Source organism: Vulpes vulpes, chromosome 10 (genome assembly GCF_048418805.1).
Source record: "Vulpes vulpes isolate BD-2025 chromosome 10, VulVul3, whole genome shotgun sequence".
Classification (NCBI taxonomy): Eukaryota; Metazoa; Chordata; class Mammalia; order Carnivora; family Canidae; genus Vulpes; species Vulpes vulpes.
Genome location: NC_132789.1, coordinates 71,303,988 through 71,566,349, shown reverse-complemented (window position 1 = coordinate 71,566,349; position 262,362 = coordinate 71,303,988). Strand labels below are relative to the sequence as shown.

The 262,362-nt window shown below is 41.0% G+C and overlaps 5 protein-coding genes and 1 long non-coding RNA gene across 14 annotated transcripts in view; 1 reads left to right on the top strand and 5 right to left on the bottom strand.

Moving 5' to 3' along the window:
• Nucleotides 1-14,690, bottom strand: part of CRADD (CASP2 and RIPK1 domain containing adaptor with death domain) — a 177,716-nt gene extending 163,026 nt beyond the window's left edge. The window contains exons 1-2 of the mRNA XM_072724579.1: nucleotides 14,502-14,690; nucleotides 13,079-13,382 (exon numbers count right to left, since the gene is read on the bottom strand). Coding sequence (XP_072580680.1) covers nucleotides 13,079-13,376 — 298 coding nt within the window. The 5' untranslated portion in view covers nucleotides 13,377-13,382; nucleotides 14,502-14,690. The remainder of the gene's footprint in view (nucleotides 1-13,078; nucleotides 13,383-14,501) is intronic.
• Nucleotides 14,691-26,404: 11,714 nt separating this feature from the next.
• On the bottom strand, nucleotides 26,405-103,224 carry SOCS2 (suppressor of cytokine signaling 2). Of its 4 annotated transcripts, XR_011994906.1 has the most exons (6): nucleotides 102,753-103,219; nucleotides 101,750-102,103; nucleotides 99,715-100,166; nucleotides 39,999-42,667; nucleotides 36,150-38,311; nucleotides 26,405-30,176 (listed from the first exon to the last, which is right to left on the bottom strand). XR_011994906.1 is itself a non-coding variant. In XM_072724576.1 (4 exons), the coding sequence occupies exons 1-4, from the start codon at nucleotides 102,799-102,801 to the stop codon at nucleotides 63,924-63,926; spliced, it is 1,026 nt and encodes a 341-aa protein (XP_072580677.1). In that variant the 5' UTR covers nucleotides 102,802-103,224; the 3' UTR covers nucleotides 63,909-63,923. The 4 variants fall into 4 exon arrangements, 3 of the variants coding, with proteins under 3 accessions (XP_072580677.1, XP_072580678.1, XP_072580679.1); XM_072724576.1 differs by lacking the exons at nucleotides 26,405-30,176; nucleotides 36,150-38,311; nucleotides 39,999-42,667 and adding an exon at nucleotides 63,909-64,094 and having other exon boundaries at nucleotides 102,753-103,224; XM_072724577.1 differs by lacking the exons at nucleotides 26,405-30,176; nucleotides 36,150-38,311; nucleotides 39,999-42,667 and adding an exon at nucleotides 87,848-89,041.
• An 8,165-nt stretch (nucleotides 103,225-111,389) lies between these two features.
• Nucleotides 111,390-190,167, bottom strand: MRPL42 (mitochondrial ribosomal protein L42). 5 transcript variants are annotated; one of them, XM_072724574.1, is made up of 7 exons: nucleotides 190,095-190,167; nucleotides 188,153-188,310; nucleotides 182,336-182,399; nucleotides 180,376-180,460; nucleotides 176,117-176,280; nucleotides 127,185-127,268; nucleotides 111,390-115,920 (listed from the first exon to the last, which is right to left on the bottom strand). In XM_072724574.1, the coding sequence occupies exons 2-6, from the start codon at nucleotides 188,220-188,222 to the stop codon at nucleotides 127,262-127,264; spliced, it is 390 nt and encodes a 129-aa protein (XP_072580675.1). In that variant the 5' UTR covers nucleotides 188,223-188,310; nucleotides 190,095-190,167; the 3' UTR covers nucleotides 111,390-115,920; nucleotides 127,185-127,261. The 5 variants fall into 5 exon arrangements, with proteins under 5 accessions (XP_072580675.1, XP_072580676.1, XP_072580674.1 ...); XM_072724575.1 differs by having other exon boundaries at nucleotides 115,614-122,508; XM_072724573.1 differs by lacking the exons at nucleotides 111,390-115,920; nucleotides 127,185-127,268 and adding exons at nucleotides 159,766-160,362; nucleotides 162,288-162,425.
• Nucleotides 190,168-195,644: 5,477 nt separating this feature from the next.
• Nucleotides 195,645-204,169, bottom strand: LOC112914911 (uncharacterized). Its single transcript, XR_003233961.2, has 2 exons — nucleotides 203,430-204,169; nucleotides 195,645-199,606 (listed from the first exon to the last, which is right to left on the bottom strand). It is a non-coding gene; the product is annotated as an uncharacterized lncRNA (long non-coding RNA).
• A 48-nt stretch (nucleotides 204,170-204,217) lies between these two features.
• On the top strand, nucleotides 204,218-242,847 carry UBE2N (ubiquitin conjugating enzyme E2 N). The gene is made up of 4 exons (XM_072724570.1): nucleotides 204,218-204,465; nucleotides 237,928-238,174; nucleotides 238,360-238,500; nucleotides 239,148-242,847. The coding sequence occupies exons 1-4, from the start codon at nucleotides 204,436-204,438 to the stop codon at nucleotides 239,186-239,188; spliced, it is 459 nt and encodes a 152-aa protein (XP_072580671.1). The 5' UTR covers nucleotides 204,218-204,435; the 3' UTR covers nucleotides 239,189-242,847.
• Nucleotides 242,848-246,304: 3,457 nt separating this feature from the next.
• Nucleotides 246,305-262,362, bottom strand: part of NUDT4 (nudix hydrolase 4) — a 17,422-nt gene continuing 1,364 nt past the window's right edge. Inside the window, exons 2-5 of one of the 2 annotated variants that reach the window (XM_072724568.1) lie at nucleotides 253,411-253,521; nucleotides 252,150-252,194; nucleotides 249,465-249,552; nucleotides 246,305-249,206 (exon numbers count right to left, since the gene is read on the bottom strand). In XM_072724568.1, coding sequence (XP_072580669.1) covers nucleotides 249,004-249,206; nucleotides 249,465-249,552; nucleotides 252,150-252,194; nucleotides 253,411-253,521 — 447 coding nt within the window. In that variant the 3' untranslated portion in view covers nucleotides 246,305-249,003. The remainder of the gene's footprint in view (nucleotides 249,207-249,464; nucleotides 249,553-252,149; nucleotides 252,195-253,410; nucleotides 253,522-262,362) is intronic. The other variant, XM_072724569.1, reaches the window with a different exon arrangement.

The following is a 262,362-nucleotide window of genomic DNA, read 5'->3' as shown; positions in this document are numbered from 1 at the left end:
TTCCATCTTACCACAGGCTAGGTGGAGCCGCCCTGTCCCTGTACATACCTCTCTGTCACAACTCTTCAGTTACCTCTAACGATAATAATGACAACAACTCACATTCACTGAACGTTTAATAGATGCCAGGCTCTGTCCTAAGCACTTTGCATGTATCATCTCATTTATTTGGAACAACTTGAGGGCCAAGATTATACTTTATTAATTTCCATACCTAACTCACAGCAAACAGTAGAAAGTTGAGAAACGCCTGCTAAAATAATGCAGGAAAAAAACTTTCAGAACTTCTCATATCCACTCTTTCCTCTGATTTATACAGTCCCTCCTACACTGTGCTTACTCTGGTAATAAGGAGAGGGACGAGATGCCCACAGAGGGAAGACAATGCAACAAATGGGGCCTCAGAAGAAACCAAACCTGAGTGCTTACTCTGGTTCATAAGGAGAGGGATGAGATATGATTATTCCACCAAAGGTTTTAACAGTTTCTTTGAAATATACTCCACAATTTAGTGAAAAAAGTTATGAAGAATGCCTTTCCAAATGCAAGAGGGAAAACATCTAATCTACTATCCAGAACACTCACATATTTACAAATCTCGTCAACTTGAGGGTATATAAAAAGATTTTAAAATGCCACAGGCAAAGGCTTCATCACCTATAGTAGAATGGCTCCAGAAAAACGAAAGATTTAGAAACCTAATATTTAAAAGCATACAAGCAGGAGACTTAGGAAAGAAATCAGGTTATATAATATCCTAGTGAAACACTTTGAAATAGAATACTAATAGAAAGATAAACAGAAAAATACTTTAAACAGAATGAAAAATATTCCTCATAGTTCTTAAAGAGTAATTGGAGAAGGTCATTTAAGTCCAGTGTACCCAGCCCCCACCTCCTGCTAACTGAAATGAGACGACCAGTGGCTAGCCTTAGTAATTTGAAAAGACTACTTCAAGTTGATTCAGAAAGTTTTACTCTCTAAAGAAAAGTGTGTGTGTGTATTCATGTATTTTTTTTTTCACACACACATGCAGCCTTCTGAATTTTATTCTTTATTTGGCATCATGTGAGAAATTCCAGATTTAAGTGTTGGTATCAAGTAAATAATAACTTTCTGGAAATGACTGGAGTTCAGGAAAGAGAGAGATTCTAAATGTCCTAGAGTAAAAACCCAAATACTGCATTTCACTACTCATTTGTTATAAACTATGGTTATCTCTGGGCAATAAGATTATATATGGGTGACTTCCATTTTCTTGGTATCTTTCTAGAGTCTTTCCTTTTTAAACAATACATATGTCTTGCATTTATACTTGGGAGAAAAAAAGAGCTATCTTCACTTTTTAAAACATATGTTTTGTTAAAATGGTAAGAACATTTGTTATTAATTTATAAGTCATTTTCATGTATGGCAGCTAAGTTTCCATTTATGATAACAAATATATATACTTTAAGTCACTACATCTGATAAGTGCTATAAGGCCCCTATGTGATTGACATACTTCACAAGAAAACGTGAGGTTTCTGTGATGTCTTGAATCTGGGCTCTGGGACAGCTTAACCAAAGAATATAGTGCAAAGTTAATGCTATGTCAGTGTCTGGGCCCAGGCCTTAAGAAACCTGCACCTTCTACTTCCTGCGTCTTGAAACTCAACCACCATACTGTAAGGAACCCCCAGGCACCTGCAGAAAGGCCTACGTGGAGAGGAACCAAAAATTTACCAGAAATATGAGTGACACATCTGGGAAATGGCTCCTCCACCCCCAGTTAAGCCACCCCACCTGACACCAGGTGGAGCAGAAATGAAGTGCCCTCTTCTGAGCCCTGCCCAAACAAATGACTGTTACTGTAAGCCACAAAAGATAGCTAGAATACCACATTATATTTTGTTTGCCTCTACCTTTCCCCAACTATAATTTAAACTCCTTGACGGGTATGATTCCATCTTTACGTTCACCTTCATAGTCCTGATTTCCATTCATTCAATAAGCATGTGAGGACTAATGAGTATCTAGCACTATGCTAGCTAGGTTCTGCAGGCACAGAAGTAGAAACAGTCTTTGCCTTAGAGATGATCACAGGCTATTTTCAGAGACAAACAAACAAACAAACATAGACAATGACAACCATAATCTCACAGCGTTAGCAGGACAGCCAGCAATCGTAGACGGTCAATAAATGTTGGCTAAATAAATGAATGGATAAATCAGGTTCTCAGAACTACTCTGGGAATTATGTACTATCATCATTTTACAGATGAGGTGCACCAAGTAGCAATGCATAAATTCTGAGCTCTAAATTCACCCTCTTTGCCCTGCTTTGTGACCCCAGGTTCGGACCCTGGGATCCGAACATTCTCCTTTGCCAGATGGTGCAGTGTTGGTTTTCATCAAAAGAGGGCACTGGAGGGTCACTGAAAGGCTACAGCAGAGGAAGGGGCTTTTCACTAGGCTTGGGATGCTTTATCCTTTGTAAAGTATACTTCCAGTGGCATTTGGGAAACCCAAAGGTGCTTCCTCTCCATGGAAGTTCCCTGCCACTCAGTAGACTTCTAAGGATCAACTCAGGTTCACCCATGTACTCTACCAAGATTCTCAACCCAGTGGGCTGCTCTTATACACCAGTTCGAGCAGGTACTGCTCGGGCAAGTTCACTGGCCGCCAGCAAGCCACATATTCATGTGGCAGTCACATCATCTTCAAAGAGGGCTGAAACTCAGTCTTGAGGATGGGGAAGAGCCTCTTGCAAGTCAATCTGGACACTCCTTCAGCCCTAGAGAAAGTAGCTTCTTCCATCTGCTATTCCTGTATTCCTTAGAGACCTCTTTACCCCTTCAGTAGTTAACCATAATTAACCTTTTACTAGTTAATAATTCTTTATATGAAATTTTCTTTGTTCACATTACTGGGTGGGTTTTGTCTCCTAAATGGATTCTGACTGGCACACAAAAGAATAAAAGAGCTCAAATACGAGAGGCCCAACCCGATAAAGGACAATTGTCCACAACACCATCAAAGGGCTGATTCAGAATAAAAAGAAACTGAAAGGGAAGAGAAAAAAGACTCCACAAACAAAAACTGCCATGTCAACCTCATTCAGAATCTTTATTTTGTCTAATCACATTTCTGAGAAAATATTTTTTATCTTCTTTGGTATTTTGTTAACCTCCCATTTGGTAAACTATTTTTAAAAACACAATGAAAATACTGGCTACATGTGAGGGACCCAAGGGAAGAAAGGTAAAAGGTAAAGAAGCTGTTCTTTCAGAACCAAGAACCGGTTTTAGGGACGGAAGAGCCTAGCAATTAAGCATAGGCTAGAGGACCAGACTGTCAATGTTCAAATCTCAGCTCTTCTACTCTCAAGTTATGTGACCTTGGGCAATTCATCTAATATCTTCATGTGTAAAATGCAAATGATAGTAATAATACTGACCTCAAAGGTCTATGAGGATAAAGTGAGTTTATGTATGTATGTAAAGCTTTGAGGCTTGACCCCAATCCAAACTCTCTAACTACCTCTTGACTTCAACATTCTCAATCTGTTTTTTCCTCCAATATCTTCTCATTTTGGAAAGGTTTCAGAAGACCTATTCTGCTATAAAAACTGCTCTCCTTTATTTTTCCTACCGCCTCTGGCCTTCAACCTGGGCCTTGCTATACTAAAATGTGAAATATTCTCCTTCTAAAAGGGCTATCGCTTTTTTGTTGTTGTTGTTGTTGTTGTTTTCCAGGCTCACAAGTGTGGAACTTACTTGTTCAATATAAAAACAAGGGGAGTGCTATGGTATAGTGGACATCTCTTAATTGGCTTTCACCTCTTCCTTTTAGATCTGTCCCTTCCCCACTCCAGTTAACTCTGGTGTCCTAAAGGAAGGGCTCATGACTCAACCTAGGCCATCAGACCCTGAATCTTGAGAGAAGGTTCAGTGAAGTAACTCAGCTGGAGATGGTCACCAATGGCCGGAGATCCCCAGAGTTGCCTCATTCCTGGCTTACTGAGCCCTGACATTTTAGCAATTCCTTTAAGGTTGTGAACAGCCCAGTATATGTTAAGAGAAATTCCCATTTTTGCTTATGTTAGCAAGAAGTCTATTGCTTGAACTAAAGAGCCCACATACATGCTATTAGACTTACTTACATCCTTGAGTTTCCTCACCTGTACAGTGGGGGTCTCTGAGGTCCCTTCCAGCTCTACCCTTCTACAGTTCTTCCAACAGGGCAGGTCCCAGCAGATGCCATAACAATGCGGTCATTACCACTCAGCACCCATACACCTTATACACAAATGGTGGAACTGAGAGATGCTTTAAAAGTCTTATATTTAGGTTATGAAATCACAAAGCTCTCCTTTACCACTTACTACATCTCAGCAGTATTATTTTGGTAGCAGCGTCACCACCCTCTCTGCTATGGTGCTGAGCATAAATAGAACATGAACATTTCCAGGAATTGTCAACTTGGCACTTCTTACAAGGAGTTAAGATTTCTTTTATAACATTAAAAAAAATAAAGCCTAGGACTAAACTTCTTTTAGAGGTCACATTTCCTTCTCAATTAAAATTTACTGTTTGGAAAAGCACAGTGTACCCTTTTTTTCCTCTGGGGAAAAAGTCCTCCAAAGAATCATATACATCTACTCCTCACTGTTCAAACTGAGGAACAAGTATAAACACAGCTGCCTATTAAAATTAAGCAAAGGCAAACATTCCTGCAGCTAGCTCCAACAACAGCCTACAAGTTTGAACTACACCCGTAAAGAGAAAGCCACCTTGCTAAGTGTATGGTTAAACTCTGAAGTTGTGCCACCAGAAGAGCTGGTTATTAGTACTGATGGCTTTTGACTTTCGACAGCAAGATTTAAGAGCTGCCAAAGCGGAACCTGATTCTGGTACCAGGAGAGCCAACACACTATCTCCGAATCACAGCCAAGAAGATTTAGTTTTCTTCTACTCTCAAGGTAGCAAGTTGGGATAGCAGCAACCCAGGAGCTCTGTTCCTTGACCCCATAGGGTCTCCTATTATACCTTGCCCTCCAAAAAAAAAAAAAAAAGAGAGATGGGGGAGAGACAGAGATGCCAACCAGAATTTAGTCTTCTGACCACAGGCAAGAAAGAGAAAGACAGAAAAGCCTCTTGGGCTGTATGTCTGGGAGTGACTGGAATAGGAGAGGGAAGACTACCAGGGGCTGGTAAATGATGGGTTCTGGAGCAGCCACGGGTTGTGAGGAGTAGCGCAGAAAGAAAAGCACATCTTGAAAATGTGTTTTCATAGGCTATGATTAGCAGGCTTTGAAGTACCTGGATTCCAAATTTGTCTCTACTAGGTTGTATGACCTTGAACAAGTGATCGGAACATCTGATTTCTCATCTGTGCAGCAGCAGTAATGATACCACCTGCCTCTCCAAGTTATTGCCAGGATTAAGTGAATTAAGGATCTAGAGCAGCACCTGGCACAAAGTAAAGCCACCAATAAATATTATGATAGTTATTTTATTGGCTAAGCCATTCCCAACTTTGTCTCTCTTCTCCTCTCATCCATCCTCAAGCCATCTTAGCTCACTCTGTATCTGAGGGCAGCATCCAACTCATTCTCCACTGGCAGGTTCTGTCTCCATTTGGACAGCTTGATCTATAGAGCACAAAGTATTCCAGATGGTTTGTAATTACCTAACAATGTGAATATGCAATGAAAATAATTCCCCCAAATCCAAATTTATCTGCTAATTCAAAACACCACAGTCAATGTTGTTCTGTGTACATCAAGCCCATGTATCCCCACAGAGCTCTAGTGGATTTTAGCGTTGGTAGTAGAATCACATCTCTGTGGGGTCTGAGATTCTGAAACATTCTTGAGCAATACATTCAAGAAATTCAAAGACTTGGGGGACGGCAATGAAGAGGGCACTTGATGGGATGAGCAATGGGTGTTACACTACATGTTGGCAAATTGAATTTAAATTTTTAAAAATGTAAAAAAAAAAAATTCAAAGAATTAAAAACACTTGTGATCACAGAATCAAAACAAGACTACATATCCTTCTGTAGCTCCATTCCCACACCTTTCCAATTCACCTCACCAAAAAAACAAGAACAACTCTTCAATCAAGTACACAACTTTGGGAAGCTCATACTTGGGGAGCAACAAGTGACAAAAAAGCCATGTGCCTAACCAGCTGGTCAGATTTAACAGTTCTCAACCCTGGCTGCACCTTAAAATAACTTCATGAGCTGTTGCTGCATGGGCCTGTGTTTGCACCCACACATGGGTACACATACATATGTGTACGTGTGTTTGTTCATGTCTGCATGTGCATGTCTGCATGTGTCTTAATATCACTGGATCACACACCTCCACAGATTTTGGCATGAATTGGCCTGGGATCAAAGTCTAGGGATCAGTAGTTTTTTTAAAGCCAGGGTTGAGAAACACTAAGCAAAATCAACCACAAGAGTCAATAGGGTGATTGATGGAGCTAAGTGGCCCATACAACCACAGGAGGGAGAAAAAAGTCACAGTGAGAATTCTAAGAGAAAAGAATATTAAATCCATTTTTTTCTTTTTTTAAATATATTTTTTAAAGTGAAATGGAGGCATCCCTGCTGGGGAGAGGCCTGTCACATGATTTGCTATTCCTAGAAAGAGCTACAATTAGCTGCCAACAGATGCATTATTTCATCAGTCCCATAAATACTCGATAAAAGTATTCTGCTCTTCCTTTATGTCAGCCTTGTAGAAGGGGGGAGGAGTGGAATCTTCTGATAAAATGCAGTACTGAACTATCAAAATTTCCTCTTAAAAGATTAAAATTAGCATTAATAAAAATAAAATATTTTAGCAAAATCTTATCTCAGTATACCCCTAAAAGCCCTTGAAAATTTTCCTCTTAAAACAAAAAAAGCATTAGTACAATTTTTTAAAAGCTCATTTCAATTATTAACACTACAGCATAATACAATTCCATTTCAAACCCAGTGGGAAGCCAAGATTGCATAGCAGAAAAAATCCTAAATCAAGAGCTAGGAGGCCTGGATTCTAGTTCAGCAATAAATTACATTAACTAGCTATGTAATCATGGGCAACTTGACTAAATCTCCATAGGCCTTAGCTTTCTCGGAGAAAAATTAGATGATCTGTGAGTCCCTCATGGCTAAAATTCTGGAATACTGGAATTTGTCTCCATCTTGCTAACTCTGGCATATTAGCAAATGAACATATTTATAATTTAGAAAACATAAAGTTAAGTCATTCTGGCATTCTACTAATAAATTTAACCAATTCCCAGCCACTATGCATAATCTGAATGAGCAAAACAATGAAGTACCTTTAATTTGGCACCATTTTCTATCTGAACTAGAGCTGGAGACTTCCTTCCCCAACTATGCAACCAGAGGATTGTTCCTACCCCAACTCCTGTCTTTTCAAATGAGAAAATGCATGAAAAGCATCTTGACAATTTTTGCCACATCTTCTTACCATTATTTTCATAGTATTTTTCTTTATGTGACTCATTTTTACTTAAATAAAAGTAAGGTATTTTCAAAAAGTAACTTCATAAATAGAAAACAGTTTCACTTGCCATAAATGGAAGGAAACCATTAGATTAATACAAGGGAAAGAAGGCAACACAACTCAATTCCAGCTAAATACTGTTGTCTGCAGAAAGCTTTAGGCATAAGGAACTTTTTCTCTCTGTTAAAAAGAAAAACCAGCAAGTGTCAAGAGAGATGCTATGGCAAACGGAGACTTTCACCTGGATGTCATCAGGATTGAAACAGAAAGAAAACGGAAATGACTCCTACCATGTGATTCACTTCCACAGTCACATTTCATCTAAAATCATTTTAAGAACCACCCAAGATCACGGCTGTGCACACATCTCACATTTTGTGAAGCACAGCAACAAACGGGCCTTTGCTGTGTGCAGTGTGAGTCATCTCTCCGTGAGGATGGTTATTAGCCACAGCACCTGGGCTCCAGCCAAACTATCACAGAGGGCTCCCGCTGGAGCCCCTGTGCATCTGCAGTCCCCTCTATCGGAAACATTCTTCCTCCAAGTACCCACTCTGTTGCAGAATTCGGGTCTCTGCTCCACATCCTCACAGCAGAGAGGCTTTCTCTGACTGCCCTGCACAACATGCGGAGCCCTTCCTCACCACTACTGTTTTTCTTCGTAGCACTGTAAGTCACTCGCTTGCTTCCTGTCTATCTCCATCAGACTATAGCACATCAGTGAGCTCTAGAAGGGCAGGGCTTTGTTTCCCAAAATACCCTAGCACCTAATGTCAATATTCAACATTTCTTCAATGAATGAATGAATCCCCTCGGTTGATCTTTATTACCAAGTCATATAGATAGCCTGCTATCTATCAGTTGGCCCTCAGGCACTACACGATAGTTCTGCTGGGGCTCTCTGTGGCCTTGGCCCTCACCGCAGGAAAGGGTCTGGTCTTACCATAGATGCTGACCCACCATAGCCTCTTGAGGACACAGGATGCCACAAAGTGAAATCCACTCAGCCACAGTGCAAGTGCCCGAGCAGACCATAAGCTAGATAAGCTGAGATCAACACCGAATTTACTGTATGCAGAATAGGGCCAATTCATGGTATGACTGGAGAATACTCAGCTAGAAATCTCTCCAGTAAACCTATTACAATCCCTGAGATTTTTGCCATTATTGCTTCAGTAACTTCAGACGCATCCAAATATACATCTGAGCACCAGAGTAGATCTTGAGTCAGTAGGTGATGCACCTCCGCACGGTCATACAAGGCCAGCTCCAAAAGGGATAGGCTGAGCCTGGAGCCCTTGGATAGAGGGAATACAGACCAGCCCTGCATCCTGCACCAGTGAGGGCAGCCAGAGCCAGGGCATGGGGTCCACAGTGAGGACCCACTCAACAAGCAAAGCCAAAGCAAATAGCCTCAGGAGGCTAAAGAGTTGAGGCATCTGATGCTAACGTATGAGGCACTGAGCTGTGTTCCAAGACATCTGTCCTTCATCCTTCCCAGTGGCTAGAGGGACGTAAAGCCAGAATCTAGCCTGGGCCGGGGGGGGGGGGGGGGGGGGGGGGGGGAGGGGGGGGGGGGGACGGGAGGGGGTACAAAAACCTCCTAAACCTAATGTAAGACTGGAGTTAAAGAAAACATTGCCAGGCTGGCTGATAAGTGAGAAACATAACAGAGCCCCAGTCCCCCAAACAGGGCTGGGAGTCCTGGGGCCCAGGAGTCACTCCCACCATGCCTTAGGCTAAGTCCCACCAGCTGGTAAGACTGGGGCTGCCACCAACCTCCTTTCCAGACCCAGATTAGCTCAGGCCCTAGAGAGAGCAAGTCAGCAGACAGGGCCATGAGCAGTAGAAAGCCAGGCAGGCAGGCACAGGCTGCCTACACCCACACTCAGCACTGTTCTCATCTCCTAAAAGACCAGACAGGAGCCCAGAGAGGACAGCCAGCTGATCTGCTGTCTGCTATGCAGTCTTAGCCAGCAAGGGACACACTATGAAGTATCCTTTCCACGGTGCCAAGCTGGATTAAATAATTTTATTGCCAGAATTTCTCCTCTAAAATATGGGTCCTCATAGTGTGAGAAAAACACAAAATCAAATATTCATTAACATCTTAGACATTTTTTTTTTAACAGAAATAGGAAGACCCATCAGCTAGGTAGACTAAGAAAGAATCAAAGGTTTAAAGTGTTTTTTTTATGTTTTGGGATATGCTGAGGATAGGCTTTAAGAGATCAGAGAGGATTAAGATACAACTAAATTCTTCCCTAAAATTTACATCTAGAATATAAATTTGAAGCAACTAACTAGTATCAATCACCAAGTATGGCCTTTTGAGGCAACTCAAAATTTACAAGCATAACACAGAAATTAAGCAAAAGGGAAACCAGGATTCTCTGAGAAGCCCAAGACAAGAACGGCTCTTAAGAAAATGAAATCAGTTAATTCTTGGAGAAGTTTCAGCCTCTTGGCCAAAGAGAAAGCCATTCCTGCCCATTTGTTCTCAAGCCTCCCAGGAGGAGATCACCAAATCTATACAAATTAATTAATAATGACAATCAAAGAGAGTAAAAGATCAGGCAATGTTAATATATACACATAATATATAAGCATCACATTTTCCTACAGTTTAGTTCCTCAAAATTCAAAATTGCCTTTACAAAAATTTAAATGGACTTTTTAAAAGCTTATTAAAACTACTTTCTCACAACTGGAGAAGCACAGGGTCCTGAGAAATAGACCTCTGGTTCTATCTGCATTTTTTACAGGAACATTAAGTTGAAAGCATCTCAACTCTGATACACTTTCCAGGATTAAGGATTAAAAAAAAAAAAAAAATAGGTTTCAATTAAGTCCCAATGAATTTTAGAATTAAAATATCACCATCCACTTAATTAAACACTGAAAGTTTAAGGTCCCAAATAAGAGAAGGCTGTTAACTAACTCCTTTAAAATAATATCATTTCCAAAAAGATTAATAAATGAATCGTTTCCTCCATCCCTTATTCTCCCCCACACATTATATATATTTTTTAATTATATCTTTATATACCTTGCTAAAATTTAAGGTATTGCAGATTTTCCATAACATATGTGGATTTTAAAAGTGATTTTTATGAGAGAGGAAACTACAACATGAAGAAGGGAATGATAAACTTCAAATTAAGGATTTACCAGTAAGTGGGTGTTGAAGCTGAGCTCGGACTGAGGAGGAACACCCAAGGTTCTCAAAGGCAATGGTAATATTTCTTTTTTAAATTGAGTGATGGGGAGACAGGTGTTTGCTACACCATTATTCACCATACCTTACTTGTATTTTATGATCTTACTTAAAATACTCAATAATTAAGTTATTTTAAAAGTAAGATTTTGTGATTATCATTGCTGATACATGTCAATCAAACTCTCTCTTCAAACATTTTTCAATAGCTGTGTTACTCGACAAAAAGTAAAGTAAAACAATTAAGAGTACATAATTTGTACAGTAGCCAACCTATCGTTCCATTTGAACACTTCCACAGAACAAATTAATATTTTTCACACAGACACACTCAATTTTTTTCTCACGTTATACTGTTTCATTCTGCTTACTTAAAAAAAAAATTATTTTTCCCTCAACTTCTGTATAATTTTCACCATTTGGTAAAAAAAAAAAAAAATCATAATTTCTTCTTGTTCTCTAAATAAATCTTGAAGAAATGAAAATGGAGTCACACCTTTATGAACAACATAGAAGAGAACTGGTTACATCACCCAAAATGATTGTAAAATTAAATGAAATATTTTGGTAGTAACGGGGTTTCGGTTCGCTTGTTTTGTTGTTTCCAACTATCTGGTGCCAAGAGGCATCTCTAAGTTAAACACCAGGAAAAGACACTGGATACTCTAATACTTCTCTTAACATGTCCCCAGTTCCACAATATTTATTCTGTTTTCAGTAAACTGGTAGAAACGTCTTAGATACTTTCGTTTGGATTTGTTCACATACCTGGAGTATTTAATTTTGTAAGGACACTTGAATTCCTGTGGCCCTGAAAGGACAGCTATTTTCAGTATTTCAAAAAGCCTAACACATACATTTACCTGAAATTCAGCCATGCTAGGAAATGAAAATATGTTTGCTTTTTCCACTGGGGTTTAACCAAGCCTTCCTAAGTTAAGTGGCTATCTCATGCAGAGCAGATATTCAGACATATGTCATTAATAAAAATAGAAGAATTCATCATGATTAGTTAGTACCTGCAGTCTGAAAAATCATTCAAAATAAAACAAAATATGAGGTCCATGGGGCAAAAATAATAAAATTGGTCTTTTATTACTGGTAGTTGTTTTTTAACCAGTTATGCTGGTATTTTTAAAACTGCAACAACTAAGTCTGAGAACCACTGTCCCGGAGGAGTTCTGACTATCACTACTTTCAAAAACTCCGGAAAATGTTTATTTCCTAACTATTAAAAATTTGCAAGTTAACTTTCAATTTTTTATTTTTTTATTTTACTTATTTCTTTCTAAACTAATTTATGTTATTTATACTTTGGAGGTTTTGGGGGGTTTTTTTGTTTGTTTTGTTTTTTTTGTTTTTGTTTTTTTTTTTTGGTTTGGGGGTGGGTTTTTGTTTTGGTTTGGTTTGGGTTTTTTTGGCAATTCAGTTCTCTGCTCCTCAAGCTTTGGAAAACAGTAAGTCATGGAAGTGTTAAGAGGGAAAGTGTCTCATATCATATCTTCTTCCTGCTACAAGTCAGGCCAGTAGCATCAGGATTGTTTCTCTTTTCCATTGCTTTCAACTTTCTTTAAAATCAAAACAGACCCTCTCCAAACTACTATTCTTATAATATTAAATACTCTGGGTGTCTGAACAAAGCCAAACTAAAAAGAATGACTTTCAATCAATAACCTTTAAAAACTTAACCAGCTCTCTAAATAATCCCCTTTGGCCTAGGGAACAGGTGCAAGGCATGCCTTCCTAGAGACTGTCTCCTCCTTCATGAAGCTGACCTTTTCCAGCCGGCAGCTCTGGCACCCCACAAATCAGTTATCGGTAGCCCGATGCCTGCTTTCCCATCTGTACTTTCCAAATGGCTCCCGATGCCAAGAACTGAGATATGACCTGGCTCTCAGATGAGAACATGCCTCCCAAGTGACTTGCCAAGTTTCCCTGGAAGCATTTCTAAATGTATTCTGTGACCTCCCTCCTCACCCTCTGCATCATGGCTCTACACTTCCTCTTTTTTTTTTTTTTAATATTTTATTTATTTATTCATGATAGACGTAGAGAAAGAGAGAACGGCAGAGACACCGGCAGAGGGAGAAGCAGGCTGACGCGGGACTTGACCCCGGGACTCCAGGATTGCGCCCTGGGCCCAAGGCAGGTGCTAAATCACTGAGCCACCCAGGGATCCCCAGCTCTACCATTCCTAATTCCACTTCCTCCTCCTCAGCCTCCAACACCATGTGCCTTCACGCCAAACTCCTTACCCACTGCTCACCTAAAACCCCAACTTCACATCCAAAGGACATAGTTTCCACAATTCTGCAGCTGGTCAGAAGTGATCTTTTCAGGCCTACCTGCAGGGAGCTCAGTTATGGCTTCTTCCCTTGCCTTCTCCAGCTTCTCCCTAACCCAGGGAAATTCCTGCAGGGAATCTAGGAATGCATCAAATGCTTTAGGACCTCTAGAAGGTAGGATATCCAGCAGCAGCATTGTTTTCCGAAGGCCTGTGGCTTGAGCTTTGATTTCTTGAAGGTGGTTTTCTGTCAAGACCCCTTCCTGGTAAAGATATTGAAGAACCAGTCCCTCTACCAGTACCTCTGCACCCAGCTCCAGGCGAAGGGAGCGAAGCACTTGCTTGTCTCTAGCCTCCATTTCTCCCTGGGAAGACATGAAATAGTAGCTCAGATTCCAGGAAGCTGACCAACCCTCCTAAAGGCAAACTCCTTAAGGTCAGGTACATCTAGGAATCTTGGCAGAGTGCCAGGCCGTGGTGTTTAGTATATGGCCGTTAAGCCAAATCAAAGTAATCTTGAATATTTCTGAGCATAATGACCAACCCTGAATATGAATCATCTAATTTTGCTTTCCACACAATGGGGTCCTCGCTGGATTCCTTGCTTGATAAGGACGTTTGGAAAAAACTGGGCCACAGACCCTGCTTAAAAGCAACTTTGATCTGAGAATTACAGAGCAGCGTTTCATTTTAACATACTAACAAGAACCAGCGGCTTTACTTTAACGTCGACTTCATCAGATATACCCCAACACCAGAGAAACTGCCACCGCGCGCAGGCGGCCTTCGGACCGGCTTCTGCTCAACCCTGCAGCGCAGTGGGCGTGGGCGCCAGAGACCCGCAGGTACCGAGCCCTGTAAGGTCCTCCGCGCCTGGGAGCAAAGCCCCCGCCCCGTCACCTCTAGGTGTGCTCTACGGGCGCCTCCCGTGTGGTCGCGGCACCCCTCCCCCTAGGAGTTCCGAATCTCTATAGCACCACCGCCAGGACCGCACGTGGGAGGGACGCTTATTGGGGATTTACCCCCACTGCAGCCCTGGTCAGTAGCCATGCCCGCCGCCGAGTCTGGGGCGCCGGTGCCGAGGCTTCGAAGGCGAAGCAACTGGGGGGTCGGGGGGCGGCACAGGGGGCTCCGTGGGGGTGGGGGGAGGGGGAGAGTGACGGGGGGGGGGTGGCGGCCGCCCACGCCCGTCTGGAGCTCTCAGTTCCCTCCTTGCCACCTGAAATCCTGCTGTATTACCAACAGGAAGAATTAGGAGGGATTTTCGGGGCAACCTGAGAAGCAGGGAATGATCTTCAGAACGGATGGAAGGGGGCGCTGCCCCCCCCCCCCCAGCACCGCCACCGCCTCCCCAACCCGGGCCGGCTCGCAAACGCCACAAGTTAGGTGGGCGGGGAAGCCACGCGGGGCCGAGGCCGCAGAGGCCACGGTGCGGGGCCTTCGAGAAAAAATGGATACGGGGTTTCTGGTTTCCTGTTACTTACGTCTGCAAACACATGTATTTAAAGAAAAAAAAAAAAAAAAAAAACCGCAACCGGAATCCAGACTGTTAAGGAACCTGTACCATAAGTACCATCTTTGTTGAAGGTGAAGCCCCTGAACAGGAAGTGCTGTCGCCATCTTTGTTGAGGGCAAACACAGGAAGTGTTGTCGCCAACTTTGTTGAGGGCAAACACAGGAAGTTCTGTCGCCATCTTTGTTGAGGGCAAACAAGGAAGTGCTGTCGCCATCTTTGTTGAGGGCAAACACAGGAAGTGCTGTCGCCATGTTTGTTGAGCGGGCCCAAGTGTGGGGGACTGAAGCTTTTTTCCGCCATATTTACTGCGGGTAAACAATATCGCCTCCTGGAAATGGAAAACAGTAAGTACGTCACGTAGGGGTTTATCTAAGGGAGTATTTTAAGACAGGATCTCCAGCAGGGCCTTGCACACAACTGACCTGATAGATAAGTCTCAAAAGTCGCCTTCTCTACGAAACCTTTTCTGACCAATCTATTTAAAATTGCAACATTAATCTCCTGCATTCCTCATCCCTTTTCAAACTTTGTTTTTATCTGTGGTACATTATCAACCTCTTATTAAAACTTTTACTCAAGTATTGATCTGTCACTTGTCATCTGTTTCCCTCCACTAAAATGCAGGGTCGTTTATATTATTTTATATCACAGAGTTCCCGTTGCAGCAACCAGCTAGCTACTCTAGAAAGAAAGGGATTTGTCATGGTAAATTGGGGACATTCACAGTCATTAGAAAGGCTGGAAGAGGCCTAAACAGCACTGCCTGACTCATGGCCACAATCAAGAAGGAGGAGTCGGAAGCCACCACTCCACAGTCCCAACCTCTTGTCAACACTAACAGAGTAAGTGACTGGTCATTGAAACACTGCTGCAGAAAAGCCAAGGTCTGCAGACCTGTATTTTCCAGCAGCATCAAAAAAGCACCTGCAAAGCTTACTTGGATGCATGCAATTGGTGACAGCTATTTCACGTGGAGAACATTTGCAGCAACGCTGTCTGGAGCGTGTGGTTTGGAGAGTTCCGGCTTCTAAAGCACAGAAAGACATTCTAAAAAGAGAGCAGCTGATGCTGGCTGGTGACCTGCTGAGTTCACCACATTTTTCATTCAGAAGACAAGAAAAATGCATGGTCCAAATATAGAGAGATACCAGAATATCAAAAGGAGGGTCATCCCTGAATTCCTTTATGAAATAAGGCATATAAACACATTCATTGATTCGCTTTAAATCAGTTTGGTGCTATATGCAGAAAGTCATAGACCTGCTAAGAATTGGTTTATGGTAACAGGAAAAAAAAACCCTCAAATATCACTATTTCTAGATGTTAGGTTTCCCGATGATTGGCGGAGAAATTAAAGATGGCAGAGCCCGGCAGCAGGTTCGAGCCTGCTTTAATAGGAAGTGCTCCCGGGCGAGGTTGGGTGATTCAGAGTCAGGGAAGTTGCGCCCAAAGGGGGAAGTGTGCAGGCTTATAAGATGGGGTAGGGCGGGGTTGTTGGGAGGTTGCTAGCCTCAAGTTGTCTATTTTGAGGTCCCCAGTCTTGCCAGCCCAACATTCCGATCCTTTTTTGTTGTTGTTGTTATATGGGGCGACTCAGATCTGGCTGCTTCCTGCTGACATAAGGGTGTCGTAGGGCTTGTCGGAGGTGGGCAGGCGAGTGTAGGGGTGTAAAAGGAGTTGGGTGACTGACATCCGGGCGATTTCTTGGAGCTTTCCCTGCAAAAATCAGATGACACAAGGAGCAAAGGAAATTAGGATGATTATGGCACATAGGGGGCCAGCCAAGGGAAAAAGCCAAGTCATCCATGTATTGGGGAAGAGGTCCCAAGCAGTGGCACCCTGCCGTCATGACTGGATGCGGTCCTGGAGTTCCTGGATTTTGGTGGTGACAATACCCGATTGATTGATACAGTAGCAGCACTCTTCATTGAGGAATAGACATGTTCCTCCTTTTTCAGCTGTGAGGAGGTCTAAAGTCCACCTGTTTTGGAGGGCCACTGCTGCCAGGCTAGAGAGTTGGGTCTGTAGGGCTGTTAAGAGAGTCGGTGATCCATTCCATGTCATCGTTAAGTTCCTGGGAAAGCTTATAATCGAAGTTGACTGAGGCCCCGATACCTCCAGCCCCAGGCGCCACCCAGGTCAACATTCCTGGTCCTGAAGGAGACGATAAGCCCCAGTGGGCTTCCTTAAGGGGAGGATAGGGGTATTACAGGGCGAGCTGATGAGGAGGCATGAGGAGCCCCTGTTGTTTGAGGTGGTCTACAATGAGCTTAAATCCTTATCGGTGTGTCAGGAAGATGGGGAACTGAGTACGGGCTAGATAGGTAGATTGGTCTTTGAGTCTGATTTTTATAGGTTGATGGTGTGACACCACAACTGGCTTGGAGGTATCCCAGACCAGGGGATCGACAAACGGAAGGCGGGAGGATTTGGACACCAGAAGGGGAAGAGTAAGGTGGCTAGAGGTGGTGGGAGAGGGGGAGAGTCGTATAGTGGCCCGGAGTTTATGGAGAATGTCCCTTCCAAGAAGGGGCACCGGGCAAGAGGGAATGATAAGGGAAGAGTGAGCAAAAGGGAACCTGTCCAAGCTACAAGTGAGGGGCGGGGTTGACCTAGGACTGGAGGAGGTGCCATCAGTTCCCATCACCATCACTGGGGAGGGCTGACTAGGTCCCGAATAGGAGGGCAGGACAGAATAGGTCACCCCCGTGTCCAGCAAGAAGGATATGGACTTACCCGCTACCTGGAGCATAACCCTGGGCTTGGCGTGGGTGAGTAGGGTGTCCGAGTCTGGGCGCCGTCAGTCGTCCTCCACACCCAGTAGTTGTAAAGCCGGATTCACAGATTCAGGGTCTCCTCCACGTGGAGGCACCGAGGATGGGTGCCGCTGGGATCCACTGCCAGGATCTGCCTCCAGTGTCCCTCGGTGGCACATTTGAAACAGGCTCCCGGAGGGGGTGCGAGTATTTCCTCCCTTTTTCTGATCCCCGGAGTTTGCGAGCCTCAGGGCAGCAGCCAAGGCTTGGGTCTGTAGTTGGACTTTCTGTTGGAGTCCGGCTTGCCATTTCTGTTCGGCAGCCTCCTCCCAGGTGTTAAAAACTTTAAAGGCCACTTTCACCAGGCCTGAGATGGGGGTTTGAGGACCCTCCTTCCGCCTTTTTAAATTTTTTCCGAATGTCTGGCGCCGACTGGGATATAAAATGGGTCGCCAGCACAGTCGCCCCCGCCGGAGAGGTTGGATCTAATTGGGTTATTGAGTTAAGGCTTCCGTAAGTCTATTTAGATGAACACGGGAGGGTTCTCATCGGGGTTCTCGACGATTTCTCGCAGTTTGTCATAACTACCACCTTGTTTGAGGCCGCCCTCGTGCCCGCCAAGAGGCATTGCACCATGCGGTCCCGGCGTCCGCGGCCCTCCTGGCCGCCCTGGTAATCCCATCCGTGATCCGCCGCTGGGATCCACTGCCAGGATCTGCCTCCAGGATCCGCCGGGGCGCCCACGGGCATCGTGAGGCCGGGAGATGGGCCTGGTCGGCGTGTTCCCGCGCGGCTGCCTGAATGTGCTCTCTCTTCAGGAGTGAGAGTCGTGGTCTGCACCACAGGTAGGTGGTGCCATGTAAGGTCACAGGCCTGAGCTAAACACTGAAATTCTTTGATGTAGTTACCTGGGCTGGCAGAGAAAGAGCCCAGCCGTTTTTCAGCTCCTCCCGCAAGGGGCAGACAAGGCCTGACGGTGTCTGGTGAGACCTGGGCCGGGCGGAGACCGGAGGGGAAGTCGAGGAGGTGGGGGAGCCGGAGGGGAAGGAGCAGGAGGGACAGCGTTGGGTTCAGGGTAAGGGGGAGGTGGAGGAGCCGCTGGCCCCAAGCGGTGGGAGGATTGAGGTTCTCCCGGCTTTCGGAAAGGGGAGAAGGGGAGTAAGAGCCGAGGTCCTTGGAGTTGGTAGGAGGTATGTCGGGAGGTGGGGTACGGGCAAGTAGGACTTGGGTAGGCGAACATCGAGGGCAGAGGGAGGGCCAGGAGCGCAGATCCCAGAAAGCTTGTATATAAGGAACCTCGGACCATTTGCCTTGGTGTCTGCAAAAGTTATCAAGATCCATAAGAATTTGGTAATCGAAAGTTCCCTCTGGAGGCCATCGGGACCGATTGTCTAATTGGTATTGAGGCCAGGCCCCGTACAATAATGGGTTAGGCGACGCCTCCTCAGGTCATGGGAGAACCCCAGACTTCAAGGTAGCCTGTAGGCAGCCCAATGGAGTTTTCAGATCAATCCTGGACTGGGTGTTTCCCATAGTCGTGGTTGGGCAATTCCAAGGTCAAAACCCTGGGTGCCGGTTCGTCCTTGGAATTACGGAACAGAATCAGTGGCCGCCGCGGGGAAGAGGACCGCTCCAGATCTCCTGGGAGCCGGCCCGGGTGGGGGCCATGGGGGCGGAGGCCGTGTCCCGACGGCCTGGGGGGGGGGCCATGGGGGCAGAGGCCGTGTCCCGACGGCCGGGAGGGGGGGGCGTCCACGGGGGCGGAGGCCGTGTCCCGACGGCGGGGGTGGGGGCGTCCACGGGGGCGGAGGCCGTGTCCCGACGGCGGGGGGGGGGGGGCGTCCACGGGGGCGGAGGCCTTGTCCCGACGGGGGGGGGGGGGGCGTCCACGGGGGCGGAGGCCGTGTCCCGACGGCGGGGGGGGGGGCGTCCACGGGGGCGGAGGCCGTGTCCCGACGGCCGGGAGGGGGGGGCGTCCACGGGGGCGGAGGCCGTGTCCCGACGGCCGGGAGGGGGGGGCGTCCACGGGGGCGGAGGCCGTGTCCCGACGGCGGGGGGGGGGCGTCCACGGGGGCGGAGGCCGTGTCCCGACGGCCGGGAGGGGGGGGCGTCCACGGGGGCGGAGGCCGTGTCTCGACGGCGGGGGGGGGGGGCGTCCACGGGGGCGGAGGCCGTGTCCTGACGGCGGGGGGGGGGGGGCGTCCACGGGGGCGGAGGCCGTGTCCTGACGGCGGGGGGGGGGGCGTCCACGGGGGCGGAGGCCGTGTCCCGACGGCCGGGAGGGGGGGGCGTCCACGGGGGCGGAGGCCGTGTCCCGACGGCGGGGGGGGGGGGGGTGGCGTCCACGGGGGCGGAGGCCGTGTCTCGACGGCGGGGGGGGGGGGCGTCCACGGGGGCGGAGGCCGTGTCCCGACGGCCGGGAGGGGGGGGCGTCCACGGGGGCGGAGGCCGTGTCCCGACGGCGGGGGGGGGGGGGGTGGCGTCCACGGGGGCGGAGGCCGTGTCTCGACGGCGGGGGGGGGGGGCGTCCACGGGGGCGGAGGCCGTGTCCCGACGGCCGGGAGGGGGGGGCGTCCACGGGGGCGGAGGCCGTGTCCCGACGGCGGGGGGGGGGGGGCGTCCACGGGGGCGGAGGCCGTGTCCCGACGGCGGGGGGAGAGGGGGCCACGGGGGCAGAGGCCGTGTCCCTCACCCAGGTGAGGTCTCCATCTCCCCCCGGGTTTCGGCACCAGTTTGTGAGGTTTCCCGACGATCGAGGATCGATCGACGATCCGCGGAGAAATCAAAGACGGCAGAGCGGGCGGAAGGGGGGAGGTTGGGAGGGCGCGGCCGAGGGCGAGGCGTGCAGGCTTCCGCGGCGCTGCGGGCTGCGGGCCTCGGCGGCCATCTTGAGGCCCGTCCCACAGCCTGACACTACCCGGGTTTCCTCAAAGAACCCCTCTAGTGGAAGATGAGAAGATCTTTGTAAGCAGGTCAGTGGAAACCCGTTCTAAACCTCCCTCCTCAAAGCCTTCTCATTTTTGTGACCAGTCTGAAGTGTTGCTATTACAATATACTATTTTATTACACCAGTAGTGACCATTTCTTTACATGGGTGGCAAGTATTATTATTATCAGCATTTTACAGATGTGAAGACTTGTGGAATCAAAGTGGTCAAATATCCTAACCAAACTTCCACAGCTAATATATAGCAAAACCTGAATTCTAACCAGGTCCTTCCAATTTCATGCCCTTTCCCGTACACAGTATCTACCACACAGTCGCATATGGTGAAGCATTGGTTGCTCTAACGACAGCCGGAATATTGGCAGATCATTCAGGTGCCACTTCTCACTTGATACTCTGAGCTCCTAGTACTCTCTTCACTCTCTCTCTCTCTCTCTCTCTTTTTTTTTTTTTTTTTTTTCTTTTTTCTCCTCTGGAACTGCTGTTCCTTTCCTGGGCAAGATTTAGCTTTTGTACGTGGACAGGCAGGCATTAGCAACATTCTCTGCCTTCATCCAGATGAAGTGGAGACCTCTTGCAACACTGGCAATAGCTGAGGTTACAGCAGACTTTTGGGTGTAATTTTTCCAACTATAGACTTCGGTAATTTTCAAACAAAAACCAAAGTTGAAACAAATGGCACAAAGCACACCCATATAAAACTACCTGGTTTAAAACACTTCCTAATGTCTTGTTCTATTTGGAAAGGCTTGAGATCTTCTGGGAACTGGAAGGACATATTAATGATGACGTGCAGCAGAGGTGGTGAGCAAAGTGAGTTCCACGAGAGTTCACAGAGGACAAGAGAGTCAAAGGCAGCAAGAGACCGTTCCTGCAGGAGCTGAGGGGCATGGAATCCAGATATTGAGCAACCTAAGAGGCTAGCTGTTAAGGATCTGACTTAAATTCATAAAGAGAAGCCCTTGATTATTAAATTCCTCTTCATGTGGCAAAGTTAGATGAGCATTCATGCTACCCTCTAAGCAACTAGGCTGGCTTTGTGATTGAACTAGTCAACTGCCCTCAGTCAGCTGACTGCAGGATTGCCACCCTACATTAGCATACAATGATACTTCTCTGAGCAGCAGACCAAAGGTTCAGCTTCACTCAAATAAATATCTAAGGCAAGCGGACTGAAAAGTCAAACACAGATCAGAAACAATATCACAGATGATTACTCCTCCACTCTGTTTATTCCTTCTCTGTAGGCTGGAAATGTGCCCCCGCAGAGGATTAAGCACCTGTTACCCAGTGGTAACAAATCTATTTTCAGGAAGGACAGATATTTCCCTTTTTCTCTTTCCCCTACCATGTTTACTTGTGTCAAGACATACCCATTGTTAACATGCAGAACAAAGAGTTGAAAAGAACAAATGTATTTTTCTGTCTTCTTATTTGGTCTTTAGTCCTGCAAACTTCAAAACAAAAATCAAAGAAGTCAGACATTTTTGGTTCTTCCTGTTTCATGAATGTGGAAATTAAGCTATGGGGAAAAACAGATTCTTTTCAAGCACACTTGAAACAGTTACAGAAATAGATCACGAATTAAGTTATGGAGAAACCTTGATAAATTAAAAAAAAATATCATACAAACTATGTACTCCACCATCTCACAATAAAATTAGAAAATTTAAGGGTCGCCTGGGTGACTCAGCAGTTAAGCACATCTGGCCTTCGGCTCAAGGCATGATCCTGCAGTCCCGGGATTGAGTCCCGCATTGGGCTGCCTGCATGGAGCCTGCTTCTCCCTCTGCCTGTGTGTGTGTGTGTGTGTGTGTGTGTGTGTATCATGAATAAATTTTTAAAAACCTTTTTTAAAAAATTAGAAAATTTAACAAAAAGATAGTTTCAATAAATCCCATTAACTAAGTAAAATAACTCTCACACTCGATTTTAAAAAAAAGTCACACTTCTATTGGTAGTCATATGGAAAACAGCATGGAGATTCCTAAAAAAATTGAAAGTAGAACTGTCATGATCCAGCAATCCCATTTCTGAGTATAGATCCAAAGGAAATGAAATCAGTATGACACAGATACCTTCATTCCCTAGTTCATTGCAGCATTATACACAATAGCCAAGATAAGGAATCTACCTAAATGTCTATTGGTAAATGAATAAAGAAAATGTGAGATTATATGTATATGTGCATGCATAACTACATATATTACAAATATACATATATTTGGCCCTTAAAGAAGAAAATTGTTGTGCCCAAGATTGCGAATCCGAGAAACCACGGAGGAGGTGACGCCGATGCAAGCACACGAGGGTTTATTAACAAGCTCGAGCTTGGGTCCAAGTGTACCAAACAGCGGAGCAGGGACTTGGACTCCAAGGTTAAGAGGCGAAGCAGTTTTATAGGGGCCAGTGGCCAATGAGATTATAACACACACAGTCATGTCGGTCCACACGCAGGTGGCCAATTGAGTTACAATTTATAGTGACCGTTTGAACTAACCTATCACTGGTCAGAATTGGCACGCAGGTTTGGCGGGCAAAAGGCGGGGTTTACATTCTTTGGCGGTTAAGGGTTCTGCATTCCTATTTGAGCGGGTTTCCGTTAAGGGTGTGCCCAGCGGTTGACTAGGGTGGGGCAGCGCCTTAAGCAATAAGCAGGTCATGTGGGGGTTATACAGGAGATGGCGGGTGTAGCACAAAATGGAGTTAGTCCTGCTCTGCTTGTCCAGGGGTAGGGGATTTTTGTTAAATTCCTTGGGCCCCACAAAAATCACACCTATTAGAATGACCAAAACCCAGAACTCTGACAACACTGAATGCTGGTAAAGATGTTGAGCAACAGGAACTCTCCTTCATTGCTAGTGAAAATGCACAACAGAAGAGCTACTTTGGGAGACAGTTTGGCAGTTTTTTACAAAACTAAATATACTCTTATCATATGATCCAGCAATGTCCTCCTTGGAATTTACTCAAAGGAGTGGAAAACATATTCACACAAAAACCTGACACAAATATTCATAGCAGCTTTATTCATAATTGGCAAATTTGGAAGCAACCAAGATGTCCTTCAGTAGGTGAATGGATATTTTTACTGTCACACATCCAGAGAGTAGAATATGATTCATCCCCCCACCAAAAATAAATGAGGGCAGCCCGGGGTGGCTCAGCGGTTTAGTGCTGCCTTCAGCCTGTTGGACCCTGGCTCACAGGTGCCAACGTGTCCTGGTGGACGCCCCAGAGACTCAGACCCCAGACAGGCAGATGCAATTAGCAAGAGGGTTTATTGAACGTTTGCTCAAACGGGCTCTCCGCCTCCGAGGAGGAAGAGAGCCCCGATTAGCAATTACAGGTATCTTTTAAAGGTAAAAGAAAAAAACACTTAAAGACAAAAGAACCGCGGGAGTCGCATAGCATCCAGGTTGATTTCTCAGAAGGTCAACATGAACCTATTCAGGGACATTCCAATCAGGGTATGGGGGGAAATGGTTTTCTTATCACAAACAGAATGCTTTTTGTTGCTAAAACTTCAGGAAGGCACCTGTATGGGCTGCCTCTGGATTAGGGCTGATCCTACTTACAGGGGGGGTTTCTTCAAGCCCAGGGCGTGGTCCTAGAAACCGGGGATCAAGTCCCACGTCAAGCTCCCTGCATGGAGCCTGCTTCTCCGTCTGCCTGTGTCTCTGCCTCTCTCTCTGTCTCTCATGAATAAATAAATAAAATATTTTTTAAAAAAAAATGAGTTATCAAGAATGAAAAGACATGAGGGAACCTTAAATGCATATTACTAAGCGAAAGAAGCCAATCAAAAAAGGCTGCATACTGTATGTCCTGACTATATGACATTCTAGGAAAGACAAAAACTATATAGACAGTAAAAAGATCAGTGCTTGCCATCAGATTGGGGGGGGGCAAGTATCACTAGGGGAGTCACAGAGGATTTTTAGGGCAGAAAAAATACTCTGTATGACACTATAATGATGGATACATGTCATTATACATTTGTCCAAACCCAAGGAATGTAGAACACCAAGAGTGAACCCAAAGATAAGTTATAAACGGGCGATTATGATGTGCCAATGTAGGGTCATCAGTTATATCACTCTGCTAGAGGATGAAATAAATGGGGAATTCTATACATGTGTGGGGCAAAGAGTACACGGTAAATCTCTATACCTTTCCTTCAATTTTGCTGTAAACCTTAAACTGCTCTAAAAAATAGTCTTAACAAAAAAAGGTGGGGGGGAGAGATAGAAAGAAATCTTGTCATGGATGAATATGGAGGATATTATGCTAAGTGAAATAAGCCAGATACAGAAAGACAAATACTACATGATCTCACTTATATGTGAAATTTGAAAAAGTCAAACTCATAAAAGCAGAAAGTATAAGGGTGGTTGCCAGGAGCTGCGGGTGGGGAAAGTAAGGAGATGTTGGTCAAAGGCTACTAAGTTTGAGTTGTACAGAATGAATAAGTTTTGGAGATCTAATGTAGAGTGTGTGGCTATCATTAATAGTATATTGCATACTTGAAATTTGCTAAGAGAGTAGATCTTAAATGTTCTGACCACACATAAAATGATAGCTATGTGACATGATAGATATGTTAATAAGGTTGATTGTGGTAATCAATTTACAATGTATAGATATATCAAAATATCACATAAATGTAAGCAAATTTTATTTGTCAATTATATCTCAGTAAAGCTGAGTACAGAAAGTCACACAGTTCTGACCAATAGAGTATAGAAAGGGAGAAAAAAACCTTTATAGCAGAGAAACATAGCAGACACTACCTGGACCAAATGATCAAGCTTAACATCACCAGAAGTAAATCGTATTGACATCTTGTGCCCCAATATGAGTGACAAGAAAGGAATATCACCTCTGGGCTATCCTTCCCCAAAATTCATAATCTCAGTGTTTTCATGAGGAAACATCATATTATCACTTCTCGGCCTTTTGGCTAAGATCCACTGAAACATCCATATGAACCCCAATTGGGACACCTTCCACAAAATATCTGACAATTACTATTAAAAAGTCATGAAACTCTCACAGATTGGAGAAGACTAAGGATTTGACAACTAAAGGAAGAAAAGAATAAAGGGATAGGAGAGAAAAGGAGGAAAGAAGTAGAAAAGGAAGATGGTGAAGGATGTGCCCATCGTCAGGTAGGTATGAAGACTTCTGGACCTGAATTCTTTTTTTTTTTTTTTAATTATTTTTTTTTTTTTTTTTTTTTTTTTTTTTAGTTTTATTTATTTATGATAGTCACAGAGAGAGAGAGAGAGAGGCAGAGACACAGGCAGAGGGAGAAGCAGGCTCCATGCACCGGGAGCCTGACGTGGGATTCGATCCCGGGTCTCCAGGATCGCGCCCTGGGCCAAAGGCAGGCGCCAAACCGCTGCGCCACTCAGGGATCCCCTGGACCTGAATTCTTATTCCCTGTTTCACATTTGCTATTTTCTGAACATGCAGTAGGAATCTCATATAGCTTCTCTTCCCCATTACTCTCCCGGCCACCCAAAAGGATTTAAAAACAGTATTTGTCAAAGGAAATACAGGCATCTATCTCTGTAACTGTAAATCCTAAAACTATACTTGGAATATGCAGCCACGCTAGCCCCTCTTTCTGTATAACTCTTGATAAAGGTATTATGCTGTAAATAATAATAATATTACCTGAATCATGTGTACTAATTAATTATTCTTTTACTAAGTTATGAACTCTGATGATTCCTCAAGTTCTCTAATATTTTGTTTTGATTTTAGGTTAATTATAGCTTATTGCAAAAATTCTGAGACAGTTTATAAAAACCTAAATTATAAAATCTTTTAAAAGAGTCAAATAAGGGCACTTGGGTGGCTCAGTCAGTTAAGCATCTGACTCTTGGTTTCAGTTCAGGTCATAATCTCAGGTTCATGAGATTGAGTTCTGCATCAGGCTCCCCACTCAGCAAGGAGTCAGCTTCTCTCCCCTCTTCTCCTATTGCCCCTCCCCCTGCTCCTATGCTCTCTCTCTCTCTCTCTCTTTCAAATAAATAATCTTTAAAGGAGCCAAATACATTATTATGCAAATTATTGTGTACTGATATAATATCCCAACAACATTTCCAGATGTTTGAAGTATTATAAGACTTGTGATTGATAGTACTAGGATTGCTACAATTTATTCAGAATTTGACAAGTTTTTATTGAACACTTACTGTGTGCTAGGACTGGCTAGGGCTAACATACTGAAAGAGAGATATGATCTCTGTCTTAATGAACCTTAGAGTCTAGAGGAAACAAAACAAATAATCACTGTATTTATTGTATTATCCAATAATACAACATAATTATAATTATTATACAATAATGCAATATGATAATACAATTGTATTGTACAACAGTATATTGTACATTACAATTACAATGGTGGAAGAGTGCTTTGATAAGAAAAACTGGTCAGGGATCTAGGGGAGGAGAGTTGATTTAACTGAGTCTCCAGAGAAAGCCTCTTAAAGGAGGTGAACTCTCTTAGTTTTCTTCAAAAACATAAAGTAGTTATAAAACTGTACTGTACACATTTAAAAGATGGATAAGAAGCCAGGTAAGACTTTAAGGTAATAGGATACCTAAAGATATTAGGGCATGCTAAAATAAGTTCTGAGTTTCCCAATATTCATCATAAAAAGAGAAAACGATTTGTAGTGTGCAGTTCCCATCTCAGAAAATACACTGTAATCTAAAAAGACTAACATTTCTCCAATGCTGGTTGCAAGCAGGAGTTTATCATCTGATTCTTTATATAAGGAATATTAGATCAATTAATACCATGATTTCCCTGTGTTATTTTGTACAAGATACCAAAATGTTGTTCAAATGTACCTTCCTGGTATTACCCAACATAACGCAGAAGATAATACATCTAGGTCTGCCTTTCTGGTGATATAACTAAATGCAGTGACTTAAAGAAACTAGTACGTGAATAATGAATGCCATTTAGACTGTCAAGCACTAGCTAACAACCAAATCTAAGTCTTCTGAATGGCAAAATTTAATAGCTACGTTCTCTGCTGAGTATTTACTGGGCTCACATCATGTACCATTGATGGAAGAGAAATCCATACCCTTTGGATAGCAGACATAAGTAATTAACATTCCATGATGAACAATTTAGAAACCAACCTTCTATTCTTGTTCAAGGAAAATGACATAGAAGCAAACTATGCTGGCCTCAAGGAAAAGGGTCAAGGTGTTTCTCAAGGAACAATACCACCACACATTTTAAACTGTTTAAGCATATAGCCAAGTATTTGGCTGAGACAACAGAATTTGACATCATAAAGCACCAAGAAATTATTTGACTCCACCTCCCCCTCAAAACCCTAAGTATTTCCATTACCAATTGGCCACACTGACCAGCAAAAAAAAAAAAAAAAAAAAGAAAAGAAAACCTTCACATGGATCTTACTGAGTGTTTCTTTCCAAGCAGTACTTCATCATCATGATGGGTCTGCCAGGATGATTTATCAGTAAAGGTACCAAGTATTTGAATGAACTAAGCTTTTAACTGGGTTTACCTCATAAAGTCCATTTAAAAATTAGACAATGACTACTAGATATAATGATTTTCATTTCCACATAATTGATGCCAGGCTGTTCTTTCTGACAACAATCTGCCAAAACATTCAGTTGCATCTTAAGGCAAATTTAACCATTAGCCCAGAAGAGGTGCTTCTCTTCCTTCCCATTTGCACTGATAATTGGGCATACTTCCAACTCATCCACTAACTATACAGGAAGTATAGAATTTTGAACAAATAGTGGATTTTAATATTGAAGCATTAGAGCTGTTCTTCAAGGAGACTGTGTTTAATTTAACAGGGGAAAGAAATCCGCCATTAAAAGTGCTGATGGATTCTTTATGTCTCTTCTCCCTGGATAATGAGGATTTGAATGCTGGGATGCTTGGAGTACCAGTCAACTACAAGTATGAAATGGACTGAAATGAGCTTCTGTCTGCCCATGGAAGTTCTCCCAATGACAAAGTGGGTTTTAGACTATAGGCTACTTCACCAAATTCATTTGGCCCACATAGATCTCCCAATAGACAATGGCCTAAGAACATCAGATAGGCAGAAGGAAAAGGAAACACACTTTCCTCGTGACTTTTGAGAGGTTCTCCTCTTGAGTGGCACCTTTAGACTGTCTTCTCTTGGGAACAGAGAACTGATGTCCCATTTTTGTGGTCTCTATCAAATCATCTAGTACTATGAACACAGCATGTGTTCAGTAAATATGTTTGGCCAACAACATAACTAGTTCTTTTGATTTCATTTTATACATAGTACATAAAATGGTGCCTGCAATAGGCACTCAAAAATATGGGTCAAATGAATACTTATAAGACCAGTGTATTACAATCAGACTTCTTTTTGGTCCCCATTTATATATATTAAAGAATGTAAGAAAGTCAAAAAGTCCTTTCAGTTCATTTTTATGTGGATAAGTCTACAAGAGTTATATATTATTATTCTAAAGTTTTGTTATGAGTCATAAGTACCTGACATTTTAAGAATACTCCTACAACCTCTTCTCTTTTCTAACTCTATTCATTTCCCTAAGTACACTCATCCAGCTCACTCCGTTAAATATTATCTAAGGAAAAAAAAATCCTAAATGTTTAACTCTGGTTTCCTGTACCTGGTTGTTTGCTTGAAAACTCCATTCAGAGTTCAACAGGCAACTCAATTTGTTCAAATCCAGACTTCTGATTCTTCTTATCCATCATCCTCAGCCACATCATCTCCAACCTGCTCCATTTCTATAGATGGCACCACTACCCCATCTAGCCAAGGCCATAGGAGTCATGTTTGATTCCTCTCTTTTCCTCATACCTCCCATCCAACCCATCAATGAATCCTGTTGATTCTCTCGCCACATCTCCAAATCCAATCACATCCCTCTCCATCTTCCTCATCATCTAGAACTTTGCTCCATCTTGTTATTCAGATGACACCTTAAATGCCACTTCTCTAGGGAGGCCTCTCCTGAACACCTGATCTAGAACTGCTCCCTCAGACTCTATCACATCACCTTGTTTCATCTTTTCCTTAGCATTTATCACTATCAGTAAATTTTCTTGTTTGTTATTAATTGCTTCCTACTTGTTTCTTTCACTTTCGGTCTCTCCTTGTTAACATGCATATCCATAAGAGCAAAGACATTTGCATCTTGTTTGCTGCTGTGTTTCCAACATCTACAAAGAAATCTGACACATTATTATGAATAGATGCTCAATAAATAGTTCTTTTACTTTATTATTTTTTAGTTGTCTCCATGCCCAATGTGGGGGTCAAACTCATGACCCTGAAATCAAGAGTCGTACGCTCTACCCACTGAGCTCACCAGGTGCCCCTAAATAGTTCCTGAATTAAGAAGTCAGTGAATCAAATAGCCAATAAGACACAACTTTACAGTAAGAATAAACAGAATGCAAAACAACACAGGTTCTTATGTAAAATAACATATTCACCAAGACCCAGTTTGATTGATCCAATTTCCCTCAACAGCGCTAATTTTAATTTTTTAAGCTAATAATTATTGAACATTTACTTCCTCCCAGGAATTGCGGCCATTCTTTATACATATCATCTTATTTAGCTTTTTTCAATTCTTGCACAACCTTACGAAGTAGGTATAACTAGCTAAGTGGCAAAGCTAGGATTCAAATATAAGTCAGTCTTATCCCAAAGTCCTAAGACCTAATTACTGCTCTATTGATACTTTCCTCCCTTCAGCTTGGCCAGGTCCCCTGGAAATATTCACCCAACAGTGGCAGCTTAGCTTCAATTTAGAGCCCATGGATCTCTCCTGGAAGGTTGCAGTTCATCTTAACAGCACATGGAGAGTAAGGGTTGCCTTCCCCCAAAACATTCTTCCTAGGAGGCACATCCTGAAAGCACAGGAAGACATTATCCAAAACAGCATTTACCAGAGTCAGCTCATTATTAAACGTATGAACCTTCTGCAAACCTACAACAATTATTATGTGCTAAGACTCAGTAGTCTGAAGATAGATGTTCTTTTGCTATACAAAAGGATTGTGTTCTCATAGAAGTCAAGTGAGCGAGGGCATATTCTGAGGAAAAATATGAGCTATTTCACAGAATGTGCAGTCTCATTCAATTGCAGATTTTTGGACGTGGAAAGGAACTAAGAAATGGCCCTTATTTCACAAAACTAGAAAGGGAGGCACAGGAGAAGTAAAGTGACTCCTGATTGCAGGGCTGGTAACTGATAGAATGAAATTACATCATTTACCAAATTTAATTTGCAATATGTAGCTGAGCAATGGGCTTGTCAGTCATTTTGCCTAAATTAATGCCCATTATTTCAAACTTTCTTTTTAAAAAAAATTAGTTATTTATTTGGGGGGAGGAGGCAGAAGGAGAGGGAGAAGCAGATTCCCCACTGAGCAGGTTGCTCAACACAGGGCTTGATCCCAGGATCCTGAGATCAAGACCTAAGCTGAAGGCAGACACTTCATTAACTGAGCCACCCAGAAGCCCCTATTTCAAACTTTCAAAATGTTGCCAAGTTTATGATATGGATATGCACATATTTTTTTTCTAGACTTCATATTTTAATTTACTTAAAACTTTTCAGGGTACCAGTCTCCGTTGTCATAAGCAATGGACATCATTTCACGTTAATGTCTCTAGTGGGAGAAAACCAAAGAAATTACTATATATTCTCAATAAATGATCTCTTTGAAAACTGATTGTCCATAGATGCAACGGGTGAAGTTGTTTATAAATGGCTCCAATTTCATCAGGAAGTTAAGTGCTGGCTTCCTAGAAAAATCTCTTCCATGACACACTTTTCCCCTCTATGATAACTTTCTGAATTAATTTCTTCCACAGTTCAAAGTGGCTCGATAGTTCAACAGTTGTTGGAGATGGTCTACTTGTACCAAACTGAACTTAGCCCTTTACTATCTACTTCGATGTGTCTCACACAGTAATCCTAACCCTCTAGGTCTGTGGTTATCAAATTTTAATGGGCATCAGAATCACCAGGTGTGCTACTAACTGCAGAGTGCTGGGCCCTGCTGCCTGGGTTTCTTATTCAGAGGGTGGGGATGGGGCTCAGGAATTTGCATTTCTAACAAGTTCCCAGGTGATGCTGTCTAGAGACCCTTGTTAGATTACACCAAGTATTTCTGCATCAAGATTCACTGGAATTGAATTTACTTGAGTTGGATTTTTTTTAAGATTTTAATTTATATATTCATGAGAGACACACAGAGAGAGGCAGAGACATAGGCAGGGGGAGAAGCAGGCTCCCCAGAGGGAGCCTGACACGGGCGGGACATGATCCCAGGACCCCTGGATCACAACTTGATGCAGATGCTCTGAGGCAGACGCTCAACCACTGAGCCATCCAGGTGTTGAGATGGATTTTTACAGTGCTGGATTAAACCTAAAACACACAAACACAGACATACACACAAACAAACAAAAAACAACAAACAACAAAAACCCCCTAAAACACAGATCTATACCTTCCACAAAAATGAATATCCAAAACCTTGCTGAACTCCTTCATTTAGGGAACAGAACATGCAAGCTTTTGTCAGAGCCTCCTGTGAAAATTAGTTATCAACTGCTGATTAGTGCTCTGAAAAATAATGAGTGTTATTGTTGTAACAAACAGTAAGATTTTATTAAGCACTTTCCATTTAATAATTCTTCATCAGGCAGAACAAAGGATTTTCACTCCAGAGCAGGCCAGACCTGGTTCCGTTGCTTAGCAATGGGCTTCATGTACCATTACAGCATTGTGTTTTCCTCTTCAAACAGGGACAGTGTGCCACAGGTACTTTTTAACTTTATACCAGAGTGCTCCCATGAAAAAGGATTAATAATCACTTTGTATTTAATCTAACAGACCAAAAATTCTCAAGTTGAGAAGCTCTCTTTTAAGATGTTTAAGTGCTCTTTACTCTTTCTTCAAAGTGAAGCTTTATGATTCACAATCCCTGAAGTAACCTCTGGAGGGATTCATCTTTCTGACAAAGAGCCATCAATCAGTTAATACATGTTGTAGACCGCCTTGTCCATGTTCAGCTGGAGCTGAACAAGTAGGAAATTCAAAAGATGCATCAAAGAATATCTGTGGACACATTCTGTAAAAGGAGCAGGTCTAGATATTATGAAGACAGCGTCTCCGTGAAATTTATGTTGCATAAGAAAGATGATTAACTTGGAAGAAACAGTAGCAAACTATATAAGACAGTATGCAATTAGCTACTAAATTATGAGGCACTCCACTGAAAGCCTTTTAGGCATTCAGAAAGGGTAGAAGCTAATAGGAGCTGGCATTTATCAAGTGCTTCCTACATGCTGGGCACTTCAAATGCATTATCTCTTTTAATGGTCACAACAGTCCAGTGAAGTCGGGATTATTATTATCCTCATTTTCAGATGAGGACACTAAGGTTAATTAGTTTGCGAGTAAACAAACCCAGGTCTAGGTTAAGTAAAGGAAAGCTTGGTGGAGTGTGGCTAGATAGAGACTCACCCATCATGCTGCCCTTTCTCCTGGCATCCCTCTGCATTACTCATAAATGCAGGGCCTAATTCCTACTTCCTCAGGGAAAAGACCTGAGCTCTAATTCATGCTTATAAACCACTGGGAATACCTATCTTTTCAGCCCTTTCAGCCAAATGAAAGTCTCCCGAGACAAAGGTAATGGAAGAAGGATCTCTTTGTATATTATCTTTGAACCATGAGTTCTGTAGAGTGATGCCTGATTTGCACACAGTATGTTGACCTACAAATGCACACCCCATGTTTTTGTAACAGCAGAATCACATCGGCCTTCCGGATTTGAATTGTTCAGTATTTCTGTCCAAACAACCTTTCTCTTTGATTGCATCAACCACACTGTGGATCTATCCCGATGAACTTTTTCATCTTAATTATTCCTTGAATTTTATCTCCAGCTATGTCTGAAAGTGCTCCAACTCTCTAAATAATGGTGTATCATTCTACCCCCAACACTTTGCCCCTATTTCCCATATAAATGTAGACAAACATAAGAAGATAAGTAGTTATGTTTTGCAGAAAGCTTTTGAAATAGAAGGTAAGAATGGCTACATCACCTCCCTGCCAGACAGATTAAGGGGGCTTACCAGGGCAAACCCAAACGCTAGGCCTACAATTTTGTCAATTATCTTAAAATATCTGAAAAATTTGTAGGAAGTAGAGATAAAAAAAAGCATAAATGGTTAATATTTAAACGACTACTGAGCCTTGGGTTGGGAATAAGGAATCCTGAATTCCAGAACTGTTTCTGTCCAAGTTCTGAGGCTTTCAGGGTCTATAAAGTACAAGTGGCAAGAATGAAAAAATCTGACATTATCCAGCACTGTCTGGGATACACTGAAATAAGAAGTCTCATAGGCACCCAATGGGTTTCTTCTACAAGCAAGGAAATCATCAAGAGACTGAAAAGGCAGCCTATGGAATGGGAGGAAATGTTTGTAAACCATATAATTTACAGTTAATACCCAGGATATATAAGGAACTCCTAAAACTCAACAACAAAATAAACAAATAACTCCATTTAAAATGAGCAAAAGACTTGAACAGATGTTTCTCCAAAGACGATATACAAATAGCCAACAAGCATATAAAAAAAAGTGCCCAGGGATCCCTGGGTGGCTCAGCGGTTTAGCACCTGCCTTTGGCCCAGGGCGCGATCCTGGAGTCCCGGGATTGAGTCCCACGTCAGGCTCCCAGTATGGAGCCTGCTTCTCCCTCCTCCTGTGTCTCTGCCTCTCTCTCTCTCTCTCTCTCTCTCTCTCTCTGTCTATCATAAATAAATAAATAAATCTTAAAAAAAAAAGTGCCCAAAGTCAGTAATGATGGACAAAATGTAAACCAAAACCAAATGAGATATCATACCTCATACCCATTAGGATGGCAAAACATCAAAAAAACAGAAACAACAAGTGTTGGCGAGGATGTAGAGAAATTGGCACCCTTGTGCACTGTTGGTGAGAATGTAAAATGGTTCAGCTGCTACAGAAAACAGTATGGAGGTTCTTCAAAAATTAAAAATAAAATTACCAAATGATCCAGCAGTCCTACTTCTGGGTATATATCCGAAGGAACTGAAAACAGGATCTTGAAGAGATATGTTTACATCCATGTTCATGACAGCTTTATTCACAATAGAAAAGAGGAGGAAGCAACCCAAATGTCCAACACTGAATGAACGGATAAACAAAAGGTGGTATTTACATACAATGTCATATTATTCAGCCTTTAAAAAGAAGGAAACCCTGTCATATACTACAACATGATGAACTATGAGGACATTATGCTAAGTAAAATGTGTCAGTCACAGAAAGACAAATCTGTATGACCCCACTTAACATGAGGTATCATGTAGTCAAATGCATAGAAACAGAAAGTAGAATGTGGTCACCAGGAGAGGAAAATGGGGAGTTGTTCAATGTATGTAGAATTTTAGTTTTGCAAGATGAAAAGATTCTAGTGGTGCCTGGGTGGCTCAGTCGATTAAGCATCTGCCTTCATCTCAGGTCGTGATCCTGGGGTCCTGGGATCCAGCGCTGCATGGGGCTCCCTGCTCAGCCGGGAGTCTGCTTCTCCCTCTCCCTCTGCCCCTCCTCCCACTTGTGCTCCCTCTCTCTCTCTCTCTCTCAAATAAATAAATAAAATATTTTTAAAAAAATATTCTAGCGATTTGTTGTACCACATTGTGCATATAGTTAACATTACTGAGCTGTACATTTAAAGATGGTTATAATAGTCAGTTCTATGTTATACATTTTTTACAAGTCATTTTTAAAAACATGATCCAGGTAAGCAAAATAGATGTTAGACTTCATTAAAAATCCTCGGGGATCCTTGGGTGGCTCAGCGGTTTGGCGCCTGCCTTTGGTCCAGGGCATGATCCTGGAGTCCCAGGATCGAGTCCCGCATCGGGCTCCCTGCATGGAGCTTGCTTCTCTCTCTGCCTGTCTCTGCCTCTCTCTCTCTCTCTGTCTCTCTCTCTGTCTATCATGAATAAATAAATAAAACCTTTAAAAAAATTAAAAATCCTCTAGCGACAAATTTTTGTTACATAAATAACATTGAAATTAAAAAAAAAAAAAAGAAAGAATGGTGAAACTATGGTAAAAGAAGTAATTCATATAAACCACACACAACAGTGCCTGGAACACAGCAAGTCGCAGTAAATAATGACTGTATTATATTATGTTGTTACTGGCAAGGTTTATACAGCAGTTTGTGTTCAAGTAATGAAACAACTTCCTAGGTTAGAACAACTTTCTTGAAACGACTAAACTTTCTTTAAACTCTGAGGGGCATCTGGGTGGTTCAGTCAGGTAAGCATCTACCTTTGGCTCAGGTCATGCTCCCAGGGTCCTGGGATCCAGCCCCACATTGGTTTCCCTGCTCAGCAGGGAGTCTGCTTCTTCCTCTCCCCCTGTCCCTCCCTGCCCCGCTCATGCTCTGTCATGCTTTCTCTCTCTCTCTCTTAAATAAATAAATAAATAAATAAATAAATAAATAAATAAATAAAATTTATAAAATGCTGTTTGAAAGCCCCAATTCTAAGCATCTAAACTACAGAATGCTTTTCAAGTGCACATGAGATATGTTTCTGAAAGTTTTTTACATGGATACTGCCCCTCCCAAAAAAGTGGGAAATCAACCTATCTAAATGTGCATAAATCTCAAATACTTATGCTTACCAGAAGATGGCAAATTTGATGTGCATTTTGAAAATACATGGAACAATTCTCTCTCTCTCTCTCTCTCTCTCTCTCTCTCTCACTATATATATATATATATATATATATATATATATATATATATATTTACTTACCTATGCAGGAAGCATTCCAAAATATGTATGGTGATACCTAGCGATCCTCAGGATAGATATTACTTCTAAGAGATAAGGATAGATAAGGAAAAAATAAAGGGATGAAGGAGAATTTAAGCTGTAACTATTGCATTTTATTCCCTAAAATTAAAACAAAATGAGGGGAGATATCTAAAGCAAAGCTTACTGTATTTCACATGGGTTGTGGATACACAGAGTCTGTTGTAGTATTTTCTGTGTTTTGTGTATGTTTAAAATGTTTCATAGTTTATAGTCTATAATATTAGAGTGTTAATATTAATTTCCACATGCATTTTTATTACTCAGTGAGACTCATAAGTCACCCCTCTTGAAAGCCTTCTCAGAGGCTTCCGGAAGTTTGTCTTCCTGGGTTCCCTAGGCACTTGTTTTAGTCCCCCATTGTCAGCTATTATTTTTTTTACGACTCAGGTGTGAGCTGTTAGATTCCCAATTGTAGTGACTGGCACTTATTCACCTTTGTATCCTATCCAAAGCTTAAGGCCCGAGTGGCTATATTAGTATATGCTTAATAAACATGCAATAAAATAATGAGGCTAAATTTCATATTCCATAATTGCTGATGAACTGTGATGCAGCTCCTCATAAAGATGAGCAAAGAAATGGATACCAAATAAGGTATAGTCATGAGACAATACACCTGATAAATCCAATTTATTTATCAAATCCGCTAAAGCCTAGATCTCGATCTGTCTTAACTTGGGCTACCATAACAAAGGACCATATACTGGGTGCCTTGAACAACAGACATTAATTTCTCACCTATCTGGAGGTTGAGAAGTCCAAGGTCAAGGTTCTGGCCAACGTGATACCTAGTAAGATCCCTCTTCCTGGCCACCTCTTTACTGTGTCCTCACATGACAAAGACTGAGTTCTGATGTCTCTTCTTCTTGTAAGGACCCTAATCCCATCATGAAGGCCAACATTCAAGACCTAAGTAAATTCCAATTACTTCCTAAAGGTCCCACCTCCAAATACCACCACCATGGATGTGAGGGCTTCCACATACAAATTTGGGATTGGAAGGGGGGTAGACACAAATATACAGTCCATAATAGCAGTCCACACTTCATACTCCACCTGTGAACATTATCGCAAAATGAGCAGACTGAGTATAGGCTCTGGGACTACTACCCAGCCCAGGGTCTCACCTCTGGGCGAGGCAGGGAGAGGACAATGGTTGCAGAACTGTATAGCTTTTTTCCTGGCGATATGTTTCTAAAATCTCTTCCACATCTGAGTGCCAATGGATTTTAACCTTTAACACTTGATAATTCACTTCATAATTCTCATCAGCTTGTCATCGATTGCTCTCATGTCTAGATAATGGAGAATTATAGAATTTTGCATTCAATTACAGAATTTCATAATCAATTACACAGCCCTTGAGTGGTCCACATCTCCTTCATGCAAAAGTCATTTCAATGTTTTAATTATTGAAAAATCTCAGTAAGGCAAAGAAAAAGTGATCTGATATGTTCATTTTCTATGGTTTAAAAAAAAATCCTACTGTAAATGTAAATTGTTAGCGTTAGATCTAGATAAATTGTTGTAAAAATCAATTTAATAGAATTAGCAATAATTACAAATCTAAATAACTGTTTCCACATAAAGGTTGGTTATGTTAACATAACCAGGTAGTTGTTTATTGCACCAAAGGGTGCATAATTATTCATTATCTGGGAGATGATGCTGTTCATCATTGTGTTGATGGGCATCATAAACCACATTATAAAAGGAGACATGGTTCATTTATTTAAGGCTCCATGAAAGGCAATTCTGAATTTTTGTCCTGAAACAAAGAGGATTCTTTTTTAATTTTAAATCATGAAATAAAAAACTGTACACTTTCCTCATTCAGAATTTGAAGCTCCTGTTTGAAAGATAAACTTCCAAGCCTCGCATTGCCAAAACAAGCTTTCAGAAGGCCCCCACCACCACACACACACACATACATACATGTTTACTCGGTTCCCATAAACCTAGGATTCAAACCAATGACTCACCATATTAGTTCTTCAGCAATAGACTGATACTTCTTCCTATTGCTGTCCAGAGTTCTATAAGTCCAGTCTTAAGAGACCATAAGAATTTCTCCCAACTGCAAATTCAATCTCATAAAACTGGATAAGAATTATACAAGGACTCATTAACATAAGGCTCACTGTCAAGATGAACAAATCTGTAATTAGTCGGTTGCTTTTTTTCCTCCAGGTGAGGAGTTTTTTTCCTCCATAGCCCCTCAAAGCATCTTCTGCTTAAATAATGATGACATTGTAATGGTCATTGTAAAACTGACTCAAAAGCTAGCCAATGGAAAGTATATTGAACTAATAGGAAGTAAGCTGAGCTTTGGACTTGACTGCCTGACTTATTCTGGAGAAATCTCTTATTCCATTCCCAAGCTGCCTGAATTCTCTAACCCATAACTTTCTAGTCTTTAGAGGTTGTGTGCACTGTGACCCACTCTTCCCCCTAATCTTACTTATTACTGCAATACACACAGCCACACTATATGCAGACACACAGCCTTGGGCTCTTCAGGGTTCAGAAAATAAAAGTCAATTTTAAAAGGACATATATCTAGGTGTAGTTTATGAAATAATGTGATTCAGCAAATCACAGTAGAAATACCATGACCAATAAATACTTGAAAAATGTTCATTCCCATTAGTAATCAAAGACATATAAAATGACAATAGGGAACTATCTGTCACCATCAAATTAGAAAAGCCTTTTAAGGGGGCTCTTAGGTGGCTCGGTTGATTAGGCATCTGACTCTTGATTTTGGCTCAGGTCATGATCTCAGGGTCTTGAGATCAAGCCCCACGACAGGCTCCAGCAGGCTCTGTGCTGGGAGTGGAGCCTGCTTAAGATTCTCTCTCTCCCTCTGCCCCCCCCCCCCAACCCTGCTCATACACTCTCTCTTCCATTCTCTCTCTCTCTCTAAAACAAAACAAAATGAAAAGACTTTTAAACATGTGAATATCCTATTCCAAGTAAGGAGGTAACTTGGCTCCTATAAGACAACTACTCTCAAATCTTCCTTAATAACAAAAAGCAAGGGGCACCTGGGTGGCTCAGTTGGTTAAGTGACTGACTCTTGATTTCAGCTCGGGTCATGATCTCAGGGTTGTGAGATCAGGTTTGGCTCTGCGCTAAGCATGGAGCCTGCTTAAGATTCTCTCTCTCTCTCTCTCAAAATAAAAAATTTTTAAAAAGCCATTTTTCTGAGGTATTGGATGTGATAGGATACATTTGGATGATCTAAGCCAATCACATAATCTTGCTACCCTTGCCAGCACCTGGTTTCTACATATGCATGTGATACAATTTTGTCTGTCAGACATAAGGAGAAATCTTCTGAGAAGGGGAAGGGGGGGTTCCTAGGAATATTTTCCACTTTCTGAGAAGGCTACCCAAGACAGTAACTGTCATTGATTTCTTGCCTTTGGATCCTGTTTGCATACCCCTGGACCTAGCAACTATATTTCTAGGTCTTTATCCTAAAGAAATCATCAAAGGTATGCAATGGTTTACATCCAGGGCTGCTCATAGTAGAATTATTTACTATAATGAAAATTAGAAATAGTCATAAACATCTAACAATAAGTTTTGTTAAATCAAGTATAGGACATCCACCCATACAGTATGACATATTCATTCAAAATTATATTGCAGATGAATAAGAAATTCCTTATGCTGTGTTGTCAAGAAAGACAAGTACAAAATCAAAAAGTTTTGGAAATTATGTATATGTATGTGACGTGTGTGTGTGTGTGTGTGTGTGTGTGTATTATACATACATACCTCCTGGAGGGTGAGATGATGGGAGATTTTTCTTTTCTTTTTCTTTTTTGGTGTTTATTTTCCAAAGTTCGCAATGTTAGGATTTTTTTGATTATTGCAATTAGAGCGAAAAAGATATTAAAAAAAAAAAAGCATCAGTAGGTGTTGTAACAGAGCACAAAGAAGACATAGCCTAACTGTAATTCTGAGTGTGCTAGTCCTGAAAGGTGTGCTGGAGCTGAGTTCTGAAATCAGCCAGGATTCTTTGCTCGTAAGGGAGAAAGGATATTTCAAGCAGAGGGAGAAGCGGAGCCTGAAAACTGAGCCTTTGGGGAACATGGTCTTTTCAGGGAAATACTCATAGTTTAACCCGCTTAGAGTCTGTGGATGGAGCATGTGATAGGACCCAGCGGGAGATCACACTGGGGAGAGCCTCTCCCAAAGGGCCTTGCAAAGCAAGCTTTGAATCTTGACTTTTATCTTTTAGGCAGTGGGATCTGACAATGATATAGAAAATTATTTCCATGGAAAAGCAGACATTTCTGGGCTACTTTTTTGTTTTGTGATATTTGTTGTATGCTTTTGGGAGAATCAAACTTCTATTTTTTCTACTATACATTGCAGCACCATCCTGAGATCACTTTGTGGACTTCCTGCGTCACGCTTGAAGTCCAATGCACAAGAAAATGATTCCCACCCTTCACCTACTGCAGATGTTCTCATGGCCTGCATGTCTGGTGTAGCCCACAGGCCAGAACAGGCAGCCTCACAACTCTGGAAGGGCGATATTGTCACATTGTATAGTTTGAGAGCAGCTAGGAAAGGCTACCCAGCCCCAATAAGTAAATTAGTTACCTGATGACTAAGCCAAACAAATCCTTAGAGATTCATTCTTTGGAAGTATATAAGAAAAAGAGTTTGTCTCTGCTCTGCCCATGTTGCTTTTCAAAAAGGTTAACAGTGGGGCACCTGGGTGGCTCAGTTTCAGCTCAGGTCATGATCTCAAGGTTCTGGGATCGAGCCCTGTCAGGCTCTGTGCTCAGCGCAGAGTCTGTTGGATATTATCTCCTGCTTACTAAAATAATTAATTAATTAATTAATTAATTAAATCTTTTTTTTAAAAAAACCACCAAACACATTAACAGCAAGTATGGGGCACTGGGTAAACATGATTTGAGTTGGCTGCCAAGCACCACTTTTCTGGAAATTACCCCTCCTTATCCCACAGATATCCTAGATTGATGGTTCAGAGATTGACACCTATTTTGAGCTGGACTTAACCCAGTTCTCTCAAAGGAATTTGAAATATGAAATAAATGTTTTTAGTTGCCAACAAGCTGTTCTCTTGAATGGAAGAGAGGTCACCTTGGTTGCTATTGCTGGTGGCCAATTTCCCTCATGAATAAGAAAGCAGAGAAAGCTGGTACACAACAAGAGAGACAGATGATGGGGGGTGGGGGCGGGTGATAGGGGGAAGCAAGCTCAAGGTATGGTGTAGTAGGGAAGACTACTATAAGAAACTGTCCCAAATCTCTGTGGCTAAATAAACACAATGAAAGTTTATTTCTTGCTCACACAAAGTCCACTGTTAGTGCTGTTGGTTGGGCAGCTCTCTGGCACAGCTCTCTCCAGGTGGTGATTCCAGGACCCAGGCTCTTTCATTCCATGTAGTGTCTCCACAATCTGGTAGTTTCAAGATCCCCCTGGCATCATCCCATCCCATCCCAGTCATGAAGAGAGAGAATAGAAGAATCACACGGGACATTTTGTAACCAGGTCTACAAGAGGGGTATATCGCTTCTCTCCATGATCCGTTGGGCAGAACTCAGTCAGGTAGTTCAATCGAGATGCCAGGAGGGCTAGGAAACAGAACTTCACTTCCTGTCTCTGAAGGAGAGCAGAACCAGATATTGGTCAGCACTGGAAGGATCTGTTAAAGGGGAGAGAGAGACTCTCTCCATTTCCCACAACCCCTCAATCTTGCCTTATCTGAGGCCTCATTAGTCAAACCGAATATCCCTTCCTCAGGCTTGCTCAGTTGGTCTTTATTTACAACCCAAGGAAAAGACTAATAAATAATCACAACACTTTTCAGATCACAAAGCATTATGACCACTCTCAGTCTCATTCAATTTTTACATCAAGCCTGGAGGATAACAATTATTACTGTTCTCATTTTGTTGATGAAGAAACAGTCTCAAGAAAATTATATCAATTGCCTGTGGCAACCTGGACAGTCAGGACCTTCCAACTCCAAAGCTGAGCTCTCTCTCCTCTCCACTGTGTGTAAGAACCTCCAGGAGGAAGGAAATCACACTCCTAACTTCTTAGGGTAAGTGGTTTTTATGAGCTTCCTCAGGATCCTTGCATTGTGGAGTAAGGGCCTCCAGATCTCAGCGGGAGGAAGGGTGGCTGTGAACAAAATGAAGGGTGCAGAGAGGAGAGTTCAAAAACAGCGGACTTCCTTAGCTCCTTCCCAGTTTTACAGAGGCTGTGCTGGGAATTCAGAAAGAAAATTTGATCCAAGGACCCCTGGGTGGCTCAGTGGTTGAGCGTGTACCTTCCGCTCAGGGTGTGACCACGGGGTCCCGGGATCGAGTCCTGCGTGGGGCTCCCTGCATGGAGCCTGCTTCTCCCTCTGCCTGTGTCTCTGCTTCTCTCTGTATCTCTCATGAATAAATAAAAGAAATCTAAAAAAAGAAAAAGAATTGTAAATGGAATATCCAGACATTCACATTCCCTGAAAGTTAGAGCCTCCATTCTCTTGCCCCATGTTTTTAATTTCCAGTGGAAACAGAAATGACCAAGAAGTATTTTGGGGAAGGAACTAACATTTATTAAACACCAATTATAGACTGAGCATGGTGCTTGAAACTCTGTTTATATACATCATCTCATAAACTTTTTTTTTAAGATTTTATTTATTTATTCATGACAGACACAGAGAGAGAGAGAGAGGCAGAGACACAGGCAGAGGGAGAAGCAGGCTCCATGCAGGGAGCCAGACATGGGACTCGATCCTGGGTCTCCAGGATCACACCCTGGGCTGAAGGCGGCGCTAAACCACCAGGCCAGCAGGGCTGCCCATCTCATAAACTTCTAACTACAACATTCTGAGGTATTATGGCCCCATTTTCCAGATGAGGACACTGAGGCTCAGTGACAATAAGATGCTTGCCCAGAGGTCAATAGCTAAGTGTCAGAGTCCAGCAGAGCATGTATTTTCACCATTACTCACCGGGTTCCTCTCTCTGCCTGGAGGCAGAACGAATGGCTGTAGAAACTGAAATGCAGACAACCCCTCCTCTCAGAACCCCTCCTCCCACTGTTGCCACATTCATCACCTGTAGTGTTACCTTCGTGCTCCAGGGTCTGTCCCATCTAATCCTGAACTCTCTTAGCAGCTCACATCAAAATTATTTTACTTGTCCTTTCCAGGAAGCCCAGAAAGTCACTTCGATGTGCCAAGTTAGAAGAGAATTTATCTGATCAAATAATACATAGTTATCAGCGAACAGATGAGGACAAAAGAACAAACCCCCTGCAGGATACCGATGATGGCCCTGTGTTTATTAACAACCCGTTACTGATTCTCCTGGTAGGAATTTCAAGTCTGCTAACAGGATTGCTCAGCAGAAATCTGGTGGGGTCTCCCACTTCCACTCTCCGTAAAGCATTTCTTTGGTAGTAATTACCAGTTCAAGACTATGATGGTTAAAAAATATATGTATGTATCTGGTTCCCAACAGCCACAAAGACATGAAAAAGACAAAGACTCTCTGTACCGGGTTGAACAGTGCCCCTCGTGTTCCCACTCTCAAATTCATGTTCACCAGAAATCCATAAATGTTACCAGATTTGAAGATAAATCTTTCCTAAACGTGAAATCCTACTGACTTGGTAGGCCGTCATCCAATGCCTGGTATCATTATAAGCAAGAAATCAGGACACAGACACACACACAGTGGGGAAGGTGGCCTCATGAGAAGGGAGGCAGGGTTTGGAATGGAGCAGCTATGAGCCAAGGAGCACCAAGGATTACAGGCTACCACCAGAAGCTAGAAAGAGGCGATCTTCCCTTCAGAGAGAGCATGGCCCTGCTGGCACTTTGATTTCAGACGTCTGGCCTCCAGAACTGTGAGAGAACAAATTTCTGTTGTTTTAAGCCACCCTATCTGTGGTTCTTGGGAGCGGCAGCTCTGGGAAATGAACAAACCTATCACATTCCTTCAGTGAGAGAGTCCTTCTCATGTAAAATGGCTAATTCTGTCCAAAGTCATGCTCAACGCAACCTCTCATCAAATACCTAAGACTCTCCATCCTAAGAGAAATCTCAATGGGATTGGTGGTGGAAGGGGCAGTTGAACAGGTTGACACTGTATTATCTGGAGCATGTTGGGCCCCAGCAAGATGGCAAGCTACCAGGCCTGTGGGGGGCGGGGGGCATGCCCCGGGAAGCCTGCATTGAGCAGAAATTGAAGGAGGCAATGAAGTCATCCGGCAGGCAGAAGACTCCTCCAGACAGAGGAGTAAAATGCAGACGTGCAAGGACTTTGGGAGGGAGTGTATCTGGTGCCTTGAAGAACAAGAAGGCCTGGGGCCTGGATCAGGCGAGCAGTGGGGCATGAGTGTGGAGCCACCAGAACCCGAGGGGCCTGTGTGGTCTGTGGAACCCATGTGAACACTGTGAGAAACTCTTGGCAGAATGAGGCCAGTCAGAAGAAGAGAGGATTTTTTGAGGAGTTGGCTTCTTCTCACAATACCCTGGGTGGATTTTTGCCTGCCTGATGCCACTAGGAACACAGAAAAGCAGCAGCACCAGCTCCGCAGTGCCAGCTGGTGGGCAGGGTAACACATTGGCAGGTGGCCTTGGAGCTGGCTGGGTGAGGAGAAGCAAACAACAGGTGCAGGTGGACCGGCCAGCACTAGGTAGGCCCTCCTGCTCTCCTGCCTGCTTCCCCTCCCCTGGGAGAGAAAAGCTCTTGGAAAAAGGCTTGAATGTAGGGCAGAAGCGATGAGGTTCCCCAAGAGACAGGTGACCTGCCCCCTGTGCCATAAGCAGGAGACAGCCAACATTGCTCAAGCGTGTACTAGGGGACTGAGAATGGGAGGCAAGGAAGTCTCCGACCTGGGGAAGGAGATCTGCCCCCTCCCAGGACCTGACCCCACCGCACCCCAAGACCTAACAGCTCCCCAGTATAAGTACATATTGCCAAATATGATGAAAGTGAAAAATGTAAATTAAGAGATGAGTCTCACGTGTATGAATGGAGACAGAGTTCTCTAATATCAGATATAATGAGCAAAGAAAGAGCCATTCAAGAACTTGTGTGAGGATAGTTTGGAGGGAAAATAATAAAGTCCAATCCTTCTTCACTCCCTACAATAATTTTTTCAGGTGGATTAAAAAGATTAATGTTAAAAATGAAACCAAATAGCTAAATAAAGTATGATCATTTCTTGTATCTTAATTTGGGGAAGGACTTTGTAAGCATAAATCCAGTAAAAGAAATATCATAAGGGGAAAAAATGGATGCATTTTTTGACTTCATGAAAATAAAATCTTTGAAAACTCATTTTATCCAACAAGGAGATACTAGAAAAATCAGACACCAAAAATAAATAGGAAAGAATATTTGCAACAAAAACTACAAAAGAAGAATATCTACAGTATATTAAATAGTTATGAAATAGGAAAATAAGCCTTTCTAAGAGTTGGGCAAAAAAATTCTTTCACTAAGAATATACAATTGGCTAATAAACATGAAAAAACATTCTTAGTAGCAATATAAAAATGCAAATTAAAACTGAAATTTTCCATCTACTAAATAAGTAAGCTAGCACACTCATACACTCCTCTTGGGAATATAAATTGGTCCTATTTACTGGAAAACAATTTCAAACTCCATGTCAAGAGACTTTTAAATTTTCATAAGTTGTGACTAAGTGATTCCTTTCCTAAGCACCTGTCTTTAGGAAAAAAACCTACACATTCATCAAAACAGGAATACTAAATTTGGTACATCCATACTGGGAACAGTAAAGCTCCATGAGAACATAGTCTCAGCATCCCCAGGGCCTGCCACACAGCAGGGACTCAACAAATGTTGGTTAAATGACTCTGAAATTCTATGTGGCAGTTAAAAAAAATAAATTCAAATTATTAAACAGAAAGATCCCCCAGACATATGTTAAGTGGCAAAGAAAACAAGACAACAGGACATACAGAATGATCCCATGATGTAAAACTAAAACCATCACCCAAACAAAAAACATATTCTCTCTGTCTCTGTGTCTCTATCCCTGTGTGTGTGTCTGAGCATGTATTTATAAATACATAGACAAATACATGAAAAGGTATATACACCAAACCAATAAAAAGGATTATGTCTAGAAGGAGATGCAGATGCCCTATAAAGGGGACTTTGTGTTGTCTGAATCGTTTTGGATATAAATATATTCTCAGATGAATTGTCTACTTTAAAAAACAATGTTTCCTAAAGGATGTGTATATAAAGAAGTTAATGATAGCATCATTCATTACAATGATAAGTTGAAAATAATCCCTTAGGAGAATGGTGAGATGTGTGTTAGTCATGGAATATCATGTAGGCATGATAAGTTATGCTTTCCGAGGAAGAGCTGACAGGAAATAACATGGGACATTATCAAGTGAAAACAGCAGCAGCAACAACAAAGATTCAATACAAAAAATATAGGCTCCCTTTACCAGGAACACCAAAGGAAATTATTTAAGCTGAAAGCAAGTAACCTTACAGAATAATTTGATTCCATGCACAAAACACTAAGAGAAGGAGAGAAGGCAATTTCGCAGGTAATTGTAAGGAGGATAAATGTATATTTCTTCTCTTATTTTATTATTTATTTATTTATTTATTTATTTTAAAGTAGGCTCCAGGCCGAACATGGGGCTTGAACTCAAGACCCTGAGATCAAGAGTCATATGCTTTTCTGATTGAGCCAGCCAGGTGACCTTCTCTTAACTTATTTTAAAAGAAATTGTATAAAACTATATGTACATATACATCCTATATATATAGAAAGAGAGAAACCATTGGACAGCAACAGAGGAGATAAATGGGAAAAACTTTGTTCTGGAGTAAAGAAATGACATCAGATGGTACCTCACATCCACAAAGAGATGAAGAGAACCGGAAGGATAAATAAGATGGTTAATATAATAAACTCTATAAATATATTCTTATAGTATAAACATATTCTTTATAATGCATATATGTATATATTACATATGTACATATAAATAATATTTGTATATGCTACAAACTCAACAATACATTATGATTAGTATTTTATAAACATATCTTTTATAGAAGTTGAGAGACAAAAGGATATACATATACACATATATAAAATGTATAAAATATATACATACACATATATTAGATGCATGTAAATATGTAACACAATAATAGCACAAGAAAGGGGAAAAGGGTAATAGAGATACGTAGGAATAAATTTTCTATTTGTCATTATAATTAAGTTTGTATAAATCTTAAGTCTATTCTGATAAGCTAAAGTATATATGCTAAGACCTAGGGTAACAACTAAGAAAATAAATCGAAAAATGTGGTGAGGAAAATCATTAGAGGAATTAAAATGTTAAACTAGAAAATAAACATTTAATACAAAAGAAAGCAATAAAGGAGACTAAAGGAACAAAGAAGACATGAGTCAGGAAAGAAAGGAAAATGTCAGACATGAATCCAACAATTTCAATAATAACAGTAAATGTGAATAGATCAAACAATCCAATCAAAAGGAAGAGATTGTCAGAAAGAATTAAAAAAACAAGATCCAAATACCTGCTGTCTGCAAGAGACACACATAAGATTCAAAGATACAAATAGAATGAAAGTAAAAGGATAGAAAAATAAATACCAGGTGAATGACAACCATAAGAAAGCTGGAATGGCTAATATCAGACAAAATAGACTTTAAAACCAAAAACAATGTTAAGAGAGATAAAGATGGGTGTAGTATAATGATTACAGAGTCAATTCACCAGGAAGATATAATAATAAAAGTATAAATATAAATATAAAAAATATAAATATAAACATATTTTTGCACTTAACACAGCCTCCAAAAAACACAAAGCAAAAATTGACAGAATTGAACAAGGAAATAGATAATTCAACACTAATGGTTGGAGACTTCAATACCCTTCTTTCAATAATTGATAGAACTAGACAGAAGATCAACAAGGAAATGGGACTCTTGAACAGCACTATAAATCATCTATGCCTAACATCTATAGAAAACTTCAACAATAGTAGACTACATTCTTCTCACGTGCATCATGGAACATTCTCCAGGATATATATTAGTCTAAATAAATGTAAAAAAGATTGAAATCATACAAAATATGTTCTCTGACCATAAATGGAATAAAAATAGAAACCCATACTAGAAAGAGTAACAGAATTCTAGTAAAATTGACAAATATATGGAAATGGAACAACATGTTTTAAATAAGTCAAAGAAGAAATCACAAGGGAAAACCAATATTTTCAGAAGAATGAAAATGAAAGCCTAACATACGAATATTTATGGGTTGCAGCTAAAGCAGTGCTTTACAGAGGGATTTATAGCTATAATCACCCATATTTGAAAGGGGGGAAACCATATCTCAAAGCTGTACCCCAAACTTATATTTTAAGACACTGGAAAAAGAAAAACAAACTAAATCCAAACCAAGTAGAAGGAGAGAAATAACTAAGATTACAGTGGAAATTAATAGAGATAGAGAATACAAAAACAATAGAGAAAATCAACAAAACCAGGAGTTGGTTCTTTAAGAAGATCAACCACATTGGCCAATAATTAGCTAGACTAACCAATAAAAAAAGAGAGAAGGCTTAAATTACTAAAATTAGGAGTGAAAAGGGGGACATTGTTACCAGCATTAGAAAAATAAAAAAGTACTATAAGAAAATACTACCAACTACTGAATGTAGATGAAATGGATACATTTCTACAAACACAAATTACAAAATTGATTCAAAAGGAAATAGAAAATCCAAATAGTCCTATAATAAAGAGATTGAATTTGTGTATTAATCATGTATTTTTTAAAGAAAGGTTTTATTGTTTGAGAAAGAGAGAGCACTCACAAGCAGGGGGAGCAGCAGAGAGAGGGAGAAGCAGGCTCCCCACTGAGCAGGGAGCCCAACGTGGGGCTGGATCCCAGGACCCCAGGATCAGGACCTGACCCAAAGGTAAACGCTTAACTGACTGAGCCACCCAGGCACCCCTTAACCATGCATTTTTATTTTCTGTATTTCTGATGCTTTGATAATCTGGAGCCCTGTGGTACCTAGAGAGAATGCCCCTTCCAAATTAGCCAGTCCTTACAGATAATAACTTACTCACCTGTGAGTGCACCTTTCATATGCAAACTAACAAATCCAAAGTCCGTGCCTCTACCATCTCTGCTATTGGGCTCTTATACTTTGGGCCACTATTTCCCTGCCCTAATCACCCCAGGTCCAGTTACCAGGCAACTAGGAACAACCCCTATGCCCCAGAGCCTTCTAAAATTATTCAAATTAGCCAATCCTAAACCTCCTTACACTGCCTTCCATGGAAACCATTAAAAAAGTTCCTGCCAATGTGTTTACCTTGATCTCTTTGTCTCCTGACTGACCCTGTTGTTTTCCCTTGTGTGTAAGACCTTGGGAACTGTAAGTAACAAACTATCTTTTCAATGGCAATTACCTCTTGATCTAAGAGCCTTACCATGCTTGAATGATAATAAAACACATGTTTTAAAACATTTAGTAATTTTAAAACTACCCACAGAAAACCCCACATACAGATGGCTTCACTGGTGAATTCTACTATTTGTTTCTTTGAGAGAGAGTGTGTGCACAAGCAGGGAGAGCAGCAGAGGGAGGGAGAAACAGACTCCCTGCTGATCAGAGAGCCAAGTGACAAGGGGCTGGATCCCAGGTCCCTGTGATCATGACCTGAGCCAAAGGCAGACACTTAATCAACTGAACCACCCAGGTGTCCCTCCCTGAATTCTACAAATATTTAAAGAATCAATACCAATTCTTCACAAACTCTTCCACAAAATAGAAAAGGAGGAAATAGTTCCCAACTCATTCTATGAGGCCAGTATGACCTGGAAACCAGACAAAGATATAACACAAAAGAAAACTATAGACTAATATATCCTTTATGAATATAGATGCAAAAATACAGACATTTGACAAAATCCAACACCCTTTCATTAGTTGAAAAAATACTCCATAAACTAAGAATAGAAACTCTCTAGCTAACAAAAGGCATCTATGGGGATCCCTGGGTGGCGCAGTGGTTTGGCGCCTGCCTTTGGCCCAGGGCGCGATCCTGGAGACCCGGGATCGAATCCCACAGCGGGCTCCCGGTGCATGGAGCCTGCTTCTCCCTCTGCCTGTGTCTCTGCCTCTCTCTCTCTCTCTCTCTGTGACTATCATAAATAAATAAAAATAAAAAAAATTAAAAAAAAAAAAGAAAAAGAAAAAGGCATCTATGAAAAACCTACAGCTAACATATTTAATGGTGAAAGACTGAATGTTTTCTCCCTAAGACCAGGAACAAGACAAGGATGTCCATTCTCACTTGTATTGAACATTGTACTGCAATGAATCAGGCAATTAGGCAAGGAGAAAAAAATAAAAGCATTCATATGGGAAAGGAAGAAGTAAAACTATATTTGCAAATGACATAATCATATGTAGAAAATCCTAAGGAATCCACTAAAAATTATTAGAACTAAAAATTGAGTTCAGCAAAGTTGTAAGATAGAGTATCAGATATAAAAGTCAATTGTATTTCTGTATTCTTGAAATGAGCAATTTGAAAATGAAATCAAGAAAATGGGGATCCCTTGTGGCTCAGAGGTTTAGTGCCTGCCTTCGCCCCAGGGCACGATCCTGTCCTGAAATGGAGTCCCATGTCGGGCTCCCTGCATGGAGCCTGCTTCTCCCTCTGCCTGTGTCTCTGCTTTTCTCTCTCTCTCTCTCTCTCTCTCTCTCTGTCTCATTAATAAATAAATTCTTAAAAAAAAAAAAAAGAAATCAAGAAAACGATTCCATTTATAATAGCATCAAAAGGAACAAAATACTCAGGAATAAATTTAACAAAGGAAGTACAAAGTAGATAGCCTGAAATTTATAAAATACTGCTGAAAGAAATTAAAGAAGATCTAAATAAATGGAAAGACTTCCCATGCTCATTGATCAAAGGACAATACTGTTGGATATGGCAATTTTAATCCAATTGATCCACAGATTAAGTGCAATCCCTTTTGAGATTCTAGCTCACCTCTGCAAAACTTGATAAGCTGGTTCTAAAATTCATACAGAAGTTCAAGGGGACCAGAAAAACCAAAACAGCCCTGAAATAGAATGAAGTTGGAAAATTCACACTTCTCAATTATAAGACCATGCAAACTACAGTAAGCAAGGTGGTGTGATTATTGGTACAAGAACAGATATACAGACCAATAGAATAGAATTGAGAATCTGAAATCCTTACAATTATAGTCAATTTAATTTCAACGAGGTGCCCAAACAATTGGATGGAGGAAGAATAATTCTTTCAACAGACGGTACTGGAACAACTAGATATTCACATGAAGGAAAGAGGACCTTTATCTTACACCACTTACAAAAACTAACTGAAAATGGATCAAAAACCTTTAAAATATAAGAACCCAGGATGCCTGAGTGGCTCAGTCAGATAAGCATCTGACTCTTGATTTCAGCTCAGGTCGTGATCTCAGGGTTGTAAGATCCAGCCCCACATCAGGCCCCATGCCCAATAGGGAGTCTGCTTGAGATTCTCTCTGTCCTTTTCCCTCTACCCCCCTCCCCCTCCTCACTCCCACTCTCTCTTTCTTCCTAAAATAAATAGATAAATCTTTAAAAAAAGAGAGAGAGATAAAACCCTTGGAAGACACTATAGGTGGAAATCATCATTATCTTGGATTAGGCAGTGATTTCTTAGATATAACACCAAAAGCATAGCCACAAAAGAAAAAATAGATAAATTGGACTTCACCAAAATTTGAAACTTTCATGCTTCAAAGGCCACTATCAGGAAAGTGGAAAGACAACTCATAGAATGGGAGGAAACATTTGGAATTCATATATCTAATAAAGAAATTGTATTTGAAATATATAAAGAACTTTGACAATGCAATAACAAAAAGACAGATAAACCAGTTATAAATAGGCCAAGGATCTGAATGGGTATTTCTCCAAAGCAGATATGTAAATGGTCAATAAATAGATGAAAAGATGTTCAACTTTATTAACCATCAAGGAAATACAAATCAAAACTACAATGAGATACCACTTCAAACCTGCAAAGACAGCTATAATCAAAAAGGCAGATAATAATAATTGTGTGTGAGGATGTGGAGAATTTGGAGATCTAATACATTGCTGGTGGGGATGTAAACTGATGTAGGCCCCTTGGAAAAAAGTCTGAAAGTTCCTAAAGAGTTTAAACACAGAGTTACCACACGACCCAGGAATTTTACACCTAGATATACTAGCAAGAGAAATGAAATGCATTCTCATGCATGAGAATGTCCGCATGAAGAAGTATACAAATGTTTGCATCAGTATTATTCATAACAGCCAAAAAGTGGAAACAACCCTAATGTCCATCAACCGGTGATAAATTAAATGCAGTATATTCATGCAATGGAATATTTCAGCCATAAAAAGGGATGAAGTACTGATATAGTATAATGTGGATAAATCTTGACAATATTCTAAGTGAAAGAAGCCAGACACAAAGGGCTGCAGAATGATATATCATATGATTCCATTTATATGAAATGCCCAGAATAGCCAAATCTCTAGAGGCGAAGTATAGATAAGTGATTGCCTCTGGATACAAGGGAGACTGACACTGAGGTCGAGAGAGCAATTGCTGTACCAGAGGTGCATACAAGGTACAGCGCTGGATCCAAAGCTCTGGTGCAATTTGGAGAGGTAGAGAGGCCAGAGAAATTTTTTTTTAAATGCTTGATGTTGGATGTTGAAAGACAAATAGGTGTTCTCCAAGCAGAAGAAGTAGAGAAGGGCATTCTAGGAAGGGGGTAGCATGTTCAAAACTCTGATGTGTAAGGCATTGGGCCCACTTGGCAATTGTGTGATGAGTTAGGTACACCTGGATCGCAGAGTGTGTCGGGAGGTTTCAGTGGCGTTGGAGGCAAGTCAGCAAGATTAGGCTGGAGAGGGGTACCACACTAAGGAGTTAGGATGGAGCGTAGTCTGCAAAGATGTATCTGCATTACAGCCCGACATTGCCTTAAGAAGGCTTCAAGGAATATACTGTTAAGGCAAAATGGCAGCTGTGGGATAAGCAAAAAGAGACTCACTTTACTTTAAATGCTCCCTACAAAGACTTAAGCAATGATCTCAAGCTGTAAAGAGCCAAGTCCCACAGAACAGTTTAACAGCAGGGCTAAGAATTTGCGGCAGTGTCCACCCTGGGTGCCTCTCATGTCTCTTATCGCTTTCATCAGGCCTTTTCCTTTTAGTTACTGAGCATCCTATATTTTCAGGGATTTTTTAAATAATAAAAAAGGATTGCACCGCTGACTCTGTTAGTCTCATTACCAAATGATTTCACACACAGGGTTTTGATGCCAGAAGAGTTGAAGGTAGCAAAGCAACTGATCCGATGGGCAAAAGAATAATGATATGCCCTTCTTTTTCATCAAGGAATTCTTAACCTTTGTGAAGCTGAATCCTGAATTTAATACTCTTGGTTAAACCTGGGACTTGGTTAAAGATTAATAATCCAAGGTTTACACCAATTATACAAACTAGGAAGCTACAAGTGAAGACACGCACGGAGAAAGCAGAGATTTGCTACTCTATGACTGAGTAAACAGAACTCTATTTTTTAGAGTCTTATTTTGTATGTGTGTGTGACACATCCACAAAAAAATTAAATAAATAAAAGAACTAGTAAGGCTACATGAGTCACTGAGGATGTTTTAAACTATTTGGCTCCCCCAGGAGATGGCCAGAGAGCCGGTGAATGATTCAGCATGGGAAATAACCAGTAAGAGCAAATGCCAACAGTGAAGGGATCTGAAAACAACATCAGAGGTGGGGAAGAGTGGGGCCTTCACTCGTTACTGAGAATTTTAAAAGGTTGATCTCAGGGGATTAGTGAAGGACTGGGCTCTGGCCTGCTTGTTGTAAAGGTAGTTGGAAAGAATGATACAATTGGAAAAGAACGATAAGAAGCATCTGTCACTGTCATTGCAAACCCAAGAAGGTTCTAATCACCAAGAAACCTTCTGTTGGGTCTTGTTTTGGGGTTCCGTCTTTAGCATGGAATCAGGAACAATTTTACCTATACAGCTTCTACTTACTACAGCTTTTTCCCCCTTGGTTTATGAAATGGCATGCAAGCCCTGCTAAGAAATTCTAACAATCTCTGATGTCTGCAGCTGTTCATGCCCTGCTCTGTTATTCTTGTACAAAACAACGCCCTCCAGACTTGTTTGGGTGATGACTACCTGGAAGGTTATGCCCATGCCCCTGGATAGTATCTTAAATGGCATCTTAGGTGTGTACCTAGAGACACAATAAAGATGGCTTGGTGCTGTTGATTATTCAGGTAGGAGTAACTATCTTAATTGAGTTTCAAACTCTAAACAGCAAAGTCATCATGCCACTTTCAACCTCTGTAGGGCTCCTTTCTAAAGAACTCAAAGTGATTTAAAACAATAACAACGTCAACAATAAAACCTTTCCTAAATTAATCAGGCCTCCACCCTCCCACAAGACAGAAAATTTAGTAGCTGTCATTTGTTGGATGCTCATTATGTGGCAAGCAGTATTCCAAGCCTGTATTAGTTGTATCACTTTGGGTTAATTATATATTCTTTATGAGCTTCAGTTTACCAGTAAAATGGGGGGAAAAAATCTTCCTTAAGAATCACAAATTCGGGGCAGCCTGGGTGGCTCAGTGGTTTGGTACCACCTTCCGCCCAGGGCACGATCCTGGAGACTGGGGATTGAATCCCATATCCGGCTCCCCACATCCGGCTCCCTGCATGGAGCCTGCTTCTCCCTCTGCCTGTGTCTCTGCCTCTCTCTCTCTCTCTCTGTGTGTCTCTCGTGAATAAATAAATAAAATCTTAAAAAAAAAAAAAAAGGAATCACAAATTCGGTTGCCCACAGGTAGCTTAGTAAGTGGTGGGAGCTGGGTGTAGACACTTGAGTAATTACTAGGTGAGCTGTACCTGGCATTCTTGGTAGCCTTCTCACCAATGTTGTCTCTTCTTTCCTGCAGGCAGATCTTGCCTTCCTACTTAGAACAGCAGGAAGTGCAAGCCATGCTCCCTGGCCACAAGGGTATTGGTAATATGATCCATCCTGGACACTTGTGAGCTGGGGGTGGGGATGTTGGGGGTGGAGGGGAGTTAGCTGGGTGTTTTTCTTTTTTCTTTAAGGATTTTCCTTTATAAGATAAACCAATGGAAGGGTATCCTCTCCTCTTCTGGACGTTTGTGTGCTTCCATGTGACATATAAGCCTTTGGGATATTGGTAGAAATGAGGAGGAACACCATGGCTGACGTGCTTGAAGATCCCAGAGAGGAGAGGCAGGGAGCATCAGCGTTGGGTGCATGGGGGGGGGGTGTGCCCAAATGTTGGACTTCCTCTACATTTTTATGCCACAGTATCAACGCTGGAACTACCTTACCTGGGACTTGACTGAGGTTACAAGCTCTGCTTGAAGTGACTGTTAGCTGGGTATCCATTTCATCCCACTGTATCGCGCTGCAGAGTGCATTCCTCCCCTGAAGAAGTGGGCAGCATGCAGCTCCTGCCGGTTGCTGCCAGACCAGGAGTCCTCAGGAGCAGCCAGGACTTCAGATTTTTATATAAAACTCCAGATTTAAAAAAAAAAAATCTCCAGATTTTTTAATGTTGGCTCAAATTAAAGAAATATGTGCAAGCCAAACAAAACACATTTGGAAGTTAAGGTCGGCCCATAGGTGGACAATTTTCAACCCCTGATCTACCTCAGAGAGTTGTAGGAACTAAATTAAGTGAGTTTAAAATCAGATCAGTAATAATATCAGACACTCACATGGCACTTCGTATGTCCCGGTCAGCATTCCGCTTGCTTTACCAATCTAGTCCTCATGTGTAACCAAGTCTTACAAGCACGTCACAGAGAGACAGAGCTATGATTTCCACTTCACAGATAAAGTAGGGAACAGAGAGCCCTCTCGTCTTACCCCTTCAGGCCTAGGGGCCGGGATGGCTTTCCCTGGGAGCCTCCCTGTGCCTCACTGGTCCCCTTAGCCCTGCCCACATTTCTGTACGTGGTCCTTTTGTTAAATTCTTTTTGGTTATATGCTTTTTTGAGTTTGCCATCCACTGCTTACTGGGACACTCACTGGTGGAAAGGGTGAAGAAGGCAGACGAATCCTTGCCCTCTTGAGGTGTTCATTCTGGGAAGCAACTATACAAACAAGATAGTCACGGGTACCGTGAAGAAAACTAAGTAAGGTAACATGATTGCAGAATGGTTGAGGGAGGCTACTTGAGGGGGTGACATCTGCGCTGAGAGAGACATAAAGGCTGAGGGGGAGCCAGCAATCCCAAAGTCTGGGAGACCCCTCTTCAGGCAGATGTACATATGTAAAAGCTTTAGGGTAAGGACAAGCACGGAGTGCTGGGAGAATGAACAGAGACCAGGAAGCCTGGAAATTGGTGAGATGGGAGAGAGTGCGGGGAGGATGGTCATGGATGTAGAAGGGACCAGTCAATGGTGGGCATGCTGGGATTTGGGCTTTAAGACTATTAGGAATTCTTGGAGGGCCTTCACATAGGGGAGTTATTTGAGTTGGGTTTTTTTTTTTAAGATTTTATTTATTTACTCATAGAAACACACACACACACAGAGAGAGAGAGAGAGAGAGAGAGAGAGAGAGAGAGGCAGAGACACAGGCTGAGGGAGAAGCAGGCTCCATGCAGGGAGCCCGACGTGGGACTCGATCCCTAGTCCCCAGGATCACACCCTGGACCGAAGACGGTGCTAAACCACTGAGACACCGGGGCTGCCCTTGAGTTGTTTCTTTTATGGCTATAGTCTTTTCCTGTGTGGACTGTGGATTATTTATCAGCGAGAGTGGGAGGTTATTGCCACAGTCCAGCCTACAGTTCCCAGTGGCTGGAACGAGAGTGGTGGCAGTCCAAGTGGAGAGACATGAAGGGTTTTGAGACCCATTTACGATTCTGAGGTATCATAACACTCTGGTTTTTCCCTCCTGGGTCCCTGGAGGATGGTGAGCACTCTACTATACGTTTTTTGATTTGTATATTCATTTTTGTCATATACTTTAAAATTAATATGAACATACTCTGGATCATGTGTATGCCCACCTTACAAGAGGATGGAATCACCACATAACTTCAGTGGCCTCATGCCATTTCATTTCTGAGACCCCCGCAGCAAATGCCTGCCTACAATGACCAGCATTTAACACAGTGTAATGTCTTTATTGAAATACAACACCACACACACAGAAAAGTACACCACCCATGAGTACACAGCTCAATAGATTTTCACCAACTGAACATCTTCATGTAACCATTTTAACCGGTTTAACCGGTTTAAGACCACAACACTCCGGGAACCTCTCTCATGTCCTCTCCAAGCCCCTCCCGGCCCAACCCCAAAGGTAGCCATACCAAGAAATCGTCCCGCTTTCTAACACCATAGTTTACTTTTGCTTTTTATATGAATGCAGAGAAGAGAATTCCATTAGCAGGATGAAGCTGACCTCTAAAAATCCCATCCTGGTGTGTGGCCACTATGCGGTCCCCACCAGGGACAGACTCTCAATTTTAATTCATGCTTCTTGGGCCTTGTGATGAAGATCTGACCTCAGAGACTAGAAACCAAATTACCCCAAAGTGTGAAGCAATTTCATTAGCATGTCACAGTGGCGTAGCTGCTTGCCTGGATCCCCCTCAACAGACACAGCCCGGCACAGTCACATCAGTAGTGCTGGGTGTAGAGAATGTTCATTTGTTGTGACCGTGGCTGTTCTGCAGCTCAGTATTCCCACACCTTAGGGCAGTCACGACATGTTAAGAGTAAAATGGTAATATCTTGACTTCTGTCCTTGCCTTTCCAGTCTGCACCCCCAGCAGCGCCCCCCAGGCCCAGACCAAAAGGCGTTTTCATTAATCTAGAAGAAAAGCCCAGGTGAATCTGCTTCTAGTCCCATTGACAACCCCAACCCCACTCTCCCAACCCCAGCATCTAAATAGGGAAGCAGGCAAAATTTGTTTTGAGAATGAACGTGAACAAGGTACAGCCCCTGTCCCCTAGGACAACAGTCTTGAAGTAGGCAGAGACACAGAACCCACTGTTAGCAATTTAGAATGTCAAGGGCCGTGGCAGGATCATAGGGCTCAGATAAGGGGCACCCAACCTGCAGAGACAAGGTTAAGGGCATGAAGAGATGAGGGGCTAGTCAGAGACTTGGACCCGAAGGTGAGGATCCTGAACAGGGTCTGGAAAGAGAGAAGTTAGCATGACGAGAAGAGCAGAGAGAGAGCATCCACAAGTGTACCCAAGTACATTTGTAGACTGCAGCGCAGTCGCTCTGAGCAGCTGCTGTGTGGAGCTTCTCCAGGCAATGGCAAGAGGGGAGGCCAGGCCTGACCATGAGGGAACTGAAGGACCAAACCAAGAAGACTGGATGTTCTGGTGGAGGCCCTGGGAGCTATTGCAAGATGTCAGCAGGAGAATAACACCTCATATTTACAGAGAACCTACTAGTATCATGTGGATCCGAGAGACCCAAGACCAGGTTGCTGTCTACAAGAAGTCTACAATCAGGCCATCTTAATGGCCAAGGGACGTCGTGTGCAGTATCTGTCCACTTGCTTTTGTCATTTTTGTGTTGTGCATATTTGTTTAGTCACACTTCACCCTTTTCCACGTGTAATATAAAGCTCACTCCTCAGAAAAATGCCAGCACCTGAAACAAAGACTTAAAAAGCCCATTCCTGTCCCCAACATGGTTATGAATGATCCATAAATCTCTGCTGAACATTTGACTGCACTCCACTCCTGAGATCCCACATCTGACTGGAAGACAACTTGAGATCTCTGCAGACCCCAGATAGTATAAGGATTTTATAATCTACCAGCATTAAAGGGGCAGACCTGGGACCCTCTGCCGACTGCTCAAAGAACCTCATCGGTCTGCCTTCTGTAGGATGGAGAAAGTCCAATTTTCTGCAGAAAATTGCCCTACACAAAGGGAATCATGGATTCCCTGCATGCCTAGGCTCGCGGGGAGATGATTCCTTATGGCATAAGTCCTCGGAGGATCGTGTATCTGGAGGAAAAGCAGACGTGCACCTGACCACCAGGGTTACCTTGGACAGGAGAGAACCAGGGAAAAGTATTAATTGATCTGTGAAAATAATCAGGTGAATCTGATCAACCCAAAACCCTGGTCTCAAGACCAGGTGGCTTCCTGACTCTGTCATGAAATAGTGAATACAGGAAAAGTGGCTGTTTACACAGGAGCCTGACACCTTTGGTGCACTCTAAGGACAGTCAATTTGTCATTGTGTGGGCTAATAACCACGAGGACTTTTGCTAAACATCACGCAAAGTGAGAAAAATGTATCCTAAAAACTCTTATATTTGGCTTTGAAGTCCATTTGGGGGAAGGGGGTACCAGCTTCAACTTTCAAGCTCTGGTTCACTGAAGATTAAATGACAGTGACAATGACAATTGCTCCTTAGAGTTGTGCTATTTTCAAATCCTGTTCATATCCATCGTCTCACCTAACTTCTCAATCTCCAGTCCTGTGAGCTGCCCACCAAACGTGCACCTGCAGACCAGGGACGAAGGCGGGAGCCACTGCCCTGTGGCTAAAGCAGCAGAGCCAGGTCTTGAACCCAGTCTTCTAACTTGAATCCAGGGCTCTCTCTAGGAGGAATGGAAAAAAGCCCTAAACAAAACAAAACTAAAAAGCTGGTGGGGAGCAGAACATAAAATATTGCTGCGTAGGCTTTCCACAAGGATGAGAAATGAGTAACAAAGAGGCCATTTTTCACGTGGACTCAAATGCAAGTTCTCAGTTTTTTTCTACTTGTACAAGAGCTTTGCTGTCTTAAAAGGCCTTTCTTCTCATTCAAAATGAGAAAATACCTTCTGACAGCCATGCAATTAGCAGAGCCTTCGGATATTGATTTGCTCTGTTTCTTGGCATGAGCCTCTTTCACAGGGCTCCACACTGGCTCCTGATAGAAAAGCTGGAGTTACTAAACTGGCCTCTAAACTAATTTAGCTGCTTCCCATCACCCTCTCTCAGCTGCTTTCCCAAGGCTTCCTCTTCCCTCCTCAGTGACAACAGGGTATCACTAGGCAGGGATTTTAGAAAGGGGGTGGGTCAGAGGAAAAGGAACCCAAAGTGGAAGGAGAGGGAAGAAGAAGAGAAGGGGGAGCAAGTCAATAGAGCCCCTAGGTAGAAAGTCAAGAAATTCCCAAATAAAAGTCATATTCCCTTTGAAGAAAGGAGAGGGAGTGAAACATAAAACAAATTACTAGCGATGCTATTATCATTCATTTATTCATTCATTCACCCCACAAACGTTTACTGAAATCCTACTGTAGGGACTACCAGGGACTACCATAGGCTCTGAGAACACACAGAATTGGCAACAACAATGTACTTCTTCCATTTGCAAGAGGGGACAGCAAGCAGCAAGCAGTTCCCCAGGAAGCTGACTCTGAGATAGGGATTGGGATGCATAAATTGCATCAGGGAGTACCCTCAGGATTAACATCCATGGAAGGAAGGGAAGTACACAGGAGTGCACAGAGGATGCCGTAAAAATATGAAACTGTCTCAAGAGAAGCTTGGGCCAGCCCCGCAAGGGGTTCTAAAGATGGGATGGCCTTCCAGAGCCAGCCCCAGATGCATGAGAAGGCCAAGCCTACGTACCCCCATGTAGACCAGTCATTGGAAGGGGCAGCTCTCTTCAGCTGGGGCCAGACCACTGGGGCTGGCAGCTGAGGGCCACACTTCTAGCAGCAGATATAGAGAACAGCCTTTCACGCTAGAGGCAGATCTGCGAGGCCCACCAGAGCTAAGGCCATGAAGACTGGTGGGGAGGGAGCCCACCATAACATCATCACAGGGAGAAAAGCATAATGGTGCGGTGATTGGTGCTACAAAGAGAGGTACATGGTACCCTGAAAAACTGCAACCTAGATTTGGGGAAGCAGACCTACAGAGCCTGGGGTTGGGAGGGAGAGAGAAGGGAACCAAGACAGGGAGCTTCTCTGAATGTAAAATGGGACCATTTGTGGTTGAGCACTCACCCATGCCAGGTACCATGTTCCACATTTTAGATGCTTCTTCTCTTTTAACTTCATGACAACCCCATGAGTTAGATTTTGCTCCCAGCATCCTTCTAGCGTCTCTTAAGATTAAAAAAACAAAACATCATTTCCTGGAGCCATATGAAGCCAGGAATGACAGGCCTGACTGGGTACTGAGTCAAAGCCACAGCCAAGTAGTGGGGCAGAGAACAAACTAGCAAATTCTCCAAGCCCAGAGAGGAATTGTAAGGACACGGAGAAGAAAGCTCAACTAGGCTCCTTTGTGGGAACCAAGAAGGAACACAATCAATATAAACTGAACACCAAAGCATGTTTTACCGAATTTACACATAATAGCACTGACCATTGCAACAGAATTCAACAAAACATTAATTTGGTTCATTCCTGTGTTCATTTAGCCACACTGCATCTTGAGGACTGCAGAAACCAAGTAAACTTTGCTGAAACATAGACTCGATCAAATAGGACTCTTGAGGCAGCCCATAATACAGCATAATGAAAGGATTCTTAGAAATACTTGTTGGCGGGTAAGTAATAATGTAGCTCTGGTTTCTACATCTGATGGTCCAACATTTGTTGAAATAATAGACTCTGCAAAGCAAAAATCACTTCCTGATTATTTTTTCTTAATTGGAAAGGATCCATGTGATTATATGTGTGTGTGTGTGCATAAAACATTTGAGAATGGAGGCCATGGAGGCAGCGAGCTGAAATGCACCAGCTCCCCAGGTTCGGCCACCTGCTCCCGCCTTTGTTTGGTGAACCAACATCCATCCAACATCTGTTTGAGTCCTGACATTTGGAGAGAGCCTATTTCACCTGTTGGATCCTACAGCATCTTCTAAAGGCAGGCGTTTCTACCCTCACCTGGAAGCCCGAGGTGGACACAAGCCGGGAGCCTGCAGACAGGATGGCCAAGTCAGCCCAAGGGCTGGTGGCTCGGGGGTGTCACTGTGCAGAGTCTGTGCTGGCTCGTGGATGGAGGGGTCTTGGAGCGTGGGAAGCATCTCAGCAGCGAATGAGAGAGAATTTCACGGGCTAGGGGAGGTGATTTTAGCAGGTAGAGGAGGCCAAATTAAAAAAGACATCACACGGTAAGAAATTATACCAAAAATTGCTCGTGCTTAGGATGTAGCCCTTACCACATGCCAGACCCTGTTACAGGCGTTTCCTAGAGCCGGAGTAGGCAATATTATCGTCCTCAGGTCCGCAGATGAGGAAACCGAGGCACAAAGGCCACACAGCTGGTAGGTGATGTGGTCCTGGAACTGGAACCCAGGCATCGGGACAGAAAGGCCACCCCTGAACTGTTGACCTCAGCCTGCATCATCGTCTTTGCACCCGTCTGATTCCACGCAAGCCGCTCAGGTGGAGAGCTGGCCAGGCCTTTCCACCAATCTAGCCTCTGATGTTGTCTTTGTTCCTACAGGTACCTTCTATCCGTGGTAAATGATTTTCACGAAATGGATTCTCACGAAGACAGAGATATAAAGTGCCTTTTATTTACAGAAAGTAAGTTATTGAAAGAAAAAATACCTTAATACTGATCATCCCGAGAGAGTTATGAAGGTGGCACATGGCAGGTTGGTCCCAGGATGAGGGAAGAAGATACAAGGGTGGGGGCAGGTGGCCAAACCTGGGGAGCTGGTGCATTTCAGCTCGCTGCCTCCACGGCCTCCATTGTCAAGCGGTTTTGGTTCTCGAAATTCCCTTGTTACGTTAAGGAGCCTTGTGCCCCAAACAGGGAGGTACTCAGCATTCTTAACAAAATACTTTCCCGGGGCCCCAGGTGGCTCAGCAGCTGAGCGTCTGCCTTCGGTTCAGAGTGTGATCCTGGGGTCCTGGGATCGAGTCCTGCATCGGGTTCCCCGCAGGGAGCCTGCTCCTCCCTCTGCCTGTGTCTCTGCCTCTCTCTCTCTCTTTCTCTGCATCTCTCATGAATAAATAAATGAAATCTTAAAAAAGAAAAGAAAAGAAAAGAAAATACTTTCCCCTTTCCCTAGTGGCTCTCCATATTTCCTTCTGCTCTGATTTTCAAGCCTCCTTCAGATTTTTCTCACAAGGAGCCCCGATCCAACAGCCAGGGTCCCTGTATCTGAAAAGGAAAATACTGCAGCAGAGATTCCTGTCCTTTCATAGCTTATTCTGTCTTTTCTGGGTCCTTGGGAGAGCTACGCTTCCCAGTCTCTTTAAAATTAGGTGGGTCGGTGAGACCTGGTTCTGAGCGGACTCATGAATGCGAGTGATGTGTAGCATTTCCCAGGGAGTGTGCATTTCCCACGCCTTCCCCGTCACAGTGACCTGGGAGCCCCGAGGGGGGGTCACCTGCTGCAAGCCGCTTCTGTCCCTCTCAGAAGCTACCCCAGAGACCCATCGGACCCACAGTGGACCCGGGGTGGGAGGGCAAAAAAAGAACCTTTCTGTGCTACCCCAGGTTTCGGGGCTCACTCTAGCCTATCCTGACCAGCATAGCTCATCAAGATATTACCCGCTACGTTAGAAAGCACTGCCCCCTCCAGAGAGTCATTTTCTCTGCAGTAGAGAGGAACTTTCTGAAGCATTCAAGAGGATTTTGCAAGCGGGGATTACCTGGAAGTAGGGGACCTGAGCCTTCGGCAGGTTGCTCCTTGTGCTGCAGGACCCTGGCAGAGTTGAGGGGACCCTGCAGGTGAGGGATATGAAAGGTGCGAAGGCAAGTTGAGAGAACGTCTCAAATTCTGTTTTTGAGAAGCTACCCCTTGCCCAGAGCCAGCCCATCTCCAACGTCGTGGTTCATAGAAGCACACAGCCTGATTCTGGTGGATAAATGTGGAACCTTCTCCTCCTCTGGAACCAGGGGGAGAAGCATTCGCTGCTCTGGGAGGGTTTCTCTTTGCTTCTCTTGTCAGAATTAGCCCAGCAGCCTTTCACGTAACTACAGAAGATACTTCTCGACCCTTTGTAAGAGTATATTTTCTTGTATGGTTTTAAAAATCAAGTGGAAATCTCTTACCCAAAGATCCATCCAATTAAGCCTTCTGCAAAATTAAGAGGTAGCGTAATCATGAGAAAACGTGCATGCAGGTTGCCTTTATTTTATAAAAAGAAGACTTGCCACTTGCTCAGTGATTTTGTGTGTCCTCCAACGCGTACACATCACGTGACGCTCTTTCGATGACAACCTCAACTACCAAGCACACTGTGTGTTAAGCACTCTGCCTGCCTTCCAGGGACGCCTCTCCCAGCCCCACAAGGTGGATATGGACACTGTTCTCAATCTAGACACGAGAGAGGGCCCAGTACCTTGCATAAGTCACGTAGCTAACCCACGGCAGCAGCGGGATTCGAATCCTGGCCTGTCTGATTCCCAAGCCTGGGCTGTTCATGGCATCCCAGGCACTGCCACAGCCCTCCTTCAAAGGAGAAGAGGACACAGGGAGTTTAGGTTTTTTGCTGCGTGTCCCCTGTGAGGTCAGTGAAAGCCTTGCAGCATTAGTGGTTCATGATTCACTATTCTGCTGGGAAATGTTTATTTTAAAAACTGTTTAATACTATGCTACCTCTGGGGTGGAGACAGAGAGGTGACGCCTTCATTCTTCACTCGGAGCCCAAGGTGATTTGTTGTTTTGTTTTGTTTTGTTTTCTTAAGAATCTATTTACTTATTCATGAGAAACAGAGAGAGCTCGGCAGAGACACATGCAGAGGGAGAAACAGGCTCCATACAGGGAGCCCGACGTGGGACTCGATCCCGGGTCTCCAGGATCAGGCCCTGGGCTGAAGGTGACACTAAACCTCTGGGGATCCCTGGGTGGCGCAGTGGTTTAGCGCCTGCCTTTGGCCCAGGGCACGATCCTGGAGACCCGGGATCGAATCCCACGTCGGGCTCCCGGTGCATGGAGCCTGCTTCTCCCTCTGCCTATGTCTCTGCCTCTCTCTCTCTCTCTCTGTGTGACTATCATAAGTAAAAAAAAAAAAAAAAAATTAAACCTCTGAGCCACTGGGGGCTGCCCCGCCCGAGGTGATTTGAACAGCTGCTCCCACTCCAATCCCAGTGCCCAGGACAACCAGCCTGCAGCCCCACCGCAATGCCTGGCATGTCCCCAGACACGCTTGGAGGTGACCCGCTCCAAGGCAGGAGGCACAGGTGACAGTTTCTGGAAATGGAATCATCATCATCACCAATATACCCATATTGAATTCATTTAATCCTGGTAATGACTCTGCAGAGGGAATCTCTGAAGCTCAGAGAGGTTTAGGAACTTACCCAATGCCACACAGTAAGAGAAGCTGAGCTTTAAAGCTAGGCAAGCTGGCTTTTGTGCCAGCACGCTTAATCACCACATGGTGTACAAAAAGGAGACTATGGATTGGGAGCCTTGAGGGTTGGGTCTAGGCCTTATGTACCACTAATTGTATGTCCTTGAGAAAACATAACCTTTTTAGGTCTTGTAAGAGTCTATTACAATGATTGTCCTGAGGTTGGAAAGAAGAACAAAGAAGAAAGTGTATTTCTTTCTATGAGATATAATAGCCCCAAATGTGAAGCCCGAGTATCCAGGGAAGCTGAGATACCACTCCTTCCCATCAGCAGCATTTCCCAACTCATGCTTTATATCCATTATCTCTAATCCTCACCAACAACCCTGAACTAATATATGTGGTAGACACCTATGATTCAGTCTGCCTGGTATGTCTGCATTTTACAGGGAAAGCAACCCCCCTTCTTCTGAGGACTACCCTTCCACCAACTCCAACATGTGCTTTTTTTTTTTTTTTAAAGTAGGTTCCATGACCCAGGGCTTGAACTCATGACCCTGGGATCAAGACCTGAGCTGAAATCAAGAGTGCAATGCCTAATCAACTGAGCCAGGCCCCTCCAACCTGTGCCTCTACTGAAGGCTGTCAATCACAGTAAACCACCCACCCTTGCCAAAGCTGTCTGGTCCAACAGTCAGCATGTGATCCAACTTAGGCCAATTAGATCCTTCCCAGGATTTGTCAAATGAGATCGCAGGGAAGAGAAGCAACCTTCCTCTGGTGGAGAAGCTGTGAAATAGGAGGCCACATTGCCCATCACTGGAAGAACCACCGCTCCTTAGGAACTATAGTCTTTCCACATAGGGACAAGAAGAGAAGTGCCCTAACCATGTTGCAGACCCTGGTTCCATCTGTCACTGAGATCCAGCTATAACCCACCCTTTTGGGGCTTATAGGAAATCATCCAGATAAGCCCTGCTGGTTGATTCCCATTTATGCCATTTACACCCATTTAAGTTCATTTGAGTTAGGTGTTTGTTGTGTGTAACCCAGAGTTCTGACTGCTAGAGTATTACTGTTATTCTCTTTCCACACTCTCAGTGTCAAACTGAAACTACTTGGCTAGTGAATGAATGTCATTCTGGGACTAGAGCCCAGTCTGTATGACTCCAGAGTCAGGGCTCTTTTTCTCACTATCCTGCCTCTTCCAACCTGAGAAGACAGTCCTAGAAGACTCCTTGCCCCGTTTGGTGCCTACAGCAAAAGCATGACGTGAGTTAGCCAAACATTTTGATCCACTGTCCTCAAGGAGGTAGCTTCTAGATTCCTCTGAAACTATCCAGAAGTCCCAAAGAGTAGACCCTCGGAGAAGACACTGAACTGGGGCATGGAGGCTTTGCTGGCTGCACAATGATAGAGTGGATGGGGGTAGGCTCTGATGTGAAGATCCCTCTGCTATCTTCATGGTCAGATTTAACCAGTAGGCAGGGCAGACCTACAGAAAACAGGGAATTCAGCTTCAGGAACATACCTATGGCCTAAGACTTACCACGGAACGAGAATGAGGCCCGCTTGACTGTTTGCAGGGAAACCCAGTCCATCCTACCACAAGCATCCCATTCTCTTTTAGAGTTCACACTTCACACTCAGGCTTCCTGATTTCCCAACCGGGTGTTCTTTCTGCTAAGTCAAACTGCCTTTGCGATACTGGCCTTCCAGATACTGCAAAAAAAATGGCTTGACAGGTAAGAGGAGTTGTCAGGAGGAACACTTACTTATTCAAGACCTAACTCAAAAAAGAGAAAAGGAGACTCATTTCATTGAAATTTGAAGGTATTCTTGATTTAAAAAAAAAAAATCCTGTAGCATCATTATCAATAACATTTATTAAGCACCTGAAGCTTTACTTCGAATTAGATAATGCAGGTCAACCACTCATAAATTCATTTACCTATTAAAAAGTCTGTATAAGTCCTCACAGCATGTAGACACTACAGTAGGTCCTGGGGGAAGAGTAACAAACCAGGCAGATACGCTCCCTGCCCTCATGGAGCCTGCATTGTAGCAGGGGAGATGGATGTGACATAAATTCCCACATGCAAAACAATAAATGAGAATCAGGGTGAGAAAGGGAGAGAAGGAGAGGAACAGAATTTATGAAGGGAAGGATTGCGGGGGATGGGGATCAGGGGGTTTCCAGTGGAAGTTAGATGGTATTAATGCGTGGCTAGACAGACAGACAAACTAAGCACAGGCTCCTACCTGTGTGTAAAAGGTAGTGTTTTACCTTTTACCTAAGTTTACCTAAGTGTAAAAGGCTAAGGGCATTTGTGACATGGTGATCTAATGGACAGCAGTCATACATTTAGCCAAATGGTCTCAGAGAAGGAACCATTAGGTCTCACAGGAGTTTAGAGCTCCTCTAGCAACGGTTCACTTAGCATGAAGAGCAGGGTTCCCAGAAGTCCTGAACCAACCATGCCCTGTGGAGCCATCCTGGAGCCTAGGACAAAGGGAAAATGTGCACTCCTATATGCGCTCATCAAAATATCCTCCCAAATATTTTGAACCAGGTAAGAAAAGTTAATAAAAGCTCTATAAGAAAAAAAAATCCATGACCCTATATAAAAACCCCACATTCATTGCCCCATCTGTTCTACACATTGTCAACCCTCGTAAACCTGCCTGGTGGGATCTGAGGAGCTCGGGGCCAGGAATGTGGGGCTGATTGGAAATAGCTGTTCCCATGACACAATGCAGTGTGGCAACACAAACAACAACCTGTCTTTATTTAAAAATTTGATGTTTGTTGATTATGAATTTATTTTGCATTTATTTTATTTTCAAAGTTTGCATTAAAATATTATTTATCAAAAAAAATATTATTTATCTTGTGCTATTCTTTTTTTTTTTGTTTAATTCATTTGAGGGAGAGAGGAAGAGACAGAGGGAGCACAAGCAAGGTGAGGGGCAAAGGGAGAAGCAGGCTCTTCCCTAATCAGGGAGCCCGATGTGGGGCTCAATCCAGATACCCCAGGATCGTGACATGAGCTGAAGGCAGACGCTTACACAGCTAAGCCATCCAGGCACCCCTTGTGCTAAGTTTTTTGACACCTCTGTAAATTTTGGTGCCAGAAGTGAATGCCACACTTGCCTAACGCTAATCCTGACCTGACCCTGGTTCTGAACCATATAAAGACTTCAACTTTTAACACCTCTAAAAGCAGAGCTCTACAATCAGGTGTGATTGCACACCTTGTCTAGGCTCTATCCTTCTGATCCAGCTTGAGCTTGAATAATGTCAGATGTGAACTTTCAGGAACCAGGTTTCCCTTTTGAAGTTTTGTTTTTGGCACATGCCAACTCTTAGAAATTGTGATCTGGGTGAAAGAAAGGGGTCACCTGCCAAATTTTGTCACATGGAAGATGCTGGTAGTTGGATGATGTTGTTAAAAAAGCAACATCTGGGATCCCTGGGTGGCGCAGCGGTTCGGCGCCTGCCTTTGGCCCAGGGCGCGATCCTGGAGACCCGGGATCGAATCCCACATCGGGCTCCCGGTGCATGGAGTCTGCTTCTCCCTCTGCCTGTGTCTCTGCCTCTCTCTCTCTCTCTGTGACTATCATAAATAAATAAAAAAATTAAAAAAAAAATTAAAAAAAAAAAAAAGCAACATCTGGTTTCAATGCTACTTCTTTCTCCTTAAAATAAAATCGCTTCTAGAAAATTTGCTTTTTTTTTCAGATTTTATTTATTTATTCACCACACACACACACACACACACACACACACACACATAGGCAGAGGGAGAAGCAGGCTCCCTGCAGGAAACCTAATGTGGGACTCAATCCCGGACCCCAGGATCACGACCTGAGCTGAAGGCAGACACTCAATCCAGGCATCTTGAAAAGTTGCTACTTTTTAAAAAAAGATTTATTAATAGAGAGAAAGCATGTCCCGTATAAGTAGGGGGAGGAGCAGAGGGAGAGAACCTTCAAGCCTACTCCCCACTGAGTCATGGAGCCCAACGTGGGCTTGATCTCATGAGTCCTGAGACCAGGACCTGAGTGGAAACCAAGAGTCGGTACTTAATGAACTGTGCCACCCGGGTGCCCTGAATATTGTTACTTTTTATTTAATGTTTAGGTGACAGTCCATAGTCTTAACATTGGGCTCAGAAAAAAAGATGTTAGAATACATATTTTATTAAAGCATTTCCTTTTATTAGAAAGATATTAGAGGCACATTTTCTAACCTAGCCAGAAGCCAGGAATAACCTGAATCAAAGTAAAGAATAACATTTCCCTGGTATGTGTTCCCAGTTCTGATTGGAAAACACCCAAACACTCATTAAAGGTCACAGAATATCACAGAATACCTCGGACAAAACTAAAGGTGTGCTTGCTTTCAACTCTAAAGCACGGGCCACACAGCTCCTTCCTGGATGATTGTTTTAAATGGTGTGATGAAATCAAGCAAACACGGATGAGGTGTGGCAGTCCCAAGGAAGCTGAGAATTCCCAGCTCAGTTCCTAGTATTAGAACTTCTCAGCAAACTCGATGCAAATTTATAAACAAGGATACAGCCATACCCAGCTCCGTAATGTACTAGCAGTGTGACCATCAGCAAATAATCTAATCTCCTTCTCAAGTGTTAAGTGGGCCGATTTGGGCTTGACTCCTAATGTTGTTGTAAAGTTAAATAGAAAATATCCACTGTGGCCCAGACTGCTTAAGGCCTCCCACCATGCGAATCTCCTCACCTTCTATAGGAATAGAAACCCCAATATTTACAGCTGCCCTACATGGCTGTACAGAACAAAGACTACATTTCCCAGCATCCCTTGCAGCTAGGTGTGCTCATGTGGTTCAACTCTGGCCAGGGAAAATGAGCAACTAGTGAGAGAGCCAAGAACCATCATAGACTATGAGTGTAAGAGCAATAATGTAGGAATAGTAGAGCAACAAGAGGAACTTGGATCTTTTTTTTTTTTTTTTAAGATTTTATTTACTTATTCATGAGAGACACAGAGACAGAGGCAGAGACACAGGCAGAGGGAGAAGCAGGCTCCTCGCTGAAAACCTGACGTGGGACTCCATCCCAGGATCCCGGGATCATGCCCTGAGCTGAAGGCAGACCTCAACCACTAAGCCACACAGGCGTCCCAGGAACTTGGATCCTTGAGCTTCATGGAGCCATCATATCAGCCATGGACTGCTTATGTCCAGATTGTTATGTGAGTGACAAATAAAACTATATCTCATTTGAGATGCCTGGGTGGCTCAGTTGGTTAAACATCCGCCTTCAGCTCAGGTCATGATCTTGGGGTCCTGGGATCCAGTCGCGTGAGGCCCCCTGCTCAGTGGGGAGTCTGCTTTTCCCTCTCCCTCTGTGCTCTCTCCACTCTTTCTGAAGTAAATAAATAAAATCTTTTAAAAAATTAGATCTTGTTTAAGTCACTGTTACTTTGGGTCTCTGTTATGGTCAACTAAATTGTATCCTAACTAATATCTCATGTAAAATGTTTGGCGAGTGACAGACATTATAAAACTTGCAACAAATGCCAGCTATGATGATATGAATTCGACATCTATCACCCCTCAGAAGAGCCTCAGACAATTAGAATAAAATCCAGAGGTACCCAGGGTGCAGCACATCTCTCTTTCTATCCTTTATTCCATTCTCTGACTCAAGTAACAGTCATACAGTTGATATGCTTACAAAGGACATCTACTCACGGGCATTTCATGTAATTCCTCTTTAGCAATTATAAATGGGCCTGAGGGGAAGGAAAACCATTTCTAAGGGACCAGCTTCTACTTAAAAAGGCAAATTGTCTCACCATATGCCTTATCCTGAAAACCTCCGAGAATCAATCATTGTTAGCATTTTCCATATTTGGCTTTAGATGATTTCTTAAAATAAAGTATCACAGATATGGTTGAAGCCCCAGATTTTACCCATCAAATCTCCAATACATATTGACCCTTCACAAGTAGTGGAGTATCCTCCCCATTGTATATTTATGTCTTAATAAGTATATGTATCCATAAGAAATATATAGTATAACTTCAGATAATTTTTAATCTTGTATGTTATTTATATACATTAACACTTGGCAGTTATCTCATTTGGCAGAGTATAAAAAAACAATGCTACAACAATCATCCTTTTTAAATGTGGAAGAGGCATTGGTATCATATTATTCTCTGGGTTTTGGTTTTTTTTTAAGATTTTATCTAATTATTCATGAGAGACACAGAGAAAGAGGCAGAGACACAAGCAGAGGGAGAAGCAGGCTCCCTGCAGGGAGCCCGAGGTGGGACTGATCCCAGGACCCCAGGATCACACCCTGAGCCGAAGTCCGATGCTCAACCACAGAGCCACCCAGGTGTCCCTATTCTGTTTTTTATTTGTTTGAATTATAAACATAATTTTAAATATAAAGTAGGAGAATTTAAATGAACTACTCAGAAGTTGTATTGACATATAAAATCACCAAGACCACTCAGGTTGGGAGTAGCAGTAGTGGCACAGGGGGATGTTTGGTCATTTCTGAAACATTTTATCCTACATAAGTGCAAGCAATCAATTTTTTTTAAATTGCAAATATTCTGAACTTACTCAGCTGATATGTTTTTTTTTTAAGATTTTTTTATTTATTTATGATAGACATAGAGAGAAAGAGAGGTAGAGATACAGGAGGAGGGAGAAGCAGGCTCCATGCCGGGAGCCGGATGCGGGACTCGATCCCGGGACTTCAGGATTGCGCCCTGGGCCAAAGGCAGGCGCCAAACCGCTGAGCCACCCAAGGATCCCCTCAGCTGATATGTTAATAGCTAACTAATCACTTTACAAATGTAAGTTTAACCTTTTCTTTAAAAGATTTTATTTGTTTGAGAGTGAGAGAGAACAGGAGGCACAAGGGGGAGAGGGAGAAACAGCCTCCTACTGAGCAGGGAACTCACTCAGGGCTTGATCCTAAGATTCCAGGATCATGACCTGAGCTGAAGGCAGACACTTAACCAACTGAGCCACCAGGGGTCCCTAAGTTTAACCTTCTAAAATACCCAAGAATAAGCTTTCCTTAAAACATTCAATTCAAGTGTATGATAGGCATAACTGCCTATAAAATACTATATCTGATGAAATGACTTCTTTATTATAGTTATTACAGTTAATTTTGATAGATGATCAATAAAACTCTTTTAAACATAAAAATACTGGATCAGGATAAAATGAATCATTTCTTCTTGGTCTGAGGAATCAAAATGCAGATTATTGGAGTCATCAATTCTTTAAAATAGGCATTCCCCATATTTCACTGATATATGGCCTATTTGTGCAAGGATAGCATCTACTCCTCACACTTTCCCCCATTATTAGAGGAGTCACGGGGACAAAAATTCAACTTCTTGTTGAGAATCTCTGTGGTCAGAAGAATGGAAAGAACAGAATGTATTTGGAAGCTGGCCCCTCTCACACCCGCATAGCCCCCTAGGGCCGTGTTTGAGCCTAAGTGTTCCATCTTCCAGGCCAGAGCTGACCACGGGGCTTGCTGACCTGACCTGGGTTGGGTCGGTTACATTCTCTGCCCCAAAATTTGGACTTGAAGTACAGAGTCAGGGCCTTTTGATTACTTAAGCTGAGGACAGATGACATTGTGAGATGTGAGGCAGTGGTGCACAAAGAAGCAGATGGACCTAACTCACAGGGAAGAAGAGGAAAGAGAAGGTGGAGAAGCAGGGACAAGGAGCCCTGGGTCCCAGAGAGGAGGTGCCTGAGAGGACAGCTGCCCAGGACCCAAGGCATTCTGGTCTCTCCCAAAGCCCCCAACACCAGATCCTTGGATTTCATGAGACAACCTTGTAACCTCAGAGCAAAAACTCTTGTCCCGTTTACGTTATTGCATATATCTATGGATATACGTATACATGTATGTAATACACACGTGCACGATGTATACCCATCACGTATATGCAAATGTTATTATTACTAATTTATTTTTGTTTAAGCTAGTTTCAAGTAGGTTTCTGCAAGCAAAAGAGGTTTGACTCTTTGTACTCCCAGAGCAGGCATTCTGTGAGGACACCACCCGCCACTCGACCTCGCCACATAATTAGTGGAGATTTTATAATGCGTACACCCAATGAGGACTCACCAGGAAACAGCCAGTGCCACAGTGTTTTCCCTCTGAGAGCTGGCAAATTAGAAATAAGTATACTGTCTCCATGGGATGTTCCCTGAACTTTTATTTCATAACCAAACCAACACTTTGTTTTCCATATGCTACTTGCATAAGATAATTGATTTAAGTCAGAAATTTTCCATGTGCAGCTACTCTGATAATGCATGCCAATCATCTCAGTCAACACAAGATCCGGGATGTGATTTTTCTGTGAAAACAGTCAACAAGGAACAGGCAGCCACATTTCTGGTTCCACCCTTGGAGCTTGCTCATACTCTGATGGTTTCATTGGCCCTTTTAAGACCACGTTCTCCACAGCTTCTGGGTACCCTTCAAACTATCAAGCAATTACCCCAAATAACAGTGTGTTGGAAAAATACTTAGGCTTCTCTGTAAAAAGAGAACATGATGAGAATAAGGTAACTTTGTGAGCCCAATAGTTTTTAAAAAATAATAAAACAAGAAGAATGGCATTTAATATCTCCCATAGAGATGGACATAATTTCTTGATTATTTCACTTGAATCCAATTATCAACTAAAGTTCTCTGAAGAACCTGGACCAGATCCCACAGAATAAACATCCCACCACAGAGGCTGTTGTGGAATGTGGGAAGGCAGGACTAAGAAGTGGTCAGAAACATAGATCGTGGTGTCTGGCTGGACTGATTTCGGTTCAGGACTGTGTGACTTAGGGCAGCTGGCCTAACATTTCTGAATCTTGGTTTTCTCACTTAGAAAACAGAGATGATAACAATGACTGTCTGTGTGCAGGTAAAACGAGATAATGCACGAGCGCACTTCAGGCAATACCTGCGCATAGTGACTCCAGGTAAATGTTAGTGGCAGCTGGTATTGTCGTTGTTGAGGTGGTGGTTACCATGGGCTGGCCTGTTAAGCTGGAGGCTGCTGAGACTCAAAGGTCTGGATTTCGAGCTATTTTTGCAAGCAGGGAACTACTAAAAATAGGAGGCAGTGTTTACTCTCATAGCTTCGGGGAACAGCTATGACTTGGTCTCTGACCATGTAGATTTGGTGGTAGCTTAAGTGGACTGGTAACAGCCTCTCAGTTCAGACCACATCCTGACCGGACTTTATTCCAGGGAGGTTTGGACAACCCAGAAAAGCAGGCCCAGCAAATTTCTATAGGCTAAGTCTCTGCCGAAGACTTTCCAAGAGAAGCAGACCTGTTGCCCTTCCTGTTTCATACAGGAAACTGCAGACATCACAGAAGACCCAGGTGACGACCTGGCTGCCAGTTGTGTGAGTTCCCTGGCTTTCTGTGTTCCTTGTCTTACTACCACCACCCCACGTAATGCCAGGGCAATGACTTAGTGAATTATAGAATCCAGGGCTCTGAGGGAGAAAAGAGCCTCTTCTTTTCCTAGGAGCTGAGCAGCTAAGGGGAGTTTTGCGGTGACTCACCCAGTGGATTATCCTGACTATAATCCTCCTAAGAGGGGCACCAGGTGGCACAGTTGGTTAAGTGTCTGCCTTTGGCTCAGGTCATGATCCCAGGGTTCTGGGATCGAGCCCCATGTCGGGTTCCCAGCTCTCCAGGGAGCCTGCTTCTCCCTCTCCTCCGATTGTGCTGGTGTGCTCTCCGTGCTCTCTCCCAATCTCTCTCTCAAATAAATAAATAAAATCTTAAAAAAAAAAATCCTCCTAAGTGTTGAAGACCATCCAAACTTGAACTACTCCTGGTTCAAGGGACCCATCAAAGAGTAGGGGCTCGTCTCCAGAAATAATACCTCCCAAAGTCTCTTAAAGACTTGTCATATGACCTTAGAATCTTAATTAGAAACTGGATCCATTTCCTGGATTTGATGTTTCAGATTGTAGAAAATATGTTCTCATGTCAGTATGTTGTATAACTCATATGACTTCATATACACGCACACACACACACACGGTATGCATGTATATGTGTATATGTTCTACTAATATTGAAAATTGACATAATTTTCTCTTTTTCGTTTCTTCTTGGCCCATGTCTTGCAATCTGTAATATATGTAGCATTTGTCTGAGTCTATAGCAGTTATCGCAAGGGATGTATGATGTCCAATCGCTTTTAAAGATCTTCTAAATTATATTTTATTTTTGTTCTCAAATTTTGCTAAAAATTACCTAATAAATTCAGTAGAGAAGAGAATAGGAGGCAAGAATAAAGAAACATTGTTGTATAGTATATCAAGATATTATATAACATACGGAGAATGAGTACCCATGCTTTATTTTCACCTACACATAGACACAAAAGCACTGAATGGAATCATAGATCCTACAGTATGGAAGGGACTTAAGGAAATATCTAAAATGCTGGCTAATTGAAAAACTAATAAAATAATTATTTATGGACAATATGACTGTCCACACACACACAAAAAAATCTAAAAGTGTCTTCAAACTATTAGAATCACAAAGGTTGATGGATACAAATGAATGAATATTAAAAAATCAATAGTAACACCATATCCCAACAGAAAACTAACAAAAGATATAATTAAGAAACAAATACAAGATTCCATTAACAAAAACTTGGGGAACTTATAAACATGTCTAACAAAGGAAATAGAAAGTTGTTATGGAGTAATGCTTGATTGAATCACATAAAAGACCTAAGTAAATGAAAGGATATGCCACATTCACATATGGGATAGGAAGACTCCAAGATGGTTATTATGTCCAAATTAATCTGTAAATTCTCTGCAATTACTTAAAACCCATATGTTTTTCCCTTATGGCATTTGACAAGTTGATCCACAAGTTCATATCAGAGTAAAGAACCAAAAATGCCCAAGATAACTCAGAATAATAAAGAAAAACAGCTCACCACACTAGACAGCAAGGCAATTAGAAAGCTACAGGTATTTCAAAAGGATGGCATTGGTGTAGAGACAGACAAATAGAACAACCAAACAGAATAGAGAGCCCACAAAGAGACCCACACTTATGGGAAAACTTGATATATGAAAGAGATAACATTACAAATCAGCGAGGAAAGGATAAGACTATTCAATAAATGGTGCTGAGTCAGTTCATTTTCTGTTTGGAATTTTTTTTTTTTAAGAAATCCATACTTCCCTTTGTTCACAAACTTAATTTCCACATCAATTCAGTAGTTAAAATAGAGGTGAGCCGAAGGCAGACACTCAACCAACTGAGGCACCCAGGTGCCCCAGAAGAAAATATTTTAATCTATAAAACCCTAGAGGGGTGCCTGGGTGGCTCAGCTGATTGGGCAGCTGACTCTTGATTTTAGCTCAGGTCATGATCTCAGGGTTGTGGCATCAAGCCTCAAGTCAGGCTCCCTGCGCAGTGTGGAGTCTGCTTCTCTCCCTCTGCCCCTCTGCTTTTGAGCTCTCTCTCAAATAAATAAATCTTTAAAAAAACAAAAACAAAACAAAAACCCCAAGAAAGATGTTTTCATTGCATAAAATCCAATGAGGTATTATTATCCAGAATATATAAAGAACTCCTACACATCAATAAGAAAACAGCTCAATGGGAAAGAAAGTAGGCATAGGCTAGGAAGAAGGAATTCCCAGAAAAGAGATCTGAAGGGCCAAGAAACATAGTAGCTAGTGATCAGGAAATGTAAATTATGACAATGGCCCTCCATTTCATATCCATCAGATTGGCAATGATTAAAAGCACAATACCAAATGTTGAGGATGTGGGGAAATGGAAATTCTCATACACAGCTAGTGAGTATAAATTGGTACAATCTCTTTGGAGAACAGTTTTGTACAAAGTTGATAATGAGCATACTCACAGAGCCCAGCAATTCTATTGCCTGCCAGATGTGTATCCCAGAGAAAGTCTGGTATCCTATCCATAAGAACCCATATAGTAGGATGCTTTGGGCAGAATTGTGTATAGGAGAAACAGATATACCTTTAAAGTCTATTAACAAGAGAATAAACAGAGAAAACTTGGTATACTCATAGAATAGGATATACACAGTGGTTAAAATGAATTAACTTTATCTAAAAGTATCAACATAAGTAAATCTTGAAATATGATGTCAAATCCTAAAGGCAGATTGCAGGAGGAGAAAGTGATACCAAGCCTTTTCATCTTATTAGAAGGCATCACGATCCTTCTGACTTACCTCTTCCCTGAAAAACTACAACAGCCTTATTGCTTCCCATTGTTGTCCCTTACGCCATCTTCTACATGGCAACTATGGCACATCCCTGCTTATGCCTTTCAATGGCTTTCCACAGCAGCCTTAATAAAATCCAAATCCCTTACCAAGGTCTTGGCCTTTCCAGCTCCCCTCTACCCTCTTCCCACCTCCTATCCTCCACTCTTCCCACCTCCTCTCCCTTGGTGCTCCCTGTGTTCGCATTACCCCAGCCTCTGTGTGAGTCTTGCTCTTCCGTGTATGCACCAAACTCATTCCTATGTGAGGGCATCAGCACTTGTTTGTTGTTTCTTCTCTTTGACATACTGTTTCTTATATTTAGGTTTTGATTTTAAATTTAGTATCTTCAGCAAGGCCTTTCCTCAGTGCCCTACCAACCCACTCATTCCCCTATCCCCTACCAGTCTGAACCACAATATCCTATTTCATCATCTTCATACATTTACAAATACCCACAATAATCTCATTTATTCATACAGTTACACATTTGGGAGAAGGGTTTTGCCTTATCCACCATTGTATCCTCAGGGTCTAGAACAGTGCCTAGCACATAGTAGGCACTCAAAAATATTTGTTGATTTCTTCATGTAAATTTTTAAAACACACAAAACTACACTGTATGATGTTACTGGCACCTAGTTATGTAGAGTAAGAGAAATCCATGGATAATAACTGAGGTAGAGTTTATTTCTATGAAGGGTAGGAAGTCAATAGGATTGGAGAGTGGAACAAAAATGCTTTAAAATCAATCTGACTTTTTTTAAGTTGTGAAAGAAATACAACACAACGTTTATTAAATCTGTGTTGTTAAATCTGAGTATATATAAGTATTGTGCTTTCCTAAGATAGTTCATAATGAAAACACAATTATGTGCTTCAAAGAGGTTTGAAATGACAAAATGACAGAGATAGAGAACAAATTAGTAGTTGTCAGGGTTTTGAAAGGGAGCATGGGGGAAGTGCTTATAAATAGGAGCTCTTGGTGGTAACTGAAAAGTTCTTTATCCTGCTCCTGGTACTGGTTATGACCTACAGGTAATAAAATCACATAGAATCATACACTTTATACCAACATCAGTTTTGTGGTCTGCGTGTGCTACAGTTACATAAGATGTAATCACCAGGGGAAACTGGGTGAAGGGTATACAGGTCCTCTCTGGCCCTCTCTGTGCTACCTTCACAACTTCTGTGAATTCATAGTTATTTTTTATAAAAAGGGAAATATGCAGCCCACCCAACAATATAATTTCTATTTGACAGATGAGACAAGTAAGGCCCTGAAAAAGAAAAGCCATTTTTGGTAGGTGATGTATGGGACAGGACAGGGAGGCCTACAGAAGCTGCAGTTTTCTTTGAATAATCAAATCAACAAATGTAGCCCTTCCTTAGGATGCTGATCTAACACTGACTCCCTAGTGAGCAACTCAGGCTGCATAGCATAGTTGCAGATCCCAGATATTAAAACAGGATAAACTTGCCTCAAGTCCCAACTCCATCACTTAGTAAAGGGATGGCCTTCTACTTCAAACTCTTTAAGCCTCAGTTTCCTCTTCTGCAAAATGGGGACAGTGTCAATATATGCCACATATGGTGTTTAAATCAAATAATGCATGCAAAGTGCTTGGCATAAAACTTGGCACACAGCACAGTAAAAGTGCGGTTAAAAGTCAAGAAACACAGCCTATTAACTGTGAAATAAATCCAAATATGTTCACTATTTGTCCCTAGGACCCTCCTTTGCTTGATGCCGTCCAACCATATAACCACTTTTTTGTGTTGGGTGAAGTATAAAGGTTGTTATGGAGAAACAGTAAGTTGTGGATAAGTAGAGATAGGGGATGAAGACAGGAGTGAGGCAAAGTACCTTAACTGCCTACACCCTCTATTTGTTATTAGAAAGTAGTTGGGAGACTCAACCAGAAGAAAAAAGGAAAAGAATAGAAAATAAAATGACTTATTTTGTTTGTGTAAACCCACAGACTACAATAGGACATAATTACACATTCAATGCCAAAAGAATATAGACCCTATCAGGTTGACCAGACACAAAGCCAAAAATAGCCATATGCTTCAAGTTCCCAAAGGCTATTGCAAGACTATAGATTGTGGCTGTTCAAAATTAGAAAGAAAAATGAAGGCACTCTTTTTCCTTTGGTCACGAACTAAATTTAAAACTACTGAAAAGCGATTGAGTCTCTGAGAAGAGAAGGATCAGGCTCTGCTTTCAGTTGGCGGAAGAAGAGCATTCCAGCTCCAGAAGCACACACACACACACACACACACACACACACACACACACGTAAGAAATTGGAGACTCAATTTATTCTCAAAAGGTACATTAAAGTTGACAACAAACCCACTTGAAATTCTGAAATCAGAACAACAAAGAATTTAGAAAGAATTAGTCTTTCAAATGAATTTATAGTGACAGGGTCTGCTCCGTGTCTGCAGAAATACATAAATCAGGTAGCTAAAAAAGGGAGCAATCTAAAATACAACTCATTTTTAGAACTAAATCACAAAAATTAGTAAAAATATGTGAAGTTTTCCTAAAGTTACTTGGAATCAGTAAAATATGCGTCTATTATAAAAAGAAAAAAAAAAGGTTGAGCATATTTTATTTTCAGCAATGAGTGAGATTCCAAAAGCATAGCCATCCGCCTCACAAATGCTTTTAAATCAATAATACTTATGACAAAAAGTGCTTGTTTCATTTTGACAAGGTTTTAAGTACACTAGTAAATCTAAGTTTAATACCCATCAAATATTTTGCAAAAGTAATGAAGTCAAGGTAATAAAAGAACCCTCAATAAATCTCTACTTTTAAAGTATTGCTGACAAGAAGAATCGGTAGTCTGTGTTTCTGGTTGGCTTATTCAATTTGACATAGTAGCAGAATGTAGTAAAATTTGCTTAAAGTACTGGTTACATAATGGTGAGATTCTTTTTTAATTTTTATTTAAAACAAAAATATTAATGACCTACAAGTACTAATTTTTCCCTTAACTCCCAGTGTTCGAGAACTCATTCCTCCACCAACTCCCTTATGTAACATTCTTTCTAGCAATGTGAGCAAATATGTATTCATATTATCAGCTCTCAGAGCAACAGAATTCTCTACAATGAATTAATTTCACATTAACTACAAAATAAAAATAGAATTACATATAAAGAAGCAAGATAAAAATAATAAAAGGAACCAGATTATTTCTTCTTATGGAAAATAAAAATGGAAAAAAATCACATCAACTCTATCAGTAAGTTGTTAAATAAAGGATAGATTTGGTAAAGAATATCTTCTAAAGTCTTCATGGACTTAAAAAGTTGTAAGAGTTGGACAGTAGGAATTATAATAGTTAAGAAACATCTTTGTTTCACTTTTAAGCTTTTTTACAGAATATGTAAAGAGTTGTAAAAATGAAAGTACTATAATATTGAAGGTCAATTTTAGTCAAAATGAGAGAAGGAGATGCAGTTTAGCTAAAATTTCCTATCTCAATTTCCTATCCTAGCAGTCTCTGCATCTCTCCTTAAATTTAAATATATTATTAATTTGAATCCATTGCCCTTAGAATTCATATTATAAAAATGTATGTATGTGAAAATGTTAAAAGCATCCAACCTTAGAACCCAATTTATTTCTCCCTTCTTATTTCAAAACAATTTATTTCCAAATTTCCAAAGCAAATAATCTCCCAGGTGCTTCCTGCCAGTTGTAAAGAACATTCTATTTAGGGACAACATTGGAACAACACATTTCACCTCCTCTCTCTTCCTGCTGGCTTCCAATGTGTTGCTGGGAAATTAAGAGTTTGAAATTAGGAGTTTTAATTAGGGAGGCTTTCTATGCCTGTTGGTTTATTTCCTTTATTTTAAGGCATAAGTCTCTGTATGGTGGTGGAGTTGCTTACAGAGCCACAGAGGCTCGACCTGAAATGGGAAAGCTATTTTAATGTAGTTCAGTTTGTTTGTTTTTCCTTCTTGCTGACACCTAGATCCTATTCTGATGTGACTGTGTCTTTGTTTAAGATGACTTTTGAGGGCAAGTGAGTTGTGTTTCAAAGGGGTCATTTTCCAAATAAGCATGTCGTTTGTGAAAAAAAAAAAAAAACAGAAACAAAACACGTGTGAAAATTCTGTGATTCCCAAAGAGTCGGCTATGATCTAAAAGGTATTTTGGGGTGCTACAGTGAAGACTTACATACCAACTTAATAGCAACTTGAACCACAAGTTTTTTTAATCATGGCTTGTATCTGGGTATCTGGTTATATCTTGGTTTCATCTGTAATAGGTTTTAACTATCAAAACCTTAAATTAAAAATAAGAAATGAAGTATTTCTGTGTCGGTGGACCACTTCAGGCATTTGAAGTCATAAGAAGAGCAAATACCCCATGGCGGGGAAAAGGGGGCTTATAGAATCAAGATACAGAGTCACATCACTGTGGTCAGAACCACACTTAAAATTATTTCCCTCTCCAGAACCACTTATTAGTTGCAGGAAAGCAATCAGTTGTCCGGTTCTCTGGTATTACCAGTGGGTGCAAAGACGGTAAGTGGCTGGTATGCAGAGAAGCAAATACAAGGGAAAGCAAGAAGAGAGAAAACTGGTAAGAGGATAGAGAGGAGGGACGACAGGCTTGTCTCAGAAGGAACTTTGTACCATGGCTGTGCTTAGTCAATGTCTTTTGAACAGAACTAATCGAAGGTGATATTGTGACACATTAAAAAAGGAAAAAAAAAAGAGTTTCTCTGATTCTGCCCTAAGATTTCTCAAGACAGTCCATTGTTTTAACTGGAGCTACAGGCACAGCATGAAACCACCTGCGTGCTCCCTAGCTCTGGATGTCTCTGGTCAGGCTGGGTCTGAGGTTCTCAAACTGGGTGCTGGGCCAGGCCTCTGGCTGGTTCTAAAGGCCCCAGGGCAGAGCACTAAACATACCAGAGACATAATTTCTGGAATGGAAATTTAATTTCCAGGTCATTTAATTAGCAAATGAACAAGCTCATTTGGTCTCAATACTAAATAATGCTGTTTAAAAATTAACAATATTTAAAGGAAAATCCTCAAATGTGCTTATAAGTGAGAAGACTGTAAGTTACTTAAGCCTGAAATATTATTCAGTGCAACCCTTTTGGAATATGATTTGGAAGTATCTACTAAAATGTTAATGCACATAATCCTTTGGCCCTAAAATTCCACTGCTAGAAATACACTCAACATATATATTCCCATAAGCACAGGGCAATGTTGACAGAGAGATTTTTTCCCTGCATCATTGTAATAGCAGAAAATTGGAGACAATCTTAATTGTACCCACTGGAAAGGGATCCATTCAATCAGGGATGGTGCAGTCCTAGGATGGAATATTGTGCGGATGTCAAAAGCAATGTGGTTGGGCTTTTTGTTACAAGAGCTATGAAGCCATGCCATACAGATATGGAGAGATCCCAGATATTACAATAAAAAAAAGAAAAGAAAAGAAAAATCCAACAGCAGAGCAGCAGGCATAATATATATTATCTGTGCCTTTTGTTTTTGTTTTGTTTTGTTTTTTTTCTATTATCTGTGCCTTTTAAAGAACCGACTTAAATATATGCTTGGCTTGCGTTTTACAATTCTGCAAGGACAAAAAAAGCAGCTTTTAACCATGGTGACCTCTGGAGAGGAGGCTGGCAATTTTACGTTTCACTTCCTATGCCTCCGAAGCGATTCGATTTCTAATCCTGGTCACACCAACCACGCTGCTGCTTTCGGCATAATCAAGAACTGGCTAAGGCGGCCACGTAGGGGAACCCACGCTCCCGTAGCCCCCGGGAGCCCCCTGCCCGCCCGGCAGGACGGAGGCTGAGCCCAGGTTAACCCGTTAGGTGCAGGGGCCGGGAGGCACGGCCTCGCCTCTCAGGGCCCCGCGCCGCAGCCGCAGCCCTTGGGCTCGGACGCGCGCTGCGCTGGGTGCTGGGCGCTCGGTGCTGGGCGCTCGGTGCTGGGCGCTCGGTGCTGGGCGCTGGGCGGGCGGCTGCGGGGCTCGGGTCTCCCGGACGCTGCAGGAGCAGCGGGAGCCCCGGGAGCCCCGGGAGGCGGGGGCGAGCTCCGCGCTGCAAGCAGCAGGCTCCGCACCAGGGGCGCGTTCTGGATCCTTCGGCGGCGCCCGGCGGGATCGCGTCGGAGCCCGGTGCACGAGGGGCCCGGAGCGGGCCGGCCCTGCCCTGCAGCCCCCGGGCTCGGAAGCTCCCGGGAACAGAGCAGGCAAAGCGTCGCCGCCGAGCTTCCTCCTCCCGCAGACAGACGGACGGACACACACACACACACACTTCCTTCTCCTCCCCGTCTTTTTCCGCGCTCCTCTGGCTGGTTCCTAGAAATACCTACGGGGCGAGTCGTGCACAGAAATCGCAGTCAGCCTGTCGCGGCGAGGGTCGGTGTTTACCCCTATTCTCCCCCGAGTTGTCTCTTCTGATGTTTTCTTGAACCTGCTCATTAAATGTCTTGGGGGGGGTTGGGGGTGGGTGGGTTCTGAAGGTCTCTGGCCTAAATAGGTCTTCCAAATATGAAAATTTCCTCCACCGTGATTATATTTGAATAATACATTAAAAAAAAATAGTCACTTTGCTCCCAGAGTGTTGTGAGGCTTCACGGCAGTGCCAACAAGTAAAGACTTGTTACCCAGCCAGTCAGTGTTGAGGGAGAAGCCAGTATGTTTAAAGAAAAATTAACTCCTTGCATTCTCAGGTAGTATCTCTTCTGCGCTAATCGGCTCTAACTTGCTCTTCACAGATGAAGAAAAGGACTGTGATTTTCATGTACAAATTGGAGGGCTAACTTTTCCATAGTCCTTTTCTCCCAAACCCTGCTCTCCCTCCCTCAAAAAAACAGGAACAGTAAGCAAACACATCTCAAGGTTAACCCCAAAGTAGTCTCTCTAGTTATTGGGTTGAGAAACGTTATCTAGAAAATAAGGGGGGGGGGGAATGTACCTTTTTCTAAAAATTTAGGGGCTCATCTAGGATCAGTAGCTAAAACTGTATTTTACTGCATCAGTAACTCTTAAAAGTCCAGATAGTTGCTTATTTTTGCCATAAATCCATATTAACAATCCAGTACCTTGTCAACTTTCTCAGCTTTGGCAACTAATGGAACGTGCTGTTAACAGCCCTCAAAACTAAAGTTCCTTTATTTCTTCTGCCACTTGAGAAAAAGTTCTGCCACAAAATTCTAATAACACTAAGTTCCTACAAATCAACTTGGAAACGTCTAAATGTGTTTTTCTTAGAAAAAGTGCCAGACATCAATTTTATCTGGCAACCATCAAAATACATCAGACCACAAAACTATACATTGCTGGACCTCACAAGAAGCATAGCGAGGAATTTCAGCCCGCCAATCAAATGCTCAGCTGCAACTCTATCTGCAGTCTACAAGGACACCGACACTGGAATCAACCTCCACTACCAAGCCAAGTAACAACACCCCCACCCCTTCCCACGTGGAGGAATGGGTGCAAATTTCAAATCTGCCTTCTCAATTTCTGGTTTGAGATTAGGTAGGATTATTCAACTCACTGTCACACTAAACTCACTTTCACAGAAACAACCAGAACGCCCGAGTAATGAAATTTTTATTTGCACATTCTGTGTTATTTTATATGAAGTCAAATGGCAGAAAACATGGGAATTTAGGTAAAAAGGCCAATTTCCTAGAATGACACGGTCTGTAAAATGTGCGCAACTAGAGTATGGCATAGATGATGTACACGGTGACCTCAAAAGAAGAAATGCCTTGGGAACCTATCCTTCATTCAACATCTAACATGAAAAACACAGTGGGGATTACAAGGCACTTTCCTGCAGAGAATTTGCCATCTAGTTAGAGAGGATAACACTGCAAGGGTTCAAAGGACTGTAGGATTGGCAGGTGGAGAGGAGGGGGACCGAGTGGTAGTTACTTTTCATTATGTCTTTCTGCACTGCTTTATTTTCTTCAAACCTTGCCACATGTATGGCATTAATAAAGGTTTGAGAGTTGAGCAACCTTAGGGGTGGAAAGGAAGGGACAGATGTGACAAGCAATAGGAAGAATTCTGCTCTAGCCAGAAACCTGATGGGGGAAGTAGGGTGTGTGTAGATCTGTCCCTCTGCCTTTAGGTCCCCCATCTATCAACAAGTACCCTGCTGTCTCTAGAATCTCCCACAAATTCTTCCTCCTTCCCCTCCTCCCCACCACTGCTTCAGGCTGAACGAACCCCTTCACAATCCCCTTCCGGGTATTTGAGTTCTGACCTTTTTTGACCAGGTGGGCAGTCCAGCAAGGGGACTCTGGACCCCTTCTCGGAACGTTGCCTTTAAATCATATGCATTTTTAATGCACCATTAAATTATAATGATTATAATAATTTTAATTATATATTTATAAAATTATGCAGCTCACAAAAGATGACTTCTATTAAAATGGACATAACAAATTTTTTAAAGTTGTGACATAATAACATATGTTTTTTATTAGTGCGTTGAATGACAAGATGTCACTGTGGGTCTCAAATGGCTACAGTAATTTCACTTTAGTGAAAAATGTAAAGGGTATCTTGAGACACCTGCAGCAACTGAGATGTGATATCTATATAACATATAATACATGTAATATGAAAACACCTGATTTCTCTTGGTGGTAAACTCATGTCTTCGGCTGGTTCTACTGTGATCTGTTGCCTAGATTGATATGTGAAGGAAATGCTTGATTTCAGTTAGACATTACTGACAAAAACAATGTCATTTTTTAAATCTTCCTATCCAAGTTCACAGATCCCAAGCATTCTATCTAGGGATCTCTTGCAAGCCCAGGGGCTAGATTAAGAAGCCTTGACGTCTAGGGGCATGCCCCTCCAGACCAGCGTCCACATTGCCACCACATCTGATGCTATCATTCTCCAGGTCCGAAGTCTTCCATAGCTTCCCTCACTGCCTGAGGGAAAATGCAAATGTTTCTGAAAGGCAAACAACATCCTTGGTGCTCTGTTCTTTGCTCACCAACTTGGGCATCTCTCCCAACTCTTGGAAGTCCCTCCCTCTGCTTGCGGCTCGGCCAACCCTTTCTGTCAGGGCCAGGTCAAAAGCTGCCTCCTTCCTGCTACCTTCCCTGGTGTCTTCAAGCAAACCCAGGTGTTTCTTCTCTGCTTCCACTGCCCATTGTACATACCTCACTGTGGGGATTCTCTTACTGCCCTGTAGTTGCTGGCTTGGGTGTCTTGCCACCACCCAGAATCCCTTGGAGGCAGAGACTGTGTTTTTGAACCTTCTGCTGGACCCTCCCTATTGTCTGGCTCCATCCGATGCTCAGTAAATACCTGATGAATGACTGAGTGAATGAAGGACTAAATAAATGAGAAAGATAAATATAAAGAGGGAGGGGCAGCCCTGGTGGCTCGTGGTTTAGGTCCGCCTTCAGCCCAGGGCCTGATCCTGGAGACCCAGGATCGAGTCCCATGTCGGGCTCCCTGCATGGGTCCTGCATCTCCCTCTGCCTGTGTCTCTGCCTGTGTGTGTGTGTGTGTGTGTGTGTGTGTGTGTGTGTGTCTCATGAATAAATAAAATCGAAAGAAAAAGAAAAGAAAAGAAAGAAAAGAAAAGAAAAGAAAAAAGAAGAAAAGAAAAGAAAAGAAAAGAAAAGAAAAGAAAAGAAAAGAAAAGAAAAGAAAAAAGAAAGAGATAACGCTACAGTTCCTGAGCTGGGTGAATGCAGGAAAAAAAAATGGAGAATGAAGGAAAAATTGTGTTCATGAAATTTTAAATCAAGTACGTGTACATATGCTAATATTTCAAAGCTATTAACTGACGAATGCAGCAGAGTTTAATTGTCCATTAACACACAGCATTTATTCTAGTATGGACTATGATAAGGATGCTACAGAAAAAGACTCACGCTGGAAAGAGGGTGCATTCTAAAACAAGGTTTGCAAACCCACTGTCTGGAATTTAGAATACAGTTTCCCTCAGAAGTGAGTTAAAATTAGTAAGAAAGTGTCCAATTTTCTCACAAAGTCCACTTGATTTGTCATGGGCCTGAATGTCTCCATGTTCGATGGAAATACGGTTCAGAGCTATTGTCATATAGCCAATTAAACAAAACAGTAAGCAGGAGGAGTGAACGTGAACACCATTTATCCTGAATATTGACATTGGAGAAAAGACAGGTTTAATTTTAGCAGGGTGAGGAAGTCCAGAGAGAGATTTATGAAGATCAGCAGGAACTCCTGGTGACTTGGGGAGCTTCTGAGGTTGGTAGCCCCGGCTCTTTAGTATGTATAATTTCACTTCAAGACTGAAGACTGTTTCCTTTTGGCTCACACAAAGGAAAGAGAGAAGCTATTTTGCAGTACTTGAAAAAACTTTTGGAAGACAAAGTGGAAGGAGGAATGGAATTCAAGAGGCTATACGTGTCCTATAAAGGTTACCTGAGGTCGAATTAGCCAAAATAGAATAAAAAAATAAAAATAAAAATAAAAACAAAAAAACAAGGGAGCAAACTTTATATGGCTTGGTATATGTTGGGTTATTATTGTTGCTCACCAAATATTTTTGGTTTTCTCCCCCTCCTGGGCACAGGGGAGGGCCGGACTCCCTGGCCCCCTAGTGTCTGGGTGGCACCATTCTGCAGAGTGCTGGCCGATGAGTGGAGAGAAGTTGACAGGGCATTTAAACACCAACGAGAGATCCTTGACTTTCTCCTTTTCCACTGGTCCGGCATCCCAGCCACATTTTAGGAGGTGACTGCTTTGGCAGCCTGGGTTCTAAAATGACTTAGGAGTCCCCCTTGTGACACCTGAGGGGTGTTACAGAAAATATGCACAGACCTGTCTGTGCAGAGAGATCTGTTAGATAGAAACCGTCGCTGTTTTGTGCCACTGAGAGCGTGGGGTCGTTTGTTTTGCAGCATAACCTAGCTTCTTATGACTGACATGTTATTCATCTCGTTCACCTCCAGAGAAAAGGGAAGGATGAGAGGGATGAGACCATGTGTTATGGCTGCCCCGAGATAGAGACCTAAAAGAGAACAGAAAAAGGGAGAAGAAGGTGTAGAGCCTCTGGATCTTCCCCAGCTGGTGCTCAGGGCTTGGGCATATCTTGTTGATGAAAGACCCAAAAATGCCCTAATTACAAATTGGGCAGACAGGGTCCTAGCTTTCTTGCTATTAACTACCTGTGACTAGAAGCTACATGGCCTCACGTACATCACTGAGGTACATGCTGGCTGGAGCCCTTAGAGCTTAACAGCATTTGGAAGCTTGCAGAAAAAGGATGGAAGAGTGAATTAAAGCATGGATTTGGGAATCATACTGGCTTGAGTTCAAATCTTAGCTCTGCCTCTTAAGGCACTAAATCCCTCCATGTGTCCATCTCCTTATCTCTAAAATAGAGATAAAAACAGAATCTACTTCAAAGGTTTGTTGGGAGCCCTAAATGAGGTCCTATCTGTAAAGCATCAAGTGCAGGGCTAAATGTTCTAGCTTTTTCCAATCCCCTGGAAACCCAAGAGTTGGCTTATGAGGGAAGGGCCACCTCATCGGCATACTCCGACCATAACAAATCCCCTGGCCTACTAAGTGCAGTTTCAAGCTGCATCTCATGGTGCTCAGCACTCAATCATTACTGAGCCCCCTGATGTACTCCCACCTGTGGCAGCTGCACACCCCCTTCTTCCTAGGCTATCAAGATCAAAGGTGTGCCCCACTTTAAAACAGATGCAGGAAAATCCAAATGTGCAAGATGGACAGATTGGGGCAGGGTCAATCATACTCCAAGATTCTTTTCATGTTACCAAAGAATCCAAGATTCCAATAGTATTTTGCAGGTTTTTTCTTTTGCTTTTTCCTTCTTTTTTTCTTCCTTTTTTGACTGAACTTCTTGACAAAAGGAAAAATAAAGGCCAGTGGTTTCCTTGTCCACTGGGGATCAATCAAAAAAGAGAATAATCTACGTAGGTGGGAAAATGACTTGTGAAAACACATCCTTTGCCCACGATTTTCTAGGAGCACATCTCTGACATTGGTCAGGGAGCAAAGACAGCTGTCCAGGTCCCTTGATCTAGAAAATGTATCCAAAGAGTTAGTGCGGTCATAGATGACACACATCATTCCTGTTTCTCCATCGCAACCAAGATCCAAAGCCCCAAATTCAAAGTCGTTGATGACAGGGTCCCCTCAAAGACTGACAGCCAGGTGAAAACATACAATGCTTCTAACTGACCAGGATAAAAATGGAATCAGTCGACTCCAGCTGTGAAAAAGTCCACAGTTAAAAGGAAGTTATTATATATTTTTTTCAAAATAAATGAAATATATGATGATGTGCAGAGGTAAAATCTACACTATAATTTATGTTGAAACTGAGACTCCACAGAGATGAGGAGCTCGCCTCTCCTGGGGCCGCTCCCACCCCACTGGGAGAGAGACTGCGCTCACATCTACGCACTTGGGGTGCGTCCCTGGAAGGCATCAAAAAGCAGGAGGGTGCCAAGCTTCTCATTTTCCAGATGACACAGAGGCCCTAAGAGATTCAGTGTTTGCTTTCAGGTCAAGCGACCAGAAATGGGTCCCAAGTTTTGCCAGTCCTGAAAGCTACTGCATCTTGACCTCCGCCCACACTTTCTAATTGATTACGTTCTTTCCAGCTTATGTCTGAACTCAGCCAAAGACCCTGCAGGCAACGGGTCCTGTGACGGGAACAGAAACAACCCCCGAACAGTTAAGGACCAGGCGGACACCGCGTGATGGGCCGCAAGACAACGCTCGGCCTGACTTCTGCTGCCCATGCACGTGTACCTACTGACCTTTCTCCCACATTTTCCTTCTAGAAACCTGCAAGCCTTCTTGTTCTTGGCACTCTGAAGGCAGTCTTTGAGACGTTAGGCCACTGTCCTGGCGGTGGTGTTGGCCTCAAGGAAGCAAATCCCCTTCTTGCTTCGTCACCTTTGTCTGCACCTTTGGGTTTTGTCAGCAGTGAGGGGTCGAACTTGGCATGTTGGGGACCCCCTGAGCCAGGGGCTCTTGCAGTCCTGCACCCCAATTACAGTGGCAGTTCCCACTACTGCACCCCCTTCCTTCTTCCTGAGACTGGAATGGCAAGTCCCCCAACTTGCTGGGTATGGAAGCCAGCCACCCCGAGCGAGAGAGGGAGAGACAGAGAGGGGGAGGGGAGGGAGAGGGAGAGAGAGAGGGAGAGGGAGGCATCTGCAGGCCCTCAGGCCCCAGCGCCAGGGCACTCCAGGGCACTCGTGAGCCTGCAGGCAAGGAAGAGAGTCGACATCTGCACCCCTCCCCATCTTCTCCCCATCTTGTCTCCTCTCCTCCCCACACCTACCCAGTCCCCATAACTCCACCCCTGCCCGGTCCAGGATGTTTTCCAAAGGGGCTCCAGAGGGATGATATCCTTACTCCCCATTTAAAAGCTTTTATCTAGGCAGCTGGGTGGCTCAGCGGCTTAGCACCTTCAGCCCAGGACCTGATCCTGGAGTCCTGGGATCGAGTCCCACATCAGGCTCCCTGCATGGAACCTGCTTCTCCCTCTGCCTGTGTCTCTGTCTCTCCTCTCTCTCTCATGAATAAATAAAATCTTAAAAAAAAAAAAAAAAGGCTTTTATCCATTGCCCTCCAGATAAATTCCAACCTATCAAGATCTACAAGATCTACCCCAACTCGCTCCCTACTCTCCTCTCCCACTTTCAGAGAAACACCTTTCTCGATGAGGGAATCTAAAGACTCCTTGCTACCCTTTAATGAGCAGACTCAAGGCACCTTCCTCCGAGGTCTCCTCGAACCCCTCAAGGCAGGGTGATGGCACCGTGTCCACATGTAACTATTATTGCCTTTAGCGTGGCTTTTTTTTTTTTTTTTTTTTTTTTTAGCGTGGCATTTGACAATAAACCCTTAGGAGAATTTAAGCTCCGAGGCAATATGGGATATCGAGACACAGATCTGGGCTTCAGAGCCCAAAAAAACCTGGGTTCAAGTCATGATCTCACCAGTTCCTGGTTAAGCTATGTTCTTTCTCCAAGCCTCAGTTTCATGTTAAACACGTGGGGAAATACGTACCTTCCTAGTCTGTTGCAAGGATTAAATGGACAGTGCAAGCCATAGAACATACGAGATTGTTTACTAAGTGTTCCTTCCTCTCCTCTCCATCTCTTCCCCTGGGCTATAAGAGCTCAGCCATGCAAGAACAGTTTTTTATTCTTTTGTATTCCTCATGAATAATACAGCAGGCATGCAATAAAGGGGAGAAAGAGGAAAGCAGGTTGAGAAGGGATGGAGGAAAGAAAGAAGGAAGGAAACTAAACAATGAAATGAATCAGTGAATGAATGAAGCTAGAAGCGAAAAAGAGACCCTGATCTGTTAGAGCTGAAAATGGTATTTAAATGTTAGTAACAGGGCTTTGAGAATGTCCTGTTCCTCCCATCCTAACTCTACAAGAATACCTGCAGACACTACTGTGTCACTAGGAAAAGATACTGAATCAAGAGACTGCCCAGGAAGCAATGTAGTTCAATGTAGGACTGGTACACAGATCTTTTTTTTTTTTTTTTAAGATTCCATTTATTTATTTGAGAGAGAAAGAGAGAGCACATGAGCAGGGAGGGGGAGGCAGAGGGAGAAGCAGACTCAGTGCTGAGCAGGGAGCCTGACCACGATGCGGGGCTCCATCCCAGCACCCTAAGATTTTGACCTGAGCCAAAGGCAGACTGAGCCACTGAGGAACCCCGCACGTTTATTTTGTTAATGCATTTCTCAATTTGTTCATTCCTATTCTCTCAACACTGAACTTGTACAAGGGAGGACACAAATAAACTGATCTCACCCTAGAGAGGTCTCAGTTATAGAGGATGTAATACCCTCATCAGCGGTTGTTAAACCAGACATCCAGGGAGGGGGAAAAAAGCCTAATTTTTTGTGTCTGCCAATTTCTGTGGTGCAACTATTCCCACCGTGGCTAATTCCAATCTGCCCATGATTTACCCATAATGATTTATCTCCCGAAATCCCTAAGTATAATGGGCCCCCTTCTCCATGGGGGATGCATTCCAAGAGCCCGAGTGGACACCTGAAATACAGGTAATACCAAACCCCACGTATACTGTTTCTTTCTTTTTTTTTTTTTTAAATTTTATTATTATTATTATTATTTATTTATGATACTCACAAAGAGAAAGAGAGAGAGAGGCAGAGACACAGGCAGAGGGAGAAGCAGGCTCCATGCACCGGGAGCCCGCTGTGGGATTCGATCCCGGGTCTCCAGGATCGCGCCCTGGGCCAAAGGCAGGCGCCGAACCACTGCGCCACCCAGGGATCCCCTACTGTTTCTTTCTATACCTACGTACCTATGATAACATTTATTTATTTTTATTCTTATATTTTATAGATTTTATTAGAAAGCGAGCATGAACACGGGGCAGGGGCAGAGGAAGAGGGAGAAGCAGATTCCCCGCTGAGCAGGGAGCCCAACGCAGGGCTCGATCCCAGGACCCCGGGATCACAACCTGAGCTGAAGGCTGACACTTCCATGACCAAGCCACCCAGGTGCCCCTAATTTATAAGCCAGGCACCGTAAGAGATGAGCAGCAGCACAGAACAAGCACGATATACTGTAATAAAAGTTGATGGGAGGGTGGCCTTTTTTCTCTCTCAAAATATCTTCTACTGTGCTCACCCTTCTGGTGGTGATGGGAGAGAAGATGCCTATGTGAGCAGGTGAAGCAAAGTGAGCCACACAGGCGTTGTGACGTCGTGGTCGGCTCCTGTGGACCATCTGACCTTACATCAGAACGAGGGTCACCTGCCTCCGGGACCCAAGTCGGGCATGGGGAACTGGCACAGCCGACAAGCAGGCACAACAGTGCTTTAACATGGGGCACTCAGGAGCCCTGGGCGGGCCCTGGGGTTCTCCAGCCCCCTTCCCTTCCTCACACCTGCCAGCTTTTCGCCACTAGGTCCTTTATTAACATCCCCCGTTGCCTGATGGACTTGGTGGGGGGGGGGGGGAATAAAATGAGAGATCAGAGAAGCAGCTGATTTTTCTGTCAGTAGTTCTAGCAAAGGAGATTGAATAGAAGTCAAATCCATTAGCTAGAATGTGTTTATGGGTTTCTATTATCCCCATTCTCTCTGCCCCGTATTACTGCAGATAAGTGAAAGCAGATGCCCTCACCGAATGTGCAAGATACATTTTCTGACCAAATCCCAACTTGATGGCCACAGTCTGGAAAACAGAAATGGGGAGAAAGCAGCTCTGTTGGAAACCTAAGAAAGGTCACATTCATCAAGACGGCAGAGGGGATGTTAACGTGGGACTTGCTCTGGGTACAAACAACATCGAAAATATTTTTCTGAGTGTTAAGAGATCACAGCCACTTTCTGGACCCCAAAGCTAAACAGGAAAAAGCATAGCACACTAACGAGGGGAAGCCGTTTAGCAAACCATAAAATTTGTATCTTTACATGGTTGGAAACTGGGGAGACTTAGAAAAGTTTTATGAAGTTCTGTGATGAAGTCTCACTCTCTCTCCCACAGGAAAGGGGCTCCTTGGGTGGTACTTATGCTTCCAGGGAAGAGGAAGGCAGCTGGCAGCAGTTCCTTCCCTCTCACTAGCGCTCTGGCTTGCCTTCCCTTCCCTGTGTTTCTACCGAGGCGGCACCACAAGAGGAATGGGGCTACACAGACTGTGCTCCTGCTCCCTGAGGAGGCAGCTCAGAGAGGCAGTGGTCTCCAAGGGCCCTTTCTGCTCGGCTCGGGGAAATGTCTGCGGATGGGAACCCCATTCTCTGGGACATGTCGGATCTGAGGCTCCTGAAGCAGTGAGGAAGAAACATCTAGCTTCACTCTGTGATTTCAGCTTCCTTACTGTCCCGAGCACTTGGGATTCCAGGGCTTTCAGAGGCTTTTGGTTAGTAGTTACAGTTAGTAAAGTTAAGGAACCTGAACTCCAGCCACAGAGATGAAGAATTAGAAAAATCAAAAACACATGAAGCGTGAGGGGCATCTGGGTGGCTCAGATGGTTGGTTAAGCATCTGCCTTCGGCTCAGGTCATGATCCTGATGATCCTGGGGTCCCAGGATCAAGCCCCCTGTTAGGCTCCCTACTCAGTGGGGAGCCTGCCTCTGCCTCGGCTGTTTCCCTGCTTGTTCTCTCTCTCTCTCCCAAATAAATAAATTAAATCTTTAAAAAAAAATTACGTGAAGGTGAGAATTCGTGAGAAAATCTACCTAGGCAGGAGGAGAGAAAACCAGACAACCATCACAGGCTCACTCATTCTCATTCTTAGGGAAGTGAGCAGAAGGGGGGATGGAGAGGGTATTTCTATTCCATTCAAATGAAGTGCAATCTAACAGTGAAGAAGGAGCCTCTGATGCTTTACCTTAAAAATAAAAACAAAACAAAACAGAACATGCACACAGCAAAAGTGTGGCTTTGGGGGGGGGGGGTGGCGCGGGGAGCACTGGCTCCTTGCTTCACAGCCTGAAAGGAATCGAGAGAGACTGGAGACAGATTTAACCTTCAGGTATTCTCAATCACTGGATTACCCAGCTCAAGGAGAATATAATTGCCCTCTTTCATTGGAGTAAATAAGGCTGGGCAGAGCTGCGTCAGATGAGCTAAAAGGGCAAACTGATGGCACAACAGGGAGAAAGGAAGGCAGGAATTAACTGTGTCATTAATGCCCGTGTGCAGGCAACAGAGAGAATGGGCTCCACTGGTGAGGACAGGAGGGTGGGGAGTCACCCGAGCACCCACGGCTGTGAGTCACATCTGGCAGAGGCACAAATGAGATCATAACCCTGCGTGGATGGCAGGTTTTCGGTTTTAAAACAGCAAATAGATTAGAGACGTAGCAGGAGTTAAAGTTAATGCTGAATTCTCATGTGGACCAAGACCTCAAGAGCACCAGCAGGAGCTTCCTCCTCCAGGGTGGGGTGGAAGGAGCCAAGAACTGGGATTATCCCACCCAGCATTCCAAAGGCCCGCTCTCTCAACTTTCAGGGGAAGAAAAATGTGATGTTAAAAGCACCGTGGGGCTTGCGAGGTAGCAAAGAGGAATCCTGACAATTCACACATAGGGCGCTAAGGGTCCAGCTTTTACGAAGACTAAAGCCGACCGTAGACCATCTGGGCTCAAATACCAACTCTGCAATCGATTTGCCAAGTTGCATGTTTGTGTGCGTGTTCACGCATACACACAAATCTCCTGACTTCCCTGGGTCTGAGACTCTTCTTCAGTAAAATGTTGGAACTAAAATAGAGGATCTGTAAAGTGCTTCCAAGCTTTAAAATTCTAGGAAATAAAAAATTGGGAGTGGTTACAGGCCTCTTGGTCAAATGAAAGGCCTAGAATGAATGACAGCCTTTTTGATCCAAAGCATTAGAATGGAGACCTGCTCACGGAGACCCTGCTCCCAGAGACGAGAGACAAGACAGGCCAGGCCTCAGCCCAGCTGTTAGATGGAACCACACAGTCTCTCAACCCCCACTATCCTGTGCCTAAACCAAGAAGGGTACGGCCTGGTCTCAGGACATTCTATCCCTGGGATTATTTGATGACGTCTCTGTCTCCTACCCTCCTACCAGGGTACAATTTTCTAAAAGCAGAAAAAATCCTTCCCAAGAAAATAAACACTCCAAACAACTGTCCCATTCTGTTACCTATTTGGATTACATAATTACTATGAAGTCAAGACTTTCTTACTGACACGCCAAGAAAAAACTCTCAGCTTCTAAGCTAAACTGCCTTTTTCTCCACTGCCCAAAGCTCTAAAAAAAACCCCAGTCCCTAAAAAGCAGTCCCTAGAGCCCACTATGATGGGATAGAAAAAATGCCACCGCCTCAAATCTGCTCAGAGTGGAAACTCACATCAAAATATTTTAAGTCCATGGAGATAGAGAAGTTCTGAGTAGTCTTCAATACAGTAACAAAGATAATACATTCCACCCCCACTAATGCCCCAAAGCGCCCACCATAGGGAGAGGATACTGGCTACTTTTCCTGGCTCTGCTGAGGATAATTTAGTCAAGTGTACATCCTAACTTTTTTGGTTCGAATGGGGCTACCAACAACTGGGAACTGGCAGCATTTACCAGCAACCAAAAAGGACAGGTTAACCCTCTCCTGACTTATCTCCACACCAGGAAAAAAAACCCCACCGGGGCCAAAGTGAGTGGAATCCCACAGAATACGTTAATTAAGGTACCCATACTTTTCGGTTGAGGCAGCAGTAAAAAGGGCTGAGGGTTCCTTTTATAGCCTGTTCTAACTTGTTCGTCTGGATCAATGTAGAAATAGCAGCAATTTGCTCTTCGTAATTCCTCTCCAGGAATAAAAAGGGCTAGTATGTTCCTGGAATGCCTCCGCACTACAAATCAGAAGATGCACCTCCTGTAATCACGGAACTTTGCTCATTTGGCCGGTGGGAAGATTGAGATAATGTATGCTTAGTGAAAACTTGGCACACAATAAACTCAACAGACAGTATTAGTAATTATTTAAAAACAAACAAACAAACCCAACAATAGAAAACACAGTGAAACAATCCCCACACTCCTGCCTGAAAAAAAGACGGTCCCCTGATGCTTACAACGCTCTTGGAACTAGAAGACTGAAATGTAAGGCAATAGGTCCACAGCCCGCTCCAGAAAGGTCTCTGCGAGCCTCTGGTTTTTGCATAGTAGTAACACAGGACCCCACCAACTTCTCAGCAGTGAGAAGTTATCAGAGTTTGAATCAGAACAGAAATGCAAAAGACCTTAAATTCCAAAGCCCCTGCCACTGATCCTGTGGAAGTTTTGCCAGAAAACTCAAACATCCCCCCATCCCCCAAACAGCTGTTGTTAGTGGGGGAAAAGGGATAAATAATAAAGCACAGGATCTAAATGTCCTAATGAAAAGGTCCCCATTACAGACCAGACCCCAAGAGTATAGCTCATCTTTAAATTTTAGGCTACAGATTCCTCCTAAGGCACACCTAGCGATCTTTTTGTGTTGGACTCTGCTGTTTAGACATGCAGTTACGTTTTCCTTCCAGGCACAAAGCTGTTCTTCAAGAGCTTCATGAAAATACGAATAATATCATGACATGCGACCAGCAGATTTCACTCTAATTTATAACCCAATTTTCTAATTCACTTGGGGCATACTCATGATCTATGGTGTTTGCTTTCCCAGTAACACACCATAGTATGTAACTATGCAGGACATTTTTTTTTTTAAGGTGGCAAAATGAATACTGTACGGACTCTAAAATTTAGAGGTACATCCACAACAGTCATGAGATACTGTGTGACAGGAAATAAATAGCCATAAAACTGTTAATTTTTATTTTATATTATGTCTACTCAATCCATAAAAGACTAGGACGTGTCACAATTTTTGTAGTTTCTAAACCATATTTTCGGAAGCACACAGGGCATTCGTGTCATGCCTACTCAATTTGTACTAGACCGTACTTGTACTTTCTACACATCAGGCTTCCCAAAATGCAAAGGGCCAATGCGGCCCAGAACTTCAGAGGCCGGTAGGTAATGTCCTAGCTCCTGCTGAATATCTGGTTTATGTCACGAGATGCAAGTTTTTACAGCAACTGTCTATTACCATGAACGTGTACGTTCTCTACAATTCAAAGTAATAAGTGCAACTTGTAAAAGTCAAGTTTTTTTTTTTATTTAATACATTCTAATCAAATAGTAACAGCAGTAAATAAACACTTTGAAAAAAACAGGCAGGTATCCCCCTATATCTGGAAGAAAATTAAGTCAAAGTATTCTACATGGTAGAAGGGAGACAACTGCTGATGTCCATGGTTAGACAATTCAAGGACAACTTGGAAATTTCTACAGCCATTTCCAAAAAAGTCAATGGCAACAGGTTGGGACACAGCTACTTAAAAGGATCAAATGTCTGTATCTACATGGTTTTATTAACAGGGATTGAGTTGCACCTGTAGAGCATGACATTCTTGTCTTTTAGCCTTAAAGGAAAAGACAGAGTCTTTTCTGTGTGCACCAGTTTGAAATGTTTCTAAAATAAGGCTACCTTAAAACGGATTACTACAGTACTCATTCACATCAGAAGAGTTCATACATGTAGTAAAAAGTCAAATATGGGATTTCATGGTCACTTTTTTGGTTGATTTGATTAATTGCATAAAACGGATAAATACTCACAAGCAGATCTGTTTAACAAAACTCCTAGGTACATCAAGAATGCAAAAAGAGAAAATGTCCTACAGGAGGCTCTGATCACCAGGCATCTAAAATTGACGCTAAACCTGGGCCAGTTGGGTTCCTTCCACTTCTTCAGTACTCCTATGTCCAGTTCTTCCCCTACTACGGGGCCTTGCACCTTCAACCTAATAGAGAGGAACCTCAGAAAGGCAAGGCATTCTGATCAAATGTTCCTTCAGCCTTTACTCACGACATTTTGTTTTTAACTCAAAAGCATCAACTGGTCTTGGTTAGCCTTAGGAAGATAAGCATCACTCGGGTGAAAAATATTCGGGGGAACTTTAAATACCTAGCTACCTCGTCACACGTTTAAATTATATTGGCTTCAGCTGTTTTTAGAATTCCGAGTAGTTATCCAGAGCAGTCACTCAAGTTTTGATTCTCTTTTACATAGCTGCATTCGGAGATACTCTATATGAGGCATGGTTAGAAAAAGAGAAACACTTATACCTGGAATTTATATTCTTCCAAGTAATCTTTTAGTCTTGTTGGTAAAGGCAGTCCCCAGACGGTACCGGTGCATTTGTTAATGGTGAGTCTACAGAGATGTTGGAGAGGTGGTGCTGACGTGTAGAGCGGTTTGGTCAGATAAAGGTGAACAGTGCCGTTCCGGGGGGCTTCTGGGCTCGTCTGCTTATCCTTGCACATCTGTACATAGTAATCGATCAGATGAACCACACTGTCAAATTGTTTAAGCTTGGACTTGACACATATGATAGAGTCCAATCTGAATTTCCCATCTTGGTACTCGATTCGCAGATTAGTTGGTCCAGCTGATGTTTTAACAGATATTGTTAGTAGGTAGTCTGAATGCGAGCTATCTCTAATCAAGAAAGTTCCTTCTGGTGCCTCTTTTAATTTCTCTTTGGCTTCATTAACAGTCATATTTCCCCAGTACCAACCTGGGGTTTTTGATCAAAAGGAAAAAGAAAAGAGGGTAAAATAGTTATTATCAAGAATTTTTAAAATAGGGCAAATACTTGGCAACAATTTTTCCAGCTCTAAGTACAAGCGTGTGAGTGAAAAGTCTACCCGAGACTACCATAAATACTTTCGGGAGAAATTTAATGAGAATGTGGGCCCATTTTCTTTTATGAATGCAAACTGAGAGCCAGTTTTCTGTTTTAAGAAGTAACTTTCGGCGGCTGTTCTTTAAATCATCTGAAGATTTTTTTCTCCTAATGAAACAAAAGAACATTTGCAATATGACACACTGGCTGACAAAGGGCGATGCTTCTGAGCACCCTTCAAGTAAAATCAAACTAAGTCAGAAGTAAATCAGAAGTTAGAAACAAAAGCCATGCCGTCACAAAAGTGCAAAACCCAACTCCAGCAATTCCAACGGGGTGAAAACAGACGCAATTGTTTGGAAGGTCGGTGTCCACCCTCCTGCCCAGATCTGCTCAGGGCTGCGCCCCGGTGCAAAGCCCTCGGAAATCACTGCTGTTTGCGCCTTTTCCAAGCGCAGTTCCGGTACAACAGCTCCTGTTTGTTGCTTTGATCACAACTACCTTAACAACAGTCACTGAGAAATGAGGGAAGCCCCAACTGATAATTAGTGCTTCAAGTTTACAATCGGCCACTCCTGGACTTTGCCCTTAGTCCAAACCCGACCACCCCCGGCGGTCCCCGGCGGTCCCGGCTGCATCGGCCCGCGCCAGCCGCGGCCTCGGCCGGGCTTCAGCAGGGACTCCGGGCCCTTCTGCACAGGAGGTCAGAGCCGAGTGCTCACCCCCGCCCCCCGCCCCTCACCCCCACCCCCACCCTCACCCCCACCCCCACCCCATTGCTCCGATACCTGCCGTCCGCGGCCCAAGGCGCTGACCGAAAGCCTGTGGGGCGGCAAAGACCCGAACTGCGAGGGACTCTTCCCTCTCCCTAGAGCTACCAAAACTTCAACTTTACCCCAAACGTAAGCTTTTAGGATCCAGATTCTGAAAGCTTCCGTGGTCCGCCGGATTATCCCCCCACCCCACCCCGATCCTTTCTTCTTTCCGACGCCGGGAGGCGACGGCGGGCCCCGCGCAGCGCAGGGCTGTCCTGGGCACCGGCAGCCGCCCCGAGGCCCGCGGGGCAGGGGTCGGGGGTCGCCGGCTGCTCCGCACCCCCCCCCCCCGCTCCGCGGCGCCGCAGTCGGTCGGGCCCGGCCACTTGGCCGCCAGGACCCCGGGCTGCCGCGGCTGCTCCGCTCGGGAGCCGGATGCGGCTGAAGCCGCGGGCAGCGCCGCCGCCACTCGCGCCCTGGCCCCGCGGGAAGGGAGGCGCCGGGCACTTCCCGACCCCCGGGCGGCCGCTCCCGAGAAGCGCCTCTCGCGCCCTGCCCTCCCCTGGGCCTCCGAGTCCCTCGAGGGCCGCTGTCCTCTCGCGTCGCCGGGGGCCGGGCCGAGCGGGCATCCTCCGCCGCTGCAGCCCGTCCTCGGTGCCCCCCGCGCGCTCCCCGCGCGCTCCCCGCCCGCAGCGCCCGCGCCGAGGCGGCCGCTCCTACCTGTGTGGCCGAGCTCCCGCAGGGCCTTCGCCAAACGCGCCGCCTCGGGGGTCGGCTCCTCCGCGGGCCCCGCGGGCCCCCACTGGCCCGGCGTCCCTTCCGCGCCATTCCCGGAGGGCTCGAGGCACCGCAGGGTCATGGGAGCGGGGTCCCGGCGGCAGACAGGTGCCCACCCGCGCTGGGGCCAGGGGCGGCACACGTCCTTCCTGGGCGTCAGAGGGGACCCCGAAACGAGTCCCTGCGGGGTATCCGAACTGCTGGAGGGGGGAGGCTGGGGTGCTTCTGGTTCTTGCTCCCCACGCCCCGGTGCGCGGATGGCAAAGTCCCCCGCGAGCGCGGTCACCCACAGTTTGCCTGCAGAAAGAAAGTACGGGGTTCGGTCGGTGCAGACTGGACCCCGCGGCTGGGGGGGGGGGGGGCAGACGTGGAAAATCCCGGGGACTCCTCCGCGTCTTTGCTCCTGCGCCATTTAACCCCCGGCATCCAGGGGCCGGCCCGGCCCAGCTGTGGAGAAAGGATAAAGAGCCCCGCAGGGACCCAAGACCCAGGAGCTGCCGAGGGGGGAGGGGTGGGGAGGGACGGGGGGGGGAACAGGGTGTCTTCCCGCCCAGGGCTGCTAGCGGAGCGCGCGGGCCGCAGAGCCTGGGCACCTGCGGGCAGGGCGGCTAAGCGGGCCCCCGTGCAGGGCCGGAGCGATGCCCCGCGGCACTCCCTAGCTCCCGACCCGCGCCGCCCGGGGGCCCCGGGACCCAGCACCCTGAACCGCCAGCCCGGGCGCCAGGAGCCGGAGCCGACGCCCCCCGGCGCGGAGGCCGCCTCGCCCCTCGCCCCCGCCCCCGCCCCCCAGCGCCCGGGTCCGGCAGAGGCGGGGGCGCCGCTCCCGGGGCCCACTGCGCGGCCGCCGCCGCCGCGGGCGCTGTCGAGGAATCGGCCCCGGCGCGCAGCCCTCGCGGGGGCTCGGAGCCGCACCCCCGGCCGCGGCCGCCCCACGCCGGGCCCTTACCTCGGCCTCGGCCGCCGCCTCCACACCAGGCGGCCTCCCCGGCGGACATGGGGCGGGGGCGCCGGGGGCCCGGGAGAGGAAGGGTGTCCGCCGAGGTTCCCCGTTGACTTTCAACTTGGGACCCAGAGGCCCGGGGATGCGCCGGGCGGCGGCCGGAGCTCTCGGCGCGCGCGCAAACCAAGGCGCGGGGATCCTCGCCTGGAAGCCCCGGGCTCCGAGGTCCCCACCCGGGGCGGCCGAGGAGGTGGGGAGAAGAAAGGGAGGAGGCCGGAGCCAGGGCGGGAGGGAGGGGCGGCGGATCAGGCTATTAGGAGGACTATTAATTGGGATGGCGGTTTGCGGCGGGGGAGGAAACTCCGGAGACTTCCCGTCGCCCAGGAGCCCCGCGAGCCGGCGGCAGCGGCGGCCGCGCGCAGAGCCGCGCCCCGGCGCCCGCCCCCGCGACCCCCCTCGGGGAGGAGCCCTCGCGCTCCCCCGACCCCTACCTGCCGCCAGCCCCCGGCCGAGCTCCTCCGGCGCCCCGGCTGCCGGCGCGCGGGGTCCTGAGGCTGTGCGCGCGGGGCTCCGGGGCGCCCTGTCCGCGGCCCGCGCAGCGCCGGGAGCGGCGGGCGGGGAGGCTCATGCTTCAAGGGAAGCCCAAGGCCCGCGAGCCGCGGGCGGGCGGGCGGCGAGACATGGCAAGAGTTAAACGTCGGTCCCCGGAGCGGGGTGTGCGCGCGACTGCCCGGCCCCGCGCGCCTCCCTCGCTCCCCGCCTCCCTCCGCGTCCGCGCCCGCCCGGCTGCTGCGGAGGCCGCTTTCCAGGAACTTTCCAGGAATCCGCCTCACGTGACCGCGGCCCCCGCTTCTGCTTTAAAGAGGCTCCGGCGCGAATGCGCAGGCTTCAGGGGAGGCGGGCTCAGGGCGCCGGGTGCGGGGCCGCCGGGTCCCCGCCGGGTCCCCGCCGGGTCCCCGCCCGCCTCCGGCCGCTCAGCGCGAGGGCTCCGCGGGGCGCCGTCTCTCCCAGCGCCCTCCTCTCCCCTGCACGTGCCGCGAGCCGCGTGGGGGAGACCAGACCGGGCGCCCCCGGCGGCGGCCCCCCTGCTCGCCAGCACGTTAGTGGAGCGACAGCGGCCCCCTTGCAGGCCCCGCGCGCCGGAGGGAGCGGGCGGGCGGCGGTGCGGGCGCCCAGGTCCTCGAAGGCGGCGGCCGGCGGCCGGGCGGAGCGCGGCGCCTCCTTAAGCGGCGCTGGCGGAGAGCGGCTCCTCCCCCAGGCGCTCCGGCCCCCTGTCTCCTCCTCTCCGCCGCCGCCGCTCCTCCGCCGGCTCCTCCGCTCCTTCCCGCCCGCAGCCCCGCTCACCTGCGCCCGCGGCGGGGCCCGGCGCCCTCACCTGCGCGCCCCCGCGGTGCCGGGAGCTCTAGTCCCGGCGGCTCCCCGCAGGCCTGGCGCCCGGGCACCGGGAATTCGTTAAGATCCCGTCACTGCCCGCGCGGAGACCCTCACCTCCTCCCACCGGGTCGGAGGCCCCTGGCCTCAGTTGGAACTCGGCGCCCGGCCTGCACGTCCGCCTCCAAAATGTGACCTACTTTAAATGTGACCTATTTTTTTTTAAAGCCATTAACACTCACGGGAAAACCGGATCCCAAATTTCGATGACCATTTTTCTTTGAAATACTATTCTATTGCATCACTGCTCAAAAGCTTGAAAGGTCAATGGCCACTTTCTGTTGAAGCAGGGGCTAAGGGGAAGTTGGGCGAGGAAGGGGGAGGCGGCGTGGGGGAGGCGCGGCTCGCGAGCCTTGCCTGGTGCGCCCCCTGCTGGCCCCGAGAGGAAACGTAGGCCAGCTTCCTGCCTTCTGGGCCAGGAGTCAGGGAGCAATGGTTTTCTCAACAATTTTCCTGCTTTTGAGTAAATAACTATGCAGACGATAGGCAAGCGAGCAAGGAAGTGAGGGGGGCATCTTCCAGCTAACAAAGGGCTTTGGCGACGTCAGAGTCATGTGCATGGAATCCAGTTTTTTTTTAGAGTCTTCCAGGTGGAGGGCGGATCTGATTCAACCCTAGTTGAAACTCCATAAAACAGCTAAATGATTTTGCCCAAGTTATTTACTGTCTTTGGACCCTCGGCCTTTTTTTTTATAAAAGAAAGGGACTGGACCCCAGTCCTGGCTCAGGGACTGAGATGAATGAATAAATCAGATTCCATGGAGAGTTTGTGTGTATAGTCTGAGGCCCAGAACCTTTAAGAACCACTAGTCATCTACTAGGGTTCACTATGTTCTAAATTATTCCATATGGCTTCTTATTCCTTGGTAGAGAATCCCAAACAAAGGGTTCTGTAGTTTAAAAGATTTTAAGCATTTTACGAAGAGAAAATAAATTTCTGTTTGTCAGCTGAATCTTCCAGCAACCTTCCTTAATGTGATTTCCTGTTGCCTCCTAACATGTGCTATTCCCTGTTTTGCACACACTTTTCCCTCCTCCTGGAATGCCCTTCCCGTATTGGGTGTGTGGCCAGCTCTCCTCATTGAGGTCGGAGCTCAGAGTCATTCCACAGACAGTATCCATTAAAAATTATGGGGATCCCTAGGTGGCGCAGCGGTTTGGCCGCCTGCCTTTGGCCGGGGGCGCGATCCTGGAGACTCGGGATCAAATCCCACATCGGGCTCCTGGTGCATGGAGCCTGCTTCTCCCTCTGCCTGTGTCTCTGCCCCTCTCTCTGTGACTATCATAAATAAATAAATAAAAATTTTTTAAAAAATTACGATAAGAGGGGATCCCTGGGTGGCTTGATGGTTCAGCGCCTGCCTTTGGCTGGGGGCGTTATCCTGGGGTTCCGGGATCGAGTCCTGCGTCGGGCTCCCGGCATGGGGCCTGCTTCTCCCTCTGCTTGTGTCTCTGCCTCTCTCTCTCTCTATGTCTATCATGAATAAATATATAAAATCTTTTTTAAAAATTACAATAAGCATAATGCCAGCTATTGGGGCACCAAACTTCGTAACAAAGTAAGATTTTGACTTTTGTTTCTGAAATGTTTCCCAGGGATGCCCAGCATTTTGTTGGTCTTTTTAATCCCCAAGAAACACATATGGGAGCATCTTAGGAAAATATTTATAGGGCCATGTTAAGTGAAAAAAAAAGAGAGAATATGAAATTGTAACTATGTTATGACTACAACATTATAACATTATGTATGCCTCCGGGCAAAACAGAAGAAAATGTGGAGAAATGAAAGCCGCTGTTTCTAGGGTGGCGGGATATGGGTGAATTTTAAAATTTGATTTTCCTTGATACATTTCCAGTATTTTTTATATAGTTATCATTTTCCAAAATTGCATGTGGATCAGGGTCTTCTTTTACTCTCAGGGAATAGAGTGCAGTTGTAGAATTTATGACCCCAGTACTGTTGGGTCTCTCTCCTGGACTCCCAGAACTGCCATTGCCTTTCACATGTCTAATAGACATCCCTGGTTTAACGTGTCCCAAACTGAGACCCGATAATTTCTTAAAACAACCCCTTTTAAGAAAAAACCAAAAGCAATTCCTCCTTCATTCTCCCCCCCATCTCTGAAAAATGCCATATCTGGTCTCCAGTTGCTCTGGCTAACAGCCCGAAAGTCATCTTGACTGCTCCTTTTCACACATCCCACGTCCTATGTGTTGGCCAATTCTTTGACTCTGATTTCACAATAAGCCCAGAATTGAAGCCCTTGCCACATTTCCACCACACACCAGTCCAAGCCTGGCTTACTAGTCTCAGCCTGGCTTACTGCTGCAGCCTCTTCCTGGCACCCCTGTCCCTCGAATGGACTCTTCCTGACAGAGAGTGAGCCTGTTTAAACCAAGTCATGGCATGTCCCTCCTCTGCTCCAGTCCAAATGGCTGCATCACACCAGACGGAATGACAATATCTGAGTAGCCACTCACAACGGCCTACAAGGTCTGGTTGCATTTACCTCCCCGATCTCATCCCCTGCTGCTCTGTTCCTTGATCACTACTTAAGACACATCGGACTCCTTGCTGTTTCCAAGACCTACTACCCTTGCTCCTTCCTCAGAGCCTTCTATGCTATCTCCTTGATCCACCATGCTCTTCCTTCAGATATCTGCATGGTTTGCACCCTCACCTCCTCAGACCTTTATTCAGTGCCACCTTCTTAGTGAGACCTTGCCTAACCACCCTCTTCAAAATCAACCTGCCCACACACACATTCCTCTTTCTTCCCTGCTCTAGTTTTCTCCTTAATGCTGATCACTATCTAACCTAGTTTATTTTTTTATTTATTGGTCTGGTTTTCTCTCTTTTTCACTCGAATGTAAGCTTCATGAGGACATGTATTTGTCTTTGCATTGTTCGCAGCTATATCTCGGCTCCTCCAAATAGTCCCCAGCATTTAGCAGGCATTCCACAGGACTGGTGAGTGGGGGAATGGATGGGTGAATGGTGCTTTAGTAGGGTGGCTTTAACGTTAAACGGCCAGCCATGGATCCTCACTGTGCTACCACTTGCTACATGACTGAATTTGGTAAAAATCTGTATCTCATATCTGTTACGTTCAGTGGGGCAGGTGCATGGCTGCAGTGGGGAACTGTCATTCCACAGAAGAGGGAAGGGAGAGTGATTTTCACAAAGCTGGGAGTTTCTTCTGTTGCCTGCATTGAGGGATTGCCAAGCCTTGGAATCTCTGTGTGCCAAAGTCAAACTGGATGTTCTTGATTTGCCATGCAGATGTTCTAATATTGGAATTGACAGGTGCTCCACACTGAGCTTTTGCCTAGCTGCAGAGAGTGTTTTAGTTTTTGTTTTAGGGGTGGAGGAAGCTATAAGATGATTGTTGGCTTTTGTGTCTGAAATACCTGTGAGCACTTTTAGGGGGCACCTGGGTGGCTCAGATGGTTGTGTCTGCCTTCAGCTCAGGTCAAGATCTTGGGATCCAGGTCATGATCTTAGGGTCCCGGGATGGAGCCCTATTGGGTTTCTAGCTTGGTGGGGAGTCTGCTTCTCCCTCTTCCTCTGCCCCTCCCTCTGCTCGTGCTTTCTCTCTCTCTCTCTTAAATGAATAAATAAAATATTTTTTTAAAAGTGTGCTTTTAATTGGACACTATCTCTTTTAAACTTTGCCATGTCACCATCACCACCACAACCACCATCACACACACACACACACACACACACACACACACACATGCACCATCCTCATGAATCCCTGTGATTCTGAAATCCACTCCACTGGAGAGCATGGACCCAGTCATACCTAGTCAATAGAAGTGTCTTATTCTCTTGGCCACAGGGTTTGTCCAGTATCACAGCCCAAGCAGATTATTTTGTTAGGATCTGATGTAAGGTGCTGTAAGAGGAATGATCCCTCCCCTTCTGAGATGATGAGCAGTCATAATGACCATGTAAGCTGACTTTTCTACTGTGGAGGAGGCCATCAAAGGATGAAAGCAACAGAGAAGAAAGGAGAGCTCAGGTTTGAGTGAGAGGGAGAGATTCTTAAGTACTTGACTCCAATATGCCTGAAGCTGCACTACCCTTGGACTAATCAGATACCGGACAGAGCCAATGCGTTAATCCTTCCCTATGTAGTTTGATTTGGATTTCTGCAATTTGTAATCAAAGACACTGTCATGGGGTGTAGTGAGTTGGATAGGAAGGGATCTGTGGGAGGGAGTGGAATAGAGACTTGAGAAGATAAAGAACAGAGCTATCTTCCATATGATGAGCATCTCTCACTTCTCTGCTGCTTCTCAATACCAGTTCCCTTTTACAATGTCCTGCTTGCTCCAGCCCCATAATGGAGGACACTCCCTGGTGTCCTGGCTGGCTTCGGGGATTGCAGAGGGAAAAGCCAGGCAGATGGCTTTCCCCTAGACTTCTAGGACCCAGGAACGTGGGAGATGGCCATGCCCTTGGTCTTTCTATGCACAGAAGTTGAGGGAAGTCATGTTCTAGGACAATAGTTGTTAATATAAAGTAACAGATATCTCAGAAATTCTGATAAAAATCTACAGGCCAGAGTTAACAAACCACCCGCCTACGGGCTACATTTGATCCCTCAGGCTATTAGGGTTGGTGTGCCAAGATTCTTTTTTAAAAAATGCGAATCAAATTAAAATTCTGGAGATTTCACTCCTAAAGTGATCCAGGTTTCTGCTTTCTCTTAACCAGCCCTAAACTCTGTCAACACTGGATTCCATTCCTTCAAGGCCCCTGTGGAAGGCACATTCACTGTAATCCCCCTGTTCACCACGGTCTTCACCATCACCTGTGGTCTCCCCAACACCGAACATTACTTGCCATTTGTCATCACCCTTGCATTTGTTGTTTCTCTTGTGTTGGAGAAGTATTTCTCTGGACCCAAGTCTCTAACAGAAGTAGGGAAATAAAAGATCCAAAGACTAGATATTTCGAGACAAATGGGAGAGACCTTATTTCTCTGTAGAAGTGAAACATACTCCTCTGTGTGTAAAAAGCAAAGTGTGGCCAGGTTCTCATACCTGACCTATTTCACTCTATGTTCCTCTGTGGCCCAGGCATTTGTGTACAGGCTCTATCTAAGACTTTCTCTGAAGAAAAATGTTCTGGAAGCATAGATTTAGGGGATCAGTTAACAATCTGAGGGCCAACTATGAATCCTGAGAGTCCTCTTGACCTCTGGTGAGAACCCTGTCCTAAGGTGGCCTCCATTGAAGTACTGCTCTAAAGAAAAAAGTCTGCCTCCAGCATTGTATGGGTGAGACTCTGTTGCAATTGGCCTATATAGTCGGAGGATCATCAGTCATATGACTTTGGTACCAGAGAAGACATTATTTCACTAGTGCAGAATAATTTTCTTTGTCTTCTTTCTTCTCCCTCATGATATCCTAATCCTCTGGCCTCCTTGTTTCTCAAACATATCAAGCCCTGCCTCAAGGCCTTTGTACTTTCCCCAATATTCTCATGGAATCACTTTGCTCAGGTCTTGGCTCAGAGAGGCTTCCCCTTTCTTACCAGTGACCATTTCTTTCTCCTGCTTTATTTTCCATCTCAGCACTTAACTATTGCCTGACATTATAATGGTTTTTGTCAATTGTTTTGTATCTCTGTCCCATTGGAACATAAGCAGGGACTGTGTGTAATCACTACTATGCCCCCAGTGCCTAAAGAAGCCCCTGGATAGTAGCTACCCAGGATAAAGTTATTGAAGGAATGAATGGATCGAATTCAAGTAAAGGAACTAAAACACTTTTAATACCTTCTTTCTGGCCTGGGTGCCTTGAGTTCTCATCTTCCCCAGTTAGATATGTTTCTTACCCTAATCTGTGGCTGAGCCTTCAGACTCTGGTCAGCTACCAAGAGGAACTTGGCTGTTTTAGAATTTCTCCTTAGTCTCTTGGAGCCTGACCTCACATCTATGGTACTTAGTAGACAGCCTGTGAGAGACTCCTCCTCTTAAGAAACATTCACGAGTACTTGTTCCAGGTCTTGTAGACAAATATAACTCAGCTCACTCTTAAGGGGGTCTCAGTTTCGGGACTCCTGGGTGGCTAAGCAGTTGAGCATTTGTCTTCAGCTCAGGGCATGATCCTGGAGTCTAGGGATTGAGTCCCACATCAAGCTCCCTGTGGGGAGCCTGCTTCTCCCTCTGCCTATGTCTCTGCTTTTCTCGCTCTCTGTTTCTCATGAATAAATAAATAAAATATATTTTTTAAAAAGTGGGAGGGTCTCAGCTTAGTGAGAGAGACACCACTGACAATTCATTCTAACAAAGGGTTAAAAGTCACGGAGAAATGCACAGACTGGTTTTGCAAACCACTAGGAAGCACCACTGCAAACCACCCTGGAAAGTCCAGAAAGGCTTCTCTAGAGAGGGGATCATGATCAAGCCCCTTCACTTCTCTGGATTCTTGTTTCCTCATGAAAAATTTGGAGCAATTATGTTTCCTTCTCATTCAGATCATCCTCTGAGCCCTTGTTCCATGACCTCCCAAAGAGCAATTGATGGTGTTATTAGACCTAAGCCTGGGCGGCTTAGGTATGTTTGACTTTCCTGAGAAATTTGCAAAGGTCAAGGCCCTGAATGATGATGTGGTAAGCAGAGCAGTCAGAAGAAATACCTGCTAGTAAATAACAAACACCACTCCTGGCTTAGTCATGGAATTCTGAGAAGCACCAGCACCCAGTGAACCAATCTGGAGATTGGCAATCACAGATGAGACTAACTTTAACCTAAGGCATGTGGCTGAGCTACAAAAGGCAAGCTCTGAATAGCACAAATAATCACCACCTCTATGAACCACAAGACAATGTCCATATACACCACACATTGAAAGGCTAGCCGATCACATATATAGTCCTTTTCTGCTAACCTAGCACATTCAAATTACGATGGTCATGCCCTGACATAACAGAAAGCAATATAATATCTTCCATTTGTCTGTATATGATGGCTTAAATCTCTCCTCATCAATATATTACAGCACACACATAATTTTATTCTTATAACACTTTGACAGTGGTAGAAAAAAATGCCAGCTTGAATGTGAATAAATTAAGTCAAAGTAGGTTATACAGTACTTGTAAACAAATTGTCCTTAGGAAAACAGTATAGGGTTTAATATGAACAAAGAAAACATTTTAAGTGCAAAAGTAGCTTGGAGGGTAAGTTGCTTTTTTTTTTTTTTTTTTTTTTTGGTAAGTTGCTTTTTAAGTAGGTCATTCAAATCATTGAAAGTGCTATTTCAACAAATATGGCTGTCATATTTTCAAAGGTTATTTATAATATTTGAACAAAAGCAAGCAATAAAGAGTTAAGGGGGAAAGTTGGTTTCCTTTGTTTTGTTTTAAAACATTCCCAATCAAGAAATTGTTATATTTCAGTATATGCCAACAATTCTAAAATAAACACAAAAGGGAAATCTTACTTCTTATAAATTTTTTTAAAAATTCGATTTAGAAATGACTCTATGAACATCACGCTGGTAGGTCCTGTCATTTTTCCTTTTGGCTTTTCCAATGCTGCCGAGAAGACTTTTTTTTTCAAGTTCTCCCTTTCTTTCCCTTCCCATTTTTAAAACAATACTTAAAAGCGGCAAATTTGTCTAACAAAATCATCAGGCCAATCCTTGTCTTTCATGAGATGGTATTTTTAGCCCAGGGTCTACCATGCCTTCTGTATTGCCACTATAGTTCCCCCTGCCACATGCTCATTATCAACCAGATAAATTATATTGTAATCTCTTGATTCCAGCTATTACATGGACAAAAATAATGATGGCATAATAAGATGGCATAGTAGATAAAGATGGGATGAATAAATAAATATCAATGATAGCAGCTGGGAAATCACAAGACAGTTGTATCATGACAACGTCTCACACAAAATGACTGCTGCAAAAGAATAAAACACCAGCTACCAAATCCAACTCAGAAGAAGTGGATAATCTGTATAGCCCTATCTCCATTTAAGAAATAGATTCAAAAAAAAAAAAAAAGATACCAGGGCAGCCCAGATGGCTCAGTGGTTTAGTGCCGCCTTCAGCCCAGGGCGTGATCCTGGAGACCCAGGATCGAGTCCCACATCGGGCTCCCTGCATGGGGCCTGCTTCTCCCTCTGCCTATGTCTCTGCCTCTCTCTCTCTCTGTGTCTCTCATGAGTAAATAAAAATCTTAAAAAAAAAAAAGAAAGAAATAGATTCCAGATTCAGAAAGCTTAACTTGTGAATTTTACCAAACACTTAAGAGATAACACCTATTCTTCATAAACTTGTCCTCAAAAATAGAAGTGGGAACATTTCACGACTCATTCCAGGAGGCCAACATCTTTCTAGATACCAAGACTGATAAGACAGAAGAGAAAACTATAGACCCACATCTCTCAAAAGCATAATAACAAAATATTAACAAATTGAATCCAGAAAACATAAAGGAGGTAATCTATGGATGATCCATTTGGATATATTCCAGGAAGGTGAAGTTGGTTCAGTATTCAAAATCAGTCAGGAATTCACAATCTCAACAGACCAAAATAGTAAAATCCTATCATTATCTCAAAATATGTAAAAAAAAAATCATTTACAAAATTCAACATCCATCCATCATAAAACAAATTTCAGCAAACTAGGAATAGAAGGAAACTTCCTCAATCTGATAAACCTATCTACAAAAAAAACCCCCAACTGACATCATTTATAATGGTGAAAGATTAAATGTTTTCCCCCTAAGATTGGGAACAAAGCAAGAACGTTTATTTTTACAATTCATTTTCACCATTGTGATGGAGATCCCAGCCTGTGCATTAAGACAAGAAAACAAATAAAAGTATATAGATTGTAAAGGAAAAAGTAAAAATGTCTTCAATTGCAAACAGCATAACCATCTACATAGAAAATGCTAAGGAATCAAAAATACAAATAGTTACTATAATAAATATGTGGGTTTAGCTAGGTTTCAAGATATAAGATCAGTACAAAAAATAAGTTGTTTTTCTATTTACTAGCAACAAACTACTGGAAATTGAAAATGTTAGAAATATCATCTATGATAGGTTCAAAAGCATGGAATGGTTAGAGATAAATGTAATCAAATATGTGCAACACCTACCTGTACATGCACATTAAATTTTTAATGCTGAGAAAAATTAAGGAAAATTAAATAAATTAAGAGAGAGATCATGCTCATGGATGGGAAGGGTCAATATTGTGAAGATATCATTCTCCCTAAATCAATATATAGATACAACATAATCCTAAAGCAAACCTCAACAGCCTTTTTTATTATGTTGTAGAAATCAACAAACTGATTCTAAAATGTATTTGGAATTGCAAAGGACCTAGAAATCATTTTTGAAAAAAAATAACAAAGGTGGAAGATTCACTCTATCTGATTTGAAGATTTATTCTAAAGCTATAGTAATCAAGACAGAGTAGTACTGGTCTTAAGATGGACAATACAGGGGCACCTGGGTGGCTCAGAGGTTGAGCATCTGCCTCCAGCTCAGAGCATGATCCTGGGGTCCTGGGATGGAGTCCCACATCAGGCTCCCCCAGGGAGCCTGCTTTTCCCTCTGCCTGTGTCTCTGCCTCTCTCTCTGTGTCTCTCATGAATAAATAAATACAATCTTTAAAAAATATAAAGGTGGACATACAGATCAGGGGAATAGACTAGAGAGTCCAGAAAGAGATCTACTGAAGTATAGTCAAATGATTTTGAATGAAACTGCCCAGGTAATTCAATGAAGAAAGGATAGTTTTTTGACAAATGGTGCTGGAACAATTAGACATCCACACACCAAAAAAGTGAACCTTAACCCTTACTTCACACCATACACAAACATTAATTTTAAATGAGTCGTAGACTTAAATGTAAGAGACAAAACTATAAAACTTCTGACAAAATATAGGAAAAAAATCTTGTTACCTTGGGTCAGGCAAAGGTTTCTTAGATAGGACACAAATATCATAAACAGTGAGAAAAAATTGATGCATTGGATTTCATCAAAATGAAAAATTTCTCCTCTTCAAAAGATAATGTGAATATATCTCAATAAAACTGTTTTAAAAAAGATAATGTTAAAAAAATTTTTTTAAACCACAGACTTGGAAAATTATCAGAAAATTTTATATCTGATAATAGGTATTCTAGATCCAAGAATACTCCTAAAGAACCTTTACAACTCAATGAGAAAAATATAAAAATCCTACTAAAAAGTGATCAAAATATCTAAACAGACACTTTCATCCCAGAATATGTATAAGTGACAAATTCATTAAGCATTCAAGTTATTCAATTTAGAATAATTTCAATTCAATTCGAGTTAATTCAATTCAATAAGAATTCAATTCAATTCATTAAAAATTCAAGTTATGAATTTAGAGAACTCTAAACTAAAACATGATAAAATACCATTGCACACCCACTAGAATGTCTAAAATTTAAAAGATTGACATTACCAAACATTGGCAGGCATATGAAGCAACTGAAACTCTCAGATTGCTGGTGAGAACAGAAAATGGTAAACCCACTTTAAAACAACTTAGTGGTTTCTTATAAAATCAAACATACACTTGTTATGTTTAATAGCAATACCACCCCCAGGTATTTATGCAAGAGAAATGATTTTGTATGACCACACAAAGGTCTATACATGAATATTTATAACAATCTTAGTCATAATAGCTAAAGACTGGAAACAGCCCAAATGTTCAGCAATAGATAAATAGATTTAAAAAATCACAGTACAACCAGACCATAGGATAATGCTCAGTAATTAAAAAAATAAAGAAAAAAGCAAACTGCTGACACGTGCAACAATATGAATTAGTCTCAAGAGCAATATGTTAAGTATGAGAAGCCAGGCACAAAAGGCCACATATTCTAGGATTCCATTTACATGACTTTCTGGAAAACAGATCAAATCTTGTCAGGAAATGGGAGTGGGTGAGCAGACCACACGAGAGCATGAGGAGACTTTTGGAGTTGGTAGAAAGATTTTATATCTTGATTAAGGCAGTAATTATGTGACTGTATACAATTGACAAAATTTGTTGAACAATACAATCTAAAGGAGTAAATTTTATTTTATGTAAACTATTCCCCCAAAAAAACATGAGTCTTAAAAAGGTAAAACTGAGGGGTACCTGGTGGCTCAGTCAGTTAAGAGTCCACCTTCGGCTCAGGTCATGATCCCAGGGCTCTGGGCTCAAGCCCCTCACCGGGCTCCCTGCTCAGTGGGGAACCTGCTTCTCCCTTTCCCCTGCTTGTGCGTGCATGTACTCTCTCTCTCATCAATAAATAAAATCTTAAAAAAGAAAGATATGAAAAATGACAACTTGGAGAGGAACAAAAAAAGGAGGAAACACTAAAAATCTTACATTATGGGATCCCTGGGTGGCGCAGCGGTTTAGCGCCTGCCTTTGACCCAGGGCGCGATCCTGGAGACCCGGGATCGAATCCCACGTCGGGCTCCCAGTGCATGGAGCCTGCTTCTCCCTCTGCCTATGTCTCTGCTCTCTCTCTCTCTCTCTCTCTCTCTCTCTCTCTGTGACTATCATAAATAAAAAATCAAAATAAATAAAAAATCAAAATAAATAAAAAATAAAAATCTTACATTATTCAGTCTAAGAAGTCACTGTACCTGGAAAATTCCATCACTGAATAACCTTCCTTCCCTCTAACCCACATTTTGGCACTGGTACAGGGCTCACCCTAGAAAGACAAATAAGAAAGTTAAGGATTTTTTTTTTTTTTAAATCTCTACAACTTAAAGGTCTAGACACACACACACACACACACACACCCATCCCAACCACCACCTTAATTCAGGTGATTCAAGAAAGAGAATAGTTCAGGGTTAGTGAAATTACAGGTGAGAAAAGATAATGACTTACCTTTAGTACAAAAACAGGTTGAAAAATATCACTCTTACTAGATCTTAAATGCTATCACGGCAAAAAAGAACATGGGACAGGGGTGATAATCATGTTGCAATATATAAATGTATCAAATCAACACGTTTCTACCCTAAACTTAGACATTATATGTCAATTATATCTCAATTTTTAAAAATAAAAATAAACAAATAAAAAACAAAACTAGCACTCTCGCGTTCTCCCAGAGAGGCTGAAGTCGTTTACGAATGTTAATGTTAGCCCCTGATAGTTCTGCAAGTGGGCAGAGTGCAGGTAGAGCAAGATTCTGTAGAGACTGAATCGTTTTGACCCAGGGGGAGAAGTGCCTGGATTTACGTGTTGCAGAGATCACTCTGGTGGTCGTGGTAGGGAAGCTGAATTTGATCAGGGTAAACCGATTTCAACTGGTTGTTGAAATCATCCCTCAACATGTGATCAAGTCCCTCACTTGGGGCAATTAGAGGTCTCAGTATTAGGGGCAGCAACCCAGTAAGCCTTGGACATTGGCTGAATGTGAAGGGCAGAGAAAGTGGCTTTGGGGATCACAGTAAAGTTTCTGACTTGGTGGGGGATGTTACACCACCAGAACCTGGGAAGCCAGGCCAAAGGGCACGCTTGGAAAGAGGAAGTGCTCCCATGTGATGCTTGTCCCTGGTGATCTGGGTGTTTCACCTTGACTTTTCCCATTGGTTTTTCCTCCCCTGCCACAGGCAGCATTGGGGGCCCTTCCTTTCTACTCTCACATGATATTAAATAATCCAAAAAAAGAGAGTATCTGTTTCATGTTCATCTTTCCTGCCTCAGTAGAAGCCACTCAAGGGCAAGACCTGTGTCTTCTCCATTTTTGATCAAGTCCAAACTCCTTCTGTCAGCTTACCAGGTGTATATGACCTTGTTCCTATGTCCCGCCTTCTCCACTAAGCCTTCCCTTTCTCACCTGCCAATTCTATGACTGTACATTGCTAGGGCCTTTTCTCACCTTTAATTTCACTGACCTCTTAATCATACTTCAGGTCTCAGCTAAGCCATATTTCCCTTGGGGAAGGTTCCAGAACCACCCAAGTCTGGGGACGCCTCCTGAATGTTCCCACAGCATCTCTACTTCTGGGTACATTAACACCCACCACTTCATTATAATTACTTGTATTCCCCACTAGCCTTAAATTCCATAAACCAAAGACCACATTTTGTCTGAGTAGCAATATCACTAACAGCAGTAATAAAAATACAGGCTAATGTTTATTAGAAGTATGCCTGTTAGATAGAGAGTACCTAAGTGTTTTGATATATTAACTCTTTAAAAAAAATTAAGAGATTTTATTTTTAACCAATCTCTATACCGAGCATGGGGCTCAAACCCACAAGCCTGAGATCAAGAGTTGCACGCTCCCTGATATCGTAGCTCATTTAGACTTCACAATTGTAGGTAGAGCTTATTACTCAAGGAAGGCCCTATTATTATCATATTTCACAGATTAGAAAGCTAAAATCCAGAGAGCCAAGTGACTTGCTTGAAGTCAACGTTCTAAGAGTGCTAATAAACAACAGCTATTCAGCATGCTGCCCAGCAAAGAAAAGATGTTCCATAAATGTTTGCAGAATTGATTTGAGGTGAGGAGGTTGTACTTGAGCTGGCAGCTCCTATCTGGCAGGGAAGAGAGGGCAGGGCAGGCAAACTCAGAAACATCGTGTACCCACACCAGGCTAACGTGCAGGGACACGATGGTCAAAACACTCTCCAGCAAAGCTGCTCTAAGGCCTGAAGAAGGGGCTCCTGCCTCTCAGGACAGCTCCAGAAAGATTTTGATTTATTATTCATTTTATTTCTAGGAGCCATACTCTAGACACAACCCTGGAATCCTCCTTACTGATTTATCTCACCCTGAGATGACCTATGGCCTGGGAACCCTCCCACCCCCTCACCTCCCAAAATTATTCCACACCCTACCTCACCCCTTCTTCTAGTGGCTCTTTCTTGTGTGCATGGTATATGATTTTCCTGGATAGCTACTGAGGTGAGGACACACCACGGTGAACAACAGGGGTGCCCCCGATGAGGTGGTTCACTCTGGGAGTATCTTTTGTGACACCCCCATGCTGCGGTCTTGTGCTTCTGGAAGTTGTAATCTGGTCTAGATTAAAGAAAGTGGCACGTTTCCATTCCCTCCTGAAGGAATAGGACAGAGTGGCAGTGAGAATTGGATCTCCATCCCCAGGGCTTATTTGTCCTACTCTGAATAAATAACTCCTGGATTCCAAACCCCACTCACTTGCTGAGTGACCATTAGCAAGTTACTTAACTCTCGGATCTCAGTGTCCTGAAGTAGAGATAATCCTCCCTCATAAGAATGTGGTGAGAGGTAAGTAAGACGGTGCCTATGAAGATTATTTCTTCATAAATTGTAAAGCTTGGGCCAAAAAGTCACAGCACCTGACACATAGTAAGTGCTCAAGGTTTTGTTTTTCTATGAAGGATGATAGTCTCACCTCCTATACCAGGACTTCATTTTATTTTATTTTTTAAATTTTATTTATTTTTTATTTTTGTTGGAGTTCGATCAGGACTTCATTTTAAACCTCATTTTTTGGGGGACGCCTGGGTTGGCTCAGCAGTTTGGTGCCTGCCTTCAGCCTAGGGTGTGATCCTGGAGACTCGGGATCCAGTCGGGTTCTCTGCATGAAGCCTGCTTCTGTCTCTCTGCCCGTGTCTCTGGCTCTCTCTCTGTATCTCTCATTAATAAATAAAATCTTTTTTTAAAAAAAACCCTCATTTTTGGCTTAATTTTTAATTCTAGGAGCCCTCCAGATGTTCTCCCTTGGATCTTCCTCGGTGTTGAGATACCCATCACGTCAACTCTGCCCTAAACATTTTGCATTGCATCACTGTGATGGTTGGATCGTATAGGTCGACTTGACCGGGCAGAGAAACACCCAGATACCTGATAAAACATTCTTTCTTGGTGGGCCTGTGAGAGTGTTTCCCAAAGAGATCAGTGTGGGTAGACCTAGTGAAGAAGATCACCCTCTGCCTCTCATGTGGGTGGGCATTGTGGAATCTGTTGAGCGCCCAAACAGAACAAAAAGGCGGAGGAAAGGAGAATTTGCTCTCTGCCTCAGCTGGAAAGTCCACCTTCTCCTGGGACTCAGAACCATCTCGTATCCCAACCCCCTTCCTCGGGCCTTTGGACTTGGACTGAATTACCCCAGTGGCTTTCCTGGTCTCCAGGTTACAGACAGCAGAGTGTGAGGCTTCTCAGCCTCCATACCCATCTGAGCAGACTTACACATCTATCTTCTAGTGCTACTGTTTCTCTGGAGAACCCTAATACACTCATCTTATGTCTTACTGGAATCTTGAGGCAGGAGCATCCTGGATGATTGTTCCATGGAACCTCTTTTATTTTGGAGGGAAGAACTACCATTTGAATGACAGCCACCTATTGATTTCAGGGGATAAGCTCACATCCCATGGGAACTTCCACCAACACTTTCCTCTCTTCCTTGGAATGCAACTTTATAATTGGTACTATTGCGTTCTGTCCAGATTCCCTTTGCCCCACTGGCAGGCCTAGCTGCAAGGATTGGACACTCTGGGCTTACAACTGTACCCTTCCCTGCACACTTGCCCTTGACCTACAGGAGCCTCCTTGCCCAGGAATATCTGGGAGGTTATTCTACGCTCCCCTGGTCCCTTACTGCAAGCTGGAACAACTTTGTCATACTGTGTGGTGTTTTGTGACTCCACTCCTGACACCAAATACGTGGCTTTTGCCTAACACCAGCCAATCCTCCAACACCAACTGGGTGTCCCATGATTCAATTCAATCCTAATACTATATCTATACCTGGGGTTAGTTAACATGAGATCCTATAAGTGAAAGAGCTCAGTCCTACAAGATTGCCCCCACTCCAGATGCCAGCTGCAAGTGGGGCCCCCAAGTGGCAGGCACTTCTGCCTAACTGACTACAAATTTGGGGGCTCCCATGATGTCCCCCACCAGGGTCCGATAATTTATTAGGACAACTCCCAGAGCTTCAGAAAGTGCTCCACTTACTATTACAGTTTATTGTAGAGGATGCAAATGAACAGCCAGATGGTGAGGTACACAGGGTGAGATCTGAAAGGCTCCCTAGAGCAGGAGCTTCTCAGGTTAAGGGTAGGTAGATGTGTTCACCAGCCCAGAAGCTCCTCAAACCCCATGGTTCAGGGGTTCTGCGGAGGTTTTGTTCCATAGGCATCATTGAGTCAATCGTTGGCCATTGGTGCCTGACCTCCATCCCTTGCCCCTGTGCCCTCCCCAGAGGTGGGGGAGCAGGGTGGAAAGTTCTAACCCTCTACCCGTGTGACTGCCTTTTCTGCAGACCAGCTCCCATCCTGAAGCCTGCTAGCCCCACCCCCTGGCCCCCCAGGACTCATCTCATCTGCAAATAAAAACAAAAGATAATCATTTCTAAGGGTTTGAGGAGCTCTGTGCCAGACACATATTCTTTATCATATCAGAGGCAGCAGCAAGCATCCTTCTGAGATCCTGGTGGGATCGGGCTGAGGCTGTACCCACCTCTTTGCCCAGCTTCTCCCCTGCCCGGCCCCATTTCACTCACATCTTCAACAGTTTTGCTCCCAAAACTCTTTGTCAATAAAGCAGTCACACAAAAGCCCTGCACTTAGTGCTGCTTCCGCAGACTCCAATCTAAAGCACACCTGCAGCTTTCAGCTCCTCACAGGTATTCCCGTGTCTTTTATGTGAATTTTGGCCGGGCCTTCCTTGGGATTAAATCCCGATCTAATTTATCTTTGCCTTCCTGTGCCACTTGTGCCACTCCCGACACGATTGTCGGGAAATTTTGTGTATTTCCTAGTTTGGGCTCATTCACATGGCTGGACAGAACTGTTAAGTTACCGACTGTTTTCTCTAATTGCCGTTCTGCACGCCCACCCCCAAAACCTGGCACACGAGTGGTTTGATTCTCCCCGGGAAGACGGAGGATTCGAGAAAGAGGGCAGAGGATTTCGAGAAACGGCTGGAGAACAGGCCCCTGTGGAAATACCTCCAGGCCAGTTCCGCCCAGTGCCAGACACAGAAAAGGCGGCTCCCTGCCTCGAGTATTTTTGTTCTTTCCAACTTCCCTGCCCGATCAAGTTAAATAGTCCCTAAAAGCAAATAAATGTGGCAAAGATAAAACAAATATTTTTTTCCAATTGGATTGGTTCATTCCAATGGGTTCAGAGGAGAGAGAACCAGAATGTTTTGATTAAATCAGATGTTGCCATGAAATGATTTGCTTGTTTACCACCAAGCTGTCTTATGTCTTGTCATTATCTACCAAAATGGGAATTCTTGGTATTATTGAGTGGCTAGCCTTGAAGGGGACAATGACAAGGTTCTTCAACCTAATGTTGTTATAAACATTGTTGTTAGGATGTTACAAAGTGTAAAAAGCACGGAATCAGAGGCGACAGGCAAGTACAACCTGGGCTCTCTGTATCCCGTTGACAAGCCGGTGTGTTTCTGACAGCTAAGTTGTCCATGTTCTTTCCTTTTTATATATCGTACGTGCATCTCGCCCAGGCACTACCATGAGGTAACCTCCTGGCAGAGGAGGGGGGTAATGCTTGGGTGATTCTCAGGGTGTGGAGACCACAGTTCCTCCTGACCTAAAAGGTCTTCAAGGTCCTGACTTGGGGCCATTGACTTGATGGTGGTGGTTGTTTAGTTATTAATCACCCAGAGTGATGGTGACCCTGTGCGACGGCTAACGGTGGTGATGACAGATAACATTTATTGGATCTGTCAGGCCTTGTTCTAGGACTTTACTGATTAATGCCCCCATCACAACTCTATGAGGGAGGGAACTCTAATATCATTATATGGCACTCGCTTTGGCGGCACCTACATAATATCATCATTTTACACATGAAAAAACTGGGCCTGATAGATGTTAAGTGACTTGCCTAAGCATAGAGGTTCTAAGTGACAGAGCCAACCTTGACCTCACACGTTGTGGCTCTAAACCCAAGGGTGAGAGATCACCACATACCATCAAGTAGTGTTAGTCGTACCAGCAACCAATAACATTTGAGTGTTAATCATATGCCAGCCATGATGCTACTAGTTATATGTATCAGCATCAATCTTCATAAAGCCTCGATCAGATAGATATTTATCATCCTCTTTTTACTGAGACACAGAGAGGTTAAGTAACTTGCCTGAGGTCACCAGCCAGTCAGTGAAGGAACAGGCTTCAAGTCCATGTAAGACGCCTTTGGAGGTAACACTCTTAGGCTTTTCTGCTCTTGTTTATGGTTACCATGAGCTTTGGTTTTGTGGAACAGGTGCAGGCTGCTATCGGCAACACTTTGTAAAGTCCTGTCTGTTCTGCTCCCCTGGGAAGACACCGAGAGAGCCACAGAACAAGACCAGAGACTCAGGCTGAGGTACACATCTGTTCTGGTTGTTTGCCAGCCCAGCATTTCCACCTCATCTTGGTAAGAGCAGTCTAGTTTCCTGTTGGGGAATGTATTCATTTTCTGTTGTTGCTGTAACAAATGACCATTAACTTGGTGGCTTAAAACAACACAAATTTATTATCTTGCCATTCGGGAGGTCAGCTGTCCAAAATAGATCTCACCAAACTAAAGTCAAGGTGTCAGTAGGGCTGAATTTCTCTGGGAAGCCCTCAGGGACAATCTATCCCTTTGCCTTTTCCAGTTTCTAGAGATGCCTGCATTCCTAGGCCTCTGGTTGTGCTCCTCCATCTTCAAAGCCAGCAACATCAGGTCGCATCCTTTCTGTGCTACCACCTGTCTGGTTGCCCCTCTTCTGCCACCTTCTTCCACTTACGACCCTGTTGATTGTATTGGGTTTACCTGCGTAATCTCCTTAGTTTAAGGAGCTGACTGGTTACCTTAATTCCTCCGTGCCACGTAACCTAGTCTTAGTTTCTCAGGGTTAGGGGATCGACCCCCTCTGGGGTGGTACCTCCCACAGGAAACCTCTTCTTTTCACTCTTGGATCATATATCTTGAGTTAGTCCAACCCAACAACCCTGACTCAAAGGATGGGTTTGGGACTTTACCGGGATTCTTGGAAAAGAGGGGGCCTCCTTACCACCCCCTCAAATTGTGGATCATAGCTCCTCTGCTCCAAAGGTGGCTCAGCAGTGGGGCCTCTGCCCTTTCTGTACTGGCTGTTAGGTATTGACAATCCTCCCTGCTGCTGGGGCTCACGAGCCAGTAGCTGCTGTGCCCACCTTCACCAAAACCTGGGACGAGTGTTACTAAAATAATGAGGCCTCTTCCTCTTGCAGCATCTTCAGGAAGCTACTATATGGTACTTAATGTCTAAAAAACAAAGACAACTAGCATAAGGTCCCTTTAATGCTATCCAGCTTAGCACCGTTTAGTACTTTGTTTAGTACTTGCTGGCTTGATTTGAGCATCAGGATTGAACACCAGTGTTCAGCATTTGGACTCCTCTTTAGCCTGTTCTTTGTCATTCTCAGCATCCTGAAAGTTTTTTAAAATGCAGTAAAATATCTGTTTGCTAGGATCCACTTGGAGGACATGTTACTAGTTGGGCTTCTGCTATGTGGACACCATGTAACAAATGACTCCAAATTCTCTGTGGCATATCAGACGAATTTCTTTTTCTTCCTACCAGGGCCATAGGGCTGCTGGGATAGCTCTGCTTTGGGCCACAGATTGGGATCAGGTCCACTCCACATTTCTTTCATTTTCCTTGGACCAGAAGGTACCCAGGACAGTTCTTCCCATGGTGGAGGACAGGACAACAGGGGCCAAGCCAAACTACAGGAACACATTTAAAGTCTCTGCTTATCTCATGTCCACTAATATATTCCACTGGCCAAAACAAGTTATATGCCAAGTCCACCATCAGTGCATGGGTAAATATACTCTGCTCTCTCCAGTGAGGGGTGGGGGGGCACTATTGAGCAACATGGCAAAGACTGGATCCTATCACTGACACCCTCCATTTTGATATTTCCCTCTTCTTTTGTGAAAAAAAGAGAAAACTGCATGAAGTGGTTATTTCAAGGATTTCTGCAAAAATTTTCTGAAAGCTATTTCCAGAAGTTCTCAGGATTACTAAGATTTCATTTCATCTCCTGCCTGTAGGTGTGACTTCATGGACCTCATGCAGGAGCACAGGGCCCCACATTCAGAAGGACCCCATACTTGGTTTAATGCCCTGCTGTCACGGTCTCCAAGTTTTTAATACTTTTTGAACAAGGAGCTCTAAATTTTCATTTTGCACTTGTTCCCACAAATTATGTATCCAGTCCTGTCTATTCATGCTAAATGTACGGGCCCAGAAAGTGAGGATTAATACTCAGAATGCCGATCCTTAGACCTAGAGATGCCAAAATGATCCCAAATCCAATTCTAATAACCATGTTCCTTCATTCATTCAACGATGTTTACTGGGTGCTGTCATAGTTCTAGATTTGGAAGATAAAACCCTAAACTAAACCAGCTCTGCCCTCATTTATTTACACTGTGCCATACTTCCTGTTATCTGCCCACTGGACAGATGACTTTCATGTGCGGCTATTAAGGCAAAATCTGACGCAGACACATGTAACAGAGTGTGCCATAGATAACGTGGGGTGGGGGTCACACACAAATCCCCACAGTCAGCAGAAGCTCCATGCGACCCAATCTCTCCCTTCCAAGGAAACAAATCAAAATGCAAGAGTAAGAGTGATAATATCAGAGAGCTCATCTTAAACCCACTCTGGATTGTAAAGATAACAAATCTTTCACAACGTGGCTGCTTTAGATATTGTTCTAGTCCCTAAGTGGCAAAAAGACAGATTCATTTTAGAAAGGTTTTCAACCATAAAGACTGAAGTCAAAGAGCAAACCAAGTTTCTCGTTAACATTTCCCAGGGGCTCTGCAAATATCGTGAGAAATGCCACTTCGTGACAGCTTCAGCCAAACACCAGCCCCATCCTTCAAGCAAGCTGCTTACTCTGGTGTTGCTCAGAGGAGTGGAAAGATGTCAGATTGCTGATCTGCTTGAAAGATCAGAACAGGTGTATTTCATGCTCAAGCATCAGGGATCCTGCCCCAGAAAAGAATCATTCTCTCACTGGCTTGCTTTACAAAAATTCATGCCCTTGGGCCCAAAACTCCTACTCCCCCTCACCCTAAACTAGACTCTGCTTCCAAGCAAGCCCAGCTGGAGCGAGCATGTTAACCACATGCACATAGGCCTTCCTGAGACAGATGGCCAGTAGCTCTGTCAGACTGTGTTCTCCCGGGCTCCTGAGACCAACATTCTCAAACGTTAAACTGCACCAGGATCACCCAGGGGGCTTGTTAAACACAGACTTTGGGGTTCCACCCTAGAGTTTTTGATTCAGTAGGTCTTGCATGGGTCCTCAGATTTTGCTTTTCTTTTTTTCTTTTTTTTTTAAGATTTTATTTATTTATTAATGGCAGACAGAGAGAGAGGCAGAGACACAGGCAGAGGGAGAAGCAGGCTCCATGTAGGGAGCCCGACACGGGACTCGATCCCAGGTCTCTAGGATCACACTGAAAGCTGAAGGCGACACTAAACCGCTGAGCCACCAGGGCTGCCCAGATTTTGCTTTTCTAGAAAGTTCCCAGATGCCTGATGCTGCTGGTCTAGGTACCCGCCTTTAAGAAGTACTGCTTTTAGGGCCTTGCCTCTGGTCCTCTGTCTGTGCAACACTGTCCTTGGAGCTGAGTATGTTCCCAAACAGACCTTAATTAATTCTCTGGCTTCTGACCAGTCCTGCTTTGACTTTCCTCAATTCCAATCCATTCCTCAACTCCATGTGCTAGTCCCTGTGCCCCACATTCTACTGAAAGTGTTTTTTTTTTTTTAAGATTTTATTTATTTATTCATGAGAGACACACACAGAGAGAGAGAGAGAGAGAGAGAGAGAGAGAGAGAGAGGCAGAGACACAGGCAGAGGGAGAAGCAGGCTCTATGCAGGGAGCCCGATGTGGGACTCGATCCCGGGTCTCACACCCCTAACGCAATGCAAAACCACTGCACCACCGGGGCTGCCCCACTGAAAGTGTTCTTGCTGACATTATAAATGATACACCTGCTACCAAATTTCAGAGACAGGGGACATCACACTTGGGTGTCGCACCAGCTGCATCACAACTCAGCATGTCCAAATTGAACTCAGCGTCTTCTTCCCCACAATGTTCGACTGGTGTCTAAGCCTGCTCAGCTGCACATGATAACACACCATTGAGCTTCTTTGCAGCAGCTGCCCCTCCCAATTAGCACAGTGCAGGTGTGATTTCCAAGCCCAAACCTCCTGACACCCTGATTTGGGACTTCTGGCCTCCAGAACCAGGAGAAAATAAATTTCTGTTGTTTTATTTTTTTAATTTTATTTATTTATTCATGAGAGAGAGAAAGAGAGAGAGAGGCAGAGACACAGGCAGAGGGAGAGGCAAGCTCCATGCAGGGAGCCCGATGTAGGATTTGATCCCAGGACTCGATCCCGGGACTCCAGGGACATGCCCTGGGCAGAAGGCAGGCACTAAACCACTGAGCCACCCAGGGATCCCCAATTTCTGTTGTTTTAAGCACTCCCCACCCCCACACCACCACAGCTGGTGGTAATTTGTTATAGCAGCCATTGGAAACTAATACATCCTGCTTCCATTCTAACAGGGGCGATGGTGATGGAGGGGCTACCCCACTTTGGAGATTTGACCTAAGACATAGAAAGGAGGAAATTTCTAAGCTTTCTCAGGGTGGGTGTGGTGCTTGAAAAATAATCTAGGCACCAGCCTCTCCAAAATGAAGACAGTCACCATTTTGGCACAGATACTTATCCATTAACATAGGACTATCTATCTCTTACACCAGTCCTATTTAGTACCCTGAAGTATTAGGGCATTCTGTAACTGGTAGGAGACAGGCTTTCTTTGTAGAATAAATCATGAAAAAAGTTCTACTTTCATTGACCATCTCCTCTCCCAGAATGTTTAAAATTAATTTTCTTTGTAATTTCTGATAGTAAGTACTGATAGCAAATTTCCTTACCAGCTTTTGTAATCCCAGAGCCGTCACAGAACTTCCATTGCTGTAGGCAATTGTTCTTTTACACGGCTGTGATGACGTCAGCGACTACGAGGGGGAAAAAGAAACAACAGGAAATTCAGTTGTTAACTGATAGATGAAGGAGGAACTGGTTTTTAAATAACTTCCCTTAACTAAGCAGCATTCTCAGTTACTTGGCTTTATTTATTCAGACTATTTATTTATATTAAATCACTTGAAGTATAAGTCCTGAGTCAGAAAATCAGGGCATATACACAGAACCCACCACTTTGGGGCCCTAGGTCATACTGCCTCATGACAGGCATGGCAGAGGGAATAAGAAAGATCCAGGCACAGGGCATTGAGATCATTTTTAGAAAGAAGGACAGAAAGAGAGAGAAAGAAAGAAAAGAAGGAAGAAAAAAGAAGAGAAAAGAAACCCAGATGGCTAATGAACAGTTGAATGAGGCAACCTCACTAGTTATATAAGTCAGGGTTCTCCAGAGGGGGGAAAAAAAAATAGGGCATGTGTATATTTAGAAAATAGAATTTTATTTTAAGGAATTGGCTCATGCCATTGTGGGGACAGGCAAGTCCAAAACATGCAGGGCAGGACAGCAGGCTGGAGTCCCAGGAAGTTGACTGAAGTCTTTTCTCTGAAGGCTGTCAACTGATTGGATAAGGCCCCCCCACATCATGGAGGGTAGTCAACTTTACTCAATATCCACTGGTTTAAATGTTGATCTCCTCTAAAATATGCATTCACAGCAGCACCTAGACTGGTGTTTGACAAAAAAGCGGCACCATAGCCTAGCCAGATTTTTTTTTTTAAGATTTTATCTATTTATTTGACAGAGAGAGAAAGAGGGAACACAAGCAGGGGGAGTGGCAGGCAGAGGGAGAGGAAGAAGTAGACTCCACGCCGAGCAGAGAGCCTGACTCAAGGTCCTGGGATTAGGACCTGAGCTGAAGGCAGACACCTAACTGACTGAGCCACCCAGGTCCCCCAACCTAGCCAAACTGACACATAAAATTAACCATTGCATTAATAACAAAGAAGCAAATATAATTGACAATAAGCTATTTTTCACCCAGTAGGTATCCAGAGATTGGAAAGAACTGCATCTTTTGTTGAGAGAGAACAGAATACCTGTACACCAGTGCTGGAGGCAGAGACACCAAAACTTCTCCGGTGGGTAGTTTGGTAGTATTGAAATGTTAACCATGCATACCCTTTGACCCCACAATTCCACTTCTAGGAGCTTACACTGAGAGAATATTCAAATAAGTACAAAGAAGTAGGTACATGTAGATGGGCCAGAAATGTTACATATAATGATAAAGACAACAACAATAACTGGAAGCAGCTTCAATGTCCACAGATGGTGAGCAGATTAAGTAAATTATAGAATAAACCTTAGACTTTGGAAACAGTGAGGATAGTCTATATTCCAAACATGAAGTGATCTTATAGTATGATGTTGTGTAAAAAAGCAGGTTTCAGAACATCACATAGTCTGATTTTATTTATGTGCAATTGAGTAAGTAAATTGATGTATTTCCTAGAAAAAGACATTTACCAAAATCTTAAATGTGCTTATCTCTGGATGGTGGGATTTCAGGTTATTTTTGTAACTCTTGGGGGCTTATTATGTGCCAGGCATCTTTTTTAAGTATTTTACATGGATTAATTCATTTAATAATCTGTATTATTTGCATTTTTTTAAAAAACACAAAATCATGTATCATTTTTTTCCCCAAAAACTACAAAGCAGATTTTTAAAATATCCCTTCCATCCTCCTACATGAGAGGGAGCCCTTGTTTCTTAAGACCCCACAACCTTGGAACCACTGAGTCTGAAACTGCTCTATGTAGATCTCACCAAATGTTACTATTGGGAATCTCCCCATTTTGAAAAAAAAAAATTGACATTCTCTCATTGTTATCGGACTGGGGTTTTTTTCTAAGATATTTGTTTGAGAGAGAGAGAGAGAGCACAGAGGGAGAAGCAGACTCTCCGATGAGCAGGGAAAACAATGTGGGACTCATCCCAGGACCCCAGGATCATGACCCGAGCCAACAGCAGACACTTAACCGACTGAGCCCCCCAGGCGTCCCACTGTTGGACTATTTTGTTGGTTTGTTTTCATGGTCCCTCTCTTGTTTATTATGGACTGAGTGAGTGAGTAGTGTGTTCCTTTTTAACCCTCCTTTTTACTTCTAACCCTCTCCCATAGGCAGCCCTTCTAAGGTACCTAATTTGCATCCTTTTGTTTCTGTGTGTGCTTAAAAAATATGCATTGTTTAATAAGCTTATATTTTTAATTTACCCAAATGCCTAAATGGCCTGATTTTATTTCTTATGCATGGGCTCTCTCTACATCCCCTCACATACTCCCACCCACCCAACACCAATCCTCAGTGCTCTCACTGCTTCTGCTATTGGTGCCTGTGAGATTCCTGGAACTGCAAGCATGTCCTTCATCAACCCTCCATCAACCACTCACCCCCAACCCTGTGGCTGGCCCGAGCACTTAAGGTTCAGCCAAAAATCAACCTTGTGTTCTTTTGTTTTGTGTTGTGTTGTGTTTTCATATGCACAGCCTTCTCTACTGAGAAACTCAGTACAGGTTTCCTGTTTGCCAGCCTGGAGGGAACTCCAGTGCCCAGGCAAGAGCATTCGAGGCATCTGGACAAGGCACACTGTCTCCCAGCAATATTACCTCTAAGTTACCCACCCCACCCTCCTAAGTCACTTTCTCTTCTCCACTGGGGGGTTGAAACAGCCTTGCTTTCCAGTTCGTGTGAATGTTTAGATCTGGAGGCCTGATCATCAGCCCCAAGACTCCTTTATGTACCTTCCAGAAGACCTAACCTGTCCTGCGTCATCTCCCAACCTGAGAGCTCATTATTGCAAAAGGAATAAGAATGTATGTGATGAGTCCCCAACTTTCTATCATTTTGGCCTTCTACTCATACCTTTGTCTGCCTTTAATTTTGGTCTGATTTCATCTGCAGAAAAATGCTAGGGGTGGGGCATGGTCAGGGGAGGATTTATCTCAAAGTTAGTGAAGCTTGAGTTTCAAGGCCTGCTAACTTGTCAAGGTCCTAGAAGGAGTCCTAAGAATGTGTTCACCAGGGGATGTGTTTTTCTGAAATTTGCAGAATTAAGTATTTTATCAACAGTTAATACCTCTGTCTTTGCTCTCTGATTTTCCTTTCTGCACAATCTCCCTTTGGTCAGAGAGCTCTGAAGAGAGGCCTTGGATGTTATGGGACCTAGCTAACGGAAGAGTTGGCTTGGGGATACACATTGTAGGGTTTGGTGGACGTATTTAAATGTTTCTTAAGTACTGTTGTGTCTCCTTGTTACAGTATTTGTATCCAAATTTGTATTATTTTCTTAAAGAGGGTTTCTAAAATGATCATGCTTTCTCCTACTTCCCAGAGCTGAGTCTTCCCACACAGTGAAGCACATGTAAGCTACTTCAGAACTCACATACCCCTCGGGGTGACTTTGGATGTCGATGATGGTTCTGTCCTGATCTTAGTTTTGAAACATTCCTGTTGTAGGTGAACCCCTAATTTCCACTTAACAAGTGCAGCCCTTGGCTTAGAGTATGGCTTCCAACTCACATGTCTTTGTTGGTTTTCTTTCTGGAGTCTCTCTCCATCATCGCCCACTACCCACCACAACACATTTTTTTATATCTGCTTCAGTTGAATCTCCTATTTAAGTACCACAAGCTGGAGTGCAGAATGGCAATGAGCCAGTTTTTAAAAATGAGCTTAAATGTATAAGGCAAACACTTTCAAGAATGCTCACAGCTGCCAGCTTTAACCTTAGAGGGCAAGTGTAAGAAACAGGCTTGTGCGGCAGGTGCTCGGTCTGGGTCTTGGGAATCGAGACTGTTTAATGAGGTAAAAATATCTCTAACTCTTCACCTAATAAAACAGTAAAAGGATGAGATTCTTTTAAATTAGAAAAGTTCCTCAAACTAACCTCTCAGCAAAATTTTTAGCACATGGAAAGAGTGCTCAAGAGCTATTAAGTTAATAGAATCTCACTTTAGAGGAAAGCACCTCCAGTATTGCAAATGGACTCCATTTCCACCTAAAATGTCTTGGAATAAAGCCTTTTCCATTGGCCTATATTCAAGATCAAGTTTTTGGTTGGTCTTTTCTTTTCTTTCTTTCCTTTTTTTTTTAGGGGGGAGAACTGTTTTTATCTTCTCCCCCCCCCCACTGAAATCCCTTTCCAGACATGTTAGCCCTACCTATAGTTCTTAAAAATGTTAACCTTCATTTTCCTGGCAGTTATCCATTCATGTATTGATTGAACAAATATTTACTGAGTGCCTACAATATTTCAGGCCCTATTCTAGGTACTTCTTTCACTAAGAGAATTTTCCCATGTTATTAAATCTCTTTGCAAACATGATTTAATATCATAATATTTTATAACAAGCAGGCTCCAGAGTTTATTTGGCCATTCTCTTTTTGTTAAACATTTAGATCATCTCCAATTTCTCCCTATTACGAGTAATGCAGCAATGATCTTCCTTGTAATAGATACTTGTCCATATCTATGATTAATTCCACAGGAAAATATCTACAAGTGGAGTTACTCGATCGAAGGGTGTGAACACTTAAGTTTCTTGATAAATACTTCCGGTAGACTTTCCAAAGCATATTATCACCTTTGACTTCCCCAAATCCTTTTCAACTGAAGAATCACCCATTGCTATCTAAAAACAGGAGAGCATATTCTATTCCTTCTATACAGGTTTGCTGATTCCTAAAATAATTTTATTCCTGGATGACAATAAAAATAATCAGGTTATTAAACACCTCCCGTCCTTTCTGGACCACACTCATCTTTTAAGGGTCACATTTCTGCATTCTTTTTGCAAAGGAAAAACACTTAAAAAGGGAAAGTATCCATATACTCATATGTTCATTATTATCCCTCCAGGCAGATAAGAGGTCAGCCTGGGGAGAAAATCATCTATGAGAAATACAGAATCGTGCAAAGGTATGCAAGATTATAGTAATCATCTTCATTACTGTTCCTTTTGGGGCTTTTGGGGAGCAACAATGTGTAGCCAAATACATTCTCCAATAGCTTTGCTCACAATAACAGCCTCCCTAGCTCATCAGCATCTCTGCTCTGGCAAGTTAAATGATAAGAATACCTCGCAGGGGTTCTTTCCAACATAGAAGCAAATTTCATTGCTTAGCAGTTTGTCCTCTAATAGTTTCTGGAGTAACTTTATTCTGTCTCAAGAACAATTTCTGCTTTCTAAGAAAACCAGTACCATCTTGAGAATTTTCCCAGTACATGGTGCTTAAGAAGAAAAACTTGGGGAGACAAACAAAACCAGGAGCAAGTCTCCTTTGGTCTAGTTCAAGGTGGAATATTTGCTAACTGTGTGGCCTTGTGTTTTATTTGTATCAGAAGCTCCTGTGAGCAGGAATTTTGTTTTCATAACAGTCTGCTTAGGACAAGAGCTATTAAGATGGAAATTCAAGCTTTTCTCTTTCCTGAAAGCCAGGCAGCCTAAAAGTCATTGACTGCCTGGGTTTTTCCCACCTCTGATTGAGTCCAGGCTGTAGAAAAACCTCTGACAATGGCAGACTTTTCTTCTCTGACTGACCAAAAGGGGTTTTACCAAAGTGGAGAACAGAACCTGTGGTGGGTGAAGAATGACCATCATTCTTTCACCCATCAATGAGGTACTGAAGTTTAGTACATGCTAGAAACTAGGCTGGGGGGGCACTGTGTGAGTAAAATGGGCAGATAACCTGCCCTCACAGAGCTTGCTCCTGAACAAAGAGAAATATTAAACAAACGATCGTGCCCATGCATATAGAGTGCCAGCACATCAAGAACACAAACCATGAATGCTATGATAAGAAGTGACCTTAATGGGGAAGGTAGGCAGTTGTGGGAAGAAAGTGTGTTTCTGGCAGAGGGTAGAACATGGACAGAGGGACTGAAGCTCGGAGAGTGAGAAGAAGGGGGAGCGTGCGGACTCCAGAGGTGTGATAGGGCCGTGCAGGGAGTTCGGTCTACATCCTAACTGGGGTCTTTAGATTGTTGAAGCCCAGGGATGTCTGGGTGGCTCAGTGGTTGAGCTCAGGTTGTGATCCTGGGGTCCGGAGATTGAGTCTTGCATCAGGTTCCCCATCAGCAGCCTGTGTCTCCCTCTGCCCATGTCTCTGACTCTCTGTGTATCTCTCATGAATAAATAAATAAAATCTTAAAAAAAAAAAAAGAAGATTGTTGAATCCCATATTACTTGACAATTCCACTCTTAGTTATTTACCCAGGAGAAATGACAACTTATGTCCTCAAAAGCACTGGATAGTCATAGCAGCCTTAAAATAGCCTAAAACTGGAAACAATCCAAATGTCTATCAACAAAAGAATGGATAAAGAAATTGGGGCAATAGTCATACTTACTGTAAAGGCATGAACACAACAACATGGAACACTCTCAAAAAACTTACACTGATTAACAATAGTCAGACACAAAACAGTCCACACTTCGTGATTATATTTGTATCAAATTCAAAACCAGGCAAAACAAATCCATGGTGATAAAAATCAGAAAGCGGTTGCCTCTGGGCATGGAGGTCAGGCAGGGGCCAATGACAGGGAAAAGAGAGTAAGGGAAGTTTCTGAGGTAAAAAGAAATGAAAAAGAAATGCTTTATATGTTGTTTGGTGTGGTGACTTCACAGGCATATCCAATTACCAAAACTCCTCAAACTGAACATCTGTGCATTGTGTTATTTGTATAATATATATATATATATATATATATTAGGTTTTTTTTTTTTTTTTTTTTTTTAAGTACAATACAAGGGCACCCGGGTGGCTCAGTGGTTGAGCATCTCCCTTTGGCTGGGGTCGTGATCCCGGGGTCCTGGGATCAAGTCCTGCATCAGGCTCCCCGCAGGGAGTCGGCTTCTCCCTCTGTCTGTCTCTGCCTCTCTCTCTGGGTCTCTCATGAATAAATAAATAAGATACTTTTTTTAAAAAAGTACAATACATATAATAAAATGTTTTAAGCTCAAGAATGACATGAGATTTGTAATGTGATAAGAGCCCCCTGGCTGTGGTCTGGAGATGGATAAGAAAGGGCCAGAATACTCTCGAATATCAATGCATCAGCCTTTAAATAGGAGAATTCAGAACTCCTCTTGCTGATATCCCCCAGGAATTGTGCAAAGCAGTTGTCAATAAATGGCAAAGGGAATTCAGCTGGAGAAAAAAAGCTGGAAAACTGAGCTAAGAGAACTAAGGAAACCACAGACAAAGGAAATAGGTTGAACCAGATCTCTATTACATAGGATCTTTCAGGACAGGATTAAAGTAATTATGTTTGTGGGATCCCTGGGTGGCTCAGCAGTTTGGCGCCTGCCTTTGGCCCAGGGCGCGATCCTGGAGACCCGGGATCGAGTCCCACATCGGGCTCCCGGTGCATGGAGCCTGCTTCTCCCTCTGCCTGTGTCTCTGCCTCTCTCTCTCTCTCTGTGACTATCATAAATAAATAAAAATTAAAAAAAAAAAGTAATTGTGTTTGTTTAAATATTTCAAATCTGTCAAATGCTTTCTTAGGTTCTCTTCCCTACATATACAATTTTTCCTCTGAGATTAAGAAATCTAGCAGGCTGGAACTGGTTGATGCAATAGGAAGGCAAAAATAATCTTTTTTCCATAGTTAGAAGGAATTGAAATGAGATGAGAATCAGGTTATGTCTCCAGAAGAACATGGGCAAATATTACAGCAATGGGAGAGGGCCTGGGGGCAGGAGGACTGGGTTGTAGAATCATGTGTAGAATCCTAAGCCTCCGATACAAAGTCAGAGAGGCATCTGCTTGATGAAGGTTTAAGAGAACCACAGAGTCTAAGTGTTTCAGAGTTGGAAAGGATTCTCAGAAAGCATAACAGCCTACACACACACACACACACACACACACACACACACACACACAAAAAACAGCCTACACATTTCACAGATGAAGTGCAGAGCCAAAGGGACAAAATTACCCAGGAATGTTCATAACTAACATTTGATTAGCAGTTCACCAAGCATCTCCACATTTACTGCCTCATTAAATCCTCATAAAGTGCTGGCAAATAGCAGTTACTAATTTTTTTTTCAGAAGGAAAGTTGGGGCTCAGAGCGTGGTGCAGAGAAAGCTAGTTCTCATCAATGCTTTAGTGTCTCCTCTTCTAGGACATGCCACCTCAGTTCTCAGCTTTCTTGCAGTTGATACGGTGAGCCAGCAGAGAACTGAGTTCTGGCCAATGGAGTGTGGCAAAAGCCCCCTACCCCTACCCCGTCCCCCTACTCCCATCTCCCACCCGCACACTTTTTAGATTGACTAAAACCTGGCAAACAATTCTCTCTTCCTTACATTCACTCTTCTCCTTTGCCTACCATCTGATGCATAGGATCCCGTAGAGGATCTGAGGCCCCCAGGGATGATGAAGCCACCACTTGGCAGGAACCTGGGCTCCCTGAATGACTGTGGAGCAGAGATGTTTTTTTCCCATTCATTGACACAAATTAGACTGTAATGGGAGCAAGAAATAAACTTTTATTGTGTCCAGGCACTGATGTTTTGGTGGTGGTTGTACTGGTTAGACCAACTAATATAGAAAGGTTAAGGGAAGGGGCACCTGAGTGGCTCAGTGGTTGAGCATCTGCCTTTGGCTCTGGTTGTGATCCTGAGGTCCTGGGATCGAGTTGCATCGGGATCCCTGCAGGGAGCCTGCTTCTCCCTCTGCCTGTGTCTCTGCCTCTCTCCCTGTGTTTCTCATGAGTAAATAAATAAAATCTTGGGCAGCCTGGGTGGCTCTGGTTTAGCACTGCCTTCAGCCCAGAGCATGATCCTGGAGTCACAGGATGGAGTCCCACATCGGGCTCCCTGCATGGAGCCTGCTTCTCCCTCTTCCTGCATCTCTGCCTCTCTGTATCTCATGAATAAATAAATAAAATCTTTAAAAAGAAAAAAAAAAGAACATAGCACTATTTAAAAAAATAATAATAAATAAATAAAATCTTTTAAAAAATTTTAAAAAAAGAAAGGTTAAGGGAATCATGCTAAATCTAGATATTAATTTAACAAAAACCTACTGAGCACTTATTATACACACTGGCACAATTATATATACATTATGGCACAGGATGGCATTAGGTGTATATCAATGAATTAAGACAGATCTGGGTCATGCCCTCATGGGGCTTGATCTAATAGCTCACACGGTATGGACAGGACTAGGATGCAAATGAAAATCTGCTAACTCTAAATGTCTTTTATTTTCTCCTCCACATCCTTCCTCCCAGATAATATGAATCAAAATGTATGACATTCCTCAAGATTAATTTGAAAAGTAGAAGATTCATCCCACTATATGAATTATAGGATGGAGAAAAAAAGGCAGAGGTTCTTTGTTAAACTTCTATGTCCTTCAAGACTTGAAGAGGTTCAACCATGATAAAATTCCCCTGTACTCTAAGAGAACCTGGGTGGCTCAGTCAGTTAAGCATCTGACTTCAGCCCAGGTCATGATCTCAGTGGTAGTGGTGGTGGCATCATTGTCGTCGTTATCATCATCATCATCATCATCATCATCATCATGTATGCAACTGATGAATCACTAAATGCTACCTCTGAAACTAATAACACGCTATGTGTTAATTAAATTGAATTTAAATAAAAATAAAAAAAATAAGGAGTCATAGACTCATAGGATTTTAGATCTGGGGGAGTTAAAATCACCTACTACTTAGTAATACAGGGGACTCATCATCGGGCTCAGTGCTCAGCCGGGAGTCTGCGCCTCCCTCGCCCCCTCCTCCTGCCCTTGTTCATGCTCATTCTCTCTCAAATAAATAAATGAAATCTTAAAAAAAAAAAATCCTCTGTACTGTAGAGCTTTAGTCAGTAAAAGAAACTGGAAAGCTATTGCCTTCATATATTTACATTTTCAGTTATTTATTTATTCATGAGAGACACAGAGAGAGAGGCAGAGACACAGGCAGAGGGAGAAGCAGGCTCTCCCCAGGAGAAGCAGGGAGCCCAGTGTGAGACCCATCTCAGGACCTAGGATCAGGCCCTAAGCTGAAGGCAGACCTCAATTGCTGAGCCACCCAGGCATCCTCAATTTTCAGTTATTTAAGGATTAACTTAAACCATGTATTTCAATTCACATTGTTGAAAATGGCTTGAGTCCATTCCCCTGTATTACTAAGTAGTAGGTGATTTTAACTCCCCCAGATCTAAAATCCTATGAGTCTATGACTCTTTATTTTTTTTATTTTTATTTAAATTCAATTTAATTAACACATAGCATGTTATTAGTTTCAGAGGTAGCATTTAGTGATTCATCAGTTGCATACAACACCCAGTACTTATTACTTCAAGTGCCCTCCTTAATGCCCATCACCCAGTTACCCCATTCCTCCACTCCCTCCCCTCCAGCAACCCTCAGTTTGTTTCCTAGAGTTGAGTCTTTTATGGTTTGCCTCTGTCTCTGTTTTCATCTTATTTTACTTTTCCTTCCCTTATGTTCATCTGTTTTGTTTCTTAAATTCCACATACGAAAAAAAAAAATTCCACATACGAGTGAAGTCATATGGTATTTGTCTTTCTCTGACTGACTTATTTCGCTGAGCATAATACCTCCAGTTTCATCCATGGAGCCTATGACTCTTTCTGATAACTGTGGCTTTCTGGTGCCTCATGATCACTACTCAGGACCGTTCTCATTATAATGCATTGTTATGGGACTGGGCTATATCTCTTAAACTCAGGATATCCCAAGCAATTGGTTGGATTTTTTAGAATACTCAGAGCCTAGTTTCTTATGCTTTACTCTCTTTTCTAGATGATTAATTTTGGCAAGTATATAAGACAAGCTGAAATGACCAATAGACACTTAGTTTTCATTTGCCTCTCAGATATTGCTCTAAAAAAACTCAGACATATATGTACTTATCTAATTTTTCCTCTTGCATTCAAGTGAATTTTACATGATCATTATTACATCGGTTAAGATTCTTCTGCTTATAAGTAACAGAAAGATTCATTCATATGGGCTTGAGCAAAAAGTTAATTTTTGATTCAAGTAATGAGGCCTGGATTTCTCTTTCTCCATTTTTTTGGCTCCATGTCTTTTAGGTTGACTCCATTCTCACACAGACAATCCTTTCATGTTCATGAGATGGCTGCAGAAGTGCCAGTCTCATAGACACTTAAGTCATATCCAGGAGAGAGGAAAAATATATTTGCTGGTGGCATTCATAGAAATCTTGAAATATCCTCATACTGTACTGCTTTAGGTCATGTACCTACCTCAGGAACACATGTGCAGGTTGTCTTGGGCCTGGGTCATGGCTCCACTCTTGCTACAAGGATCAGAATGCATTGAGACCTCTCAGACCCAGAGTAGGGAAAAGGTAAATCCCCAAAAGAAAACTAGAGACTAATTCTGTTAAGGAGGGGCAGGCAAAGAAAAACTATGGAATGAAATGACTAACACAGCATTGGATACATTGAATGATTATAAGCATCGAACCAAAATCAGATTCTTTTTAAAGAACAAAGCCATTAACTAACTTGGGTAGCTGTCCTTGAACTCAGCAAATGTCTGGGTAAACACAAGGATTAAGGTTTCTACCTAGCCTTAAGGACTAGAAAAACTGAAGGAGTAAACAGTAAAACCCTGTAGAAGTGACTCTTTGTTACAGAAAGTGTAAGCTTGAGGAAGTGCTTGGTAGATTGTAACTAAAGGGGAGAACCATAAGAAAGTATACATACTTTCTTTTTCAAATCACTTATTTCTTGTTGCTTTAGAAATGCAAGATTGAATAAAGTAATAAGATAACATACATTCAGTACAATAATGTGATGGGGAAAATAATGAATAGAAATACAATTTAAACTAAGGTTGTTAATAAGAAAAAGATACTTGGGAGACTACCTGGGATAGATGTTCTAATATTAGGCATAAATAGGGGGAAAAATCATTTTGAACAACTGCTATTTTTAATAGGAAAAATGCAATAGCCCCTCATGGTCACTTTATTTCCTACCATTTGGGTTTGATGTTTGAGACGCTCATCAAAATGAAGTTAACTTTATTTTAGAGGATTTAAAGGATAAAGGATTTATAGGCCTAAATGTGAGACCCAAAACCATAAAACTCCCAGAAAATATAGGCAATAATTTCTTCGACATCGGCCATAGAAACATTTTTCTAGATTTGTCTCCTCAGCAAGGGAAACAAAAGCAAAAATACATTATTGGGACTACACCAAAACAAAAGGCTTTTGCAGAGCAAAGGAAACTATCAACAAAACAAAAAGGTAACCTACTGAGTGAAAGAAGATATTTACAAATGGTATATCCAATAACGGGTTAATATTGGAAATATATAAAGAACAATGCAACACCAGAAAAACAAATGATCCAAATAAAAAATGGGCAGAGGACCCGAACAAACATTTTCCCAAAGAAGACATCCAGATGGCCAACCAATGCATGAAAAGATGCTTAACATCACTCATCACCAGGGAAATGCAAATCAAAACCACAATGAGATATCACCTTGTACCTGTCAGAATAACTAAAATAAAAAACACAAGAAATAAAAATGTCGACAAGGATATGGAGAAAAAGGAACCTTCCATCCACTTTGATGGGAATGCAAACTAGTGCAGCCACTATAGAAAACAGTATGGAGTCTACTCAAAAGGTTAAAATTAGAGCTCCCTATGATATAGTAATTCTACTGCTGGGTATTTACTCAAAGATAACAAAAACACTAAGTTGAAAAGATACATGTACCCCTATGTTTATTGTAGCATTATTTATAATAGCCAAGATATGGAAGCAACCTACATGTCCAGTGATAGATGAATGGATAAAGATGTGAGTTATTTATATAATGGAATGTTACTCAGGCATAAAAAAAATTACAAGGCATAAAAAAGAATAAGCTCTTGCCATTTGTAATAACATGGATGGACCTAGAGGGTATAATACTAAGTGAAATAAGTCAGAGAAAAACAAATACTATATGATTTCACTCATATGTAGAATTTAAAGAAAAAGCAAACAAATTTAAAAAGAGATAAACCAATAAACAGGCTATTAAATACAGAGAACAAACTGGTAGTTGCCAGAGGGGAGGTGGATGGGGAGCAGGGTGAAATAGGTAAAGGAGATCAAGAGTACACTCACCTTGATGAGCACTAAGAAATGGGTAGAATTGTTGAATCCTTATATTGTACACCTGAAACTAACACTGTGTTTTTTAAAGTTTTATTTATTTACAAGAGAGAGTACAAACAAGAGGAGGGGCCAAAGGAGAGAAAGAAGCAGACTCCACGCTGAGCAGGGAGTCAATGCGAGGCTCCATTCCAGGACCCTGAGATCATGACCTGAGCCAAAGGCAGATGCTTAACCGACTGAGCCACCCAGGTGCCCCCAACACAGATTCCTGTTAATATACTTCAATTCTAAAATGGAGAAAGTGAAATTAGCCTTTGACAATATAAGTGAAGTAATAAGCTCTTGACAATATAAATTCAAACCAGATTTATTTGAAGTCATTGTATTGAGTGAGGCCTCTCTCTTTTGGTGAAAAGTGACTGAAATTCAAGCCAAAAGTAGCTTAAGGCAAAAAGGAATCTGTGTTGGAAGGCTCACCACTTCTGAGATAGCAAAAGCACACCTGGGCCTCATAGACAAGGGATCAGAGATTCAAATGCCACCTGGAGTCTTCTTTCTTCTCTCTGTGGCTCTTGTGCTGGCTTTTTCCTGGGAATTATGCCACAAACATACTGATGCTCCACTTCTCTATCTGAGAGAGGGAGTAAGCTTCTTTCCCAGTATCAGCTTTTCAGATCCTGAGGAAGGATTCTCATTGGTCTGGTTTAGGTCATCAGCTCACTTAGGACCTAAACACATTATTTTGATCAGCCCTATTTGATGTGGTTACTCATCTTTAGTCCAATAAGCTTCAGTCAGTTGGGACCCCCTACAGATGTTTGTGGTAGGAAAAATGGACATTTTCTAGAGGAAAGAGGGTTGGAATATGTGGTCAACAAAACTGGATATGTTTATACCAAATATCCAATTCTTTTCTTAATGATAAAGAATATTAAAGTTAATAAACATAATTATCACTTTACTAAGTAGAGACGATTACAACACATTCCAGGATCAAATGCTTGACACAGGAGATAACCCAAATATTTTACAGGTGGCTTCAGTCTTTGCTTTGGTGCCCAAGCTTTGCAGATGTCCTCACTTAATGCATATTGAGAAGCAGAGCTTCACCCAGATTTCTAAAATGAATCCTAACCATAGGAGTTCTATGTGCTACTCTGGGACTCAAGGTCAAATCATCCTTATCTTGTTTCCAACCTTAAGCTTCAGGTCTGATAATCAAACCTCTGCTTTGCTTATATTTACTTAAGCCAAGTTTCCCCTTCTCTCTGACCTTCCATTGCCTCATGTGATCACCATATAGCTATAGGCCTTCATAGACGAGTGTTTTATTTTATTTATTTTTTTAAAGAGTTTATTTTTTTAAATTTTTATTTATTTATGATAGTCACAGAGAGAGAGAGAGAGACACAGGCAGAAGAGGCAGAGGGAGAAGCAGGCTCCATGCACCGGGAGCCTGACGTGGGACTCGACCCCGGGTCTCCAGGATTGCGCCCTGGGCCAAAGGCAGGCGCTAAACCGCTGCGCCACCCAGGGATCCCCTAGACAAGTGTTTTAAAAGGAAAAGTCGGGATCCCTGGGTGGCGCAGCGGTTTAGCGCCTGCCTTTGGCCCAGGGCGCAATCCTGGAGACCCGGGGTCGAGTCCCACGTCAGGCTCCCGGTGCATGGAGCCTGCTTCTCCCTCTGCCTGTGTCTCTCTCTCTGTGTGTGTCACTATCATAAATAAATTTAAAAAAATAAAAGGAAAAGTCCCCCTGACCATGGTTTCTAAATACCATTTTCCATTCAAAGTTAATAGGAGTCCTTAGACAAATGGCTGATGCAAGGGCTAGGGCAAGAAAGAATAAGAGGAGCCTGAACATCTTATTGTGCCAGAAAGTAAAGAAGTACTCGAAAAATGTTGGGACATGTCAGATGGCTTGAAGGGCTCCTTATGTCACTTGACTTCTTAGCGGTATATAAAACTACTAATTTCATTCTCCTTCTTGAAACTTCTTCCTTCGTTAACATCTGGTCTTTTTCTACTTCTAATTCTCTTTTCTCAATGGCAGCTTCTCCTAAGAGTCTTTTCTGGGTATCTCATTTTCTGCTTACCTCATAAATATAGGGGTTCCTTGGGGTTCTGTCCTCAGCCCTAGTCTCATTCTATTCCCTTTCTGATTATCTTAGCTAACCCCATTGCTTCATTATATAAATAATAACCCTCAAATATATATCTATATTTCTGGGTATACTTATGTATGGGTAGACATGAAATATAGATACATGCAGCACAGCCATCTCTTTTAAGCCCCAGAGCCACATATCCAACTAAAAGCCTCCTGGATATCTCCGCAAAGTTTGAACCACTATTATCTCAAAGATAACCTGTTAAAAATTGAAGACTTTACCTTCCTCTCATCTAGTATTCTTTATTTCTATTACTACTACTCCCAACACCTGATTGTCTAAGCAAGAAACTCTGAGATTATTCTTAATCTCTTTCAGCTAGAGACAACCAGGAACACATCTCTAGTTGAAGCAGGTGAGCTTATGACTTATGACTCATTGCAGGGAAGAACGGACAACACAGATAACCATGGAACACAGTACGAGAGCATTAGAAAGAACCCATTACAGGATTTGCTATTTGCTTGAGTGATTGGAGAGAGGGTCTAAGGGAGCAGAGGCCTATTCTAGGTTGGATGCTGTCAGAAAGAAGGGGAATTCTATGATTGAGATCTCAACACATCTCAACAGGACAAATGAGGTAGGATCAGAAGTTTCTTTTTTTTTTTTTTTTTAAGATTTTATTTATTTATTCATGAGAGACACAGAGAGACAGAGACATAGGCAGAGGGAGAAGCAGGCTCCATTCCAAGCAGGGAGCCTGACGTGGGCTGGATCCCGGGTCTCCAGGACCGCACCCAAGACCGCACCCCAGGCTGAAGGCGGCGCTAAGCCACTGAGCCACCCAAGGTAACCAAGTAGTGTATCTCTTATTAAAATATCTAATCCAGGTTGGATTGACAATACTACTTTCAGGGAATTATGTATATGTAAACTGTTTCTATGTGTTGCCTTAATATCATTCATAAGAAAGAACTGTATTTACAAAAGGATGATGATGAAAATGGAAAAAAGAGGTTTTAAAATAATTTCTGCATGCTCAGACTATTCATTTTTAACTTCGTCCAAAATGAAGTGAATGGGGCAGCCTGGGTGGCTCAGCAGTTTAGCGCCGCCTTCAGCCCAGGGTGTGATCCTGGAGACCCAGGATCGAGTCCCACATCAGGCTCCCTGCATGGATCCTGCTTCTCCCTCTCCCTGTGTCTCTGCCTCTCTCTTTCTCTCTGTTTCTCTCATGAATAAATAAATAAAATCCTTAAAAAAAATTCATCAAAATGAAGTGAATGAGTGATGCACTATTTTCAAAATTCATTTTCAATTCTTTACTACTTGCCAGTTAGAACAAAGTACCCTGTAAGTTTATAATTAAGTTTAAATCATTTTTTTTTGATGAAATAAAATGATTCTATATTCATGAATTGGCTGTATCTGGACATCTTTTTAATGGAAAATAAAATTCAAAGCATTCTATCAGATTCATAATGGTCTGATAAGATAATCACCTACTTCATTGGGAATTGTTAAATTATGGAACATGTAATAACAGTCTATAGAAATCCTATTATTCCAAGCTTCTACCTTTTGCTGTCCTCTTCAATTTAATCTGCCATTGAAAAACATGTTGCATTCTGCCTTGCATGGAAGAATTCTGAAGATATCAAAAAAATTAATAACTCTAGTTGGCCAATTTATATTTTGAGACCAAACTGGTTTCTTGCAGTGATGCTAATATGCTCAAAAGAACTCTCCCGCTGGATTATCATCATATCTCAGTATGCAATCACAGTTATGATTGTCTTCCATATTATCATATGGTAAAAAAAATAATCTTGAATTTAATGCATTAGTCTTTACATAATTTATGATCTTCACCAAGTTACTAAGCACACTGTTTAGTTCAGTTGACCAAGACTTTCTCAAAGAAGAAGTGAACATACCACTTGTTCTGGGTCAAGGTCCTTAATTTCGGTAACTATTCCAGAATGTTTTCTTGTCATTGCCACTACATAGCCAATTGTATTCTTACACAAAACCTCAAACCATGTTCATTGACAATATAATTTTTCAGAGCTTTCTGATGTTTGGAGTTAGTTTTGTTTATCAGCAATGAAGCTGAAAAAAGAATTCATCCTTCATATTACTATCATATTCCAAAAGCACACAAACTAAAAGAATTGCCATATTAGCAACAGCTGTACACTCATATCCATCAATAAGGTTGCAGAGAAAAATAATTAGCTTTATTCATTCTATGAGTTAATCTACTCAAATATTTCAAGTTGTTAGGTTGTTGATAAGTGACAAACTACCTTCTTTGCCACAGATTCTCCCAACATTAAGAATTTCTGATGCAGTTTTTCACTAATGCCTTGACAATGACATACATACATATATTAGTTTTAACAAGCTAAAGTTGCTTACTTTATAAAGAGCCTATAAAGCATTACTGTTTATTTATAAAATTGAATGCTTTTTTTCAGATTTTTAAATTCACTAAACTTTCTTTGAAAGCCATCTTTTGGTTTTGGACTTATCACTATGTCTAGGCCCAGGAATTGGGAAAAATTGACAGCAAAAGGGACATGAGATAATTTTGGGGAAAGATAAAAATGTTTTCTATCTTGATTATGATGATAGTTACATGAATGTATATTTGTTAAAGGTCATCAAGCCACACATTTAAAATGTGTGTGTTTAATGTACATAAATTATACCTCAACAGAGTAGATTTAAAAAAAATGGTTCTCTATGAAGAACTCTTTCCCAACTAATGTAATCTCCAGTGACTGCTTCTTTTCCTGAACTTGTATGATGGTATAAAATTTATCAATTAATTACTTAATGTCTTATCTTGGTCTCCAATTGTTAGGCAGGCATATTGCCTTATTGTTTAGCTCTTCCTCCACCTCAATTCTTACTAACTAGTAGTATGTGCAGAAGAGACACTATTAAAATATATGAATTAAACTGATAAGGAAATTGTCAATTACTGAGTATATTATCAAGTAGAGATGGTTTATAAGTAAAGGTTATGAATTTCTTTTAACACTGGAATAGAAACTCTAATCAACTTTTGACTGAGGGCCAATCATATCTGTGCATTCAGCTCTGTCTCATAGATATAACAATCTAAACACTCCCCCAAATCAGTAAAGGAATGGAATAGCCACAGTATCTGTTGTTTCTTCCTTCAAAAGTTAGGGTCTACTTTCCCACTCCCTGAATCTGGGACAGACTTGTGGAAGTAATGTTGTTCAGTTTGAAGTCTAGGCCTTAAGGGACCTCACAGTTTCCCATCTTGTACCCTTGAAAATCCTGAAGCCATGTGTGAACAAGCCAGGCCTGACTTGCTGGATAATGAGAAACACCAAGTTACCCTATGGCTCCAGCTGACAGTCACTTAATCACTAGACATATATGAATGACACCAGCTAAGGCCAGCCAGCCTCGTCAACCCAATTAAGACCTCAGATGCATTGGCAAACCTGGTCAGAATCAGGTGGAGGTCAGCCTAGACAAGATTTACCCAAAACTGTAAACTAAATATAGGGTTATGGTTTTAAGCTAATAAGTATTTGGGATGACTTGTAACTTAGCAAATAGGTAACTGATACTCAAGGGTTCATCCAAAGTTCTCTTGAGACAGACCTTGCAAATAGTTTTAAGTACTTATCAAGTCATTAAATACTTAAAAAAAAATCCCACAAAAAAAAAATCCTGAAAGTGAAGGTTAAAGCTGACGTGTAAAGAATAATTTATTTCCCCTGAAAATATTAATCAGAAAATAAGGTAGAGTGTCTCTGAATGGATAAACAGAATAAGAAAATGATATAATGTTTTAATAGTAAATGTATGATTTCAGGGGCACATCCAGTACATGCCAGAGCTGGTTCATAGCAATCTGAGATCTAATTATTAAATTTCCAGAAATTTTGTGAGCCAGTTGCTAAAGTGTTCCTAGATTAAATCAGCCATGATGGGATTATTTACACCATGGAAATTGGCAAATATTATCAGACAGGGCCAGTTGTTGAAGCTCTACTAGTAAACCAATAAGCTATCTGTTGTAGCAGGCAAATTTCATCATTATATGTATGCATAAATATACATATAAGAATATCCTCAATGTTTAAAAAAGACATTGGTTGGTTTTGCCATGATGGGATCTTGGGCAAGTCAATTAGTCTTATTGAATCTCAGTTCTCCTATCCATTAAATCAAAGCATGTACCCCCAAATCATCTTAAAGGTGTCTTTTAGGTCCACTGTTTCATCTACTATGATCTTACTGATGGTAGTTATAGCTGGGCCGCAATGATGAAAAAGACCAACGGGATTAATTAAAATTGTCATACTGACCATGTTACTAACCACAAATTTTGCTCAAATTCAAGACAAATTAAAGAATGTGATTAGTAATTCAATGTGTTTTGGATAATGGAGAAGGAAGAGGTGAATTTTTTTTTTTAAGATTTTATTTATTTATTTATAGATACACACAGAGAGAATGAGAATGAGAGGCAGAGACACAGGCAGAGGGAGAAGCAGGCTCCATGCAGAGAGCCCGATGTGGGACTCAATCCAGGGTCTCCAGAATCACACCCCGGGCTGCAGGCGGCGCCAAACCTCTGCGCCACCGGGGCTGCCCGGAAGAAGTGAATTCTGACCAGAAGGGAAAGGAGGGAAGATCTGGGCAAGATATTTTGTTAATCAGGAATGAGGTCTCATCTTTGAATACACTGTGGCTTAAACTCTATAGGTGCTTAATAAAATTTGGTGAAATAATTAGATGCCTGAAGAGATTATCCGAAAGAAAATATAATCTTGCTGAATTAAAGACTGACTCAGAAAGATTCTACTTGCAATTTAATTTCCAGACATAATTGTGCAACTCTGCCTCTGTTCCTCCATCTAAAAATGCACTAATTTACAAGCAACATTGTAAGAATTTAGGCAATCACAACTATGAAGCATTTTAGGCTTCCTACAGGAAGATGCAATATAAATATGAGGTGATGTTATTAAATCAAAGCAGATGTCTTCGTTCAAAACTAGAAAGCACATTACGTATTCTTCCTGAGTTATTTCTTCCTAATGTGTTAAAATATGTTTTCTTTCAGAAGGTTAAACAGCACATTAGAAAACAGTAGGGGGCTAATGGTCGAACTGTAATTGGGACAATATTTACAAATTATTTTGCTAAGAATATTAGCAAGTCATTTTGAACTTCTGAGAAAAAAATATTTAAAAAATCATTCCCTTTGACTATATAGGCCATGGACACATTTATTTACGCCTTCTGCTAGCTAACCTCCTGTGTTTATGCACTGATATTCAAGTTGACTCATTTCTGGAAATTGAAAAATACACATCTGAAACTGGAAAAATATTCCTTAAGTCAGGGTTTGTGCACATTGCTAAAGCCTTCCAAAACGAAGGCCTATGATGTCTTGTTTTCTTCCATTCTTAAAAAATGCTTGGGCCCTAACTACTGTTGCTTTCTTGGAATGTGTGGAAATCACACTTTCTATCTTGCATAACAATACCATTCCAGTACTAATGTTATGTACTTGGTGCAGGCAAGTAAGTAAGAACTAAGGCATGATGTGATATAGCCTTTAATGAACTGAAAACTATAGATTCTATTCCCAGGAAAACACAAGATATATGTTCTCAAAATTCTACACAACTTCAGGGGTTTTATAGATAACCCCTAACCCCAAATCCCATTTGTGAAATTCTTAAGTTACAATCCTCTGCACTAGGGTAATTCTTTTATAAAATCATATGCTTGTGGTACAATGCAGCAGGCCACATTAAGCAGTAGGAACACAGTGTGTACATAGCCAGTTAGGGACCTTGCAAGTTATAGAATTTATAGTCCAGTAGATACGATGGGTATTTATCAAATAATCACACACACAAAAATGCTTAATTAAAAACTTTGATCAAGGGATGCCTAAGTGGCTCAGTCAGTTAACCATCTGCCTTTGGCTCAGTCATGATCCCAGGGTCCTGGGATAGAGTCACACATTGGGCTCTCTGCTCCACCTGGAGCCTGCTTCTCCCTCTGCCTTTCTCTCTGTCTCTCATGAATAAATAAATAAAATCTTAAAAAAAAAAAAAACAAAAACAAAACAGAACAAAAACAAAACTTTGATCAAGTGCTCTGGAGTAAGAATAGTTTCTAACTTCATTCAGATGCCATGGAGGCAAGAAGAGAATGGAAGGAAATATTGAAAGCACTGAGAGCAAAAGACCCCTACCAACCTAGAATTCTGTACTGCTACATTATCCTTCAAAACTGAAGGAGAAATAAAAACTTTCTGAAACAAAAATTTAAAGAATTTGTTGCCAATAGACTTGTCTAGCAAAAATAATATTAAAAGTTCTTTAGAGAAAGAGGAAAATGATATAGGTCAAAAACTCAGATCTACAAACAGAAAGAGCAATGGAGAAGGATAAGTGAAGGTACAATACAAAATTTAATTTTTGTTATTATTTCCTGATCTAACATAACAGTTTGTTTAAAAAACAGCAACAGGGGCACCTGGCTGGCTCAGTCAGTGGAGCATGCAACTCTTGATCTTCATGCTGTGAGTCTGACCCCCATGTTGCAGGTAGAGATTACTTAAAAATAGAAAAAATCTTTTAAAAAATTGCAACAGTGTTATCTGATTATATGTATATGCTTATGTATGAGAAATAAATGACAGCAATGATATGAGACAAAAGGGAGGAATTAGGATTACTTTGTTATTATAAGGTCCTTGCACTACCCAGGAGCAATATAGTGTTACTTGAAAGTGGACTTGGCTTAGTTGCAAATGTACATATGCAACCACTCTAGGGCAACCGCCAAAAAAGATTTTTAAAAAAGAAGTATATTACAACAGGGCATGTAGGAAAGCCTTAAGAAAAAAAAAAGTGTAACAGGTGTGCTAAGAAAGGAAAGGAGAGAAACAGAATCATACAAAAACCAAAACCACAAAAAAACAGAAAAAGTAAAAAATGAAAATAGAAACAACAAGGGCAACAACAGAAACAGTAGCAAATATAGTAGATAACAATCCAACTATATCAATAATCACTTTGAATGTCAATGGTCCAAGTGCATCAATTAAAAGACACAGATTGGGAAGCCTGGGCAGCTCAGTGGTTGAGCGTCTGCCTTCGGCTCAGGGCATGATCCCAGGGATCCCTGCAGGGAGCCTGCTTCTCCCTCTGCCTGTGTCTCTGACTCTCTGTGTCTCTCATGAATAAATAAATAAAATCTTAAAAAAAAAGATAAATAAATAAAAATAAAAGAGATTATCAGAGTAGATAAAAAAACAAGACTTAATTTTATGTTATCTATAAGAAACCCATTTAAAATGCAAAAATACACTTGGATTAAAAATAAAAGGAGAGAGAGAAAGATATTATACTAATAGTATTCAAAAGAAACCAGGAGTAGCTATATCCATTTCAGACAGAGCAGACTTCAGAGCAAGGAACCCTATCAGGGAAAAGAAGAGTATTACATAATGATAAAAGGGTAATTTTTCTAGAGAGCATAACAACCATTAATGTCTATGCACCTAACAACAGAATGCCAAAATATGTGAAGCAAAAACTGATAAAACTGCAAGGAGAACTAGATGAATGCAGTATTATAATTGCAAACTTTTATCCCCTCCTTCAGAAATGGACAGATCCAGCAGGCAGGAAATCATAGCTAAACTCAACATCATCATCAATCAACTAGATATAATGGACATCTATAGATTACTTCAACCAACAACAGAATTACATATTCTTCTCAAGTTCACATGGAACATTCACTAATATAGACCACAATCTGGGCCATACAACATAACTTACCAAATTTAAAATAGAAATCATACAATGTCTGCTCTCAGACCACAATGGAATTAAACTAGAAATCATTTACAGAAAAACAGCTGGAAAATCTCAAAATACTTGAAGATTAAATAACACACTGCTAAATAACATGAGTCAAAGAAGAAATATCCAGTCCACAATAGCCAAACTGTGGAAGGAGCCTCGGTGTCCATCGAAAGATGAATGGATAAAGAAGATGTGGTTTATGTATACAATGGAATATTACTCAGCAATTAGAAACGACAAATACCCACCATTTGCTTCAACGTGGATGGAACTGGAGGGTATTATGCTGAGTGAAATAAGTCAATCGGAGAAGGACAAACAGTGTATGTTCTCATTCATTTGGGGAATATGAATAATAGTGAAAGGGTATATAAAGGAAGGGAAAAGAAATGTTAGGAAATATCAGGAAGGGAGACAGAACATAAAGACTCCTAACTCGGGGAAATGAACTAGGGGTGGTGGAAGGGGAGGAGGGCGGGTGTTGGAGGGGAATGGGTGACGGGCACTGAGGTGGACACTTGATGGGATGAGCACTGGGTGTTTTTCTGTATGTTGGTAAATTGAACACCAATAAAAGTTAATTAAAAAAAAAAAAAAAGAAGAAATATCCAGAGAAATTAAGCAATATTTTACACTACATGAAAACAAAACACAACTTATCAAAATTTGTGGGGTGCAAGGTAAGCTATGCTTAAAGGGAAATTTTAGCATTGAACATATGTGTTAGAAAAAGAGAAAGATCTAAAATCATCCATCTAAATTTCCACCTTAGGGAACAAGAAAAAGAAGAGCAAATTAAATCCAAAGTAAGCAGAAGAAAAGAAATAGTAAGAATTAGAGTAGAAATCAATGAAATTGAAAATAGGAAATTGATAGAAAAAAACTGATAAGACCAAAAGCTGGTTCTTTGTAAAAGATCAATAAAAATTAATAAGTTGCTAGGTCAGGCTTACTTAGATAAAAGAGAAGACATGAACTGCTGATATTAGAAATGGAAGAGGAGACATTACTACAATTCCCATAAATAACTGTAAACCCACAGATAACTTAGATGAAGTGGACCGATTCTTTAAAAGACACAATCTGCAAAATTCACACAAGAAATTGACTAATTAAATAAGCCTGATTCTATTAAAGAAATTGCATCAATAATAACCTTCCAGAACATCAAGTACCAGATCCAGATGTGAATTCTGCCAAACATTTAAGGGAGAAATAATACCAATTCTCTACAATCTTTCTCAGAAGACAGAGGGAATACTTCCTAATTCATCCCATGAGACCAGCATTACCCTAATACCAAAACCAGACAAAGAAATTACTAGAAAACTACAAGCCGATATGTAAAATGAATGTAGATGGAAAAGTCATCAACAAAATATTAGTAAATCAAATCCTAAAAAAAGGTATAAAAGAGAATTTATACACCGTGATCAAATGGGATTCATGCCAGGTGTATAAGAGTAGTTCAACTTCAAAAAATCAATTAATGTAATCCACCAGTTTTGAAGAACGAAGTTAGAGGACTGACACTATCATATTTCAAACCTTACTATAAAGCTACAGTTATCAAAAGACTGTGCTACATAGTTAACAAATACACAAAATATTTTAACAGAAGAGCCTAAAAATAGAGCTACATTTATAAATACAGTCAACGGGACACAAGGCTGGTTCAACACTCGTAAAACCATCAATGTGATTCATCATATCAGCAAGAGAAAAACCAAGAACCATATGATCCTCTCATTAGATGCAGAGAAAGCATTTGACAAAATACTTTCAAATACTATCAAATACTATCAAAATACTATCAAAACACTTCAGAGTGTTGGGATAGAGGGAACTTTCCTCGACATCTTAAAAGCCATTTACGAAAAGCCCACAGCAAATATCATTCTCAATGGGGAAGCACTGGGAGCCTTTCCCCTAAGATCAGGAACAAGATAGGGATGTCCACTCTCACCACTGCTATTCAACATAGTATTGGAAGTCCTAGCCTCAGCAATCAGACAACAAAAAGACATTAAAGGCATTCAAATTGGCAAAGAAGAAGTCAAACTCTCCCTCTTCGCCGATGACATGATACTCTACATAGAAAACCCAAAAGCCTCCACCCCACAATTGCTAGAACTCATACAGCAATTTGGTAGCGTGGCAGGATACAAAATCAATGCCCAGAAATCAATGGCATTTTTATACACTAACAATGAGACTGAAGAAAGAGAAATTAAGGAGTCAATCCCATTTACAATTGCACCCAAAAGCATAACATACCTAGGAATAAACCTAACCAAAGAGGTAAAGGATCTATACCATAAAAACTATAGAACACTTCTGAAAGAAATTGAGGAAGACACAAAGAGATGGAAAAATATTCCATGCTCATGGATTGGCAGAATTAATATTGTGAAAATGTCAATGTTACCCAGGGCAATTTACACGTTTAATGCAATCCCTATCAAAATACCATGGACTTTCTTCAGAGAGTTAGAACAAATTATTTTAAGATTTGTGTGGAATCAGAAAAGACCCCGAATAGCTAGAGGAATTTTAAAAAAGAAAACCATAGCTGGGGGCATCACAATGCCAGATTTCAGGTTGTACTACAAAGCTGTGGTCATCAAGACAGTGTGGTACTGGCACAAAAACAGACACATAGATCAATGGAACAGAATAGAGAACCCAGAAGTGGACCCTGAACTTTATGGTCAACTAATATTTGATAAAGGAGGAAAGACTATCCATTGGAAGAAAGACAGTCTCTTCAATAAATGGTGTTGGGAAAATTGGACATTCACATGCAGAAGAATGAAACTAGACCACTCTCTTGCACCATACACAAAGATAAACTCAAAATGGATGAGAGATCTAAATGTGAGACAAGATTCCATCAAAATCCTAGAGGAGAACACAGGCAACACCCTTTTCGAACTTGGCCACAGTAACTTCTTGCAAGATACATCCACAAAGGCAAAAGAAACAAAAGTAAAAATGAACTATTGGGACTTCATCAAGATAAAAAGCTTTTGCACAGCAAAGGATACAGTCAACAAAACTAAAAGACAACCTACAGAATGGGAGAAGATATTTGCAAAAGACATATCAGATAAAGGGCTAGTTTCCAAAATCTATAAAGAACTTCTTAAACTCAACACCAAAGAAACAAACAATCCAATCATGAAATGGGCAAAAGACATGAAGAGAAATCTCACAGAGGAAGACATGGACATGGCCAACATGCACATGAGAAAATGCTCTGCATCACTTGCCATCAGGGAAATACAAATCAAAACCACAATGAGATACCACCTCACACCAGTGAGAATGGGGAAAATTAACAAGGCAGGAAACAACAAATGTTGGAGAGGATGCGGAGAAAAGGGAACCCTCTTACACTGTTGGTGGGAATGTGAACTGGTGCAGCCACTCTGGAAAACTGTGTGGAGGTTCCTCAAAGAGTTAAAAATAGACCTGCCCTACGACCCAGCAATTGCACTGTTGGGGATTTACCCCAAAGATTCAGATGCAATGAAATGCCGGGACACCTGCACCCCGATGTTTCTATCAGCAATGTCCACAATAGCCAAACTGTGGAAGGAGCCTCGGTGTCCATCAAAAGATGAATGGATAAAGAAGATGTGGTTTATGTATACAATGGAATATTACTCAGCCATTAGAAACAACAAATTTGCTTCAATGTGGATGGAACTGGAGGGTATTATGCTGAGTGAAGTAAGTCAATCGGAGAAGGACAAACAGTGTATGTTCTCATTCGTTTGGGGAATACAAACAATAGTGAAAGGGAATATAAGGGAAGGGAGAAGAAATGTGTGGGAAATATCAGGAAGGGAGACAGAACATAAAGACTCCTAACTCTGGGAAATGAACTAGGGGTGGTGGAAGGGGAGGAGGGCGGGGGGTGGGGGTGAATGGGTGATGGGCACTGAGGGGGACACTTGACGGGATGAGCACTGGGTGTTAATCTGTATGTTGGTAAATTGAACACCAATAAAAATTAATTTATTAAAAAAATAAAAAAATTATAAATACAGTCAACTGATCTTTGACAAGGGAGTAAATTCAATACAATGAAGCAAAGACAGTCTTTTCAATAAATGGAGCTAGAACAACCAACATCCACATGCAAAAAAATGAATCTAGACACAGAGCTTTCATCCTTCATAAAATTTAACTCAAAATCACATACACACACAAATCAGACCTAAATGTAAAATTCAAAACTATAAAATATAAAACTAGGAGAAGATTTACATGACCTTTGGGGATAACTTTTTAGATACATCAAAGGCTGATCCATGAAAGAAAACATTGATAAGCTAGACCTAATGAAAATTAAAATTTTCTTCTCTGTAAAAAGACACTGTAAAGAAAAGGCAAGCCGTACACTGGGAGAAAATATATGCAAGACACCTATCTGATAGAAGACTGATATACAAAATATACAGAGAACTCTTAAAACTCAACAATAAGAAAACCACCTGATTGAAAAATGGGCCAAAGACCTTAACAATAGACACTTCACCAAAGAAGATACACAGATGGCAAACAGACATATGAGAAGATGCTCCACAAGCAATATATCAAGGAAATGCAAATCAAAACAATTAGATACCACTACACAGCTATTAGAATGGCCAAAATCCAAAAACACTGACATCACCCGATGCTGGTTGAGGATGTGGAGCAGTGGGAACTCTTAGTCACCGTTGGTGGGAATGCAGAATGGTCCAGCCTTTTTGGAAGCAAGCTTGGCAGTTTTTTACAAACCAAACATATTCTTACCTTACAATCCATAATATTGCTCCTTGGCATTTATTCAAAGGAGTTGAAAATGTATGTCCATACCTCTATACAGATGTTTATAGCGGCTTATTTATAATTCTCAAATTTGGGAGCTACCAATATACCCTTCAGTATATCTATACTCTTCAAAAGGTGAATGGATAAAGTGTGGACAATGGAGAATTTTTTAGCACTAAAAAGAAATTAGCTATCAAGATATGAAAAGACATACTAGTAAGTGAAAGAAGCCAATCTGCTGCATTCTGCATGACTCTAACAACATTATGGGAAAGGCAAAACCATGAAGACAAGAAAGATCAGTGGTTTCCAGGTTAGGAAGGGAAAGAGGATGAACAGGCAGACACCATTTTTAGGGATTTTTAAGGCAATGACACTATGCTAATAGATATATAATGGCAGACATATGCCATTCTGTATTTGTCAAAACCCATAGAATGCATAATACCAAGAGTGAACCCTAATGTAAACTATGAACTCTGAGTGATGATGCGTCAATGTAGGTACATCAGCTATAACAAATATATCATCCTGGTGGGTGATACTGGTAAGGGGGGAGCTATGCATATGTGGGGATATGGGAAATATCTGTACTTTTCATTCAATTTTGCTGTGAACTTAAACTGTTCTAAAAACTAAAATCTTTTTTTTTTTTTTAAGATTTATTTATTTGGAGGGAGGGGCAGAAGGAGAGGCAGTGAGTTGTTTTTTTTGTTTTTATTTTTTTAAAAGATTTATTTATTTATTTATTTTTGATAGACACAGAGAGAGAGAGGCAGAGACACAGGAGGAGGGAGAAGCAGGCTCCATGCTGGGAGCCTGACATGGGACTTGATCCCTGGACTCCAGGATCATGCCCTGGGCCAAAGGCAGGCGCCAAACCTCTGAGCCACGCAGGAATCCCTATTTTTTTTTAAAGATTTTATTTAGTTATTCATGAGAGACACAGAGAAAGTTAGAGACATAGGCAGAGGGAGAAGCAGGCTCCCCTTGGGGAGCGTGATGGGGGACTTGATCCCAAGACCCCAGGATCACGACCTGAGCTGAAGGCAGACTCTCAACTACTGAGCCACCCAGGTCCCCTGAGGCAGTGATTAAGCAGATTCTGCCCTGAGTACAGACTCTGAGGTCATGACCTGAGCTGAAACCAAGAGCTGGACACAACCAACTGTGCCACCCAGGTGCCCCTCAAAATAGTCTTATACAAAAAAGTAGAAGTATCCACTAAGATGTTAACAGCATTATTTATAATAGGGGACAAACAGAAACAATGATTATGTCTAAAAGTAGGCAGTTAATTCTGACAATCAGCTTATACAATAATATACATTTGTTAAGAGAGTATTTAATGATATGGCAAAAAATTTAATTATATTAGATGAAAAAATCAAGTTATAAAATAGCATGAATAATTAATACTACTTTTATTTTCTGAAATATGCAGTGAAATAAAAGGGAAGAAAGAAAGCAAAAATTTTAGTGTTATCTTTACAGGAGATAATAAGGGGTAATTTTTATTTTCTATTTACTTTTTAATTAAAAATATTATGTTCATGTTTAAAAACATCATTACGAAAATTAAGTAGCTCAGTAGATACTAGTGAAGTAGATACTGTCATCCTTAAGAAGGGTCCTTTTTTTGTTATTGGCCTAGCAAAAAGTATAGAACCTATTCCTATGTATTAGGGGGTTGGTAAATGCTTGAATAAATCAACAGAATGAATAATGGCCTCAAAATATTTCAACACATAAGTTCACTACTGCTATTTATTCTACTAGTCATTCTTCCCTAAAGAACATCCAAATATTCTCTGGTAATTAAGCACAGTAAGTTACTACCCTTGGGTGAGCAACACTTGAATTGAACACTATGTGAGAGTGCCCTCTGGTGGTTTCACTGACAGTGCTTTTCATCAATGAGGTGTGCAGTTAATCCACCTCACCAATTTCTCACAAGAACTGTGTAGTAAAAACAAAAAACAAACAAAAAACTTAGGGTAGTGAATTTTTCATGAAGCTAAATTAATTCTATTTAAAGGGGCCATTCCACCTTATGTAGTTTTTAAATTTCATGGAAAAGGAAACACCTCACCAATTTCTCACAAGAACTGGGTAGTAAAAACAAAAAACAAACAAAAAACTTAGGGTAGTGAATTTTTCATGAAGCTAAATTAATTCTATTTAAAGGGGCCATTCCACCTTTTATGTAGTTTTTAAATTTCATGGAAAAGGAAACAAATAAGTGGACATTTAATAAAATGTAATGTGATGGTACATAGTTATTTACCCCTGGGGTTGCAGGGAATGGAAGAAGCAGAAAAGAGGTCATGGTGGTGATGGAATATGTACTTATTTAGCAAAACTAAATAATAGTAATCCATGAAAACCAAATTCCAGCAACTACAGTATTCATCTGTATTTCCAGTAGAATAAGATTGAAGTCAAATCCGTCAAAGCATTGACATGTAGATGTGTGGTTCGGGAATCTTAGAGTTGAAAATTTCTATTTAGTACATCCTTGAACTTAGAAAAAATTTCTTATTTAATTAATTAAATTATTTTTTCTTCCTTTTAAAATGTGGCATATCTCAATCTTTGTAAAAATTTGGGTATAATTCAACCTAAAAAAAAAATTTAACCATTTTTCAATGTCATTAAACATAGTTGGTAAATATTTGATTAAGTTCTACCAACTTGTTTTGCTTTAATCTTTCCCTCCAAATTAATGTATTAATGAAAAAAGTAAGCTACTTAAAAACATTTCCTTTTGGTATCAGAAGGTGGCCATTATTATTTCCTTTACACTTTCCTATTTATATTCCTTACATTTACTAAATACTTAAAACTTCAGCTAGAGTGCCTTTATTAAAAGAACTAGATTAGGGACACCTGGGTGGCTCAGGGATTGAGCGTCTGCCTTTGGCTCAGGTTATGATCCTGGAGTCCCGGGATCGAGTCTCACGTCGGGCTTCCTGCATGGAGCCTGCTTCTCCCTCTGCCTGTCTCTGCCTCTCTCTCTCTCTCTCTGTGTGTCTCTCATTCATTCATTCATAAATAAATAACTAGATTCTCATTCATTCATTCATAAATAAATAACTAGATTAAACAGACTTTAAATGAAATGAAAACTTCATTTCAGTGAATTTCATTCAATTTCACTTCACTGAAGTAATTTTTCCCATCAGATTTCTAAATAACACAAATATTTTACAAGTTTGAATAAAGCACTTTTCTTCTTAAAAGATTCTTTACTTCCGGGCAGCCCTGGTGGCGCAGTGGTTTGGCGCCGCCTGCAGCCTGGGGTGTGATCCTGGAGACCCGGGATCGAGTCCCACATTGGGCTTCCTGTATGGAGCCTGCTTCTCCCTCTGTGTCTTTGCCTCTCTCTCGCTCTCTCTGAATGAATAAATAAATCTTTAAAAAAAAAAAAAAAGATTCTTTACTTCCTAAATTGAAATCACAGGGGTATTAAGGATCACATAGAAGGTGGTAGTGACAATCAACAACAGAATAATCTATTAACATTAATTTATAATACTAATTTAGTGATATTAACATTTTAACCCAGAGTAGCATGTGTTCTGAAGCTAGTAATTTTTTAAATGACCAGAAAAAAATATCAAAACAAATTATATTAATATTCTTTCTAGGAAAGTACATTCTTGGGTGAGGAAAATACCCTTTTGCCACAATAAATGCACTGTAAAAAAGCTCTGGGGCCAGACCATTTGGATTTTGGCTCTCCCACTTGCTAAGTAGGTAGGATTCAAGTCACTTGGCTTTACCTGTAAAATGGGGATGATGCTCTTCCTTTAAAGGATTATTGTGAGGGACACCTGGGTGGCTCAGCGGTTCAGCGCCTGCCTTCCGCCCATGGCGTGATCCTGGGGTCCCAGGATCGAGTCCCACATCGGGCTCCCTGCATGGAGCCACTTCTCCCTCTGCCTATGTTTCTCATGAATAAACAAAATCTTAAAAAAATAAAGGATTATTGTGAGAATTTAATAATGATGTATATAAAGGACTTCACAGACAGTAGATCTAATTAAAATGTAATAACAGTTGACCCTTGAACAAGGGGGTTAGGGATACTAACCCTCCATGCAGTCAAAAATCCATGTATAACTTTGACTTCCCAAAAAATTAACTTATGTCCTACTCTTGACTGGTAGCCTTACTGATTAACATAGTCAATTAACATATTATCTTACATGTTATCTTACATTGTATTCTTACAATAAAGCTAGAGAAAAGAAAATGTTACTAAGAAAATCATAAGAAAGAGGAGTGCCTGGGTGGCTCAGTAGATGAAGCGTCTGCCTTTGGCTCAGGTCATGACCCTAAGGTCCTGAGATGGACTTTCTGCTTAGCAAGGAATCTGCTTCTCCTCCCTCTGCCATTCCCCCTGCCTGTGTTCTCTGACTGTTATGTCAAATAAATAAATAAAATCTTAAAGAAAGAAAGAAAAATCTTAAGAAAGAGAAAATACAACTTACAGTACTGGACTTTATTTATTTATTTATTTATTTATTTATTTATTTATTTATTTATTTATTTATATGAAAAAAAATCTGTGTATAGGTGGACCCACATAGTTCAAACTCATGTTGTTCAAGAGTCAACAGTAATTTAATAATTTCCTAGAAGCCACAACAAAGAATTGTAACATTTATTTTCTGGGTGGACTTCATGCGTTTCTTTTCAAAAGCAATTTGAAAATCTCCTTGAGAAGGAGAACCATGCACATTTCTATTAATCATATTTATACTACTAACAATATTTGACTGATTATGTAAAAATATCTAATCACACTAGACACATAAAAATAAATGGTAGACCTTAATATCTCAAAAGCAAAGATGAAATAGGTTTCTGTAAATAAGAATGTCAAATCCACGATTCCCTAATATATATAAAGAAATACACATTCTAACATATGAAAAGACATTTTATTATCATTTTGCTATATAACATATTAATGAATATACTCAATTGCGTTTCTCAAATGGCAAATGAGACACAAGATAACATCTTTTTGATTCCTGAAAACCTCAGTATCATCTGTCTTTTGGAGGATCCAGTTTCCTACGACGTCTATGATACCTTGAAAAGAAGAAAATATTTAAGATATTATTTTAGTAAATGTGTTTCTAAAAAAAAGTATCAAATTTCTGTGATTAGTTTGTTGTTCATTAGTACTCAGTGAAATCAAAGAAACCTAATATATATATGTGTGTGTGTGTATATATATATATATACACACACACACATATATATATATGCTGTTAGATATATCCAAGATAAATATTTAAATATTTCTTAGTAAGAAGCCACATTTCCCGACTGAAAATTGTTTTCCACTAAATAAGCATTTTGAAAAGTTTTTTTTTTTTGTTTTGTTTTTTTTTTGCCACTCTTGAGGTCAATTTCAATATACTAACCTGGATAATTGATCTTTAATTAAAACTGATAATTGTCTTGGGGCGCCCAGATGGCTAAGTCAGTTAAGCATCTACCTTTGGCTTAAGTCATGATCCCAAGGTCCTGGAATCAAGACCAGCAACAGGCTCCCAGCTCAGTGAGGAGATGGCTTTTCCCTCTCCCTCTGCCCCTGCTCCTGGCTTGTGCTCACTCTCTCTCTCTCTCTCTCTCTCTCTCTCAAATAAATAGAAAATAAAACCTAAAAAAAACCAAAAACTAATAATTGTCTTTATAGTAAATAAAGAGCACATCATAAATATGCTAAATATGCTTTATTAAAGTTTTATTTATAAGGGGATATTTTCCCCTAAATGGAGGTTTTGTAAGCTGCCAAATCATGTTTTAATATACAATAGGATACAACTAATATGTTTACAGAAAAATGTACGTCACAAAAAATGGAACAAATGCAAATTAAAACAGTGAGAGAATTTTGTTTTTGCAATCACAATTTTTTTAAAAATCATAAATGCCCAACCCAAGCACAGGTGTGATGAAATGAACATCAGACCCAACTAGTTAAAGTATTAACTAGTACAATACTTATGAAAAGTAGTATAGCAATATATATCAAAAAATATTTTTATTTTTATTTTTAATTTTTTAAATTTTTATTTATTTATGATAGTCAGAGAGAGAGAGAGAGAGAGAGAGAGAGAGAGAGAGGCAGAGACACAGGCAGAGGGAGAAGCAGGCTCCATGCACCGGGAGCCCGATGTGGGATTCGATCCCGGGTCTCCAGGATCACGCCCTGGGCCAAAGGCAGGCACCAAACCGCTGCGCCACCCAGGGATCCCCTCAAAAAATATTTTTAAAGCCAAAGCTTTTGATCTAGTAATTCTTCTGGAAATCTATTCTAAACTATATAGAAAAATAGTTAAAATATTAACTATCTTACTACTAAAATATTAAATATTAATTGGGGAGGGGGAGATACAGGATGTAAATGTATATATACAGTATGATTAAAGCCATATAAAAATATACAAATAAAACTTATGACAAATATAAAAAGAGAAATGAAATGCATTGTTAGTAATCACTGACTTTAAGTGATTTACCAGGGAGAATTTTTCTTTTTTGGTTCTTTGCATTTCCTTATTTTCTTTATTGATTTAAGAGAATTTCTACACAGAGTATACATGTTTATGGTGATGACTTCTCTTCAAAAATTCCCATAAGGCCAGATTTTGGCAAGTTGGTCTGAGTTTTTACTTTTTTTGCTAATGTGGAAATTCAACGTAAGGATTTCTATACCATAAATGGTAAGACACACGTACCTCATGCTATTTACTTGTGATTAAGATACTGAAAGCATTCTTTTTTGCTTATCTTATGGTTTTATAAGGCAACTCTCCTACACATTGTTTTTTGATACTGATTTTTTGAAAATTGGCAAAACAGTAAATAACTTTAAAAAAATGAAGTACATCTATATACAATAACACAAAACATTAACTTGTAGAATAATACATATAGCATAATATAATTTACATAAACTTTTCTACATCTACTTATACTGGCATAAAAAAATTATAGAAAATTACCATTTTCTTAAGGGTTCCAGTTATGTGCCAGATCATCAAAGTCTTATTAGTGCAACCTTGAAACGTGCTCTCTCAAAGCAGCTAGTCATCAGAATAGGGGTTCGCGAAGTGACACTATCTTCGCATGAATTTCAATATCTGCATGAATTATCATGCATGAATTTCAATATCTGCTATAATCAATCACTAGCCAGAAGCAAGCACCTTAATTATATGGTACCCTTATAACTTATCATCAGACTCAGACCCTTGAGATAATTAAAACCCCACCCTATTAATAATTAAGAGAAGAGTTAAACTAAGACTATTCCTGGAATCCAAAACACATAGTTACTTACCCTTCTGAAATTACACAATGACTCAATGATATCTGAAATATTTGTCCACAGTTCTTAATCCAGAGCAGAACTTTATCTCCTGGCTCACACTGCAGCTATCCAGCTGGATAGCTGGATAGTCAAATCTGTTTCCTACTGATGGGAGTAACTCATTTTTGTGGCCCCCAGGAAAAACAGGTAGTTATTTAAATAAAATAGTACTGCTGTTCATACATTTATAGCATTGTTACATTTCAAGAAGTTTAAAATTATTTTCCAAATCTTTCCATCCAGCCTTCTTTCAGTCCTTCCATCCTTATTTTCTTCAACATAACTTTATACCTAGTAGAGCTATGTTAGCTTACCATCTTCTTTTTTAAGAGGTATAATGAGGATCATATCATTTACCCATTCACTTATTAATTTGTAGATGTGTGAGCATCTACTATATGCCAGGGACTACTTCTAAGTGCTAAGAATTCTTACATTTCAGTGTAGGAGAGAGGAAAACCAGTAAGTTGGCCAGGGATGATTTCAGGGAATAAAAACCCAAAGGAAGTGAGAAAACTAGCTTTGCTGATACTAGTAGGAAGAGAATTCCATGTAGAGTGAACAGCAATATAAGGGCTTTAAAAGAAAGGAATGTTCATGGAACAGCCAAAAGGCCATGGGGCTGGAACAGAGTGAACTAAGAGGATAATGATAGAAAATGAGAGTGGAGAGGTAACAGAGGATCAGACCACACAGGTTCTTGTAGGTAACAGTTAAGGCCTTTAGCTTTTTTGAGTAAGATGGGAAACCACTGGAAGGTTTTCAACAGAAAAATTGTAAGAACTGAGGGAAGTTTTTAACAGTATTACTTTGGTAATATGCTAAGAACAAACTGTAGAGAAGTAAAGCAGAAGCAGGGAGACCAGTTAGGAAGTGGCTTCAATAAACCAAGACAAAAGATGGTGGCATGGACCAGGATGGTGGCAAAAGGAATAGTGATAAATGGTCAAATGTGGATACATTCTGGGAGACAGAGCTAACAGGATTTGGTGATAGACCAGATGTTGGGTGTGAGACAAAGAGATGAATTAAGAATGGCACTAAGGTTTCTGGCTCAAGCCACTAGAAGACTGGAGCTAGCATTAACTGAGATAGGGAAGGCGTCAGGAGAATCTTGTTTGTGTGAGACCTTCAGGAGACAATATTAAGTCAGGGATGCCCATAAGACGTGTCATGTAAGTAGCTGGATGGATATACAGGTCTGGAGGTCAGGGGACAGGTCTTGACCAGAGATAGAATTGGGAGCCATCAAGGTATATAAAACCATGAGACTGGATGAGGGCACTGTCTTAGAAAATGAGAAAGGAAAGAGGAGAACTGCTCCTTGGGCACTCCAAAATTTAGAGGTAAAAGAGATGGAAAGGAATCAGGAGAAACCAAGATAGTATATGAACTTTGGATACATAAAAAGAGTTTCAATTAAGTTATTATGGTTGAATTAATGAGAAAAGTACCAGAAAACTCAGACACAACCATTAGGGACTGTTATATTGCTAAAATGACGTGTTCTGGAAAGAATTATAATGGAAGGAAAGCATCATTATTACTTCAATTTTTTTCATGCCAAACTGAGGAAGACTGAAGAAAGGAAAAACAGCTTGTACACAAAGGCTTGCAACTAAGGGCATGACATACTTGCTTCCTGAGTGCTGGCGACTCTAAAGGCCAATGGGAGAAACCTCAGGGGCTGCTGGGGAGGGCAAAACAACTCAGAATCATGTCCTTAAAACTATTTACAAAAGGGCTATCTAACACAAATTGTTGTTGGCAATATGAAAAAAAAATGGATTCGCATAGGGGTACATTTCGAAAAATATATTCAAAGCCCCATGACTTCAGTTAATATAACATAATGGCTAAGCTAGTTTGTTTTCATACCTGCAGTATCATCAAACAGGAAGAAGCAGGAGCTGCATGGTTACGTAGGTTATCTTTTGAAATCAACCTCTGCACAAGTGAATGTAAAAATAGTCATTCAGGCAAAGACAGAGGATAAGGAACTAAAAGTTAAATTTAACCCCAAAGCCAATGTCCTGAGTTTCCTCATCACCCACCTTTCACACTAAAACTTCAACACAGCCCTAGCACCCACTCTCACAAAGCCCAAATCTAAGACTCTTTGAATTGCTAACTAGATTCCCAGACTTGACCTAATCGAATCATCAGTGTTTATTGGCCACTGGGCTATTTCAGCATCAGTTCTGTACAGTCATACTACTTATACTTCCAGCCCATCCACTCTGGGTGAGGCTGATAATTAAATGCATGGTTCAGGACTGAATGAAGTGAGGAAACACCTTTGTATCATAAAAACTTTACTGACCTTGATTAAGAATTTGATAATAAAGAACATCTTACTCTACCTGAGACCTTTCTAAATAAAAATGAAATTGAATAAAGTCACATAATTTGATAGCTAAACTCTAGGATAAAACTTCTAAGAATTACTGAGAAATTCATCAGTGACCATCCCAATAAAGTACATTTCAAAGAAAAACTGAACACCTTCAAGAACCTGTAAAGACAATTAGGTAAGAGAGTATTTCATGGGATGCCTGGGTGGCTCAGTGGTTAAGCATCTGCCTTTGGCTCAGGGTGTGATCCCAGAGTTCCAGGATTGAGTCTCCCATCGGGCTCTCTGCATGGAGTCTGCTTCTTCCTCTGCCTATGTCTCTGCCTCTCTCTCTCTGTGTCTCTCATGAACTAAATAAATAAAATCTTTAAAAATAATAATAATTAGGTAAGAATATTTCATCAGACAGCAACTGAGCACCCACACACTGTATCAGAGATCATGTGGAAAACTACAGAACAAAAGATGCAATCCTGATGATGAGAGAATAATTTAGAGTGGTAGATATAAACAAAAAATTACCCACAAATATAAGTATAACATTAACAGATATCTAGCCACCTATAGTTACATATAGTTGGGCTAAGAGAAATAATAGCTATTCAAAATGACTATAATCAAATTAAATTTCAAGAAGAAAGTAAACTAAAAGCAAATGGCCGAAGAATGAAAGCACTGAAAATCAAAGGAAACAGCATTTAAGATGGCTTGGTACTAAAACGAAAAGTCAAATTGGACAAAAAAGCAAAATCCAATTATATTCTACTTCTAAGAAACCCACTGAAATATAAAGACACAGATAGGTTAAAAGTAAAAGAACAGAAATAGATAGATCATGTAAACACCAATCAAAAGAAGGTTAGATAGGCTCTAGTAGTACTAGACAAATTATATTTCAGAAAAAGAAATATTAGCAGCAATAACAAGAAGACTTCAATAAAGATAAAGGTGTCAATTCATCAAGAAAATATAATGATAATAAATGTATGTACAACTAACAACAGAACTTCAAAATTTATGAACACAGAATTAGGAAGAGAAATAGAAAAATCCATTAAGTATAAAATATAGACTTCAATGTTCCTCTAATAATAATTGATTAAACAGAAAATTAGTGAGGGTCTAGAAAACTTGAACAACACTACCAGCCAAGTAGATCTAATTCATATTTTTGTATTTTTAGAACACTACTATCAATAGCAACAGAATATACACCTATTTTCCAACTGTGTATGAAATATTCATCAAGAAAGACCATAATCAGGATGCCTGGGTGGCTCAGTGGTTGAGCATCTGCCTTGGGCCCAAGGTGTGATCCTCAAGTCCTGGGCCATAAAACAAATCTTAATCAATTTAAATAATCTCTACACCCAACATGGGGCTTGAACTCACAACCTTGAGATCAAGAGCCATAGGCTCCTACTGACTGAGCCAGCCAGGCACCTCTGAATCTTAATCAATTTAAAGACTGAAATCCTACAAAGTATGCTTTGTGATTACAACAGAATTAAGCCAGAAACCAGTACAGAAAGGTATCTGAAAATTTTTTAAATATTTAGAAATCAATTCACTGCTAAGTAATCCATGGGTAAAAGAAGAAATCACAAGGGAAATCAGAAAACATTTTGAACTAAATGGAAGTGAAAACATCAAAATCTGTGGGATGCAGCTAAAGCAGTACTTAATGGGGAATTTATAGCATTAAAAACTTAAAAAAAGAGACAAGTTTTTAAACAATAAACCTTAAACTAGAAAAGGAACAAATTAAAGCCCGAGTAAGCAGAAGGAAGGAGAAGGAAGGAAATAACAAGGAACAAAAATAGAAAACTGGGGTGCCTGGGTGGCTCAGTTGGTTATGCATCCAAGTCTTGATCTAAGCTCAGGTCATGATCTCAGCATTGTGAGTTCAAAGCCTCAGTGTACAGCCTACTTAAAATAATAATAAAAACAGAAAAGCAACAGAGAGAATCAGTTAAACCAAAAGCTGGTTCTCAAAAAATATCAACAAAATAACACCAGAAATAAGAGAGATGATACAGCTACAGATTATGAAAATACTTAAAGGATAATTAAGGAATATTATAAACTATGTACAAATAAATGCAACAATTTAGGTAAGATGGGTAAATCCCTGAAGGGTTTTGATACAAAGTATCAAAGCTCCCTCAAGAAGACATAAATTGAATAGTCCTAACTACTGAGTACAAAAGTTGAATTTGCAGTTAAAAATCTTTCCACAAAGAAAATTTCAGACCCAGATGGCTTTCACTGGTAAATTCCAACATTAAGAAGTAATATCCATTCGACACATACTCTTTCCAAAAACTAGAGAAGGAAATAGTACCAAACCTACTCTATGTCGCAAGCTTTACTCTGAAACCAAAACAGACAAAGATATTATAAACCTATAGACCAATGCCCATAATAAAGATATGAAAATTCTACAACAAAATTTAAGCAATTAAATCCAAACAACATACACACACAAAATAATATATCGTGACCAAGTGAAGTTTTAGCCCAGGAACAAAAGGTTGGTACAACATTTAAAGTCATTCAATATAATTCATCACATGACTAAATAAGAAAAACCATATGATCATTTTAATGAATACAGAAAAAAGCATCTGGGGATCCCTGGGTGGCACAGCGGTTTAGCGCCTGCCTTTGCCCCAGAGCGCGATCCTGGAGACCTGGGATCGAATCCCACGTCGGGCTCCCAGTGCATGGAGCCTGCTTCTCCCTCAGCCTATGTCTCTGCCTCTCTCTCTCTCTCTCTGTGACTATCATAAATAAATTAAATTAAAAAAAAAAAAAAGAAAGAAAAAAGCATCTAACAAAATTCAACATCCATTCATGATAAAAACTCTTCACACCAGGAAAAGAGGGATTTTCTCAACTTGAGAAAGGGCATCTATAAAAAGACCCACATAGAAACATCATTTTTTTTTTTTAAGATTTTATTTATTTATTCACGAGAGACACAGAGGCAGAGAGAGAAGCAGGCTCCATGCTGGGAGCCTGATGCAGGATTCGATCCCGGGTCTCCAGGATCACACCCCGGGCTCAAGGTGGCGCTAAACTGTTGAGCCACCCAGGCTGCCCAGAAATATCACTCTTAATGTTTAAAGACTCACTGCTTTCCCTCACTAAAACTGGGGAAAAAAGCAATGATGTCCATTCTCAACACTGTTAAGCAATATTGTACTTAAGACTCTAAGCTGTGCAATAAAGCAAAAAATAAAAAGCATACAGATATAAAAGAGGTAAAATTGTCTTTATTCAATGACACCATGATCATCTATATAGAAAATACTAAGGAATATATTTAAAAAGCTACCAGAACTACTCTCAAGATCACAGGAAATGCCACCAATAAACAAAAATAAATCATATTTCTACAACAAATAAAATTGTATTACAAACGACAAATCTTTGGAAACTGAAATTAAAAACCTAATACTATTTATAATAGCATAAAATTATGAAATATTTGAAATAAGTGTAACAAAAAACGTCAAGTGTTCATACACTGCAAATTATATAAAACACAAGTGAAAAAAATTTTTTTTAAGATTTTATTTCTTCATTCATAAAAGACACAGAGAGAGGCAGAGACATAGGCAGAGGAAGAAGCAGGCTCCCCATGGAGCCTGATGCGGGACTCGATCCCAGGACCCCTGGATCACAACCTGAGCCAAAGGTAGACGCTCAACCACTGAGCCACCAGGTGCCCCAAGTGAAAAATTTTTAAAGACTTAAATAAATGGAGAAATATAACATTTTAGTGGACAGAAAGATTTGATACCATTTTAAGACATCAATTTTGAAACTGATCTAGAGACTGAATGTAATCTCCTTCAAATCCCAGCAGGCTTTCTATAGAAACTGATAAGCTGATTCTAAAATTTATAAAGAAATGCAAAAGATTGCATTTTTGCAAATGCTAAGACTGCTGAGACAGCATTGAAAAAAAACAAAAATTAGAGGACTTTACCTGATTTCAAGACTTAGTTAAAGCTATTTAGCCAAAACAGAATGGTATGGCAAAGACAGACAATGGAACAAAATAGAGAGTTCAGGATCACATATATATGCTCAACTGAGTTTCAACAAAGTTCGTAGGGGAATTGAACAGTAAAAGATAATATAATCAACTAATGGTGTTGGAATAACTGGATTTATATGTGCCAAAAAAGGAACCTCAACTTAGGACTCACTGTGTATAAAAATTAACTGTAAATGGATTATAGACATAAATGTTAGAGCTTAAATTATAAAACTTCTACAAGAAAACAGAAGAAAGTCTTACTGACCTTAGGTCAGGCAAGGTTTTTTTTTTTTTTTAAGATTTTATTTATTTATTTATCAGAGACACACACACAGAGAGAGAGAGAGAGAGAAAGGCAGAGACACAGGCAGAGGGAGAAGCAGGTTCCATGCAGGGAGCCCGACGTGGGACTCAATCCGGGGTCTCCACACCCTGGGCTGAAGGCGGCGCTAAACCGCTGAGCCACCGGGGCTGCCCAGGCAAAGGTTTTTTAAGTAGAATGTAAAAAGCCTGAACTAAAAGGAAATATTTGTAAATTGGACTTAATGAAAATTATAAAAATTTTTTATCTTCAAAAGACACTATTAAAGAAATGGGGCAGCCTGCGTGGCTCAGCAGTTTAGCACCTGCCTTCAGCCCAGGGCGTGATCCTGGAGATCTGGGATTGAGTCCCATGTCAGGCTCCTGCATGCAGCCTGCTTCTCCCTCTGCCCGTGTCTCTGCCTCTCTCTCTCTCTCTCAATCTCTCTGTGTGTGTGTGTGTGTCTGCCTCTCTCTCTCTCTCTCTCTCCTGAATAAATAAAATCTTTAAAAAAAAAAAAGATGTTCAAAATCATTAGCATAAATTTAAACTACAATGAAAATACTACTATTCCCCCAACAGAATGATTAAAGTTAAAAGAACTAATAACAAGTGTTGGGAAGGATGTGGAGCAAATGAAACTGTGACACACTGCTGGTGGGAATGAAAAAACATTCAGCCACTTTGACAGTTTCTTATGAATTTAAAAATGTCCTTATCATATGACCAACTAATCCTACCCCTAGGTATTTACCCAAGAGAAATGAAAATATGTCAATGATGATTCGTACTTGAGTATTTATGCAGCTTTAGTCATAACAGCCCCACACTGGAAAGATTCAAAATGTCCATCAGCTGGTGAACAGATAAACAAATTGTGGTCTACCCATACAAGAGAATATTATTCAGAAATAAAAAGGGATAAACTGTTGGTCTACACAACAACAAAGATGAATCTCAAAAGCATTATACTAAGTGAAAGAAGCCAGACACAAAAGGCTACAGACTGTATTTACATAAAATTCTAGAAAGGGAAAAACATGGAATTCTAGAAATCCATGAAATTCTAAAAAGTGATAAGAAGGAGATCAGTGACTGCCTAGGATGGGGATTAAAGGGGATGAAACTCACTGCAAAAGAGCATAAGAGAACTTTTCAAGTGATGAAACGGCCAATTGTGTATACATTTGTCAAAACTCATTACAGTATATACTTAAAACTGGTAAATTTTTCGGTATGCAAATTATACCTCAGAAAAGATGCTTTGGGGCACCTGGGTGGCTCAGCGGTTTAGCACCTGCCTTCCACCCACGGCGTGATCCTGGTTTAGTGCCTGCCTTTGGTTCAGGTCCTTATCTCAGGGTCCTGGGATTGAGCCCTCCATCAGGCTCCCTACTCAGCAGCAAGCCTGCTTCTCCCTTTCCCTCTCCCCTCTGTTCTCTCTCTCTAAAATAATTAAATAAAATCTTAAAAAAAAAAAAAAAAAAGATGCTTCAAAAAGTGAGTTAATAGAAAAACTATGAGTAGGAAACAATTATTAATAATTATCATTACCATATTATCACTAGCATATACTATATGCCAGGTCCGTAACTTATATGATTATATTTTATCTCAAAACCACCATTTAGAATTTACCCAAAGAATATGAAAACACTAATTTGAAAAGATATGCACACCCCTATGTTTGCTGCATTATTTATAATAACCAAAACAAAAAAACAACACAAGTGTCCACTGATAGATGAAGATGTGGCACATATGCGTGTGTGTATATATATTTTTCCCCCAATGGAATACTACTCAACCATAAAAAAGAATGAAATGTTGCCATTTGCAACAACATGGATGGATCTAGAGGATATACACTGCTAAGTGAAATAATCAGAGAAAGACAAATACCATAGATTTCACTCATGTGGATTTTAAGGAAAAAAACAAATGAGCAAAGAAAAAGAGACAAACAAAAAACCAGACACTCAACTATAGAGAACAAATTGATGGTTACCAGAGGGAAGGTGGGTGGAGGGACAGGAGAAATAGGTAAAGAGGATTGAGAGTATACCTATTATGATAAGCACTGAGTAATGTATAAAATTGTTGAATCAAATAAAAAAAAAAATTAAAAAAAAAAAAATTTAAGGGATCCCTGGGTGGCGCAGCGGTTTGGCGCCTGCCTTTGGCCCAGGGCACGATCCGAGAGACCCTGGATCGAATCCCACGTCGGGCTCCCGGTGCATGGAGCCTGCTTCTCCCTCTGCCTGTGTCTCTGCCTCTCTCTCTCTCTCTCTCTCTGTGACTATCATAAATTAAAAAAAAAAAAAATTAAAAAGAAAAAAAAACTTTATTAAAAAAAATAATAATAAAAAAATAAAATAAAATTGTTGAATCACTATATTGTACACCTGAAACTAATATAATGCTGCATTAATTATACTGGAATTAATTAATCAATTAATTTTTTTAAAGCCTCCAGGCAAATTAGGCATTATTTCTTTGCCTTTTTTTAAGATTTTATTTATTTATTTATTTATTTATTTATTTATTTTAAATAAATTAATTTTTATTGGTGTTCAATTTACCAACATACAGAAAAACACCCAGTGCTCATCCGGTCAAGTGTCCCCCTCAGTGCCCGTCACCCATTCCTCCCCACCCTCTGCCCTCCTCCCCTTCCACCACCCCTAGTTCATTTCCCAGAGTTAGGAGTCTTTATGTTCTGTCTCCCTTCCTGATATTTCCCACACATTTCTTCTCCCTTCCCTTATATTCCCTTTCACTATTATTTATATTCCCCAAATGAATGAGAACATACACTGTCCTTCTCTGATTGACTTACTGCACTCAGCATAATACCCTCCAGTTCCATCCACGTCGAAGCAAATGGTGGGTATTTGTCGTTTCTAATGGCTGAGTAATATTCCATTGTATACATAAACCACATCTTCTTTATCCATTCATAAGATTTTATTTATTTGAGAGAGAGAGACAGAGAACACAAACAGGGGGAGCTGCAGAAGGAGAAGCAGGAAGCTTGACGTGGGGCTTGATCCTAGAACCCTGGGACCATGATCCAGGCTTAAAGCAGCCACCCAACCGACTGAGCCAGGCACCCCAGGCATTACTATTTCTTTTTATAAAAGTCTAAGGATAACATGTATGATTTTAAGACTCCCTAATGGTCTTCTTGCCTTTTCTGCAAATTTTCTTTAATAAATAACAAGATTAAATAAATAGCTAGTAACTAGCAGACAGAAGATTTGAGTAAGCCCAGACCCCTTTAAAACAAAAGTTGCACATTCAGAAAAGAGTTTTACTTTATTGGAGTTTATAAAGCACAAAATTAAGTGTAATATAAGATAGATCTACTCATACAGGAAGAGTTTAGCAGTTTATCATATAGAGCACAGGGCACTGAATAAATATAAAGAAACTTTCTATTTCACATTTTTTTTTTAAAGATTTTATTTATTTATTCAAGAGACAGAGAGAGAGAGAGAGAGAGAGAGGCAGGGATACAGGCAGAGGGAGAAGCAGGCTCCATGAAGGGAGCCCGACATGGGACTCGATCCCGGGTCTCCAGGATCAGGCCCCGGGCTGAAGGCGGCGCTAAACCACTGAGCCACCCAGGCTGCCCCTCTATTTCACATTAAACTGCACTGTTTAAAAATATTTTAAACAGCATTTTGTATGTTAATAAAAACTTACTTAAAAAGATATTATATAACCCCAATTATTAAATTCAGAATGGGGGACGCCTGGGTGGCTCAGCGGTTGAGCATCTGCCTTCAGCTTAGGGAGTGATCCCGGGTCCAGGGATCAAGTCCCACATCGGGATCCCTGCAAGGAGCCTGCTTCTCCCTCTATGTCTCTGCCTCTCTCTCTGTCTCTCATGAATAAATAAATAAAATCTGTTATAAATTAACTCAGAATGGATCCCAGTTTTTTGATAGTCATAACTTAAAAATTGTGAAATATTTAATAAAATAAAATATCCTTCTAGACACTGCCTGATATTTAAGAAGAGCTCAATGACATCTAGAAATCAACACTTGAAAATGGCTTTACTTATGTAGTTTCCTTTTAGAAGTACTCCCTATCCTTATCCATTTATTAATCCAAAATAGCAATTAAATACCTTTTGAACGATTAAAGATCATACTGTAGCTTATTTAAAATTCTGAAAGATGATGTATCACAAGGACAATACCTACAGGTAAAAATTTTCTTTATATATGTAAGCTAGTATCTGGAGTTCTGCTCATTTCTTTACTAGGAGAGCTGCTGGGATAATCAACTACACCTAATTAAAGTCTGCTTACAATTGCAACTGCCTACTAATCCTGATGGGACAAGACACAGAAAGAGATTAAATTAATTAGCAGTCAAATGCTAATTAGCAGTAATAAGATTAAATAAGTAAGTAAGATTAAACATAGGTATACTATACATAAAAGTCTAAGGATAACATGCATGATTTTAAGACTCCCTAATGGTCTTCTTGCCTTCAATTTTGTTCTCTTCAAGACCCTTTTACATACTTTCATAAATACAGTGACTTGGTTATAAATGAACAGCAGGCAGAAGACTGTAGCAATACAGAACATGCAGGAAGAAAACAAGTACTGAAGGTCATTACAGAAGAATTTCAAGATAGGGCTTGAACAAAAATATCTGGAAAATGAGACAAAATAAAAAATAAACATGAATGATGTTATAGAATCATGGAAATCTCAGAATACAGTAATGACTTAGATATGGGGCTAAGAAATGGTTTGCTAATTTGTTTCCATATACCCTGAATTATAATCATAGAGACAGGAAAAAACCCAGAAAGCATATACATAAACAAAGTGGGCACTACATAAGAAAGAAAAATCAAAGAAGAGGATATAAAATAGTAGCAGGAATTAAAAGACATGGTAGCCAAAAAACTGCAGATATTTTTCCTGGAAAATTGCTACAGAAATACCACTTTTATTATAGAAGAATTATTAAAGGAGGAGTTTTTTTGAAACAGAAAAAGACCTATGCTTTTGTTACAATGAATTTAAAACTTTGGACAGATACCTATTTTGAAATTTCTAAGGACGATGATACTGGGAATAAGACCAAGGAATAAAAAATGTATAATGAAGCAAGTTGTATGTCATCTATATAATGAATGTAATTAAAACTCTTACAATGAATTTTAGGAGAACATGAAGTATGAGGCTAGAACCCTGAAGAATCTCTATTTTAAGCAAGGATAAGGAAGGGAGTACTTCTAAAAAGAAACTACATAAGTAAACCAGGCTCCAGATCCATACATCCATATGCTTTCAAAATTGCTCCTCACCAGATGGATCCACTGACACTTCAGACTTAACATGACCAATAATGGGTTCATATTCCTGTCAAACCTGTTTCCCCACATGTATGAACGGCACCATCATCCACCCATCTCTCTGAAACTTGAGAGGCTGCCTGTCTCTTCCCACACCTAGTCAGTGACCTACTGCTGTTAATTAAAATTCTCTCTTTTCCTCCTTCCTTCTTTTATTTTCTCCTTTTATCACAGTCCTTTCTTTTATTTTCCCCCTTTCTATTCTCATTATTGGTCCTCTCACTTACATCTTCAATAAACTTCACCTAGACTAAATAGTTTCCAAGCAGGTCCCCCTGACTCCAAACTTTCCAAATATCACCTTTCCATATACACCTTCCATGTATCCTAAGTACAGAACTCACTTTATGATTTTTCAAATGTATTTTCTTAAAATTTCACAATGAAAGTAAAATCTAACCTCAGCACAACACAAAGTCCTTCATTAAGACCCTCCCTTCACTCCCTCCTCATATTCTGGGTCCCATCCCAGCTGACCTACTTGCAATTTCCCCAGCATACTCTGATAACCTGTTCTCTCTACCTGTGGAGCCTTTTCTGTTTTCCCCATGGCTAACTCCTAACCATTCTCAAGGCTCAGTCACTTGATTTTGTTTATTTACTGTATTATCTTCTCTCCTTGACTATAAACAACTTATAAACAAGGACTGTACTTTCTATCTCCCAACACTTAGTAGAGCAGGTGGATGAATGTATAGTCATTAATTCCATAAGCATGTCCTGCCATGAAATGTGACAGCCAAGAGCTTAGTTACTGGTTGACTGAGTAAGAACAAAGTCTGCTCAAACATAAACGATTAAAAATAGTCATCTTTCATTTCTGGTAGGGAATAAGATAGATATAAAAGAAAGAAGAATTAAAAGAAGAAAAATAATTAAAGCCAGAGTCAGATAAGAGGTAAGTCTTCATGTAATAAAATATGAGTACTAACACAGGCAACTAGTTTCTAAAAAAGCTGAGAACAATATACACTGCACATTTGCTGTACCCCATTTTTTATAACAATAACCTGAAATCTGTTAAATAACTGGATAAATGGGCTAAGAACAAGATCAGTATTTGGCAGGAGGATGAATAAAAACAATACACTAAATGACTATATCACAGAATAGAAAAATTTTCAAGAATTCTTGTAAAATTCCCTGAAAGCTTTGGTTAAATTTCCCCACTAAAATAAAAGAAAAACAAAGTACTATTTCATTTTGGCTACACTATTTGTACACTTAAAAATACAATTTAGAAAAAAAAATACAATTTAGTAGGTGATCATATTGGGTGTTAACTTCCCCATGCAGAATATAACCTCCATTGAGGAAAAGTTACATGTTCTTTTAGTTGTCAAGTGGGAGTCAAAGAAAATAGAACTTACTGTCCACGAGGATACCAACGGTGCTTAGTAGTAAAGAACATTTTGCTAAGTTGTTCTATCATGAGTCCTTGCTCAAAGTGTTCATTTTTTTCTTCTAGTCTGGTTTTCAGCACTTGGTCGTGTGTTTCTTCATTATTATACACAGGATCTGGCCGAGGGATAGGCTACAAAATCATCAGTAATGAACAGCATCAAAATGTAGGAATGTTAGCCAGCATTTGATTGAGTTTACAATACAACAATTACCACACTCCAGAATTCATTATAGTACCTTAGGATGGGTAAGTTTTCAGAACAGAATTTTACTGTTGCATTATTCATTAAAGAATCAGAAACACGGGTACCTGGGTGGCTCAGCTAGTTAAACATCCAACTCTTGATCTTGGCTCAGGTCATGATCTCAGGATTGTAAGATCAAGCCTCGCATCAGGCTCCACGCTGGGCATGGAGCCTGCTTAAGATTCTTTCCCCCAACCTCTCACTCTCCCTCCTCTAAATAAAAAAAAAGAATCCTAAGTACTTTCCCTCTCATATTAAGTTTTCAGTCTCTTTTCCAACAATAAAGTTCTTATTTAATGTTATTTCCCCCAATAATAAAGTACTTATTATGTTAATAATTTCTATTTCCCAAAACTATAAACTGTACCCATTATTTTTTAACTTACAAGTTTCAGTCTCAGGGTACCTGGATGGCTGAGTCAGTTAAGCATCTGCCTTGGGCTCAGGTAATGATCCCGGGGTCCTAGGATAGAGCTCCACATTGGGCTTTCTGCTCAGTGGGGAGTCTGCTTCTCCCTCTGCCCTTCCCCCCCACTCGTGCTCTCTCTCAAATAAATAAAATCTTTAAAAATTTTTTTTTAAGTTTATAGTTCTCTAACTTTGCTTATCATTAAAGTAAGATAAAATAAAATTGGTAATTCTTATATCCAAAGGAAACTTTTCTAAAAAATTTCAATGTTTTCATTTTAGGTGAATGAAATGTCACCAAATCATGCTTTCTAAAAACTTGAGTACTTTTTCCTTTTTTTTTTTTTTAATTTTTATTTATTTATGATAGTCACACAGAGAGAGAGAGAGAGAGAGAGAGGCAGAGACATAGGCAGAGGGAGAAGCAGGCCCCATGCACGGGGAGCCCGACGTGGGACTTGATCCCAGGTCTCCAGGATCGCGCCCTGGGCCAAAGGCAGGCGCCAAACTGCTGCGCCACCCAGGGAACCCCTTGAGTACTTTTTCACCTAAAGAGATCAACTACTAAAAATCTCATCTCCTCCCCAACACATCTGAATAATATAACATGTTCCCATCAGTAATTAGCTCATTAAAGCTTTTAAGATTAATCACTGTCTTAGAAAGTCAAGTGTCCTGTATATTTTAATTATTAAATGAGAATATATGTAACATAAGGTGGTAACATTGTCCTGCTTTACAAATACCGTATATGTGTATTATATTACAATGAAAATCTGAATTTATAATCAGAAAGAAAACAATTCAAACATAAATGTCTTTACATTCATACACTATTAATGACAACTACTACATACTCTCATTTTATTAAATATTAGAGGATATACTTATATTTGTTTGGCATATGTACATGAAAAAATAAAATTTCTTTAAGAAGCAATATACAAGTGCATGAAGGTGCCACAACTGGCTTAGTACTACAGAACTGCAAAGTAACAAAGGTATTAGTGATAGGTAGAAAAAGAGCCCAGTCAGAGCCTTGTCACTGAGTGCAGAATGCATTCTACAAGGGATAACAAATATTATGAGAAAGGAAAGTAGGAAAGAACACACAATAAAGAGATAAACTCTAAAAATGGATCTTGAGAAACCAGATTATGAAAGACCTTCAAAGACAGACTTACAAGTAACAATGCAAGGTAAATCGAAATACTTAGTGTGGGAGGTAAATGAGGAGGCAGTATAACAAAGAGGTTTTTTTTTTTTTTTTAAAAGATTTATTTATTTATTCATTCAGAGAGAGAGAGAGAGGCAGAGAAACAGGCAGAGGGAGAAGCAGGCTCCGTGCAGGGAGCCTGATGTGGGACTCAATCCCTAGTCTCCAGGATCACACCCTGGGCTGCAGGCGGCGCCAAACTGCTGCGCCACAGGGGCTGCCCAACAAAGAGGTTAAGAACTGGAGCTTTGGTCTCTAATTCTGTCATGTACTAGTTCTGTGACCTTGGACAAGTTATTTAAGCTCTTAATTTCCCTTTCTGTAAAGTCAGAGGCACAATACCTACCCAAAAGGGCTTGGTGAAGATTAAATGAAATAATAATATATGGTATGGTTAGCTGTCCCTCGCACTCTTAAGAGTTCAATAATGGTAGGTAGCTACTAAGATTTCTTTGCAGCCTCAAATAGGAGAAAAGTGATATAAATTTAAAGAAAAAGTTCTCCTTAGACATTTAATTTTAAAAGATCATCACTTGTATGTAAAGTAGAAAATTAGTGTCTTTGAAAGTTACTATCAGACCCTCAGAGGTCTAGCAAACACAGGATTAGAGCCTCTAATAGTTTTCTCTCTTTTAGGTCACTATACTTGTTGCTAAAGATCAAATGTTTATAGTATTATCAAAAGTTGTTTTCAAGCATTCATAAATGTTCCATTGTCTCTCTCCCTATTCCCAAGCAGGCTCAATTCTAATATATCACAAATTCTCTCTGCTTTGTATGGATTAAAAATACTTCTTTTCTTGGCACATAGATAAAAGACATCAGAATTAATGGATTCGTCAAAGTCTAAACCAAGAGCCTCTGGCTGACTCAGAATTGATTTTTAGGTAGTTTTTGATCTCCTTGATCAAACTTCAAAGAAAGGATACATGACTATTTCAGTAAAAAGGAAAAACTAAAATAAAACTGTCATGTTTAAAAAACATTCAGATTGTCATTCTGAATTTCCCTTGCTTCTCTTAAGAATTTTCAAAATTTTACTTTTGAAATTTCCCACTAAATCAGCCACTAAAAAGAACTGTCTAGTCCTTACATTTTAATCTTTCCAAGTCATTATTTTTCCCCTAGCATAATATGTTTATTTTCCTAAACTAGAAATCCTAAATTCTAGAAAAACACTTATAGAATATTTGTACTCTTCATAAAATATATACTTGGCAAAAGAAGAAGGATCTTTTTACCTGGATCTGTGGAAAACTGTATGTTTTAGATTCAAATTACCAGAAAATCAAAGATGCAAATCATCCTAACTTTCTTAAAGCCAGTCTCAGTAGGTATTTCTATATTTGCAGGATCTCTGTATGTAGTATGCTTTCCAAGGCCTACAGAATCAAAGGGCCCACTGGACTTGTAGCAGCCGTAGATACCTCTTTCAGAAAAGAAAAAAATCAAGACTACAACTCAAGTCATGTTGGAAAGTTTTTATTTACTATCATGTAGTACTTGCATGAGATTTATAAATCTAGATTCATAAAGAACATACTGTATTCTAACTTCTAAGAGTAACACGTTTTCAAGAATGTTATTGTGCAGCCCAATCTACAATTTACTACTTGAGAAACAAAAAAAATTCCATGCTTCCCCTTGTGAATATCTCTTAGTGCTAAAACAGAAAAGCCATAAGTATAAAGAGGTAGGAACAAATTTATTCATTTAATCAACAAATATTTACTGTACACTTAACAAGTAAAAGTGTTACTCCAGATGCTAAGGTTGTAGCAGAGAACAAAACACAGAGCCCTGTCCTCATGGAGCTTACATTTTAGTGGTGGGAGATAGACAGGAAAACAAGAAAATGTCTATTGTGCCAGAAATGAGACAAGCTATTCAGCAAAGACAACAGGAAGGAGTCTAGGGGCAGGGGTACTACTTTAAATGCAGGAGTCATTCACTAGTTAACAAATAAAGAAAGGGAATAAATAAATTATGAGGTCTCCGAGGGAAAAGCATTCCAGGCAAAAGCAGGAGGAACTACAAAAGGCCCTGAAGTAGGAGTTACCTAATGTAATTGAAGAACAGGGGGGAAGCCTGTTCTGCCTGTTGCTCCCCCTGCCTGTGTTCTGTCAAATAAATAAAACCTTAAAAAAAAAAACAAAAAAAAAAAAACCTTTAAATTTAAAGAAAGAAGATGAAAAAGAAATGAGAAAATGGAAATAGTAAAATCAAAACAAAACAAAACAAAAAATTGAAACCAAAAAAAGGAAACCAAACAATTCTACTCTCTTTGGATACTGAAAGAAATGTGAATATTTCTAACAGCAAATTATAAATTACAAGAAATTTTTCTCATACATACTTTTGTATGCTCATATGGAATGTCCACAGAAGGGTGGTAGCATACTATCGTCCTGCCGTCAGATGTCAAAGCAAGCTCTACTTTGCTAAAAAAGAATGTTTTAGAAACAGAGTTATACTGTATTCAAGGCAGAATGAGTTTCTTAGAAACAAAATTAATTAATCATAAATCCCTGGAGAAGAGATGGTATAGCACTGGATTGGCAAACCTGGTACCCATATCATCGGAGACAACGCAGACCATCTCACAAAGTGTATCAGCTTAACTACCACAACAGACCACGGATGCATAACTCACTATTTTATCTATTTGTTTTTAGACTTATAGACTCTACTTCCAAATCTTTGGAAGGGATCTTCATTTTTACTCATCACTATTATTAGAACTTTTTTTCCTTATCTAGAAACTACCTTAGGGGTGCCTCGGTGGCCCAGTCAGTTAAGGGTCTGCCTTCACCTCAGGTCATGATCTCGGGGTCCTGGCATGGAGCCCAGAGTCAGGCTCCCTGCTCAGCAGGAATCTCCTTCTCCTTCTCCCCCTGTCCCCCCTACCCCTGCTCTTTCTAATAAATAAAATATTTTTTAAAAAAAAACTACTTTCAAAAAGCTGTAAGAACTATATTAATTTGTTGAATTATTAAAATTAAAGATCGGCAAGGTACATAATCTTCCAGGCAAAGGATCACCTGAATTTCCAATCATAAAGACTACAGCTGAGAACTTTTTCTAGATCAAATGCTTTCTCCAAATGTCTTTGGCAGAACAGTACAGCAGTAAGAAGCCTCCCACTAAAAGAGTTCTGCAGTCAAAATTTGGGAATTATTGAATACTATCTCTTCCCTCCATTAATATCCCTCAGAAAAACACATTTTGGGCCATACTTCTTTAAATATTTTTTCCAGGAATACTCTGGCTGGATCTTATTCAGGTATCAACTAACCATGACTATTTTTCAAAGACTCTGCAACTACTATTATACTTAAATACATACACATTCTAAGGAACACAACTTACGGCTTTCATTAACCTTACAGGTTCTCTAGATGTCTGTAAATTTAAGTTTCTAAGATTTCAATACCAACTAGATTTGAACCAGATCAGCTTAAACACTAATAGTACATTTTAATTAACATGGGATAAGGTATTAGGTTGTTTCACCATGATTTTAAGATCAAATAGCATAACATGGCTATATTGAACCTTTGACCTATCAGGTATTTTTTTTTATGAAGAATGGAGTTTTACACAATACAAGACACTTGTAAGACTCAATTTTTTCAGGTTCAGAAAGTGTTACTATTACCTAGTTTAATTTCACCATCATCTTAGTTCTTACTAAATATACATTTAAAATTCACATTAAAACTAGTGTCAAGGCAAGAAAATACATTTTTACTAATATTTGGAATAAAAACAATGTAGTTTAAGAAAATATGTTTCAGTTTCTGTACATCAGACTCTACTACAAAGAAGAAAGGCATCTCATTCATATGTTATTCCTAGTTCTTATTCTTAGCATAGGGACTGGAATTTAATAAGTACCAAATAAATTGCAACTGAATTAATTATTTGTAATTTAGGATTATTCAATGTCAAACAAAAGATAAGATAAATAACTGCTTAAGCTAATAGATATGAACCCCAAGAGGAAAAAACTATAAAAACTAATTAACTTTTCCAAAAAGCTAAAGAATGCTTTGGGATAAAAGATAGCATTTCTAACAGCAAGTCTGTCTTACAACAAATTAAGGATTCACTGAAAAACAATGATAATGATTTTTAAAACATTTGTGAGCCCAGATACTGTGTAAATAAAGCCACTGAAATAATTTTTAAATACAAAATTAAGGAAAGAATAATCAGAAAAGAAAGCAGAAAATACCAAAACAAGAAATAAAATTAAATAATTTCAGATACAACTAACAGACTGCTATTTTTTTCAATTGAATTTAAATACATACCAATTATAGTCATCTGGTAGAGGAGAATACGTAGATTTATGACAAAAACAATATAAAGCTCCATCTGCAAAAACCCCAAGCAATAAAATGGATTTAGTTAATTTGAACATACATTCTCACATAAATGTAAAGCTAGTTTCATTCATTCAACCATTATTTATTGTGTCTACTATGAAACAGGGCTAGAGATCAGGAATTCAATAAGATCTAGTCCTTGCTCTCAAAAAGGGTACAAGTCTTATGAGAAATAAATAATTCCAATATAAATGACAAGCCCTGTTAGGATGGGTAAGCATTGGGAAAGGGCACATAGACAGGTTACAAAATAGGACTGTACAGGTTTAAGAAAGCCTTTCCAGTAAAGATGATGTCTAAGGTATCTAAAGGATGGAGGAATAAGCAGGAGTTGGTAGGGATGAGTATATTGTTTCTTGCAGAGACTTACAAGTGCTAAGGACCACAGAAATATGGGAAGTATTTAGGTATTCTAAAAACTTGTGAAAATAAATAAATATTTTTGTGAGACCAAGTGCACAGTTCACAAAGGGAAAGTGTTAAGTGATGAAATACAAAATAAACTGTCAAATTTAACTCTTCTTAATCAAAATGCTCACATTTCAAACCATATTCTCCTTTTTTAGAATACCTGCAAATTCAAGAGCCATAATTACTTTAAGTCTAAATTTCTCCTGCGTTCAGAGAAAGTGTTCTTTTAAATATAAAGAAAAAAATTTAAATGTAGCTCGGTATAGTTAAAAATGGTTTTGAAAAGAGTAGTCCTCCCACATCTGTGTTTTTGTTTTCTGCAGTTTTAGTTACCCAAGGGGAACCAACCACCGTCAAAAAGCAGATGATCCTCCTTCTGACATAGTGTCAGGTCAGTAGTAGTAATGCTATATCACAATGCTTATGTTATTCACCTTGCTTCATCTCATCACACAGACATTTTATCTCACATTATCACAAGGGTGAGTATAGAACAATAAGGTATTTTGAGAAAGAGCTTATTTACATAATTTTTATTATAGTATATTATTAGAATTGTCCTATTTTATTATTAATTATGGTTGTTAATCTCTTCCTGTGTCTGTTACGTTTATCACAGGTATACACGTATAGGAAAAAGCACAGTGTACACAGGGTTCAGTACTATCCACAGTATCCAGCATCCACTGGATATCTTGGAATATATTCCCTATGGATAAGGAGAACTACTGAACAGGCTGGCTAAAGCCAAGGATCAACTTCTCTCAACTGAGCCTCTTGCTCCTCAGTAGGAATGCAATCCCCACTTTGTTCAAATACCACTCATCCTTCAAAGTCAAATGCTACTCTTCCATGAAATTCTTTTTCCCCCTCCCTGCCCCACAATTCCCATCAGAGAGAAAAGAATGGTCTATTCTACACATCCCCCAACTGATGGTTCATTTGACATCACTACCTTCTTTGTGGTCTTTTTTTTTTCCTGCATCAGTTATTTATACGTATCAAAAATATAAGACATATTTTCCATCTTTGTATACTCCTCCTTTTCCCAAGGACTGCATATAGAGGTCTAAACATAAAATCTTACTCCAAACATAAAAAATGCCTTAACAAAACTCACTTTTATCATAAAAGATTGCTCAACAATATGTCAATCCCAAAATTCTGTGGATGTAAGATAATATAAAGAATTAGAAATTTAACTTCAGGGCAGCCCCAGTGGCGCAGCGGTTTAGTGCTGCCTGCAGCCTGGGGTGTGATCCTGGAGACCCAGGATCGAGTCCCACATCGGGCTCGCTGCATGGAGCCTGCTTCTCCCTCTGCCTCTCTCTCTCTCCCCCCACCTCCGCCCTATGTGTCTCTATGAATAAATAAATAAAATCTAAAAAAAAAAAAAAGAAATTTAACTTCATCTCTCAAAAGATTTGATTTTCAATTATCTGTGCTAATACAGAGGAGTATTCAACAAGACAAATCAAATGATAATGTTAAAACCATTTACAATTCTTTTATTTTATTGACCCTGTTGGGGATCTTCTTAGGTATGTACAAATTAATATTTTTTTTAAAGAATTTATTTATTCATTCATGAGAGACACAGAGACACAGGCAGAGGGAGAAGCAGGCTCCATGCAGGGAGCCCGTCGCGGGACTTGATCCTGGATCTCCAGGATCATGCCCTGGGCCAAAAGCGGCGCTAAACCACTGAGCCACCTGGGCTGCCCAAGTATGTACAAATTAATATTAAAAGAAGTTTGTATTCTCTGAATATAAACCAGCTAGGTGATATGCAATTCACTTAAAGAAACAGGCAGGACACACAGAATTAAATGATTTTAAAACAGGCAGGAAGGAAAATTCGGGCAGCCTAGGTGGTACAGTGGTTTAGCGCCGCCTTCCGCCCAGGGCGTGATCCTGGAGACCAGGGATTGAGCCCCACATCCGGCTCCCTGCATGGAGCCTGCTTCTCCCTTTGCCTGTGTCTCTCCCTCTCTCTCTCAACGTCTCTCATGAATAAATAAATAAAATCTTAAAAAAAAAAAAAAAAAAGGAAAACTCAAGAGAACAGTATTTCAGTTCAACAAGAAACTGTTAAATTTCTACCCTGTATTTACGCAGACATCCGTTTGTACTCTCATGACATACATTACATTCTATGTTATAATCCAGATATTTCTTATTTCCATGGATGTCTGTTTCAACTACAAATGTTAAGTTCTTTAAGGCCAGAAACCACATCTTGATCATTACTCTGTCTCCTACGGTGGCTACTAATAAAAAAGTGATGGCTGAACTGCCTCTAAAATGCTAACTTCCTCACAATTAGTACAATTAGAAATATTCATCTGGTATTTTATCAAAAGAAAAACTCTAAATGTGGTAAATATCAGAGGTTTTAAATATAATTAGAATTGGGGGACCTGGTGACTCAAACGGCATCTGCTTTCAGCTCAGGTCATAATCCTAGGGTCCTGGGATTGAGTCCCACATCAGGCTCCCTGCTAAGCACAGAGTCTGCTTCTGCTTCTCCTTTTCCCTCTTCTCTGGCTCATGCTCATGCTTTTTCTCTCTCTCAAAAAAATAAATAAAATCTTTAAAAAAATAAATGTTCCTTTTGGCATAAAGGAGGCCTTTTTATTTTTGCTCACTGAACTTTCTCCCTTAATCATGGTTTTGCTTTTGCTCTAATCTTAATGTTCTTCCTTTTCATATAAATATCAATAATAACATTTTCCCTTCAATAATAGTAATGATAGAACTTGTGGAGAATAAGGGACTTCAGGATGAAAGAAGTTAGGCAGTCACTGAATATTAGGATGATTGAGTAATAATGGAAAAATTTTCTGGCATAATCTAAAATAATTTAGTTAACTAGATATTTTGACAACCCCAATCCATTCAAGTCAGTTCACAAACATTTATTTATCACCTACCATGTATGAGAGGTACTGAAGAAACCAGAATAAATTAGACACTACAAATTTATAATCTAGTAGGTAAAGTATACATAGATAATTTTCACTTATCCAGGGGCAGATTAACTAGTGTTCAGATTAATCTCTGTGAGGGATAATAGCTATTTCAGGACATGGACTAGGGAAAAACAGATTAGGTATGATTTACCATCAGCCTTGAGGCTGGGTTCCAGTCAGGGCAAAAAGGAGAAAAAGCAGCGTAAGTCTCTCTCCCAATTCTCAACAAAAAATGCTCTCCTAAGTAATCAAGAACAGACTATTGCTTTGTTTTGTTTTCATTGATTTTTTTTTTTTTTTTTAAGAGGGAGAGAGAGAGAGAGAGACAGAAAGGAGGGGGAGGAGAGAGAGAATCTTTAGGCTCCACACTCAGCACAGAGCCCAATGCAGGGCTCACTCTCACATCCCTGAGATCATGACCTAAGCCGAAATCAAGAGTTGGGTGTTTAACTGACTGAGTTACCCAGACATCCCCTGATTTTAGTTTATACCCAAAGTCTCTCAGCAATCTCCTCCTTCATTTACTTGGTTAATCATACTTTTAATTATACTTTTTACCTTTGTCTTTAACTCTTTTCCCCTAACTCAATAAACATTCAATTACAAATGGCAATAGGAAACATTAAGGAGGAGATTAAGGTCAGCCAGAGATATGAAAAAAAAGTAGGCTAGCATAGCTAAAGAAGAAAAAGTAAACTTATTTTAATACTCTAACCATATCTGCTTCAGAAATGGAAGGAGGGAGTTCACAGAGGAAGGGACAGCGAAAGCAAGACAGGTTGGGAAATAAGATTTTACTAATTTATTTATTTATATAGGTCAATGTTTTGACTATCAAATGTGTCAGTAGGCTTTGAGGAAAATATTAGACCATGTACATTTCTTTAGAAAAGAAAGGCGCCTGGGTGGAAGGGACAGCGAAAGCAAGACAGGTTGGGAAATAAGATTTTACTAATTTATTTATTTATATAGGTCAATGTTTTGACTATCAAATGTGTCAGTAGGCTTTGAGGAAAATATTAGACCACGTACATTTCTTTAGAAAAGAAAGGCGCCTGGGTGGCTCAGCTGTTTGATGCCTGCCTTTGGCCCAGGGTGTGGTCCTGGAGTCCCAGGATCAAGTCCCGTGTCGAGATCCCTACATGGAGGCTGCTTCTCCCTCTGCCTATGTCTCTGTCTCTCTCTGTGTCTCTCATGAATAAAATAAAATCTTTTTTAAAAAAAAAAGAAAGGTACAAATTATATATTGCATAAACTATAAATTTTTTTAAAAAGTAGGTGCCATGCTCAATGGAGGATTGAATTCATGACCCCGATACTGAGAGCTGCATGCTCTGCCAACTGAGCCAGTCAAGGGCCTCTATAAATCATAAATATTTTACATATTGTGATATATTAAATATATTTTATATTAAATATAAACATATATACTTTTATATGGCTAACTACATAGAAAATACCTACTGAAATCCAAAATATTAGCAATGATTTTTATAAGATGGAATTGTAAATTTGGCCTTTACTTGATAATTTTAAAAACTAAAAAAAAATAGCATGTGAAAACTTAGTAAATTTAAGTGATTCAAACCAGAGAAAATTCCTCTTTCTCAATCCCTCACTTGCCCTCAGCTAAATCCCACTAGTGCTCTATACAGATAATCTTTTCGGTCCACACCTTTTACTCTGTATTTATACATATACGCACACATGTATGTGGTAGATCATCTTTTAAATGCACAAATGGGATAATACAATAAATATTAACTCTTTCTCGTTAGAGATCTTTTCATGTTGGTAACAGCTGTATGATATTCATAAAGATGTGCCGAAATTTGTCCACCCCCTTTTGATAGACATTTAGACTTTCTCCCCTTTTCCTTATTGCAAACATTCCTGCTATTTATTTATTTATTTATTATTTTTTAAAAAGATTTTTATTTATTTATTCATGAGAGACACAGAGAGAGGGGCAGAGACACAGGCAGAGGGAGAAGCAGGCTCCATGCAGGGAGCCTGATGTGGGACTTGATCCCGGGTCTCCAGGATCATGCCCTGGGCTGAAGGCGGTGCTAAACCTCTGAGCCAGCCGAGCTGCCCACATTCCTGCTACTTAAAAGCATATATACAGGGCAGCCCTGCCTGTGTCTCTGTCTCTCTCTGTATCTCTCATGAATGAATAAATAAGATCTTAAAAATAAATAAAATAAATAAATAAAGGCATATACAATAACTAAACTTTTTTGTTTTGCCGAATACTAAATTCTTTAAATTTTCTACAGCGAAAGTGGATTTCTGTTAATATTTAAAAATTCTTAAACCCCTTTTTAAACATTTAAACATTAAAAAAAGAAAATCTCACTTTGAATTGGAAATAAATGTTTCCAGACAGTTCTGTTTGATATTGCCCATTTTACTGCTGCCAATGCCATGGTGAATCAAGATGCTATTGGGTGGTGTGAAAGATGATTTGAAGAGACAGATTTTAAATTCTGCTTCCACGCATAACTATTTTCATCCCTGTATAAAAGATAAAGAAAAATTAGTGCTACCTATGATAAATGAAAGTGATACAATATATTGAACACTGCAAGAGCAAGATAGGAATCTCTACCTAGTACTATACACTCACGAGAAAAACTACTCAACACCTTTCCATTTCCTTGTGATATAGGACAAAGAACATCACTGAAATATAAAACCTAAACCCTGAACTAGGTCTATTACTATTTTTCTTAAATGCAAACTTCTCAGCACCTAGTGTAGTTCTTTCCACTTAGTGAGCACTCAGCAAATGTATAATTCTCCTTAGAAACAGTCCCTCTCACATGCTAGAGAAGCATCCTCCTTCACAATGCTAATGTGTTTGTGTACAGCCTCTCAGGTGCCATACGCAAGACCATACTACATCCCTTGAAGTAGGATTGTTTCTAACTGAATACTAAACAAGGCCTATCCTTTGCCTATTAAACACTGATTTAGAGAAACACATAGAAACACTCTAGAGTCCCAAGTAAAGTTTCACTCTTTTATACATGTATAAGGTTTTCAACTTTCCAGGTGCTTTCTCACATACCATTTCATTCTATTCTATTAATCATGACAGGTATCTTTATTTTCATTAGTGAAGAAACTCAAGTACAAAATATAAGTTATTTGCTTCCAAGAACTTTAGGGTCAGTCATTTATAAACTGGGAAACTTTGGGCAAGTTAACTGAATGACCCTTTGTTCCTTCCACGGTAAAATGGGGACCAACCTCCGTGGCTTTTGTCAGTAAATCACTTAAAATCATTGCTACATCCATGGTTTTTAATTGGCCTCGATGACTATTCGAGCCCTTCCCCCATCGTGATAAAATGGAATTGGGGGGCAGCCCGGGTGGCTCAGCGGTTTAACACCACCTTCAGCCCAAGGCGTGGCCCTGGAGACCCGGAATCGAGTCCCACGTCGGGCTCCCGGCCTGGAGCCTGCTTCTCCCTCTGCCTGTGTCCCTGCCTCTCTCTCTCTGTCTCTCATGAATAAATAAATAAAATCTTTAAAAAAAATTAACTTAAAAAATTATGGAATTGGGGCGTAGGCCCCAACAGTCTTATCTGCTAGACTAAATTATGCAGGGCGATTCCCTGCACGGTCAGTACATGTGCACTACTTTCCCTGAGTTCATACAGTGTGCTTTTTACAGCTGACGACCCGTTTCCCTATACAGCATTGGCTCTGTCTCAAGTCCGTGAAGTAGGCGTCTCCGTTTTATACACTGAGAACCGAGGCTCCGAGAGGCCAAACGATTTACCTGCCCACTGTCCCGCCGCTTTACACGTGGCCCGGGTGGAACACATAACCACTCTTCTGACCACGAACCAAGGAACACAATACCTAGGGGGGCATTGGGTCCCCTCAATCCGGGGCAAGCACACCCAGCCGAAAGGTCGCTCGCTCCAGGGAGAGAGATTCCGACAGTGAATTCCGTGGCCTAGAAGTCAACCCCAAAGCGGAAGCTTCGGAGAGCCTCGAAGGATCCGCGGTTTCCGAAGCAGGCTAGCAGGAGCCTCGCGGCGAGCGGCCAGCGCCAGAGTCAAGAGTTGGGCTGGAGGAGTCCCCGAGCGAACCGCGCAGGCAGGAGGGCAGCCCCCGGAAGGGCACGGCCGTACGCCAGCTCTCCCGCAGTACGGACAGCGACTGGGGACACCAGGGGCTTTACCTTGCCGCGAACGGCAGGGAGGAGACATAAACACCTCCACATAAAGGTGGACCTGCCCCACTTCTAGAATCTCCCTGACCAGAGGAGGAGAAGGCAGCAGTTACCTGTGTCAGCGGCACCACGAGCCCGCCATTTTACCTCAATCCGGGTCCCAGAAGACACCGCGTCGTGCGCCTCCCTGGCCCGCGGGGCACTCTGGGAAATGTAGTCTCCGCGGCCAGAGCTCTGGGTGGGCGCGCGAGGGCGGGTATCCACGGAACCTGCCTCCGAGTTTAGTAGCAGGTGTTTGCCTCAACTTTTAGCCTCGTAATCCCCCCCATCGCAAACCCAAAATCTCTGCCCCACGCACACATCCTTAGAAAGTAACAAGCACTATCTTATTTTAAAGCTTATACAAATAATTAGAGGGGCTCAAGATGGATTTTTGCTGAATGAATTAAGGTTTCCTGGGTGAAGAGGTAATTTCAGAGAAGCACTGAAGGCGGGTGAGGTTGGATTTGACGTTTGATATAGGGAAGGGGAGGCCCTTCCACCAGGAAGCACAAAACTGTGTTCTGAGAATTGTGTTGACTATTTATTCATTATGGGAGGAAGAAAATGTGCAGAATCCTGAACCTTAGAAGTCCCCTGGGCCTTTGTTGGCACTTTTCCATTCTCATTGCCAGCAATGCTTTTCTCTCACCTCTTCTCATGACCGCTGCCTTACTTTATAGAGGTCTTGCTCAAATATCCTCTTGGAGAGGACTATATCAATAAAAGATATGGTCCTGTTCTTATCCCATTGCCCTCCTTTAGTTTTCTTCATAATACAAGGCATTATTACATAACACTCTATTATAATTTGTTTCCTTGTGTAATGCCTGTCTCTTATGCTAGAATGAAAGCTCCATGAAGGCAGGATACAAGTATCTATCATGTTCTATACCAAATAGAAACCTGACATCTGGAACTGCATCTGGCTGCATTGTATGCCTCCAATATTTGTTGACTGAATGAGACGAGTGACACTGCAGATATCCAAAACAGTAGATGATTGACTGTGGAAACAGCCACTTAGATTGTGAATTCCTTTGTCAAATGATGTGCAAAATTTTGTATCTATCTACGCTTTTCTGAAAAAAAAAAAAAAAACCAAACTTCATAACTTTTATCATGTATTTAAGGGGGACAATAAATTCCTCAAAAAGTTAAGGGCCACAGGGAGGTCTGGGTGGCTCAGTTGGTTACTTGGTGACTCCTGATCTCAGCTCAGGTCTTGATCTCAGGGTTGTGAGTTCAAGCCTTGTTTTGGGTTCTACACTGGGTGTGGAGCCTACTTCAAAAACAAAAACTTAAAGGCCATAGTCCTGAGTGGTTAATAAGGAAATAAGTGAACGTACTATAAATTCACAGTAAAGAAAAGTAAATGTAGGCTTCTTTGGTGTCTCTCCTTATTTTTACAGATACCAAGCTTGTTCTGCTACTGATCTTTGCTCCTATAGAAGCCCATACTGAGGGCCCATGTGTCTCCTTTCTGATCTTGTCCATCCTTCAAAGCTGTCTTGTAATGTCTTTCTGAACTATGTTGTAGGAAGAGACAGAGAGGAGAAACAGACTTGAATGAACAATCAACCAGACTTGTTAAATTCACTACACAATGCGGAAGAGGGATGGATCAAAGATAACTCCAGAGGACCTGTCTTGATGGCTGTGAGCTGAGTGGGGACCACTGACTGACAGGGAGACTCACTTTATGAAGCCAGGAAAAACTGACAAAGCTGAGACCAGAAAGAAGCCAACCACATGCACAGGAAAGAGAGTAGAGACAGTCATAGACAAAAGGAACAACTTAAAAGTCTAAAGCAGGTAGAAGTAGTTTACCCTGTATTGGAGTATAGTGTGGAGGAGACTGGCAGGAGATGAGGTGAATAGGAGCCACATTATGTTGAGCTTTGTAGACCTTGGTAGTGATCACGTGGAATCAGGGCAGAGGCCATATGCATAGATGTTATGCTAAATGCAGTAGGGAGTCCCTGAAGGGTTCTAACACCAAAAGAGAAACATGATACGATTTTTATTCTTATTTATTCTCATATTTTAAAAGATTTTATTAATTAATTAATTTGAGAGAGCGAGAGAGCACAAGCCAGGGGGACGGGCAAAGGGAGAGGGAGAAGTAGTCTCTCCACTGAGCCCAAGCATGGGTTTGATCCCAGGACCCTGAGATCATGACCTGAGCCAAAGGCAGATGCTTAACTGACTGAGCCACTCAGGCACCCCATAATTTATGTTTTTAAAACATTACTCTGGCTCTACTTGTGAGGAGTGGTGACATGATAGAAGATCTCAACCATGAGATGAAGAGAAGGGCAGAGTGTCTAGATTTATATTGTAAGTAGAAATAATGATTGAACCTGCTGATAGATTGATTGGATGTGGGAGTTGAGGGAAAGGAAAGACACCTCAGGAGATATTTTGATGACTAGCTTGAAGGTGGTATGGCTCAGGAGATAGGAGAGACTGAAAGAGGAGCAGGTTGTGGGGGGGGCTCTGATGAGGGTGGAAATGAGTAATTCCATTTGGGTGTTGTTGAGTTTGAGATATCACTGAGATATAATTAGAGATATGATAGAAATATAAAATGAGGCAGGTGGTTGAACAGATGTGTCTGCAGAATAGAGTTTAGACTAGATAAAAAGCTTTGAAGTCAGGGGGATGTTGAGTATATATAGGGAGACAGTGTAGGAAAAAAAGAAAATGAAAAAGGCCCCAGATATGGGCCCAGGGAACTCCAACATTTAGAGGTCATGTGGAGGAGGACATCCAGCAAGGACCTCTCAGAGGTGGCAAGGAGAGAGGCAGTGTGAAAACCAAGGGACTGTGGTGTGAGAATAGCTAAGGGTGGCATGTTGTAAAGTAGTGTGATGCCAGCAAGTTTAAAACTATAATTACCAAAAATACAAACTTGAAACACCAGTGATAGCTTACATTGGCTTACATAAAAGCAGTTTAAATTCATGCTAGTAAAATGATGAAACAGACAAAATTGTAAGACTTTGGAGTTGGCTTCAAATGGCTTCAGCTGCAAATGGGATTGATTTTCCTTCCATAACTTCACAGAATAAAGTCATTTTTTATATAAATCAGAGATCAAAGACTCTGGAGCAATTTAACTGCCAAGCCATTAAGGATAATCTTTCTAAAAACCTTTATTTTTTTATTATATAAAATTGGCTAGAGTTTTGAGCACTTACTATGCGCCAGACATTATTCTTCAAACACTTTACATGCTTTTTTTTTTCTATTCCTTCTGATAGGCCTATGAGGTGGGTATAATTATTGTTGACTGTCGTTATACAAATGAAGATACAGAAGCACAGAGAAGTGAAAGAACTTGTTCAAAGTCATGCAAAGGTACAAATGGTAGAACTGTGATTTGACCCTAGGAACTACTGATAGCAGCACCTCTGAGCTTAACCTGTGCAATGCCCATTTCCAAATAGAAAATGTATATTAAAAAAAATACTAACACAGATTTAAAAAAACAAAACCTAATAGATAATCACTGCTAATACTTCACTGTATAATTTGCCACTTTTCATCTCTTCTTATGCCTATAATAGCTAACATTTATTGGATGCATCGTGTGTCCTATATTTACAGACTATATCTATTTGAGCCATACTTTAAAAAAAAAAAACATTTAGTTATTTATTTATGAGGGACACAGAGAGAGAGAGGCAGAGACACAGGCAGAGGGAGAAGCAGGCTCCATGCAGGGAGCCCGATGTGGAACTCAATCCCAGAATCCCGGGATCACGCCCTGACCCAAAGGCAGATACTCAACCACTGAGCCACCCAGGTGCCCCTATTTGAGCCATACTTAACCCAAACACAAGACCGTGTTTTCTAGGAAGCATTTAGTGTTCTTCTTAGGAAGTGTTTGCTTCGCTTTCTTGGATGACGTGTGTTCCTTTAAAAACACTGATTAAAGGATTCCACCAGAAACTGCTAGATAATCTCCAATAGCTCTTTCTCCCTTTCCTCCTTATTAATTGAACCCATAATCTTTGGCTATATGCCCGCTCAGAATTTAAAACCCCAGGCTTCCTAGCATCCTTTGTAAACATGGGTATGGTTATGTGACTCAGAGCTGGCCAATGAGAGTAAATGTAGCAGCTTTGAGTTTTTTTCTTGAAGACATCTGATATGCCCTCTGCCCCTTACTCCTTCCTTTCTCCTGGAGTGTAGATATTACAGTCACTACCTTAGAACACTAGGATGAGGGCCTTGACTTTGCAATGACAGAGCAGTCAGCTAGAAGGAGTCTGGGTTTTTGATAACTTTGTGGACCAGATTTCCCAGTGCGTAGATTTCTGACTTAGGGATTTCATAAAAGAGAGAAGTAAACTTTTATCTTATTTAAGTCAGTTTTACCTTATGCCTCTTTTACTAAGAGTGGAGCCTAATCCTTCCTGAAATGACAGAATGAAAATAAACCGGAGGCTCCTGGGTGGCTCAGCTGGGTAAGCCTCCAACTCTTGACTTTGGCTCTGGTCAGGATTTCAGGATTCTGAGCTCAAACCCCAGTGTAGTGCTCCCTGCACAGGGGGAGTCTGCTTCTTTCCTCCCTCTCCCTCTGCCCTTCCCCCTACTCACACACACTATCTCTCTCAAATAAATATTTTTTTAAATAAAAATTATGAGTCATAAATGAGTCAAGAAAAATATAGGGGCACCTGGGTGGCTTAGTGGTTGAGCATCTGCCTTTGGCTCAGGTCGTGATCCTGGGGTCCTGGGATCGAGTCCTGCATCAGGGTCCCCACGGGGAGCCTGCTTCTGCCTCTGTCTAGGTCTCTGCCTGTGTGTGTGTGTGTGTGTGTGTGTGTGTCTCATGAATAAATAAAATCTTAAAAAAAAAGAGAAAAATATATCTAAAGCATTAGTATTGGTTAAAAAGTAAGGGTTTCCATAATAAGTACAATATAGACCATGAGTTATAAACTATTTCCTTCAAAAGCTCTCTTATGAATGCTCGATATGATTTTTACATTTATGTCTTCTCTACCCATAAGAGGTTGGGCTTCTCGTATATAGGCCCATCTTATTTCTTATCTGTATATCTCATATGCATAGTGTAATATTGAGGAGACAGTAGAGTGTGGAGGTTAATAAAGGGATTCTGAGACTCTCTCTGCCTAGATTTCAATCTTGATTCTCTCTCTCTCTTTTTTTTTTTAAATCTTGATTCTCTTATTTACTAACTCGGTTATTTGGGAAAATTTATTTTCTTAATATTTTTAAGTCTTAGTTTATTCTTTGTAAAAGGAGGATAAGAATGATCTTCCCTACTTTATAAAATTGTTGAGTGGATTAAATAAAAAAAACAAATAAAATGCTTAGCAAACGTCATAAGCACTCAATAAATGCTTGCAATAATTATACCTTGTAAGTGCTTAGTAAATATTCATATAATAAATTTTTATGAATATCTTGTCCAAGGAGATTACTTATTTCTAGGCATTAAAATATAATCCTTCCCTTTTGACTGTCAGAAATAATTTAATGAATGTAATTTAAAATATGGTCTAAAATGGACAATAATAATTTCTAGCTTTAAGCTCATATGTCACTTAGGGTCACAGCAGAAAACAGATGACATACTCAAACTGGTATAATTCTAGAAGTGTTTATTTACAGAAGGATTCTTAACAGAAGCGAGAGTAGAATTACAAGGAGGAGTAGTATAATCCAGGATTAGTAGCACTGGGGGTTCCTTCTAGACCAGAAGGGACAAAGTGAGGGAGCAGTTACTGGATCCCAGAAGGAGAGAATCCTATAGTTTGCTACCTTGAGAGGAGCAGTAATCTTCTGTCGAAGGGCATAGACAGCCTAAGGTGAACTTTCCAGGACTAGACTCAGGTTATTAATTAGTCTGACCTCTCCACCCTTCCCCAAACCCCCTCCACGAAGGGCTGACATTCAGATCAACTTCCTGGACAGAGAGCAGGGTGGACAAGGTGAAGGGTAGATCTGAAGGAGCAAAGGGGATATAACTGGCAGCATATCAGAGTAAGTTATTAACACGCCTTTAGTGTAACTGTAAAACCAAAGATTGGTGCAGAATCCAATTGGATGTCACTTAAGTATAAGCAATGCGACTCTCCCATATTGACTGAATGTGAAAATAATTCGGAATAATTTCAAGCAATAAGTAGCTTTATTGAATATGTTGGTAAATCAAATGGTGAAACAACCTAGGTAAGAGGTTAGGGGTTCAAATTACACTAAGAATTAGGTAAATGTCTAACCTGAATTCAAGTGACAAGAGCAGTGAGATGACCCGATTTGGTGGGCATGGATTTGGAATTCCTATTGGCACAGCAACCATAAAAGAGGGCTCTGTTTCGCCCTCCAGGTCATTCAGATGATCCCGGAAGTCTGTCCTTCCAAACTTCACCCTCACAACCAATCTAGAAGGCACCCTCAAATTGCTTCTATAGGTAATCTCAGATGACTTGGCGGTTCCATAAGGGTTCCTTTGGACATGACTTTAGTTCCTTAAAGATTTAGAATTAAGTGTAGAAATGACAAAGTATATCAAACCTACCTATTTGTACTCATTTCCAGTTAGATTTGAAAATATAACACATTTACAGACATGTGTATGCCATATTTATATTTAAGTATTTAGAAGATATAAGATAATTTGTGCTGTGAGGTATGGTTTGTGGCCTGTTGATTAGCTTTGTGATCCTATCTTTTTTTTTTTTTTTTTTTTTAAAGTAGGTTCCAAGCCCAGCAGGGACCCAAACATGGGGCTTGAACTCATGACCCTGAGGATCAGGACTTGAGCCAAGATCAATGGTCAGACGCTCAACGAACTGAGCCACCCAGGAACCCTTGTGATCCTAATTTTTAAAAACGTTTATGCTCCTCTTACAAATAGAATAAGATTTGCAGTTGAGCATGCAAGCTTAAGGAAGAGCTAGAGTTATTGTTACTTCAATAAATTGAATATTTATTAAAAACTAATCTGCGAATAATCTCCTTTTCCAGGAAAGTTGCCTCAAAGACACAACCTTGCCTGTTTCATCATAAAGATGTTTTTGCCCTTTTCCTCAGAAACCATCCCCAAACACCAATGAGAACAAGGATGGAAAGCAGTCAATGCAGGATTGGCCCGACTTAGCAAAGTGAAGTCTGCTGGTTGTATCAAGGCTCAAATAATTGGGGGCACCAAGTATTTAGGAAGAGAGAATGAGGAGGGAACTAAAAACTGGTGGAACAATTGAAAGCCAGTCTGAAGTAGTTAGCCCCCAGACTACCATGTCCATCAGCCTACCCTCGTTGGAAATGGCACTTGATATCTAAGAGGCTCTGGACTCAGGAACATGATACCTGAGCGAGGGAAGGGGAGAAGTGTCCGAAAGAAAACTGGCCAGGTGGGTCCCTTTCTTGCCCAGCTCTAGAATGCCAGCACCCTCTGTATTTCTGAGCCTAGTCTGCAGCCTTCCCTGTGATCACATGAACTACCCAAGGTCCTCCCAATGCGTGCCTTTTCTGTTAGCCTGAGTGGGTTTCTATGCCTGCAATCGGGACCTCTGACTAAAATAACATTTCACACTTACCTTGTATTGATTTCATTCATATATGTCAGCACCTGTTCTCCATAAGGGCAGTTCCATGTCTAATGGCTCATCATTTACCTGTAGAAACTAGTACTGTGCCTGGTACTTAAAAGGCACTCACTAAACATTTATTAAATAATTGAATGGATGAAACCTTCTTTGTATCTTCTGTATACTCTTCATTGTATCTTCTATATCTTGGTTATAGAACTTATCACATAAAATATATTTGTTTGTTTAAATATCTGTTTCCCATATTAGAAAGTAAGTTCAATATTGTAGATCCTACTCAGTTCATTAAAAAAAAAAAAAACTGGCTCCTAGGGAGGGTCTAGTACATAATAGGTAGAGAATGAAGGAAGGCAGGAAGGCAGGAAGAAGGGAATATGTGTCAGGCATTAGGTTACTGCTGAACACAGAGAAAGAATAATATGGTGCTCACTGCCTTAGAAGGGTGCACAGCGTGGTGAAGGAGTTCAGAGTGAGCATTTGTTAGAGCATACTGTGCAAGATGTTTTGGAGAGGAAGCTGAGACCAGTGGGCAGATGAGGTGGGAAACCGTGAGCGAGAAGTCACCCTGATGTGAAGATTAGGGTGTTAGAGTGTAGGTATGATGGATCACAGGAAACTCAAAGCTGAAATGAAATTATCCAAACTGTGGGCTGAGACAGCCTCTGGGGAGTTGAAAGTAAGCAGTAGGTTAAGAAAACGTCAAGAGGTTTTGTAGACTGAAGCGAAGAGGAATACGTTTTCTGATTGGTGAATTTAAAATAATGAGCTAGGTCTGCTCAGCCTTGTCTCCTCTTTTCTTTCCCCCCTTTTCTCTCTCATTTCCTTCCTCCTTTCTTCTTCCTTTATCTCCTTCTTCCTCTTCCTTCTTTTCCTCCTCCTCTTCCTTCTCTTTCTTCTTCTACAGCAGACTGTTTTCTACTCTCTAGCATTCCCAGCTCTGCCCTGGCTTGGGTTATGGGGCCTGCTGTGCTAAATGACTGGGTGGCTATGCCTGTAACTGGAGAGCAGGTTGGGGGAAGGTGAGTTAGCCCAAATCACTGCAGACTGAGTTGTGTTCCCCAACCAACTTTATTTGTAATGAGAACAATGTTCCAATTTCCATCTCTTCCAATTGTTTGTAGTTTCAGGAGGGAAAGGGGTTTTTATTTCTTGGCCTCCTCAAAACCTAACAATCTGGAATACTTAACACTTGGGCCAACTTGAACACAATCTGAAATATCTAATACCTGGACTAAGAAAATTAGAACAAACAGAAGGAAAGATATGGGTTTGGGGTCAAAAAGAATCTAGAAAAACAAAAACAAGAATAGTATAAGTCAAGGTTGCTGTTGCAACTGTTTTCTCAAGGAGATCAGATAATATCGGACAGTGACTCCCAAGCTTTGGGGCTCCCAGTTATGCCTGGGAAGTTTGTTAAAAACACAGATGCATGGGGCCTGTGACTTGCACTCAAAGACCTTGGCTGGGGCCCCTGCATCTGTATGTTTAACCAGCCTCTGACGTGTTTAACCCTCCAAAGTTTGTAAACCTCTGCTCCAGAGTTTATTGGATCCCCAAAGTCATTGTTATCGAAAGCAAAAGAGTTTTCAAAACATTTCTCATTATGCTGGAACCAGGTGGGTGGTTTCTGCAGAAAGCAAGCAACACCACTGGGAAGCATATGGGAAACCAATAGTAGTGAGAGAGACAGGTGCTGGCTGGGCAAGAAGAAAGGTGAAGGTATACCAGGTGGAGAGAAATGCAGGAACAGTTCAGCTGGTAGGCTGAGTGTGCAATCACAGGCCCAGTTATGCAGTGACTGAAGCCCAAGGTCATGGAATGCAAACAGTTCTTTGGGAGCCCGGAAGGGTGGCACACATTTGCAGGGAAAAGAACCTTGCTTTCAGAATTTCTGTTCCAGCCACGCTTCTAGCCGAATGTCTTTTGAGTCACCATCTTCTGGAATCGTTTCCACTGGGAAATTGCTCGGAGAAAGGCATACCCCCTCCATTTACCTTTAGAGAGATACGGTGGAGTCAATGATGGGCTCTACACAAAGCCTCCAGTGGTGCATGCACTTAAATCTCCATGGGTGAGGACATTCAAAAATGCTTTGCAAAGCATAAAGCGTCAAACAAAGGTAAACCTTATTGCTCAGATTTTTCTGGGTCTCATCTGTCCTGATGCCTTCCACCCTGAAAGAGTGTCCTTAAGACCCTGGATGATGCCACTCAGCAACTTCTCCCAGGCAGGCATTGTGTTGGTTAACATTCTGTCTATAAGTGCTCCGCTACTTGCATTGACATCTTGAATATGAGGCAGCAGGCATTTTTTTTTCTTTCTTCTTTTAAATCAGTGTGCAGCCTTTGCTTCCTCCCCCACCCACTTCCTCCCTGAGTCAGTGTTCCCGAACCCTCTTCTCAGATACTCCTGTCTTGATGGCCTACAAAACTGTTTTCATATGCTGCAAGAAACAATAGGGGTCCTTGCAAACAAATACTTCCGCCTGATGACTACCGCTCCTGAATGGAAACAGGTCCTCTATTAGGGGTGGTGAACCTACCATTTTCCAAACTCATCTATCATATTTTGTCTCTGCAAAGTGCAAGACAGTTTCTGAAAAAAACAAAACTGTTGCCCTTCAGGAAGTTGAAAGTTTAGGGATGAACATAAGCATCCTATGCTTTCTGTAAGCATTCACTTATTGATCACGAATCTACGTGACCTATTCTCAAAGAGGTGTTTATTTTCCCCACGTAGATACTGGCTCATTCCCTCGACAAACGTTTTTTGAGGACTATCCTGTAGTAGGCCCTGAGCTAGGCCTCGGGGTGCACTGGTGACCAAATGGAAGAGATCCATAATGCTGAGGAGCTCAGGTATAAATGTCCCAGGATATTACCTGCAGGGTAAATAGTCCTATGTATCTGCTAGTATAAGACCAAAGGACCAAATCTGGAATATTTGGAGGTGGCTGTGAGGGTGGTAAAGGAACAGGATACAATAAATAGTGTTCTGGGAGTAAAAGCTTTGCATGGAGTGGAATTCCTGGAATTCCTCCAGCATAGCATTCTTGTTTGTTCCCTTCCTATATCATAATGTAAAGGCACTTGCAGTTTGAGTCCTAGAAGGAGCAGAGGCTGGAAAAAGACCCCAAAAAACAAAAGAAAACAAAAACCCCCAAAACATTGTTGTGAGGCCTGACAAAAAGCCAAAGAAGATTAATTAGCTGAAAATTCTGCATAGCACTATTCAGCTTAGTGGTGCTATCTGGTCGCTATAATTTATTCAATATCATGGACCAGCTGCTTTTTGCTGAGTTCTGAGTGTATAGTATATCATCCTTGTTCAGCACCGAAAGAACTTAGAATATATCTTAAGACTATTGATATTAGTGGATTATTTAATGTTTTAAATAGGTAACACATTCCCACAGTTCAAAATCTAAAAGGTACAAGAGTTTAAGTGGTATGTCTTTCTTTTACCTCTGTTCTGCAATCCCCAACACCTCTCCCCTGAAGGAATGATTCAATTACTTTGGTGGATATCCTTGTTTCAGCTATATTTTACAGTAAGGATTCTCCACGAGATTTCTAACTTTGGACCTCATCTTGATCCTGTGGCAACCTGTCCTAAGACTATATCCTGTTCTACAGGACTTTTATGAATCAGAAGTTGATTTTATTTTCAAGATGAGTATAGCCTGAGTTGTTCTCAAGAGAGGAAAGAATGGGAAAGCAACTAGAGGAGACATGCAAAAATATACTTTAGCATATAAAAATAATAGTCCTTGCTAAGTACTATGTAGTGTTTTATTTATTTTTAAGATTTTTAAATTTTTAATTTTGTTTATTCATGAGACAGAGAGAGAGAGAGAGAGAGAGAGAGAGAGAGGCAGAGTCACAGGCTCCATGCAGGTAGCCTGATGTGGGACTCGATCCCGGGTCTCCGGGATCGGGCCCTGGGCTGAAGTGAAGGCAGTGCTAAACCGCTGAGCCACCAGGGCTGCCCTGTAGTGTTCTATCTAAACTTCACAAGAATCACATGAAGTATGTATAGTTTATAGGTGAAGAAAATGAAGGATAGATGAACAAATGTAAGTTCTCAAACCTTAGACCAGAGCTCTAGTGCCCTCACTCTTAATTTACGTGATACTCATTATCTGTCCTAATAGAAAATAGCCAAAAGAACGCACATGGTGACATTTTTTTGTTTATACATTTTTGTTGCTGTTTATTCAAAATCTTTACTTTCAAATTTTAGGATCAAAATTACTCATAATATTTAAATGCACATTCCCAGGTCTCAGCGCTGAATAAGAGAATTAGAATCTCTGAGGGAAGGGCTCCAGGCATGCTTATTTTAACCAGCACTTAAGAGTCACAGGTAGGGATCCCTGGGTGGCGCAGCGGTTTGGCGCCTGCCTTTGGCCCAGGGCGCGATCCTGGAGACCTGGGATTGAATCCCACGTTGGACTCCCGGTGCATGGAGCCTGCTTCTCCCTCTGCCTGTGTCTCTGACTCTCTCTCTCTCTCTGTGTGACTATCATAAATAAATAAAAATTTATAAAAAAAAAAAAAAAAGAGTCACAGGCAGATGACACTAAGGCAGTTGGCTGTAAGCATAATGACAAATGTCATACCTGTGACAGTTTGTTTTCCAAGGCTAGCCACAACCATATCTTCCAACACAGGCATACTATGCTTAGTTTCTAGAATCTCTCCACTCCCCTTTCAAGAGGTGGAGTCCATGCCCCATACCTTTGAAACTGGGTGGGTTTTTGTGATTAGTCAACCAGTAGATTATAGTGGGAATGATGCTATGTGACTTCCAGGCTAGGTAAAAAAAAAGATGATTCAGCTTCTGTTTTTGCTAGCTAGAACACTCACTCTTGGAACCCAGCCACCAGGTAGTGAGACAACCAAAGCTGCTCCAGGGAGAGGCCCACTCGGAGAGAAACTAATAGCCAACACCAACTTGCCAGCTATGTGAGCTATCCTGGAAGTGGATCTGGGCCCAGTCAGGCCGCCCAGGCTGACACAGCACAGCACGGAGCAGGGATGTGCCTTCCATGCCAAGCTCTGCCCAAATTGAAGATTCAAGTGGGAAGTAAATGATTGTTGTCATTTTAAATGGTATGCATGAGCTGGTTTGTTAGGCAATACGTAAGTGGAACAGCGCACTTCTAATATTCACTTTGATTTCTTCCTGAATTCTGGGCCCTCTCTGAAATATTCCAAACGTATCCTTGTCCAATGTCATTTTTCCCCTAGATTCTTTTAATCACAGAACCACTAATTTCAAACTTTTGGTTATGTGAGGTTCTTATTGCTACCTCTGAGGCTTGGTTTCTCATCTCAAAAGCAGTCGTAATAAGAGAATCCACCTCATGAACTTTACACTTTGATGAGATAATCCATGTAATCATTCAGCATTGTGCCTAGCACATAATATTCTCAATTTTTACTAGGTTTCTTGCATTCATAGTCTCCATTTATATATATATATATTAAGTGCTTTGTTTATTTAAAAAAATACATTTTTTGTAGTCCAGTGCCATTTACAGGCTATTTCCTATGCTTGACATGCTCTTCCCTACTAGGTCAGTTAGACTCTTACTCATCCTTGAGGGAACTCTTCTCCCTTGGGAAAGCTTTCTCTGACTTTTCTATCAGTTAATGCCTCTCTGGGCTCACCTTGGAGCAAACTCTACTATAGCCCTTAACACACTGGGCTGTAATTAATTACTCGTTTCTCTTCTCCGTTGGCCTGGAAGGCAGTCAGGGTCGTCTCTGTAGTCTCACCCTCCAACGCAACACCTGGCACACCTTTACTCACCATCCAGTCTGTGCTGTGCTGGGAAAACACCGCGGTTAAGCAGTTAAGGGGTCCTTGTTTTGGGAGACCTGACCTGGGGTCACAACCAGCTCCATTTTCTCCTGCATGATCTTAGAAAAAGTCAGTTGACGTTTCAGAGCCTCATTTGTGGAAACACCTTCTGTGAAGATGACGTAAAGTAACACCTGCGGAAAGCCTATCCCATGGCAACCAGCAGTCACCGGAACGCCACAAAATGCTTCTCCAACAATCCCATTTTAGGGCAGGGCCCTGTGCTTCACCGGGGGTCCTCTCAGGGATGACTCTGGGCTCGCTCCTCATGCCTCCGGCTAGCAGCTCTGCCTTCAGGAGCCGACTCCCTGTCCCCTCAACTCTCTCTCCACACCCTTGCTTTCAGCCTTCTCGGGGCTGAAGGGGCCCGATTTACGTGCGATTCAAAAATCAAAACTCTCCGCCCGGGGAGACCCGCCTTTAGGAGTCTGGCCTTGGAGTCTCGGTCTCCCGCCTGCCTCCGAGGGAGCCGCCCCCCGCCGCGGCCGCGCGCAACTGCAGAAACGCTGAAGGAGCGAAACCGACGGCGGAGAATGAATGGGCTGCGTCCGCCGCGGGGCCTCTGTGACGTCGCCCCCGGCGCAGGCGTGGCCGCGGCTGAGAGGCCTGCGGGGCGCCGGCCGCGCGACCCCAGCGGGCTCGGCCACGGGCGCCGGAGCTCCGCGCCGCCTCGCGCCGCCTCCCCCAGGTCCCTGCCCCGCCGGGGCTCGTCACTTCCGCCACCCGCAGGCCGGGGCTGTGGGGCGGGGAGCGCGGGGGAGGGAGCCAGCTCTGAGGGAAGCCCGCCGGCACACGAGCAGGGACTACATTTCCCGAGGGGCCTCGGCGGCGGCGGCGGCGGCAGCGGCGGCGGGCGCGGCAACGTCCCCCGGAAGTGGAGCCCCGGACTTCCACTCGTGCGTGAGGCGAGCGGAGCCAGGGTCGAGAGCTGAGGCCGAACTCGGGATCTGACAAGATGGCCGGGCTGCCCCGCAGGATTATCAAGGTAACCGCCCAGGCCGACTCCCGGCTCTGCGCTCGGCCGCTCGGCGGCCCCGGGTGGCGCGGCTCCCCGCGTCTTCGGGCCCGCGGCCCGCGCTGGGAGGCCCGAGGCCAGCGCGGAGAGGGTCTGGCCGCGGCGGCGAGGGAAGCCAGGCGCTGGGGAGGGGGCTCCGGAGAGACTTCCGGCCGCGGCGGGGCAGCCGGGCGGCGGGGCCCGGGGGCTGCCCGGTGGCCGCGCCGCGGGCGGGGGAGGCCTGGCCCGCACCCTGGCGGAGGGTGGGGCCGCGGGGTTGCGGGGCCCTGGGCGCGGGCCGGCGCGGGCCTCCGCGGCCTCTCGGACCACCCGGGAGGAGGCCGCGGGCGCGCGCGAATCCCGGCGGGACCCTGACTCTGGGCGGGAGTTGCGGCCCCACGCAGCCGCTCGGCCCTGGAGCCTTCTGGCGGGCGGGGCGGGAGCGCGGGGGTGCGGAAGCCCAGGGTTCAGAATGAATGAACCAGGGGAGGGGAGTGCGGCCGGGCGGGGCCCTGTGCCCCGGGAGGCGGCTCCGGGAGGGCCGCGCGTCCTGCCGCCGGAGCCACATGTTCGCTGCAGGCAGCGGGGGTCCGCGGACCAGGGGCTCGGCGCCCTGCTGCCCTCGCTTTCGTGATCGCCTCTCTTTTAAATATGTTTCCGCTCGTTCTCTCCGTGAACTGATGTTACTCTGGTTGGCAAACTCTTTTGAGAGCTGTTTCTCCTCAGAGGAAATAGTTTAACACGACATTGGGGGCGGGGGGAGGGGCAGCGCAGGTCTGGGGGACTTGGTGAAATCCTTTGCCCCTCGATTTTACGCGCATTTAACGGTTCTTCGGCTCCTTGTGAAGGCTGTACTTTTAACAAATACGTGTAGAACTATAGGAAATTCGACGTACTGCTGTTGTAAATTCTTTGCGTAATATCAGGTCCTCAGATGTGCGATATTTCTTTCAGTACACAGAGACAAAACCTTGAAATTTCTTGTCACTTTTAATGAAGATTTTGGTTGAACCTTTGTGTTAATATGCGAGTTAAAGTGACTGAATTGCAGCATTTCCTTGATGTAACCTGGTGAACTTATATTTAATCTGGCTTGTTGTAAAGTTTGGTGGTGGGGGGGGGGGGGGAGATGCATCCTAAGCCCAAGATCGTTTAACGGGTGATGTATTGTGTAGTGTGCTTCGTACAGTTGCACTCAAATGTATCTGAAATGAGGGGATGTCTCTGACCTAGAGTTGCTTGCTTTGGAGAAATAAGACTTTTTATAAGGTAGAAATTCTTAGAAATTAGAGAAGCAGCACAGATTGTCATTGTGTGCTGCAGTCTAATGCGAAGTGTTATAGTGCACAGTTTGTTGTATTATGGATTTGTCTCAGATTCTGTCCAAGGCGGTTTAATTGCTGTGTGTGTTGGATGGGCCTTACAATGTGGTTTTCTTCACATGGCCCCAATCATGTTTATGGAGGCCCCAGTTGAAAATGAGGGATGCACACCACTAGCTGCACACCAGATGTCTTCAAATTTTTGTTTCCTGTGTTTAGGTTATCGACCACATAATACAAATTGATATTCGTAATAATTCTTCAAAATACATAGTTATCTAAAGACAACATTTTTTCCAGGTTTGATTCTGCACGTATTCTGCATTAATATTAAAGCCTTGGATGGAAAAATAAATTTTGTGAAACCTTGTTTAATAAGGTTACAGAAATGATTTTTGGCAGTGAATTGAAGTGCCCATCATTCATTTGGCACACAATTTAGCTTACACTAGGCATTTTCATTTTAATATTTTAACCAAGACGGTGATAATTGACCATAATATGGTCTTAATTTTACAGCATCTTGTTGATAGCACCTCTTTAATAAAAGGTGACTTCATTTGGGTTTTATCTTGGTGGTTAGGTGGTTTTACTTTAATGCCTTTGGTAGTTTAGCTTAAAAAGAACTGTATTTCCAATCCCTAGGAGAGATTACAAGACTATAATGTGTTTTCTAGTGCTCTTCTTGTATTGTGTGTGTGTTTTCCCATAATCAGTGAAAATAAATTTTTTTAAAGATTTATTTATTTGAGAAAATGTATGCCACTCGAGCAGGGGGAGGGGCAGAGGGAGAGAATCTCAAGCAATCTCCTTTCTGATCCTGGAGTCCCAGGCTGGGCTCCATCACACACCCATGAGATCACGACCTGAGGGTAAATAAACCAAGAGTTGGACGCTCAGCTGACTGAATAACCTAGGCACTTGAAAAATTTTTTTTTAAGTTTTTGAAATTTTTTGTCTAATAGGAAATACATGGAGCATAGCATCTGAAAGGTACTGACATGTACATAGAAAAAGTTAAGATTTTTTTTTTAAGATTTATTTATTTATGATAGACATAGAGAGAGAGAGAGAGAGAGAGAGAGGCAGAGACACAGGAGGAGGGAGAGGCAGGCTCCATGCCGGGAGCCCGATGCGGGACTCGATCCCGGGACTCCAGGATCGCGCCCTGGGCCAAAGGCAGGCGCTAAACCGCTGAGCCACCCAGGGATCCCCGAAAGTTAAGAATTTTTAAAAAGTTTGCCTCTTTTTTGTCAATCACAGTACGGGTTCCATGTGGAATGTGGTGGTGGTACAGGGTAGATAGTTGTACTTTTCTGAATTGTAGGAGCACACCATCATCCTTCATTGGACAACTATTAATAGGATGCTTTTTACCTCCAAGTAGTCATTATTTACACTTGCAAAATTCTTTTTGTTTTTTTTTTTTAAGTTAGCTTTACACCCGATATGGGGCTTGAATCCACAACCTGACATCAAGAGTCACATACTCCAACTGAGCCAGCCGGGTGCCCCTCCATTTACAAAATTCTTAAACCGTATGATAACTTCTGGATCTTGATCTTGTGAAGTAGACTGCCTTTTATAGTCTAGAAACGTATTCAAATGACTTTCTTAGAGGCTTAAAACTGGCAAGGGACGGAACTGGATCTTGACCCAGTGTTACTTCCCCCTGCCTCTCTATATTATTATGAAATGACATTATGTAAATATGCTTTGATAACTAAATATACAAATGTAAGATTTTTTTTTGAATTACTATTCACCTATTTACTGTCCCACTCAGATTCCCATACATAATCTACTAGCAAATTCTCTAAGGCATCACTTTTTTTTTTAAGATTTTTATTTATTCATTTTTTTAAAAAAATTACGTATTCATGAGAGACACAGAGAGAGGCAGAGACACAGGCAGAGGGAGAAGCAGACTTCCATGCAGGGAGCCTGACGTGGGCGTCCCATGATCATGCCCTGGGACGAAGGCCAATCATGCCCTGGGACGAAGGCCGTGCTAAACTGCTGACCCCCCCGGGTGCCCCCAGGGCATCACTTTTAAAATAAGTCCTTAATCAGCTACATTTACCCATCTCTGAAACCACTGTTCAGTTCATCATTTGTTGCCTAGCCTACTGTTAGCCTCATAAGCAGCAGCTAGTGCTACTTTTTAAGATACGGATGGATGTGTCACTCCCCTTGGAGCTCTACAAAGGTTCTCCATCACACATAGAATAAGGCCTTCTTTTCATCTGCTTATCACTAAGGTCATTTGCATGACTCTTCTTGATTCTTGAGTCACTACTGCAGCCACACTCTTGGTTTGTTCTACCCTGAACAATAAGAAGCTAAGTTTGTTCCAGTCACAGGGCTTTCCCTCTGTTTACTACATTGCTTGTTTTGGTATATGTTCAGTTCTTGGCTCACGTCACCCTTAAAAAAGTCTATCTTAACTATCCCAAAACAGTTTTCCTCTCCTCCACCCATATAATTCCTCTTTATTCCCACATTTCCTCTTCTCCTTAGAGCACTTACCACTTGAAGTTCTATTATTTACTGTTATCTCTGCTCCTACTAAAGCTTCATGAAGGCAGAGATTCTTAGATGACTTGGGCATTGCTCTAATACCTAGAGGATGTAGTAGGCACTGAAATACTGATTAAATGAATGAATGTGCTTCAGTCTCTGGAAGAAAGTTTTAGCAGAGATATTTTATTTTTATTATTATTTATTTATTCATGAGAGACAGAGAGAGAGAGGCAGGGGCAGAGGCAGAGGGAGAAGCAGACTCCATGCAGGAAACCTGATGGTGGGACTCGATCCCTGGACCATGGGATCACGCCCTGAACCAAAGGCAGACGCTCAATTGCTGAGCCACCTAGGTGTCCCTAGGAGAGTTATTTTATATCATAATTTGTTATTGCTTAGTAGATTCCATCTAAACCAGTGTCTGAGCTGAATTAATCTCTGATTTGTTAAAAATTCCAATTTTTTATTTTGTCTAATAGGAAATACATGGAGCACAGCATTTGAAAGGTTCTGACATGTACATAGAGAAAGTTAAGACTCTTATCTGTCCTTCATCATTCCAGTTCCCTGCCCAGATGCCATTTTTTTTAATTGTATTTTCTTCCAGAAAGACCAGAGAGACTTATTAGTATGTATATATTTGGCCTGTTCCCCTCCTCCTGGTACACATATGGTAATCTCTCTCTCCCAACCAATATATCTTTGAGGTGACTCCTTTTTTAAAGGGATTCTTTGTGGAACCATGTGGTTAGACCGTATTTTAACCAATTGCCTATTGCTGACTTTCAGATTGTCTCCAAAATTTCCTATACAAACAATGCTGTGATGAATAGTCCTATAGTTAGTGGTATTTTGAAAACGTGTGAATTATACTGAATCTTGGCTGTTCTGTGATTTACTAGAATTTTTAAGAATTTGCTTTTTTCTTCTCTTCTGGGCCAGAGCTCTTTAAGTCTCTAAAAGTGACTGAGCAATTAAAGCTTAAAATCATATAGGTTAAAAAATAACTAAAATAAGAGGTCCTCCCTAATATGTTTATTATAAAGAGTTAGTGTTATTTTGGGAGCAGATAAATGAGATCTGTAGTTGTGGCCTTAGTCAATAATTTATTTCAGATTTACAGTTTACATGTTATATTAACTGAGTGATGTTCTTTTGTCTTCTCAAATTTTTATTTTTTAAAGATTTTATTTATTCATGAGAGAGACACAGAGAGAGAGAGAGGCAGAGACACAGACAGAGGAAGAAGCAGGCTCCATGTTGGGAGCCCAACGTGGGACTCGATCTCGGGTCTCCAGAATCAGGCCCTGGGCCGAAGGCGGCGCCAAACCGCTGAGCCGCTTGGGCTGCCCGGAGTTGACATATTTGATTAAAACCTGGCAAACCAACCTGCTGATACTAGATTTTCACCAGTCTTTCCTAGAATTTACTCTTCTCTTTGGTGAGGTTTATTTCAGATTCTTAAAAGCTCTATATGGTCTGACTCTGAATTGAGACTTGATTCCTACATACTCTTTTATTTTAATAGTTTTGATTTTTAAAAATACAGATATCACTTTTGTCTTATCACTATTTAAAAGCCATTCATTTGAATGAAGGTAGTACATAAGGTAGTTTTTAGTAAGAAAATGATTCAGATAACTGGCCCTATTTTTAAGCCTTGAAAGTCTGACTGGTAATTTTTTTTCCCATTTAAAAAGGCATGAAAGTCTTAAATGATTAGGATAGACTTGTTATATGTAATTAAAACATACTAAGGAAACTGATAAACCCTTATAGTAAAAACTTGACCAGAAATAGTATGGTTCTTGGTTTTTTTGGTTGTCCCAATTTAAGAATTTTCTGGGGTACCCAAGTGGCTCAGTTAGTTAAGCATCCAAGTCTTGGTTTGGCTCAGGTCGTGATCCCAGGGTTCTGGGGTTGAGCCCTGCTTCCAGCTCCACACTCAGTGGGAGCCAGCTTGAGATTCTGTCCCTCTGCACACACACACCCCTCCCTGCCCCCCGCGGTCTCTCTATCAAATAAGTAAATCAGTCTTTAAAAGAATTTTCTGACCATTCTAGGATAATAAACCACATTTTTTTACATATGACTTCTGGGATTCAGGTTCTTGACAACCTTGTTTGTTGAATGCTCTTGGTCTCCATGGATTCTAAGTTGAGAATCCCTAGACTGCTTTTGGTAGTGATTAAATTTTCAGGCTACAAAGATACTGTTTAATTTACTGCCTAATGTTTTGATTATGAAATGTGGGCATAATTGAAAGTAAATTAAAAATAGCAGTTGAATGTTAACTTTTTAAGCTTCTTTTTGTTAAGTACTTTCATTGGTACTGGTTGATCAAGTATCACAATAGAAATTGGGTTTTGGGGATCCCTGGGTGGCTCAGCAGTTTGGTGCCTGCCTTTGGCCCAGGACGTGATCCTGGAGTCCCGGGATCGAGTCCCGCATCGGGCTCCTGGCATGGAGCCTGCTTCTCCCTCCTCCTGTGTCTCTGCCTCTCTCTCTCTCTCTCTCTGTGTCTATCATAAATAAATAAATAAATCTTAAAAAAAAAAAAGAAATTGAGTTTTGTCAATTTACCAAACATTTCCTATCTACCATCCTAATTAATTATGGCATCAGAAATACTATGCATTTGCTTTGCAGAAGTTCTAAGTTTTTTCATACTGTGACCACTTACAGCCAGTGTTTTACACATTAGAGAATGCCCATCTTTTTCTTTTTCTGATGAGTCTGTAGGCCAAAGTAGTTGGATGACTAGGATTCTGCTACAAGTCGATAACTTTGCTTTTTCCCCTAAACTCTATAGGATGGTTTGTGTGTAAATGATTTTGAGAAGAAAATAAGTTGTGCTACAGAGTCAGGTAGTATGGATTGTGAACATACATTTAAACCTGTTACTGTGAGTTATAGGTATCTATGCACTACAGAAATAAATACCAGAAACAAGGGAATGAGGGTAGCATCTTCTAGGGGCTCTGGGCATTGCAAGTATAGTAATCAGTTTGATGTAGGTGCCTAATTATTATATAATTTTACTTTATAAAAACAAAATAGATCTGAAAGGCATAATATATGTAATAATTTTAAATCAGGAAATACTCCTTTTTTGTATGAAATATGTTGGACTGGTATTTAATCATTCAGTTGAAATTTTCTTTGCAAGTATATATGAAAGACATCAGCATTGATATATAAAGAGATGAAATAATAGGGCATCAGTTAACTTCACCTGAAATCTTAGCAACTTCTAAAAATGCCTCGTAAGTGGGATGTTTTTGTTTTTGAAATGTTAGTTATCTTTAATTTGTGGATTAGATAATATGTAGGATCACCATAGTTTGAGAACTGGTCCTAGCATCTCTGGTGGCAAAAACCACTATTGTGTGATTGGAAGAGCTGGATGAGTGGTAAAGAGCCCACAGTGAATAAACAGAAAGACTTCTTTATTATCCATTCTTTCAAGAGCTATATCACACTTTTTGGGGTATTGTATATTTTTAAAATTCTGGTTGTAGCCATTCTAAAATCCCCTAAGGATACTTAGAAATCAAAATTTTTATTATTCTGACTTGGTCTGTAACTCAGATGTTTCTGAATGATTAGGATGCAGTTATAATTTAAAGTGCTTGTATTTTATTTACTTATTGATAAGTAATCTTTATGCCCAGTGTGGGTCTCGAACTCATGAACCTGAGATCAAAAGTCATGTGCTCTACCAGACAGGTGCCCCCAAAGTGCTTTTAGACCTTGGTTTCAGAATCTGATGTTGACATATTTTGCTTTTTGGCTAATCTGTTCAGATTTTCAAACTCCTTTGGTTTTCATTATGCCTCGATCAGTAATTTGGTCTGTTTTGGGCAAATCTGTTTTTATTTTCAAAGTCTTTACAGTCTAGTGATACAGTCTAGTGATGGCATTGTTATCAGGAAAATACTAGAAAGAGGCATAACAGATGTTGTCTTTGTGTCTTGAGACTATGGGTGCCATTATTTCTTTACAACTTTAGATTTTAAAATAATTTATGCTAAGGAAAATGTTATTCCCATAAGGTCTCTGTGTTCTTATGACCCTTAAGGACAATTGGGATTACCATCCCCCTCTCCTCTTACTATAGAGCAGGGACAAAAGTGACTTTACTAGTAAGAGCCCAACGCCAAATTTCATTCTACTATGAAATTGCGATTTCCCTGCCTTTTTATTATCCTTTCTTTTTTAAAATCTATTTTTAAGACATGTTTCAATTCAGTTAAGTGGACATTTACTTGATGCATAATAATGTATTTAGGACTAAGCCAGGTGAACAAGAAAGACATATCCATATGTAATGGAAAATTCAATCATGAAACAAGAAATTAAAGTGAGCTATATTATGAGAGAAGATACACATGAGAGATTTACCGTGTTCTGAGGATGAAGGAAGGTAAGGATGAGGGAATGATTTTTTTTTTTTTTTTTGAGGGAATGATTTTAAAGTTGAAGGAGGGAAAATGAGTTTTGGGTGGATAGAATAGCAGATAGGAAAGCTGGAAGGAGAAAAGGAGAGACAAAGAGTGCACAAAAGTAAAGCATATTTCAGGAATCCAGTATGTGTGTGATGGGTGGTGTCTTACATGATTATTAAGGTCCCATCAAGAAGTATTACTAAGTTTGGAGAGTTGGAATCAAAAACTGTTGGGCAAAGAAAGCACTGTTGAATTTTGAGTTGTTAAATTCAGACTTAGTGTATTCACCAGTGCGGTGTGACAACTGTTCCTGAAGTGAGATGCGTCATACAGTTTTTATTACGTAAGGAAGACATCTCTTATTGAGCATTTACTAGGTGCTAGGCAGTGTTCTAAGCATGTTATATACATTAATTTATTTAATTCTAACAGCAATCCTATGCTCTGCACATTAGTATTAGCCCTGCATTACAGATACGGAAACCTGCACAGAGGGTTAAGTGGTTGGTGGAGCTGTGAGATGAGTGAACCTAGGAGTTCATGTGGGATGGAATGTGCCAGAGCTTATAGATAGATAATAACTGTCAGCGTTTGTAATTTTATGTTTTATCATTTGGACAAATTGACGTGGAAAGACATGTTCATTGCAGAATCTAAGTGCTTAGCTTTCTTGATTTCCATCAGAAGTCTTCTTATTGTAGTTTAATTAGAGACTTTTGTACAAGTGAGTCTCCATCCATTTAGTAATAGTTTCATTTAAGATGGAATGACTTTGATCTGGAATAGTATATTCCTTTTTTAAAAAGATTTTGTTTATTTATTCATGAGAGACACAGGGAGGCAGAGACATAGGCAGAGGGAGAAGCAGGTTTCCTGCAGGGAGCCCCGTGTGGGACTTGATCCCAGGGTCCTGGGGATCACGCCCTGAGCGGGAGCCAGAATCTCAACTGCTGAGCCATCCAGGTGTCCCTGGAGTGGTATATTCCTCTCCGGCCCTCCTGGATCCTTTGATTTGGGGAAGTTTGGCGTTCAGGTGAGAAGAAACTAAGGAGCAGCTATTCCTTTCTTTCCTGCTGTTTCTTACCAGCAAAATATGTTTGAGGTATTGCTGCAACAGAGTATAATCTCTCTAATGTTAATTTTAAACAAAGATTTTTAAGCCTAAAAATAGATTAAAATTATCTTACAGTCATTTATAAATTAAATTGGATTTTGTGTTTTAAACCCAGGGACGGTGTTTGTACATGACTTAATTTCCTCCCTCCCATTTGGAGAGGATAAGTGCTGTTTCAATGAGTCCCTACAAACCTGCACATACTATCATTCTTACTTTGGCTTTTTAGAGAAGTCATTTTTCACAGTTGGAGGCACAGTGATTTGCAGCTATAAAGCTCAGAGTTTCTTACCCTTAGCTATAAAAGAGCTATTCCCATTAAGTAACATTTTTTCAAATAAAGTACTCTGTGCACCCCGTCTTTATTGATGCCCTTCAGGAAAGGGTTAAACTGAATGTGCTGCAATCTCTATTCAGGTTCCTGCCACTGATGTAGTTAGAGATCACTGAATACTTGGCCAAATCTTGACTATTTCCTACCAGAATCTTCTCCCAGTTTAATTGGGACTGGTGTATTGGGTGGTAGGAATTAGCATTTTCTGTGAACACTTGTTTATAATCTGAGTGCTTTTTTTTTTTTTCTTTTAAGATTTTACTTATTTATTCATGAGAGACACAGGCAGAGACACAGGCAGAGGGAGAAGCAGGCTCCCTGCAGGGAGCCCGATGTGGGACTGGATCCCAGGACTCTGGGATCTAGCCCTGCCCCAAAGGCAGAGGCTCAACCACTGAGCCACCTAGGTGTCCCTATAATCTGAGTGCTTAGTTCATGATTATATGTCAGAATTATCTGGGGTATTCATATAAATTTGACATACAACAGCCCAGATTTTTTAAAATTATATTTTAAGATCTCCAGATGATTTTTTTTAAAATTTTATTTATTCATAGAGGGAGAGAGAATGGCAGAGGCACAGGCACAGGCAGAGGGAGAAGCAGGCTCCATACAAGGAGCTTGACGCGGGACTTGATCCTGGGTCTCCAGGATCACGCCCCGAGCTGAAGGCAGCGCTAAACTGCTGAGCCACCCAGGCTGCCTCCAGATGATTTTTATGTGCATCTTGCAGAAACAGTGGCCTTGTATGCTCAGCTTCAATGCAAAGATGGTTAGAATGTGGGAGATACAAGTAAAATCACATAGGCGTAACCTTCTCATATGTAGAAAGCAAAGGTGTCAATGGGAATACCAACACATGACAGTCCAGAGTGGGGAAACCATCAAGATTGTTTTAAGGTAGATTTTTAGAGGGATGACTCTTGAGCTGAATTTTGAAGGCTAAGTAGAAAAGTGAGGTGGGGGGTAGAATATCATTCCAGGTTAGACACATCAAACTCCAGGAAGAGATATTTGAGCAGTGCTATAGCTGTAACATGAGTCAGCACTTCTTTGCTTGGACCACAGACACTTTAAATGCAGTCTCAATTTGAAAAACTTTTCTTCTTCAGAAGTGTAGTTTATGAATATGTCTTCATTATAAAAATTCAATAAATATACCAAGTGTGTTATACACTATAATCAAGTAATATGGATGATTTTTTTCCCTTCATTTTCTTTCTTTTTTTTTTTTTTTTTAAGATTTTATTTATTTATGAGACAGAGAGAGAAGCAGAGACACAGGCAGAGAAGGCAGCAGGCTCCATGCAGGGAGCCTGATGTGGGACTCCATCTAGGGACCCCAGGATCACACCCTGACCCAAAGGCAGTTGCTCAACTGATGAGCCACCCAGGTGTCCCCCCTTCGTTTTCTTTGCTATTTCTGTCTTTAATTCATAGATAAAATAGCTAAAATCTTAACTGAATATGAAGGAAAACATAAGTCCTTCATTTATTTTTTTGAAATATAACTCCTACACCACAAAATTCATCCATTTAAAAAGTACAATTCAGTGGTTTTGATTATTCATAAAGTTGTATAACCATTACTACTAATTTCAGAACTTTTATCACCCCGAAAAGAAACCCTATGCCCATTAGCACTGCTGTACCCCCCAAGTTCCTCAACCCCTGAGAACTTAACTTTCTGTCTCTCTGGTTTTGTCTATTTTGGACTTTTCATGTAAATGGAATCATAATACAGGGCTTTTTGTATCTGGCTTCTTTCAATTAGCATGTCTTCCAAGGTTCACGTTATAGCATGTATTAATACTTTATTCCCTTTTAAAGTTTTTAGCTGAAGTTTTCTGAGTAAATGACTTTTAAGAAATGACAATGGTGAATGAAACAAGCTGTAGTTTATTAGATAATCAGTTGTCCAAAACTAGTCACGTTTGAAACCTGCATTGCTTTAGAACATTTAAGAAATATTCTTAAACCTTGTGAGCCATTATTTTTTTTAAAATTAGTCTGTGGTAGTAAATCTTTATCTTTGAAGATTAGACTTCATTGCTGAACACTGAGAAAATTAAGCAAATGCTGGTGAATAATGGTTTAAGGATCTGCACTAACTTTTATTCTTATCTCAAGGACTAAGAAACTTTGTGACTTTGGCCAAATCATTTACTTTCCCTGGGCCTCAATTATTTCAAATTTCCATGTTAAAACTATTTTTTTAAAGAGTTTATTTATTTGAGGGAGAGAGCACAGGCAGGGGGAGCAGCAGGCAGAGGGAGAAGCAAGTTCCCTGCCAAGCAGGGAGCCCAGTGTAGGGCTTGATCCCAGGACTATGGCATCAAGACCCAAGCGAAAACAGGTGCTTAACTGACTGAGCCATCCAGGTGCCCCTCTAATTCCTATTTTAAAACTTAATTATATGATTCCTTTGGGCAAAATTTAAAACAGTGAGGAAAAGCCATGATTGATATAATCCCAGAACTGACTTTCTCTTTTGGCTTTTAAACTGGCCCTTAGGCAACAACCCCCCCGCCCCCCCCCCCCCCGCCGACCCCCTCAAAAGCATAAACGCTGAGTAGTTAGCAGTATTCTGAAATAAATGTATAGTTTTCCATTATAACTAATATGCAGACCTGTATCCTATCAGCTTTGATAGTTTTAAAGATATTACATGTTTATGTGCACCTGTACACATTCTGAAGATTTTTCATTACATATTCTGAAGATTTATTTACTTACCTGGCTTCAGTCCACATTGATCAGTGATTTCCAAAATCTAGTGTTGAGTTTCAGATCTCCAAATGCTTACTTTTTATCTCCACTTAGATATCTTGCAGATATTTAAAAAAAATTTTTTTTTTACAATGGGATGTATTCATTTTGCCATCTCCTCTCATGTGTGTCAGCACTTTTAGTATTTCTTCTTCTTATATCAACATTAACCCAGTTGCCCGAGACTTACTCCTCCTCTTCCCTCCTCTTGCTTCTCTTCCACATTCAGTTTGCTAGTAAGTTGCCCCCCCCATTGATTCCACTTGTCTTTGTATGTGAGCCCTTATTCATCCTCTCCTGATTGTCTTTGCAGTAATCTCAGAACTCATCTCTCTGTCTTCACTTTTTGCCCACCCATCTCCTCTCTCTGTTTTCCACACCATCACAATTATTAAACATTGATGTGATCACATGGCTTTTCATTGTATATAGGGTAAAGTTCAAACTTTTTTTTTTTTAAAGATTTTATTTATTTATTCATTCATGAGAGACACAGAGGCAGAGACATAGGCAGAGAGAGGAGAAGCAGGCTCCCATGCAAGAGCCTGATGTGGGACTCTATCCCAGAACTCTGGGATCACATCCTGAGCCCATGGCAGACGCTTGACCGCTGAGCCACCCAGGCGTCCCTAAAGTTCAAACTTTTTAACTTGGCTTTTAAGCTGGCCTTTTTATCTTATTTCATTGGCATCTTCCTGTCTCCCCTTGTTTATATTACTTCTGATAGGGATACTGTTTACTAGCCAAAATGGTGTATTTTCCAACTTCTGATTTATGCCATGTTTGCAGGGAAGCATCCCTCATCAAATGTGACTGCCCAGTATTCTGTATTGGTTGGGTTTGTTTCCTTTACTCTCCTGGGAAAATTAGAGAGTTAATCTTGTTTTATGTTCTTAATAACAAGTAGGTTGTGGGGCAGCCTGAGTGGCTCAGCGGTTTGGCGCCACCTTCGGCTCAGGGCGTGATCCTAGAGACCCAGGATCGAGTCCCGCGTCGGACTCCCTGCATGGGGCCTGCTTCTCCTTCTGCCTGTGTCTCTGATGAATAATAAAAAAAAAAAAACAAACCAAGTAGGTTGTGGCTTAAAATTAAAAATACTGTATTGTTATCTTTACAGGTTCTGTGAAAAGAAAATCAGGGATAAAATTTAGGTCATTTGCTTTATTTTCTGGGATCATGTTAAGGCACTCTGGGAAACAAATGTTGGTTCTATTGTTGAGTCATTAATTATAGTGAAAAAGAAGCTTAAATTTTTTTTTGACAAATACAAACATATATTTAGGGTGTACAACATGATATTTTGATGTGTATGCCTTTTGAAATGATTACCACAAACTTGTGTTACTTCCCATTGTTCTTTTTTGTTGCAATGCATTATTAACTATCACATGTGATACATTAGGTCTACAGCACTTATTTATCTTATAACTGAAAGATTTTACTTTTTGATGAGTATCGTCCCTTTACCTCCACCTTTCAACCCCTATGGTAACCACTATTTTTTGTTTGTTTTTAAGGATTCCACACATAAGTGAGATCATCATGCATATTTGTCTGTGTTTGGCTTACTTAGCAAAATTTCCTTGTCGCAAATGGCAGGATTTCCTTATTTTTTAAAGCTGATTTCCTTATTTTTTAATTTGCTCTTTGTAAAACCACTGGAAAAAAAATATTTGGCACTGCCTGGGTCAAAGTTTTGAGCACCATATATACTTTTTAAAAAGTCTATAGACCCTTGCTCTGATGGTTCACATACATAAATACTAGCTTTTATATTTTCTACTGCTTCATTGATAATGGATTAGCTATGACAGGGCCGTAAAACAAAGGTGTTGGAGAATTCCATTGCTGCCCCCCATCATGGTAGGGATTACTTTAAGCAGATTTTCCTGTAGTAGGATGCAGCTGGGCTTGACAACCAAGAACCCAGTCCTAGTTGGTGAGCAGGCTTTTGTTCCCTATGCCCCACAGGTGTGTATTAAAAAAATGCATCTATTTAGGCCTGCTGTCAATGAAAAATTCAGGTAAAATTAGCATATATTCCCATTTACAAATAATCAAGTTATAGCAGGTTTAATATTCTTTACTCCAAAGTGCTCCTTTATTTCTTGAGTTGAATCATCAAGCCAATTTTGGTTATGATTTATGATGTTAATTTATTAAACATTACAAGTATTAGTATGTTTAATATCTCTTTTGTTCTTTATGCTCGATATAGATAGTTCCCTCTGTTGTTTATGGCAGACTGAAAAAAATACTTAATTCTTTCTGATTGGTATATATCAGCCACTTCATTTTGCCATTAGCTGGCATATGTAGTCAGAAAATGATTTAACTTAAATATTTTGTCTTAGTAAAAAGAAAGCAAATGTATGGCTGGAGCAGGAGCAGAGGAAGAGGGTAGAAACACAATAACATTTAAGAAAAAGGAAGAAAGAAGATTGTATTTTTAAGACCCAAACAAGTTGCATTCCAAGTCCAAAGATTCACTTTAAAATTATAAAATTGTGGGCATCTGGGTGGTGTAGTCTGTTAAGTGTCTGACTCTTGGTTTCAGCTCAGGTCATGATTTCGGGGTCATGAGATTGAGCCCCACATTGTTTCTGTGCTGAGCTGTCAAAGTTTTTCTATTCCTCTCCCTCTGCCCCTCCATGCCTCTCTCTCTCTCTCTCTCTCTCTCTCTCTCATTAATAAAGAAATCTTTTTAAAAAATAAATTATAAAGTTGTGGATGTTTCATACTGTTTTATATCACAAAGTCATAGCTTCTGTTGGAAAACAAGTATCTTGAAAAAATGTGATTGATTGCAAAGTACAGAAATGTTGCCCAATTCCTTTTTTTTTTTTTTAATAAATTTTTATTTATGATAGTCACAGAGAGAGAGAGAGAGAGAGAGAGAGAGAGGCAGAGACAGAGACAGAAGCAGGCTCCATGCACCGGGAGCCCAACGTGGGATTCGATCCCCGGTCTTCAGGATCACACCCTGGGGCAAAGGCAGGCGCCAAACTGCTGCGCCACCCAGGGATCCCCCAATTCCTTCAATATTAAGAGTCTTGTTCTTATCACTATTGAAAAAGCTTTATGATGGAAGTGAGAGAGATGGGGAAGGGATATTTATATCCTCTGGCAAGGAGATTGCAGGGATTGTCCCTTTCCTTAATCTTGTTTTCTGTAGGTTACCTTTTTCTTTAGATTCATTTGACTCCCATATATGTGAAAGTGTTGCCTCAAAGTATTATGTAAGCTGTGTGCAAAATTGCTGGACCCTAAGTCTTCTGTCAGGACTACTGGAGAAGTGTGGTTGGGGAGAAGTTGGTTGTATGGTATTTGGAAGTCTCAGAAATCTTTCCAGATTATGAAATTCTGTTTGGGTCATTCACACTTGGGTCTGGCTTACTTTGAGTATATTATCAGATGGTTCTCTGGAGAGCATCTAGCTGTAGTCTGCTACTTTGAAAAGTGAAGAAGGGTAGATCTTAGTTGGTATAGTATTGGTCCTAATGTCTATGAAACTTAAATACTGATTATCAGTAAAACCACTTTTTAAAAAAATTGAAGTATATTGACAAACAGCGTAACAGTAGTCTCAGGTGTCACAGCATAGTTGAATTGGCCAAGTTTATGCCTTATGCTGTGCTCACAAGCGTAGCTAGAGCTAGCATCTGTAACCAGACATTGCTATTATAGTACCATTGACTATATTTCTATGCTGTACCTTTATTCCCATGACTTATTTAAGTGGAGGCCTGTATCTCTCATTCCTCTTTACCCATTTTGCTCATCCCTTCTGGCAACCAGCAGTTTATTCTCTGTATTCTCTGTTTCTTCTTTTTGTTTGTTTGTTTTTTAATTTCACATGAGAGAAATTATATGGTATTTGTTTTTCTCGGTCTGACTTAACTTCACTTAACATTATACCCTCTAGGTCCACCCATGTTGTCTCAAATGGCAAGATCTCATCCTTTTTTTGTAGCTGAGTAATATTCCATGACATATATACACAAACACACACTGCATCTTCTTTGTCCATTCATCTATTGATGGATACTTGGGTTGCTTTCATATCTTGGCTGTTGTATAAATGCTGCAGTAAATATAGGGATGCATATATTTTTTTGAATTAGTGTTTTTGAGTAAACCACTCTTTGAATCCAGATTTTGATTATTTAATTTTAGTTATGGCACTGTTCAAGTGGCTGGGTTCCCAGATCTAGGGACCTGAGGTGCTTGCCAACCCTCTGGCATTTCCTTAACTGGCATAACTGCCCTTCTACTTCCCAACTGTCCTTTAGTCCTTTGCAGAGTGGAGGGCAAGGAGGGTTGGGGTAGTCCTAGGTGGTGTGCCTGCAGCTGGGCTTATCCTTACTGTGGCAGTTCTGTGAACATGTGGGAGCTGTCACGTACATAAAGTTGTTAACTTGGGTGCTGAAAGGGTGAAGTGAGCTTTAAAGTATTGTGGAGGTAGAATAGGAAGCAGCTACCCCTTCCAAGTTTGGGAAGAAGACAGAGAAAAGATTGAAATTATTAAAATTGGGGAATTTGGGATGCAGAACCCCAGCTGGGATGTAGACCTCCGGAGAGGGTCCCACCCTCCCGAGGGACATGAGGATTACACTGGTCCTCTCAGTGTGGGCTGAACTGCAAATTGAATGAATGTGCTGCAAGGAGGTTGGATGGGGGCTCTCACAGGCACCCCAGACAGACGAGAAACCTGGAAGAGGCAAGTTTTCTCTTTTAGTTCCCCTTTAGCACCTCTCATCTGCAGTTTAATTACTGAGTCCCTGGCAAAGCTCAGATGTGGTTTGCAGAATCCCACCTCCAGAATCACAAAGTGTAGGATAGGTGAGAGACAGTTACTTTATGTCTGACACAGAAATTTCCCAGTGTAGAGGTTTTAGCTAGAAAGCTGCCTGACCTTCTGGGCCAGCTGAAGATGGACAAGGAAGAGCAGAAACTCCTAGAGATAAGACAGTATTTGGCTTGGATTAGGGATTTTGAGATTTTTTAAAAAATGTTTTTGTTTTGATTAAGCTTAGGGTAAGGGGGCCCCTGCTGCAACTCCCCTCCCACATACGCACTGTTGGTCAGGTTTTTTTTTTTTTTTTAAGTAAGCAATGTATGCCATTGAGAAATGCCTTTGTTTCACATCAGTTGAATCTTTCCCCCTCTTTTTTTGGACCAACCCTCAGATCTCAGGACAGACCAGAATTGTATGCGTTCAAGCAAGGATGTTAGAGAAAAAAAGTAGGGAGAGGAAATACCGGAGGAGACAAACAGGCAAATGGTACCTCAGGAGTGTACCCTTGCCCCATCCTGAGTGACTGCATCAGCTCTGAGGACACTTCTTTGTATACTGTTGGAACAAATTAAGAAACATTTTCTGTTTTTAGCTCAGATACGCTACTTGTGGTTGTAACTCTGTCATTCACCTGATGTGAATGTATAAGATGGAAAGCACTGCTGGAGACCGAGGATCCCAAGTTCCCGCTGTGAAGTATAACAGAGCCCTTGACTGCAGTGTGCTTCTTTCTAGCCCACATTCTGCCACTTATGTATGTTTCCGGAGGTGGTTTTGAGGCTTAAATGAAACAACATATGTGAACATCCAGGTTAGTTTTAAGGATTAATTTGGGTGTCATCCCTACACCTTGGAATTCTAACTAAATTTATCTAGCTTTCTAATCAGTGTCCTGCCCAAGGTTTGGCCATTTTTCAAGGTCTTGAGGTTTTCTTTTGTCTGTGGTTCTGAGATTGTATATGCTTTATAACCCAAACACACAGTTCAGCCCTTTCAACAGTTTCTGTAAAGAGTGCACTATGTATTTGCAAGTGTTCTTCAAGTTGACTGATTTTTATTGGTGAGTTACAAGTTTAGCAGCCAGTGGTCATAAGCCATCTCATTGGCTCTTGGTGTTTTTCCTCTAGGTTCTTTCCTCCTGCACTGCTCCACTGCTCAAATTCTCAAATGCCTGGTCAGTGTAGCTCTTGCCTCTAAATCTCAACAAATGCTCAGGTGAATAGGAGCCCTGTCTACCCAAATTAAGACCCACTTCCTGCCCTTAGTAAGCTCAAGACCTACACTACACTTTTTTTCCCTTTTAAATAAACTTTATTAAGGTGTAATTTACATATAAGTAATGCATCCATTTTAAGTATACCATTTAAGTTTTCACAACAGCTATGAAACCACCATCTCGTTAAGATTTGGAACATTCCACCCCAGCACAACACTTAACCAAGAGATTGTACTGTTTTGAAGTGTGTGTTTTCACTTACGTAGAAGGATATTTTTCTTTGGTGTTACATACTACCTTTACAACATCTTTTTCCCATCAGCTTTGGTGTGATCATTATTTCCAGAGCTGTGGTTTTGAACACATTCACAGTTTTTCCTTGGAATAAATCCCAAGACACGAAATTTTAAAGGTTAGGTTAGCTTCTAATCCCACCAGCCATGTATATGAGAGCCAGTTTTCTCCATAACAGTAAATATAAATAGCATTTTCTTAAATCTTTGTCTATTCTGAGTTTTTTTTTTTTTAAAGATTTTATTTATTTATTCATGAAAGACAGAGAGAGGCAGAGACACAGGCAGAGGGAGAAGCAGGCTCCACGCAGGGAGCCCAATGTGGGCTCGATCTCGGGACTCCAGGATCACGCCCCGAGCCAAAGGCAGATGCTCAACTGCTGAGCCACCCAGGCATCCCTGTCCTGAGTTTTAAGGGTTGTCTTGGTAATGAGACTTTGTCACTTTCAAAATATGGTTACTTAAAATGCTTATTCAATTTCCTTGAGTGATTTTATTTAAAATAAATAAATTTTAGTAATACTTGGACATGTCACAAAATTCAACAAAAGGATACTCAGCTGAAGTGTCTCCCACCTCTCAGTCATCTTAATTGCTTTCCTCAAGAAAAACACTATTGGACCATTTAAATCTGTTATTTTATAATTTTGTAAGCTTTTGTAATTTTTGTTTGAGATTTTGTTATTTTTGTTTAGGTTCAGTTTTACATAATATATTAGTTCACACTGCTAGCAAGCCCTAAGTTCAGCATTCATATTATGTTGTTGCAGAGACTCTGGTTGTCCCACATGAAGTGGGTGAATGTGACCCAGGACTGTTGTATATAGATCCTCTATCATATGTCTGCCTTAGTATGTAAATTTGTGCTTATTTCAGTTACATTAAAATCTGAGTTGTCTGGGTCATTTTCTTCTCTGGGTCAGTGGCACAAGACAAAATAGTCATCTGAAATCACAGAAGAGTATTTGCTAAGTTATTTATATACTTCTACTGGATCTCTTAAGATTATTTAACTTTCAAACCAGATTGATACTGTGTGAAATATTAAAATCTCTAATCTCGTTTTCTTGAGCAATTTCATTTCAAAATCTTCCAAAAACTGTGAGGTAGAAGACTGAATCTTTAATATCTCAACTAGTTCTTATTACCAAATGATCATTATTAAACTTGAGAAAAATGATTATTAGATTATTGAAGCTACTACAGGGGCAAAAGCCAGATACTCTGGTGCTTAGTGTTGGCCCTTTAAGTGAACAACTTGTAACGAAAATAGCAAGGGCAAAGTTTTAGAGCAAAAGTGTGAAATAGTTCATGAAGATTGGGCTTAAAACTTTTAAAAAATCATTTTTTTCTGCATATTCCCGCCATTTATAGCCACTGTCTGGCTCTTTCAAGCCCTGGGCCTACGCTTTTTGGAAGTTCTTGAATTCCCCTTTATCTTCTCAGTATTTTTCTTTTCTCTCTGGGGTTTCTTTGAGTAATAGTTAGATCTGTTCGTTCATTCAGCTGGCGTAGAATGTGAGGCACTTTGTGGTACTCAGTATTGAGGCTGCAAACCTACACCCTGGCCTTGACCTATAGGGACTAATGTAGCTGGGGAGTCAGACAGTTATTGGGGGAAAAGTGTGTAAGAGATAGCTTTCTGCAGAAGGTCACCCCTACTGCCCAACAATACTGCTTTTTTAGTCAGTAGCATTGTCACTTGCTTACCTCTCAAGTAACAGTTGACTTTTCAAAATGGTAGAAATGCTCCTTTTGAGCAAAATAATGTTCAGTGTCTTAAATGCCTTAGATCTACTTCTTAATTTTGAAGAAGAGCAAAAGGATTTTGGGAATGGGGAGCTGTGTGGGTTGTGTGTGTGCACAGAATGTGGGGAAATTTTTCTGGGCCTGACTTGTAGCTGTGCAAAGTACTAGCTTGTACAGACCATTTGATCCCTACATTTTTATCTGTTTAATACACTAATCTAGCTCTAAGGTGGTTGGGAGGGTTAGAGTGCAGAGAAGAGAGCCTACCATAATACACTGAGACTTATAATATTATTACTGTTTTATGATTTTGCAAAGATGCCGGCTCACTATAAATCTGGAAAGAATGAATATCATCATCTCAGTGTGGGTACACTTGTGTTCGTCAATTATGTGTTAATAAATGAATAACACAAAATGAATAACCTTTATGGGGCATGGATTTTTTTTTTTTACAGCACAGTGAATGCCCATTTAGCACCAGTGGGTAGGAAAATGAGATGTGTGAGGTAAATAATATATTCTGATTTTATTGGAATTGCTGTTTTGATTTCTTTAGAATTACCACATAATCAATTTTCCATGAGTTTGACAATGATGTTGATTTGTATAGCTGCTAAACTGAAGTTTTATTCTTTAATTCAAAGTACTTGGGATTTTGCACTGCACAATTTCAGGGGGTGCCATTCATACAGACTGTGATGTGAATGGGCCCCTCTTGGAGTGGTGCATTATGGCAGCCTTGCTGAAGGATGCTTATTTGGGGGAAACAGTATCTCTAGTATCTGATTGCTTCCTAATTTATCTCATAGTTAGTATGCAGTGTGTGAAAAAATAATTTTTTCTTGTGGTTTGGATTTTGGACAAAATTGTGTCAGTGGCACACATTGGATTGAGAATGCAAATCTGGACCAACTATAACTTGTTTTTGTTTGCATCACTGAAATTTCAGCTGCTCTGCTTTCGTCCGTCTTACCTATTTAATACAAGCATAGGCCTTTCCTATGAGTGGAAACCTCAGGCATTTAGCACGTAAATTTTGTTGTGATTACCACATTTGAAACCTGAAATAACTAGTAATCAAGGATTGAGTAGGTAATATATGGTAGTTGTACAAGTGTAGCCATTAGCTTGTAGGCCAATAAAAACGATTATTTATGCCACATAGTTTGCAATGCATATTGATTAATTTACCTGTAAAACAACCAGGAGAGTGGGGTGTACTGGCACAGTAGATAAAAAAATGTAAAAGTATTAAACTGCTTTTAAGAGCTGATGTCTTTATCAGAATAAATACAAACATACTAAAATGTTAACTAGATTTTGGTTATTAGGAGTATAGCTATTTAAGTCGATATTATATTTTTCTTTAATGAGCAGGTGGAAAAAAATTGGGGAAAACAGGTACCATTAGCAACAATTTTTTTCTTTAGATATTGAACATTGGAGTAGATGCTGGGGATAGAGTCCATAATACTTCTTCCCTTCAACAGGGAGTGAACAGTAAACAAGGTTAAAAGAGCATTACAGAGGTGCCTGGGTGGCACAGTTGGTTAAGCACCCAACTCTTGGTTTCAACTCAGGTTGTGATCTTGGGGTCTTGAGATTCAGCCCCATGTCAGGCATGGATGGAGTCTACTTGGGACCTCTCTCCCTCTGCCCTCTCCCCTCTGCTCTATCTCAATTTTTTTTTTTTTTTAAGAAAAGAATTTTAAAAAGGGACCTTCTAGTAGAAGGGAGCATATAACAGTAAGATTTAACCCATTCCAATAATAAAATGTTCAGTCAGGGATCCCTGGGTGGCGCAGCGGTTTGGCGCCTGCCTTTGGCCCAGGGCACGATCCTGGAAACTCGGGATCGAATCCCACGTCAGGCTCCCGGTCCATGGAGCCTGCTTCTCCCTCTGGCTGTGTCTCTGCCTCTCTCTCTCTCTCTCACTGTGTGCCTATCATAAATAAAAAAAAAAAAAAAAAAAAAAAAAAAAAAATGTTCAGTCAATTTAGTGCTAGAGAGAACCTTTGAAATATTTCAAGGGACTAAAATTTAAGGTTAGGGAGGTTAAGTGAGTGTGTATGGTTGTATAACAAATTGATACAGTTAGAATTGGGATTAGAGATGTTTTAGCTCCAAGTTTTTTCCCTGGTAGGTATATCAGGCTATATATTTGAAGTTAGTTCTCTTAACGTGAAATTAATTTCCTCTTTAAAGACTGTTCAACTACATAGAAGTTCTTTGATAAAGGGGTTAGCCAACTTTGATGTTCTCCTTTGACCTCATTTAATCCCAAAGAGATATTTAGCTTCTTAACCTCTTCATCTCCCCAACCCCTAGTCTGTTAACTCTTACTTTTTCTTCACTTTCTTCTTTATCTAGTTTAGCCTTTGTATTTTAAGCAAGCAATGGGGAGGTCAACTTTGGCTAGTTTAAGTGGAAATAGTATTTATTGAGTTATTAGATACCTCACATAATCTTCAGGGGTGCCAAAGACATTAGGCTCTGAATCACATCATGGTGGAGACTAGATGCTGTACTAGAACCTCTTCCTTGGTAGTCTGGAGGTAACTATTGGTATTATCTCCAGAATGGATCTTCTGTATTTTAGCTTTGATGTCATACAGGTTTTGATTTAGCCTAGGTCTCACATACTCAGTAGAAAGTTAGGAAATTTTCTAAGACTAAAGCTTCTGTTGAGGGAGGCATTATTCCCCAACAAGGCTGTCTGCCTGTCAGGTAGTCTAAAGGAATGACGGACATCCACTATGAACCTCATTTTTCTTATGCTGCTAGGCATAATCCTGTGTGACTGTAGATAACTTTTTCTATTTTCTAACAATTACTTCAAACCTTGACATTCTTAAGCTCCAAATTCCAACATTACAGTAAGGAGAGAGAGGGAAGATATGAATGAATGAGGAAATTTTACTACTGCTTAATAGTAGCCAAATGTGTAGACAGATGGCTGAAATTACACATATCAAGGCCTTAAAGTGGATTATCAACTTCACTTAGTTGAAATTTTAAGAAAGAAACCTACAGTCTAGATTAATTCTAACTTAAATGCTGTTTTTTTTAAGTACAAGTTCAGTGGTTTTTGCTAATGCATCACTCATAATTTTAGTTTTCACTATACAGAAACAGGCATTTTAAAAAATTGCCTATTTTCATTCAAGATGAATACAGAAGACCTTTCCTCCCCCACCTACTAAATTATATATTTCCCAGAATCTAAAATATGCAAGTTTTTATTTTTTTTATTTTTTTAATATGCAAGTTTTTAAAAAGCTTTTTGATGAATTTGTTAATGGTAACTGTAAGGACCTTGTAACAGCAGGCAATCTCAATGAAGTGTTACCATAAGCTAGATTCTCTCTCTCTCTCTCTCTCTCTCTTTTTTAAAAGATTTTATTTATTTATTCATGAGAGACAAAGAGAGAGGCAGGGACATAGGCAGAGAGAGAAGCAGGCTTCAAGCAGGGAGCTGGATGTGGGACTTGATCCTGGGCTGAAGGCAGGCGCTCAACCACTGAGCCACTTGGGCGTCCCTAGATTGTCTCTTTATTCAGAGTTCTAAGACATCATTCCTAAGTCACAGAATTCATTAAGACAGAAGGATGAAAAAAAAAGGACGGTTACATTATTCAGATCATCAAAGGAATATTTTTAATTTTTGAGCTAGTGCTAGAGAAAGTCCAGGCAGTGAAGTGTTTATATTGTCTATGAAATCAGAAACCAAGGAGAAAATGGAGATGTTCACTTTCATGAGTCTACTAATTAGAGTGCTGGGTGTTCAAAGGACATTTTTACCATCAAGAATTTCATGAATGTTTTATGATGGAGTATTTTTCATTGTCTTTACTGTGATACCGATATTTAGAAATCTTTCAAAAAACAGGAAAGAGATGGAGATGTGAAGTTATCTTTCCAGAAAACTTTTAAAATGTCTTTAGAATAAACAAGGACATGTGTTCCCAGTCTATTCCTGTTGTTCATGTAATTAGTATCCCTAATCACACCTGTACCTTCCTTAAAACCTTGACATAACAAAACAAAACAAAACAAACCTTGACATACCCCATTCGAAAATGCATCTTTCAAAAACTGGCTTTTACGTGTATTTTATACTCACAGTGAAATAAATTCTTAGGAGACAAAGGTGTACTGTATTTTATTCTTCCTGTGAATTAGTTGATATGACAATGTCATGTACAAAATAAACAATTGTTAGTAAATTCATATTTCAGAGTCAGCATTTCAGAGCATAGTGGTTTCATGTAATATCAGAGATAGACAAAGTAGCTTACCATATAATAGGTAATTCCAGGTCAAAATGGCATATACCAATTTTTCTGTCAAGCACAGCATAGTTTTTTCTACTTCATTTATGTGGCTAAGACTGTATTCTTCTTCAATTGCCAGTCCCAAAGGACGAAAAGAGAAAAAAAGTGATATTGTGGCTTAAATTACCTCTTTAATGAAGCACTTCTTCATGATTATGAAGGACTGAAAATAGACCTTCCTTAACTTCTGTGCTATTTACAGTCCTGCCAAACATTTGAGATGTACTGTTCATATTGTTAATTGTCTTTGTAGATACCATTGAAATTAAGAAATCAGGCTTTGAAGCCAGACTGAGTAGAGTCCAATTACTGGATTTCAGTCTTGGCTCTGCCACTTGCTAGCTTTGGTTATAAGTGGTCACTCTGAGTTTCTCATTTCCCTCATTTGTAAAATGGGTATGAAGATTAAATGAGTTAATAATACATGTAGAGTCCCTGTTTGGCACAGTTATTTTTTGATTTTTTACTGATTCTCTGCATATCTGAGCGCAGTGCTTGATAATTGCAGAGTTCCTGCCCTTATGGAATTTAAAGAGTAGGGTGGGGTGTGGGGTTGGGGGCACAGACTATATAGTACAACCTGATGTGTTTCGTGGAACAGAAGAATTGGGGGGGTGGTAGACAAGGAATTCAGCCTAATGGTTTTCCTTGTTGGTGGCACACTTTGTTATTAGTACAATTTTCAGATTTTTGTCTGTTGTCAGTGATTGGAATAATTTTAAATGCTGTTCCTGGGTGGAAGTTACCCACTAACACAGTTAAGTATAGTAATTCATATCAGCTCTGTGTGGTGCCTAAGCATAGATACATTTATTCTTTGAACAAGCATGTGTTTAGCACTTGATCACTACTATATGCTAGCTGGAGTTTGCATCTTCAAATAGTTATTGTCCTAGCTGTATTAAGAAGAGTGGTGGTAATGCCCAGGAAACTGTGGAAGTATAGGGGAGATGCTTCCAGACTAATTCAGACCTGAGAAACAAGTTGATTGACTATACTTAGCTTTTCAGAAGTCCTTCTGGCTTCCAGGTTTCTTTTTCTTTTCACTGAACTTAATGGAAGTACTGATTTGGTCTTGGGTTGAGAGAAAAAAAAAACAGATTTCTAGCCCAGGTCATTCTACTCCATCTCTTGGGTGTTATTACTCAAAGTGGAATACAGAGTACAGTTGACCCTAAGAAAACACGCCTTTGAACTGCACGGATCCACTTACACATGAGTCCACTTGTACGTGGATTTTTGTTGTTGTTTTTTGATAAATTCAGTACAGTACTATTAAATGTACTTTCTCTCCCTAATGATTTTTTTAACATGTTCTTTTCTTTAACTTACTTTATTGTAAGAATACGGTATATAATACAAATAAAAAATATGTGTTAATTGCCTTATAGGTAAGGCTTCCGGTCAACAGTAGGCTATTAGTAAGTTTTTGGGGAGATCAAAAGTTATGCTTGGATTTTCAACTGTGCAGGGTGTTGGTGCTCCTACCTCCTGTGTTGTTCATGGGTTAGCTGTACTTTCTTGCTACTTGTCAGTCTAACTGGAAATAAAGCGTTTCATTAAAAGGATACCTTGGTCTAAAATCTTAAGATTTATTAGTCCTTTTTTTTTTAAGATTTCATTTATTTATTCATGAGAGATACAGAGAGAGACAGAGCCATAGGCAGAGGGAGAAGCAGGCTCCATGCGGGGAGCCCGACGTGGGACTTGATGCCGGGACTCCAGAATCACGCCCTGAGTCAAAGGCAGAGAGGCTCAACTGCTGAGCCACCCAGGCGTCCCAAGATTTATTAGTCCTTGGTACTGAAGTGTTTGAAACAGCTTCTTCCATTTTCCTTCTTTTCAGATAAGGACATTGTGAGGTTTATGTGTGTGGCAGTAGAGGGAGAAAAAGAAGAAGATGGAGGATATGTCTTGAATTGTTATTCTTATCTGACTTTAGGATAAACACTTTAAAAAAAATTTAGTGAATTAGAGTAAAATAATTTATGAGCCATTTGCAAAGGAAAAGGGGTTGAAATAAGTGATGTCTTTTGTCCACTAGGGGGTAGTGTGGACTGTAAAAAATTAAAATGATTCTTAAAGGACTAACCCTTATTTCTTCATATAGTTGCCTTGTTTTAAGTAATTTCTGTCCATACTATGTTTTTTTTTTTGAAATTGCTACAAATCATTATTTTCAAACATAATCTTGTGACGGGAACAAACAATAGCACCCACATTCCGGTTATTAGTGATTTAGATGTTGTAACATTACTGTTTGTATAGAATTTTTTGAGGGGAAAAAGGTGATACTTCTAAGTTTCTCTACCAGATTTTAATAATCTGTGAACAACAGTATAACAGGATTGTGTTTCACTGTCCTGTATGGTAGCTATTAGCCCCATGTGGCTATTGAGCAGCTGAAGTGTGGCTAGTTTAAATTGAAACATTATAAGTATAAATTACTGGATTTTGAAGATTTGGGATGAAAAAAGATTATGAAATATTAACAATTTCTATATTACATGTTGAAATGATGCTATTTGAATAGATTAAATATTTTAACTATTTACTTTTTAATGTGACTAGCAGAAAATTTAATATATTTGCAGCTCAGGCAGCACTGCTGTAGAGAAACATTCATCACCCATTTTTATCAAATGCTGTACACACCTCTATCTGACCTGATTTTGTAAGGATGTAGTGTAGTGGGGAAATTGAGCACAGTTTTGTCTCTGTTTCTAATCCCAGCCAGAATAAATACAGTCAGTTCTGTTATAATGAGATCTATGTGTTTCTAAAATTCATTGTGTTAACCAGAATTGTGCAGTAAAAATCACATGGCTCATGGATAAAATTTTAGAGACATAACACTCAAAAAACGATAAAATTTTTTTTGAATGCCCACTTACTGTAGATGATGAAGTTGCAGATGCCCTTAAGTAGTTTACAATTGAAAAATTGGCTTTTGCTGTATATCAGTAATCCCCAAAAAGGAGCCTCTGTTTGTTAATATTTTAGAACTGCTTGTAGATGTAGTTAAGAGAGATTGGAGTAGACATGGAGTGAACATCATTGAGGCATCTTTCAGTTTGGTAAGACTGATTGTGATAACAAAATTGATAGTGTTTTCAAGTATGGTCAGATGGCTCTTGGGTGAGATGATCTAAAAGATCCACAGTTAACATTGTTGGTAATACATTGCATTTTTGTGTTTCAGAGAATATATATATATATATATATATATATATATATATTTTGTTGTTGTTGTTGTTGTTGTTTGTTTGTTTTAGAGAAAGTAAGAGGGTGAGAGAGGGCATGGTGAGGAGAGAGTAGCAGAGAGCAGAGGGAGTCTTAAGCAGACTCCATGCTGCGTGGAGCCAGAGGCAGTACTTGGTCTCACAACCTTGAGCTTGCAATCTGAGCTGAAACCAAGAGTCAGGTGCTTAACTGACTGTGCCACCTAGGTGCTGCCAGAGAATATTCTAAATGGGGAAAAACCTAATTGTTGTAGATATATGTTGGAAGTATATATAGAAAGTTACTAACTGGATCAACTTTTCTCATATTCAAATTGCCCCTCTCTCTTTTTCTTAGAAGGGGGGAGGGGCTGAGGGAGAGCCTAGACTCTCAAGCAGACTCCCTGCTGAGTGTGGAGCCCCCGCCTAGACTCTCAAGCAGACTCCCTGCTGAGTGTGGAGCCCCTACCTGGGGCTAGATCTCAGGACCCTGAGCTCATGACATTACTTGAGCCAAAATCAAGACGCTCAACCAACTGAGCCACCCAGGTGCCCCTGCCACTCTGTAAGAATACTGTTTATTATCTAAAATTTTACTGTTCATAATTCAGTCATTGCCTTAAAAATGTATAATAAAACTTAGATTTCTTAATAGTGACCACAAGTTGTTATTGAACTTTAAAGTGGGACAAGACCTAGTTAATGGAATTTAGTCGACAAAGGCTACAGTTTACTGTGGTATAATCCTGGAATTTGCTCTTCAAGTCCCAGTAGATCTATTGAGGAGTAGGTCAATTTGATGTTATTTAATTCCTTTTAAAAGTATTTAAACAAGTAGGATCATAATGCAACAAATGTTTATTCTGTTTTGTTTTTTTTTTAAACAAACTGCTATTTAATCTTAAAGTTTGTTATTGTGCTTTGTTCTTACATTCTTTTTGAGTTGGTTGTATGTGGTTGCTACCTTCTTATGTGATCTTATTTGTTAAGTCTTTCTAGTATCTCTTTTGATCTTCAAAGCAACTCTGCATGAGAGGTAATCTTAATTATGATATAGGTAAGTCAGCTGAGGCTCAGAGCAGTGTAAATTATTTGCTCAAAAGTAATAGCTAAGTTAGCAATGCAGTAGGAATTTGAACCCGTAACTTCTAGACTTGATGAAATCCCACTGTACTTCACTGTTTTTCTACCAGAGGATAATACAAAACTAGAGGGTGTTTCATACTTAACCATGTGTGAGTAGTAGCAGGAAGGATTTTATTTCCTATCCACTTTTGCCTTTTTCGGGGAAAAAAAAATTGACTTCAGCTTCTGTGGATGAGACTTGTTCCATTTGGTTTGGTTTTTATTCATTTTTCCTCCCATGATTTATGCTGTGGGTTTGTTTGGGAAGTCAGTGCCATGTAGTCAAATAATAATGCATCTGTTTATTATATCAAAATCCATGAGAACTTGAGAGCGTATAAAAACTATTTCAAAAGGTTTTCCACACCTAAAAGCTTATTCTAGAATGTGTTCTGATTAGATCTTACAATTGATTAGGCCATGTTATATGTTTAAGATATACAATTTTTAGAAAGACTCTTTTATTTTGAGGGGGAACCGAAGATGAGGAAGGAATGCTAAATCTCTGACAATGTGTTCTAAGAGTGAATTTTGAGGCTATTTTGGGATATGATCTTGGAAGCCCTTCTGGCAGCCTTTTTTTAGTTTTGAATAGAGCTGCTACTACTTTGTGTAACCAGGGAGTGGGGTTTTGGGGTTCCTAGACCCCAGCCTTTTTTCCCCCAGTCTCCCTCCTAATGGATTTCTAAAAATATTAAGACCTGGGGCAAAACAATAGGAGGATGGAGATGAGGAGAGGTCAGAATTCAAGGAATTTTACCATCCAGTTTTTTTCTTATTCCTTTATTATTGTTCATCCTCAATATCTTTATTATCTTTATTTTTTTGCTAAAAGTGAAGGCCGGCCGCTTTTTTTCTAATTCCATGTCGAAGGGCTTCCCACAGTGAGAGGCTTCATTACTGCCTCTTGAGATTTTTTTTTTTTTTAAGACTTTATTTACTTGAAAGAGGGAGAGAGTGAGAGAGCAAGAGAATATGAGGGTGGGGAGAGGGGCAGAGGGAGAGGGCAAAGCAGATTCCCCACTGAGCAGGGAACCCAGTGTGGGGTGTGAACCCTGGACCCTGGGATCATGACCTGAGCTAAAGGCAGATGCTTAAGGGATTGAGCCACCCAGGCACCCCTCCTCTTGATATTTTTAATGCTCTGAAAATGTGTTACTTTGAACCTAAAGAATATTTAGCTGAAAGTAGTTTACAGCATTTCAGTTTCTCATTTGCCCTTGCATTGCCATGATTAAACCAAAGCAAAAAGAAAAAAAACTGGTCTCTAATTAAAGTACTGAAGATATTACTTTAAATGGCTAGGAGTTTAACACAGTTTGGGAAAGGGTTTAATTTTTTATCTGCATCTTATGATTATTTCAGTATAAAACTGGGAAATCTCTTTTAGTATGTGCCCTGTACACTGTAGAATGAAATGGTATAAGGTGTATGTTTTTTTTAAGTGAAGGCAGTGTAAATACAATATTATTATTCATTGTTTTTCATATCTAAAACTTCAGATATAGCAGTGTTCTAAAACTTTGCACATGCCTATTCATAAAAGTATATTATTAATATATAAAATTACACACGGTATTGCCAGTTTCTTTTATGGTATGTTAACTATTCTGGGCTAAAAATAAGTTTATAAATAGAAATTAGGTTATTTCTTCCCATGCCTGAATGGATCCTTTTGTCTTCTTCCTGTGATGTGCACATCCTGCTTTGAATAATACTGCTTTAATGTTAAAGATGCGATTCTGATAGTTTATTCCTTGTTCTTTGTAACATCAAATAGATTCATAATTCAGCAAGTATTTATTGAACATCTGTGGTGCCGGGCAGGGTTCCAAATGCCAAGGATATAGCAGTAAATAAAACAGTCACAAATCTCCTTTTATGGCACTTCCATTCTGAACAAAATAAGTGAGATATGTAATATGTTTGTAGTGCTGTGGAGATAAAGTAGGGGAACAGGAATAGGGACAGTGTGGGATAGGGTGGAATGGGCTTTTATTTCCATTATGGAGGCCTTGTAGAGAAAACACATTTGAGTGAAGATCTTAGGAGTTCTGAGGGGGCAAACCAGATAGAAATTTCAGGGGGAAAAAAGCAAGGGCAAAGCCTTTGAGGGAGGAGTATGCCGGCAGGTTGGAAAATTACAAAGCAGCTAATCTGGCTAGAACAAAGTGCCATGATGGGAGTAGGTTGGGGGAAACATAGCTAAAGATGTGATAAAAGTAGCTAGAGGGGATCATATAAAGCCTTTTCTTGGGGGGCCATTATAAGGACTTTGAAAGGTCCGTGAAACACAAATCCAAGGAGGGAGTAGAGAATGAGGTCAGAAGCAGGAAGAACAAAGTGAGGCTATTGCAGTATGCCAGCTGAGAGCTGATGGCGGCTTGGATGAGAAGTGGAGCCGCAGGGGGTAAGGAGCAGTCCGATAGATTTTGAAATTCAAGCCAACAAAATATGCAGATCAGGTTAGATGTGGTGGGATATGAAGGAAAACATTTGATCAGTTGGAAGGATGGATTTATGGTTAACTGATATGAAGAAGGCTCTGAAGGAAGAACAGGTTGAGGGTGACGAAAATCATGCTAAGTTTGGGATGCTTTTTAGACGCTCAAGGGGAGCTGTTGAACAGGTCATTATGGATAGAAGAGGCATGATCCAGGGGTGAGATCTGTGCTGGGTATGAATTGGGGGAGATGGTCATATACAGGATGCATTTAATATTTAGATTCATTGGACAATATGGGATCACTATGAAGCGTGTAGATAGAGAAACCCTAGGACAGAGCCCGGGCGCACTTCAGTGTTGGGGAGTCAGGGAGGAATCAGCACGGAGGTTGCAGCCAGACAAAGTAGGAAGAGTCAGAAGACAGAAGAGCTTGGGGACAGGAAGTTGGGTGATGTTTTGCAAGGAGGAGGGCAGACCAGCTGGGTAAGATGTTACATTTAGGTCAAATAAGATGAAGATTAAGCATTGACCATTTGATTTAACTGTGTGGGAATCACTGATGACCTCAACAGGCAGGTTAATGGCTATACCCTGATTGGAGAGTTGTGTTCAAGATAGGAGGGGAGGAGAAAAATTGGAGACAAGCAAATATAGGTAACTTTTAAAGAGCAGCAAAGCATTGGAGCTTTTGTTGGTGGAAGGTAGGGGAAGAGTAAGGTCCAGATTATTTTCTGCTCTTATGGGGAGAAATTAAAGCAAGTTAGTAGAGTTTGGGGAAAGATCCAGTGAAGAAGGGGAACTGATGACTCAGGAGAGAAAAGATGCTTGAATAGGTGAGAAGAAGATAAAATCTAGTGTTTTGGAGGAGAGATCAGTCTTAGCCAAGAGTGACAACCATTTCATCCACAGGACGACAGGCAAAGCACATGGGCACACCATTGAAGGTGGGTATACAAGTGCTACAGTGGGAACTTTAAGGAAGTTTCTGTTTTCTTGTGAAATAGAAAACAGAGTCATCAGCCAAAAGTGAAGGTGAGGATAGAGATACTGGAGGTTTGAAGAGAGAAAGGAGAAAGAAAAGGGAACTAATGGTTGGGAAGCAGATAAGGGTCCAGGTTGTATATATTTCTCTAGCCCTGTTTAGGTGCCCAGGCACTTGACCCCCCTACATTCTCTTCTGTTTTTTAGAGGAAAGATTTTCAGTAACTTTTTAGAACTAATTTTACTTTTTAAAAATAATTAAAAGGTTTCATTTTTAAGTAATCGTCACACCCAACACGGAGCTTGAACTCATAACCCCAAGACCAAGAGTTACATGCTCTACTGACTGAGCTAGCTACGTGCCCCTAATTTTATTTTTTAAACATCTTGGTTTTGGTAGTTCCAGATATGTTTTCTTTTTTCTCTTCTCTCTCTCTCTCTCTCTCTCTCTCTCTCTCGTCTCCTCCTTACCACTCTTCTTCACTTCTCTTCTTAGTATAAAATTGGTTTCATTAATCTAATTTTTATTATCAACATATTTTCAGACATTTGTAGCTGCAGTGTATATGTCATCAGTATTCACCTGCAGTTGCATTCAGGTGACTGGGTTTATTTAAGTAGTCTTTTCTTTGAACTTAGAGTTTTATAAAACGAAAACCCTTGGGGAAATTGGAGAAGTTCTGTTAAGTCCAATTCCAAGAAGTGAACTTAATTTTTAGCTTGATGTTTAGCAAAATAACGTATGTTTCATAAATATATTATGTTTTTCTGTTGTAGGAAACCCAGCGTTTGCTGGCAGAACCAGTTCCTGGCATTAAAGCAGAACCAGATGAGAGCAACGCCCGTTATTTTCATGTGGTCATTGCTGGCCCCCAGGATTCCCCCTTTGAGGGAGGGACTTTTAAACTGGAACTATTCCTTCCAGAAGAATACCCGATGGCAGCCCCTAAAGTACGTTTCATGACCAAAATTTATCATCCTAATGTAGACAAGTTGGGAAGAATATGTTTAGATATTTTGAAAGGTAAGTGTTACCTTTATCAATATGTTATTAAGATTTCTCCTTTTTCTCGTAAACATTCCATATTGAGAATCTGAACATTGAAAACTTGCCTTATATAAAGACCACAGAAGTCTGTGGGAATGAAATGCAGTAGTTCTGGGGCTGTTGTTTCATGCTTGATCATTCTGGGCCTGTTGCCTTCATAGATAAGTGGTCCCCAGCACTGCAGATCCGCACAGTTCTGCTGTCGATCCAGGCTTTGTTAAGTGCTCCCAATCCAGATGATCCGTTAGCAAATGATGTAGCGGAGCAGTGGAAGACCAACGAAGCCCAAGCCATAGAAACAGGTATTTAATATCCATTCTCCTTTGCACCACTTCTACTTTTTAAAACAAACATATACTACTTTTTAAAAAACTTCTTTTAGAGTCTTAACAAAAAGCAAAAAATACATTAAGGGGGATAAGTCATCTGCTTCTAGTATGTAGACACCTTTTAACAACAGATGTTTAAGCTTGATCTTAGGGCCTTTGTGACCCCCCAAATTTAAAGGCAACCTATAATTGGGAAGCTTTCAACTCTTGTGTAACCTATACCTGGTTTATCAAATACCATTCATCTAGCAGTACATAAAGATAATGGAAAACTTTTAAACTTTTTTGAGCTGCTTTTGTAATTCATCTGATTGATAAAACTATGTCAGTTTATAGCTAGGGAGTTTGAAATCAGTAAGCTTCTTCCTGTTACAGAGTTTAACAAAATTAATGGAGAGCATATCTAGAAATGGAGGCAAAAGACCACTTTTTCATCCTGAATTTTGTAGAACTTCTGGATTACATTGTAGTGTTTTGCTAATTAGAGATACACAGTCTTTTTGTCTGATTCAGATGATAGAAAATGGCATGAATTTAACATAATACTGCTTTATTTTTATAGAGTTTAGAAAGTAACATTGAACTAAGTAAAATAATTGCATATTTGTTTTTGTCTACAGCTAGAGCATGGACTAGGCTATATGCCATGAATAATATTTAAAATCGATCTGATCATCAAGTGTGCATCACTTCTCCTGTTCTGCCAAGACTTCTTCCTTTTTTGTTTGCATTTAATGGACACAGTCTTAGAAACATTACAGAATAAAAGCCCAGACATCTTCAGTCCTTTGGTGATTAAATGCACATTAGCAAATCTATGTCTTGTCCTGATTCACTGTTGTAAAGCATGAGCAGAGGCTAGAAGTACCATCTGGATTGTTGTGAAACGTTTAAAAGCAGTGGCCCCTCTCTGCTTTTATTCATTTCCCCCATCATGGTTTAAGTATAAAGCACTGTGAATGAAGGTAGTTGTCAGGGTTAGCTGCAGGGGTGTGGGTGTTTTTCTTTATTATTATTTTTGAGGGGGAGAGGTAGTTTTATTTTAATTTTATGGGCTCCTTTCCCCCCCTTTTATGGTGATCTAATTGCATCGGTTAAAAGCAGCTAACCAGTTCTTTAGAATATGCTCTCTAGCCAAGTCTAACTTTATTTAGACGCTGTAGATGGACAAGCTTGATTATTTGAACCAAAATGGGAACATTAAACAAACATTACAGCCCTCACTAATAACATTGTGACTTTGCTGTCAAGTGTAGAATCCTTCCTTCAAGAAAAAGCTTGTGACCATTTTGTATGGCTTGTCTGGAAACTTCTGTAAATCTTATGTTTTAGTAAAATATTTTTTGTTATTCTACTTTGCCTTTGTACAGTTTATTTTACTGTGTTTATTTCATTTTCCCAATGTGACAATCGTATTTAAAAATTAAAACTGATGGAACATTCTGTTTTGGTCTTCACCATCTGACATGTTGAATGGCAAGAGGTGGATTTTGCCAGTTTCTTTTCACTGATGCAAACTTGTGTTAGGATATCACTGAATGGAGTATTTATAAGCAGGCCCTGAGCATGCATAAAGCATTGGTATCTGCTATTTTTTTTACCTCCTAAAAATTTGAATAAATACGTTTGCGTTGTCTGATTAGTTAGATGATCATTGGTGTCTTGCCATGATGTTTGAAACTTACTGTACAGGGGAGTCACAGCAAAGCAGCAGTTGTGACCGACTTTGTATGGGACTTACATGTTGTGCCACATTTGTTTGTATCTGGCATTTGGGATATGACCTTTTTCTTAGTTCTTGTCTGAAAACTTCATGTGTAACCACTGGTGCATGCTCTTAGGAAACACCAATGTGATAATCATTCAAGGTTTGCTGAGGCATTTCTGAGTCTTCCTTATAGACCTGAGGGGCAAGATCTCAAGCAACCAGTTTGCATAAGTGTCATCTGAAAGGTTTCTTCTTCCTTTGAGAGCATCAAATCCTCAGTTAGTGATTCTTTTTCATCCTTCAGTATTTGCTAGGGGAGCTCCTATTATTTGATAGTAATTTTTTCTGCATTGAGAGTTGCTCTCCTCAAAAAACTGTTCTTTCCTCACCTTCTCCATATCGAATTCCTGGTCCTTGTCATTTGTAAGTCATCAGTGTAGCCAGTCATAAGGATGTACATTACATGTTAACCTGTGGATTGGAAGTTTTGTCTCTTGCAGTTTAAGGTAATGGATATTGGTAGCCCATCGGAATTTACCCCACTCTTGATTCTCATAACTTCTGGAGTTCCTTCAGAATGTGGTATATTATTTTATTGTGCTCCTATGTAAGATGAAGAATTACCTATTAAATCACATTTTCAATATATGAAAGTTTTTGATGACTGGTAACTGGTATCCTTCAAATAAATGCATTGCTTGGAAACAAATGTTAGTTTAATTCAGAATAAAATTGTTCATCACCTTAATGTTGTAAATTTAAAGCTCTTAAGAGCAGTTGTCATTTATAACAATTCTTGTGCTGTAGAGGGTGTCTTGTAACCAAGGGAACTGAGTTGCATTCTGGGGCCCAAATGAACGCTCAAGCAGTTCAGTAGAGATCAGCTTTATTCAGTGCAGGTGGCACTACCTGTGATGATCATTTAGTATTCTAAGTCCTAAAATTCCAGATTTAAATCCACTGTACCACAAAAATGTCTAGAATAAGACTTTGATGTCTACTGAATTTGAGTTCTAGAAGTACTAAAACGGAATAACTCACTGTTTTTGTTTCAAATACGTGAATTCCTGATTTTATGGCATCCTGTTTTTTCCTTTCTAAGTTTAAGAGTCCCCATTGTTTTGATAAGACTCTTTCTCAACCCATCGGTTGGTGGGCCAGTTTGTTGACTGAACTTGCTTAGGGGTAAAGGGGCTCTAGGAGAGTCCAGGGTAATTTCAAAAACTGGCAGTGATCTTTGGCTTTTGGGCCCATTTTCCTTGGTCCACACAGTGTGATTTGGTTAAAATATTTTGTATTCAGTGCCAACATTTTTAAAAATCAGGAGATTCACTTGAAAATGTTACAGAATTCTGGTAACTTAAATCATCTGAAGACCTGGCAACTGCAGATGTGACCAGCCTTAGTGCATAGCACCTTCTGGGAGGAGCTGGGTCGCAGGGCCTGAATAAGAGCTTGTCACCCTCTCCTCGTTCAAGGACTCTCCAGGTGGCTTGAGTCCCCTTCCAGCCCACATGCTCCTTTATGTAGTCCTTTTCCCTTATCAGCTTTTAATTTTATAACCCCTAAGCTTAGGAAACAATTTGACAAATGAAAGTATTCTATGTACCCAACACTGTACCACTTGGGGATGACCAGGTGAGTGAGATTAGCCTTTCCTGTGGACCTTCTAGCGGGGGAGGGGCATGGACAAACTGCAGTTGCAGCTCTGTCATGGAGAAGGGAAGGAAGTATTTGGGAATGGCTGCTTTTCTGGATTCAAGCCTGATGAACACCTCTGAGCAGGAGGAACAGCAGGTGCAAAAAAGTCCTGGGAGAGAGGAAAAGAATCTGAATGTGTAAGTGGCTTCTTGAAAATGTGTTCATCCCATTAGCTTTTCTGAAATCCTGAGGCACTGACAGGAGCTTTATGTTGTTCATTTGATTTTCTGTTTTGTTGTAGTCTACTTTGTTTTGATTTGTTCCCACAGTATTTTCTCTTGGTCCTGCCTAATAAGATCTTAGATCTGAAATGTGTAGAACTTAAACCCTGCTCTAGACCAAGAATATACTTTAATACAAAATTTCAGAAGCATTTGAAAATGAGCTTAAATACAAATCGATATGTAAACAAGCCACAAGGTGCTATGGTTTAGCACCGTTCAAGGAGAGTACGGGAGGAAATCTAGTATCCTGCAAGACACCATAAACACAGTGTTAGCGAGATGTAACTAGCGGTGTCGTAGGAATGATAGAAATTGGCTTTATTTTTCTATTTGATGGTTCAGGAATCTTTTTTGGCTATTCTAGCCATATCAGTTTTTGTTAGTTGTTGTAGCAAAGGTTTTAACAAAGTAGCCTAATTTGGAAAAGCTGGCCCCCTGCCCCCCCAAAAATGCCATGATTATAGGGCAGCTAATTCATCAGTAGATTTAAGAAAAGTGTAATATCTCATTGGAATAATGTATTTTTGGGCTGGGGGTAACATTTAGCTGTTTAGCATGCTGCTTAGTTTAAGGAATTATTTCAGGGGTTTATTTTTTAAATGATTTAATGATCACAAAAGCAAAACATGTTGAATGTAATAACTTGAAAGAAATACAAAGAAATAAAAATCTGTAATCTTCCACCCAGCTTGGTGATATTTTGTTTCCTTAACTGTATGCCCCTGTGTTAATTTCCATTTCTCACTGATGTTGGAAATTGGGAGGATTGTTCCAGGAGTTAGCTTTGCTACAGCTTTGTTACAAATTGGGTAAGTTCCCATTGGCTACAAAACTAGGAGTTCGGCAACAGTTTTTCCTGTTAAGTGCAGCATTCCACATGAAGAGTTCCGGTTCCTGTCCTCTCTCCCCTGTTACATCTTTGCCATCCTTCAGCAGGTCTCATTTCATCTGTGCCTGTTGTGGCATTTCAGGTGTGTGAATGTAGACTTGCTACACAGCCAAGCAACCCTCTACTGACTTGGCAGAGTAATAATTGACTATTTTGACCTTGCTTATTGTCTTGCAGCAGAGCAACAATTGAAAGCTCTTTTTAAAGATTTTTATTTATCTGAGAAAGAGAACAAGCAGGCGTAGGAGCAGATGAAGAGGGAGAACCAGACCCCCTGCTGAGCAAGGAGCCCAATGCGATGCAGGGCCAGATTCCAGGACCCTTGCGATCATGACCCGAGACCAAGGCATATGGTTAACCAATTGAGCCACCCAGGCGCCCCTACAAATGAAGTTTCATCATTTAGAAGTACATTTTGTGGTGCTCATTAAAGAAAAGATTGATAACCTCACCTCATTTATAGACAGTAACTAGCAGGTTTCCTTTTTACATGCTCTGATCCATTCTTACCCACCAAATGACCTGTTTGAAAGTTCCATGGTCTAGATTAGTAAATCCCAATTAAATTTCATTATCTAGCAAGTTTACAAAGTATTCTGGTTTAAATTCATGAATAGACTAGACTTGTCAAAAGCAGTCTAGATAGGGTAGGTTGGTTGCACTAGATTTGAACTTGGTACTGTCTTCCTTGTTTTGGCAGCATGCATTAGGACTATGAGTAACCAAGGGAATGAATAAGGCCAAAGTCTTTTTTTTCCTTCCCCCTTCTAAAACTAAATATTTGGGGCTTTGTGGTCATGGGTCTGCCCCAAGTTACTCAGCTCTGCCACTGTTGGTGAGAAAACATCCATAGACAGTTTTAAATGGTGGGACATGCTGTGCTATTTTAAAACTTGAATTTTCACATTTCACAAAATATGTTCAACCACTGAAAATAAAGTTCTAAGCGTGTGAGCTGTACAAAGACAGGTGGGGGTTAAGGTTTGGATTGTAGGCTTTTATGCCCTTGAACCCTTTGGCTGTGATTGATTATTCACTGCTCTTGTATTAGAACCAAATACTGTGCCCCCCCCCTTTAAAGTGATGGTGTAGGTTTCTTCCCCCCCCCCCCCCGTTAATATGTACGTATTTTGATAGTATGCAGATCGAGCATTTATCAAGCCCACTTTTTCTATGCAAGATTGAACGTGTCCACACTGAAAATTTCTTCGAATGCTAATTTTAATATTCTACAGGTTTTTTTTATTTTTAAAGATTTTGTTTATTCTTGAGAGAGAGGGAGGGAGGGAGGGAGGCAGACATAGGCAGAAGAAGCAGGCTCCCTGTATGTGGGACCAGGTCACGCCCTGAGCTGAAGGCAGACAGCTGAAGGCAGACGCTCAACTGCTGAGCCACCCAGATGTCCCAATAGTATAGGTTTTTAAAAATCCTACAGGTTTCTTTTTTAAAAGTGACCTTTACCAGGTAATGCTCTATAGTTGTGCTTTTTAAAATGCGTTGTTTTACACTTGTGGCATTACATTTCTTTGGTATCCATATAGTATCTATTGATTGTAATTCCACTTGCAACATTTAAATTGATACCAGTTTTACAAAGTCTGCAATGTACAGCTTTAACAGTATTTTGATTGTGCAACTTGTCTGTAAAAGGTTCACATGCATTTAAAATTTTGCTAGATAGTATTTAGTCTTTCTCCAAAAGGCATACTGATTTATATGCAGATCCTTACCTGACCTGAATGTCAAATTTTGTGTCTGCATAATATTCCTTTACATGGATTTTTAGGCGTGAGCATGGTATTTCCATGTCTCACTTTACTTGCTTAATCTTGGTACATAAATCTTTGTCCACATTCCTGGAGCGGATTTGGATTCCTAGTGTAATAATTTGATCAAAAGGAATGTTTTTAAGGTTCTTGATAACACACTAATGGTCAAAATATTCTTTTCATTTAAGAAATGAATTTGATTAAAAATTGAGAAGATTTACCATACTGGCACTGGTATTTAATAACCCAGAAATGCAATGTCCAGAGAGTAGTAGTTAGGGGAATTTAAGACTGGCTTCTGGCAAAAAGACTTTGAATAAATTTGAGTCTTTGCTATAATGTGCCAGGAGAGGCCTTAAGGGCCTTTTCACCTTAATGTTATGATTTAGCCCATACATTAGTCAGGAAGGTATTAAAAATAAGGGGGAAGTAGAGATCACTTTTCAACCTGATGTTTGTTCTACAGCTCCATGTAAAATAAAATGCTAAATGTTTGGGATGAGAGAGGGGCACATTTTAAAATAAAATGTTGCTTTTGAAGGTGGCACCTGGAAGTTAAGTTCTGGGCAGCCTGGTGGCTTAGCAGTTTAGCACCGCCTTCAGCCCAGGGTGTGATCCTGGAGACCCAGGATCCAGTCCCACATCCAGCTCCCTGCATGGAGCTGGCTTCTCCCTGTATCTGTCATGAATAAATAAAATCTTAAAAAAAAAAAAGTTCTACCACCTCGAAAGACTTATGATGTATAAACATCTAGAGAAGTCACTTATCTCTACTGCACTAGACTATATAAGCTTTTCTCTAAAGATTTTCAGAGACAACACGTCCTGGAACACAAGCGGGGTGGGGGTGGGGGGACAGAGGGAGAAGCCGACTTTCTGCTGAGCTTGGAGCCTGAACCCAAGCCCCTGAGATCATAATTTGAACTTAAGTCAGATATTTAACTGAGTGGGCCACCTGTCCTGAGGGCAGAAACTTATTCTGTGCTGTGAGCAACAATGTGGGGCATGTTGATTGTTGTGCAGGAATTTAAAGTGTTAGTTGGAAACTTCATTTGAGAAAGAATCAACTACATGACAGCAAGGTAACTACCCAGTTACCCTTTCCAACAGAGCTATAATAAAGTGATTGTGAAATATAGTTATCTGCAACATGTTACGGCAAAGTCGGCAAAGTACTTATAGAATAAAGTCTGGAAGAGCTCTTGAAAATTATTAAAAATAAAACCCATCGAAGAGCTGAACTAACAATAAATAAGACAATCCTAGGACCCCATGTGACTGATATCTGATAAGAAAATATCCATTTGGGAGAATAAAGGCAACACTTTACTGGTGGACATTTTCTTTTAACCCAGTTAATTCTACTCGTAAGGATCGTATTTGGGAAGTGTATAAATATGAGATTATGTATATGACCATCTGTGGAAGAGTACAGTTTTTACTGTGGAATGCCAGACAAGTTTTCCATTTGGACAAAGTTCAGTTATGTTTAAAAAAAAAAGTAATTTATTTCCATTTTTATTTGGTTTCCAAATATAAAAAAAAGTCAAGATTCTTACACCAATTATCTCAAATGAGACCATGCAAAGCCATTTAGAGTATACAACAGTCATTCCCCCCGACCCCCTTCAGTTCTGCTGCTTTATACAACTGATTGACAAAACTGAATGGCATGTGCCTGGTTGGGAAATTTCACCTGTTTATTAAAAATATATATATATACACACACACACAAAACTCCCCAAAAACAAATATTCAGGATAGTCTGCTACTTTGTGTCTGCAAGTTAACTTATAACCTAGTTATTTCTTTTATTTAGGAGGCACATGGGACTGAAATTTAGCTGCCCAATTATATCCATCTACCCCACAGAAAGCACAAATGAGTCCCAACACTCTGTAAACTTTGGAGGGTTGAGATAGTAGACACTATTTGTTATCTATAGTAGATTCAGCTGTTGAGCCTGAAAATGAAGACTTTTTCTCCTTAACAGAAATCTCCTTATGGCCTTTCCTCTAATTTTGCCAGACTGGGTTCCAGAAAAAGTGAAGAATCCCTCGTGTGAAATTCAAAGTGTGACAACTGTACTCTGTTGCATCATACAGATTTTTTGCTAGTTGCATAGACTAAAGACAGTTGGTCTGCTAAATGGCACTGAAGAAAATCCTGACCCAAGTGGCACTACTTAGTCCAAATGTTTTTGACCAAAAAAAAAAAAAAAAAAAATTATACAACAATATTTATAGGCTCACTTTTAAGAGATGGCTGACATTAATACTGTACATATTTTACATGTCAAATACATAGTCTAAGAGTTTATAAAAGAAGTTCATGCATTATTACCTCTAAGAATATCATGTACAAGATACCCCCCTCCCCCAGTACTTGTGACAGCATTTCAGGTGGACAGTTTTATATACAAAATCCAGTTTCTCTGCTGTGTTAAGGTATATAATTCAAAAAAACTTCAAAGATTACTGAGGAAAAAAAAAAACCTTAGTCCATTGAAGATTGATTGAAAGTGTCAATCTGTGGATTTATAATAAATGTTTCCTTTTAAAAAACACCCAGGATGCATAACCTCTGTACAAAGAAAAAAATATAAAAATTCTGGATGATCATGTTTGATCACACTACATAATTTAGAATGAAATGTCATTGGTTAAAAGTTTTTCTACTTATTCCTCTGACAGCATTAATTTGTGAACTAATTTATATTTAGTTCAGCTGCATTTATGGCACAAGATCTTTCAAAACAGTGGCACCAGTTTTTCTCAAAAGTAACAGCACTCTATTTTTCTTAGCAGCAATTTCATTTTTAAAGGTTAACAATTGTAGAACAAATGTACAATACTTTCTACTCTATACTCACCAGTTACAATATTTACAAGGCTCACGTCTACATATAGAGTCTTTCACTTGCCCCCACCCCATGTCTTACTCAAAGGTTTTGTCCTCCTGTCTCATTTCTGAGCTGGTTGGAGTACAGGAGTGTCAGACAAGGTACCTATGTGTTTGTCCATGGGATTCTGGATTCTAAGTGAGTATAAAGAGGACAAAAAAATAATTCTTAGTTCAGGTATGTTCCAGTGCCCCAATAGTTAGTTACAGGGTAAACAGTACTTATTGGCAACCTATAAAAGAGATGTTCTAAGGTAGCTTAATAATCTAAATCTGTAACAGCTGAACAGCAAAAAGGTCATTTTACTCCACTGTGATGTAGTCATACTGACGGGCATTTGAGGTTAGACTCTAATCCTGTGATTACTACTGGTAACCAGTTTAACTAAAGGGGTCAGTAAATTAAAAAACTGGAAATCTATTTTTAAAAGGAATTTACCTCAAGGGAATTCTGGTTCTCAAGTATTCTGTGTAAAGAGATTACGGATAAAGGGAATTGGTGACTTAGCTAGTGCTAACTCAAATCCCATAAATATGGTTTTTTGTGATGTTGTATTTACTACATGCATCTTTCTTATAATACCTCTCTAAAAATCACAAACTGTATATGGTTAAACTTTGTGTTAAAGAAAGGACTACTGAGTTATAGGGGGTAACTGGCCATTATCATGTAGCTAATGACAGACATCAGTTGTGAAAATTTAGACAAACGAGTTGACAAATTCCTAAAAATAGCAAATTAGGTCCTTTGTCAAAATAGTTATTGGACCATACAGAAACAGTCCAAATCTGGACTTTATGAATTAAAACTGTGATCCTATGAAGCAATTTTTCAGATGGACAGACTCTTTAATATCAAGAATTATTTTTGTACATTTCCACAACAGAAGAATTTGTTGACTATGTTAATGCTGGGATGAGAAAATAATTTAGAGAAAATATGCCCAACAAGGAAGCTGATCTGACAAAAACCACAGACTGACATCAAATGGACAAAAAAACTGAATAAAATGCTGTGGAAAAAAATGACAACTAAAATGGGGGGTGGGTGGGTTAGGTTGGGGGGCACAGTTAAGGCATCTAAAAAAAATTCCACATGGCTTTGGCTTATTAAAATATTTTACACTTTTTTTTAAAAAGATTTGAAAACATCTGAAAAACATGCAAAATTGTTTGAAAATCCTGCATGGCAAATTCAGACAGTTTGCAAGCGTCATTCAGATGTTTGCCAAGAAAAATAGACTTCTCCCCAAAGACTGCACATGGGAGTCCTCCCAGCTCTCTCTATCTTATACTGGATGGTAACCCAGAGGTCTGTGCAGCAGTTACAAACAAGGTGTTGTTATCTGGAAGGGAAGGGACTGTGGAATTTCCATTGGTTGGAGAACAACCCAGCTTTAGTTTTTCCAGATACTCTGCATGTACAGGCTTATGACACTGGAGAACTTTGATGGCATCTTCTACTTTGAACCACTCTCTCTTCCTTCCTAGAAAGTAGTAGGACATTGGTCACTATAAAGTCAATTTTAAAAAGTAGGCCATATACTTTAACAATGCCCTTCACCCTCTCCCCCACAGATAACTTTGGTTTTTTTTTGGAGGGAAGAATTTTAAGATAATTCAAATGTGGACATACATACTGATCCTCTTTTAGAAAAGGTAGCCAAAAGTAATTTGAGATGAAAATTGTATGCAAGTATGTAGTACTTAAGAGAATCCAGATGGCAAAAGGAAAGGGAACTTACCTATATTAACAGAATCTTCCCAATCTTCTAATATTTCAGTGACAGTAAGAACATATACATATGTTCTATGCTTTCGGTCTTGGTTCTGCTTGAATATAAAAATAAAAGCATTTTAATCTCCAGGAGCTAGCCATTATACATTTTTAAGGGGAGAGATTCAGTTGTGGCATAGTACTGACTGGCACACATGCAAGTATAATCCAATTGTATAACCCAGCACAGAGGGGAATTGATGTAATGCAAGACATTTAGAATGCTGCAACTAACTCTCCGTAGTAAACTTTTACACTTTGATTTCAATGCATGTGTTTAAGAGACATTAAATATGTATTGATAGTTTAAAAGCATCCAGGTGAACTATGCACAGCCAAGGTTGAGAATGGGTTAGCCTACTTCTGGAATATTCAGACTCAATTTTTAATCATATTAAAACTGCCACCTTATCTTTTTCTAGATTCAGAATTAAACACAAGTTGGTTTTAAAATGAAGGGGCTCACCTTTCATTCAATTAAAGTTAGCCTTGTTTACTATAGTCTAGGACTTCAGATAATTGCCTGATTTAAAAATATATATATATATATTTAAAGTACACCCAATGCAACTCCCAAGAGCTGCATGCTCTAATGACTGAGCCAGCCAGGTGGCCTGATAGTTGCCAGAGTTTTTCCACCACAAACAACTTGAGTAATACACTCAATTCAAATGGCATATTAAGTCTTTGGTAAGGAACGGTAACAACAAAAAAAATGAGAGGCATCTCTCACATAAAACATTACTGTTCCTTATTTTTAAGAATTTATGTTCTTAAAACTACTATAAACTGCTATGTTCACAAACTGACTTGAAATCACCAGGTGAACAGGCAGGACAATTCTAATTTTCCCTTATATTTTCCAAGGGGAAAGGAACACTGATTACTATTTTCTGTTCAGATTCTATGAAATTTAAATAGCATTTGTAAGGCAATACTATTACCTTGTGTTATAGAAACTTATAATGTGAGAAATTTTCTTCAAAAATCTTGCCAGCTTATTGACTGTGCTATTTGTACCATGGCCACTCTGCATTACAGAAAACTCTCAATATATTTTTCAGCTTAACCAGGAGATGGTGCTATTCAACAGGGTAAAGCAAGTGCTGAATTCTGGGAAAGTTTGAATATTAACTTAAGAACTTTACTGTTAACACTTAACTGTATTCTAGGAGTCATCAATTTTTACCAAGTGTTGCACAATTTCTGAATTCCATAAAAAGCTTTTTCTAAAAAATTTGTTCGTTTATTTATTTATTGAAAGAGAGAGCAAGTGAGAGTGTGCTCATGTTTGAGCAAGCATGAGCAGGAGCAGAGGGAGAAAAATCCCAAGCAGACTTCCCGGCTGAGCACCTGATGACCCTGAGGTCACGCGACCTGAGCCAAAGTCAAGAGTCAGCTACTTAACTGACCAGGCCCCCTAGGCGCCCCTGTGTAAAAAGCCTTAAAAATGAAATTTTATGGTTCTACCAGAAGGACTAAACTAACCCTTAAGTAGTATCCTGAAGGAGGAAAAAAAAAAAGTCACAATGTGTCAGGTATACCATGTATCTATGGTCTGACTCCTGGATGAAGATATGTGAAAACAACCTGTATCTCATGATCCCTTACCTTCCATAGACTACCTGCCAATTCCAGATTCCCTCTCCACAAATTCCATTCTGCCTTTAGTAATAACAGATTGTACATGAGAATTCTATGTTTTTAGCATCTATTCTTCATATCTGAGTTTTTTTTTTAACATTCATATATATTCCTGAAAGAATAAAGTCATTATTTGTTTATCATCTAATGTAATGTGCTAAAGGCAGGGAGTCCATTTCCAGGCAGTATCCACAAGAGACCTAAGCCCTTAGAGGGGATACTGAGAACACTGTACCTTCTAAAAAGTCTATGCTTAAACAGTATACAGTGAACCAAGAGATAGGTCTTCCTGTATCAGCTCCACTGATCTGTCACATGAAAGTAATTACTACTGTAATAATGCTGTATAAAACTGATGCACAGGAAAGTAACTTTCACTTTCCTCCTCCCTATAACGTACTTGTTTACTGACACTTTTTTTTTTTTTTTAAGATTTATTTATTTATTTATGATAGACATAGAGAAAGAGAGAAAGAGAGGCAGAGACAGGAGGAGGGAGAAGCAGGCTCCATGCCGGGAGCCTGACGTGGGACTTGATCCTAGGACTCCAGGATCGCGCCCTGGGCCAAAGGCAGGTGCCAAACTGCTGAGCTACCCAGGGATCCCCGTTTACTGACACTTAAAAGGAATGTCTAGCTCACGTTGTTGCCAGAGTATCTGGCTGATTAGGAAAGAATTGTTAATTCTATTACCTGACAGGATTACTTTTTTTTTAAATTTTTTAATTTTTTAAAAAGATTTTATTCATGAGAGACACAGAGAGAGAGAGAGAGAGAGAGCACAGACACAGGCAGAGGGCTGAGCCACCTGGGCTGCCCTTTTTTTTTTTTTTTAAGATTTATTTATTTATTCATTCAGAGAGAGCGAGAGAGAGGCAGAGACACAGGCAGAGGGAGAAGCAGGCTCCATGCAGAAAGCCCAACATGGGACTCGATCCCAGGTCTCCAGGATCACACCCGGGCTGCAGGTGGCGCTAAACGGCTGCCCCAGGATTACTTTTGTTACTCACCTCAAATATGCCCAGGAGTCTGCCTAATTTTCCTTTGACTCCAGCCTATTAAAAAAGGATAAAATGTAAAATTGTTACCTTTCATAAGAAAATTTACGTGAGTTATTTTCTGGCTCTTTCAACTCTTGGATCTAAGTACACTAGGTCCTCCCATACCAAGCCTGCCTCTGTGAAGTTTTTTGGCTATGCCAAGATCCACCACCTGTGGGGTTTGCTATAAAACATGCCTTAATTTATTCCATGTTCAAATTCAGACTGATCAGATTGTCATTTATTTTATTAGAAATGACTGGGACTGACCAAAAAATTAGACTTTCTACCGATTTGAGACAAACTTCATGAATGAAAACAGACTTTCTATGTGAACTGATAAATCCCCTTCTTACTTAAAGGACTGTCTTCCTGCTTTCTTTTCTCACATGGCTTAGGAGGTGCAATTCTTTGTTATCCTTCGACTGCAAAATTCTCATTACGTTTACCCAGTACTGCCACCGACTGACGGGAGCTTCAGTGTGCCCATTCAAATTCACCCCACAACTAACACATGGTATCCACTATCTCCTCTATCTAGGACATGTTCCTCCCTCAGGAAGCTACTCATCCTTTAAGACCCATCTCTATGAAACCTTTCTAACTACACAATCCCCAATGAGGGCATTAGCATTTGCTTCCCATCTAACTGCTGTTCAATAACTTTTACAGCACTTAACCCTGTGCTGTTTTGCCTGGAGTAAAAGCCAAATTGTATCTATCATCAACTGTTATAAGATAACCAGGCTATGTAGTATGCTTTTGTGCATGTGTGTATCTCATTTTACTGAAGTTTAAGACAAAACGAGTAAAATAAAAACAATTTGCTTATTCATTTGAACAAGAATTCTAGCACACGATTAACGTCACTGTGCATTGTTGCAGCGCATTCCAGTGTATTATTAACCTTGCTCTGAGACAAGGCCACCATACTAAGTATTGATCACTGACTGGGCTATTGTCTGTTATAAAACTGCATGTTATACAATTCTGGGGGACATCTACATTGGTTTTAGCTCTAACTTACCAGGTAGAAATAATATCTGGTTAGCAAAATGCTAGTTGTTCTTGCCTACTTAAAAATGCTGTTATCAGACCATCAAAAAGAGCACTCAAGTGACCTGCCTTGCCGCCTCTCAGTGCATGTAGCAGTGCCACACAGAATACTGTAAATCCTCAAAGTACCGTGTGTGTGAAAGGAGAGCAAACAAGCTATTACTGGTCATCTCACCTCTTCATAAACCTCCCTCACGGCAGCACCTCCGGGCTCCTCCTCTGGCTCCATTCCTCCTCCAGGGACAATCCACTGGTCTGGGTACCGGCTGCTGCTCACCAGCAGCACCTGCAGGAAGGAGCACACCCATACACTCCTGAAGTCCAAGGAGATCACAGCCAGAAACACCAACACCACCTGCAGGCTCTCACTCATGGTGCTGGGAAGCACTTCCAGGTAACCTGCCTTTCAATGTCATTACAATTAAGAGGGGTGTGCATTCTATCACAGAAAAGCAGCTGACAGCTTTTGTACACACCATATTTTGGAATTCAGAATTCAACAATCACGTGCTGATGTTACTATGTCTTCTGAACCTAATGAAGTCACTGAAACTACCAGATTCAATCAGTGAAGCTCTCCAATTCTTGGAGACTAACAAAAGATAGAAGCCCAGTCCTGATTTATGTACTCAGAGCTGTATGCACTTAGGTTTGTGGTTGTAATATCTGTTTCTTGAGTTACAGAATCTTATTATTCTCCCAAATTTAAGGATATGTGACCCTAGGCACATCACCCTGTTCCTTCACCTATAAAATGTACAAATATTTAAAAGATAACCAAGACTGTGAGAAAGGAATAGGGAAATTCATGTAAAGCCAGTACTCAGTATAAAGTTTCTATTATTTTTACCCTTTTTTAAAATTTTTACCCTTATGATTAGATGGAAGAAGGTACCCATCATAATTCCAAACTTACATAAACGAGCAAAAGTCACTTCCGTTGGTAACAGGCAGCTATATTGTGATCTAGAAGAAGGTTGGCAAGCCACAGTGAGTGCGCTGCTTGTTTTTGTACAGTCTGAGCTAAAAATGGTTTTTATATTTTTAATTATGAAATTCAAATTCCAGTGTTCATAAATAAAATTTTATGAGAATCCTGCCTCATTCATTTTTTTACGTGTTGCCTATGGCTGCAACCAGCCGAGATGGCTATCTGTGACAGAGACAGCATGGCCCACAAAGCCTAAATTATTATCTAACTCTTTACAGAAAAAGTCTACACACCTCAAGAGTCGCATTAACTTTCAAATGTGCAAACACTTTTTAAAAGAACTACATTATCACAGAGTACCCTAGAGGTTTCATTATTTTAACAGTAATTGAAATAAGAATTATATATTCATCTTATAAATGAAAATTTGTGGGCTAGGTTAGGTTAAAATTCACCCAAGTTAAAACAACAACAAAGGCTATGATAAATAACCAAATGATGTTTGTGAAGTAACAGGTGTCTTAACCAACGCAAACAAAAGTATTTACAAAATTACCTTAGTATACTGCCTTCACGAAAACATTTTCACCAGATAAATCAATCAGCCCAGAGCAGAGTTTAATCCCGGATGTGTGTACTGTTTTTTTGACATGTATACCAGTAGTTCTATCTGCCCAGCTCCCTTCCTAGTACTAGAGCAACTGCTGGCATTGAGAGTTCACAGCCAGCCCAGGATTCATTCGCCTCCCACTGAGGAGGCCAGTGTGAGGCCACCAGGAACTCTACCTTCCACAACTAGAAAGTTCCAGACTGACGGTAAATAGTTCAGCAACTGCCACTTTTCCCCCCAAACCTCTAAGATACTGAGCTGGAAGATAAGGGAACATCTTCAGGCAGGTATCCTCTCAATTTGAAAAAAAAGCAGTAAATTTTGGCCGATGGACACACCATCATCGCAGAGCAGCAACCAATCAACGCTCAAGGGGTCTGAGCACTATTTCTCTAATTCTTGATCCGGATTGGACTCTGTTGCTTCTATTGGCTTCATTCCTTCATATGAAAAACTGGCAGAATCCCACAAATCCAGAGGAAGCACTGTAAATTAACAGCTGATAAAATCTCAGCTGAAATACTAATGGCCGACACTGAGGGTACCACCAGTCCAAATATACCAATTTTGGTAAAATGAAATGTAAGCCTTAAATTTAAGCTTTCTTAAATATTAGCAAACAGAGTTTACATATCAACATTAGAAACTAAAGAGAATAAACAAATATATCAAGAATTAGAAAACACTGGCTTGAACTTGAAGATGTCTTACAACTGTACAGATGACAACCAAGGTGTGTTTCATTCCCTGGTGCACACAACGAGGTCTGCTCGGCTACCTTTCAGTGCACTAGTGTCATCCTCTGTAAAGGCAAGCACCCATCCTGGTAGGGCTGTTGAGGGTTAATGAGAATTAAATACCTTAAATCCTGGCCTCGTCACTCACTTGTTAGCTATTACTAGCTCTTCTGCTTTCCCACTAGTTGAGTTGAATCAGCTTACCAAGAATTAGGCCTTTCCCAATTTTGCCACTTGTATTTGTTTTATAATTATTGAGAGTTAATGATGAAACGAAGGCAGAAAGGAATTATCAAAAAGACTTGCAAAGATTAATTAAAGGTGGGTTATTAAAAACTGCTATCAAATTAAATACAGATGAGAGTACTATAAAACACTGGAAAAAAGAAATTTAAAAATCCAGAAAGGGCCTGTAAGAGTCTTCAAAGTTCAAATTCTTTAAACAAAGTGAAACTGCAATCAGATTTCATTTTTTATTTTATTATAAAAAAGGAAGCTTACAGAGGATCTCTGGTATTCCAAAGCTTTGAGTTATATTGAGACTGGCAAATTAAGTTTTTAAGTTAAAACAAAAATGCTTACTGTATAAAAGCATATGTCTTACATTAAGGGAAAAGTAAATCATAACTACTGTTTGACTGCAGAGATCGAGGTTTCTTTCCCTGGTCACTACGCGTGGGTTACAGATAATCTACCTTTTACAGCCTGGATGAAATTCTTTCTACCCAATTCTATGCTCCTAAGCAACTTCCTTGATTAGGTTCACAATGGGACAGGACACTGCAGGGCCTAACTGCTGGACAAGTACATCCTTATTTAGTAAACAGGGAGTTTCAAAGCCCTTGATATTCGTAATACTTGAGTCCTGGAAAAAATGAAACTCAGTGTCATGTATCTAGGTCAATGATAATTCCCATTTGTCTCAAGATACTCTTGAAGAGAGAAATCACATAAGGTTAATAATGTTGAAAACTCATTAGTAGAGTCTGTCTGCTTTTCTGAACACTTATGCTTCCAATTAAAACCAAGTCTTTAATCTGCCATCTACAGGACATCATTCACATATGACTAAACATGTCTTCCAGAAGTCAGTGACATGGAATCCCTGTATGCTTCAACATTTCCCTTCATGTATGAAAACAATCTGTATAGTTTTGGACAAATGATTTAGCAGAATTTCAGAACTTATCATTACAAGAGTCCCTTGACATTCCAAAATGATTAAATTTAATTGATAAAACCATTAACTTCAAATGTATCTTTCCAAAATATAATAAATTTAATAAATGAGTAATTAATACCTCTGGTATAGAAATGATCAGCATCTACACTACTAGCTTAAGAAATTTGATGAAACTAATTCGGTGATGAAACTAATTTGAAAACCAGTGTTCTTCATTAAGTATTTGCCTACTCAGAGTACTTCATCTGGAGTTCAAATAGGGTCAAGGCCACATTTGTATGTTTGTTGGGTCTGAACAGCATTAAGTATAGACAAAGAAGATTAAAATCCCTCCTACATACTACAAGAATCTAAACCTATATAGAACCACAAATTATTATTCAGTATCCTAAAAAAAGAAAAAGCCATCTAACATTTGTACAACATCCCCAATCTACTAGATCTGTAATACAGCTTTAGCATGCTTACTAATGCTCTAAAAACATTATTACTGAAGTAAGAAAGAGAGGTTATAAAATCTCATTCAGTTAAGATACACCAATAGCTGACAAATCCATACCTGGTTGTTCATAGGTTTTAAATTCTTTTCAACTACCTTTCTAGGTATACTACATTTTGTCTATCCAACAAGATGACAGTCTGCCACATTACTGACAAGGTGTCAGAGATGAAAGCAGACATCCAACCTTCCAGATAAGCCAGAGCTGAGACCAAAGGAAAGATTTTTAAAAAGGAGGTGAGCCAACACACCAGGCTGCAGAATTAGACTTTACTCAAACTCAACCTCAAAGCCATTACTGCTAGTGAAAAGTGAAGACATTTCCTTGATTCAACCTGCCCACCTTCCTGCTACTGTACCATCAACCCCTCCTTCCATGTATTGAACAATTAATCAGAATACACCACCATCCTCCTATCATTGTTAAGCCATCTCTCACACTTGTCTTTTTCTTAAACAATGTTTTAAGCATTTGGAATATAAGTACCTCTCACTTTAATAGTATAGTAATAATGGTCTATTTGGAACCAGCCCTGAGTCTTAACGGGGCAAAGGTTTGTCTATGAATTGGGAGTAATCTACAGTGTAGATTCTATATCCTGTATCACCTGTTAAGTCCTCCACGCTGGGGGTTGGGGTGGGGTGGGGGTGGTAAGAGCTTATAAACTAAAAAATGCGGTCCAAGGTCTATATAATGCAGCTACTTGAAATTCTTAGTACTATACACCAAGTAGCTCCCAATATCCTTTGTGTTTCAGCTTTTACCCTTATAACTGCTCTTGGTCACAGCCTACTTCTGGGAACAATTGGTCATTACAACTGACTACTTTTGGGGGAAGGGAGGGGGAGTGCACTGCTATCCAGAGAATCCCCCAAGTGATCCCTAAGTCAAAGAATCAAGTTTTACTTTGTGAATTATACCTATTTAGAAGCTGTATTGGGGTTTTTGTTCTTTCTTCGTTATTATGAACCAGGATGCATGAATGGTTAAAACTACCTCTACCACAGTTAACTATATTATAGGCATTTAGCCAAAATTAGGCCAGCAAGCAGCATTAGAACACCCAGTATGCACACATTTTAATAAAAGACCTTAAGTTACAACAATGATTATTGTATCCATTAGCCAGCTACCTACTGCTCTTATTAAGCAAATCAGTACTACTTTTTGGACTATAGAGCCACAGTGCTATATAGGGGGGTCAGAAATGACAGCTCATTTTGGAAAAATGTGCTTAACCCAAATTAGACTTGCTAGCTCAGAAAAAGGTCAAAATTCAAAATTCTTGGTACTTGTTCTAGTGAATGCGTATCACTTTTCTACCATCATGAAGTTGAAAAACCACAAGTTGAACCAACAAAGTCAGGGACCATCCGTATGGGATTGGTAGATGGATGAATGCTAAGTTGGGCTGATCACGGCATTTTCTCCTAGCATGTCAAGGTTATGAAGTGATGGGTAAGCTTTCTTTCACACGTTACAAAAAGCCTTAGTGATATATACTGAAAGCCTGAAACATGCAAATTATATAAAAGGGCCTTCCCTTGAAGGAAGTGGCTGGTTGAGTGGCCATAAAGCCCTTTAGGTTTGGGAGAGCTGCAGGCATAGATGACATTTCCTTATGTTTGGGTAAGGCTGGGGTGCCTGGGTGGCTCAGTAGCTGAGCATCTGCCTCTGGCTTAGGCCATAACCCAGGGTCCTGGGATCGAGTCCCGCATTGGGTTCCCTGCAGGGAGCCTGCTTCTTCCTCTGCCTAAGTCTCTGCCTCTCTCATGAATAAATAAATAAAATCTTAAAAAAAGAAAGAAAAGGCTGCCTTTGGATAGTTAGTTAATTTTTGTAAAAGTGGTCTCCATTTGAAGCAAGTATCTTCAAGGACTTAAATCTAAAAGGACTTCTACGGAAGTAAGAAGCAGTCTGCCTATTGATCCCAAGTGTACAAACATTAGTAGAGATTTACCTGTACTACTATTTTTTACTAAGATTGCTTTTATTAGGGCTCTGGTTTTGGAGTTCTGCTTTCCCTACCAAGGCTTAATTTTAGTGCATGACTTTGTAGAATTCAGACATTTAGTTAATACACATTTGGCAGTTAGCAGACTGTATAGAATGCAGCCCCTGGCTTAAGGAGCTGAAAAGTTAATCAGTGCAGTTAAGTCCAAATGGAAAAGTAGTGGGCAGTCTTTAAGACTGTTTTGTTAGTGTTTCTCACAACTGTGCCTGGATTCCACCCAGAATCAAGTCATTTCTATTTCTCTTCTTAGCACTCTATCCTATTTTGCTGCCAGATCATCCTCAAGCTTGAATACATTTAAAATGTAAATGTTCCTTGTTCATAACTAAGTGTTCCTTTCTTGCCTAGCAACTCCTCAACCTCACATTCAAGGAGCTCTTTTCAACCATTATCTGTCCTATGCTATCCTAAGCTGCAGCTCAACTAACCTACAGCCCCAACGCTTGCTCTCTGTGATGCTTGGTCCTTCCTCTCTGACTGACTGAAATCCAGCTCAGTGGATCTTAATCCTGGAGCACGTGATGGTACATTCCCCTTACTTTATTTCCCTTTATAGCAGTCATTTGTCTATCCTCCTGCTAGAGAGTATGTTTCTTACTTTCCATCTCTGCAACACTGTTCAAACTATCATATATGCAAATATGTTCAACAGAATCTATTTTTTTTTTTTTTGGATACCTTTTGTGAACGTACTGTCCTCTTTCACTATACAAGCACAATATCTCCTCTACTCTATGGGATGCTTATTTGTGGGTTTGTATGGAAGCCCAACTGCCAGAACTAAGGGTAGTTGTTCCCTATAGAAATGAATAGCTGGAGAGAGGATCAAATGAAGAGATTTAGAAATAAAGGACCTGGGCTCAAAATTATCTGCCAGCTTCTGTGACCTTGTGACAAGTTACTTCTGCTGCCTAATTTCTTCCTGTACAAATGCTAATGCTTATTATTTACCTCACAGGGACCAAAAAAAAGGGGCAAATATTAAAAAAAACCATCCCCAAAAGAATATAGACTGTGCTGTTAGAACAACCTTCTTTACTAAAACAATCTGTTCTCAACTATGGGCTACTGAGAATTTCTTCAGTACAAGGAGAACCATATTGGAGCACTGTGTAACTTTTTGTGGCCCAGCAGCAATTACTATTTTATTTCAATTTACATTCTGTAAACACTACATCCTAAAATAAAGCATACATTTAAATCTTCCAACCAGGACCTAGGTGTTGTTAACCCAGGAGGGGGAAAAATTGTCACCTATTAGCTAAAGAGGTGTATTCAGGGTGTTTTGTATCCTATCCTCAGAAGGCTACCAGTGTAACGTCAACAGAGTGGGAACAAATTCATAGCAAAACAGCAAGATGTCCAGGAAAGCTAATAGGTTTCATTTAGTAACTATCGTATAATACAAAGAGCCCCAAATATACACAACTACAGAAACACAGATCCTAAGAAGATAAACCACACATTACAGTTGGCTGTGCTTTTACTTAGAATTCTAGAGCCTTCCCTTAGAGCATATTCTGATTTGGTTTCTCAATCTGCACTGTACCAGATTTACCAAGTTTTACATAAGATTTCTCCAATACTCCCGAGCTTGCTCCTTACTTCATTTTATCTAAGTGGCGGCAGTCTTTTGATTCAACTGGAGGCTAGGAATATAGCATTTATTACAATAGGAACAATGTCCAAGCACACAAATAATGCACTGACCTACTAAGATGATGATCTGAAGCACTCTCCAGGCTTTACCATTCACACAATACAGATCATTTCAATTTCCTCCCATTTCCTATATTTTCCCCTGGGAACTGCCCCCCCCCCCCCCCCAAAAGCCTGAATTCCAAGTTCAGGTTATGGCAAGACTTCAAAGTCATCACTTCTAGAAAGGCTTCCAAGCTCAGCCTCAGAAAATCTCTCATTCAGCAAATAGTGTGCACCCGATTGCTAAGGAGCTCCGTGCCAAAAGCCCAACATCAGAAGGGACTGGATCCTGAATTCTGACTCTACCACTTCCTAATGATGTCATTTGGGCAAAGTATTTGCAACTGTCTCTTCACCTATAAACCAGCGCTAAAAGGATTAAATGTAACAGACTTAGAGGTCTTCAGGCAGGCCCTGCACATTGCAAGCCCTCAACTAAGAAAGTGATTACACAATAGTGACGAAACCAGACAAGATCCCTGACCTATCTTGATCACTTTGGACTATATTCTTTTATATCCAAAGTTTATTTTTCCCTAACATAGCCTTCTCTCAATGATTTTCTAGAATCTTTTTTTTAATAGAAAATACTTAATGCTTATTGACTGTTACTCTGTAAATGCTAAAAACAAAACAAAACAAAAAAACAAAAAACAACAACGACAACAAAAAAAACCCTTTCCCTTTCTACTTTCAAGCTTTCCTAAGTGGGCCCAGGTCACAAACATAGACCTATTTCTTTTTCTTCTTCTTCTTTTTTTTAAAGACTTTATTTATTTATGAGACACACAGAGAGAGGCAGATACATAGGCAGAGAGAGAAGCAGGCTCTACGCAGGGGGTCCTATGTGGGACTCCATCCTGGGACTCCATCCCAGGACTCCAGGATCACGCCCCGAGGCAAAGGCTGGCGCTCAACGGCTGAACCACCCAGGCACCTCTAGGCCGATTTCTTCTGAGTTTTAGTCTTAACACTTAAAGGCTCCTAGCTGAGCACTAAAAGGCTTGGTTCCTTTCAAAAAAATAAAGACAAGAGTTTGAAGGCACCATTTTGAAGCACTTTGATTTTTGTTAGCATAAGAACTACGCTGAGTGTGCACTAGGTCATATGCATCCTAACTACATGGATTAGCAATAAGGAAGCCATTAAATTCCCGTCTCCAGTTTTAGCCTGGTATTTTATTGGACACAGTTGGTTATGGAAGCAGAAAGACTGTTAATTTTTTCCCTGTCTAATCATTTTAGGAGTGGCAATGCTCTATAAAAGATTTTCATGGCTACCTATCAACTATTATTGCCTAGAGCGAATTTAAAACAGTGAACCTTTCTTAAATTAAATAAATGTGACTGAAATGAGGAAAAACTGCTCTCCAGGAAAACCTCAAGGGCCTATCAACTCAATGCAGGAGGATAAATTACAGAAGAGTGCTTACTCTTAGAACAAGAAGGCTG

Coding starts and splice junctions, on each gene's coding strand:
- SOCS2 (XM_072724576.1), bottom strand. CDS start 102,801: ATGTCCGCCGGGGAGGCCGCCTGGTGTGGAGGCGGCGGCCGAGGCCGA. Junction 100,167..101,749: donor GCGGGAGCTCGGCCACACAG/GTAGGAGCGGCC, acceptor CAAAAACCCCAG/GTTGGTACTGGGGAAATATG. Junction 64,095..99,714: donor TGGAAGAATATAAATTCCAG/GTATAAGTGTTT, acceptor CCTCACCTGCAG/GGTCCCCTCAACTCTGCCAG.
- MRPL42 (XM_025992225.2), bottom strand. CDS start 188,222: ATGGCATTGGCAGCAGTAAAATGGGCAATATCAAACAGAACTGTCTGG. Junction 182,400..188,152: donor ACATTTATTTCCAATTCAAA/GTGAGATTTTCT, acceptor GGGTTTTTGCAG/ATGGAGCTTTATATTGTTTT. Junction 160,363..176,116: donor CGTTGGTATCCTCGTGGACA/GTAAGTTCTATT, acceptor CTTCTTTTCAAG/GTATCATAGACGTCGTAGGA.
- UBE2N (XM_072724570.1), top strand. CDS start 204,436: ATGGCCGGGCTGCCCCGCAGGATTATCAAG. Junction 204,466..237,927: donor TGCCCCGCAGGATTATCAAG/GTAACCGCCCAG, acceptor TTTCTGTTGTAG/GAAACCCAGCGTTTGCTGGC. Junction 238,175..238,359: donor ATGTTTAGATATTTTGAAAG/GTAAGTGTTACC, acceptor TTGCCTTCATAG/ATAAGTGGTCCCCAGCACTG.